This window comes from Psittacula echo, assembly GCF_963264785.1.
Source record: "Psittacula echo genome assembly, chromosome: 9".
Classification (NCBI taxonomy): domain Eukaryota; kingdom Metazoa; phylum Chordata; class Aves; order Psittaciformes; family Psittacidae; genus Psittacula; species Psittacula echo.
The window spans coordinates 1,665,251-1,953,608 of NC_137745.1; the positions used below are offsets into that span (position 1 = coordinate 1,665,251).

A 288,358-nucleotide genomic window follows, 5' to 3' on the forward strand; every position below is an offset into this window, starting at 1 on the left:
AGAACCCTCAGATGCGAGGACGCGGGCATTGAGAAAGCCCCGTGTCCACCTGGTTTGGGGGGCCCGGCCGCGGCGGCAGCACCCCCCTTGGCCCCCATTAGCCGCCCATCCCTCGCCGGGGCTATTCAGCCGGACCAATTTCCCCCCAGCGATTCAGGGCGCTCAGTTCTCTTTCACTTGTAGCCACTATAGCGCTGCGTGGAACCTGGTTTTGTGTGTTTCTAAAATAAAGGGGAGGATTAGCCGGGGGAGGGGGCGGGGGAGCGAAGGGTTTAGATTGAGCCTGTCCAGAGGTAAAGCAAAGCAATGAAAAGGCCCCTATATCTATCTCTATCTATTTATTATTATTTTTCCCACCCCCCCTTGCACCCCTAAGAAAGTTTGGAGGGATTCGGGGGTTCTGACAAGCCTCCCCTCGCCTCCCCGCCGGGGCAGCTCGCCGGCGGCTGTTTGCAGACAGGCTTTTTCACCTGCGAACCACAGCACGCTCCAGAGACAAACTTCGTAAGCGGCGGCAGCAGCCCCCGGCTGGCGGAGGGGAGCACCCTGCCCCGGGGGCTCCTCGGGAACGTGAGGGGGGACACCCCGCCTCGCTTCCCATCTGGAGCATCAGGAGTTGTTGTCCCCCAGCCCTGCTCGCTGTTATCCTCCCGCTCTCCTCCGATGGGTCCCGCTTTTTAAACGGGGAGAAGGTGAGATGGAAGCGCGGAGGGCCGTATGCACCGGCACAAACCGATGCTTGGACTGCGGCAGAAGCCCCGGGGAGCCGAGCAGAGCCTCTGCCCGGCAGCGAGCAGGGGGCAGGCAGCGGCTGGGCTCCGCTCGCTCCCGGGGCTCGCCGGCTTTAGCAAAGTATTTAATTAGCCTCCACAAACTTCTTTTCCTCGCCTGCAGATTATACTGAGTGGAGGGTTGGGAACTATTTTACACCTTGCCACTCACATGTTAATTAATCTCTATCTAACCCTAATTGCAGTTTATTCAAGCACCGCTCAAACAGCTCACCCACACAATAAACACTGGGGCTGCTTTTATCCATATTACTCCCCGCTCACACGTTGAGTAATTAACTCCAGTACCAACTAATAGTGCAAACAAATATTTTCTGTAAACGAGATGATTTCGGGCAGGATAAAAGAGGGCTGCGGAGCCGGGGCCGGGACCTCGCTGCCAGCTTCCCCTTGCCGGGCTGTTCTCCGGGCCGGGTCTCTCCCTCTTTCCCTTCCCCGGCCGAAGGCACGGCAGCCGCCGGCTCCCCGCTCCTCACCGAGCAGGTCGGCGGGTCCCGCAGGCCTCGGGGCTCCCGGGGGTGAGGAGCGGCGGGGACCCCGTGTAGCAGCCCCGGGGCCGCGGCCCGAAGAAGTCCCCGTGGAGGGTGAGGAGCCGGGGTACCGCGCTCCCTGCGCATCAGCTCTTGGGGATCCCAGCTCAAACCCGAGCTCTGTATTTTAATTGAAGCCGCAGGTTTAGGCGCAGCTGGAGGCTGTCTCTATCAATTCCACTGCTGCTCTTCCGGCAAGCCTATTACAAATGACTGACTTTGGGACAGCTGCCCCAGCCCTGCCGTGCCTAAGCCCCGCTCTGTGCTCTAAGCCCGGCTTTGGGGGGCAGGAGCGGCCGCACGTCGGGCGGGCTGCGGGGTCCCGGCCCAGTGCCGCTCTCTGCCTCTTCCCATGGGGTTTTAATCCTTCACCCGGCGTTTGGCGGGGAGAAATGGTTTGCGGATTTTCTCCCTGGAATGTCGCTCGCCGCAAAGCCTCTCACAACGCAAACGCGATCGTTCCCCAGGTTATTTTTGCGCCGCTGCGTCCCCGATAAACGGCTGCGGTGCCCGCCCGGCCCCGCGAAATAGCCCAGGCGCATCCCAGGGCTCGCTGGGCGCCCGGTCCCGTTAGCTGCGGCCACGCTGCCCCGGCCCCAAACACTCCCCGGCCGCTGACATCGAAAACCAGTGGGGCTTTCCCTTCCGCCCCCCGACAACCAAACCCGCCCGATGAGGGGCTCCCCGGGACTGCCTTCCGCCTGGGCCATGTCCCGGCGGGGAGCGCAGGGGCCCGCAGGCCCGGCTGCCCCGCCGGGGCAGTCGGCACTGAGCATTTATGGTCCGCTGGAAGATAACTTAGGATACTCTTGGTTATTTAACTTGGCAGCTGCTTAAACTCCACAGTGGAAGCTGCCGAAAGTTATTAGCATTATGCTTCGATCTCTCTGAAATGGTGGCTTTGATTTCTAGGCTGCTTTGCTTTTTATATGTGATTTTAAAGTACTTTTAGTATTATTTATTTTCAACAGCAGGAGGTGATGGACGACCGGGTGAGCCACCAGTCCAGGCAATTAGGATGGGGCTGCCTTTTTGAGCCTGGGAAGCAGCTGCTGATGTGGCTTTATAGCTGGTGTGAGGTGCGGCGGAGGGGCCAATGGAGGAGTGCTGGACTGCGGTGGTGGCCAGGCTCGGGCTCCACCGTGCTGAGTTTGGATCTGGCTTAGTGCAGGTCAGCAATTAGTGGCCCTAAAGGGCAACCCAGGAATGGCACCAAGGTGTTTGGGTGGAGTTCAGTTTGCAGTGGTCAGAGGCACTTTTTTGGACAAATCAGTGAGCAACGAATGGGGAAACTGGGATAGCAGTTTGGTGCTGGGGTGAAGACGGGTTTGTTACCCGTTTGACTGCTTCCCTGTACTCCTTTGAAACCATGGTGTTATATAATGGGAGCAGTACCAACACCTCAGCCAACACGGGCAGGGCCCTTGGGGTGGGTGACGTGATCCCCCTCTGCTGCTGTGTCACCCACTGGAGACAGCCATGACTGTATGGGGCAGGAGCAATGCATGGTGAAGCCACCTTGGCACTGGGTCCCTCCAGGCTGTTGTTTTCAGCCCGTTCACTGAGTTGCACACGCATTATAGCATCTATGCGGGCAGATAGTCCTAATTTATATCATTCGGCGTATGAAGCACTACTGAGGAACTAGGGTTTGGAGCACTGCTTGAGTCCCACAGCAAATGTGGTCAGTGGGATTTTGGAAGCACCCTGGCCTAGGGTCCTTGCTTGTCTGTGCTGACTTTGAAGGGCTAACACTGCCGTTTTTAACCTGATTTGAAGAGCAGGTTTCTGACCTGCTCCTAAAGCTGTTTGAAACCCAGCCCCACTGCAGAGCAAGCGGCAGGGCACCGTGGCAGGAGCTGCACAGAGTGCCTCGATGGCAATCAAACTGGCTTATGTAATTCTAAAAATGGCAACTCCTTACTTGCCACATCTCTTTCTGTTCTATGCGGAGAGTCCTGCAGAGCTGCCAAACAGAAGCAATTGAATGAACTCTTTTCCCGGCTCATTCCTCCTTCCGCAGCTCAGAGAAAGTGAGCCAGAGCCTATTCTAGTTTGCCTGTCAACAGGAATGGTAACTAACGGCTCGATCCCAGCCAGGCTTTATGCCCCAAAAACACTGCCTGCCTGTGAGGAGTGGAGAGAGAGACATCATGGGTGAAGTCTAGCTCCTGGTGCGAGACTGGTCTGGCCCAGGAGGCATCAAGGAGTTGGCAGAGTCCGCATCATGCCCAAAGGCAAGCAGGAGACTGTTGAAGGGGTGAGCTGCTGTTCTCCATCCTTCTTGTGGGAAATAGTCGTTCTTTGCGTTGCAGTGATGGAGCGATGCTGCGTTTAATTTCTGAATGCTGCAGCTGAAAGATGTCCCTTCCTAATGTTTGGAAGTGTGGTACTTTTTTGTTTTGAAAGTGTGGGAGCTTTTCAATTTTTCTGGGCTTTTTTGTGTTTTTTTTCCCCTTATTTTCTATTTAGGAGAAAAGGTGGGAGGAAGTAGAGAAGGAGAATATAATGGGGGGATGGCCTTCTTCTCACTTTCCTACTGCAAACGTTTCAGAAAAAGGAGCAAAAAGCAGTGAGAATGAGTAGAAGCCCACTTCAGTTTTGTGTTCCTATTCCTTCCCTTTTTTTGCCTCAAAGAAGGATGGCCAAAAAAAAAAGTGGGACAAACTCCACGTGTTTTGAATTATGCTCCCTTTAATGAGATAGAAAACCATTGCATTTTCAAAATAACTTACTTTTTCAATGGAAAAATACCTCAAATAGAGTAAGAGTCCTTCCAAAGCCAATCTTTCCACTGTCTCTTTTCAACTCACTTCCCACTCTGCGTTGACCAGTCTTTCTGCCTGTGCCACATATTGCGTTGTTTGAGATCCGTATTTGCCTGTGCTTGATCTCTTGTCGCAGATGTCCCCATCCGCTGCAGAGCAGGACTCCATGGGCTGCGAGGTCAGCAGCACATTGCCTCCTTCCCCCAGAGCACGTGGTACCAGGTGGGCTGCAGCATCCCTGTCCCTGGTGGTGGTGGCTAAGTTGAAGAGAACCTGGCAGGGCTCCCAGATTGACTGGTGAACCTGCTGCTGTGCCACTTGGGCACAGGGAAAGTGCTGATTTCACTGCAGAAGACACGAGGTAGAAGAACCACTAAAAATCCCTCCCAACAATCAGAGCCCAAACTAAAAATCCAGACCTTGTTATTGCCAGAAAAAACTTGAACGCACAACCCAAGTATTCCCTGAATGTTCAAGAACACCCACAAATTCTGTAAAAATAGCTGATAATTTATTTATTTGATTTATTTATGAGCCTGGCTTGTGATTTTGGGGTGGTGGTGGGGCTGCAGTTAGTGGTGCTGATGAAAAACTGATTTAGAGACAATCCCAGGCTTTGAGGAGCAGGGCATAGGCTCTTCCTGACGAGACACAGGGGACTGCAGGACCCACTAAGGTGTCTCAGAACTCTTGGGTGAGGAAGACCCCAATGCAGTAATCGTTTATCCCTGGGGAGCTATAGGCTTTTGGCCTCATAGTCTATGGATGAGGCTGGCGTCCCGTGGCCATGGCCAGTATGGCTTATCTTTTCCAGCCTGGGTTGATCAAGAGTAGATCTGTTGTGATTGAGTGTTAGCTGCCCTCATCCTTCCCATCCCTGTTGGGCTGTGCTAATGGGTGATCTCCCAGAACTGATGTACCTGATTATGGGACATATTCTTGTCCCTTATGTGAGAATCTATGGGGTGCTGCCTCTGATGTCCACTGCAGAACCAAACCATCAATCTTTGCTGCTTTCCCTGGCTAGAAAAATCACCCCTTCCCAGTTCCCAGAGTTCACCACCACATTCACTTCAAGCCTTGGAGCTGTTTCTCTCTTCCTTTCTCCCTTCCAGTGCATGCTTCTCCTCTCCAGCTGACAGCCTGGGACAGCCCCCCGAGATCAGCTGCTTGGGGAGCATTCTCTGCTGAAAGCGGTCCTAAACGGTGTGGCCTTTGTTCCCCCCCAGCTGTCGTATCCTCTGGGATCTGCAACAAGTCCTCGTTTTACAGACCCCATCTTGACAGTCCCCAATCTGATCTGACCACCTGGTTTGTTTTTGGATTGAGCACTTGAGTCATAACATTTCTGTTTATTTCAACAACTGTATTCCTTGCATAGGAAATGAGCCAAGATGGTCTAAGGCAGGGAGAGTGAAGCATGTCGTGGTTGTAATTGCTTTTGCTCTCCCCATATACAATTTTACAGTATAATCAAAGTCTTATTTTTGTACTGCTGGACTCTGTTATTGACTTAATCTTCTTAAGTGCTCCTATTATTCCAGTGATTTCATCGTTGCATGTTGATTTTAATCTTTTGATCTCCATATTAGCTACTGCCTGCAACTAATTTGTTGCTCAGTGTTTTTCTTTGTTTTGACCTGCGAGGCATTTTCCTCATGGCACACAACTCTGCTGGCAGATTGCATATAATCTCTGCACTTTTTTTCCTCCCATATTTTGCATAGTTACAACAAATGCAGATTTACAACTTGAAATGGAATATGTAGCTTTTAGAAAGGCTAAGGAAAATATCACTTCAGGTTTTTTAGCTCAAGGAGCCTAAATGGGCTTGGATAAAGGAAATGCCGCCAGACTCAGCTCACCTTTGAGAGGCATCACAGAGGCTTTTTAGTCCAGCAAGTTCGGAATGGGGGGCAACTGCAGTAATTGTAACTTATATTATATGCAGTTAGGGATCAAAGAGGTTCTGAAAGCGTTGCTAGACCCAAGGTGAAGAAGGTTGGGTTTGGTGAGTGGCTGAAAGGACTCCTGTCTGGACTCAGCTTGATGCAGCCATGGCTCTGCTGCATCACACCATGGAGCAAGTTTTTGTGCCAACACTGGTGGTGGTGGCAGTGCAGAGTTGTGAACTTTAAACTGCAAGAGGTTCACATATGGCTCAGCTGTGTTTTGGTTGGCCAATAGATGACTTCTTTTTGCCTCGGTAGTTGATAGTTTAACCTGTGCTGATTTATGAGTCCCTTTGTTTGCTTTAGATTTTCCTTTCAGAGCTTAGAGAAGAGATTTTTGCCTTAGGTTTGCTGTGAGTCTTTTTAAAAGAACACTGACAAAATCAGCCTTGCTTTACTGCATGCCTGTTTATGCTTCTGAACACAAATTGTCTTCTAATATTTTTGACGTTTTGGTCACTAGAGAGGCAGAAAAGCAATTTCTAAGATGCCTATGGGCCAGGAGACATGCATTACAGCAGAGGGGAAAGAATCTGTTAGTTGCTGAAATATAAAACAAATTGGATGAACAGCTGCTGACACTTGTCAGTCAAATAGTTGATAGCATTTTCAGTCTCCATGCCACATGCTTTAAGTAAGTCTGTCAAAAAAAGGATATTTTTGCTGGACTTCCCTGTAAATACGAGAGAAGTTTTGGCCTGATCTATCATTTAAAATTTTGCTGGCAGAAGAATGAAGTTTTCCTCTTTCCCCAAACCTGATTGACATAACTGTACTGGCAGATTCTTCATCTAGGTGCAGTTGTACTGGCAGAAAGTCCTTTGACTGTTGGAGCTCGTTCCATCGCAGCAATGGGTTGGAGGAAAGCTAGCAGCAGACCTTTGCGTTCCTCGGCTGGGTTTGCCAGAGAGCTCCCATCCATCAGTGAGCCCTTCTAGATGCTGCCTGAGGTGTAACCTTTGCTCTGCAGGAGGCTGTCCAAGGTGTAGCCTGTGGCCAGGAGGGCTTTAAACCCGGATTGATGTTTTTCAGACAAAATCAAACCAATTGGATTTAACATTCCTGCAGGATGAACCCAAGGTGGCACTTCCTGCTCGTGGTACCATGGTGCAGCACCCACGTAGAACAGGGTCGGCATGCCAGCACCATGTATCTTGCAGGGTGGAAGGCAGTGGGAATCAGGGTGCAACATGCTCCTTTGCTCAGCTGCAGGCTCTGGAGTGTGAGGTTAAATCCTGCTTTGCAGCGTTGCTCATACATGAGGTCTTCTCCTCGCCCACACTGAAGTATTAACTTGAGGCTCATCAATTTGGGTTCAAACTCCTTAAAAGGAGTAAGCTGGCTAATGCTTCCTTGTTTTCAACGTGTGGTCAAGCCTGACATGTCCTGAGGGTTGTTATGAAGTCTGTAAAGTGCTTTATTGGGGATTGAGGGCATGCGAAAAGCTGTCACAGGCTATAGGGCCATCGCTAATGAGAGAGAAACTCAGACGAGGGTGTCCATCACCGCCGTTTCAGGGAGGCACCTATGTGTGTTAGTGAAGCAGAGCCAAGGAACATCTGAAGGCTGCGCCCACACTCTTTCATTCAAAAAACTGAGCAGGGCTCACTATTTTGAAAGGTGGCAGGTGGAAGTGGGCTGTGTTTTTATCCAATAAATATTTCATGGTGGAAAAAAAAAAAAAGGGAGCCATTTCCAGAGCAGAATCAAGCTGTTTCTCCAGCTTAGCTCTGCCTGGCTGGGAGAAGAGCTACAAATTTGGGTCTCCTGCAGTGCTTTTAGCTACCAGCCTGGTGACCAGCCCAGGTAAGGCTTTCCCAGTACCTCCTTTTGAGCTGTTACCCTTCATATAACTATCTGGGACAGCTGAGGGGGAGGATGAAGAGAGCACATGTGTGTGTCAGTATGTGTATGGGTCTCAAGTGGGTCTCAGCCACTTAGAAAGAAGGGACCAGGTCATGCTTGCAGTTTGTTTCTTGCTTTATGTCTCATGAGACTTGTTTTTTGTCAAGCAAGTCCTGTGAGGGCATCAGGGAGTGAGTGAAGGCTTCAGACATAATGATGTTGAGATATAGATGGGTTTTGTATGCACCCCAGTGAAAGACCTGCAGAGGCACCTGAGCCGGTTTTGCTAGACACATATGTGCGGGGAGCGTCTCATGGCTCTTGGGCACTGGAAGATGGTTTAGTTTAGTGGCTCATTATGTCAGACAGGTTTGTGCAGGCAGGATGCTTTTCCAGCATTCACCCGTGTGGAGAACATTTGTCCTTCTTCCCCGCAGGGGCAACAGGTTCCTTGGCTTGGGGGTGAAGGACATCAGCTCTTCTGCTTCTCTCCAATGGCTGAAACCCAGGATACAGGAGTCATTTTTTGTTTGAATTGGCTGGAGGGAGGGAGTGACTGCAAAACCTCTCAGAAAACTCCCAAACTAACATGCTTGCCATCAAAGAAGCTGCTTTGTAATTTCAGCTAGCAGTCTGCCATGTGGTTGTATGTGCCCTGCAGATTGCCGCTGTGGGCGAAGTTTAACTACAAACAGGCCCTTTGGTGGCAGGTAAGTGTCAGGCAGGGCTGATGACCGTGCTACAATAGGGGCCGAACCAGGGCAAGATCATCAGTTAGATGTCCAGAGACAAATCATAGAGTGCAGATCATGATGGAAACAACTGCAGAGGTGATGGCAGAAATGCCCTTGTACCTGGGGAATAGACAGTGTGGTCCCACCCTGCCCTTGAGGAGCAAATCAGGAAACCATCTTCTTATATTAATAAACTAAAAACACCCATGAGAAAAGAAAATGCCTTTATTCTGAGAGGTGGGGGCTCTTACATCTGAGCTTGTAATCGATTTATTTTTTTTCTAAGGCAGACATAAAAAGACTCCATAATTTATTCTTAGGACATCTGAATAGTTATTTATTGAGAAGCCACAGTTCTCACACTTTTACAACTGTCGGCTTGTATAAGGCAAAAAAAGCAAGATGAATCACTATTTTACACAGAAAGTAAAAGCTCCGGAGGGACGGATGGACATGCAGTTACTGGTCAAAATGCAATGTACATGACATATATAAAAACCAGTGTGATACAGAGGGATTGTAAATTATGGTTACAATCTACTGAAATAAATAGTCAATATATTATTATAAACACATTTGTATAGTCTAAGATTGTAATTAAAGTTGTCTTTGTACATCCACAGTTATTGGAGATTTGAAACAAAAATGTAACATTCAGAGGAGCAAACGTCAACATAAAACAACTGCTTTGGACTTGTAATGTGGCATGATATATCCATGATAGTATTAATCTGGTGTGGCAATTAGAATGACTAACCCTTTGGGATGTAGCCTCTATGGAGTTAACTGCATATTGAAGGGAAGAGCCTGGTACATTAACAGGGATGCGGAATGATTCAAATGCTGTCTGGGTTTGTTTGTTTTCTGGTTTGTAAATGAACAGAGAGAACAAAAAAATATCATTTGTAATTGCCTTGTTCTTCTTTTAAAAACAAAGCTGGTTTTTTCCTCTTTTTTTTTTTTTTTTAATTAATTTTAAGCAGTTGGCATCCACAGAAGAGAAACAAAGAAATGAAAGGACTCGAGTCACTCATCTTCACAACAATTTACCATCAATGTATATACAGTACATTAATGAAGCATTGTTTAATTATAACAGGGACACACCTAGCATGTTTTCTATGTAGTTTTTTTTTTTTCCATTAACAGTATTAAACAACGGTGCTCCATATTGCTTATGAACATATAGATATGAACTCAGGAAACCGATGAATCAAAGAGAGGTGCTAATCTTATTACCACACAGCTAACATGGCATTTGTATTGGTAAACTTCTCATGGGCATTTAGAGCTGACAGAAAAATTCCTAATGAGGCTGAGTTACAGACGAGGTACATGCACGGATACCAGGCGACCTCCAGCTGGTCCTCCGGGCCAGCATCCCTAGTCGTCCTCTTCATCTTCCTCATCGCTGTCCTTCATGGTGATGCCCTGGAGCCCTCCGCCTTCGCTGACCGATGCCGTGGCCTCCTCTACAGTCAGCCGGTTCCGGATGGTCTCGTAGGTTTTGCTGTTCAAGGTGGAGTCCAGCACGCCTTGCAATCGGAAATCCCGGTACGTCTTCTACAGTGGGAAGAGGCACAGAGGAAAGAGGAGATAGCTCAGAGGTCAGGGAGAACACCAGCTACCCCGCTTCGCCACAGGGTTGGGGCCACTAATGGAAAAGGATGGGATGCCAGGCAAACCCCAGCCCTGGAGGCATTTTGCATTGCCCCAGGTAGTGCAGAGGCTGAGGGGGGCATTTCTGCTGGCTACTGCTTTACCATAGTAAAGGTCCATTGGGCAACAGATGATGGCTTTGCAACTCTGTGAGACTCAAGCAGGGATGTACTGGGGTGCTTTCCTATGGTAGATTGGGGTCTTAAAAGTCATCAACAGATAAGGGCCCTTCTCTAACTAACTTCCCTTGCTTCTGCATGCTTTCGTCCTGCCTGTAAGGTCAGGCAGCAGAATACTTATTGTCCGTAACCGCAGACGTGATTACACATCCCTGGAATGTTCCATATTAAACAATCAGTTTTGCAGTATTGGGATTAAATAAAGTAAGTCCAGGATACTGGAGAAAACTGTTGATGTATAAACATAAGCACACGGCATGTGTTTCTTAAATCTCCCTGTCTTCACCTAAGTCTGCAACTGGAGTTACATTTCCGTGGTTAGCTCTGCTTCCTTTGTTACCGCAATTAGTTTCTTTCATTTGAATTTCTGCGTAAGAACTTCTTGACTCTGTGAGATAAACCTCATTTAGCTCTGCTCTGTGCTCTCCATGGAAGCTATTTACTGTTCTGCTATTTCAGAAAGGCCTTGGATTTGTTGTAGCTGCTTCTGAATGTAATATTGGTATAAATAAAGCACAAGGAAGAAAGCTTCCCTCAGCTAGCGACGAGTAGAAATAATTTGTCTGTGCCTGTTGTTTGCAGTTATGAAAAGCACATTTAATACATTTCAGTTTTAATTTATTCATGCCTTCAATGTGTTCACTGCACACAAGACCATAAACATTATAAAATACTAGACCAAAAAGCATTAGATAGAGCCTAAAATGATCAAAAATATATTTACCCCCTTCTGTGATCTTATTATTTCATGTAAACCACTGTGATTTCACACTGAAATAATTATCATTAGTCCAAGGCACGCACGCACACATATACACATACACGTGCACTCAAGGAAAAAGAATGTTACTTTCACAGTATGTTCTCTCACCTTTGTGATCTCTTAGAGTTGATTATATACACCCATTGTAAAAGAAACAACTTCAGTTAGCTCCGAGACCAATCCGCATTTGCATTCTGACAATAATCACGAGCCAGGGCTGGGCTTAGTAAAACAGCGTTAAAAACTTCGGGTTTGATTTAACCCATTTTAACACTGGAGTTCATTGGTGTGAGCCACAAGTTTGCCCACAAAAAGGCTGATTTTGGTACAGGTAGGGTCAAATAGCAATAGTTTCCTTTTTTTTTTTTCATGGAAACAGTTTAGTTCTTACTTGCACACCTGTATTTTGCATCTATATGCATTTCAAGTCCCTGTCTATCCTTGGCTACATGCCATACACACAGGTATCTTAAGGTCCTTTCCAACCCTAACTATTATATGATTCTATGATTCTCTCTTAATTTTGAAGAACTTCAGTGAATGGCTTCATTTGTTTGCTAGTGATAGTTTACTAACAGACCATGCTGCACACATGCAGGCATACACACACTCTCCTTCTGACAGCAAGGTGTATTAAAACCACTCGTGCTAATTACCTTTACTATCCTAATGAGAGTTTTCAGCTGGTAGATGTGAAGCTGCAGGTCCATGCGGTCTGTCAGCCAGGTGCAGACAACATTCATCGAGCTGGTGTACCATTGCTGCAAGAGAGACAGGACTTCTCCAGCAACCACACTAGGGCTGTGTGCTTGTGCCCGAGCCCGGCGTGCCGGCAGCACCCGCCGTCTTGTTAAGGCACCGCTCATGGGGTAAGGCAGACTTAGAGGGGCAGACAGGCACCTGCTTTTACACAGCATTTCCATGCACAAGCTTTTCAATCTTGATACCAACAAACTTATTATGAGGGGTAACAGCCACCAGCAACACTGCAAGGCTTTTGCAATCTCATTTTGCCATTGACAGGACTTGCAGGCAGTGGTGTTTAACCCGTTCCCCTCCCCACTGAGGGCACAGTACTGCTTTGAAGTGTGTCAGACCCACACTCAAGCTACTTACCATCTTGAAATGGAACCACATAAGCAGCCACGGTGTGAGCCTGACGGCGAGCGGAGGGGAGGCTGCTGTGGGGCAAGGTGTGAGGATGCTGGTTTAAACCTTCCCATGGAAATGCTTTGGTTTCGCCCTCACCGATATGAAGGATGGCAAAGCAGCAAAGAACCGAGCTTGCTTCAAGCTGCTGAACTCACAGAGACCCCTCCAGGGCCTGAAACGCCTGTGAAAGAGGCTTGCAGCTGCATGGCTCAGCCTGCCAGCCCCGCGGTGCAGCATGCCTGCGGTGGGCTGCGGATCAGCGCCCCGCTCACGCAGGGCTGCCACGGCACGTCTGACGCCACGCCGACGAGCAGCGAGACCTCGAGAGGAGGAGAAGCAAGGAGAGGAGCGGGGGGGCGAGGATCACAAAACCTCAGCGCAAGGGTTTGGAGACAAAGTGGTGTGCATACAGAAAATACCCATTGCACCTCTGTGTGCACAGGAACACCCTTCTCTTACACACACAGGTCAAAACCTGCGCTGCAGAGCGGCTGCAACGAACCCAGAGATACACTATACCCAGAACGCTGGACCAGTTCATATAAATACGGATGGAGCAGCATCCGGGTTAGTCTGAAATGCAGCTTTTACTCCCAGTGAGGCTAAAACCTTGCCGCTGCAAGTGATCTAGAACTAGTTAAAGGTGAAAGAATCACTGGACCAGTTTATAGAAGTCCTGATTGAGTTAGTCTGAAATGCAGCTCTCTCCCAGCTAGCCTAATCCTTATGTTAGGCTAACAGCCTCCACTGCACCTTCGAGTGGGGGTCTCTGACACAGAAATATGCCCTCTTCCCTCTAATTTCTGAAGCTGCCAGTGCTGCAGGTGAATGGAGACAACTGTAATTAGAGACAAATGTAAAATTACAAATTGTAATGGAGACAAACTGTAATTTAGCTGTAATTGCTAAACTGAGGCCAGAAACTTGTTTCCTTCCACCCTTCAACATGTGAACTGCCTGCGAGCAGTGTGCTGATGGCACTGCAGGGCATGTGGCTCCAGTACCCTGAGCTGGCACTGATGTCCTGGAGCACCCAAGAGCTTGCACAAGGCTCACTAAAGCACACAAATGAGTTCGTGCTAAACCAGCCCAGCACCACAACAGTGTGGGCTCAGCACATGTTATTGAACCGTATGGTCAAGCACTCAGGCATTGCTGCCCTCCATGAGGAGCACACAGCTCAGTTAGTCTCTGTGCACGGGGAAGGGTTTTCCCCTCACTTCAATGAAGATGTTCTTGTACTTCTATTTCTACACCAGGTCTTAATAAAACGGAGGAAATAAAGGGAAAGACACCAAAGAAATGGCACGTGGTGACCTCTTGCTCAGTGCTTACACCTTGTGCAACTTGTGCACAAGGCCCTTCATTTCTAGGACAGAGACTTGGCACGAGCTAGGAGCCCGAATGAAACTAGTGGAGACAGGCAAGCAGGAGCTTTTCTGTGTCACAGAAGTCAGGCTCTGATACTCAGAGCTGTCACCTGAGGTCCTGCCATCGAAGCGGGAAGCACCCTCAGACAGTGACTGCTGTCACTGGGCTCCCTTGACATGCTGGGAGGCAGCGGGGGGCAAACCAGAGAGGAATCATTGACGTTTGTAATGTTAACTTCCCACAACCAGCTTAAAGGAGTCTCGCCCTCAGGTGACGTTAGCTGTGACCCTGGGCTGCGCTGGCACATGGATGCCCAGGTCACCAAACGCCTCCTTCCACCACTTCTTTAACTCAAACTATAGAGGAGCAAGTGCCCGTGTGTTAGACACGCACGCCATCTCCCTTCCACTGCTGCCTCTTCCATACAGCAATCTGCTGGGTGTTTCTGTTACCCCTAAAGGAGATGAGGTCCTGCCATTTCCGTTTGCCCCATGCCACACACACACCTATGTGGCTGTATGGCTCCAAAACAAGCTATACCCTCTGCCTGCAGGCTATCAGCAGGGTCACTTTGCTGCTGCAAGACCTTCAGATGAAGCAAAACAAAACATTTCCCTGTGTTTCTATAGACACTCCAACACGCAGAGAGTCGGGGAGACACCAACTCCTCCGAGCTGAATCCCAATCTGAATGACACCCCTCTCCTCTTGAACCCCGGCTGACGAGGGCTCAGCCAGGCACATTGCTCAGCTGCAATGAAAGGAGCTCTCTTCCTCAAAGCCGAGTGACTCCAAAGACTTTCTGCTTTATGAGGGAAAAAAGACAAAGTCTAATTCATTGATCTTGATACACAAAACCGTCACGTCACTTCATAGAGCACACACCAACTGCTGAATTTAAGCCCTGCATATTCATAAAAATAAGTTAGCCCATAAATTAAATGTTCCCTTTAGCTACCACTAGTGTTGATGTGCTATAAGACACACAAGCCCTCTGATTCATGACTAACCTACCAAAGAAGATAACATTTGCATATGATTATATTATTAAAAAAACAACAACAAAGCCAAATGCTCCCAACCAGAAACGTGATCACTTCAGACAAAAGAGCGCAGCGTCGTCCTGTCCTGGTGGGACCCCGCTCCATGGGGGGGCTCTGCCGTGGGGGGGCAGACCCAGCACTGAACACTGGGGCCTTGCCATGGGGCTGCAACACGTTTCCGTCACATTCTGCAGCCCCAGTGCTGTGCCCTGGGCACACCAAAGTAAGGAAGGAATGTATTTACTGAAACTCCTCCTTTACGACCTGGTTGTAAAGAGCAAGCAGATGCTGCCAAGCTCACGGACCTCAACTCCACATAAAATGCACTGCTGCGCACACACGTTACTGATGCTGCCTGGCATACCTACCCATCACCCCAAGGGCAATTCACAGCCAGTCTGGGGCACAGGGTGAGGAATGGCTGTGGAAGGTGCATCCTGGTGGGTGCCACACACCCACTGGGACATCAGCAGGGAAGGGATCAGGGCTCCCACAGAGGGATGCTGCAGCCCCTGCTGTTTGTTACACGGTGTGACCTGGCTCACAGCAGGGGAAATACAGAGGCTCTTTGGGTGTTATCCCAGCACAGTAACAGCAAGTAGGTACCGTATTTGCACAGCCAGGAATTTAATCCCTCTTTCAGGTTAGTTTCCCTGTTCCCATTCTGTCTTTCACAGTGACCCTCACTGCCAGGTGCTAGCCTGGGTGGATGAGCTGGGCTGAGGGCTGGCTGGGCTGCTCCCGGACGAGCATCAACAGAGCTGGAGCATGCCAAGGGTACCCATCGAACGCCCCAGCGAGCTCGAGCAACAAGCTTCCTCGTCCTCCCCCGCCCTTTTCCTTTGAATGCAAAAGCATGATCAATAAGTTGCTGAAATAGCAAGTTTGTCTCTGAATACATAAATTGCAAAAATTGACATGAATAAATCTGCAAGTACCACACTTGAGTGTGGCACATTTTATCAAAACCCCCGAGCCCTGTGCTGGGTTCCTGCGCTTCCCGGGAGGTGGTGGCATTGCACATAGCCAGGAACATCTGCAAACCCCCGTCTTCTTTGCTGTGAGCTGAATGGAAGCATGACCTCCTGTTCCTTGCCATGAACCTTGAGTTCACACTCATATTTTACATGTTACAGGAAGCCACAGCTCACCCCAGGGGCGCTGCAAACAGAATCTCGTAAGCCAGATGCAACACTGCTTCTTAAGGCACCTGAAGGAGCTGTATTCTTCATTCAAAAGCTTACATACTAGTAGCTTAAGGTCACTTCAGCTTTTGTAAAGAGTGGGACAAAACCAGGAATGCTTATAGGGCTGGGTTGTCAGCAGGGTAGCAGAGGGATTACAAGGAACCTGTGACTCTGCCTCTTTCTGCCTTTACTGGTAGTTTTTTTGTGTGTGAACAAGTGCCATACAACAGATTGAGGCTGGTATAAAGGCCTGGGACTGTGCAAGAGCACCCCGCTGAGCCTCAGCTGTGCTTGCAATTAGCAATAGGCATGAAATGATTATTGTTGTGGTGGCTGATGGCAATCTGAAGTGACAAGTTTTATGGGGGAAGTTGTAGTAGGGATGTTCAGCAAGTTTCTGCAAACCATTAATCGAAAGCTGCAGCACGGTTTAGTCAAAGCTATTTTATGTCATTCCAAAGGTCTCACAAGGATGCTGAAAGAATATTTTTCTGCTCTCAGTGCCTTGGAATGGAGCTTTTCTAGGTCAGGGATTCTTTACTGCCCTATTTAGTGTCAAAAATACCCATTTGCCTCAAATTAGCAGAAAGCTTGTAGTTAAGGGCTAGAGATTAGGCATACAAAATTACTCAGCAGGTGACTGTTGGGTGGATTTGGGGGTTGAGAAGTCTTTAAAACTGACTACAAGACATTATATACTTCTGACAAAAGAACATAGTAATCCTACCTGCTTGCTTTAACCACTGTTGTTTGTCTATTATTACGTGCTTTAATGCTCATAAGAGCAAAACTACTGGTGATACTACTCAATTACCATAGTAACTCTCCCCTATGACCTCTCATTTCAGTACTCGCTTTCCAACATGAACCAATCCAAGCAGGGCAAATCTATTTAAAACTGTGACACACATGCACAAGGAGGCTCCGGATGCCGGCTGGCTCCCTCCCTTTGTCCGGGACATGGACTTGGTTTGAAATGCTGAAAGGCAGCTTTGAAATGAACCCTGGAATCCAAGGTGTTCCAAAGGTGAGGCGGCTGCCTTTGCAGCATCCCAGAGGGGACACAGTGGGGGGAACGGAGGGAGGAATAAGGCTATGAGTCTTATTTCCCAAAGGAAAACAGAACTGCCCTGAGGCAACAGTCCCCTCCCTCAAAGTGACTCGATCAGCTGGGAAAAAGAACCAAAACGGAGTTAAACAAATCACCAACATTTTGTATCTGGTGTCTGCGTCCCCTTCCGATGTGCCACAGGCTCAGCTGGGGACCGCACAGCAGGGCTGTGCTGCTTTACAACTGCTGACTCTATGTGACAGCCGACAGAGCCATGCCCATCCCCATCCCGAATTGGGAATTCGGCGTTGTCACATGGATCCACGCAGCCACCTCCCTTTGGCAGGCGCTGTCTCCGTAGGGAAGGTAGGGATGCAGTCACAGCAGCTCGGCACCGTGCTTCCTGGGGGCCAGCTCCATGAGCACATCTGCCAGTGCTGTGTGAAGACTTGCTCGGTGAACAGGAGCAGGAGCTCTTCGGGTGAAGTCTGCCTGCCCAAGGGACTGTGCCCTTGCTCACGGTATGCCCTGCATGCACATGCAGTTGCGTTTGTACGCATGAAGGTGGCTGCAAGCCTGCAACCCAAAGATCCAGATCATTCTGGTTCCTCCAATCTTCTGTGGCCACCAAAGAGATCCTTTCTACCTTCCCTCAGTGTTTGTTTCACTGGCGATTCCAGGCAGTCATTGCAATTATAAAAACTTGGTAAAGGCAATAAGCAATAAGCAAGAGCCTCATGGCCAACGTAATGTCCTACTTTTTTCTTTCAAAACAACGAGAACTGTTCCCAGCAGGCCTGAATGTTCACTGCAGGAGAGGTGAACCCAGTCTGAGAGCCTCCGAAGGCCAGCTCAGCTGGGATGCTGGATGTGGATGAGAGCGGTGGTGGGATGAAGTGTGCTTCTTGCCCTGCTACCAGTCACCACCAGTGAGGTCTTGGCTTGGCTGCTACAGCTGAGTCCCGGCTATGTTTGTCCCTGGCTGTGTTCTGCGTGTTGTGTTGCTGCAGGAGAAGACGTGCCATGCCCCAGGCTGATCCACAGGAAAGCAGGAGAAGCGCAGGGACAGGGTGACACAGGTGACACAAGTGTCTGAAGCTCTTGAGTTAAGATACATAGTGGTGGCCCCAGAGGAGGATGTGGTGGGCAAAGAGCCATGGTCCCTCAGGCACACAAGTGGCTGGTCCCAGTGTCAATGAAGAGATGGGGACAGACCTTCTGCCACACGATGAAGAAGGAAGAGGCACATCTCTGCCCTGCAAGCATATGTCTGCTGGATGGCGAGCGGAGACCTGCCCCTGCAGCAATGCCCATCCAACGTGCTCAACTTTTCTTCCCACTACTCAACAAAACGCATCCTCTGTGCCAGGTATCGCTCCACGGTGCCCTGTGCATGGGCTCCCCTTTGCTCTGCCGCTGGCTGGGGCACCAGAAGAGCCATCCAAAAGGCTCAGCATTTGGAGCTACAAAACCTCCTCCAGTGCAGGCTCAGCCCCACAGGCAAAGAGCATCTGGCTCGGCCGTGTCCCGGCTGCAGCCACGGGTGGCATCAATAATAACCCAGGGACTCTTTCGATTTACACCTGCCAAGGATTTCACTCATTCCCCCAATCCCGGCAGGGGCCAAGGCTCGGGGGACCGAGTATCATGTGCGTGTGAGCTCCTGGGTTTTCCAGGAGCAGAGACATTGGTGTGATATTGCCCGCATTAGAGAAATGAAGTTTAGCGGCTGCGGAGGAGCCAAGAGCACACAGCTAACCAGAAAATAAGCAATGAGTTAATATCACAGGCATTGATCAGCTAGTCTTACAATTAAAGCTTCCAATAAAAAGAGAAAAAAAAAATAAAAAGAAAGCTCCCCCTTTTTATTCAACAGAATAAGAAATTAAACACTTGTGGGCTCATTCTAAAGAATGAATGAAATTGAATAAGCTACCTAGCACTTGAGATTCCCAGCGAGTGCTTGAATAGAGCAAACCTCCTGAGTTGAATGGATTGCCTTTTGGGACCAATTTGTCTCTTTTCACTCTTTATTCCTCCTTTTTTGCTGACAGATGTACAAAGGCGGAACTGCGCTGTGCAGCTTAGCTACATGCACCCACAGCAGCTGTCACTTTTGTCGAGCAAGTTAATCAAGCAAATGCCACCATATCCCACTTTCTATAAGGAACAACATGTTATAGACAGTAGTCTTGGGAGACGGGGAGGGAGGGAGAGAGACTTTATTTTAACTTTGAGTGGCTGCTTTATTTTTTGTCTCCCCCCTCTGTGTGTGTAAGGGGGAAAAAAAGGTGGTGGGGGGGGAAGAAATAGAAAAGCAGCAGCCAAAGGGGGTAGCCCAAACGGACCCTTTTGTTTTCCCCCTAGAACAAATATTTAATATGATTTTAACTCTAATTCGGACTGGAGGGAGAGCTGTCCGGTTTTAATTAAATTTAAAGGACTTAGGGGAAGGCGGTTAAAAAAAAGAAATGGAAGCTTTTTGTTTGCCTTAACGCTTGTTGATAATAATATATTGATTGTCAATTGCTAAGCCCCAAAGATTAGTGTAGTAAATACTATTATCTGAATGCCACAAGTGAAGTGCTAGCTTCCCGTCCCTGCTTTTCCCTTTGTGAGGTGGTTTGAATCACTGGTTGTTATTTATACATTTTCTTTGATAAAACCAACTTGTGTGGCTGATTTTTTTTCTTTTTCTCTTAAACCCTGCCTCATTAAGTACATAATAGCATTTACGTGTGGGGCTTTCTGCTTTTTAGCCTTTCAAGCTTAAGCTTATATTCCTCTCTCACGACCGTGTTTCAAAACTTGGGATGTTCACAGACAATTGGATACCCACCAATATTGTATATATCAGATGCTCTCTTGCTATTGCCAAAGCCTAGAAAATAACAGAACATTATCCGCAAAGGGTAAATAAATAGTTATCGTCCTGCTACGCTGCCACACACCAGATAATAAGTGTCTGGTCATTAGGTAGCTTTTCTATTGCACATAATTCTTTAAGTGTGTCTACTCTCGTTAGGTATGCAAAAGTTGACATCAAAAGGAGGGTTTTCAGTGTAGCTTTAACAGAGCACACAACAGCAACGCACCCAGAAGGCTATGGGCAGCCCTCGGTTTGCTATTAGAAAGGTAATTCCCATCCAAATTCGCGCACTTTGGAAAGTATCTTCTCCCTCAAAAAATAAAGCTAAGTTTTGCTAACAGACCACACTGTGCTCATTTAACTTCTTTGCAGGGTCTTTGGCTTGGCATGCTCAGAAACACGTCGGAAGTGTTTGGGATACATGAACTCTGCCAAACTCCGGACTCTACACTTGCAACTCGCCTGTAAGAGCAAACCCTGCATCAGCCGTGCTGGCAAAGGGCAGCATGACCCTCATTTTCTGAATTAAACCTCTCTATTAAACTCTACATTAAATTTTAGAGCTCAAGTAAAGCACTAACAGTTTAATAAAAATCCCCCAACACCTCAGGTTTTTTTTTTTTTTTTTGAATAAAATTAATAACTTTATTCTATCAGACCCTCATGGATCTGTCTGGAGCCTCCCAGGTCACACTCACACCGAGCTATTACTGAAATAAATAGCTGCACGTTTTCTTTTTCCTGGAATTCTTTTGTATCCCTATAGCGCAATCACTGCAAGTACACACAGCGTGTTCGTCAACATTCACCCCAGTGCCGTGATTTCTGGATGCCTTTTACTCTATTTCATATTCCTTATCTATGAGATTTCATTCACATTGACAACGTAGCTGTACAAGCAAGTTACAAAGTCACAGGGGCTCAATATTAAAATACTTTGTATTATTATTTAATAAAGTCAGGTCCCAGCATTGCTAATTGGGTCAAGCTGCTAGCCAGAGCGCCTCATCATCTGTCTAGGATGCAAATGGCATCACCGAATTACATTATCTTTCTTTTTCCACCCCCCTCCTTTCCCTTCCCCAAAAATAAAGCACAAAATAACTTTGAATCGCCCAAGAGCTCTGCCTTCGAACAGGGAATTCAGAATGAAAGCCGAAACGCAGGCACACTGAAGTGCCACACGCTCTTTGCAGTACATATGGTACCTGTGATCACCCACTGTTTGGGGATCTCAGCAACAAGGTGTGCTCAGGCTGGTGCTTCACCCTTAATTGGCTTGAAGCTGGACCTGATGGGGTTGGTGCCACAGGTGTTGATGGGAGGGAGGCAGAGGACTCCTTGAGGGCTCATTTTCCATGTGCTGGTGGGATTGCACAAATGCCCTGCTTGCCAAAGGGGCACAACTCATCCCGCACCTTCCTCGCTGCAAATCTTCCCTCTCCCCTTTGCTGTAGATAGAGCTCAGCAAAGTGCACAGCGCTTCCTGGGAGCTGTCAAACAGCCCCCCCAAACCTGCTGCTTCGCAAGGTCTTGCAAATTTCTCTCCGCTGTAAACCCAAAACACTTTTATTCCTTTCCAGGGAGGAAAAGGAGGATCAACATCATACGTCAATGGGGGCCAAGGTCCCCAGCAAATACACACATGCCCAAGACGACCATCTCTAACGCTGCCCGCTTTCAGTGCTGCACAAAATCACATCTATAGGGCTCTGTGCAGCTGCAACTCACATCCCTGGCAGAAGTGGTGGGCCACAGGCAGGACATGCTGATGACTCCCTGAGCTTCCTCCCCTCACTAAAAGAGCTACCGCAATGTTGGCTCACCTCCTCCTATAGCCAGGGGTGCCCTGGTCTCAGCACGCTGGGGTTTGCTGTGAGCAAACACCTACACCAGTCCACTGACCATCTCTGAATAGAGCCCACCTGCATGCTTTGAGGAGAGCAACAGGCTGGTCAGGGCAGCACAGAGAACTCCAAGGAGACCTGCACGGAAACAACTATTTACCTACAGCAGTGTGCAGGGGGTATGTGGTAGCCAATGCTCACAGTGATCCGTGAAGGAAGCCTGCTGACACTAGACCTGGCAGCACCTTTAACTTCTCTCTCATTCACAACATCCTCAAACCAGGGATACCTCATGCTTAAACCTGCAGGTTTGCAGGCTGGCTGTCTCAAGTGGTGCCTCCTTTCCTCTCTGATGCAGGACAGCCCCAATCCTCAGGCACTGCATTATAAACCTGCCTTTCAGGCGATAGGTCCTGAGCTGGCAGACCCTGCCTTCAGAGGCATCCCATGTACCTGCACATGGAGGACCGAGCTCTCATGGGGCCTTGGGAACAGCATCAGGTTAGCTCTCTCCCACAAAGGTACAGCTCAGCAAAGCACACGGCACTTCCTTACAACTCAAATAACATCCCCCCCCAAAAACCATTGCTGTGCAGGATTTTGAAGGCCTCAGTTTTCCTAAATAAAAGAGCTTCTGCAATAAGAAACTGTAAAGGCACGCGCACACACACGCACACACAAAACCACTGCTGTGTGGATGCTTATTCTCAAATACTTTTTTTAACGTATAAAATATTCTCTGCTTATTTCCACTTTTCAAAACAGAAATGAAGTTGACATGTTAAAATCTGAGTTTCTATGTAAAGCAGCTTAGTAAAACACAATATCCACACAATGTGCTGCCATTCTTCTGTCCCAGTTCCAGGACCCTGTTAGTGCAAAGCAGGCAGTATAACTGGATGCAGAGTTGCTCAATAAGATGCAATACAGTAATGCATGCTACGGAATACTTTAATTATACTTGTTATCAATTGAACTGAAAGCTGCCGTGAAGCGGGACTCAATAAACTTTAGCTGCCTCCTTTACAGCCTCCAGATTCCAAGACAGTAGCTACAGGCTGCCCAGGGATCTTGGTCCTGAGCGCAGGAGGGAGAAGCTTCCCTGGGATCATTCCTGGGGTTACACACTGGAGACAATACACTCCCTGCCTGAGTCCTGCTAAGCATATTTGAATGCTGATATCATACATCCAGGGCAAGGCTTAAAGGAGCACCGGGAAAGGCAAGAGCTGCAGATCAAGAGGAATGAAGTGACCTGGGACAGCTAATCTCGCACGCACCGCTGGCTGGCGCGGGCAGCGGCAGCGATTGTGTGGGGCTGGGTTGCAGCGGGAGGAAAGGAAAAGAGGGATTGAAGGCGCTGCTGGAAATCAGACAATTGGGCATTGTGCGTGCGGGAGCCGTTGGCTCACCCCTGTGCCACCCTGAGTTTCTTTGGGCAAAGGCCCTTTGCACAGCCCCGAGGGAGGGAGCAAAGCTGCCGGCAGCGGAGGCTCGGCCCATCTGCGTGCACCTGGACATCCCAGCCCTTCCCACGCTCCTCGCACCCCACGCTCACGTGGGAAGGGGTTTATTGGGAACACCAGCGCCTTCAGGCTCTCCTTCCTGACAACCCACAAGGCCGGAGCTCCTATTAGCTGAAGGCACCTTCAGCTCAAAGCATACTATTAACTTGTACGCGGTTATAAATGTGCACAGACGGCTCCTGGCCAGGGAGCAGGGAGGCTGCTTGGAAAAAGGCTCGCTCTGGATCAAGGATCACTGCTACATAGCGAGATGGCACCTCTTCCCCTAAACCTACCTTGGCTGCTCACATCTACCATGAAATAAATGATCTTTCACTCAGCACTGGCCCTGAAACATAAATCTCTGACGCTCAAAAGCACTGTGCGGATGATGCTAGCAAGCCTGTGCTGACCTTAACGTAACAGAGCAATCAGTCTGCCTTCTTAGAATGATTAATGGAAAATCTCCTCTGGAAAAGAAATCAAATTAACTGTCTTCAACCAAATGTCTACTGGAACACGAAAAGCTGTTCCGATAAAGACATTTAGGAGGGAAAAAAACCCCTCTCATGAGGATGTAAATTCCAGTGACAGATCTAGGACTTATTTTATTAAGACTCTACCTAAAATAAATTAAATGGAGCCTACTTAAATGAGCACTTGAGGAAAGAAGCCTTGCTAAGGGGAAGGCAGGAGGCCATGCCCGAGTGCATGCTTGCTGCCATGCGAAGCTCACGTATGGGAGTATAAAAGGATGAAGGCTGCTCTCATGAAGCTCTGAGAGGGTACGTGAGAAGGAAAAGAGGCTGCAGAAGGATGGGGCATGTTGTGCCCCCTCAGGACGAAGAGAATTTATCCTTTCCTAAATATTTGCCATCACAATGGTATTGTTTTCTGCAGCAAAAGTCTCTGCAGTGGGGCTGACTCTGGGTCTGAGTCTTGCTGAGCCAGCCAAGGGCTGCAGCAGCATCTGCAGCAGCTCCAGCTCCCCTAAAGGTGCATAGGGAGGGAAAAGCAAGCTGCACTTCCTGCAGATCAATCTGCCTCATTGCCTTCAATTTACAACTCACAGGGAAAGGCGGAGGGGGGGGGGGAAGGCAAAAAACAAGGCAGAAGAAATAGCTCAGTGGAGGCCATCTCAGGATGGGAGTGGGAGAGAGTTAGTGCCCTAATGAGCAGTCTAGCTGCGTAGGAGGGAAACAGGTTGTTGTCTGTCTAAGAGAAAGCAGTGAGTGTGGCTGCGAGCAGCTATGAGATGGGAGCCCGGCGCGCAGTCTGATATCCGCTCTTCCCCTGATCCTGCAACCCGTCCTCCTGTGAGTAATTCTAACTCACAGTGAGTAGCTCCACTGACTCACGACCAGGCTTTTGCGTTTGAGGAGGGGAAGGAGAAGGGAGGGTGAGAAGGGCTTTCTTTTGGCATTTGATTGTGCCGTGCAAGGCTTACACTCCAGTAAGAAATGCCATGATCCTGCAAGCACGCCTTGGAGGAGCTGCCAAAATTCAAGTGGGTAACCCCACGGAAAGGAAAAGCTTTGATTTTAAGGATAAGCTAATGCCTAAGTGTCTGCAGAGGACCTGCTGAATTAGCTGATCTAGCTGTCAGTCTGTGTTCTGTCACTTTTCTGTATACTCAGGTGTGGTATCGGGCTCCAAATCATCCTGAAATATATGCTGAGCTGCCCGTGGATCCTCCAGTAACTAGTGAGAAGTGCTCAGTCAGGTTCCTGTGTAAGGAACCTTGTATAAGGATTTTGTACCCTTGCATAAGGATTTTGCTGAAGTCTGAGACTCACACAGTGCCCTTCATCCTTATTACTCCGTATCTCTGATATTCAGAAGTCAGTTACCAGCAAGAGCAGCTGCCTTTGGAAATACAGGGGCAGTCCTGGCTGTTTCCTGGCATTCCTGCTGGGCTCCTGGCTGGGGAAAGGAAATGAAAATCCACTACTTGTAACATCAGCCTTGGGATATGGCTGGGGCTTCCTAAAATCCCACTGAGCTGAGCTGGAGGGACAGGACCTGGCGCTACAGCCTCAGCCAAGGGCTTGTGCCTGTCTGAGGGTGATGGGAAGGAGATGCTGGATCCTCAGCAGTTGATCCATGGCTTCTCCGTTACTGCTGGGAGAGGGTCTGGACTGGTCCCTCTGCACTGACGGCACAGGGCAGAGCAGAGCCCCCGTCTGCCCTGTTGCCCTCCCTGCCATCAAGACAAAAAATCCTCCTCCATCTGCAGAGAGGAACAGAGGAGAGAAAATACTGTTTCAGGAGAAAATACTCCGTCTGGTATCCCGGCTGTGACACAGACCTTGGAGGAAGCCAAACATACAGAGTGACAGTGAAGTGGTAAAACTGCCTTCTGCAAAGAGCACCGTGGCTCCTGCCACCCCACGGGCTGTATCACTGTGTGATTAAGTTCTTACCAGACTTCTTGGTAAAGGCAACCTTCCTGATCTGATAACTGCCAAGGACAAGCCAAATACGCAGGGTCAATCTATGCACATTTAATCCCCAGAAGGCAGATTAAGTGTATAATTGACCCATATAATCCATGTATCATCTCCAGTGAAATGTTTTCTATGTCCGGTTTAGGCAGACATGAGGCCCATAAGAAAGCGATCAGAGGCACAGTATTACCATTGCGGTGGATTTCATCAAAGTTCGAGATGGCTTTTTAATCACTGATCTCAGAGACTGCCAGATTTAAGCAGATGAACTCGCACTAAGCACATCTGGTTTAAATCCTTATCTTCTACTCAGGCTGGTGTCTTCAAGAAGTACAAGGAGGAAAAAGCTAAATTGATTTTTTTAGGTCTTTGCAATCTTCGGAGCCTCTCGGGGTGTTTTGATCTCTCATATCAAAAGCATGTTTTTGTTGGTTTTTTTTTTTCCCCCAGTAAGATATTGAATTAATCATCAGAGAGAAAAATGCCATCTGCGCTATTTAAGGGACTGCATCAGGATGCTGGAATTCACAGGATTTCGGGGAGCTCACTCGATGCTCAGTAGCCTTTTGTGTACGTGCTACTCGCCTGCGGCTGGGGAGGAAACATTATCACTATGTTTTACATTAGTGTTTACCAATTTATGAGGAAGAAAGGTTGGCACTCGCAATAGCTACTAGTCAATCATAGGCTTTCTGGATCACATATGTTCTGATGGGTTGAAGCCTATACTGTGAGCATCTAAGGGCGTGTGTAAAGATACACACACACACACACATGTATAAATAACATCCACCAAAGCGGACAACTCTTACAAGTGTACCTCCCACTGCCTTCAGACAAATATTACAGACATATAAACTCCAATCCTATGAAATTCTGAGTGTCCCGAGCCAAAGGGGACCTGAATTTTGCAGGATTTGTCTGAAGACTCAAGATCATACTGGAGATACTTTCCCATGTTTAAGATAACACACGCTTGCCTCTGCCGCATCGTTCCTATAAACAGTCACATTCTGCATGTCAACTCTGCCCCCTTTCCAGGGAAAAAGTGATGAAATCATGCTTTCTATCAGGCACTACACGCAGTTTGTGATCCTTCTGCATTGTGTGTGAAGTATCACAGCAGTTTAAATCCCAAAGCACTCAGCCATGCGCAGGAACGCATGGAGGGGATGCTATGATGCTATTCTGAAACTCTTCTGTTACCACTGCTCTCTACCAATGGGCCGTATTACAGTGTTTTAGCTTTAAATGTTACCAAATTAGTGAGCCAGGCCAAGTAAATAAGTCATGTTACTCTGCAGTAAACAGCACTGCCAAAAAGCTAGTTAGGTTTTGATTACCAGCAGAACTCCACGATCAATCTGTTCCTTCAATGATCCCAAGAATACAGATTTTCAAAATGGAGACGACTCTATTTCGGGGAGGAGGGGGGTTGGACTTGACTAATTTGCAGAATTAAGAGGATTAGCACACAGACCACAGGGAAATGTTACAATAATCATCTGAAAACAAAGAGCATAGCCCCGTTCTGCAGGTTTGGGCAGAGCACACGATGCAGAGGAAGAGGGGTGGTTTCTGAGCTAAGAAATCATGGCAAATGCCAAAATAAAGACATATTAACCCAGCTTCTGTTGGGAGATGGCCTAACACGCTCTGCAGCCCCTGCTCCTGGGAGGAAACAAAGGGGAAATAGATGGAAATGGACTCAGAAAAATGGGAGGATTAGGAATATCCTGGGAGCTCCAAACCCCACTGAGTGTGTGACAGGCAACCTTGCACTGTGCACCTTTGCTCTTGCACTACTCGTGACTGCACAGAAAGGGGATTTCACTCTACATTGTGTGTCTAACATGATCCCATTGAGAGCAGAGGAACTGCCTGCAGGCAGACTTAAGCTGTTTACCTGTCCACCACTTCACTTACCATATAACATCCTAAAAACGGACTAAGCTTTTGCTGGGGTAAAACAGCATCACTGCGCTAAGCCAGCAGAGGAGTCGGCCTCGAAAGTGTTAATAATCTCATTGGCTGGAGAAACTCAACAGCTAAGAGGATTGCTCCTCTGCCACGCTGGCGGAAGCAAGAACGAAATGAGGTCCAAGTCTAACTCGGCATCATAAATACAAGGTTTTGATTATTCCTCTTCTCTTTCTTATTAAAAAGATAGTGAGCACCCAAAATGTCCTTTGAAAATACGACCACTGGTGCAGAGACCAAACAAGCTTAAAGACCCCATGGCTGTGCTGCTTTGCTGCATTAGGTGAGGGGAGCAAACGGCTGAGCTCTGGACACAGACCTTGCTCCTGTCCTTACCGAGACATCGCAAACACAGCACTGATTATGAGTACATGGGGGTCCAGGTGACCCCCACGTACTCGTAACCCCCCCTGCTATTGACCCACCAGCAGCACCTCAGCTGTGCTAAGAGCTGACCTCAGGAGCAAGCAGCTCCATTAGCTCTAACCTGGCAAAGACAATATATGACCACTCAAACCACAATTCCAGTTTTTGGATGGATTGGGCTCGGTGCATCTCCCTCCCTCCCGATGAAGCAGGGGCCCTGCAGCTCGCGGGCGCGCACTCACGTACATGACACACGTGCGAAGATGCCGGCAGCATCGGGTCCCAACGCCATCCTGCTGGTGCGGGGAATGGGAATGGGAACAGGAATGGGAACAGGAACAGGAATGGGAACAGCTCCCACATGCTGCAGCTCCTGCTTGTAGCCGGCATGGGTCAAAACAGGCAGAGCAAGGTCAAAACTCTACCCTTGATTATCTTATTCCGCATGAATCAAAAGAGACGTGAGGAAAGCAGGGAGGGAAAGAAAGGTTTTGCACTTTCCACCAAGGTAGATACTTTTTTTCCGCTTCCACGTCAACTATTAATTTCTTTAAAATATGGCTTGGTAAAACTAAATACGAGCAAAACAAACCAAAATTAACATTTGTGCTAATTACAGCCTTTTGAAAATTGCAAACAATGGCCCAAAGGGTCCAAGCACACCAACTGTGAATCATAGGGAAAAGATGAGGGGAAAAAAGGCAGTGTGGGCATTGAAAAGAACAGTCCAGATGAGCTCTGGAAATTTAGCTGCTCTTGGAATAAATCTGAACACAAGCGAGTGCTGCACTCGCGGGCCTGCTGCAGATGGAAGCGACAGGCTTTTGTTTTATGTTTTGTTTTTTCTCCCCATGCCTGCTTGATGGGTGATTTGCGTCTGGTGCTCTGCGCTGCAAACTCTCCCCAGAGCGAGCCGCCCGGAGGAGGCACTGCTGTGCTCTCCGTGCATGAATGAGGCATTCTCAGTGGAGATGGGTCATGCTAGTAGATGTACACAGCAAGATTATTTGACTCTAATTCATGCCACTTGATATAATGTGATAAAACATTTGACATGAGAGATAAGTTCCATTTTAATCCAGTAAGGCGCAGGGGAAAGAAAGAGTGGGAATTGCAAAGGAGGAAAAGGTTTCTAAGGGATAGGTAATGCGCAGAAAAGAGAGGTATTGAGTGAAGGAGGAGACTGGTTTGGGAAAAAAAGCAGCTTTTCCTGCACACTGAGGAAGCAAAAGAGCAAGTAAAGAAAGCGAGGAAGGTTGTTACAGTTCCAGTGCTGGGAGGCTGAGAAATGGCACTGCTGAGAGATGAAAGGAAGGAAAGTAGGGACAGGAGCTGCTTCAAACAGAAATCAATATATAGACAAATACCCTAAAGAGGACTGAAACACTAATACTACAGGCTGGCCGTCAACAGAAAACCTTCGTGATAGAGCAGCTACGAGGACAGAAAGGCTATAAGGCAACAAGAGCAACAGAAACAGAGATACCATGCATTCAAATCCAAAACAAACGGGCATCACAGGTCACTGATCGCTAACAGTCCAATGACTTTATCTTGTGCAACGGAAAAATAGCTCTGAACAACTGGGTCAGTCCCTACAGTGCCATCTTCATCAAGGAGACCATGTCTCAACTTTACCTGTGGTGTCAGACACCACAACATGGTTCTCCTGAACTGTGAAAGTCCATTCCTAATCAGCTTTGATTTGGTTAGCTTTTAAAATCAAAATTTAGCGTGCTTAATTTGCTGTCAATTTTGGAGCGCTTGTCAATGAAACGCGCTGCAAAATGTGCAGAAGAGATGGCCCTTAGCAAGTGCATCTGCCAAAAACCCAGCTCAGATTTTAACAGTGAGAACAATGACTAAGATGTTCTGCTACAGAGAGATTTTCCACAAGCTTAAATATAGTAAAGGACTCTCTTAGAAGATGCTGTTCCCTTAAAGTCCACACATAGACAGACCAAGACACAGTAGACTAGAGTAGAGATTTAAAGCAGGCAGAGAGCAGATACAAGCCTTAGTCAGAAAGAAAGGAAAGATTTGTTTATTTTTTAAAGCTATAACCAGTTAATATTCTCAAAATGTGACTTATCCTCCTGTCTTATTTTGTCACATTTTGGGTCTCTCCTGCTTGGTGTCCAAGGAGGAGAAGGCATTTACTTACATCAAATAACCTTTCTATATACATCTCCTCATTGACCTTATCACGCAGGACATCCTGAGAGTGGCGGACAAATGTCACATAGGCATCGGCAACATCCATCCCCGGCTTCTGCATGGAGGAGAGAAGAAGAGAGAAAGAGAGAGAAACATGAGTAGTGGCGCAGGGGCAGCTCCTCCGTGTAGCCTTGTTGCTGCTTTTCCTTCTCCTCCATCTCCTGCTGTCCTCATGCAGTCCACCCTTTCCTTACCTGACGGGCACTGAGTCCTGCTGCTTTGTGCCCCGTGCCCAGCAAAATACTGTGTGCAGCACAAGATCCTGCAGGAACACTTGCTCTTTCTCTTCTCTTTGCCTACAGCAAAGGTGGTCAGAAGCAGCTCTTCCTCTGGATACTAGAAGTAGCTCTTCCTCTACATACTGATGCTGGGAAGTTGTCTTCCTACCTTTGGTGCTGTTGACCTAATGAGCGAACCAGCAAGCCAGGCTGAGGATTTCTTGTTTTCTTGGGTCATCTTCTCTATGCAAGCCCTCTGCTTTCTGAAGGTAGAAAGCTAACAACCACTGCAGGGCTCTCGGTTCTTCTTCTATGGTGTGAGGGTGCATGCAGTAAGCAGCTGGTGTTGCAGAAGGCATCCCCAAATCACCTTCCTCTTTCTGTTTAGACCTCTGACTTTAGGTCAGATTTAGTGCTGCTCTTACGGATAAATTGGGTAAATGGTAAGTAAGGGAATGTACGTCTACATGAATGCTTAAGCTGCTGCTAAACTGCAGGAAACCTGCCTGTGCTGCCACATCCCTACAGCTCTCTGCAGAATTTAACTGATTTTGAACAATAACCTACAAGTGTGCAAGATTTGGGGGATTACAGCACTTCTTTAAAGAAAATGGGAACTGAAGCAGGTGGATGGGAAAACACTTACAAGAAAAATAAATCCTGTTTGAGTTCACATTGCTTGATATACCGGAATCAAACTTACCTCAAAGGAAACCCATTAAAACACTGTAACACAAGTCATTATAAGAGCTGCCACAAAACCTTAAATTTCCATGGCACATTGTAAGTTTGTTAATAACTAGTGTCATTAGTTTCCATTACTGTGATTTACCTCAGATCACAGAGTATCATTTCTCTGCAAGATACAATTGTCAGCCGTTGTAAATTGAAGTTAGTTAACACATCTGTGTAATTTCCAGGGTGAAAATGAGGACAGTTTGGAAAGCAGTAGGAAGGGAGTTTTTTAATACAAAGCAAACAATTATCAAGCAAAGGGCCAGTGCTTGGCCCTTGGGAAGCCAGTAGCATTTCTTAACACCTACTGCAACAATGACAAGGTATTAATTTGAAAAACAATGAGGACAACATGAATGTGGCAGTAGTCAAGCGTTACACTTTCAAGCAATTTTCAGTATGCCGAGTGTGCCCGTTTCGAGGTGGCATTAAACGGATTGGTTTGTACCCACGCAATTGCAATGGCATCTGTGGAATTAGATTTAACTGATGCTTTTCTGTTCGACACCAGCATTTTCCCTCTGTCCTCTAGTCGAACAGGTCTGTCTTTCTCCTGTCCCCAGACCGGCAGTGGCTCATGGACCACGGGGTGGCCCTCTGCAAAGGCCTGTGAGCTGTGTGGGGCTGGTGTTTGACTTCATTAGAACTGTTGAGGCTGTCAAAGAAGCTGTTGAAATGTGACTTCGTTTCCTGGGCAAGTTGGGGAAACGACTGAAAAATAACCCAGATGAATGATTTCTGCTCTATCCTACACAAAGAACCAGAGCATCTGACTGGCCCCAAGGATGGGAGCAGACTCCACTCCTCCTGCTGTGGATTCTGGGAACTCCTGAAAGGGTCATTTAGCACTGTACTGAGACTACTTCCCTGGAGATGCTTTACTTCCCAGGTATGTAGAGGCTTCAGAGAAGGCCACACTTTTGCCCTAGAACTTACTTAAAACAACTGTTATGTGCTCAAATTCCCGATGACCAAACATTTAAGGCGCACTCAAACAACTACAAATTGCAACTGAAGAATCTCCACGTTTTCTAAGGCTGGATATGAATTCTGAGTCTCTCTTCCTAATGATCTCAATATTCTGTTTCTATTACTCCAAAAGAACAGGATGCCAATCTCTGCACTGGGATAAGCAAGACCTCTTACTGTTCAAGAGTTTGTCTTTTCCATGCCAGGCTCAAGAAACAGTACTTTTTTAGGCAAAGTTTATCTTGGTCTAACAGGATGGAAACACCAAATGCAGATTACGTGGTCCAAGATACCAGATAAATGTATCACCTTGTCATGTGAAAGCATGAAAAGTAATTGTGCCTACATCCAATATACATATATACATTATACATACAGGTCATCAAACTCAACTGAGTTATTCTTCATTTACTCTGCCCAGTCTAACCAGATGCAGGAACTAGTGTGGTGTATTAAGATCTACTTCTTTTATTTCATTTCTAATTGCTCAGGATCTTTCTGCCTGTAAATGTTACAGTAACCCCTCACACCAGCCAGTATTCATATATTACACTTCAACTGCATTTAAATGTAAATTTCTGGCAAGTTAAGTGCTCTGTCTAAGAACGTTAAGGGCTCTTTTCCTTACGAATCAAGGTCTAATTAGAGGAGACGATGTACAGTTTTCCTCTACCAATTACAGGAAAATGGAAGAAATTATTTTCATTAACAATTTCCCAAACACATGTTGCTAGCTCATCACCATCTCCCCAAAGTCATAAAAAAGTCATTTTCCAAAAGAGTAAAATAAACTAACAATTAGAAGAACAAAAATAAAATAGATTAGCTAATGTGTTAGATGTGTGTTGGCTCAGTTCTAACATGTCTGGACCTTTTTGTTTGGAAATTATACTGTATTTGTACAAGTCCAAATGAAGAATTAACAGAATGCACTGCTCCCATTTTTTTTTTATTTTTAATTTTAAATGTGATTCAAGCCAATTGCAGAAATATGGTACCTTTTTGACACCATCTGCAGATTATTGCCTAAACAGCCTTGTAGGTCTCCATGAGAGGGTAACTGCTCATTATTAACATCATGGAGCTATTCTTTCCAGTTCAAATGTTAGAAGTGTGAAGGCCCATGGCTCAGTCTTGGCTGTTAATGCATAATGTGGGTTGCTACACATGCCATAAACCAAAGCATAATGCAAATTACTATGACAGAAGTTGTTTAAATTGTGCTTACAGGTACATCCACGTATTTGGAAGCAGCCTTCACCTGTAAAAGGAACAAGAAGAGAGTTTACACCACCGATACGTTTTCAGGTCTTTGCTTTTTCATTAAGCACCTGTAAGGCCTCCTGCAGCCAAGACTTGGGACAACGCAATGCTGAGCGGGGGAAAATGGGTGATAAAAAACTATGTTTCTCGTCTGAAAGAATAGGCAAGGGTGGTATTTTTGTTGTTGTTTTTTTTGGAGAGGTAACTTTACTGCTGCTACAGCTCTAATAGCAACAGATGAGAGTGTGGGAGTTGTGCTTCTCCCTCTTCTACTTCAGCGAGCGGGGGAAGACGGGGTTCGTAAGTAGACATCGTTATTTTCTTCGGAGGCCTCATTCTCTGCCCGGAGCCACGTGTCTCCAAAGGCAGCGCGTGTCTCTCCATTGGGAACCGCATCCTGGAGCCCTTGGGAGCTCCCCTGGCAGCAGGGGCATGGCGGCATGGTGAAGCTGGCATGCACTGAGGTGGCCATAAGAAAGCACACAAAGGACACTGATTTTGTCCCCTTGACCTTAGTCTTGCCCATGGTGTGCTTCCCCCAGCCTCGTGGCCTGGGATGTTATTTACCTCCTTTTTGTTGGCCTTGATGCTGGCAAGAGAGAAGCGCCCCAAAGCTTTGGTGCTTCCCGGACTCCGAGCAGCTACATCGGTTTCCTATGATTTTCCTACTTTTTAAAAGATGGTGTTGAGGGAGGGTACCAGAGGGTGGACACTGTGGTGTTCTCATAGGGGCTGCAAGACCCCAAATTGACTTTGTCTCTGATTTGCCATATAGCAGGGTGAACAACCCCTGGCATGGGAGGTGGGGTGTCCCCACTGTCAGGGCCAACTCTTCCAACTGAGCAGTGCCCAGCTGGTCAGAGAGACCTTTTTTACCACTGTAGCATAAGGCATAGTGTCTAGAAAGAGTACGGCTGGGATTTTCCACAACACTTCTGCTTTTAATTAGGGTAAGCGTTGCCGGCCATCTTTGTTTGGGTGTAAAAGCTCACCTGCTTTTAAATATTTCTAAAGCTACCATTAAAACAGCCTAAATATAACACGCACACAGTTGCATCTTGGGATGAATAAATTATGTGTCCCGAATGAGAGAATGAATGTATGTGTGAGACAGAATGTGAGAGTGGGTGGAAGCACTCATATGGTGTGTGTGGGGGGTGCATAATTAAGCACAATGAGGCGATACAAAAGACCAGACTGGTGGTAATTGCCGAGGTGAACGCTGCAAGTATTGGCAGCACCCAGGCTGCTGAGCCCGGGGCAAGAGCAGAGGGAAGGGCAGGAGGAGGATGCTGCGAGCCTGACGCTGTGATGTGTTACGGGGTCTGGTTGTCGAAGGGATAGAGGGAGCACATCCCAGCATACGAGTTTATGAAGGAGGGAGCAAAATCACTGCCAAGCCATTGCTCCCTGTGAAGACTGAATATCCCTGGCTATCCAGCTATCCCTGTTCCCAGCCAGCTGGACACCTCGCCCTTTCACTACGTTTATCCTCACAACTTTCTTGGGAGGTAGCAAAGTGCTATCCCTCGCTCCTGCCCAACGGGAGCGGAGGAGCCCCAGCCTCCATGCATGAAGGCAACTGGAGCCCGGCCAATGGCTGCAGCTCCGGAGGAGCAGGCAGTCATGGCACACTCATGCCGGTATGGAGCAGCCACAGGTTGCCCAAGATATCTCCAAACCAGCTCTTCTTTCTAAGCAGCAAAGTTAAACCACCAGCAGGAAAGCATGGAAAACGATGCGGCTTGGCAGCCTGCAGAATTCAAGCCGGGATTTGTGCTTGGGGCTGCACTGTGCCATGCACCTCTGTCTTCAGATATCACACAGGGCATGAAATAATGCAGTGGCACCCCAGGAAACTTGCAATCTGAGCGTGGATTTAGCACTCTTAGGTCCAGCTCAGTGCCACCATCTCAAACCACCTTCTCCAAAGCCAAGAGGCGACAAGAATAACTCAGTCAGCTTCCTGAGATCTGCCCCCTCCACCCACAAAAAGAAAAATAGAGCTGCTTCTCCTGCCCACTCCTCTTTAATCAGAATAATTACTTGTTTTTCTTTAAACTCAGATTTGGCTACATTCAGTGAAATTTCCAAACTGCCGGATGTTGTGTGATTTTTGCTAGGCTGCCGTTTTTCACAAAGTATGTGACTTTGCCATGAAACGTCTCAGTTTACCATACAAATTTTGCACAGAACAAAAATAAGATCTTTTACTTCTGTCTCCCTTGGGTAACATGCAGCCTTTAGTTTTAATTACCATAGGTGTAATTCTCCGCCTACAGAGGCCATCCAGATTCAAGGGAGTTTTAGCATCTGGCATTCCTGTGACTCAGTGGATCTGCACATGCGGATGCCCAGCCAGGGCCTGGGATGCTGCTGCCGAGGTGCACTTAAATGTAGCAGCAAACAGGGAGTGGAGGGGGGGGGAAAAGTCTGGCCAAATTTAGAAGAGTGTTTTCCTCCCAAAGTGCTCTGCAAGGAGAAGTGGCTAGTGAGAATTTATTAGGACAACAGATGCATTAATTTTATCTTGAATTTCGAGGCAAGAATTGGAAATGAGGATATCCTACTAGGTGATAAAACTGTCTGTCACAAGACCCCCGATTACATGTCACTTGCAGAGCGCCTGGAAAACACATGATGAAAGAAGTCAGTGGAAGGGGGTGGGAGACTAATGCTTTCTAGAGCTCAGCGGCTTGGACCATCACACTTTGTTGTATTTGTTCCGACAGGGAAAACGTGGGAGGTGGTGCAAGCATGCTGTAACAAGAGAGAGTTTCTCTATTTATCACTGCAAAGACTAAACACAGCAAATCACATTACTACTGCAGGGAAGGAAGACTATCTAAGCCCTGTACCAAAGGCTGGTCCTCAGCCTCCTCTTGTAGCTGGTGCTGCCCAGTGGCTCCCAGCGAACAAGCTGGGCAAAGCGAGAGGTGTCCTCTGCCTGGAAAGGAGCAATCCTGTTCTTCTGCAGCGTGCCCAGCCTCCCTGCTGGGGCTGAGGGCTCAGCACCTTCCTGGAGACATGCACACACCATGCACAGTAACTATCTGGATGCTGAAGCACATCCCTTCCCAGGGAACTGAAGCTACAGGGATAGGCTCAAAGGCTGTGGGGCTGTTGGAGCAGGACAAACCATTTTGCTGCTGCTGGGGCTGTTAATGGTCAATGTCTGAGGAGCAGCAGAACCCCATGCACCTACACGCTACCTTTTCATGACTGGGCATCCAGAGCCCAAGAGCAGCCAGGGGCTTTGCTCAGCAATTGAAGGGAGCAGCACTCGGCAGTGTAAACAGTAGGATGTGGTGGGAGCAGTGCAGCATCAACCAAGGAACAGCTTGGATTCACGGAGAAGGAAGGGCTTGCACATTACACTGTCTATTCAGGCTGATGCTGGTACTTCCGATGCCTGGAAAGCTGCCGCCTCCACATCCCCTGCTGCTGCTGGCACGCGAGCATCTCCTAACTCTCCACAGCACTGGAATGAGAGAAGGTTCCACCCCAAGGCATCACCTGAGCTCCCCCAAGCAGGGATGAGCAGAGCCCTGGGGCTGTAACCACACAGGGGTTATCCTGGGAGAAGAGCTGCACCACTGGGCAGTGAGTGGGACACCCTCCCTTTCCCTCCTTCTCCGAAGAACAAAGTGCCTCCAGCACACCTGGAATGCCAGGATGCTTAGCTTGAACCCTACGGTGGATTAAATAAACTGCATGCACATAGCTGCCCATGAGCAGGATTTCTTGCCTGTCTTGGTAAGCCTTCCTACATCCAACCCCATTTCCAAACAGATCCTACAAAACTGCCTCAAACTCAGCAAAAAGGGCCCAAGAGTAGCGAGCAACAGACAACTGCAAGTAGCTAAGACAGCTCCTGAATGAGACTTTGAAAGCCTTCTGCCACGCTTGCAAAGAAACACTCGTGTGAACTTCCTGGCATGCATTTTCAGACCTTTGGAAATCAGCTGCTATGCATTTGTCCTAAGAACCTGTCACAACGCTTCTCTGGAATATAGCTCAGACTGCTTAATCCTTGCTGGATACTGAGGCCAATTTTGCATGGATATTGTTTTTGTCCTGAACATTTCTAGGAAGTAAGTAATGTGACAAGTTCTGCCATGTTAGGGAGGAGTGTGGCATTACACAGGCACCTTGAGCTGCGTAATCTCAGGGCACTTCCCCTACCTTGCTCTCTTTTAGAAACACAAAGGCACTCCCTAGATCTCCCTTATTTTGGTTTTCACTACTTAAGATGGTCACTGTTATGTCCAGAAGACTAAGAGGAACATGCTCATCATGCAAAAATGGCAGTGAAGCAGCTTCTTTAGTTAGGGAAATCACATGTACAGTGCAATGATTTGCTTTCATTTTCATACACAACTTCAACAGCATAAACTCCACCAACCCAAATGATGACTGGAGATGGTTTTACTCTGTGCTACAATACAATGGCCTATGCACCTTGGGTGTTGATGTATTGTATACCTACAGGTTGCTTGTCTGTTCATGTGGGGGTTACAGTGTTCAAACACCACAGAATGGCAGAATTATGACATAGCTGATCTAGCCCTGGGAGAGCAGGGGAATACAACTCAGAGTTAAAAATAAAGAAGAAAGGAAACTATAGTCCGTACTTACAGTAAATGACAGGAAAGAAGAAAACAAAGTTCCTTCATCGTATCTAGAGAGTTTGGCCAAGACTCCTTCCAAAATGGTGACAAACTACGAAGACAAAAAATACTGCAATTATTTTTAATCATCGCACAAGGGTGTAAAAATCAGCATCAAAGACACCAACAGAGCTCTGAGCATTGCCAAAGGAACCGACAACCTGTCCCCAGGCACCATGGGCTGGGGCCTGGGAGAAAGAAGCATTGCCTTTTGTGTGTTCTGTGGTCCACCTCTTGCTAGGTGGGTACCATCCCTCGGTGTCATGGGTGATGTTGGGACAGGAGGTGGGAAGGCAGCACAGCCTCTCAGGATGGGGAAGCTGGTGGTTCTTGCTCCCAGTACACAGTGTCAAGCACGCAGCTAGCTGGGTATTCTTGCAGAAGAATTGAACTGGCATATGTTGGTGGATTATGTTTAAAGGTCTCCACTGTATAATAGGGATGACTTGTTCTTAGAAAGTTTGAAAGTAGAGGAAAAAACACCCCATCATCTTTCTCCCTACGTACCAATTGCTCTCTGTGCTAGCACAGCACACCAGACCTACACAACAAACCAAGGGAAATGCTGGCAGCTGAGCTAGAGGAGACGACTCTGATGAAAAACAATTTCCAAACAATTAAACCTGACATTTTGGAATGTATTTCCCACTACTGTCACCTTCAAATTAACTTCTTAGAAGAACATATGGTGATCTTGCACAAGATGAGTTATTTTGTCCACACAACCTTATGCGTAGGAGCGGTGACCGCTTCTCTGTGCCACCCCATCATCTCTGCAGCGGCAATAAGCAGTGTCACCCTCTGACTGCAGCTGCCCCTCAGTACCATGGGGCAATGGTTACTATGGGGTGTTACCCCCGCATTAACTTAACACCCATCCCTTAAAACCACTTCTGGCCCAGGATGGCAATCCTGCTAGCAGCATATTACATCTCACACAGTTCCTAATTGTCAAAGAGTCACCAGGAAAGGACTGGGAGATGTATGATCCTGCCTGTGAGAAACAAGAAGCCAATTCAACATCTTAATGTGTCACATTTTAATGGAAACACACATATTAAAAATGCAATGTTAACAGTGAATCACTTCACCTGAAGCTGAAGGTTACCTTTGCCACTAGGAGTGTTATCATTTCTTTGACGGTTTCCTCAATTAGTTCATCTATTTTTGAATGGTACTGGTGCTGAAGAAAAATAAAAGGGGAGGGGGGGAAATATTAGCATTGATCACAAGCAAGAGCTCTACAGTTGTCAGACTCTTCCCTTGGTAAACCACAATATGCAGTATCAACCTGAAGAATTACACAGCTTATTACCTTGGGCTCCACTATGGCGACCAGTGATTACTTACAGTCATTGGTGAGACCCTGAATTCCGGAGAATCTAACATCAGGTTGTGAAGCATGGGCAAACCCTGCCCTCTTCTGTGTGCCTGCAGCTCCGGGAGCCACACGCAGATGTCAAAGGGGAAGCTTTGCCATCCCTGTGAGCACCAGCAGCCAGTGCTCCTAGAGACCCTGAAATCCTTTTGCTTCAGTTCTGTGGGCATTACCCTGCTCTTTGGCACACGGATCGCACCCGCCAATGAGATATGCCTGCTGCTGGAGGGAACGGGCAGCCCGTGCCTAGGGCACCACAAACCACACAGCTGCTGGGAGGCGGGTGGGGAGGACAAGAAGATAGGCGGAGAGAGCTGGGGTTGTTCAGCCTGGAGAAGAAAAGGCTCCAGGGAGACCTTAGGGCAGCTCCCAGTGCCTAAAGGGGCTACAGGAAACCTAGAGAGGGCCTTTGGACAAGGGCAGGTAGTGATAGGACAAGGGGGAACGGGTTTAAACTGGAAAAACATAGATTTACATTAGATGTAAGGAAGAAATTCCTCACTAGGAGGGTGCTGAGGACCCAGCACAGGTTGCCCAGAGAAGCTGTGGCTGCCCCGTCCCTGGCAGTGTTCAAGGCCAGGTTGGACACAGGGGCTTGGAGCAACCTGCTCCAGTGGAAGGAGTCCCTGCCCGTGGTAGGGGCTGGAACTGGAGGAGCTTTAAGGTTCCTTCCAACCCAAACCAGTCTGGGATTTGCTCCATCAGGGGAGCTTGCAGTGTGTTAAACCCCCAGGAATGATGTTACACTCTTCCCATCTACTGCAGCAGAACCGGTTGAACACACTGGGCTCAGCAAGCACATGGCTCAAATTAAGCACTCATTTAAATGCTTTGCTCAGTGACTATAAGATAGATCTAAAAAACACCCAACAAACCAAGATGAGCCTTTCTGTCCCATGCAGAAGCCATCACACAGTGCAGCCCTGAGCCCTGGCTGTCAGCAGATCCCATGGCACCAGCTCAGGACTGGCTGACCTACACCAGTGCCTGCAGCATCAGTGTTTCTGCATCTTCAACCCAATTTCTGCACATGCCAAACCTTGCTTAGCTTGGGAGCTCTGATGCAATCAGCTGCAATATGGTTAGAATAGGTACTAAAATACAGTCTCCTACTAATTTAGAAAAGACCTGTTTCCAATACAAGATTTAATTAGTGAAAACATACAGTATATTCTTATTTTCAATGGACTGAGAAAATACTGATTATGACTGCTTTCCAACACAAAACATTTGATTTTTCAGTCAAACATTTCAAGCACTGGTGCTAGTCACTATATTCATTACCACTTGGCATTAATATTGTTTTAAAATGTTAACATCAAATCACATTGAAAGAGACAAATCTGCTTTAAATACTAATCAGACTTTGGGAAGGAAGACTGCGAGGGCTTTACAAATGCTAGATGTTGGTGTCAGTGTCTGATTGTAATCTCTGAACTGCTCTACACTTCAGGGATTTTTTCCTATGACATTAACATTAATAAAGGAACTTGGACAAAAGAAAAGTTGGACACACTTACCCACTCTTTAGCAAACTTTTCAGGTGATTTGGAACAGAAATAAAGAGGAAAGGGCAAAAGACAGGAAAAAGAACATATGAAGAGAAACTATAAATAAACCAAAGTCTTTTAAATAAAGAGATGCATGAGAACAACTGCATCATGCATAGAAACAATAAGCAATGGAAAATGAAACATGATCAAAACCTGCTTTCACTGAAACACCAGAGATTGTTACCTGTAGTATTTGCAGGCAGTAAAGCCTGCAGGGACTCGACTGTACCTAACTGCTGACAGTCTCTTATGGTTTCGTTTTGCTCCAGAGAGGAAGGCTGTCAACAGGCAGGTTCAGCATCAGGGCAACTGCACATCCTTCTCCAGGACGGATGCGCTGAGGGGTGCGCACTGCTGCAGGGGTTACACGGTGAGGCACATCCCAGGCAAAGTCCTGGCTGGGTACACTCACAGCATCACCTATGAGGGAGGACAGGCTGGCATTGCCACACCACAGGCTGTGATCCGCTGAGTCCACCCCGAGGTACAAACATACATGAGCAAGCAATATTTGCATTTGCAGTTCCCATTTCCATGTCCTGCTTTGCACATCAAGATATATATGAGTCCCTTATGGGATCATAGTTATGATTAATCTGTTAACTAACAGATTAACTAACACGGCTAGCTCTTGTCAGCTCCTGGGATTGACCTGGCCATTCCCAGCATAGCTGCAGATGTAGCTGCAGGGTGACAGGGACCTGTAACAGCTGGGTACACGTAGGAGCTGCTGATGTCCTTGGCATACACAGCCAGAACCTCCTATGGGAGCTGAAGAAGGGGTTGTGCATATGTTGGGGGTGTCTTCCCCATGACATTTGCCTTCTGCAACTAGATTTTCTGCGTGTGCATAAGGATTTAGCTAACTGCTTTCATCGGGTAAGTCATGACTTTTAACTCAAAAATGGCCAGCCACACGCAAAACAATACACTGTGAAATGCACCCACTGATGCATTTCCAATTCAAACCTTGTTTAAAAAGCAAGTAAGAGCCCTGGTGGAATAAAACCGCAGCTCTGAGAGCAGGAAAGGACCCTGTGTACACACCAAGGACTCTGATCGCTCGTTCCATGCCCATGGCAGGGGGGTTGGAACTGGATGATCTTAAGGTCCTTTCCAACCCTAACTATTCCGTGATTCTATGATTCCCATCGCAGCCGCAATCCCTGGGGTCTGCACAGACCTGGTGGGGGGCCAGGACCATGCAGAATAGGACCCGTGAGGCTGTGGGTCCTGCCCTGGGCAGCCACAGTGATGTGCACCCTGTGCTACTCGTGCTGCAGCTCCATTTCCACCTCGGGAAGATGAGACTGAGCCAGGATGGGGTTGGAGAAGGCGGCGGTTTGGAAAATAAGTGCCTGGTGCTGCTTTCACAGGCGCCTGGCTCGTAAACCAGCATTTCTAACAGCTCCTTCTACATTTCTTATGGAAACGCTCGAGGTTAAAGATCACATATCTGGTTTACTTTACCCAGCGCAGCCCCCGCTTTCGATAGAGTTCATCGCAGCTTTCTATTAGCTCAATTATTACAATCCGTAATCAGCGCACTACAATGATTCAAGTTGACTTTATGTGATGAGTATCTTGCCTTGTCATGTAACAGATTGTGTGTACGTTGTATTTCTCTAAGGACCATCTGACCTTAGATATTAAATAGAAACATACTAGACCAACTGAGAAACATTTAATACATACATTTATCCCCTTAGATGTATTAAAAATTCAGAGGAAAAATAAATATTTAAGATGGTAAAGTATGTTTACCAAATGTTTTAACAGCTGCCTTTAGAGACAAGGAAATGGAAATGAAATGATGGGTGTTTGTTTCACAGGGTAATGCTCGCAAAATGCATTCAAGTATCTGTTAAAGTGAGTGCAACTGAAGGTAGTCTGAAAGGGAAGGACATTGGGATGGGAGGGAAACCACAGGAGAGAGGTCAAATAATGTGTTGAGAGAGTCTCTGCCCACGTCGAGCTTGAACTGTCAGAAAAATAAGGGGTTTGTTTCTAACAAAACTGTTCCCCAGTGGGTCTGGGCAGACTCCCCAGCCTGAACACCACGGTGGGCAGTGAGCCCTTTCGGCTGCTTCTAAGCTGTCTGCAAAGGGACCATGTATCTGAGAGCCACGTGCCAGCAGCGGCACTGACGGAGTGTCCCATCAGCGGGTTGTGTCTGTCCACCCCTCCCCAGTCACTAGATGGGGGGACAGGGACTCAACAATGCACAGACACAGCTCCCAAATTACGGAGGAATACGCAAGCTCCAAACCTGGTTTTTCATCCCTCTCCTGTCTGACTCATCCGAACTGGAAGAGGCAAGGTGACAGTTTGTTTTCCCCTCCCAACAGCAGATCTATATCTTAACTCTTAACCCCTATCTCAATACCCCTACATCTTAACTCTTAACCCCCATCTGAGTACAACCATCTCAGCACATAGGCTTAGCTTTAAGAAGAGGAGATGGAGATAGCCAAAGTATGGAGTGGCACAAGCGAATGGAGGGGGAGGTAGTGACACTCATTAAAACAAAGAAAAGAAAAAGGAAGGGTGTATAAAATACTGCAGCCCTAAACGGTAACTTATGCACCGATAATTTACATCTGCCTTACAGGTCTATTAGTTCAGCTATCTGTTAAAAAACTCGTGCCCCAGCAACTGCTGCTTCTGCAGGAGTTAGGCTGTCTCCAAACTGCTGTACCCAACACCTTCTTGGAGCGGCACAGGCAGATTTACAGAGCTAATCCCTGCTGCAGCTGAGAACAGCAGAGAAACAACCTCGCTGCTGCCCGGTCCCCTCTCACTTGCAGTTTGACTCAGGCCAAATGTGCATTGTGACTGATGTGCTCAAAATTTGGAGGAAACCAACAAGCACAAAGCATCACAAGTCAGCATGGGAAGGTGCAGTGAGTGCCTGGGCACACTACATCCAGACACAGCTGATGGTATAAGTTTCATGCCATCTGAGTACTTAACCTGACACTTTTATGAATGCAATGAGCTTGCTCTGTCATGTTATCAGAGTCTGCTTGACCTCCAAAATGCCTCTGTCCCCAGGGACTATGCTGGTATAATGCACAAGGGTTTGATCCTGGTTTGCGGTGGAGAGCATCACAACCATAGCCTTTCCTGGCTGATGGGGACAGCTGGGGCAGATGCTGCAGCATCTGCAGGCTGAGGGATTTGGGGAGATAAAATGGGTATGAATGCAGAACAGAAAATGGCAGAGAAGTTCATGTCTTGGCTTGAACAAGAAAAGCCCATTCAAGGTCTGCCTGAGCACACTTGGAGGACAGGGAAGAACCTGATGATGAGCGGCATGAAACCTCTCCTGCAAGGCGACTGTCACAAATAAAATGCTGTAATTGGAACACGTATAAGAAAAATAAGAAGAACAGCTGAAATGTGATCCAAACACCACTGATATCAGAGCGAGGATCCCTGCTGCACCCAAGGGTCTTTGGAGCAGGTCCTCTCAGAGCAACAGGGAGAGGTAAACAGCAAAAAAACCCCCCAAACCAACTTGCAATGATTCAGTGCAAAATCTGACCACGGGAAGTTTAGTGAAAGGGCTTATCCAGGAAGTGCTGACAAGCAGCAGGATGGGAGAGCCACGCAGTATTTGTCGATTTATTCTAGACTGATAAATGAATATTTAATTTGGCTTGAAGCCACTGCAGCAGAATTACCATTACGATGCATTTAATCTAGCCCAATTTACCACATTTTTCTAATTCATAGATCAATTCACAGAAACTTCAATCTGCAACTATGGCTGCAGAAGACAAAAATTATCAGCAATTAATTCAAACAGGTTTCTTGTTTGGAAACTTGAGCCATTAAGAACCTGGAAATCCGGGATCATCAAGCGTGCTGATTAAAGCCAATACTCCAGGAAGTCAGAGCAGTTGGAATTTCAGTCTACTTTTGGAACTTATCTATTTTGGTGTTGTGTCGGGTTTGTTTTTTTCATTACAAGCATCACAGCAACAACTTGGCACTTCTGTTTTCCTTATGTTTGCCTACAGAAAATAGATACATACAGAAAGTGCTGATACCTGGCTCCAAGGTGTGGTTAATGACTCAATCTATACGGTCATCATGCATCAAATAACCTTAAGAGATACCTTATGGATACCACAGTCCTTCAAAAAAGCCATTCCTAAGTGATGGGGATTCTGAATGTTTATGTTCATTAGATTTATTTGAGAGCAACCCCCTGCATCTTCATCTGCACACTCTATATGGAAGGGCAAATCCACAACTGATATAACAGGTCCAAAACCAGCACAACAGGAGATAGGAAATTTCATAGCATTGCCTTTAAAAGCTGTGAAAGAAAGAACCTGTATTTTTACCTCTTGGCCCATTTCCATACTGCAAAGCTTTGTTGACTGAGCTTTGGCATCCACCATGACATTAAACATGGTGCATATTGATTGAGGGACTCGGAAATCTGTTGATCGGCTGGTTTTCTGCAGCTTTACTTCAAATGCAATCCTGGTTCTGTTAAGGAAAAGTGGAAAAAGACATTTCAGTTGCTTTTAAACATACTGAAGCTAATAAGAATAACGTGAAACAACACTGAGAAGAGTTTGAGAAACCAGAAAGCTGAACGCTACTGGGAGTGCTACAGTGCAATTATTACAAACACGCTTTAGCAAAAAGGATTTTCTAGTTTAAAAAGAAACCCACTCTCCAGAATACACCCTATTTATAAAACGTGCAACGGTTTCAGGGTAACTATGACTCTCTCGTGCTTGATAAACGGTGTGATGATGTTACAAACAGCAGTGTCAATGTACACCTATAACTTGGTTGCATTGGCTGATTTATAACCACAGATAAACAGCAAGCCTGACACATTAAAGGAAGCTGCCATTGCTCCATTATATCAATTACAAGTAACAGAAACGCACTCATTACTTAACTGAAATCATAGGATTTTTAGGTCTACATGATTGTATTTGCTGGCTGAAAGTTCCTAATTGTCTCGTAAGTTCATGGAAGTGATTTCCCTGATCATACTCACCAGCATATGGCTGCAAAATGTGCACGGGCGCAGTCACGCAGGTATGAACCCAGGCATCGCACCAGTCTGCACCTCACTGCTCTCCTGAGGTTCCACTAAGCTCAAATTTGACATCCCTGGCAGTCACAACCCATGTTACACCAAGAGCTTTGTCAGGCCAAAGACTACAGAACTTAACCCCATGTCATATTTTAAAATACCAAAGCATTTGTGACTCTAACATGTGGAATACTCTGTAGCACAGCGGGCACTGCCTTGCCTTTCTTCGGAGCCCTTCTACAGATTTCAGATGTACTTCACTAACCTAGCCTAAAACAGAACAATTACCACATCAGACAGAATCTGCCGACAAATTAACTTAGGAGCTTCAGTTTAGAAATAACAAATAATATCAGCTGCAGCTCAGGAATAACTCTGATCTTGAATGATCCCCCAAGGTTTATGCAAATGAAAACTCATTTACAAATGTAAAACTCCCATTCTTGGGATCAGATCTGAGCTGGTACATAGGTCCTTCTGCCTGGATTTATTAGCAAAAGAGACCTCCCTGGCAAGGGCTGCTTTCCTGACAGCACCAAAATACAACCAAGCGCGGAAGGCAGAGTGGCTCCTCCATGGTATTCAACAGTTCAGAGACAGACGTGCAGAAAAATGTTGTGTCAAACTGAAATTGCTAAAGAAACCTTAGCCAGGCCCTGTTTGCAGGTGATATAAATAGGGAAGGCAGCATATTGGTTTACATCAGCAGTGGCATTTGAACTGATTTAATTACCAGTGCCAGATTTAGCCTGGACTCGGGGACTAGAATCTTGATAATTACTGAAAGGACCCAAAGTGACTGGGATTTTCCATCTCCTCGCAGAGATGAGCATGTTCCTACTTACTTATGCTCAGAACCATTATATATAGTCATACCACTACAAGCTGGGCCAGGTTTTTACAGAGGGGCAACATATTTGTAGAAAGGTTGAAGCAGTTGGGGAAAAAAAACCAACCAGATTTCAGGCACAAAAGCCCTTCTTCAGATGTACCTGGAAACTTGCTTGTTTTTCCCAGTTATCTCAGCTGAGCTATCCTGGTCCCATTTCTATAGATCATCACAGCTAGAAGGTGACTTGGCTCCCATTTAAAAAAAGAAAGATAAAGTAAGTGTTTTGCTGGTGGTGCCGGGAGCAGAGCAGAGCTCCAGCACTAGGTTTGCTCCTAAACGATGGTCTGACAACCAAAGGACAACTGAAGCGCAGCTTTTGGGCCAGCCAAAGGATTAAAGATGAGTTGCTGCAAGAAACGGGGATTTGTTCGATGTCAAAGACATCATGACCATCTTACTGCACTTAAAATGCAATGGGGTTTACTCCAGAAGGGGGAAAAAGCAAGCCTTGGCATGTTTGGCTTTGGCAGGCAAGTCTCCTGCCTACATCTTGGGGACCAAAGGGCCTATGGTGACATTGTACATCCAGACCGTGAGGAACATGTGAACAATAAATGCCGTGCTCGCACTTGCAGAAGGGCCAGGCAACTGTGGTATGGAACAGCCACATCACACATCACAGCTAATATTAGCATGTACCAGCTGTATTTGGCACTTGTTTTAACTTTGGTTTGTCTCTTTGTCTATTAATTTCTGCACAATGGAATGCAAAGTTAATTTCTTCCTCCTGCCTCACCACCTCTGATGCCAAATGGACATGAATTACTGTGGTTGGTTTTTCATGGATCTATGTTTTTTAGGTGGCTGTTGGGATCTTACTCAGGACTATGCCTTTAGCACTTAATCTTGTTGATGACAAACTGCATTTACAAAGACTCGACATCATGTGTGGCACTGAAAATAAGTTAACAACCTATAAAACTTAAAAAAATGGGCGATGTATTGCCTTAGTGTGAATACATACTCTCCAGAGTTTCAACAGAGAAGTGCTTGTGCTTGGGAGAGTCCACAACTGAGGGCAGTAGGGTGGTTTTCCACCATGTTTGTGCTGGGCAGAGATGAGCTGGGTTCACTAATAAATGGTGGTTGAAGTGAAGCTTCATTGATAATAAGACAGAAAATGCCCCATCCCTGGCAATGTTGAAGGCCAGGTTGGAGGGGGCTTGGAGTAACCTGGTCTAGTGGCAAGCGGGGGCAGGGGGTTGGAACTGGATGAGCTTTAATGTCCCTTCCAACGCAAACCATTCTGTGATTCTATGATTCTACAACCGCATCCTGTGAGCTCCTATGAGAAACATGACTGGTTTGCTCATGGTCACGTACCTTTTCACGCAGGACTCGATCATGTCACTCGCCATAAGCTTCAAGCGTTGCTCTAAGTGTTTTCCAAACTCTTCCTCAGGCCAGTGCAAATCCCGAATGAAGGTCTGTAGGGCATCGAGTTTCCAGAACAGATCTTCTGAGGTGCCTGATCCATTGCTGGCAGGGCAAAATGAGAACAAAAGTCACAAGTGGCATCAGGCATTTTGTAACCTGATGTGGAGACCACTCCTGCAACAAGTGTAGAGCAGACAGTAGTTCTATACACACGACAACGCTGGTAATCTCCACCATCAGGGTTTTGAGTTTTACCATACAGTTGCCTAATCTACCTTGCTGTCATCACCCACAAAACTTTCCAGACCAGATGAGTAAGACAAAGTTATGGGTTACACATATTTAACAGGAATAACGTGTGTATGGTAAAAATCAGCCTTAGTTAATAACCACATTAATGTATGTGATTATTAAGAGTTAAGGCCAGAAACTGGTAGAAAATCCTTGGTCAATAATAACTGCCATACTAGACTGTATGCAGTTATTAAGATACAGGGTTTCATGCAATTCTCCCCCCTCTGAATTACATCTTGAGCTTGCCTTGTCCCCTCCCAATGAGAGCCCCATTTCCAGATAAGGGACAGTGCTAACAAGTGGTGAGCGAGGACACGCTTTATCTCTTGAACAGCTGAAAAGAAATCAGGGTAAGTCAATTGAGCTAAGGGCACTAGACATCTCATAGCCAGGAGTTTTGGCAGGATTGACTGCTGCACCTTTTCACAGATCTGCCTCTTGCAAAGGCATTTATAAGACAACAAATTTCTATTATTACTTTTTTAAATTTATTTTGTAACATCTTTGGTCTGTCACAAAACTCTGATTTTCTCTCCCAAGCATATATTCTGGTACGCACACCCCTGCCCAGATGGAAGTCTTTGGTCCTGCAGTGTGTAGCTACACCGGCTCTTTTCACAGTATAATTATATCTCAAACCTCCACTTACAGAATAAAAATACAGAACTGGATTGTGCTCTGTTTGTACAGAGAAATTTATGCACCCATAACCCTTTTCTCTCCCTCTTTCCTTCTCCCTCACTTGTTTTTTTGTTCCCAGAACAATTACCAAGGGAGCTTCAAGAGTTTCAACCCCCTCCTCGCATACCACTAATGCTAACACGGTAATTTATAAGATATTTAACACACCATGCATTACCACTTGTGCTGACATCATCTATAGAAACAGATGAGGGAGGGTGTTTCTATTGTGACAGATGCCAGCTGCATTGAGTTAATGCTAGAGGAGACTGGAGCTAATGCATACAAGGCTACTCCGAGGTGAGAACCATAGTCCCAACATGCTAGAGGGGTCCTGAGAGGTCCTCTGCTAACAGAGTTAACGAGATAAAGGACGAATTGCCTCCATTGTAGGAGAAATGTAGCTGACACTAAGCAACAGGTAACATGTCCTTGATGGAGGGGAAGGGTGAGTAGAAGGAAACCAGGGAGATGAAAAGATAAAGAATCAGGCATTTCCTTTAACCAGGGGACCAGTTTGTGCCACAGTCTTGAGTGTTCATCTACAGTCAGTTTTGAGTTGCATCTAGTTCAAACCTGTGCTCGGATATAAATAAGCTTTAACAGTCTAACCCCAGTTTTGGAACTGCATGAATTTATGTTTCAAATAATTAAATACGTACAAATACAATAATTGGTATTTACAGCAACATTATGACATCCATTTGGTTTCAAAAATTTAAAAGTATTATTCTTGGTCTTTTTCTCACTTTTGATTAGGGCTCCATGCAAGTAAACAATACAGTATATTCATTTCCAAGAAGCACTGTTAATATTTGGCTTGTGAGCACTGCAATTACTTTAATCACGCAGGCAGCTTGCAATATACCATTGATGCTCAAGCCTTTTCAGAGGGATTATCCAATTTTCTGTCATGACATGATTCTTATCTTTTCAAGGGCAATACCACGAAGCATGCACAGAAATAGATTAAAACTTTCAAGTACTCTTTACAGACAACTGCCTAAGCTAGCCTTTAATATAGCTATCTTAGCATGAATATGAGTTGTACAGCTTTGAAACATAAATGACCGTGCTAATATTGAAAAGGTTTTTAAAATCTATTAAAAAAAATCATACATCAGTGTTTGCCTTGCTTTGGTTTGTTACCACGGCTCTGCAATACAGCCTGTGCAAGGTTAATGCAGAGGCATTTTGGTGGACTCCAGTTGTAGATGTAATTGAGGGTGTTTCAGTAACAGTGAAAGGGGTAATTTTGGGGGGTTTCTTCGGTTTTATCTTTGAAGTGAGTAGGTAAGGAAAAAGCAACACATTTGTGTAGTGCCGGCTGAGTCCGTCTCATGCCAACCCTAAATAACTCTCTAGGAATTGCCAGGAGATATTGCTCCTCTGCTAGGACATCTTGGGAGATGAGCTACCTCAAATGACGAGATTTGGTTTGAGCCCATTGTATATCACCCTCCACACTGCTTTGGTAGCCGGGACTTGTAAGGGAAATACATTATAAGAGGAGAACTTGCCCACTATGTGCTCAGGATTTGTGATATGTCCCCTCTGAGATCCACCCATGTACCCTGGGACACTCAAGAGAGGGGAGCAGAGAGCATAAGGCTCCTATAGATCAACTGCTTTGACACTGATTTTCCAGGACATAATCTAAAGATCACATTGAAAATATCTTTCTTTAGTTGGTCACGGCATTATTTAGGCTGTAGTGATGGTTATGGAGCTGTAATTGCTCTCGGGGCCTCCCCCAACATGAATGCAGGGGGTTTCTCTTTGTTAAACTGTTTCGTCAGAATCAAGACAAAAATTATTATCTGGGAAACTGCATTAAACAACATTCACTTTTAGATCTACATCTGGTCCACAGAAATTGGTTGACTGGCATTGAAATTGGTTCATCTTCTCTTTTGGACGAAACTCTTTGCTGAGACACATGATGTAATCGTGAGTAAGTTCGTTCATTGTATGTTCTGTGGTTTGTACGTTGTTCAGACCATGTCCCATTGTTGACAGCTATTTTGTGAAGCAAGATACTTGCTCAAACTCTTGGTGGGACTAAGACAAAATTTCAAGCTTTATACAAAAAAACCCTTTGAAATACACATGCCAGAAATTCACGAGTGTCTCATTCAGAAAATGTCTAATTAACTGTACCACTCTTTAAAGTTCTATGTAATGCACAGAAACAAACAATACATATCCATGCCAAGATTACTTTAAATTTAAATGAGATCTAATTTGAACTGAATACACACTCAGAATCATAAATAGCAGCCATCCATGACGGTGCAGAAAAGCTAGGCATTTGTGGGATGCCTAGCGGGATGTTAACTGGTAGATTTGGTACTTTAGGGAGATTCACATTTGGTAGATTCACATTGGGTAGATTACTTGTTAAACTCCTGTGGAAGAAACAGACAGAAAGAAAAAATACCATAACAGTGACAATGCAGATGTAGCAGAAGCATGTGACACTCATAAACAAATCTGCAAAGTTCACAGCATGACGACAGTTAAAAAACTAAAGCAAAACATTTCAGAAAGAAGCATGAGTATGGAAGCTCGAGTGTACTGGGTGGGCAGTCGGCAATAAAAAGCAAGTTCCTTAAAAAGAAGAATTAGAAAGAAAAGAAGAATCACAAAGGAGCAAATTAAGAGAGTACTCTAACACCCCTAGAAAATAACTCCACCTTCGAGTCCTGATACCGCTTCAAAGTGCAGAGAGCAGCCTTTCCTTGGAAAAATCTCTCTCGTAAGGGAGTGAGTCTCAGTTAGATTGGATGAAAGAGCTAAACTAAGAGATCTACTAAGGAACTGGGATTCAAAATAATAACTAGAGAGTCTGAAATTCCAGCCCTGCAGAAGTCCAGAAGAGTTTTTCTTGCCACCAAATTCAATGGAGTCAGGATTTCACTCCAAAACCTGTCTGTTTATCTTATAGTATACAAATAACAAAGATGGGCTAATCTGGAGCAATGAAACAGTGAACCACAAGGTTCTTCCTCAGTGAAGACTCATGCCCTGATCCTCTGCATTCCTGGGTGGGGAGAAAATGGGTACCACAGATTGCCCAGCTCTATATACGTGCACTGTGAATGAAGTACACTGAAATCCAGGACTAGCATGTGAATGTTTCTTGGCTGGAATCACCATGGGGTGATTGAGACATTCAAAGGTTAATTTATGAAGCACGTGCACTAGGGCATCATGACTTCAATAAATCCTTTCGGACACACAACTGTTATGCAAATAGAGATCTTTCAAAAGTGGGCTAGTGCATTAATTTAATGCACCATCTTCTCCTGAGACAATGTGCCGTGTAACAGCACCACAAGTGTGCTAGGTCTCTAGATGTTAAAACTGGCCTAATTCTGTTTTAATGGGTATCTCATCATAGTTCTGTTTTATAGACAAACTAAAAATGTTGTGGGATTTGGGAATCTGCAAAAGATGGAACTCAACTCCCATGCTTCCTGGCTCACAGAAAAGAAGCCAGTTTTAGAGGCGTATCTTGTTTCTGCTTTAATCCAGTAACACTGGATACCCACACACAGTGGTACCCAATCCATAGATGGTTTTACAGTCCCATTTGAGGAACAAACCCAGCTACTTTGACACTGTTTTCACCAGATGATTATTTGGGCTCAGTGAAAATGGAATCGGGACTTCAGGATTACAGCTTCAGCACTGCTGAACCTACTGAAAGCTTTTCTTTTGAATTGGATGGGCACACCTTCAGCGGCCAAACTTCCCTGCTCTCAGTTACCACATCAGGACGTGTCACCTTAAGAGATCTCTCTCAGTTCCCTGGATTACATTAGTTACTGTACAGGCAGCATTATGTGAACTCTTTGAAAAACTACCAAACTACACACTATGTCTTTTAAGGCATATTTAAATCTTAGCAACTTCTTTGAGTCACATTTTGAACTCCATTTCTTACTGAAAAATTTACATATCAAACCCCAAAGAAATGGAATTGAACTGGCTATACTTAATAAATGGTTCCTAATGCAACAGAAGGTTTGAACCACATCTCTGCAAGAGCTCAGCTTGTCATTGGTGGCAAGTATTAGGGAATAGAGTTTATCCTTGTTCTCCCTTTGTGCATAAAATCCCTTGTTGGAGAAGAAATCCACAATCCAAAGTCTCTTTCTAGTGGAAAAAAAAGAAAAAAAGTCTGTTCTTGTTTTCTTTTGTTTCTATGACTCTTAATAAATTTGGCTTCATGTTATCTGCTTGTTCTCTTTGTTAGGCAGTAAGCAGATACGAGAATTTACTAACGTAACAAAGCTGTCTATTGTTTCCATTCATACTGTATCTGCTATTAAGATGACATGATTATTGAATGAGACACAGACTCCATAGTGATTGAGAGAGTGTTAAATCTTCAGAAATGGCAGTGCATGTGGTTAGATACTGATATGGAATAAATAAAGAAATAGCGAGAGGTGGACAACATATAAATGTATAAGGAAAAGCAACTTAAATAACTTAGCCAGATGGTAAATACATAAATCAGAGGACCTTTGGTTTTAATATTAAAATTCAAGAAGTGACAGTGTTATATTAATAAAAACACTGTATTAATAAAATATGACTTCTAGAGTAAACAGTATACTATATTCACACGGAAACATATTTCTTTTATACAACACATTATTTTGCTGATGCAAGGATATGTTGCAAGAATAAGTTAGTACTCTTAAAACAAAACAAAACAGCAAAATAATGGAGTATATTATGTTAACATACAGTAACTAATTTTAAAAATATTCTCCTGAATTGACATGCACAGTTTTGCAGGTTCAACTGCTCTAATTATCTGACTAACAGTTGCAGTGAGACCTGTAAAAAATGATTAATATTATCAACAAATGTTCCAGCCTACAGTTGCTCAGACCATAAAACTACAGGTCCAAGATGAGAAACTGTTTCTAGAAGCCAGCCATGCCTATTTAATATAGATGGCTAAATATAACCTCAGCCATCAGGCAGGGAATGTGGGCATTTGCATCAACAAGATGAGGGCTGTCTGATTTAAGACGACTCAGCTTCAGGACTGGATCCTGATACATTTGATACAAGATGCACACTGGAGCTGTACTGCTTGTTTTCTTGGCTGCTTCTGATTCATCGTCATTTGTGTCTGTTAGCTGCGTAAATGGTGTTCACCTGTACTGTCTGCTGGGAAATTCTCAGCACAAACAGACTGGCAACATACCCCTGGACAACATTCCAATGCTCACACTCTACTGGAGCACTGATCACGGAAAACATCCAGTTGCATGGGGGCTGCTCCTGTATAGCTGCCCTAGTACTGAAAGGAGGGCAGAAAAATCACGGTATTTTCACTGAGTTGTCTCCTGGTTTCAGAATAGAGCTAAATGAGACCCTTGCCCATAATGAAATGCTCAGTTCCTACAGGATGCCTGAAATGATTTAGTGATGGGAGACGCAAGTGCCTGTCTCTCCCATCACTATAAACACAACCTTGCTGCCTAGGCAGAGCAAATGCTCAAGAGCAAATCTTTTTCACAAAAGCTTTGATGTAAAGCAAAGAGCTTGATAGTGAAGTAGGCAGTCAAATCTGTGATCTTCCTGTGACTGACACCCAGAATAGTAACAAAAATACTCATTTTCACTACAACGGTGCTTCTGTTAAGGGGAAACATTTTTCACGAGCATTTTGTAGTAGTACAGCTTTATAAAGTGATTAGTAAAACCATACTGTTCAAGTTCTAACATTTATATTAATGATACATTTATAAATAGTTTGCAAAGGGTTAGTGAGCAAGTAATGGATGCTAAAGCCAGGACTACAGTGCGGTAGAGACAGCCACAGGTCAATGAGTAACGTCCTAGTCAAGCGAGTGAAACCGGTTGTCATTGCACCGGCTTTAGCATTTGCTCAGAAAGATCTTTCAACACAGACACACACACGGAGACACACACACACACGTACGTGTCTGCTGGCTGCAAGAGAAATCAGTGTTCTCTGAGAAGCTAGCATGAAAAAAACCCCATTGCAAACCCTACTTTTCCAAGACCTCTCAACTCACCAGAGAACAGACCTACTCTGTATCCTCCGTATTTGGATGACTGTGCGAAGGACAAGTGTTCCACATTTCTCTGCGTGGATTCATACAAGCACACCAGCTGCTCTAGCTATAGGGCACGGACCCCCTGCAAATTCAGCAGCTCTGCAGAGGCAGATTACATAGCCCTCATGAGCACATTACATCGATGATTCTTCCCCCCATGTTTTCAATACTCAACAGTATCTCTCTTTCTGTTCGTGATTTCTATACCTAACTCCTCGTAGCATAAGGTGCAGAGTATTCAGCAATGAAAATAGAAGAAATATATGCTCACAAACTGCCATCTGGTCAGGTTATGAAGGGCTACATATTTCAGCCTTGATTGCAAGCATGAGCACAGAGAAACCCTTTCAAAAGACTCTATGTTGTGGAATAATTTCTTGGTTAACAGGAGATAATGAGATTTCCTTCTCTTAATCCACTGTAGAGATCCAAAGCAGGACAACAGTAAGCTCGGAGGAATGGATAGCCACAATGACCTATCTTTTCTATCCAACATGAAGGTCTTTCTTCCAAGCAGAGGAAAGCCATGGGAAAACATACTGCAGTGTTTTCCAATTCCCAAAAAGCTCTGCTGGAAACGTGACAATGGAAGTCCATGACTTGGATGGGAATTGGCTGGTCCAAACTAATTGAGAATCAACGGTCAGAAATTCAACTGTGCGGCAGTATGGATATGTAGGGGGAGAAGGCAGTAGATGCAGGAGTACATCAAACAAAGTCAGTCTCTGATCTGAGTTCTTCTGCAAGTTCACTGTCGATCAGTCTAAGAGGAGCAGGTGGTCTGCCCAGGAGGCAAAAGATGAAGATGCCTTAACATTTAGCTCTGAGCAGCCCATCAAAAGTGTCACAAGATCCTAGGAATCGCACCCCTCTTCGCCCTCACACTCCTGTATGTGCCACCCTCTGTGCATTCGCTGGTGTCTTCCTTCACCTACTCACGTCACCTTAAGCCAGGATTTGCAGCTCACGCTTGTGTGTGCAAGGCACAAGAACAAAGCACCAGGTAGTGGAAAAAACCCCCTGAGTGCATCTTTTCACCAGATAGACACAAGCTTCTGTGAAAAGCACCCACTTTCCTGCTGGAAGAAATCTTTTAAATACCTAAGTCTGTAAGACAGATAGTCCATCCAGGGCTTCCGCTTGAAAATGCGATGCTCAAAGCACTCTGTGACTGGAACTCCAGAAGGGAATAACCATTAGAAGAGAACGAAGAAAATCAAAGATAACTTGAAAATTAAAGATAATGGCATGCCCAGGGACAAGGCATTTTGACAGGCAAATACGACAGCCAAGAGCCTATAGACATCTATAGTTAAGCCACTGAAGTCATTAAAAGCCAAATTGACGTCAGCATCTGGCAAAAGAAAAAAGCAGAAGGAATTGCTTATTGACTGCTTGATGGAGGTAGACACATACCCAGAGTTAACTCCCTCTGTTTCATAAGAGACAAGTTAATACAAACATATTCGTTACTGAAGCAGAGCTCTGAAACTAAAGTTAATGCTAACTTCGAAGTGCAATTCAGCTTGAAGGAGTGGCTGTAAAAATGGCATTCTCCTACTCGAAAGATCTATTTCTTGTATGTTTTCTGGGTCACATCTGCTTATTTGAAACAAGATTTTTTAGGATTTTTAATCCTGTTAGCCTGCAGGCCAAAGACAGCAAATGGAAAGTGAGAGAGGCTCCTGAATGCCAGCCACTTAACCCCACTCAAAACAGAGGGGATGATCAGGTGTCAAGAAAAAGCCTGAGATTTGGCAGGCAGAATCCTTACGGATGCTGAGGATGCACAAGAAAGAAAAGAAAAAACCTGGGTACTCAGACTCCAGGTTGCATATGGGAGGCTGGCTGCTGAACAAAATCTCTTTTCCTTGTAAACGGAACATATTTGGTGTGAAAAGCCCTGAAAGACCACACGTTCTTTTATACAGCAACCTCTGAGAGTACAGAGCCGCTTAACTTGGCCTAGAGAATCCCCAAAAAAGCAAGGAAAACAGTCTCTCCAGAGATCGCCTGGTCCCAGTCCCTTGTCTGAGGCACCACCAGACTCACGTTGTTTGCAAAAGGTTGATCTTTCCCTTTTAGTACCTCTAGTAGAAGGAAAAGTCAGTCCTTTTCCCTCGTGGATTTGACTTGGCTTTTAAGAGCAAGTATGACAGGGTTCAGCAATGCTTCAAAACCCGTGAAATAACAACAGTAATACAAAGCACACGCCACATTTTTATTATTCACCAGCTCTTGAGTTCAATTTGGGTTTCTCTCAGGCTGCTAGTTTCTGGCTGGTAAATTCCTAGTTCTCCAAATGTAGTAACTGATTCTGCTTGGATCATCTTGCCCATGTTACGCTATGGTTTCTGCGTGCCTGATCCTACAGGCAAGTGAGCTGGGACCTGGCAGAACTGTCCTGGGATACGGGATACACGCAGCCATCAGCCATGGGGCTGATGTGAGAAGCACGGTGCTGCACTAACCTCCACGGGGTGGGTGGAAAAAATGAGTGCTGAGAAGAGTAAGTACAGCAATGTTATACGGTTATAGGTTACACGGGTTATAGGGCTGGACTGAACACAGTGAAGCAAGGAGGTTTTGTTCTGAAAAGGAGCTATTTGAATTCAAAAGCAGCATTGGAAAAGGCCCTTTGGAACGGGATCCAAAAAGCCATGCCAGCTAAGAAGGCTTTTACATTTTCATGCTTCCCTGTCCAAAGGCACACGGTTCAAACTGAGCAATGCATTTCAAAAAGCCAATACCATTTCCCTCATTAACTTGAAAACCCTGAAGAGATCAGGCCTTCTATTTATAGCGTTAAACTAGAGAAATCTACAGCACTGTCTACATGTCCAGTTTAATGTTTGCTAATTCATCTCTGTATGAATCTCCATCCATTTGCACCCAAATTCCAATTGTATCAAAGGAGGTTTCCTTACTTTACTGGCTCCCATGACTCCCGCTCAAAGCCCCTGTGAATTGACTGTGCAATTGAGGACTCCATCAGATCGACATATCTAACAACAAGTGGAGCAAACAGGTCTTGGAGGTGTTTGTGGAATTTTCCATTGCACAAATTATCTAGAATAGATAAATAAAAGTATAGTAAGACACTACTGTTACTAAAACCTCTGTAAGAAACCACAGTGTGGCACTTCATTACACAACGAATTTGTCAGCAAACAGGAAGAAACTTCAAGAACATAACAGGAGCTGGCATCAGGCACCAGTGTTCATGACAAAACAGCAGGAATGGCTTCTTACTCCAAACAAATGAACAGACAACAAACCTTCTTCTCCATTAATGTCAAACTTACATATACAATATTACTTCCTGTGAATAAAATGGATGTAAGAAATACAGCATGGCAAACATTCTGGCTTTAGCAGGTAGGAGAGTAATTTCTTGTTTGGTTACTCACTACCATGATGCTGGAAATTGCTCTCTGAGGATGAGTCCTTGGCTTTTTCATGTAGTCTTAGAAAGCTCATTGGAGCACTGGTCTGGGATCTGATGGCAATGCCAATTCTGCCACCAGCTCCCTGGGGAATGGTTGGATCAGCTGGAAAGTGCCAAATCCTCACAGGTTTTAAAGGCATAGGCACATGTGCTTTGGAAAAGAGCCTCTGCTTTGGAGAAGAGCCTTATTTCACAAAGCACTATTCTCCTGAACTGCTCCTGTGTCTATTTACTGTAATACTTTCCTCCCTTCCATAAAATCTTTTATAGCAGGGACTGTTTTACTCCATGTTAAATAAATGCAGTACACACATATAAAACGATACGCACATTTAATGACAGTGAGATAGAGTACTTAATTCCCTGCTTATCAGGCAGCCATTACCTTGACTTGAGAAGATGAAGCAAAATAAAAGTTCAACTTCTCACTTTTGACTGAGGCATTTAAGGGGTGTCTGTGTGCTTTTTTCTAACGGGAATGGCACAAAATCAAGCTGGTGCTAAAAGAATATGTACAGTAAACTTCTACCCATCTCAGTCCTCCGTGCAGTATGGAGAGGCTGAAAGTATCATCAGTAACCTGAGCAGCCCACTGAAAAAGAAATGACCAAAATACAGTACAATACATACAGTCACTACGGAGGGAATCGTTTAGGAGCTGAAAGAGCGGAAAGCTGTCCCAGGTGTCTGGGGGTTGCACCTCTAACGCAGCATCCATATCCACTGCAAACAGTGACAGGAAGGTCTCCGCGTGCTCAACCATTAGGTCTGACCACCAAGCAAAGGCCTTCAGAGTTGGTAGAAAAAGGTAATAAAGAAGAATATTAGTTTTAATAAAGCACAGGGAAAGACGTTAGGCCACATATCTCACCAAAAATCCCATGGAAACTACCTTTATTGTAAAGAGAACAGTGCTTTAAAGTGCTAGCCTGCACAGACATTGCTAATCACAGCAATTAGGCACTGCTATTTTAATATGAAGGTTTCTTGTAGAGGATCTATTTAGAGCTCCACTGTAAAGGTGTGCCGCTATAATGTGGCAGAGGAGGTTTTGCCTGTTCAATTTACAATAAATGACTTTTGTTCATCTTTGTGTTAATTATCAGGAAAAAATCAAGTAATTCTTATTCTAAAGTATAGAAATTTGGGAGTTTCTTCACCATCCTTGTGGGTTTTCTGCCGTGTTTTTCAACAGTTTAAATTTTATTTGGATTCACCACTTCCATTTAACAACTAGAAACCTAAGACATTAAAATCTGCCCTAAATCACTCACACTCTCCTTTAAGAGATACTTCAAACGTCACCAGTAGGAGTTATTGCAGCACTGTTCATTTTACATGGTTAGCTCTACACACCCATAGAAACATACTGCCACCTTCATAATGCTGCTGATTAGGAAACCAGTTACAAAGCTCTATTATCAACATGCCAAGATAAAACAAAAAATATCTACCGCAAGCCTATAATTTCACAGAGGCAGAAAAAAATAGATCTAAACTTGAAAACCAAAAAATGTCAGTGAAGTAACTCATTCTCATGCACATGGGTCCTTCAAATTCACTGTACGGGCTCTCTGACGTTGACATTCACATCATACATGGCTCAGATGTGAATGCTGCGAACGCATGCATGCGTGTTTAGTAATCACTTCTGGCTGGGAACATGCAATATGAGAAGTGCTGTTGGTAGGACCATGTGCTGTCATTTTGGAGTGATAGGAAATTACTCAGTGACTTAAAGGATCTAAGAATCAGCTTTCCAGCACTTTGCAAGAAAAAGAAACCTCTAGCATAGGCACAACACTGGAGATAAAATGGAAAAGACTGGGAATAGATGAATGAGGTTGAAGAGGAATTGCCAGTCAGGAACAGGTATTTTCTGCAGATTTTAGCAGACACAAATAAGCAGAATGGACTTCCGCTTTCTCAGGGGTCAGCTTTGATTCTGATGAATGGCATTGATGTGCAGAGTATAAATCCAGCTGCTGGTGCATTTGGCCGTGGAGAGAGAGCAGTGCCCGAAAACTAGGTTACTGCCATGGAACCCTTTGATTCTTCCTATTTTGGCTTGACTTTTCAGCTGATACTGGCAAGGGGTCTTTGCGTCTATTTCCACTCCTTCATTCCTTTAAAACATAAAGCAGACTGACATTGCCCTGCTGTTATTCCATGAGTTGATATAAAACTGGTGTGAAGACATGGATAGGTTGGATGTGGCACTGGGCATTATGTGCCCAGAAAATGATGTAAAATAACCAAAATAACTGGTTAACGCCCAAATAATTTAGGTATTGGGCTCACCCTTCCATGGAGGTGAAGATGTGGATGAGATGGGCTGCGCCATGAAGGTGCAACTTCAGCATGCCCTGGGGCAGGCTGGGCAAATGCCATGCCCAGAGCAGCAACACCAGCAGGTTATGGTGTCCCTGTGGTCATGGCATGGGGACAAGGTGGCTACGCTGGGCTCCTTCATCTGCAAACTGTCTCCAGCCCCACGCACACGGAGGAACCTGATTCTGAGGAAGCCTGTTACTACTGCAGCAACTCCTGCCCTGGGGTGCTTGCAAAGCTTGGAGGCAATGGTGATGATGGCTCTGGATGTTTGCAGAGTTAGGGAGCATGGATGGCTAAGCATGCGTTGTGATGCTCTTCAGCTCTTCCTCACACGTTTGGTGCTGGTGTCCAACCAAGTGCCTGGACGGATGCCCAGGAACATGGCACTGGGAGGCATCAAACTGCTGAGAAACCATCCAGGAACCAAAACATCAAGACCCACGTCTGCTCCTGATGCCTGCTCAAACCTTCTCCCCAAAGTGCAGGTGGGAAATGAGTGAATGTCGAGCAATGGGGCTGTGGAGGGTCATCTTAAATCATCAGTGCTCATCTGGTTTTGAAGGAGGATGCCGGGGCTGTCCTTGCTTTGAGGTGGTTTCTCTGGCTGTGCCTCTGCCTGCCAAGAGCCCACCATGCTGTCACCCCATCAAAGACTGCCCACGGGTCTATAGGCAAAGAGTGGTCTCTATGAAGGACCAATGGCCATCAGCATCTTTTGGGAAGGGAAAAGAACATCTTCTGCAATAAATATCAACATAAACTTTTGGAGTCCTGCAATAGAAACCTGCTTCCATGCAAAAGGAAAAAGAAAGCTATTTTTAAAAGAACTTATGAAGAAAAGCATGTGATCATTTATGGAGAAAAAAAATATGCCCAAACCAGTCACACTTTCCCTTTTGCTGGAAAAGTCAAATTTTAGCTCGGTAAGTCCCTAACTTATTTCAGGATCCTCAACCTTCTCCTCCCTATTCTCAGTGAACAGGACCTTCTTGCTCAGGTAACACCATATTTGAAAAACCTCCTTCAAGATGGTAACATTTCATTTATTTACCATCTACTTACCTGCTTTGTTTAAAACACAGTGCAAAGGAGGGGAAAAAAGTGTGCTTTCTAGCCAAACACACCTATTATTGTATATTTTACACATGGATACACATGTATATATGTATGACCTCAAGAAGTTAAAATACATATATACATATACACATACGTATACATAGAGAGAGAAAACACAAGTTTAAAAATAGGTGAATGGCATTGTCTCTGGCATTTGTCATCAGTCATCCAGAGGAAGAGAAAGGGAACTAGGAGACATCTGATGGGAGAGATGACACAATGACAGAGACCTCCCGCTCTCACAGATTACAGACATAGGCACACGGTTTCTGCTGCATTTCTGCCTGCGCTGGTTTGCTTCCTTCTAACGGGTAAGATAAACCTAACTGATTGACATGGTACTTTGCAATGGGTTTTGAATGTCTTCTGTGCTCTGAGTATTATTTTCTGGGTTCTCATCATATCTCTTATATCATCTATCTGGATGTGCATGTGGGGAAAAAAGGCACATTTTAACTGCAAAAACTCCTTGATTTCAGTAAATGAAGGCATTTCTTTAGTAAGCAGTGCAAATTAGTTTTCTGCTGAACACCTAGAGTAGACCACAGAGTCGGATCTTGCAGGTTGAACCTTCTCCAGGTGAACAGACAGCACGTCAAAAAAAAAGATCACCAGGAATAATTTGGGGAAAACCCAACACCTCAGTGCAACATCTCAGCAGTTCTCACTGCACAGTGAGAGCACGACGTGGCTACAATGCGTAACAAAAATGAGCGATAAACCACCCAGCCTCTTCTCTCTCTTCCTTTGGGAGCAATTCAAAGTGTGCAGAGAGTCTGCACCCTGCTGAAATGCCACAGCCACGCTCAGGACAGGGATTCAATAACGTACCGACAGCGTGCCGGGCTTCTGGAGAGAGATGCATTTCACCCTTCCAGGTCACCGTTCAGAACAAGGGACCGGCATGCCTCCTGTCCGTGCTGGCATTAACCTTCTGTCTCTAATCAAAACCCTGTGACACAAAAGATGCTGGAGAACAGTTTTGAGTCTTCCTCCTGGTGAGGATCTTGGTGACGTGGCTGGCTGAACGCAACCGGCCCTGTACCTGCTTCCTTCACAACTCCGCTATTTCCAAAACAACCTGTGATTTAAAAGCAGCTCCTTCCCGGCTGGCTGTGCTGGTGAGGAGTGGAATAAAACACTCATTATCCTTGGACAGGTTGTCATATTTCAGGTGCAAGCTCTTGAGCATTCCCGAGCTTTTGTAAAGATGAAGTTTATTTCACTCTTCACCCCGTATATTCTCTCTCTACATATAAATACTGTATATCCAGTACAAGGCACATACAGACAAAACCAGAGGAAGACCACTACCATTCTAGGCACTCGTGTAGTATTCAGTCCACCTCCACCACAGTGTACTAGAGGTCGGGTGAATGCAAAACAACAGAGGTAACAACAGGCTGAGGAGAGAGTCCAGGCAGGTAGGGTTGTGTTGGGATGTAACTGCAGCGCTCGTAAAATATACCCATTGCTACATGCATGGACTGCTATGCCACATTTACCCTCCTGTGTCGGGCTACCAGCTCCGCAAGCAGCCGACTCGAAGTTGCTGTTACATTCCTCGGTCAAAGTTACGGAAGCGAGGGCAACCCGGGTAAAATCCCAGTAGGAAAACATGGCACTGAGAGGGCATGCACGAAATATGACAGGAGTGACTCGTTTCATTCGGTTTAGTCACATACCTCTTTCCCCTGCCAGGATCATCCAAGATTGAATGAACAGTAGAAAAACAGGGAGGAAATTTAAATATGCAATCAAGCATTAGTTGGGTGTTGTGGATTGTTGTGTATTACCAATAAGTTAAATTATACTGCAAATTTAATATACACTGGAATGATTTTTAGGTGATTTTGAAATTATTTATCAAATGCTCTTAATGCAAAATATAGTGAGTATATATATATATATATATATCAATGGGAAGGAAAAGAGAAAATAGTGAATGAGTGTTACATTACCTACAGTCATAAACAATAACTGTTCACTCCGAATGTTAAAACTATCAACTTTTCAATATGCATCCAAGAGCACCAGATTTACAGAGAACTCAGGGCTGAATCCTGCAAATACTTACATGGGTACACAACGTCACTTGCTCGGGCAGAAATATCCCGACGTGATGAGAGCGGGACTACAGCCAGCAATGTCAGCTGCCTGTGGGGTCAAGTGTTTCCAGGATCAAGCCTCAAGATTTTCTGGTCTATATTTGACTATGACATGGTTTCAGTGGGTTTAAAACAGGAATCTTTCTGTTAAAGTGCTTTGAAGAGTAAAGAGTAGTTGCATAAGGCCTTAGATAACCCAAATAATGAGTAACAGAATAATCCATCCTAACCTCCGTGACTAGTAATTGAGGTATTCCCAATAAGCCAAGGCAGAAGAGGCCAACAGGAAACCAGGTGAATTAGTCACGTACCGCAGGGGCCCAGGGGAAGCCCTGGAAACAACCTGAATGCTCATAAAGGGACAAAAGAAGAACTGTTTTGGTTTGTGGTGGTTTTCCTTGCTCCAGCTTTGGACAGCAGGAGCCGTAAGCTGCTGCAGGGACCCTGCTACTGCTGTCTGGAGGCACAAACACAGGGCATTACTTGGAAATACGACCTTTCTGAAAAATGGACAGGCTTGCTCTTGTATGTGGTTGGTGGTGAGTATATTTGGCCATACCCGTCTCCTGCTGGCACTGTATGAAAGGCTGCAGACTGACAAAGGAGAGCAGAACTGAACTCGTTCCTCCTTCAGCCCTCCCTCCCCTCTGCAAGAGCCATCTTCCTGACCTGTCACTTTGCCTTCATTGCACTCGAGCACCATTACTTAAGAATGCTTTTGCCTTTTCAAGGATAACCCAGCACCAGTTGGGAAGACATCACACAGATATGCAAAGCTCCCTGCGAGCCACTGGAGCCCCCTGCAGACCTGAGGGGGAACACGACCTCGCAGGGCACCGCTGCTCACCTCCGCATGGTGTTCTTCATTTTGCTGTAGGACTTCAATTACCAATTCTGCCAGACGTATTGTATCTTCTAACTTTTTAGCTGGCGTGACTAACCGGCCTACATTCTCTGCAGTACAAGAACTCGAATTAAAAGGGAGGTAGAATGAAAAGCTAGACGTACAGTAAAGTTATTTTAGAGGTTTCTTTTAAAAAAGAATACATATAATCCCATAATATTCTATAGCTTTAAAGATCTTTTCATGCATATGTTAAATGCTTATATAATTAGTACTGAGCAAACCAGAAAGCCACATTCGTTATTATACTATGAAAATGCAGTGCTCCAGCTCCAAATCTCACAATACTGTCAGAGTTCGCTTTATGGTGAGATGGTGGCACTTTATTAGCTCAAATCAGAACATCGCATTCCCTAAAGACAGCATCTGGCCTCTAACACAGGAACAATATGTATCCTTCAGTGTAGACGATGCTATTATACAAATTACGTCTATATGATTTTAAAATTCTTTTCAGAAGATCAATTCAAACAAATCTGTCCTTTTAATAAATTGCCAGACTTGAGAAATTCAAATGTCACCTGCGACTGAAAGCAAAGATTGCAGGCCTGCCTTGCTCCAGGATTTAACTCTACAAGGGTCAAGGAGTTACGCATGCTGGAGGGAGTGGAAAGTGCTAAATCCCACTAAGAGTTCATAGGTAAGATTTATATGGGAAAAGAGATGCAACTTTACAGCAAAAACCCCGCAAACAAACCAAAGAGTTTAAATCCTGGAGCTTGGTCTTTAGTTACGTTGAACTATTTTGCAGCATTCTCTGAAGACTTTAAAAAATAATTTAATTCCAATCTTCCAGGTAATTAATGTTATTAACAGCACATTAAACATCTGAGGTGCTAACAGTCTGACTCGAATAATATAGAGATTTCCATTGAATGACAGCTTCTGCAGACCTGGCCGAGCGCAAGCGAGGAGGTTTCTGTGAGCTCACCATGTCTCACTTCCACGAGGTGTCCAAAATCTCCCTGTGATGATTACCCTGAGAAGAAGCGGAGCAGAGGATCTGCTCCCTGGGATGCACCCATGCTGTAGCATGTCACCAAGTTAACTACACATCTGTCCCTCTGATTAATAATCTGGTGCCAATCCCATCACTAGCACAGCTAGGGTGAAGAACAGCGTTGCACCTTGGTAGCTACACCAGCCGATTAATACCTCTGCATGGATGTGGATTTTGGCATTTCCACAATATTGAAGCTGGAAAATTCATAAATGGGTAGCAAAACCCAAATAGCCAAATAAATCTGAAATTGGCAGAGTGCATGTCCACAGCACAGCAAAACGCTAGCAGTGCATGCACTGAAGCGCTGTCACTAGCAACTACCCTGGGATTTCCAAAGAGGCCCAGCTAAGCCAGCAGTGTGGGTCATGCTGACACCCAGGATGCTGGCTGGGCATCTGAGCTCCAGCCTTCTGCACACACCAGTGTTTTGCTCTGCTCTGCTGGGTCACCCAGGGAAAACTCCCTGCCCTGCTGAAGCATCAGTGAGCTTCGAGGACTTAATTCTCCCCCTCAAAATCTTGCCTGATCCTAGTATTCCCTGACTATCTGTTCAGGTAACAGATTTCCCATGAAAAAGAAACCCATAGTTTTCAGAATGGTAACATTGGGCTGGTTTTTTGAGGAGCTCTGGCATTGCAGGTGCTCAGCTTGGTTGAGAGATGCACCATGGTTTATGCCACAGATACGGGCCTTGGGGGTTTCTTCTCTGGTTTTCCTTTTGTTTCTTGTATCACTGGAAACAAACAAACAAACAAACAAACAAGCAAACCCAGGTTCCCCTTAATATAATTAATAGGGCAAATACTGAAATTGGAGAACTGCTGGTTAACTCCTCATCCTTTCTCCTATCCAATCCAGCACCTCACTGACTACAAGAAGCCAGTGCAAACTTCCTTTTGCAGAAGGAGTCCAAAGACACACTCCTTATTAAGCTCTGGCTGTTTCTGCACCTCTGAAGCCAAGGGGAAGCTTTTCCATTGATCAGAGCAGCATCAGGCCCATTCTCATTTGCAACGCTGATCTGCTCTCAAATACAACTAAAAGACAAAAGTGTTAATAAGAACAACTGCTCAGAGATGCTGTCTTTAAAGAAAATATTGATGCTTATACAACTTTGGCAGCCAGCAGATGTCAATCTTAATTTTTTTTCTTCTTATTTTAAATATTTCCCTGGTTAAGTTACTATACATCAGAATATTCTGCTAAGATAGCTGGAGCACTGACAGTTACATGAAACGTATACGATATACTTATCAAACATTTCATCCAACATCATGTAAAGCTCATACATATTTATAGTTTTCATGCAAAATGTTATGCAACAACAATGTTATTTTGTGCTGACGTTGATATTTGAAAATGTTGCATATGTCAGACATTGCTAGACAAAAAAATGTGGACATTTTGAAATAAATGCTACCTCTAAATCTCTGAAACCTACCACATCGCGCTAGGTATTTGGTATAAAGCTGCACATGAGAACTAGCTTTCTACTGCTACACAAGCAACTGCTAGACTAGAAAACCACTGAATAAAAGGAAGGAAGACTATTACAGTACTTGGCGGCTGTTTGGCCATGCCTTTGAGCATATGATTTATCATGTTAGTCTGCGTTTGAGGAGATGATGGTGGCCCAGCCGGTGGCTTAGGCTTGGATGGACGGGCTGCTTGGGCATGACGGAGAGAGACACCAAAAGTAAAGAGACAAATGACTTCATAAACAGTGACAAAAAGATGGAAACTTCAAAAGGAACATAAGCAGAAATGATCAAGTACAAATGGCATAAGCTGCTGGGTTTTTGCTTATCGGTACTTGAAATATTACACGGTAATGACACCATTTGACAACACACATTCTAGAAGTCAGCAGATTCGAACATCCTACAATACTGTGCAATCAGAAAGCTAAAAATTCAATGCAAGTATGAAACTGCACTTCATGCAGCCACGGAAGGAAACTGAAATAGGTTAATTCCCTTAAAACTCTGAAATCCAGAGAAGGTCTACTAAAAAAGATGACTTGAAGTCAGCGCCCCAACGCTTAGGTACATTTAGCAATAGAATAATGAGCCACAGGAATTAATTGCTTTGCAAATATCAATTACACATTTTAGAATTAAACGTCACTGTTGGTTAAAGGCAGCTATAAAATATTCTTGTGCAATTTAAACATGTAAAAAAATCTGTCACTTAAAAATGTGTGGTTCCTGATCGTTTCCAGCTCATTTAATTATTTTCAACTTGGAATTCTAGTGGCTTTTATATTCTGGGTTGAATCATATATAAAAACTTGCCAGCTCTATCAAATATGTTACTTGCTATTCCAAATGTTAGAATACTGCAATCAGGACTTGACCCATCTGTCATATAGTTTACAATATCAGCATAGGAAAAATTCAAAGAAAATAGCCTTTCCTTTTACATACACTCAGAGAATAAATTATAGGCTGTGAATATATTAACACAATAGTTTCTATTCCATTTAATAACAGTTTTTAGCAGCATTGTGACTATTTTTAATCATGCCATTTGCAAGGAATCTGGCATATTTATCTGGACATTCTATTGCCAAAAGTCCTTGCCATTTTGCTTGCATTTTCCAGTGGGTAAAAAAGAAATCGGTTGGCTTCTGCAAAGTAGATTTCTGATTGCTTTTAATTCTCACAGAATTATAATACTTATCAAAGTATAATAAAGAATATTCGAGTAAACCGTTAGTTAAAGAGTATGAGTTAGGCTGGTTCCCCTTTCCACGCACAGAGATAGATACACACACATACATAAACACACATACAACGCATACAGGCACGCGCACACACACACACTTTTAGTTTGTCTTTTAAGCCTCATAATGGTTTAATTCAGACTCTCAGATTCAAGCTATTGGTTTCTAGCTTTTTTGTTACTGTTGCTGCTGGTTTCTGGTAAGAGGAAAAGCAAATCAATTTGTTCATCCCTGGAATCATCCTGATTCGTGTTCAGTGTTTACCAAGGGTGGCTTTGTCCCCAGAAACAAACCTCTCAGCCTCAAGTGACAAAGATAATTGCTTTTTTTTGGGCACCGGCCTAGTGACTTTCACTCTAATTTAAAACATACGCAAGAGTTTAATTTAGCTACTCACTGATGGCTCCTGAGCTCAACATGTAGATGTAGAGAGAATATATTCCTGCCCATCACTATGGAAAGCAGTTTGTGCTGAGGTCCCTGTATGGGAAGGGACCGTGGGGAGAAGAGATCACACATCTCCTCCCACCTACATCTGACTGCATGGTGGGACTCTGGACATCCAGGGAGTCCATTGGGCTCCCAACTTGGGAATGTCAATGAGAGAGAGCATCAAAGGCAGGGTAAAATCACACCCCAGAACTGCATCCCACTGCATCTCTCAGTGCTGTGACCCTTAAATGTGAAGTCCAGCTCCTGCATCCCCAACCCATCAAAAAACAGACTTGAGACTTCCTGGACATCCAGACCCCATCGTGCAGAACAGGCTGGACTTGTGCAAGTGTTTTTTGTCCAAGGGAAAAGTCATTAACAGAGAAGGAAGAGGAGGAAAAGGGAAGAGATGCAGCAGCACCGGGACTTCACGAATTGCTAGTGCAGCATGTACAGAACAGCTTGGAGGAGGCTCCCGCTGTGCAGTTGTCAGCACAGTGCCCCGGGGTGGCTTTCTACTTCTCTGGGAGGCCTGCGAGAGGTCCCCCCCCAGCGCATTATCCTGCTTCTGGCATCTCCCCACCGCCACCGGTGCTTGAACACAAGCTTCCACAAGGGATTACAGCAGGTTAAGCAACAAACTCTTCACGTAAATCTTATCTGGCCCAATCTGCACAAACATTCAGCTCTTTCATTTATTTAAATATCTTAGACTCAAATCCAGGGCTCTTGCACGATGGCTGCAAAACCACCTGGAGCTGAAGGACAGGGGAAGAAAAGGTCTATTCCTTCCTGTGGGCACTGAAGGCCTTGTGAAACCCCAACCCACATTTTCTTTGTTGTCTCTTTATTGCAAGAAATAAGGTCTGCCTAAGGAAGTGATTAATTTCCTCTGTAAATTCAAATAGAAATGGGGCTGTGACTGCAACGCCCCACAGGCAGAGGAGTTGATGTGTGTCTCTGGGTCCAGGTCTTGCGGATGATATGTGAGGTCCCTCTCACGGGGTGTCTGGGCTCATGCTCAAAGGAGCAGTATAAGGCTGGTTTTATGGCACTTGCCAGAGATCAGCTGCAGTGCGCGTGGCAGGTTGTGTTTCACTTTGGCTTTTCTTTCTTCCCCGTCCTTTTCCTCTCCGATGCCTCACCACAGCCAGTTTAGCATCAGAAATGTTCTTGCATTTGCTGCTTACATGTGTCAAATAAATAAGATTTAAACACCTCCAACACTGAGAGCAGAGGCAGGAGCAGCTTCTTGCTTCCTAACAACCTGATGAAGTGCCTTCCTGGACAAACTTCTGCTAAAGGTTTTTAAGCTTCTGCATGATACTTGCACATAAAATACATGCAGAAACTTGAATTACTTGGCAAATTCTGGGGTTGTGTTTACAATAAGCTTTAGCCTGCAATTATTATAACAGGCATATTAAGAATCTGTGCTACTTCGAGTATTTATATTGTCTGCAGTTCATTGCATGTATTATGGACCAGATCTTCAAACTACGTATTTCTCACTCAGCACCGTGATTTGTGCTAGATGAGCTACTAATGCACCAGCATCAGTGAGAATTACACTTGCAATAGGAGAAGAGTATTACTGACTTTTCGTATTTTTTAAAGCATAACCACTGACTCAATGATTTCTTTATAATAATTAAAAATATACGACCCCTGCCAAAGGTTTTGATACGTAAGTGTTCATTTGTGAGCCAATCATGAAAACAATAAAAAGAGCTGCTGTTCTCAAGGTAAGTATAAAGAGTAATGGACTTAGCCCGAGGATGAGGCAGAGCAGCCTTTTACTCTATTTGTGAACTGAATCTGTATGTACCTGAAAGGGATTTCAGTGATATTATTTCTTTTAAATTAAGATGCGTTGCCTTAAAAGTAAGGAAAATGAATAGAATTCTTTTTATTCAACTCACAAAAAGACTAATTCAGCTCTCAAACCCCAACATACCGAAAAGAGAACTGATCTCCTGACTTTCTGTTGATTATTCAGCCTAGTGAAGAATTTTTGCATATCTGAATTGTGCCTCATGCCTCAGGCAGCAAGTTGCTCTGCAGTTGGTAAGAGACTTAAGGAAAGATAGCGGCACAATGCAGACCTTTGTGTTTTCCGAAGCTCTTGTAATAACTTTGATGCTGTTTTAAACACTGCCTTGGAAAGGGCAAGAGGAAATCTCAAAAGCTGCATAATGACTCTTTGTGAAACACAACCGAATGCCACTTCAAGGAATGAGATAAATAAAGCAGCAGATCAGCAGCACAGAAATACAGGTTGTTGTCATGCCTGATTGAAAGTGTAAGACTTGTTAATGACTCCAGTCTCCACTCCTGATGTTTTCATCCATTTTGCATCCATACTTATGTGAGGAGTGTAATTTCACTTTCTGTTTAAGCATTGTGGGTTATCACAAGTGCTGGAAGCAATTGCCCAGTGGTGGCTGGGCTGACAAATCACACGGGACCTCTCCTTGTCTTGGACCAGGTTAATCAACAGGCAGCTCAGCTCCTAACCCTTCAGCACATTAGCTAAGATTTATGGATATGCTCATAGAGCTTCAGAGGCTGAGATCCAGAAACAGTGAAGTGACGTAAAGTGAGCATGGAGGCTGTGACAAGGGCCAGTACAAATGCCTTGAAAAATACTGGTTTGCTTCTTAACAGCCTGCTGTACTGCTCTAGTAAAAAACCAACCTCCTCTGCACCTGCCTCCTCGGCTGAGGATGCTTTCTAAGCCTGCTGGGCAAGTGCTTATGTGAAAGATGCTCCATGGCTGGTGCCAGCCAAGGTTTCCAGCCTGACGTAGGCACCTGAGAGATGTCTGCCTCTGCATGGGCACGGTGGCTGCCTCTCGCTGCTCTGGGGCAGCACTGACCCCTGCACTGACTAGGTTTCAGCTTTCCACATACCCTGGAATCACTGCTGGGTGTGTTTTCAAGGGAAGTCAGGCTTCCCCGCCAGCCTGGCTGGGAGGGACAGACCTAAGGAGGACAGAGCATGCCAGCGATGCAGCATGGCGAGATGCTGTGCCTCCAGAGCCCTGCTTCCCCAAACAGGGGATGGAGAGGCTGTCAGACAAGCAAAAGCCTGTTATTTTTGGGTAGACCCAGAGTAGCTGATTTCCCTTGGTAAACAGAGCAATAGAGCTTCAGTAGGTCCCTCTGCTCTCCAGTTACTTTCCACTTGCAGTCTGTGCCCCACTGCTCTACCGCTTAGCACTAAGCACCGAGGCGAGACCATCCTCCATCCCCACATCTCCTCTACTTCTCACCTCTGTGCATCACCTCAGCAGTACCACGAGAAACCCGTCTTATAGAGACCAAAACTAAAACACAGTATAAGAAATACTTGGTCTGAAAACTAAGGAAGTCTTACGCTAAACTAAACCAATGGTCAAACTGACAAACCACCGTCCCGGCTGGCACCCCCTCCAAAGCTGCCTGTACCCAACTCCCACAGTGCAAAGTGGCACTTGTTTTCATGGGAGCCCTCAGTGCCACAGTGCAGCACATTTCAAAAATCCCATGTATAAGGGATGGAGAAGTGACTCTTTCCTAAAGAAACAATGGGTTCCTGATTTATATAAATAAGCAGATGAACACTTATTAAAAGGCTGCACTTATTAATCTGAGTGTTAGTAGTTTTGCCTGATTAATAATTAAAGCAAATCATTCCTGTTTAATTGTTTTAGCACAGAGTTTTGTTTAATGTTCTATTTAATGTTTTTAAAGCAAGACAAGAGACTACATACTTCTCAGGAGAAAGGACATCAAAGGGTGACGTTTGTGTGTTTAAAAAGCAGTTGTTTTCAGCATCTTATTTTTATTCTTGCTTCTGGCAAAACAAATAACAAGCCAGGCCAAAGCCCAGTCACTTTTTCAACTCCACTTAAGCTGAGGAACTGGTTTCAAGTGAGTCCTGCTGACCTTGCCTGAAAATCTTTCATGTACGACAACAGATTTATAAGCACAAAGCAGCAGAGTCACAGCTCCCTGTGGCCTTTCACTTGCTCCAAGCACTGACAAGAAGCAGTTTTATTTTAAACGAGCTGGGCCATAGAAACATCTTTCTGAATTTCTAAACCATGAGCATGCAACGAGCCGCTGCCAGCGAGCGGGATGCTCACTGCACTGATTACGCTTCATGCACAACAGCCTGCGCTCGCTTCAATGTTAGTTAATGGTAAGAGCTGGGATTGTTCCATTTGCTGTTTGTTTATTTGCACCTCTCGTAGCCATAAGGATAAATTATTCTCCTTCTTATAAATATTTATTGCTATTGAAAATTAATTTTACTGTCATGCAATAGGTCTAGATCATTTGAGCTATCTTGAGGAGAGAACCTGGCCCACCCTCTTGTACTGCTCTTTAAAAGCAATTTGCCTTTGCAAACACAACTGAAATCAACCTCATACTTTTTTAATTTGTTTGTTGGTTTTTGGGTTTTTTTTCCACAAAACAGAACAATTCTACTCACAAAAAGAAATGAACAGTTCAGGTTTCAAGGACTTTCAAACTAGGACTCCGGGATACAACAGAAACGAGAACAGGGGCTTGCAGAGCTCCACCATCCCTTCTGAAGAGATGAGCACTTGAGCTGAGCCTTTGCCTCATTACACGTCAGCACAGGTTAGAAACGAGAGACAAACATGACTTCTGTCCCACCAGATTGTTTGTTACACATTAACAAAAGAATAGGAAAAAAAGGATACTTAAAAACCCAGTCCTCCCATCAGGGCATAAAACAGAAGATGTGAAAACCAAAAATGAACGTTAGTTTAGTTATACATGGGCTTGTTAGGTGTGGTAGATTGATGGCCAAATCACCAACATTAGTTTTTCACCCACTTCTTTTGGAAAACAAGAAACTTTCACTCGACAAAGGTTAGATTCTCCTCTAAAACTGACTCCTAAGAAGATACTACATTTCTACATGGTATTTCTAACCTGCACTCTATTCTAAGGAAGGAGGAAAAGAAGATTATATAGACAGCACAAATTAACTCCTTAAGTATTAATGCATCTCCATTTTCAGCCTGAAGGAGTACATGTCTTAAGGAGCTATGAGAAAAGAAAACAAAATCAATATAACTCAACAGTCCTAGCAATTTATAATGCATATACAATTGTTCACCTGCATCCTTTTGATTCTCTATATGAAAGAGAGAAAGCAACAAGGAGAGAAAAGAGAGAAACAAGAACAGAATGCAGGATTAATGAGCAAGTGGACCGCACAGCCCCCCAGTTATGCGTGATATATGACATTTGAAAAGAAGAAAAGTCGCCCCGTCTCACCCCCCGCCCTCCCCAAAGCCTGGGGTTACCAAAAGAAGCTCCTTTCACGGAGGTGAAAGAAAACGCTGCACAAATAGAAAACCAGAGAGGGCAAGCTCTGAGGACACAGAGGGGATCTCCAAGTGACAGCGGCCTGGGACGTCCCATCCAGAGCTCAGTGTAAAGGAGTAAGTAAAAAAGGAGAGCAAGTAAAGTGCATCCTTCCGCTCGAGAGCTAACAGACAGGAGACATGTAAGATCTGATGTACAGAGAAAGGACAGCCTTATACAATCTTATACATAGGATTCTGTAAAGATCTTATACGCAGGCAAAGGGATGGCTTTTTCCAAGTGTCCTTTATCTGACCTCTAGCTCACTTCTCCCCCATGTAGCTGCTACCTTTTGATTGTGTACCAGTGACAAGCACTTCACAAATTGGGGTTACACAGAAGCAAAGTAAAAATGCATTCAGGTCACGGACATAAAGAAGAACTGAAAAAACTTACAGACAATCTGAGTTTATCACAAACAGATGGGTTAATTGTCTAACCTGGTTTAGGCTGATAAAAAGTGACTGGACTTCTCACACTGGGTTTTCACAGACAGAAGCAACAGACAAGCCAATGCTAAAAGACTTGAAGCAAGGAGAGTGAGTTGGTTTGGATCTGGACTTTCTTGAGGAAATGAGAACAGAAAGAGCGAGGACAGCATGGAGAGGAGGGTGGTAGGTACTCACGAATGGTTAAATCCATCACTTGAGAGGCCAAGCAGAAGACAGGATGCTCATACATTTCTCTCTTTTTCCCTATAAAAGAGGATTTGGGCATGCAAGAGGCTTAGGTCAGAGGTAAAGAGGTTACAGGCTATAGGTCAGAGGAAAACTTTACATCAGGTTAAAAGGAAAATAGCCGTAGAGTATTTTGGGATACACACAGGATAAAAGGGAGGCAAAAAAAAAAATAATTAAAAAAAATTAAAAAAAAAGGAGGCTTAAAATTGGAGATCTACTGGATTAACCATTCAGCATGCCCATGAGTCACAAAAGAGGCTGTGACCATGACTGTAGAGGTTTGCTCTTAACTGCTTGCAAGAATATAATGATCAAAACGTCATGAATAGAGGGAAATAGAATTTCATTGGTTTAAGGCTCCGAGATACTAAGGATTTCAGCCTTCAGTATCTAAGGCTTTCACAGGTATTTCTTCATAAGCATAGCCTCAAGCACTGCTGCCACCGATTTGGTTCTGCACCCCTGACAAAACTCTCTTAAATGCGTGGCTACTCGAATGTCAGCTTTCAAAAGCAAGATTTCAAAGCCACATAAGGTGCGCAGGAACACATCTCACCAAGGAAAACTTGCGATTTGCTCTTCTAAGGAAGTATTTGGACATGTTGTGGACTATGCTCATGAGAGAAAACCTGATGCATGCAGCTGGCGGATGTTGGGTTGTTCGAATTAACAATCCCAGCATGCTTGGAAATTGGTGTTACAACCACTTTTATAGAGGCAGTATCAAAAAGTGGCTGTGGCCAATCACGGATAAAGTAGGAGAAAAGCAGAAGAGAGCAGGTAGTGTGGAATGAACTATTTCCCCGAAAAGGCAGCTGGAAAAAAATAGGTTTGTTGCTTCAAAGTATTCCCAGACCTAAAAGTCACAGTGCAAAAAGAGGGCAGGTAATTAACACAACCAAGAAGAATTGAGGCACAAAAGGAAAAGTACACACTAGCTGTTCTACTTTGGAAATGAATGCATTTTTACTTACAGATCATAAAGTTTGTTTTTGCATAGATTTATCTGAAAGAAGAGAGCAAATCTTACCAACGAGTTAGTGATATTTACACAGAGAACCTAAGGGAGCCAGCCCTGCTTAGAAGCATCCATCAAACAGAAAAGCTGCTTTTGATTCTCAGTCCTTCTCCAGCCTTGTCAAGTATATTTAAACATCGCATTTTACAGAATGCACCAATTAAAATATCCTGTGAAGTTGAGTATTTCAATAAATTGCCTGATAATACAGTGCTTATGAAACCTTCGTTCCTTCTCTATTTTTGTCACTCATTACCAAGTCAAGAGTTGATAAACATCCTTTTAGTGCCCAATTCTTAAGTGTTTCTCACTGGATGCATAACAATGAATTCATTACCACTGGTACACAATTTGCATCAACAGACAGGAAAAAAAAAATGGAAAAAGAGAGGACATGTCATGTACAGAACCTGGACAATTTGTCATATAACAACCCAATTTTTCATGTAAGCAAGAACAATGAAGAAATCAGAGGGAGTTTTGGGTGGGATTTTTTCTCCTCTCAATATTGTCCTAGAGGCATACGACAATAATCTCAGGTGTGGGAAAGCTTCACATCACACATAACAGAAACCCAAAGTCTGGAGCAGAACATACCATTCATCTGGAACATACAGGTTTAAGCAATTGGGAACTCGGATAAAGTTGGGTAGGAGTTTCAAGTTAGGAACAGCAGCCAACAAGGTACCAACATAAACTGATTAACATGTAAAGAACGACTGGATTGTAGAGCTTCAGCTAACACGTATCTTCCAGCAAGCTTTAAAATGTCTTTTTGATGGCTACATGTGTCTCTGGTCACTGGTTATTATTCTCCCATAACTTAAAAGGTCAATAATATCAGCTCTGCCAGATTTAGAGTGACAAGAAAGAAATCTGATGTGAGTATGGGATCACTGATCAACGACTGCTATGCAAACTGCAATGAGAAGGAAACACTCCCAGAAAAAAGACATTTTAAATTGGCTACGAATGATTAAGCATAGATTAAACAGTTTTTCAGCTTCTTATTTTTCACTTGTTTCCTGAACTCCACTGTCACAAGCAATTAGCTGCACTACACCTTCCGCTGCAAAGATGACATCCCAAGTATTTCTCAATTTGCTTTTTAAAACCACGACATGAGTCTGAATCCTACACCACTGGCCGAATGCACTAACGATCACATACACACAAAAAGCTACAGCTCCTTTTAACTGTTTCCTCCCTCTTTTCTATAAAAAGAAACGTTTTGCATAGCTTCCATTCCTAACTGCTTCCGAAGCCAACACCACAAAAAAAAAAGATTCAGAATCACATCAGTTTTATTGACAAGTGAATAAATAGCAAATGAGCTTCTTTTAAATAGCTCCCAGCCACAGTTGCCTCCTAGAAACATAACAAAATTGTAATTTCACAAAGAAAGAGCCTTACCTTCAATTTTGGCATACTCTGATAGTCGAGTATAATTGACTAGAGCTGCTTGCTCCAAGCATTTACGGATGACTGTTTTTACCTCCTCTTGAGGGACCGGAGTAACTATGTCTTTCATCAGAACCTTGACACAAGAAAATCTGATTTGTTGTGGCATCGGGCACACAGAATTGCTTTTCTCCAAGCCCAGCACACACATCCATTCCTGCTCAAGTGCTGTGTGGCTCTTGGGGTACATGTACCATATGCAGGATCCACTAACAAGGTCACCTTGGCCAGCTCGAGATGTGGGACCTATGCCTGCTGTGTTATTCCCCTTCTATATCTATACCCTACGGCATGCCCTGAAATCTGTGCTTCTGATTTTTTTTAGGGCATGCCATTAAGATCCATCGCAACTTTCCCAGTACCAGGCAATGTCATGTCATTCTCTGGCTCTGCTGATTGACTTGGTTTTAAGCCTGGGCTTGGCCAAACTGAGTGTTAGCAGAGGTGAGAAGGATGCCGGAGCAGCAGGAAGGCTGAAATAGGGATGGGGAGAATGATGGTGAGCAGGTTTCAGACATCTGGGGGATACAAGTCTGCCTTGAGACGGGTATTTCACCAGACAGCAGCCAGGCGTTGCTTACAAGGTTCTGTGGCAGAGATGCTTGCCAGCAACATCCTCCACCCTTACCTATGAGCAGACACAGGCTGTGACGCCTTCAGTGGCCAGGCTACACCTGCCTCTGAGCTGAAGCAGGAGAGAGAACAACCCCACCTAAATCCCACATTTCAACATTAAATATCATTATTCAATACTATCATTAATTACATGCCCTATGCAAAATCAACAGTTCCTCAAGCTCTAGATGGAAATATACATGAATACAGGCAGTTTTAACCACTCTCTTATGCTTACCCGTTCCAGCAGCGATAAAGTAGCTTTTAGTGCACCTTCTGGACGGCCAAATGGAAAGCAGTACCTAGAAAAAACACATGATGTTAACATCGCTGCATATGAATAAGCCTTTCCAGAGCTATAAAGATGCTTTCCTGAATATGCCCAAGCAATTTTATAGTTCCTCTGCCTGGAATGAGCAGTCTTTCTACAGGGTGGCTTTCCAAAAGGGTTTGATGGTGTGGACAATAAGGCAGCAATAATAATAATAATTAATAAGCTGATTGCTCTAGCAACTTATTAAATCTGGGTGGCACCTGGGGGGTTTTTAGATTTCCCAGGAGGGAGTTAAATATCATCTTATTGTAAAAGTGAAAAAAATCCCCAAGCCAAAGCCCCTCTGGCAAGGTACATTTCCTTCCAGCCAGAGACCCGGTGATGCACCAGGCTGTAGGTAACTGCCTGAACCAGGCACCATCCCAGCGAGAGGCAGCTCCCAGGGGCTCCCACCGGGACTCTGCACGTGAATGTACATCACACGCCTGTGTGCAAATGTGCCCAACCTGGCTGGGGTGCTGGGGGCAATTCACCCTGTTTTGTGGGAGCAGAACCCATCCCTGCGGAAAGCCCTGCCCATCTGAATACTAGCGAGAAGGGAATATAAACGAGTAGTAACTGAGCAGAGAACAGAGAAATAAGAGGATAAGGGATATTTCTTGCTGTTGTTCAATTTTAGAAAAAATCCAAGCATTACCATGCCTAAGGGAGCAAGATGGTTTGAAATACCCTGTGAAGGTTATATATTTGAAATCACTGTCCATCACAAACACACTAGAGTGCAAGCTTCACTGCCCTGCGTAGGTCTGTGTCACGTATGCATTCAAAACCTGCCTTTTGGCTTTGCTGCTTATAGGAGGGAGCTGGGAGGAAATCAGTCCTCTCGCATTCAGCCTGGGCTCTCTGCCTTTACCTAAAATGCGTGATCTGATTCTCCAGAAGCAAACGGAGCCGCTCCTTGATCTCTTCGAAACGCTCTTTCTCATCCACGGTCACAGTTCCTATCCCGTCAGGCCTGGAGGAGAAATGCCATGAATGACTCAGACTCCACACCGTGCCACCCTGGTAACTCATCCCTGCAGCACATAGCACACTGCCCTTTGGGAAAGGGATGTCACCAAATATGAGACGTGGGACAGAGGACGTGCCACACCAAGACACGGAGGGTTGCAGCAGTATCCAAACCAACCAAATAAATAAATACCTTCTCTCAGAGACATAATCTAGATGCGAATTCCTCCCCTCCCTTATTTTTGCTGTGATAGGGAAGTCAGAAAACACAGAATCCCCCCTAAATACATCTATATGACAATGAACTCACTGAAGGATAGAGCCCATTGCTGGCAAAACAGGGACTGAATTTCTGCACAAAAAATCAGCTGCCAATTTAACACAATTCACAGTAAAGAAGAATTACTGACAACAGGCATATATACAAACAGAATATGAAATTCTGTACTCCTTCATAACTGCTGAATCACCCCACTATCGTGATTTTCTTGAAGTGAACCATCTCTGATATATGCCGCAATGTGCCTGGAGAGCGACATGCATTTTGTGTTTGAAAATGCAATGCCATTTTGGTCATTTAATTTCAACTTATAAAAAGTAACATATTGATATGATTCACCAAAGCTTTTCTCGGACTATTTACAACACTCTCGTATTTCAGGAGTGCACAGAGGTGCATTGTGACACACGGGTCCTGCTGGCTTGGGGTACTTCCCATCGTTCACAGAGCACAGTGTGAACCCTGCTGAAGCTCTCTCCCGGGGCTGGATGATGCAGTGGTCCCTGTGCTCTTCCACCCCATACCTCTGCTGATGCCAACCCATCTGAGAGCCGAAAGCAGCAATCCCCTCCTTCTCCCCCACACCCACATGGAGAAACACGCCGTGCAGCAGAATTCCAGACGAGAGGAGAGCGTGAGTCTAATCCATACACCAAAGGGATCGGCCGGGCAGACAATCAATGGCACCGCTTCCCATTGCCGGCAAGCAAAGTCTACGGATTTGTGTACCTCCTTGGGCAACTCTGCTGGCACAGGCACTCTTTAGGTAATGTAAGACATCTTAAAATTGAACAAATGTTCTTACTTAAAGGCCTCCTCCAGTGTTCAGCTTAAGCTGCATAAATCCGCAGTACTGGACTGGTTTGGCTATACAAAAGACTTGGCAAGGGATTACAAAGCCTCTAATGAACCTCCTGTCAGGGGTTAATTGGTTGGCTTTATTTTCCTCTTAAAGAATCAAAGACCCTAAACTTTAAGGGAAGGAAAAAAAAAAGCTATAAAAAAAATTAAAAGCTATAAAATCTGTATAACCACTTCTCCTTGACCCTGCATTTAGTTAGCTCTTGATATTATAAATACAAACTCTGGTGTTCCAACACAGGTGAATAAACCATTAAAACCTTTTGGAAAGGATCTTGCAAACTGTACACGATATTTACTGCAGAATTTTAAAGCTAAATAAGCATTAAATAAAACTTGCAACATGGACACAGAAAAGGACTCGAATACCAGGGGATGTATTTAAATTTAAAGAACATTTCATCAGAAATCTTGACTTGATTATTTGCCAAATTCAGTTGTGTATTGAAGAAAAAAAATAGGAAAAAAAGATTTAGGCTGAAACTTGGATAAAATGTCTCATCTGGGGAACACATTTCATAAACAGTTTTGGAAGTATGGATCTGGTCTCATTAGTACCTAATTAGGATTAGTTATTTTGAAGAAATGAGCAAGCCACAAGAAAACCAAATTAGATAGCGCGCAAAAATTAATGTCTGAACATACTTAATATATTTTTATTCCAAAGTTCCATAAAATATTTAATATTCAGGCAGAGACGTTCATGCCTCTTGCGATGCTGTGCACCTCACAGTGCCTGGTTTGCTCCCAAGCAGAAAAGCAGATAAGTCAAGGCAGACCACAATAAATGCCATACGTTAAGGAGCAGGGTTGAAGCCCCTATTTGACTTTTGGCACTTGGTTCTCCCCCGGTACCCATAGCAGCTCACAGAGTGTCACTAGGTTAATTGTATCAGCACTGACAAATGGGGTAGGAGAAGCCGTCTGCCCTGGCAGTGATTTACCGATGGACTGGAAATGGTCTGAAAGTTATGTTACCCTTTGCTGGGTCAATAACCTCAACTGGAGAGATTTAATGGCAGGATCTGACAGCTTGGGTTGGGGGGCAGCCTTTTCACATGAATCACAGTTTCTAACTGAATTCAAATGGCTTCGATTTTGCCAGAAATGGTTATTTAGTGCTCACCACATAACAACTGATGGTGGACACCCAAACGGGCTGATGTGACAGCATCAGTTGTGTCCTGGTTGGGCAGTGGTGGCTCTGGAAGTATCACTTTGGAAGCACTGCTCCACACAAAGACAAAAGGTGGGCTCTGGAGAGGGAACCTCTGGCCAATGTGGCTCTCACTCAAATCTCACATGCCCCAAGGGATGCCAGCCCAACCACTGCGGCGCATGTAGACCATGAAGGCTCAACGACCTGGTCTTTGACTTTCTTGGGGCCAGGAGGACATCAAACCCAGTGGCCCCGGCCACCATTCTCTCCACGCAGGGCTTACCACACGGTATAAACTCACACTGCCCTCGTGTATGATGCTACTGCAAACTTGACACAATCTACAGGTCAGCTGTAGCCATTTTTGGAGCAGCACGGATGTCTGGAAGGGCCTGCCAACCGAGAGCCATCACCATGGCAAGGACTCCCTTTCTCACCCAGCTGTGGACTATATCGCATCTGACATGATGAGCATCTCTTGAATCTACCTTTCAAATTTTCGGCAAACCATTTTCTCACTGTCCTTCACAAAGTTGACATTTTCGGCAGCATGATAGGAAAGATGTCATGTCGGCTGCTTTTCAAGTTGTTGTCACAGTGGTTAGCACCAGTTCTGTCATCTTTGCTTTCCTCACAATCCCCCATCTTGAGCCATGTCACAAATAATAATACTTCCAATGTTTTTGTCAAATTTCAAATACTATAACCCAGCTGCACATCTTCGGATTTACTAGTTATGTTAATCTTTGTTGCTCATCTTCCCAGAAGCTGAAGCATTAGGAACTCATTAATTAGTGACAAATGCAGGATATACATAGAACTGGAAAAACACTACCCAAAGCCTTGCACTTAATTTATTAGCTTGATAATTTCAAAAGCTAATTAAATATTCAAGTCAAATATACTTTGAAAATGTAATCTTTTTGAGGGAACATATTTATTTTCCCTTTTGCAAGAACACAAAGGGTAGATAGCTTAGCATCACTATAATTTAAGATTCACTTCTGTGCTCTAGACAATTCCAGTACATAGCTGATGGAGCTGAAAAAAAATCCCCAGGAGAAGCTCAAGTTGCAACAGCTTGTTCCGATGCTTATCGGAAATTTTGTTTTCAGCAAAGGTCTCCAGCTCAACTTTGATATTTGCTATTTGATCTCATGGACAGAAGCACCGACTCCTCCAGCGAGCAGCCTTTCTGCAGCAAGGCTAGCTAAAGTGCAGCTGCAGAAAATGGATGTTCTCACATGCAACCCATAACCACGACGTTATTACACTGATGGGGAATGAGAGGAGAGCAAAAGGGTGGAAAACAAAGCTCTGTATGTACATGGTATATACAGCTGCACGAGGGACAAAATGGGTTTGGGTCTACGAGTTCAGGTCAACAAACACCACGAATGTCTCCATCTGCATGGCGACGTAATATCCTCTGATTCTCTATAGCTCCTGCTTACTGAGGTGTATGGCAGAAGTTGTGGGCAGAGAGGGAAGCAGAAGGGCAAAGAAGGCAAGAAAAATAAATAAGGAGATTTTTAATTATAAGTAAACAAGTTTCAGATCACTCCTTCTGCTGCAGATTCACTGTGTTGGCTCTAAACTAGCAAATTCCCACTGTAAATATTTCACATGAAAAGTTTTAAATGCCACTTTCCTAATCCCCCCTTGTTTTTAAGTTTGAAGCCATGAAAACAACGACATCAACAAAGCAGGTGGTGAAATTAAAAAAAGGGTTGCAATTTAAACAGCAAAAAATGATAGTCCTTGTTTAGCTTGGATGGGTTGTGCAAATTCTGGGGTTAATTATAAATTATAATTAGGACCTGTGCTCCTAAGGCCACTGCTTTATTCTACAAGCCCCGCCTCCCCCCATGCCCTTTTCTAATTATACCCACTGCCCCCAGGGATAGTTATGCTGCTAAAACAAATATATCAAAATGATTTTTTTCTTAACAAAGACTACTTCATACGGAATGTATGAAGCAATAGCACATGCATTTGTATGAAATTATAAATCTACGGTATAGCTCCAGTGGGTTAATCTCTTTGACATAAGCCTGTATGAAACACTATGGCGGCTCATAAACGAAAAGACATATCATCTTTTACACCTTTTATGTTTAACTTGTCTACACTTTTTTTTTTCACTAGGGAAAATATTGCTTACACGTAGCAAACAGATCTTTGCACGCACTGTGAGCCCTGGCATGCAGAGCCAAGGGAAAAAAAACAATGTCAAAAACTGATGCAAATAATTTGATTTTTTAAGTAACAACTCAAATATAAAACACGTGCTGCCTTCAGCTCCCTTGCTGCTTGCCAGGTGCAGCACATATGAGCTATACAGTAAACATCGATGATTAGTGCCTTGGACGGCATGTGTCAGGATAGGCTTTCAAAGGAGCCCTCGCAGGAAGACTCGCCTGCGCGAAGTCCCACCGCTCACACGGGGACTGGCTCTGGGGATGTAGGCAGGATCACAGCTGCCTGCCTGCTGCCTCCTGCATCTCCCCCCAGTAAATCTGATCTCAAAGAGCCCACTTGTTTAGACCTCTTGGAAAAAAGAAAGCTTATTCAGCAAAACATTGATTTTCCCCAACTCCCCTTCTTATGGGAGTTCACACAGTGCGGGAAATGTGGGTTGAAAGCCCTTTGTTGAGCCTGGCTCTCCACCCGCTCGAGACGCTGCAGAGCAAGGGAGCCATTTCATCCCCCCAACTCCTGTCTTCATGTTGCTTGGGCTCTCCTCCACGCTGCAGCACGGAGCCAAGTCACGGCTCATCGCTTCTCATGTGCGATCTACACCCCTGACGTACTGCGGCTGAACCGGATGGTTCCTGAGCACTGCCATCCTACACCCATTGTAATGAATCACGTCAGCCGGCTGCACTGAGCTGGTGATCTGCTGGTGGCTGGCAACCCACTTCCCTTCAGCACAGACACTGGATCCTATCCGACAGACAGCCGTAACGCATGCCGTGTCACCACGGACTTACCATGGGGCTGGTTGGGACATGGAGCCAGCACCTGACGAGAGGTTACAGCATCATGCCCTGCCACATTTCAACCTTTCCTACTGCAGCCAGGGCTGCGCATCAGAACGAGATGTGGAAACTAAACACGAACTACTGGGGAAGTATATAAAGATACTGTGATAAAGCATTCATATATTTACTACTTCTTCTAAGGGACCAAAAATGTCCTGTTTTGGTTTTTTTTTAACTAGCTGTACGGAAATATCTTAGAATCTTATGACAGAACAGTTTTGGTTGGAAGGGACCTTAAAGATCATCTAGTTCCAACCCCCAAATCTTGTTTTTACGTGAAACAGATATGTAATCAGTATACAATGGAAAAAATTACATATATGCTACACAGAGTTTTCAATTCCTCAGGGTTTATGACAATAAGATTATTTCTGCTGGCTTATAGTAGTAAAAAAGTAATGGTAATGCTAGCTAATGAAAGAGCTACTTCTTAAAAACAGGTCTGATGCTGTAAAATACAGCCTGAGCAAGTCATCAATGTACCAAATTAACTAGAATTATAGAATGGTTTGGGTTGGAAGGGCCTTTTAAGATCATCCACTTCCAACCCCCTGCCATCGGCAGGGACACCTTCCGCTAGCCCAGGTTGCTCAAAGCCCCATAATTAGACAGTCACTAATTATTAATTAGTAGAGGGTGTTGTAGCCGCTTGGACCTTGGGTAAATAGTCAGTGAACAACTTGCAGAAAATGCTGGTGTTCAGTCGTTATTAGACTGGAAGACATTCAGTCTGTCACCCTGATTTTGCTAAGTTCAATGTCTGCTAATACTTAGCATGCACACGATCAATATTTTAGCCTTATTTTAAAAATTGTGATTAAAAAGCACAGAAAGAATCTTTTCTGGTGCCAAATTTAAAAATGAAGTTACAATATGCTTAAGTCAAAAAAAGGCACAAGCAAAGCCAAAGTCACTCCTGAAATCCACTTCTTCGAAAGGGGCAGCGACCACTGCTCAAGGTTTCGGCACTAATTCAGGCGTGGGGAAGCCGAGCTAAACTTTCTGAACCACACTGCAGACAGGGAAGCAGCGAGGCTCCTCTAACATCACTTCTCTGCATGGCAAACACTGCTGGCAGTACTGTCATAGCCCTCCAATGTGAGGACAGCAACAAACATGAAAACAGAAGGCAGGGGAAAATCTCAGCGGTGACATAAAACCTTCATAATTCTCCCCCAATTCACAATGTCTTCTCAAAACCACCCCTGCTTCTTGCTTTTGCTAGTTTTTTGGAGGACTATCGATGAAGGAAAGCAACAGCCTCAGTACTGTAGTGGTGGTACCAAACGCAGGTATCAATAATCACTCAGCGCGTTGTTGGATGTATGAGTAACACTACGCCTTTCTTAACTGCCACGTAGGTAAACACATCGAAAATCACATCATCTTCCATAATGGCAGGACTTTCAAAAGCCACCCAGTGATACCTGGTAGGCAAAACACTGTTATCAATTCACTAGTGAGCACAACAGTGAAAAAGCCTCAAGTTCCTTAGACTTAGTGAAGAGCAAGCACATGGGTAACAGTAAACCATGCAATATTCATCAGTTTTTGCCTCTTGCTGGTCCCTGCCTTCCTGACAGCCTGCACCTTACCTATTCGGGTGTCTGCAGCAGGTGAAACTTAGGATGAGCAATTTACAATTAACTCCATTTTTACTTGGAAAAGGATGACATTAACAGAAAAATTAAGGGGTTTGTCATGCAACTAGCAGTGATTTACAGCCTTGGTTTGGAGAGATTATGTCAGGCTTTCAGGGGTCTGAATAAGCTCCCTGAGCCCGAAAGAGGGAAGGGGAGAGACCAAACCCTGACATATACAGCAACAGGGCTCCAAAGAGTCCCCAGAATCCCTTTTGACCATTTCACCTGATGCGGCCACAGGGTCATCTCCAAGCTTGGAGATGCATTTCCACCAGCACCCATTCTGCTCCTGTCCCGTGCTGCTGAGGCAGGAGCCGGACAGGCGAGGAGGCATCATCCCCATGCTGACGCCTGTCATCCTGTCAGCCTTGACCTTCAGGCTGTCCTCAGCATCCGCACCGCAGCCCGCCTGCACTTCCCCGCTGACTGCCAGCGACTGTTGTCTCGCTGCCTGACCTTATGCAAACACGATACAAACAGACAGCCCACCTCAGCTCCATCACTGTCTGCTGCTAATACAGGAGATTGATAGCCACATGAAATTATCTCCCTCCTCGACCTTCATCACTGGGTGGCATATTCTGACTGACAGCCAACCTCATTCTGGAGAAAGCTAAACCCCCCTTTCGGGGTTTTTGGGCTGTCTAAAAGTGAAGGAACTTCCCTTTGTAAAGAAAATCAACACTTCCTCAGTTTTGCAAGAAAAAGAAGACTTTGTTAAACAGAGAAAATGTCTTGTAGCTTGAATCATCCCCAGACCTCTGTGCATACCAATAACAACGCAATGCATGGATGCTTTGCTGGAGGATGGGCAGGGGTGCTCTCACCTCAACAAAGTCTGCAAGGAAAGTTTTCAGCTCTTCCAAGAGCTATGTGTTTCCCGGGAAAAGCATGGCCAGCCCTAAGGCAACAAGCAACGTATGGACACAGCAGGTGGGAGGAAGGGACGTAGCTAAAGTGAACCCCGCTCTACACACGTCGCAACTGCCAGTAAGGACTGCATGGGTAAATATTGGCTTTCTGTCGGTCTCTGCCAGCCAGCTCGCAAATGCATGATGCATGTGTCCTGAACAGCTTTCTGAACAGAAATCGTGACTCTCCCGCTCAGATACTCAGACTTCTTACAGCAGACACAAAAGATACGGCGTTGCGTTTTCTCTGCAGTCCATTTTCATGACCTCCAGATAGCAGAAGACAGAAAACACACACTGCAGTCTCTGTACCAAACTCCCAGGTGTTATACAGTCTGCCCTAGGTGAGAAGGCACAACACCACATCCTTGCAGATCCAGCACAGAGCTTCCTGTGATCCCCAGGCAATAGCAGTGACCAGGAAGGAATATGAACCTTCAGCCTTCTGATGTGAAGTCAACCATCAGCCACAGACAGCTAAGGCATAGCAAAACACCTCCTTCCTTCCTCGGAATATCTGTAATGAGTTACTCGAACAGCTCACCCGAGGCCAAGCTGCCCCTCTGGCAGTGCCCAGCAGTCCCCCAGCACAGTGCAGCAGCACAGGCGCACGACTGGGGTCCACACCCCATGTGGGTATTAAAGCAAGACATTTTCCTGAGCCCACAGCTTTCCAGCCCCATAGGAAAGGAATGGTGAGGTGTCACTTTAGCTCATGCTGTCAGATACCTCCTGCCATCAACCCTGATGAAGGGAAGCTCCAGCTCTGGATGTGCTGGGCCCTGTGAAGAGGTACAAGGGGTAGCTGTAACCGTCATCCAACCTCCTCTCTGTTATGGGCCACATGGGCTTTGAACCATGTCCTGTCCCCACAACAGCCTCCTGCTGGGTTGAGCCCTGCGATGGAAGAGGGGCGATGGGGGCAGCCAGTTTCATCCACCCGGTCCCATCACACGCTGCATGAGCCATCACTTAAACACACATCTGACACTCAAGGCCCTGACCCCTACGGGACTCGGGTGCCCAAATGCCATCCAACGCCCAGGAGAGTGCACGACCTGAATGTTGGTGCCACAACACAGGGATGCCAACTGCCCAGTGTGCTCAGTGACTGAGGATCCCGGTGCCTTCTACAACACGCTTCTGTGCACTGCCTGCTTTCGCTTACCTTTTCGGCTCTGGATTCGGCTGGGATTTGGAATCTTTCCTTTTTTTGGACTCCTTTTTGGAATCCTTTTTTGTCTCCGCTTCAGCAGCAGAGGCATGAGACACTTTGCCCCCCTCGCCGTCTGCACTTGGCTGTGACCCACCAAGTAATTCTGCCATGTGTTGGCTTGGGGGAGTGATTGAAACACGGGGGGCAAGGCCAGCAGCAAAAGTGAAAGAAACAAGAAGAAAACATGAAAAAACTCGAAAGAAACCAAAAGGAAACTAAACTGAAACAACTGAAATCAAAGAACAATTGGCAAAGAAGGAACGAACAGGCAAAAGAAAGTAAGAACTAAAAAAGAAACTAAGGAAGCAAAAACTCGGTTTCCATGACAAGATGTATGACAGTAACTGCAAAAGCAAGCAGCAGCCTTGCAATGTGAAACCTGGGCAATGTGTGTCATAATTCAGGATGGTATTTACCAGAGGGTTTATGAAAACATGTAATTATTTTATAACATTCCTTTCTTCGGCAGCATATGCAGGATAGATAGTGATATCTCAAAGTATATAATACAACTTAACAGGAAAACAGCAGAAAAAGAAGCTGCAATAGATGCTACAGCTGTCAACAAAGCAAATAGAAAAGGCAAAAGCACAGCTCCAGTTCCTTTCATCAAAGGTTTATCACATTTGAGAGAAAGGAATGAAACCGAAATTGCTTTGCAACAGAGCAAGATAAAACCTTCAGTTATGTCTAAGCAATTGCCAAACTGACGTCACACAGGCTTTAAATGAGACACGGGTGCCCCAAGGGCTTAAAGCCCTTCTGAACACTGAAGTTTGATACTGCTGAAAATTTCACTGCTGCAACTTGTCAGATCTTCTCGCACAGCAATTAAATCAGCGCAGTGTATCATTTACTTCTATTTATTCAACCCGTGGCAGTCACACGTACTTCAACTCCATTGTGTCCAGAACTGCATCTAGCAGGTGCTGCGTAAGAAAGTTAAACCCCCTCGTTTCTGGAATCCTCTATGTGCATTTTTATTGCTTACATTAAACAAGCAACGAAACAAACAAACAAACCGACTATGCCACTAGAAGTGCTGCTGCCAAACATCCACGGTGAAAACAAATTGGGGACTGTTGTGCATTATCCAAGGAAACCTCTATTTGACAAAGTCATCCCTTGCTGGCAGGGAGCTGCTAGCCAAGAAGAATTCCTTACCTGTTGCCATGAACATGTGATGCACAAAAGGCAAAGCTGTAGTGAAGTAAGGTGGGGTCAATCATAGCTCCGTTTTCTGCGCGCTCTAGCAAATCTCTGAGGTAGCAGAGATGTCTGTGACAGCCTCTCACTCCATTACGTGCACAATACTCATCTAGCACAAAGACCTGGCCAGGACTAAACCAGCCCTGTTTAGAAATAAAGAGACTTGATTTTAAATATAAGTTATTAAATACAAAGGCTATCAGATTTGGACGTGTAGTGGTCAACTGTTCTAATAAAAGAAATAGAAACCTAAGGCTACATTAAGGAAAAAGGAGAGAGGTCACTTAAACAATACAGTCTGTACATCATCACCCAAACACAGCATAAACTCAGAGCAACTGTTGACAGAAACATATTATGCTACCATTAAAGGGAATTGCCATTTAAAATGCTGGAAAGTTAGGCCAGTTCGTATCAGTACCTAGCAAAAAAAGAAAAAATAAAGGGAAAAAAAGCTTACACCTTTAAGAGATGACAAAGGTTTGGTTATTTAAACAGTGTGAAACAGTAGTGTCATTTCAGGGATGGGATTGTACATTCGGCCAGGAACAAGAAGAGTGATCTGTGGGAGAGCATGGAGGATTACACGGAACAATGGCTTCTCTTGCATTTGGCAGGTAAAGATGTCCTGCAGACGGAGGAAGGCAGCTCCACAGTATCAGAGAGGGACGCTTCCCACCGTCCTTACTGCACACCGCCGGTGACACGCTCCACCATTGCCCACCTCCTCGGCATCGAAGCAAGGGGAAGCTCTGCTCACGGGCAGGGTTTCTTTACACATCCAGAAACCTCAGGCTATTCCTGTGTGTCAGTCCTGAGGGCCTGGTGACACACGGCTTGCGGTGCAACGTCCGGGCTCCCGAGGAGGATGCCCTTCCCGAAGAGGGGATGGCTCTGATGAACATCCCGGGACAGCTGAAGCGGAGCACGCCTCTGCCTTCGGGAAAGGCGCTAGTGAGAACAAGAATAATCTTGTAGATTGCGTTTCAAAACGCTGCAAAACCATCAATATTTACATGGGAATTTGGGTGCTAAACAATTGCTAAGACGCAGCTCTGGAATGCATCAAGCTGCAAAATCTTTCATCGTTTAATTGAAAAGTTCCTGCAGCGGGCGGGAGAGTAGTTGAGGCAGAGCACTGCCCCTATAGGCAACTTCTTTGCCACCCCATCTGTTACCCCAAATGCTACATCTTAGAAACAACACTGCTGTGAAAGATTAAAATATATTTTCTACCACTCAGATGACACCAAATCTTTTCTAGATGCCAAAATAGCTGCTTTGAAAAGAGTTGAAGAAATATCAATTAAGAGCTCAAAGACATAGAGAAGGATTTGCTCATCCTTATTGGGCCAACTCCAAAACAGATTGAGAAAAGAATTAAAATAATGAGGGGAAAATGATAGATATAGGGAGTAGCTACAGTGCTGGGATCACTAGAAGTGCACGTTTCAAAATGAAGACACAGAACAATGCAGATGGGATGGCACTCTGGAAGGCTATTTTTTGGGAGGGTATATTTGCCTCCGCTGCTTTTAACGGTATTTTTGTTTGCTTTTTTTGGTTGGTGGAATTATGCTTGACTCCAGATTTCTTTTCATTGCCTGTTTGTTACATCCTTGGACTGTCTCTTCACCTTGCCTCTCTTCACACAAAGCTTTGGCGATCAGGCTTGGTAAAAACATAGAAATGCCGTGATTGCTCTGCGATAGAAAGATGCGTGTATTTGGTTACAGGCGTACAAATGCAGTTGAAATTGTTATATTCACCTAATACATACAAAGGACTCAGTCCTCCCTAAGGGGGTGAAATCTTGGCCCTACTGAGATCAGCGGAAAGGCTGGCACTAACTTCACTACAGGGCGAAGGAAGCAGTGATCCGGAGCACCCCACATTGCTCCTCTGCATTGGGGTTTGAAGTGCTGGTCCTCAGACAGACAGAAGGGATGGGGACAAACACTCAAGACTGCTGCCATGGCTAAGCGAGGGGAAGTGTGAGCAGAAGCTCAGAGGTTCAGTGATGAGCCTCATACCTCGTTAGAGCACAGGCAAGCAGACTGTGGGTGCAGAGATCCAGAGCTCAGGAAGACCAGGTGGTTGTCTTTTGCATGGCAGAGGTAGGAAATATAAAACCTGCTGCTGAATGGGGCTCCAAAGGAGCAGTAAATGCTGCTTCCCACAGCCCAGAAAAAAACCCTCAGGTTTGATGAAAGGCGATATTCAGACAAATCCCCCAGATCTTCAGGCAGATCCTGGCTCTTGATTAAGATTTGCCTGGCGCAACCAGCTGACAACCAGCCAGTCTGGCAAACGCAGCTGATAGTGATAACACACCGGGTGTCTCTCCCCAGCGCAGCTAAGGTGTGTGTAGCTCAGCGTGGTCTCCCAGATGGTCTTCAGTGGGATGAGGAAACCTGGAGGGGGCAATGGAAGGGAGGCTGCAGAGCACAGGGAGCTCGACTGATGGTGTTCAGGAAGCTGAACTGCACTGAAAAGGGGGCACATGTCCCAAGCACCAGCAGAGAGTGCAACGGGAGTTTTGGAGCTGGGTAGAGCCATGCTTGGTCAGGGTTGGTGAAACACTGGCAATTCTTCTAATGACAAATGCAGCTTCTGCTTTTTCACTTTTCAATACCTGAATTTTCCCATTTACCATAGGAACACCAAAACAATTTTATTTTGGTGGTGGTCTTTATAGACTTCTGAACCTGACTCCTTCACATCATCTTGGCTAGGCTGGGCACTCTGGAAGATGACCTTTCCTCTGCACATGCCATGCTGTATTACCCGAATCCCATGATGGTGACACATCATGGGCAATACAGCTCCACCAGGAACCTGGCTGTGTGAGCGGGATGCCAGCAGTGGGTTGGGAAGCGTTAGGAAGAGCCGAAGGGCAGTCTCAGAAACAACACGTGTCCAAGTGAAAAGAATGAAGACCCACGAGTGTGTGGGGTCCGTAACAAGCTGGAGGGGCTGCATACTCTTCCCAAAAGTCCAGGAAGAGCTGTCAGTGTGACTGTTTTACCAGTCTGTGGGTGACGGGCAGCAGCCCTCGGCAAGCTGTGCAAACAATGCTCTTCCTCTTCCCCAGCACAGTGCTCTCTAGCTGGAAACACCGCTTCTGCCATACCTGAGATGCATCAGCAGCCTGCTTGTTTTCATTGGGATGCCTGGCTCAGCCAGTGAGTGGGCTTGTAATAATGTTGTTTAACCTGGTTCCGTGGGAAGGAGGTGATGCTGAGTTATCCTCTGTGTCAGGGTAAGCCACTGTGCCTGGGTAAGTCTTCCCTGGCACCTCCATGTCCACGTTTGCAAGCAAGAAGAGGTGTGACAAAGTAAAACTCTGCGGGACCTTGCATGGGAATGTCCTGTAGGGAGAATAACAATAGCCCAGCAGCACACACAGTGGACAGAGCAGGCTTACCATGGGCTCACAGCTCACCCAGGCAAGCCAGCATAGTGGTATCACCAACATCCCAAAGACACAGTAAGAGCAATGGGAGCTCTCTGCAGTTGAACTCAAATTTTGAGGTCTGTCTGATTTTTTTACGCCATAATCAGGACAAACCCATAGTAAAATATGTACAGAAGCATGTGAAATCCAAGTGTAGTTGAACACAGGCCATTGTTCTCTTCTTTATAACACTCTGCAATGGGTGATTTGAAAGAAGATGGTTAATTGGCGATGATCCGCTTGAAGAGGCACAAATCTTGGTGCTGAGGGGAGCTCCAGCACTCCGGAGGCTTCCAGCAGGGGCCTAAACATCTCGATAACAAACAGAAGCTTGGCTGGTGGGTTTCTTGAAGAGAAACATCGTTAATCATTTTCAGTGATGGCCTTGCACCTCTCCATGAATTTAATTCAATGGCCACTCTCACCAGGCCCGAGACTGCACAGAGACAAACCAGCTGCAAGCCAACCTGTCAGACATGCATGGATGGGGATGGTCTTCCTAGGGTCAGCCATGCGTGGGGAGCAGAAGCTGCATGCCAAATTCACTGCCTGCCCGAGCAAAGACCTCGATGGAACTGGTGAGAAACCTGCTGCAGGTCTGACAATGTTCCCATCAAGCCTACTCGTACCACTTGGGTATCTGCTATTAAAGTGCACACTGCAGCCTTCCCCACCCCATCCTTACCTCAGGGGATGTCCACAACCGTTCCTCCTAGCCCTGCCTCTCGTCAGGAAGGTGACAACTCACTACTGCTAATGGCATTTACTGGATCCCAGCCTTTCTGTGGAGAGCAGCCCACGGTGGAGGTGGATATGAAGGACAGGATTTGAGGCTGACAGCCTCATCACCGACTGCTCAGCTGTGTTCCCAGATCACTGCTTTTAACAGCAAGCCACTCAAGAGCCCCAGCTCCGGGGGCTGCACAGCTGGCAGAAGATGAAGGCTATCAGTATGTGGTGGTCTTTCTGCTGAAGGAGCCCATGAAGACACCCCAGCGTGGAGGTTTCTGTGCAACACTAGGAGGCAGCACGTCAGGATCTGCCCCATGCCACATTCAGGACAGGACCTCTATTTCAGGACCCTCTAGAAAGGCTTCATCCCGTTGTTTTCTCAAAAACTAAGAGCCTCTTCATCCTCCTCATTCAAGCTGTATTATAGGTTATTCGTCATTTAAACCCTCACAGTACCTAAGAGCCCCCAAGCACTGCACCTCAGCCAAAGACTACAAGCTGTCCTGGAATATCTCAGTGCCACTGTCCTATAGGCCACATGACACAGCAGTGGGTTGAGAGCTGCAACCTGTGCTCATGAGAATAATCAGTATGGGCATGCGACTACGTGAGCATGGCCAGGCTGCAGCATCACTGCAGTTATCACCTAGTTCCATCTATTACCTGCTTGGGATCCCTGCTTATAAAGAGACACAAAGCTGGGCCACAGTTACTCCTGGTGGGACTCCATTGACATGAAAGGTGGTACCAGACTGTCATCTTTCCCCTGTTCTTTCATCCAGAAGACTCTGGAAGGCAGTGTAGGAGGCTGCAGAACACTGCTCTCTATTTCACATCCCCACACTGGAGTTCGTACTTTGCAGGAAGAAACAGTTTAAGCATTGCAAACAGAAATGATAGAGACAGTGCAACTGGAGAAGAACAGCAGTCAGTTCACTGCAGGTAGCCTCTCAAAAGAAAATACCTCTGGGCCAAATTCAAACCTGGTCTTAGCGGAAGTAAATCTTCCAGCAACAGGGGGATTAGCCCCCACTCGCACTAGCTTTGACTTTGCTGCTTGATGTTTATATCACTAGAGACCAAAGAATATACTTGCCAGACAAGAATAGGAATCATTAAGTCTGTGGTCCAAAGTGAGGCGCTGAACCATCTCAAAGAGTGAAGCGTGGTCAAAGTTACAGGGATTGGAAGAGATAAATTCATCCATGCCATGCTTTTGAGCTCTATCTGCATCTGTTCGTTTATACATATAGAGAAAGACACCATTTAGAGAGATATAAGACATTTTAGTTGACAAATACAACAGAAAAAAAATATACAGTATGAAGCATGAAAGCTAAATCCTCTTCCCTACATTGGCGTTAACTTCTCTCTTTGCAGGCTACACAGTACACTTTTCACCTCCCATTGTCAACTTGCATCAGTTATGGACTATCTTGTTGCATTTAGGCAAAACAATTTAGAATTAAATTGTCAACTGCTCATTATAGCACATTTACTCTGTACTTCAAACCAGAACATAAACCCAAGAACTTACCCTGCATCTTACAATACGCTACGGGTTAACAGAATTTTGGCTCACAGAAGTAAATTAGCTCCTATTTAGAGAGTTGCGGTTAATTATAATAGATTCTGCCATTCTAATGAAGTTGCAGCTGTAGCATTTTCCTCTACATTTACTAGGTTTTCTAGGTATCAGACCAGTTATGTTGTTCTTTATCCAAATGCCAATGTTTGTCTCCCCACGGCAATTTTTCCTTCCCCTAATGGCAACTTTAAACGCTACCTCACCGAAATCAAAAGATGCTCTTTTAAGCATCGCTAAGAAGTTAAATTGATATGTAGCTTGTTGTCACTGAGGCAGTAACCCGGAGCTGCCAGTCATCCCTACAGAGGGACTGCGTTTCCTCTGCCTGGATTACGAGCTGCCATTTTTGGGTGAATTAACAGCCTCAACGTATTCACACTTCTCTGCTTTGGGTGACGTTTATGGGCACTAACTCCTAGGGGCTAATTAATTAATCTCAACATGGTTAACTAAAAATACACTGAATTCAGCAGTTGAAATGAAGCCGCCAAGCCGGCCTGGGTGCGGCCAGCCGGGACCCTGCTGGGAGCAGGCTTTGTTCTATCAGCGGCCGGGGAATTAAAGGACACCTTTCACTCGGTTTTGTCCGTGCTCAGCTTCCTACTATATGGGTTCTTGCCAAATCCTCCACAAAGAAAATAGGATTTAAATCCTTCCCCTGTTTATAGCCTTCTAGGGGAACTGGGTGGCCTTGGAACAATGTGGCTGAAAGGACACAAAAATGCAGTTTTCCTGCAATAGCAGTATATGGTAACTGTATTTGTTTTAAAACAAAATCCCTCTTTACCAGAGAAAAACAACAAAAAAACCTTAATTTAAAAAGAAAATAAATAAAAAATAAAAAGAGCTTTAAATGACAATGAGACAGTGTTCTATTAGATGTGTTTTACTATTTAACATTAAGCTATGAAGGATGGCATGTCTTCCTAAATACCTCGTTCATGTCTGTGCTCTCGGATACTACTGATCATTGGAAGCAATCTTTACATTTTCTGTATAGTCTGTCGTTAGCTATATACAAACTATATAAATAACATCACCCACTGGAAAAAAAATCAGACAAATTAAAACATGTAACATTTCAATTAGCTGCTAGCAGTACTTAATTCAGCAGTAGCTGGCAATTTTCCTTATTAAAACCCTGCTGAATAAACACTGATTTTTTTTCCTGTAGCTGGGTTAATATTTGAGGGTCTGCTCCCCTGTTTTGCTCCGCGCACTGGGAGCTGCTGCCTGCCCCTCCAGTCCTAAATCCTCCCCTCTGCCTGCACGGATAGGTCCATGCATTCAGCATGGGAATGAAAAGCTGCTGATGGTGCCAAGCGATGTGGCAGCACAAGGACTGGCTGAGGGGACAGGGACAACCATCACCTCCCCAGCATCCTTGAGCGTGGGATGCGAAGCCCACCCAGCCTTGGGTCTCACAGCATGGACCAGCTTCTGTCTGTTTTGACAGCTTTCTGCCCCCTCATCTCTGTCCCTTTGGGCCAAGATCGATGTGATTGCCTTCACTCCCAAAGAGTTTATCTATGCTGGTTTTGATTCCATCCCTAGTGTCCACAAAATGTTTTAACAGTTATTATCAAACTAGTTTTAATGGCTTGCTGCTCTGCCCGGCTCCTCGGAGTTGACTGCAAGCTGACAAATTGGCTGGAGGCCTTCATTTGCCAGCTTCACTCAGAGATTTTATTACTTTTCAATTAGGAGCCCTGATACACTGTCAATCCTCCTGCTCAGCCAAAGCTGCTCCTAGAGCTGAGTAAATCAGCTGGAAATTTGAAGAGTCCTCTAGCCCTTTAGCTGGTGAATTTTTTTGAGCATATGTGCTAGAAAGCATATTTGAAATGGATGCTTTTACTCCAGACTAATAAGCTTTTCCCCACTTCATGCTCTCTGAGCAAAGGTAGGCACAGAGCAGACCTTAGGTTGGTGTGAGCCAGCTGAGGCTCTGCTTGCTTCCATGAAGATGAGGGTTGGTCCTGGGCTTTTTAAGATCTCCCTGCCCAAGGCAGGGGCACAGACAGTTGCCTGCCAAGCGTGACAACAGACACAGTGATTAAACAGCCTTCAGGACTGTCCATAATCAGGGGCCACTTTAGTTGCATTAATCACTTTAAACCCACATCTTACTGAGCAATCCTGCTCAAAAGCCCATCTACCCCGAATCTCCCCACCTCAGTACAACCGCATGAAAAGAGAGGCTTCAGACACAGCACTGCGCGAGCTCAAGTGACCAAAACATATGAGCTGCACAACTTCTGCTTGGTCAGTGGTTTAAACCATGGTTTTCTGACCAGTCACAGCTCTCCTTGCAGCAGCCCATCACCACAGTTCTTGCATGGTCAAACCATTTTGCACTGGGAGAGCTGGGTGGATGCAGATCACCCACTCAGGGGATAAAGCTGGCGTGGTGAGAACTGGAGATGTCATTCAAGAATGGTAACACACACATGTATTTCTCTCACATTGAATATCTGCCTTGAGCCAGATGCTTGAAATGCTTAAGAATAACTAGGAGCAGGTTAAAAAGGACAGTCCTAAACTCATAATTAGAAAATTACACTCCATGCAACCTGCAATTTATTATTGCATTTTGATTTTTCCAACGGACTTGCTTTAAAAAAACTGAAATTTTGGAATCCAATTACAGGAAATCAAATTACACCAAAGGCACGAAACTTCCTAGGTAATACGAAAAGAAAAGGAAGGATCTAACTATATCATTACTCTGCTCCTGAGAGCTAATCTGAGATTTACAATAATGACAACATCTGCATATGAAATCAGTTTTATGCATAATCTACCCTCTTCCAAAATGGCCTGTACAGTTTGAATGAGATTTTAAACAAAGTACAAAATGAGAACGGCCAATATTCACACCCCAAACTGTACAGCTGATTTGTAAGTACTTTAACTGTTTCAGTCAAATACGGTTGCTTTTATGACCTTACTCTGTTGTTCTAACTAACAAGAAAGGAGAAACTAAAGAAAGAAAGATATAGGATGCTCCAGTAATTTACAATCCCTTCCCAAGGTGCCGTGCCAAGCTCGCTGGTGCTTCTTTGTTCGGGGCCCCAGACAAAATGCTGCTGCAGGCCCACAGACGTTATCTTACATATTTAGACAAGCTGCACACAACTGCAGCTGAAAGGTGTTCGATGGTGGTCTCGAAGGAAGGGAGGCTGCCAGCGAGGCTAACGGGCAGCACAGGCTCCATAAGCCTTTCTTCTGGAAAACTGCAGACTCTGCCCTTTCATATTACACGTGGTCACCTACATTATGGCCTTTTTTTCAATACTGCTGGGTTTATTTTGTTCGTTTTTATCCAGTTTGCATTTTATTACTCCGGTAACCAGCCCCCTGTCACACACACGCTCCCTACAAGCACCTGAAATCAGAGCCTTAAATATCTGCAAGTGTCAGGAACACAAGGATTCCAACAACAACAATAATGAAAACCAAAGGACTGTCCCACCATTTGGTCCTCTGAGGGCTGTATTTCTCTTGATCTGTTATTCATAAAGGAAGAGACAAAACCATCAAATCGCCCGGTCTTTTCTTTTTAAAATGTATTTCCCTGCCCTCTGCACTTCTTTTGCTCCAGCAATAATTTTGGCAGAATTTGCTCTAAGAGCAGTGAAGTTAATAGCGGGGGACAAGCTCCATAAAAGAATTCTTGTTATAAAAGGCTTTAGGTAGCCATTTTATTGTAAGAATTTCTTGCTCCAGATTTACTTCTTTTTGCTAATGAGTGACTTTGATTTAGTACCAAAGGCATTTGAACATCCAGGAAATTGTACAACAAGTTTGCTTATTGAAAACAACCCCCCCCCAAAAAAAACAACAACCCAACAAACAAAAAAACCCCAGACAACTGTAAATTAAAAGGTGACTTTGTATCTTACTCATCTGGAAAATGTGTGCTTGTCATATCTGCTTGACATTACAAGAATGAAGATGTGGTTTGGACAGTAACAAACAATGACACTAGTCAACCTCATCAGGAGACATGAAATAAAGGAATGACAATGATTGATGGCAGCTATTCATTTACAGATATTTCTAGAAAACTCTTCACTGGCCTGGCTGGGCAAAGCAGGAGAAGTTTTCCAGCCTTGTCCAGCGTGCCCACTGCATCAGCTTGTGCTCCCCTCCTGCTATCCCTGCTTCGGCAGAGCTAACGGGCACACTGGGGCTGCCTCTCCTTAAAGAAGTATATAGGGGAAGCACCTAGAAACCTCATGTTCTTCGGCCGAGTGGAGTGAGAGGCTTTACTAGCAAATACCAGTGTTCCAAAAGGGGGAAAAACCCCAAAGCCTTAGCCGGACTGTAAATGCCAGGTTGTTGATTGTGCGCGAGCTGCTGGCAGTGCCGGCTGGTGACTTACCAAGTCCCCTCCTCGCCGTGCACCGTGGCATTGCCACCTCTGCAAAGTGATGTGTGCGTGTCTGGGGCTCTGCAATCCTCCTCCCTGCTATGAGCCGCGGCAGCGGGCTGAACTCGCCCTCAGCTGGATAGCTAAAAGCTCTTCTTTTTTTCCCCTTCATATTATTATCCCACATTAGAAGACAGCTCTAAATTTAATTGGCTGTTTATTCCTGTGTTTTATGGCTTTTCCCCTGCTGCAAACAAATTATTTTCTGCTCGAGTTACAATTCTAATAAACGATTATGACTGTTCCTGTAAATCACCAGGCACACTAAGCACTGAACTGAAATCTAAGTTATCTGTTTAGCAGTTGAAAGAATATGAATTTGTAGTATGCACTTACATATTTCCTTGTGTGGCAAGTTAAAAGCACAGTTTTAGAGCAGCTATTTATAATAAAAAACATTGTTTCACAGCATCTTTATAACTATTTAAAAATATTTTGAATTGGATGACTGCAGAAACCTGTGAATTTAGAGTCCCATGCTTCTTAAAGCACGTAGAAGTGATTTACAGGGTAGCTTTAAATTCATGCAAGTTATGTGAGAACTGAATTAACATTTTAATTCTGCATTCCTGCAATGAAGCATCTGCAAGTTGACAATACAGAAGTCACAGCAGCGTTCTCATGATATCTCTAACTATCTAAAGAAATAAAAGTAAAGCAATTAAAGCACAAAACTAAGAATCTAATAGGATAGCAATGCATTGTAGTGCAAATACATGTAATGTTGCCAGACCCAAGTTCATTCATTCATTCACTCTTTCTTTCTTTCTTTCAAAGTGGCAAAAATCTGTATTTCCATCAAATTGAACTTTTTTGGTTATGGTTTTGGTGCTTTTTGGTGGTAAAGCCTGATAAGAATCCTCTTTGGAAATCCAAACATTTAGAAAACAAAACAAAACAAAAAAAACAAAAAAGAAAGAAAAAAGAAAGTGTCTGCTGAGAAGGAATTCTGCCTGCTACCCAGGGGATAGTTACACACACACGCACATACTCACACACAAATCAAAAAGGGGAGAAAAAAAGAAACAAAAGGAGGAAGAAGAAACAAAAAGAAGTCTTGTTTGATGGCCAGGAGGGATGACACCGCCTGTTCCTTCTCATAATTGCATTCAGATACTCCGGATACATATTTGCCAGCTCTCATGACCCACTGATGCTATTCCCTCCTAAGGATAGCAGGCACTCACCAGGTATTAGAGAAACAGCTTTTAACACCAATAAAGGATTTGTACCAGGTGTTTTCAAGGCTGAACAAAGACTAAGGAGAAGCTCTTTTACAGCATCAGTTTGGGCTTTTATCTTTTTCAAAGTGGGTATTCCAGTGGGAAAAGGTAAAATAATAATTCCCCTGGGTTATTCTTTAACAAGCATTGCTTTGATTGGCGATTGAGACCCACATGGAAACATTAATTTATGATCATTTAGGGAACAGCAGCACCCGTCTGTGTATTTAAATTGGAGAGGGTCAGTATCTCCAAACCTGACCCAGAGTGCTGCCGCTTGCTGCTGAGATTATCCCCTACTGAGTTCAGGGGAAAAAGAACTACCAAACCTCGATGGCTCAGACTTGTTTTCACAAGGCACGTGTAGAGGGGCTTTTGGGGGGCTCCTGTGGAGTCCTGCACTTCATCTAGGTCTCTCAGGGTCTCCTGCCCTACCTTTCTGTGCTTTGAGGTGTGCATGGTTAAGCCCCGCATACTGGTGCACTGCACCAAGCTAATCATCGGCACGGAGAGAAAGGATATTGTCAGAGTGCAAAATGATTTGTTTTCAGGCAGGAAGCAGTCAACTAGATGTAAATTCCATGAAACAAAAGAAGGTATTATTGACAGTTTTATTGTGATGTTAATTAATATTTACATCTTGGAATGAAAAATAGAAATGTTAATGATTGGCTTTACTAAGAGGATCACTTGATGCCAATGTGAAAGCCAGGGAGAGAAGGCAATTATGCAAACATCACATGCATCCCAATTTCAGTATGGAAACTTACATTTCAAACCTCAATTCAGGAAAATAACATGGAAAGTTTGTACTACAAAATCTAAACATGAGAAAGATTTAAGAGAAAGAAAAAAAAAAGCACATTGCATACGTCAGATAATCTACTCTGATTATCTGAGCTGTGCTAGCTACAGGGAAGCACTTACCCTTGAGTCCAGCTAGAAGTTAGCAGGGTAAGAAGGAACAAACCAGAATAACATAAAGACTAGCAACAAGGCTCAGGAAAGCAGACAGGAGCCCTAACCTAGCAGCTAAATATTTGGGTTCAAGCAAAGAATGAAAAAAAAAGAGAAACTTAAAAGAAAATCAAACCAACCAACAAAATAAAAACCACTTACAGCTGAAAAAATTCTTAAGCAGCCCAATAAACCTCGCTACGTATTATGGGGGAACAAATCATTACACATTCTCAAAACAACCAACTCTTTGTATATGGTGTGATTAACAGTTATTAAATATAAACAAGACATTAAGACAGGAAATATAGCCACAAGTGAAATGTAAAACAAGTACAGACCAATCCTTCATGTGGAAAAGAAAAGGGTTTAAACAAAAACAGAACAGAACATTGAAGCATGTTCGGGAATTTTGTTGGATGCATCACTAACACAGAATGAACCAAGATTGGTGCTTTCAGACAAGTAACCACTTTTATGAAGCTTAAATATTGCCAAAGGTGTAATATGCATTGGCAGCATTATTGACTATAATACTGTGCATGATTCCAACGGTAAACAAGAACAGGTTTGGGTTTTTGCGTTGATAATGCGAACACTGGAGAACAGCACAGCTTTGCGTGAATGGAGTTGTTCTTTTAAATTGCAGCAAAACAAAAAAAAGCAATACTTTTCACTCTAACAGGTATTGTTCACCCACATAAAAGGAACTGTAGAGTCATACAAAAATCAATGAATAGCAGGATCTATTTTGTTTTTCAGTACTTAAATTGCAAATAAAATAAACTCCACGCTGGTTCGGAGCTGTCTGTTCACTTCCAGGTCAAGTGCTGCTATCAGGATCAGAATTTGAGTGTTGCTCAAAGTTGGTATTTACTAAGTCAAAAGAGGTGGGAATCAAACGAATTCACTATTTCTCCCAACAGCAAAATATGTTCTTCTTGAGTTTCTGTTTAACAGACAGCTCCACCATGGGAGCGGAGGGCTGGTTTTATTCTGCATGTGCATGCATGTGCCATCTCGGACTGCTACGACATTAAAGCTAGAACAACAGTTACTCGTCAAATGGCCTAACATTTACTTCTTTGCACATCCTCATTCACCACAGCCTCTAATAAGCACAAAAAACATGACAGGTATAAAGATAAATGTACAAGAATAAAATGTCTCACAAAAGTCCTTACCTTTCTGCTGGCAAAAAAACCCCAAACCCCCAAAACCTCAAAGCAAAAACAAAACCCCCCAAAAACCCCAAGCCAAAAAAACCCCAATAACAAACCAAAACTCTTTTAAAAATGCAATACTTGATATGTTTAAATTTCAAGACTGAAGGAGCTGAGATATGCATTCGTGCACTTAAGACTCCCGACAAGCCATCATGTGTGGTATGCATGACTCACTTCTGCTTCTGATTCTTTAACTGCTGTGCCCAATGACTTTTGCAACGAGCATTGTCACATACAAACATAGAAATATGGAAGATGAGTAGCTTTTGCTGTTGAGATGCAGGTGTGCTACAGCATGCTGCTCTCCTCCTCTTCTAGCTGAAGGTCCTGTGCACAGAGAGCTGTCAGAGGGATCTAGATCCAAGGGAGGAGAAGGAAGACCAAGGACAAAACACCCTAGCCCAGAAGATGCTGAAGTAGCAAGTCCTCATCAGACTGATGAGCTGACTGGTTTCCCCCTTCCAGGCTTTGGCACAACTCAACCAAGAGGGTTTCCTGGTGCCTGCAGTAAAAAGGGGAGCCTGAAGCTGCCCAGCTTATGTGGATGGAGAGAGGGTGGTGGCATAAAAAAAGCCAAATGATGTGGATTTGGAACTGGTATCGGCATGAGAATAAGTGAAACTCACTGACCCCCTCAGATGCCTTAGAGGGACCAGGGAGTGAAATCTCTGCTGTTTCCACCACAAGCAAGGATAAGGGATCCCTGCCTTCTGGCAGGCGAGTGACATGGAAAAAACAGGTCAAACCTGTGGCATTTCTCCAGCTCTGAGGACAGCCAGGCTGATGCTGCCTGCAGGACCATGAGCACTGGAAGTGCTGGGCTGGGGTTAGATATAGAGAGGACTCCTGGGCTCAGCCACTCTGCTGCTCCCTGGCAAACTGACCAGGACAAGCCAGCTGCCCCTTCTCCATCCCAGGTAATCTAAGCAAGGGGGTAAGCTCTCCCCACGCACACAGTGCTTGGCTGGGCATGGGGACAACACACCTGAAGGTCCACGGCCTCAGGCATCCCCTTTCCCTCCCCAAACTCCTGGCACAGTTTGCTACAGCTGCTGCCAGGCAACTGCAATGTGTTTGGGAAAGGGACCCTTCACCTGACCCCACACATAGGTCTGGAAAAGTGAAAACTTCGCAAACATCAGGAATTCACCCAGCAGAAAAACCCTCCAGGCCTGATGTCTGCAGGGGTGGGAGAAGACTGGAGAGAAAGGTGATTCCCCAGCTCGATGTTCTCTCCCTGCTCTCATCCGAATCCTCAGGGATCATGCTGGGAGAAGCAAGGAGCATCAGCCACACAGCTAACAGCATCTTTCAGCATCACTTGTTAGGCGAGGGAGCCATAGCAGCACCCCTCTGCCGCTCTCCCATGCTACACATTGAAGGCTTTAGCATGTAAAAAGGCAGCAGTAGAAGGACCTGTGCCTGTGATTTCCAAGAACTCGTTGACTAAACAGTCTGGGCAGAGGGACATACAATTCCTAGGAATACCCTGAGGTCAGCGCAACCCAGCCTGATCTAGAGGCTAATCACAGCCAGCAAACATCCCACTTCCAAGAGGCCAATTCCTACATCCCATTTTGGCTTTCTGAGAGGTGTCCTTCCTTCCCGACCCCAGTCCTTTACACCTTGCACCCCCGAAGTCAGGGACATTACTGGGATGAAGAGGATGAGGGTCACTGAAATGAAAATACTGACTCTAGGTTCGCCACGCTGCTTCACGCTACGTCTCACTCACAGCAGCAGCAATGCAAGGTGGAAGGCAGTCCAAAATATACAAAGCACGTGGAGGATACAAAATACAACAACAAAGCAGCAGCAAGCAGAGGTTTTCTGCCATAACAGTGACAGTACAGGTGAATGTCTTGCAGTGTTATTTTCTATACTGACATGAAGAAATTAAACCAATATAAAAGACAGTCGAATGATATTGATAAACACGGGGCAGATTTTCTGGGTTTCTTACAACAAAATACTCCATCACGGCTTTATAGAGGCTACTTGAAATTTTAAAATCTGATTTAAATCGAAGAATTTGCTTATATTTAACACTTTTTCCTTATTTTCCTTACATTTAATGATACCAATTCTTACATTTTGCTGAAACTAGCCAGAATCGCTGCATGTTACACAACAAAGGGGCTCCAGACGAGTGATGGAGACCTTCAGGAAAAATGAACGGGGAGGCATTCGTGTGGTTTATAATCAAATTACATTTGCAAGACAAAAGAAATCGCTCTAAATTTCAAATTAAGCAAACTGGGTATCACTGCACAGGACATGCAGCATAGCTACGACTTAAAAGATGATTGCTTTAAATTCACATCTAACTGGCCTGCAAAGCAACCTGTTAAAAATACCATATGCTTTCCTACAGTTGAATATTCAACAGGAGACCTCTTTTTGTGTGTGCATTTCATACTTGCAAGATTTGCACCTGTAGTTCTGAGCACGTGATGTGTTTGATAGACAGCTAATGGCGCTAATGAATCGCTCTGATCTGGGTGTGCAGTTGATTGTGTGGGGGTGAAACGCGTGTCTGCGGAAAGCAAGCTGGGTCTCAGGCTCTCAGATCCCAGCCTCTCCTCCATCAAGTATTGCACTTTAAAACACTCGTTGACGAGTCCCCTGAGGAATTTTGTTTCTTGGGTTTGGTTGCGCTAAACACACAGTTCAACTGGATCCACTGATGTAAAAAGCAGCTTAATGATAACAAAACCTGCACTTTGGAGTCAGAAACACGTGTGCGAAAACTGATTTACATCAGTGCAGAAAATCTTCCCACCAAAGACTTCTGCTCTCTGGGAGAACTTATTTACTTACAAAATTGAGAGATCGGGGCGTCTAGCTGGGGTACATTTCCTCCTTTAGCATTTAGCTTTTGCACTTGGGTAGGCGGCACAGGTTTGTGGGACTGGCCGGTAGCTCGGTACATGGCTTGGACCCACAGGATACGGTCCTGCTCATCGTCACTTGCAAAAATCACCGTGTCTCCTTCTTTCACAGCGTTGAAGAATGCTCTGCCGCCCTCCAAACCTGGCAGGAGAGGAAGTAACAATGGAGTTTTGGAAGCATTGAAGCCGTCAAGGGGATCTCCCCCTACTTCCCACCCCATAGCTGCCCCTGGTGCATCCCCAGCTGAGCTCATTCCCCTCCCAAAACTCACCTGCAGTACAGCCCACCAGGTCCCCAGGTAGCACCCTCTGCATCACAGTTACTAAAACACACCCCAACACAAATGGAGCTGTTTCTCTCACCTACAGCCCTGTCTGTGCAGGTCCCATGTGAGTTCCACCACTGGAGCCCCATTAAAAATGGGGTTTGAGTGGATGCGGTGGGAAGTTTTCCTTTAGACTGGGTGCATCAGTGCTAACGCTACATGAAAGGTGCTTGTATGACGTGCTTATTTCTGTCTTGGCTCTGATTCAGCACCCACCTTCCCATTGCCCTAATATGAGAATTGACCTAGAATAAAGGTCTTGACAACCAACCTGCTATGGTCTTTCATCTCCACTGGGGATACCATTATCCAGGGCATGGTGAGAATCACCTTGCTCAACATGTTGCCCCACTGAAATAAAGGAAATGTGGTGCTCCTCCACTTGAAGAAAGGTCTCACTGCTCAGCAGGTACCTCCATGTACCAGGGGGCTTTCTGTCCCTTCCCCTTGCACTCACCCACATTCGTCAGAGAGGAAATGGGGCAGGCAAAAATGCTGGATTAGTCCCATGAGTATTTGCTACCATAAAGACAGGCACAGCTGCTAACCTTTTATTTAAGGAATATAATCTGAAGGCACAGGTTAGGATCATTCCTTGATTTGAGCATTTAGTTCACAATCAAATTTCAGTGGGATTTAAGTGTCTAATTCACTTAGGCTCCCCAGAAGAGACGAGTCTTTCCCCCCTCGAGTGCAGCTCCTAGCTCAATTCCTTAGACCAATTTATTGTAAAGTCATGCATAGCTAATGATGAGCCTGAACACAAAGATACTTAGAATAAAGCTGATCACAGTTCAGCTGCATCAGGGGTAGAAAGAAGGGGTAGCGCTCCGCTTGCGAGCCATGCGCAGTGTGGCGAGCACCAGCAGCAAGCTACCAGCCCCGTACCTGGCTGTGGGTCGGTGTAGTCCACAGTGTATCCGTCGAGCTGCAGCAGCTCTTGAGGTTCAGCTTTTTTCTCCCGGTAGCTGCACATAGCAAATGTATATTGACTAACCTGAAGAAAACCACAAAGCTAAGATGGCACCGGGGGATCACCAGGCAATCCAAAGCACTTACAAAAGCTGCACACTGACAGGGTGTTTACAGGGGTTGGGGTGGTGGGGTAATTTTGACACTGGTCATTGCCCATCTGAGACAGACTAAACTTTGTACCAGGCTTTTGCCAAGCTCTCCCTTCACACACCCTGCTGCGGCAGGCATCTCATTCTCCGCACCAGTACATACAGCGGTTTAATCTCCTCCGAAAGAGGAAGCTCCGTGCTTTAAAACCCTCTATCATTCATCCCCAGACAAGTGCAAGAGTGACACCCTGTCACAAACAATGTGAGCTAAATTGCTAGGTGCCAGTCATATTAAAGCAATCTTAAGATCCCACTGATCTCGGCAGTTGTTGTCATCAGTGCTGTAAATGGCAGCTCTCACTCCTCTGAGGTACCATCTGCATGACACGATCCATTCAATGTCAAGCTCTTGACGGAAGCCGACTGAGCTGCGGGGGCTCTGCCAGGCTCCCCATTGCCTTTAGGAGGCCATCAGGCCGCATCAAGACCCCGCTCTACTCCCTGTGCTTGCAATCTGGATGCTCGGCGAGGAGCTCATCCAGGGAGGAGAGGATTCTCCGTACCCCAGGCTAGGAACTCACAGGGAAATTTACTGTCAAATGATTTCAAATGACTTTATAAGGTTGTGTCACATCCTGGATGCTTGACGCAGTTTTATCCGTCTGGACATTTGCTTGACCTCTGGAGGAAACTTTAAAACTCTGGTGGGTGGCAATGGATCGTGCTTGTCATTTTGGGGAAGTTGGGAGAGGTGCTGGAAGATGGGAGATTCTGGAATCCTCCTGGGCTGGGGACATTTTGCCTTCAAACTCCAGACAAATTGCTCTGCTACAAATACACATGCAGCACCTATTTTGGTGGCATCTATTCCTAATAAAATGTCATTTATTTAAGTCAGGGCACGCAGCCCTTGGTAGAGCATCTCCCAGCCTGCGCTCGGTTTACTGCTGCCCTCTACGGGCTTCTGCTAGCTGCCAGCCTGCTCCCAGCAGCCCTGCCTGCACCCTGCCTTCCTCCAGGAACAGCTCCAAAAGCCACCTAAGAATAAACTCTATCATTAACACATTTGTGGGAGTTAAGACTAAAAGTGATGCTTTAAGCATCTTGCATCCTCCTTAAAACTACCAGCGCTGACGAAAGATTGACAAGTAACAGACCAATAGCAGGAGCACCCCAGTGCATATTCTATGCTGTGAACTTTGAATGCATAGCAAAAGGCAAAAAAATTAAAAAGATTAACGCGAAGGAATCTAAAAATAACCCAGTGCCCCACAGCACAGCGTTCAGACGGCTCCTGCAGCGCTCGTTCGCTCACACTCGCAGTATATTGCTGCCACCTCCTGGATAAACGCTTGAATGTGATTTATTTATGGGAAGATGCTGGAGATTCCAACCCGAGCGGTGAGGGTTCGATTCCTCCGTGTTAGACAGCCCGAACTCCAGGGACTGCGCGATAAATTTCATTCCTGAAGTGAGTCAGTGCTAACCTACGCTGACACTGATTGAAAACGTTAATACACCTGATGGGTTTTTCTTCTCTTCTGTGCTCTATAGTAACAGGTAAAATTCATTCAGTAGTTTTGCTTCTTTTCTGACCTTGAAGTCTGAATTTCAGGCTCTTTGTGTACAAAGGAACAGGACAAGGGGAAATGGCTTTAAGCTGATAGAGGGGAGACTGAGATGAGCTCTTAGGCAGAAGCTCTTCCCTGTGAGGGTGCTGAGGCGCTGGCCCAGGGTGCCCAGAGAAGCTGTGGCTGCCCCATCCCTGGCAGTGTTCAAGGCCAGGTTGGACACAGGGGCTTGGAGCAAGCTGCTCCAGTGGAAGGGGTCCCTGCCCGTGGCAGGGGTTGGAGCTGGAGGAGCTTTAAGGTCCCTTCCAGCACAAACCATGCCATGATTCTGTGAAATAATTTCTCTCATCTTTGGACCCAGAAAAGATTCTTCATCCCTATCAATGAGCCAACCATACCAACATAACAGGGATGTATGGAAACCCGCATAGGCATTTCGGAGCTTATACTTCTCATGTTAAAAGTTATAAAAGAGGTATGTAGACAGGAGGCTTTGGTAGAGCCATCCTGGGACAGAAGCAAAACAAACTGGTCTCTCCTGTTAGCATTCACATGATTTCTTTGGAAGAAGCTGTTCTACATCATTATTAGAAGAGGTTTCTAACAGAAACCTACAGGTGGGTCTACCAAGTGTGATGAGCCAGGGCCCATAAGGGCTCACTTCAGCCGGCTTCCCTACTCACATAGCTCAAGTGCAAAGCCCAGGCTCAGGGTTGCCCAAGGTCCTGGCAGGACACAGGCCAGGACCAAGCTGGAAAGAGGAGACAAGATATTGATGGCCTCTGGAAAAGGAGCTGACTGCCATGCAGAGCGCCTGCACCTAAACAACTTGAGACTTCAAGGACTGGCACACCAGCCTGTCTGTCCTATCCTGCTGCCTAAGGCATTTGCTGCTTGGGCTCGGCAAGAAGCTGGTGCCCTGGCTACCAGTGTGAAGTGGCTCCTTCCATTCACAAGCAGTGGTAAAGTAAAACCTGACAAAATGAGACTCTAGAAAGCTCGGTATGTCACGACTGTGCTTGGCTGCTGAACAGCACTGTAGGGTCAAGTGGAGATTGCAGCTTGCCTTTCACCAGTCCTCTGAAATGTTGTGCTTTACAGAGCCTGCTTCCTGTAGAAGCTCAGAAGTGGCCAAACAAGTGAAACAGTTAATAGCAGAAATTAATCTTACAGCCTGCTGAGCTCACACTGAACTGTAGCTTGAGTATGAGAGCGAGCGAGCAGATGGGATGGGCAAGATGGATGGTTTGAGTAATTGGAAAAACACAGAGAGGAAGCTGAAGGGAGACAGAGCAGAAATCTCTGCCCAGTGAGGGACAAACTCTCAAAGCAGCTGGGATTTCATCCAGGGACTCAATAAGGGCCAGGAAAGGAGCATCTAAGGAAGCTGAACTGAGCGAAACTACAAGAAGGGAAATAATCCAGGGCTGCCCCGGTTGGTTCATTACAACAACAACAAAAAAAAGCTTTGAGAAATTATTTGAGCCGAAAGAACAGAAGGAAAAGAAAGTGGGGAAAAAGGACAAAGAAATACAGGAAAGGGGAAGCAGACAGCGGGAGACAAATGCCAAAGTTCACTATTCCCAGCTGCTAAATTAGATCTGACTTTCCTGGCACTCAACCATATTCTGTCACCAGCTATATAATCCAAATGATTAATAAACACAGTAGATGTGTATTAACCAGTCCTGACTTTGTCCTTGTTTTCCACCAGAGACTCCTGCTCTAGCGAGCACCGCTTTCCCTAGGATCCTGCTCAAACCTGTTAACTGTCGTGCCTCGCACTCCAAGCTCAGTCATTCGCCTCCCCCTTTCTCACTGTTGACATAACAGCGCCTCACTTGGGTTAAATTCTTAAATGGACCTTTCCTAGATTAACAGCATGCATTTTGTCCCAAGGGAGAGAAACTGTGCTAAGATACTGCCAGCTGTAATACAGCTTTCTGCTTTGATGGGAGACTTTGTCCTCTGGTTGCAGCTGTACGTTGCCTCCCGAGCCCTTTCCTGACACAAATGAGCAGAGGAAACGATCTAGCTTAAAGAAGAAAATGTGAAAACAACAGTTTTCACATCTCAGCACGTCTGTTCAGCCCTAAACAACTGCACATAGCAGTTGTCCTAACTTCTTCCTTCAAGCAGGAGGGAGTGCGTGATGGGAAGCCATCCGATATGAGTATGGATGGGACATGTTACACCATAGCCAGGTATAACAAGCATCTCTAACCAGCAGCTCCAAGCAGTTTGCATTTATCATCAACACTCAAGGTGTCTCAAGAATCACCACCTATGCACAGTTCCCAGCAAGGGTCTAACTGAAAACATGATTTAATATGATTATAGGGACCAGCTACGGGTCATTTACCTTGACTTGAGGACCACAGTGCAGGACTGCTGGTCTTGCACACTGCAATTTTGCTGAATTATTTTCAAATCTTGTTGGTTATTTGGAGTTACTGAACATTTCATTTCATTTTATCCAGAGCCAGCTGAGTTTTGCTAAAAGCAGGAACTGTCACTGTTAGTCTAAATTATAATGAGTTCAGGGAGTCTGTCACCAGAACAATAGACCCAGGCGTAGACACTGCAACTGGTTTTAATCTGCAGAGATTTGATCTGGTTCCAACAACCTTCTGCAAACACCATCAGACACAATCAGCTGAAAACTGCTTCAAGCTACTCAGCAGACATGTCATCCAGGTACCATGGAGTGTTACTTCCCATATGCTGCCAGAGCACAGAAATGGGGTTATGACAAGGGAAGAAAAGATTCAGTCTGAAATCTCAACGTAATTAATTCACTTGCCCTTACGGATCATTATATTTCCCACCACAAAACCAGCAAACCCACCAGAACCAACAACAGTGTCGTTGCCAGTACAGCACATTAGACTTTGCAAAGAATTAATGCAAGCTCTGCCAGCTATCAAAAATCCCAGCTTTTGCACAATCAAGGCTCTAATTGGCAAACTGGCTGAAATGTGTATGCTGTGCTCAGGCAGCTGATATAGCAACTTAGGAAACACTTCTAACATCTGTGATGGACGTACATTTTCTTTCCTAACCAGTCACTGAGAACTTTGCTCTAAACTGCTCCATTGCTTTGGCTTACCACTGCCACTGGCATTACTGTTGCCTTTACGAAGCATTTTCCTCCCTTGTGATGTTGTGGACCATTTCCATCCAAGCTCAGGGCCATATTCTGCCATCACTTTCACGCTGCATATCTCAGGATTTAAAATTAGGCAAGTAACGAGTCTCTGCCATGTAATTTACATCTAATCAGTATTCTGCTCTTCTGCTGCTCATCTCAAAGGGTGTCTACGAGAAGGGTGGGCAGCGTGCACAGAGGACTGAGATTCATTTGGAGAGAAAACTATCCCCTCTGAACGCACGGGTGCATGCTGGAGGAGCATGTGCACCAGCTTTGCCAGCCATACCATGCTGCAAACCTTCCCCGAGGGGCTGAACCAAGTCCACCCAGCAATGCACGTGCTGGAGAGGTCAGGCCCAGTTGTAGAAATGGCACAAAGGAACTGCTTTCACCAACTACACCCAAACAAATCATCTCCACTCCTGTACAACCCTCGCAGCTACAGACACAGAAGGTGCGAGGGATTATTCCACCCAAATTACAAGGCAGTCATTGCTCCTTTCCTCTTCTCTCCAGGCTTACACAAGCCAAGTAGCAGTGGGAACCCTCCCTGCAGAGCTCCTTTTTCTATACACACATGCATGCAAAGCCTCTGTTCATACCGGCAAGGCATCACCAACACAAGAGCCAAACTGCCATCAACACCTTCCTCCTTGGTGCCTCCCATGCAGTTTGGCACTTTGGTGCTTTGTTGAAATAGTTCTGAAGGGTTTGAGTATTACCATGAATTTCTTAATCACTGGTACCAGAAGGCAGAGCTGTACCACCCAATAGCACTGAAGGAACTGAGGCTGCATCTATCTGAAATGGGGAAAGAGGGGCTGGAGAGGGCACAGGACCAAGAGGAGGAGAGGAGCTGCAATAGAAGATGCTACAGGTAAAGAGCAGAGACAAGTGATCAGAGAGGAAACGTTTCATTATCCATCCAAACATACAGCCTTGTCCTCCTGACGGTGTCAGGAACTGACCAGACCACTATATCCCAAATGGACTTCATGCTTTGGACTCCAACTCTTGGCTCTGCTCTGAGCAGAAGACTGGTGCAGATGAGTGAGCTCCCAAAACAGGGGCTGCTCCTTGTCTGTTCTCTACAAAACGGAGCCAGCTCACCTTCCTGCGAGTGTTATTTTCTGTCTGTAGTTTAGCAGAGTTCAGAGCATCCCGGACATCAACACCTTGGCTGCCAATCCCTGTGCATATCAGCACCCATCCTTTGCATTGCATGAAAAGCAAATGACAAACATACGGACAGCAAAGTATTTTTATTCCATCTTTATTGCCTGCTGACATGTTCAATATGCTCAAACTACATCTGAAGGACTGCATAGAGAGTGTTTCTTGTTTATATTTGATGTACGGCAGAACACTTTACATTGCACCAAATGTTGAGCAAACGGTAACATAACAGAGAAGCTGCAGTGGTAGCTGGAATTTCTGAGGTGGGCTACAGAGACTCTCTGGGGGCAAAAGTCTGCTCATCTTATTCAAATGAATTGCTTTTCTGGCCAAATCCTGCTCTTATATGCCAAGTGACAAATACAGACCTAGTAACATGACAAAACATGGAATAACTCCGAGAGCTTCAACTCCACAGCAAGCTGAAGAATAGATAGCGACTGAAAACTAGAGAAGTTACTACAAGCACATAGAATGGCCGGAAGAAAGACTCCTTGGAAGAGACATGGGAATACATGTCCAAACCTGCAAACCTTTCCACATATGGGTATCAATAGGTTTATTTCAGGGAGAAGCTATGATAGGATATAGGATTTCCTCTTTGCAGAATCCCTGTTCATAGGGAAAAAAGGACCAAGAACCTGGTCTAACAGGAATGAAGTACCTCTTGGGCAAAAGCAATAGTAGCTGCTCTACAGGTGATCACAGACTGCTCAGCATTTTAAACTCCATTTCAGAACATAATAAAGGAAACGTGTAGACCAAAGCAATCCCTCAATCCCGGCTCAAGAACAGGGTCACTGCATAATGCTCCCAAAAGGCCTTTCTTTCATTATGGCCTCTGCTGCTTCTTACCCCGGAAACAGTTTGGGATTTACTTCCAGTGGTCTGGCTCTGCAAGGCACTGGGTTGCCCCGTGAGGTGCCAAGCACCATACCTCACAAAGCACCTGGCCAGTCCCTGCACAGAGGGTGCACTGGCAAACCAGATGCCTCTAGGAATGGATTACACAGATCCTAAACCCATCACTTTTACCTGAATCTAAATATAGTGCTTGGGCGGATGAGGCATCTCCTATGGCTGCTCTGCACTAACTCCCCCACTTCAGTTGCCATTTTGACCCCTTCTGGAGTACCAAATGAGCACTCAAGCTGTCGTTGTTGATCATACTTGGTTACTGGAGCAGGTATTCATCTGCTCTCTCCAAATAGGCTCCTATTTATATGGTTCACACACAACATAAATACATTTTACATCCCAGGATGGATTTTCTTATCTGCCACACAGTTCAGTGCTATGGAGGCTGGCAGTGATGGACAAACAGGGAATGCAACTAAGTGACTGAGACAGTTGAACCTGAAGTAATAGTTAACTCAAAACAAACCAACCAGTTTACACCCAGTGATACAGGACCACAGAAGCTGGCAGTGTACAGTGAAGATGGACTGAGTGGAATCCTCTTACCAGCACAGGAAAGCCAGCACACAAGCATGCTCCATCCCAAATGTGGAGCCTGGGGCACTTGGATTACAACATCTCCTTTCTTACGCGTGGGTGAAACCCCAACTCCTCTGCAGATCTGTGATCTGCTTCCTCAGCAGTAGGATTTCACCCTCTGACTTGATCACTTCGGATCTGTGCTGGCGCAAGATCTCAGTGAGATTCCATATTATTCCATCAGAGCACCTCTGTGTTGCTTTCATTACAGGACCCTGCACAATGCTCATACCTGGAGACAACACACTCTTAAGAACCCAGAGAGAGAGATGGATCCAAGAGGACTCTGTGGCTTTATCAGGCTGGTGTGAAGATGGAGCTGCTCAAACAGGGGTCCCACACTTTTGTGGCCAATGCAGTGGTTTCAGCTGCTCTTGGGAAGGGGAGGGAAGATCTAACACATCAGGTACTGCCCAGACTGCTTTAGGACATGAGGAGATCTTCTCCCTGTTTCCTTGAAATTCTTAACCATGGTCAAACATGTCTACTGAAACTGGGAGGGCAGAAAGTCAAAAGAAGAAATAGGGTAAAGGGAAGAAAGGCATCACAAAATGATCGATGAGAGCTGTAGACAATGAGAGGCAGTAATGAACGTGAAGGCACGATCAATGTCAAGAATGATATACTAACTCAGGTAGCCAGTGATGAAGCTTCTGTAGATTTCAGTGGACTTCGGGTTTTACCTGGAGGCTCAAAAGGGAGCATGTGCACCCAAGTACCTCCAGCCAAGACAGACCGAGCTTCCTCCTCACTTCATTAATTCCTCACTACAATTGGTTCTCCATTTCACCAAGTAATCATGTCCATCAGGAAACTCATGGCTAAAGGTCTCAACTGGGATATCCTTGAGAAGATGTATACATTTAGAAAAAAATCACAACTTAACAGACTCCCTGCACAGAACCACAACTCAGCATCAATCACACAGCACCAAAACCAGCCAGAGGAAAGACTTAAACATTTCACGTTGTAGTTTAAGATCACTTCTAGTTAAATCTGTTACCTGGACAAGGACAAAGAATCGTTTCTTCCACCTCTTCCAAACATTTTTACCAATGGCCCATAAATATCTAGGAGAAAAGAACAGGTGAATTCAGTACACAAGTGACTATATGCTCTTCTCCTGCTTTTCAGTGTGTTTTCTGGAGCACCTAGAAGCTGAGTTAATACACAAGCTGGAGTAATTACAGACTCTTAAGCTCAGCAACATTCACAAAAGTGTTTATTTCTAGCCTGAACAAATAACTTATAAAGAAAGTGACATAAAAAGCTCCCAGAGTCTTAACGTTACACAGTATTAATTCTCCCTTCCTCTTTGTCTTTCACAACATGCTTATAATTTAGACGCACCTGAACGCCAGCGAATAGCTATGACATGGTCAGGTGGGTTAAGAACACATTCGCAATGAAAGAATTAAGGCAGAGAACCCCCAAATGTTGCTTTAAGCCTTCATAAAACCATTTGGCTGAGAGGAGCTGCCAAACAGAAGGACACTTTACTACATCAAAACCAGTATCCACTGGATTGACCAAACGAGGACTCTTTGCTGAACAGCTTAAGGTGAATTCCTAGAAATCGCTTGGTTACAGATATTCAAGCAAACTGAATAATTTCTAAGGAGGGGTGAATTTACTGTTTTCTAGAAAGGAAGAATTAACTTTTAACATTAGTGTCTAAATTGCATTTAATCTCTGCGATGAAGTGGCCACTCTGACGCTGTAATACAAACACTGGCAAAAATAGTGGCAACATCAGATGAATAGTGGAACTAAGGACATTATTCATGGTTATGTTTTATATATCATTATAATTACTTCAGTTCTAGCTCAATAAAGAGAAAAACAATTCCTTTTTGGTTATGCTCGTGGTTCCTTATGCTAGAAGAGATCCAGCATATTCCTGGTAAGTGTTTAATCCACAAAACCCCAAGTCATGCTCATGTTTGCACTGAGTCCCTGGCTGGTTCATGAACATGGCTACTTGTCCTATTAGTGCCATTAACATCAGCAGAAAGACAATCTCAGTTCTGAGAGCATGCCAGTATTATAAACCACATCGTTTTAAGCAGCATCTCGCAAATCAAACGTGAGTTGCAGAAAGCCTGAGGAAAGCCTGGACTGCTCAGCCCTGTTGCTATGAGCTGTGGTTAAGGAAACAAATACAATGGGTGAACTGTCCTTTCTTGCTTTCGGTATCTGTGGTCATGATGGAAAAATTGAAGTTCATATGTGGCTACTGGCTCTGATCTCATTAGCAGAGAAGACAGGAGGAGAAGGAATTAAAAAAAGATGAGTGATCCAAACCATCTAATAATGGATTGAATCTAACAAAACACTATGAAAATAGAAATGAAACCAAGTCGCTTTTATAGCACCGAGAACAGAACAGATAAAGAGTTGTTCAAAAGAGCGACCTTCCTGGACGGTTTCTACTTTTTATCACATCCTGTGCCCTGAAGAGCAAACAGAGGAAAGCCTTGCCAATGGCGTTAGCTAGGTCTTGTCAAGGATGATTTCATTTATAACTGCACGGCACAAAGGTGGAAGCCAGGGGTGGGTGTCAGGGATTTCCCTTGGCCCCACATCCTCCAACACTCCCATCTGGAGAGCTGAGGTTTCCCTTTTAACCTTCCAGATCATGACTCCAGGCAACCGCTATGTAATTGTGCTGTGTGTCTCTCTGTAACTAATGACAGTCACACTGGAGTGTATTTCAAAGCGGAAGGTGCACTGTGCTTTGGTTCTGAGAACTCAATACAGGGAAACACAGAATAACTTAGGAAACTGTACCATTTTCAACAAGACAGGCATGCAGCTCACCCATTATTTCCTTAGAGGGAAAAAACCCTAACCTAGCGATTTACTGAGGAATACTGTTTGGCTGATATGCATTCAAAAGACTATGCTGAGAACACGGAAAGTGCATTATAAATGCCTGAACTAATGCTATTTTTACATTTATCTTTCTTTTGACCTCCTGTGACCTTCAGAAAAAGAGTTTCTCTCCCAGAATCTTACAAAAAGAGGCATTTTCTAGTGCACATCCATAACAAATTGAGTTCAGAGCGAGACAAGCGTTTACCCAGAGTGCTTCATGTTTTGAGGCTTATCCATTCGCACGGCAAGCTTGATCTTCAGGTCTTGATCCGGGCAGTTTTTGGAAACAGTCATTTTGTGCCATTCTGATTGCTTTGGGCTATTGGGAGTAGGGTGGAGAACAACCTGCAAGCATTAAAAACAAAGTTAAAGGGAATAATGATTCACAAAACGGGTTTTAATGGGGAACAAAACCGCATCAGATGAGCTGCTTTTGCCCTGAAAGTCAGCCTGGCAATTTCTATTCACATCAGTGAGGATGGCTTCTTATTGCTTTTTTGAGGTACAGCTTACTATTTCGAGAATAGATCGTATATTCTTTGGTTCCTATATCTGCTGTGCCATTGTTCATGTGGCTGTGCAGAACAGAACTGCATTATCAGTTCCCATCATTTAAGGAAAGATCAGGATAAATGAACTTGTAACTGTCCAGGTAAATCAGTCTAGAGGAGATGGTGGACTAATGTGAAGGGCAAACCAGCAACAAGGTTTTTTTGCAGAGGTTGCTCACTGCAATCTCCCATTTTCAGACCTACACAACTTGGTCAACCTCCAGCCTTCCTGACACTTCCCCATGTGAGGGGTGCTGTTTCGTGGGCTCAGAAAGCTCAACATAATGTGGTTGATCCATTGCTATTACCAGCTCGTGCGGAAGCTGGCTTCATTTTTTGCCTACTGTTAAGACTGGATGCAGTAGGTTACATTTTAGGTAGGCTGGTGTGTTTGGGGTCCCTTCCAACTCAAATCATTCTATGATTCTATTCTCCCAGAACTACACCACATCTACTACCATCTTCTCCTGGTGTTGCCTTATGTGTCCATCGTGGTGGCTTAACCCTCTCTCCTATGCTTATTCCCCTTCTGATGCTTTCTCTCTCAGAGGTGACTTTGCCTAGCACAAATTCATTCAAGTCTCCACTGTCCAGTAGCGAAATAAATCTCCTTTAAACCCATTCACCTTTCTGTAAGCAAATTATTTCACAAGTGGCAGCATTCCCCCTTGTTATCACTCCTTCCTTCATCACACTTGGTCCACGCTCCTGCCAAACTCCAGCCCCAACCATAATCTTGTATTCCTCTGCTCTTCAACTTTACTGCTGAGTCAACAATCAAAGACTGTTTTCCACCGAAATGTCCTTGATGTTATTGTCCTCTGATGAATGATTTTAGAAGTCTCTTTCGAAGCCTGAGGTTAACATCAGTAGATTCTCAACTTCACTCTTACGCACCAGCGTTATTTATCATTTCTTTTATTGAATTAGACTAATGCTTTCTCTGGCAGGAATCTGAACCTATCATTAGTTACATTGACAACCTAGCAACACTGGTCTACATCTACTACATCACTCTTGGATAAACCACATTTAAGCAAATCCTGAAGACAAAAAGAGAGTCCTCCCTGCAGGGTGGTGTTAGAGACACAGATGGCCCCAAACTCTGAGGAATACCTGAGGACCCCCATATAAGGCATGGGGGTCCTCAAGCACATAGACTTGCATTAAACTGCATCTCTTGGCAAGGCAGCAGCCACTCAGGGTGTTTGGGATGCTCTCTACTTTGATTTCTAACTCCTTTTCATTAAAAGGTGCATAAACTTTCCTCAGTGTTGTTGCAATTCATGGCTCTTCCCCTCCTTGCTCTCAGTAGATGAAGTCTTGGCACAGCTGAAATCATGGGAGCCCTGCCACTGGCTTCAATAGGGCCAGGATGTATTCCCATGCCTTAAGCTGCCCATCCAGCAGTTCAGGGCTTGGGAGCATTTTCCAGCTCTCCCTGGTGAAATGAGGAGTGTCGGCTGGCTGCCAATTCAACACTTGCAATAGAAAGTGGGCATTGTACAGGCCTGGCAGAGCACAAAGCTACTTCTCAAAGGGCAGCGAGCATGGGTGTTCTTGTGTATACAACCTGCTTCCCTCCTCTCTCTGTGCAGGCAGGTCCGTGCCCACTCCAACAACTAAACCAGGGGCTTAACACGCTCCCGGTTTCATTATTTCATTACAGAAGAAATCCTGATGCAGCCTGAGCAGACACGTGTCATCTCTCAGCTTCTCCAGGCACATTGAGTATCCCTTTGAAGTCTGGCCATTTGAAAGCACTGGTGGCCACGGGCCAGGGGAAATCACTGCCCAGCTCCCCGTGCTCGCTGCTGCTGGCCCATGTCCTTCAGCCTGCAGAAGCTCAGGGCCAAGGGATGGCTTCCCGCTGGATAGGAATTAAAGCGCATCAGTGGAGCTGGCTCATCAGCGTTTCAGGGCAACAGGGGCTGCTTTGGGCCCTGACATCTTTCTCAGAACAACATGCCTAGCTAATTGCTTCCCGAGACCAGCAAAGTCAGCACTGCTCACGCTTGCCAGTGGAAACAAGACTTACAAAGCAAGTGGGTCTACACCGAGTGTAACCACTCAGGGGGAAAAGCCCTGAATGGCATCGTGGCTGGCTGGGTGAAAAGCTCTGCTCAGCATGCTGCAGTGAATAAAGGCAGCAGTAGTGAGCTGTTTGAAGAAGAAGGTTTTGAAAATAATCCTGAAAAATATTATGATGCTGTGCAGCAAAGCAACTGTAGGTCTCCAGCTGGGGTACTGCAGCCTGATGTGGTCATCCCCTTTGTTAGAAGAGGAGGAGGACATGGAGAAAGGAATGACCAAGGTGTGGATGAGGGAAATCCAAAGGGCTGTGTCTCTCTTTGAACACAAGATTGATAGGACAAAAGAAGGGGCAGCTTTGCTTTTCTCTCTCTCAAGTGCAATAACAAAGGATGTTACATGAATGTGAAAACACAGTTAAAATGAACATAAATTATATGAGACAAAAAATCATGTGCAGCACTCTCCACCATAAAGAGAGAAATTCAACCAACAGCAAACTAGGACCTGAAAGAACATTTGGCACTTGTATGAACACGGTGAACACAAAACCACATTAATTAGGAAAAACTCTGTTGCAGACTCTCCTGTGTTAAGGCACAAGCAGACATGGAGTTAGCAAGAAACATCCCAATGGGTTAGTCCACAATTGGAAATACTGTATTTGGGCTTGCCATGGGATCAGTGGGTTTCTTGACCATGGCTTTCTTGTCTACAGCCACAGAGACAGGGCAGGGAACAAGGTGTGCTGCAGACAGAGCCCAGCGTGCTCCTGGAGATTGCTCAGGCCATGCTGAACTGTGACCCAGGAGACGCAGCCTCTCTTACCCTGAACCGATTTCCATGGGGCCTTCACCACGCTGATGCTGCTGAAGAGCTGAGGAAGGCATGGCAGGCAGTTTGCTGCCACTCATGCCTGGGGCCAACACAAACTGTACAAATCGATGGAGATTAACTGAAATGTCCCAAATCCACAGAAAAGTGCTGTCCACAGATATTCTGGAGCTGTGGGCTGCCGCAATGGAGGGTCACCAACGGGCACTGGTTTAGAGACCACAGTTGAGGGGTAGAGATGGTGTGGGAAGGTTGGCTCTGTGGCCAGTATCCTGGGAATGTGAGCTCTTTGCTGATGGGAGCAATGAGTGCCCATGTTTCACTCCCCTCTGAAACCACCGGTTCAGTCACAGTCCCCAGGGGAAGCCAGGATTTGAAGCCCTTTGCAGTGAGTACCACAGTCAGTGCTTTCAAATGCTCAAACTGTGCACCGGCTGCTCAGCAGATAGGAGAGCAGCTTAACACTCTCTTGCCAAACTTCAATCCTTTCTTTTTTGCTTCAGCATAATCCCCTTTTCTGCCTCAGGAATGTCCATTTCCGTAAGCAACTTCTAAGGCTTTCCGGACTGCCAATATCACACACAAGATCCTCTGCCTTTGCTCAGTGCAGGCACAGCCAGCTGAAATGCTGCCATTAAAAACTCACAACAAAGACAGCATGCGAGATGCACTCCTTTACAGCAGTGGAGAGCTTTCTTTTCCCCCGTCTTGAAGCTTGGCAAAAAAGCAGAGCATGTTGTGCTCCAAGGATATTTCCGTACAGGAGAGATTTCTCTAGAAAAGCAAGGCCAGAAGGAAGCATTATTAAGCTCAAAATCTTACCCTCCCAAGCTCTTTGTCCTCCAAAGCCAACACTCCCGTGCTCTCCGTGAACAGCTTCACCTTCACTGCAGGAAGCGCGTGTGTTGTCGTGAAGTCTCCTTGGGTGCCCCAGCTGTGAAAACAAGGACACAGAGATGCTCAGATCAGCAGCACTACAGCCTGGGCATGCAATGGTTAGCTGAAAATGTCCTGCGTGGCACAAGCCAAAGTGGCTGGGCTGGCTAATTGATACGGGTATTAATTATCTTCTTTGGGAAATGTGGGACAGACGTTTGGAAAACCCATGATGGTTCTCTGGGGGGAAAAATGAGAGCAGTGTGAAGCAAAATTTAAGAGAACTTTTTTATTTAGAAAGAACAGTATGTCTCCTGCAGCGACAATCTATAATAGCCACAACAGGAGTTGAGGATTGAGGACATCTGCACCCAGGATATCTGTAACTGCTCATGCTCCCGCTCTTCTCTGGTCTGATTGACCTCTTCTTTCCAGGCTGGTAGTGAGGTTTGCTTTCTCTGAAGAAACCCCAATTTAACCTGGGTTCTCTTCCAAATCCCAGCCCAGCCCTCCAGCCCAGGTCATGTTCGAGCCATTACGTCTGGAGTAATCTGCTTGCTGGGACTGCAGAGCAGGACACCAGCTCCTTTGGGATGGGATAGCAGTGGCCAGGAAGTGGCCACCTCTCCAACTACATAATGAGCCAAGACCTGAGACCACCATCTACTATTTGTATTCTAGTCCTGGCTGGTTCCATGGAAAGGAGCATTATGGAGGATGAATGGTGACACCCACAATGTCCTGACCTGCGCTGGCGGGTATCCTCATGGGGTTCTCTTAAAGATACCCAGACGTTATGCAGCAGCCAGTGTTGATTTAGAGACAGTGGGGAAAAGAAACCCGTGAAACACACTACGCCTGTTCAACACCCTAATAGGCTTTTCCAATAGGCTCCTGAAGAGCCTCCACAAGTGGTGTCACTCAGAACAACACATCAAATCAGTCACCTGTTTTCAGGTTTCTGAGATACAGGAAAACTTCCCCTCTGGCAAACTGGCACAGACTGAAGAGGATCACAGAGCAAAAATTAACTGGAACTTGAACTGATGCTTATTTGTAAGCTTTAAACAATTTCAAAAGCAGCAGAGAAAAAATTACCTTCTACACTAAGGGGTAAAAAGTCATGTTTGAGGCTTCACAGCTGTGTTTCAAGTTTTGTTTCTGTGGCTTAGAAAGTTAAAACTAAGCCAGACAGAAACTTCCAGACAGAGCGAAGCAAAGCATCCCTAAAACCAAACTTGCCCTTGTTAGCAGAGAAGAGGGCAGCCAAAGACAAAGGGCAGAGGGAGGACTAGGGAAGAGCTCACCACTGCAAGGAAGATGTTCCTCAACATCTGATCGTGCAGAGGACCAGTGTGAAACTAGCAGATAAAATTGCTCTTTTCATTTTTTGTTCTCTTTGTCCTTTTTTTAATATATATATATATAAAATTCATTGTGAACTAGATTTCTGTGTTGTTCCCAGATACCCTGAAAATTCATCACACTTCAAACCTCATGCAAAGTGTACAAGCAAGCTTGAAGAATAATTACAGACAAGGTGCTGCTTGTAAACCAAGAGCGTGGCATGAGCAACTCCTCTGAGTAACATGGTGGAACACACACTGCAACTTAGAATACTGCAAGTCAGATGAGAGATTATACCATATCTCACTAGCAACTTCTGTTCACCCTCATGCTATTAATGACACTTATTCTACATTGTCCTCAAACTAGATGCTCTGCTGAAGAAATGCAGTTCCCCTGAAGTGACTGAGAAAAGGCTCAGATGACATGTGGTCCAGTGGCTAGATATTCTTTAAACAGAAAGAGAAGAGAAGAGAAGAGAAGAGAAGAGAAGAGAAGAGAAGAGAAGAGAGAAGAGAAGAGAAGAGAGAAGAGAAGAGAAGAGAAGAGAAGAGAAGAGAAGAGAAGAGAAGAGAAGAGAAGAGAAGAGAAGAGAAGAGAAGAGAAGAGAAGAGAAGAGAAGAGAAGGCTGCGTGGAGACCTCATAGCAGCCTTCCAGTATCTGAAGGGGGCCTACAAGGATGCTGGGGATGGACTCTTCTTCAGGGACTGTAGTGACAGGACAAGGGGTAACGGGTTCAGACTGAAACAGGGGAAGTTTAGATTGGATCTAAGGAAGAAATTCTTTACTGAGAGGGTGGTGAGGCACTGGAATGGGTTGCCCAGGGAGGTTGTGGATGCTCCATCCCTTGGCGGTGTTCAAGGCCAGGTTGGGCAGAGCCTTGGGTGCCATGGTTTAGTGTCAGGTGTCCCTGCCCATGGCAGGGGGGTTGGAACTGGATGATCTTAAGGTCCTTTCCAACCCTAAATATTCTATGATTCTATAAATACCAAACAGCAGGCTTTGCATTTGGAAGGTTATTGGAAACAATAATTTACTCCTTCCTGCACACTAAAGGTACGGGTTTGTGCTTTACTCTTCACTGAGCAAATCTTGTCCAGCTGAACTTAGCAAATGAGTGTGTTCAGTGCAGAGCTGATTAACAAACTCAGCTTCTTTGGCAGCTTTGCTCTCAAGTTTTCTCTCCTGGTGTCACTGTTCCACGTATTTCATCTTTTATGATGATGCATCAAACTGCCACCAGTGTCAGGAAACAGAGGCTTAAATTATCTACAGCACTACAGGTCCAGCCACATCCTCAATGTTCTACCTTTTCCATGTGTGAGCCATCAGCTACCTAATAAATGTTTTAAGCATAAGAAACAACCTTATTTTCTATTTGCAGCTTTAGGTCACAGGTTATGTTTTCTCTCTTTAAAAACCTGTGTTGTCACCAGCAGGAAAGGCAGGAAGATAATCTTGCTTTGGGTAAGAGGCGAAAGGAAGAAAATATCCAACCTTACGCTGTGTATTTTGACAGCATCTGCTTTATAGAACTCATATCTCTGTTTACTATTAAAAAGCTCTTATTTGCTGAAGCATTCCCAGACCATATGTTATCAACAAATGTTACTAACCAAATACAAACAGTAATTTTCATTAGGTTTCCTTCATGAGAACAACATTAACCACAAAGGGAATAAATGTTTCAAATGACAGTAAACATACATAGCAAACCCTTGACAACGCTGGTGCTTACATATTCATACCCCCAAAAGCCCTGAAAAGATCTCAGCCAACAGAGACCCTTCGAAGTTGGGTTTTGTGCAGGTTGAAGCCTGTGGTGATGTCATTAGTTGCCATAGTGATGCTCAGCATAAGGCCATAATGCATGTCACTGAAACATCATTTGTATTCAACCTAAGTACGTGGTTTATCTGGGCTGTGTATTAAATTATTGTTCAGAAAATTAGCTGTGGACAGTAGTTAGGTATTAGGATCTTCGGAGCAACTAACCACGTAATGGTTTTGTTCCCATATTTAATCATTAAGCAGGTGATCACTGCAGGAGTTTATGCGCTCAGAAAGTGCCTTGGGACCCATTCTGGGCAAATCTTCGCATGAAGGAGCCACGCTATCTTGTCCCCATATCACAGCTCATGCTGACACTTCACAGCAATAATACATCTGCAAACAAGGACAAATAATGTCCATCCATCCATCCGTCTATCTACATATATACATGGAACAGAAGACCACAAGCAGGGAAATCCTGACAGTACCTTCTGGCAGTTAGAACCACACCAACTATCTGCGTCCCACTTAAATCCTCAGCCCAGCATTTGTTATTGCCCAGTTTATCCCAAAGCCTGGAGCTGACCAAGAAATGCTCCTGTACATAGGGACTTTGCTAGAATTATCACCCTGTTTATGGTATCTCTGCTGTCGCAGTGATATCGTTAGGACCTGCTTGTGTCTCCAGGGTTTATAGTTAGGAATCAAGCTTACGATGAGCAGGCTAAACTCTTCTAACTGCAAACAGCCAGAGAATGAGATATGCCCCTGGTGATCTTCTGGCAAAGCTTCAGGCTGATGCTACTCAGACATTCCCAGCTTACAGACAAAACAAATAAAACCACCTGGGATCCTCATGTTGCTGCTGTACCAAGCTCTTACCCTTTTCTGCCATAAGAACACTGCAGAAACAAGAGTCTTCATCCTACGAATGTGAAGTGCTTTACATCCTGATATTTGGCTGTAGCCTTTGAGTGCTACCAAAACACAGACAGAGCCATTATAAAGTCATAAATTACTATATAGCCAAAAAGACAAAATCATTCAAATGCCAAGGCACTGTTATGTTACAGAGTGTAAGAAACTGCTAGGGATATGAATAAGGCTTGAGCTAAACCCTGCAAGAGTCCTTGTCCTGATGGCACTCGCATATGACATCAAACCAGGCAGCACGGTCTCTGACTCCAGCTGTTTTTCTCCACAATATCCCACTTTTGTGGCCTAACCAATGATTTTCTTGTCCATCCTTCAGCGATACTGACTTAGTCATTTCACTTCTAGTGTGTAAAGCTCCCCTAAAGGGAATTTTAGCACCCATGACTTTCCCATCAGTGAATACACAAGTCAATACTCAGGAGAATGCATTAAGTTCCTGTACTGTGGTCTCCAGCAAGTCTGCTTCGTCCCTGCCTGATTTGAAACCCTAACCCTTCTTCCATCACTGCTCTTGCAACTTGATCTAACCAGAACATCGATGCCCATGATTTCTATAAATAATGAACAAGCACAACTGTGTTATACTGCTGGGCTGTGAATCAGCCCTCTTAAGCAGCTCGGCCCGTCAGCAGGCTAACATGGGAGCAGCTGGAAAGTGATGTGCTTTTGGCGTGGTTGACATTTAAACATGATCTATGACCGGTTCTCATGGGCTTCAGAACTGCCAGAGGACGCCTTTTCTCCCTCTCCAGATACAGTTATTGAAATGGGTTTGCTTGCCAGCTTGTGTGGAATAAACATGAAAAAAACCCAGAAAATAGAAGTAAAAATGTGTATTCACGGAGAGCTATGCTCTTCCCTTGGTCAGTTCACTCCACGTGTCCATCACACTCAACGTACACAGCAATATCCTGGGGCATGCCCAGGGAGATGCTGTCCTTTTGCTTTGTTCCCACAAGTTGACTGTGTAAGTATACAAGCCTTGCAGAACAATACTGCTGCACATTGGTCAGATTTGCAGTAGCTCATTAAGCCACCTGCTCAGTGTGGTTTTTCAGATGTAATGGAATCAGCAGCAATTCCTGTCCCCTTTCACGCCAGGAGCACATCCTTGGGAACGCAGAATGTGCAGCTGATCCCATCCCTGCACACAGCCCCCTTAGCCAGCATCACCCACCTTCCTGCAGCAGACAGCTGCCCACAGAGGCAGGAAGGTCCATCTGAAAGACCTTTAGTAGATGTGACCATGTGTGGGACAAAATCTGCAAGGCCAACTCAACCTCCCTTGCTGTCCTGGGATGGGATCTGCTGGGAACTCAAGGACCATTCTGGCTGCCTCCTTCATGAGCTGCTGGTGCAGGCAGGAAAGGGTTGTGCTCCATGCACTGCTCTTCATCCACATCCTTCACCTCGACTCTGCCAGCACCCACACCAGCGTGTCTGTGTCCCTCCAAAGCTGGTGAAGGGAAGCTCATCAAGAGAACGGCACAGACAGCAGCCTTATAGGACACTGCCTGTGTGTCTTACTCTCCTATGTTGAGGAGACACGTATCAGCAAAGTCACCTTTCGCTGGGTCACTGCTTCACCTGGTGGGATGTTTTTAATCCAGCCTCGGTTTCTCAGCTGACTGCAGTACCCGAGTGTGGTGCCTGCTGGAGCTGGATCCTGCTCTAAGGATGGAGAGGTCCAATCCCACTTCACTGCTGGGAGACTGAAATGCTATGTACAGTCTTGGTCTAGGTCACCCGGAAATCCTGCCTCACAAATGATGGTATTTGCTCTTCATTCCTATTCCTTTCCTCCCAGAAGAGACCTTTCCAGGAAACAGCCTTAAATCTTGGGCCATAAATCATGTATGCCCAAAGCTTGAGCACTGAGAAAAACAAAAGTTAGAGAAGCAGCACACCAGGCCCTGAGCTAACCCACCTTCATGCAGCTGATGGAGCAGTGCACCTCTTCCTCTAATGTAATGCTAAAGTCTGTTTCCTTTGTATGTATCTCTAGATATACAAGTAAGGAGGAAAATATACAGTTTTTAAGTTTGTTTAACAGTTAAGTGTATGTGAAGAAGCATGCCGGAAAGCTTTTTGTTATATTCTCTAATGCTTTACATATACCAGCCCTTCAAAGATATCAAATAGGGGTTGACGACCAGCATTGAGGTTATCAGGATCTTTCTGAACTTCTCTTGCCCACACTCAGAAGCTGCAGTTCATTATAACAGACCACACACAGACTTTCTCATCTCAACAGCAAAACATGAGGCAGGGATGGCAGTAATTCAACCAGGATGAAAATGCTCATTTCATTATCAGAAATGGGTATTTGTGAACTTCTAGGAATGACACAACTGAGACAAGGATGCCTCGTGCTGAGCCCTTCACAAGCAGGCAGCTCACTCCTCTTTGGAAGCAGTGCTCACACCTGCACCAGCTGGGTCACAAAGCTGTAATAAAAAGAAGTAGGGCATGCCAAAGCCTTCAGGAGAATATATGTTTTCTGCAGCTCCCATGGGTAATGGCAATGGGTAATAGGGGTTTGGTTTGTGTCTGAGACTTGAAAAAAACCCAAAGGCGACAGAAGGATTCAAGCTGTGTTTTAGGCTCTCCAAGAAAACCCACAGGCTGAGTCACACAGCTGGAGACCCGCAGGGTCCCATAAACCACAACCAGTTTGGGATGCTGGGTTAAGGGTCGTTACAAACTGGTTTGCAACTTACTGCAGTAGGACTACAAACCTCGGCTGAAACCAGCTGAGTTCTTCCAAGAAACATAACCCAGTGGGCGATGCACCACCTCAAGAGATATCATTGCTCAAAGGTAAAAGGTGATCTAGAAACAAAGCAAGGTGCTGAGTAAAGCCCCCAAACAAAGAAGGAAGCACTGTTCTGCAGCATTCAACAAGTGCATCACGCTGTGGATGAACTACAAGAGGTGTCCATTCCTCCCACAGCAGCAGCCAGCCACCAACCAAACAGCAACTCATTGAATTCATTTGGTGGGTTTTTGTGGGACTGAGTTTGGATTTCACATGCTGCAGGGGGCCTCAAATGGAACTGTGTCTCTGAGGAAAGGATTTAACTATCAGGAGAGAATGCTGAGACACAAGACCAATCACAGCTGTGGAAAAACACAAGTTTAGGGGACTGTAGTACCATGTACATGTGCCCGTGTCACCTGCCTTAGGCTCCTGCTATTGTAATAAGGAGAGATCCAATTAATAATCAGTGGAGTTAGGCCTTAATTTGCCTCATCCTAATTTAGAGGCAGCAAGCAGATGAAATGAAGCCTGCCCTAAAAGCACTCCTGTATTTCCAATTGCTAAGAAGGGGTGCTGGAGGTGCTGCTGCAAGTGCACAAGATCTGAAAGGAAAATCTCAAAGCATACATAAAGATGCAGAAAATCTTCTACATTTCTGCTCGTGCAAAAATGTCCTGGGCTAGGAAATACCATTCAGGTCTAAGGTAGGTACCTTTCCACTCTGCCTTGAGAGAATGGTTTGCATCTGCAACACATCTTCATACCCAAGAGATGCTGAGCCTCCACTAGGGCTCCTTCCATGGTTAAAGTCTGATGTGTTTACTCACCTTCAGAACAGGATAACCAAAGTGGTCAGACACAGACTGACAATGTGCCCTATTTTGGTTCACATTTGTTTCCTCTCCTCCCTTTCTGCTGTCAGAACAGCCTTTTAGTCCCATTCCCTCAGAGGAGCTGAGCTGAAGTGTGAGTGGCAGCACAAACAGATTCAATTTCTCCTTGCTTTTCTCGTAGACTTCACACTGACAGTAAAACCTGCTTTCACCAATGCAGGTACTATGCAGGTGATCAGCAAGATCCCTGCACGCACAGAAGGCAGTGGTGGTACCTGCCTTCCCCTGGAGCTATGTAAAGCCTCTGCATGGAGCACTGATGTCTGCTAATGGGATAACCCAAGGGCTGAGTGAGTGAATTGTTTCCTGTGACATTCCAATTCCTGCTGAGCATATAACGCTCCCTCTGCTAAAAAAATAACAAAACCCCCCACCATTAGTAGTTATTTTGCTTAGAAAAAGGGTGTTCATTCACCCAAAACCACAACTGCAGAAAGCACGAGGGTATTATCAACAAGGTGATCAGAGACAGCATGTCCCTGTGGGTCTGGGCTCCTCCTACCAGCAGCTAAGGATGTCTTCCAACCTCCAGCATTTCATGGGCTGTCCAGTTTGTGTTCGCCCAGCTCGCAGACACAATGTAAGTGTCACGCACGCAGACACCATCTTGCTGAACATCATGCAGCCAGCAGTACCCGACAGCTGACGAAAGGCACCATCTCTCCCTCCAGGAGCTGCAACTCCCACATCCTCAAACTGGCTACGGCAACGCTACGGCTGCCGGCTGAGAGAGAAATCTGTCTGGGAGAGCATCACATCTGCGACTGAGCACACAAGGTGCAGAAGGAACAGGGTAAAGCTGACGGAGCCCGCGGCAAAGCAAAGCGTGTGAAGGTCTGCTCCTGCTCTGCTTGTGGCTCACACACAGTCCCCACAGACCCCGTTCCTGTGCCAGCGCCACGTCTCTCAGCTGCCAGGGCACCGCAGCCAAGAGGAGCTGCTGAGGCCGACACAGCACAGCTTTAGGAACCCAAAGCCGGATGATTTTGGCTACACAGAAAATGCAGCGCTTGGTTTGTTTCCTGAGCACAGCTAAATACGCAGGGGAAGTGTTGGGAAGTTGTAAGGAGGGATGAGAGATGGATTTAACCACATAGTAGCTATTTATGGCCACGAGATGGCATTCCTGCCCCAGAGATGTCCCTCTGCCATGCCTGCACCCAGCCTCAGCCCCTGCGCCCAGGACCACACATTCCTCCCAGCGGGCTTCACCCCAGGCTGTGCTTCACTGCAGAAATCGCACGGCTGGTTTGTATGTGAGGTTATAGCAGTGTTATTCACCACCGTCTTCGGGGTATGAACAGGGAAAATAAGTAGGGTGATTACTTAGCATGATTTAAATGACAATCGCTTTTCAAATGCCCTGTGCTTTTGCTTATACTATGGTATCACAATTAGAGGAGAAAAGCTCAGCAAGACGAAGCAGAAATGTAAACCCAGCAACCTTTTACCGGGAGGCCTGAGCTGAAAGAATAATTTCTTTTATAAGGGCTGCCTACTGCATATGCTTCACCAGTATATCTGCTTTGGATACAGCACGAGTTAGTTTCATTCATGAAACGGGTCTGTGTGCATTTACTATCCGTGGTCGTTATCGCTTCTTGTACAGAGTGACTGTAATGCCAAGCACAGGCCAATCAAAGTTTCCTTTGGCCAAAGATGCTCCTCTGAACCAGCTACAGAACTACGAATGTCACAGAATGATTATTGAATTCAGACCTGGTTAATCACCTCTATCAAATGTTACCATGTTGGTAAAAACATATATAACTGCAGCTAGTTAAAGGCTTGGTCATGATTTAGACTTAATAAGGCCATAGACTTAATGCACTGCCAGCTTTGCAGACAACTTGTGTCTCACAAGAACAGACCATGGAAAATCAGACAGGTATTCTCTGCTTGAAAATACAGGCTACTGGTATTGTGCAAACACAGTCCAGACCCTCCTTTATAAATTCAGTAAAGGAGAGCAGTAAAATACTTCCTAAATGCAAATAGAGCAGAAAAGGGCACAAGGTATCTTCCGAAATCAGCTAAAGAGGGGAACAAGGGCTGTGAGACTGTCACTTTTTTTTGTGCCGCCACTCGCATTTTTGCTGTCCTATATTCTTCTAAGCCAGGATCCAGGACAGGAAGCCCAGATCCAGACAGACCCTTGGGATGGGGTTTGTCTTGCCTCACTTTCTACAGCTAGAAACAAAGTCACCCTGGCACCTCCTGGGTCAGCGGGGATGGGTGCGCACTTCCAGCAGATGATGCCCACCCAGCCATCTCAGCCATCAGCATCCTCTCTGCTGTGGCATAGAGGCATTGCCCTACCTTCATGGACAGGAAAACCAAAGTAAGGACCGAGCCAGCCACTGGTCCACACAGCCGCTGAGAAGAGCAAATCTGTTAACACCACATCCTTTGTTCCCGTGGGAGATCCCTCCCTAGACATGCATTTCACATCTCCGGCCTGACAATGATTGCAAGGCTGAGCAACCCCGACTTGCAGGACTTTATTCTTCCTTCAGCAACCATGCGGGGCTGGTAAGCCCTCTTCCCATACCCTGATAGATCCCACAGCTGCAGGGGCTGTGTGCAGCTGCTGGGATCCCCCTTCTCACCTCCTCCAAGCCACGGAGTGGGAACTGCTGGAGACACTCTCAGCTTCATTTGCCTACAACACCTTTTTCAATGTGAAACAGCTCAGTTGCTCTGGAAGGGGCTCAAGAAAATGGTGCTGTCTCTCTGCACTCCAGCCACATTCACAATCTCCTCCCCCCATAAGCATGCCTTGTCCTCCTCACCCAGGCACTGACAACAGTACATAGCTCTTTTTCAGTGCTTTCACACACAGTGGTGCTGTTCACTGGGAGACCTAACACATTCACAAAGGCAACAGGCCTCCCTGCCTTAATTTCACAGAAAGGACAACTAGAATGTTGAGAAATCACTGTCAAGGTTGGCTTTCCCATTAAACCTCTCCCAGAGCTCTGTTCAGGCACAGAACCAGCTCTTTAAAGTATGCTCTTTACGTCCATATGCTGCTTTGGAACCTGCAATAGCAGTACCCCTCATTAAATAATAATGTGCACTACTTGCACACAACACTTAAATAAACCAACAACTGGGCACTTTTCACATGTCTCATCCCCACCTTTCTCTCAGCAAGTGATGTGCAGAACTTGCACTAAAGCATGGCTTAACTTTGTTTATCACACACCAACCATGAGCATGAAGGAAAAAGACTGAATATATCCCAGGCCTTCTGTTTTGCAGTCCTCCTCCTAATTTAGCACTAATTGAGATCACTGAATCTCAATCTCATTTCAATGTCATTTTGGTCTGTACCATCCCATGTTAAGGTTGTATGCATAGGAGTGATGAAGCAGACGGGTGTCAACGAAAATCGCCTTGGGCATCATCACGCCTTCTGGAATACTTAAATTTGAATGTATGCACTATCACAGGAATATGTAACTCCCAAGTGCACAAGAACAGTCAAGAAATTAGACAGCTGGCAAGAAGAGAGAGACATTCATCTGTGAAAGAGAAGGTGCATAAGCTCAACCCTTACTAGACTATGATCATAGAATCCATGCGAAAACAGTGCTATGTATGCTCAAAAGGTAGCGGAAAACACAGTCAGAGCCTGCACTTAACTTGGTACCAGAGAACCCAACTACAAGAGGTAAGGCTATAGAAACAAGCCTTCGTTACTCTTCAACACAGTTTCTAGTGTAACATTGGTAGTACAGGGAGAGGAAGGACTGCGGTTGAGACCTTCGGGAGTGGGACCACACTTGGGATCAACATCTGCACACTATTGCACCACGGCGGTGTGGCCGTCCGAGTGACACTTGGGGTGAGGGAATCCTTATGGGCCCTTGTCTTTATTTTGGGGTAAAATTCAGCTGCCTAATCTGAAGAAAATTCTTTGCCCCCCATTAACCCCGGGGCAGCAGCTGATCTGTGCTAGAACAGCTACTGCAGAGCAGCTATAAGGAAGCAGCAGAAGAGGTCCTGAATTTCTAATTAAAAGGGTCACTAAAGCACTTGCATGAAGACTTCCCATAACAGATCACACGCTTGCACCTGGGTAATAACTTTTTACTGCACTTTTTGCTGTGCTTAATGACTTGTCCACAGCCTCCACTTTCAAAAAAGGGGAACATCATAGTATAAATCTCAGGAGCATTATGGAAATACGTGCACAAAAGGGGATTTGAAGAGCAGGTCAGACTGAACTGAGAGCAGAACCCTTCAGGTACAAAGGCTATGCACAGCCTCATAAGAAAACTGGCTCCTAGACATACTAAATAGCACCTCTTCACGAGGGACTGCAGTGATAGGACAAGGGGTAGTGGGTTCAAACTTAAACGGGGGAGATTTAGGTTTATGCAAGGAAGAAGTTGCTGAGGCGCTGGCACAGGGTGCCCAGAGAAGCTGTGGCTGCCCCATCCCTGGCAGTGTTCAAGGTTGGGTTGGACACAGGGGCTTGGAGCAACCTGCTCTAGTGGAATGTCCAGGTGAATATATAACATTTATTCATAAGGCACGTAGGACCTCACTATTGTTTGAGTCTCTCTGTTTTCTTGTGCTATGCTCACATCAGAGAAAGGCGCTATGATAAGATGATGAAACACTGGTACAGCCCAAGAGCACTGCTACAAGCACAGGTCACTGCTTGAATATATCCACTGGCCTCTAGAGACTGTAGGACAGGGGTGCTGCGGCTGGACCTGCCCATGGCTCATACAGTTGGAACTGGATGAGCTTTAAGGTCCTTTCCAACTCAAGCCACTCTGTGATTCTGTACCTTGTGTAGGGGATTTAGAGAACACTTTGTACCCTTCAGCCATGGACAGAGGGGCTGAAAACAAATCCCCTGAAGTCTCTGTCATGGTCACCTCTTAGCCTGGCAGCATCATGGGCTCAGAGCATTCGCACCAAGCTTGCTGAGCACAAAGCTGAAGATCACTCCTTCAAGACATTCCCCCAACAGATCCCTCGGGGCAGACACCCTCTGCTCAGACCCTTACCCCAGGGGCGAGGGCTGTGTCTCGGAAGTGATGCTGTCTGATCTTAGCTGCACCCAGGGCTCAGTTCACCCATTTCTGACACATTTATAAGGCTCCTGGAGGTCAGCTAAGGAAAAAGAGCTGTAAGCATCTGCACAGCTGTGGAATGAAATCATGCAACTGGAAAGGCAAGCCAATCAGTCTGGGTAATTAAGACAGATTATATTTAATGCTGAAGCCATCCAGAAGAGGAAGGAGGAAGGAAAAAAAAGGCAGAAAAAGCAGCTATCTCCTAAAATTTCCTTTTGCTTTGGTTTTTTTACTCAGTGTCATGAATTTTGCTTACACAGGGCTTAGCTAAGCATGCAAACCTGAATGCGAATGATGTTCCAGTTTGAGCTTTGCCATGGTGTGATATCTCTGAAACACAGTGACAGCTCTGAGTGTAGTGTGGGCTCAGAGCACTGAAGTGACACGTGGAAGTCCAAGGCAGCTGGTTCTCCTGCCTGTCTGCAGAGCCCACAGGGCTGTCCCAGCAGCCAGAACCAATGCTGGGAGTGGTGGTCAGCCTCTGTGGCTGCAGAGCTGTACATCTGGAAAAGACCGACCAGACACGGCACCAGCTGAGGGATACAGAACATGAATTATGGGCTAAACTCTGCTCTCACTCGCATCGGTATAAACCCCTTTAGTTTAGCACAGTTAAATAAGCTCTAGAGCATATGGAGTATTTATTTGTGATTTATGTGTCTTGAAAGGACGTTTCTCATTTTACCATTGTGAGTGTTCACAGCATCTCCCAACTAACCATGGCAGCAAAACAGTGACTGCAACAAAATCCTCCTATCATGCTCCTACTCTATGCAAAGCTATTGAGCATCACTTCCAACTCCAGTGCCGGAGGCCGGGGATTCCTGAAAAGACCAGATTTTCCCCTTCTGCAAAGACAGGGCATTCCTGCTCACCAGCATCCCTTCCCACAGGGCTTCTCCCTTTGCTGCTCACTGCCCATGTCCCAGATGGAAATGGTGACTGAATGGCACCTGAGGAAGGATGCTGTGGAGTTCCTGTCCCTCTTCATGGTCAGGCAGCGGGCTCTGATGGATATGGCACACAATCTGAAACGAAGACCTGAGCTGGGTGATAAGCTTGGAGGTTTGGTGTAGGGATCTGAACAAGGGCGGCTTGTTGCAGCAGAGATAAAGAGCTGAGCTGTCAGAGCACCTTGAAAGGAATTCAGGGACCAGCATCGGAGCAAAGATAAGATAGGGCACTCTTGTCTCAGAGGGAGGTAGCTAAGGGAACAGGGATGGAAAGGTTTAGAAGTTTACCAAAGACATTACTTTGTCAAGAGTGAATTTATGGAGAGGGCACGATGCCCAAGCTCTTGGTCATGACAAACAACATAAGAAATGACATGGAATCAGATGAGACCCATTGAGTGTCCTCTCTCCAGCACTGCCCTGAAGAAAAACTGCACGGAAAAAAACCCAGACAATAAAGAGTGATCTTTTTTCCTTCAAAAATAACAAGCTCCATCCTCACTTCTCATACTCTGAGCTACCACGCAGTCCTTGCATTAGGGCTAAAGAGCCTGCTCTGCTTTGCATAACCTCAAAGTGAACACACTTCCAGAGCCAGAGGAGCAGCCCACACCTCCAACCCTTCTTGGACATGCCAAAATGCCCACTTAGGTTGGCCGGATTTTTCCCCCACCAGATTTTTACTACTTTTAACCCAGATGGTTCAGCTGAGCTCATTGCAGGTACACTTGATTTTCACTACCATAAGCCAGGTGAAAATGAGACTTACTTGCATGCTGAAATATGTCCAGGTGAATATATAACATTTATTCATAAGGCACGTAGGACCTCACTATTGTTTGAGTCTCTCTGTTTTCTTGTGCTCTGCTTACATCAGAGAAAGGCGCTATGATAAGATGATGAAACACTGGTACAGCCCAAGAGCACTGCTACAAGCACAGGTCACTGCTTGAATATATCCACTGGCCTCTAGAGACTGTAGGACAGGGGTGCTGCAGCTGGACTTTCTGTGCTGTTCCCAGACCCCATAGCAGCCCTGTTCTCTGGCTGTGCAAGCAGCAGCATTACTAATGTAGCTCCTGAAGGGCAGTGCTGGAGATGTGCAGAGCCACCTCACCCCTGTGCTTGGCAGAGGGCAGACATCAGGGAAGGGGGGGGTGTAAACCCCTCAGTTATCTGCAAGAATACAGTCCCAGCACGAAAAGCGGCAAAATCCTGCTCACACTGGGATTTGGGATATTTCGTAGAGGCATCTGTGGGTTAGGATATAATACAAAGGCTTTTTCTTACACAACTGATTAAAAGCAGTACTAATAATACGCTGTGAACCTGATCTGAAATAACCCTTGCTATTTTGGGTCTGGCTTTCTCTAGAACTGTGCCATCTCCTGTACCCACGCTGAGGCAGATAATCCTCACATGAAAAGATCGGGCTTAAAATGTCAGGAATCCAACATGGAGCCTGAGAAGAAACAGCAGACCAGTATTTACTGCTTGTCCAAGAGCCACACTCCTCACACGGATCGCTGGGTACACACGGCTGCTACCCCCGCTGCTGCCCAACTTCCTTCAACATCCACAAACAGGATTCAAGCTCCAAAGTCACTAAGATGCTTTCAACCATCTTACTGTCAGAAACCGCTGGTTTTGCTCCAGGGAAGAAGCAAGGCAAATCTCTCATAGACCTAGACCAGTGCTTCTGGAAATCCTTCCCTGTCTGGCAAATTGCCTTTTTCCATTAGGGATGCAGAGCCCAGGTTAGCTTTCTGTGATGGCCTCTGTTTTCTATGGATGGTTATTGCAGAGCTTTACCTTGGGTGATCTTTGGCTTTGGAAGTAGAAAGTCCCAGGACCCTCAAGGAATACAACTGTAAAGCCTAACCCCTCCCTAAGACATTTCCATAGGTATTAGCCCAGGTGCCGGAGCAATCCAGAGGAATTCAAGCCTGACTTGCACCTCTATAGGAAGCCAGTGGAGGGAGAGTATGAGTGTGATGAACTTGCGTAACTCCTATCACACCGCAGCATTCAGCATTGGCTGAATTTTCCTGAGGGCTGATGGCTCGAAGCCCAGACACTCTGCTTTTCATTGTAATAAAAAGAACCACTCAATTAAAGAGCTCACTCCTGCAGCCGTTATTTTCAAGCTAACGCTTGTATAGATGGTCCTACAGCTGACAGCGAGAAGGATTGCATACGAAAGGACAGACCCTTTGAGCAGCAGTGGGATGAACAGACTAAGCTAAACAAGCACACGTAACTCAGAAGTGCAGTTTCCAGTATGGGTAGTAGTAACTTCCCCTAAATAAAGCCCAACTTTTTCCACTGATGCAATAAAACCACTTAAAATAGTGACAATTGCAGGTTCTTCTGGAAATTTTCCCCCAAGCGCAGCTCTCCTACTTCCATCCCTGAAGCAGATTTCAGTGTTTTGAAAAGTAAGCCAGGCTGCAGCACTTTCCCTGATTGGGAATATTGTTTTTAAACCGCTTACTGCAGATTCCTGCTCCTCCAGCACCGTGCAGGGCACAAGGCATCAGCAGTTTCTGTGCCTCTGCAGCAGGACAACCACAGAGGGAAGGCAGCCTGCCTTCAGCTCTGCTCTCCTCTCCTCCTGCCTGCATCAGCTGGTCTTGAACTGTGTGTCTGCAGTGCTTGTGCACTCACATGTAACACAGCCTGGTGCTGTTGGCTCTCCTCCTACAAACTTGGGAACCAGCCACTCGAAGGGAATGGGGTAGGGGAACAAAGAGAGAATATCCCAGGAGTCCCACCTGCATGGCCCTCCATTGCTGCATATCACCTTGACAATTCTCCACTGTGAAGATGCTCACCAGGAATTCCATTTAAGTGTGAAATCTCTGCAGTGAACCAGAGGAAAACTGCCTCAAATCCATACAGGCAGTATTAAAGTTAAACAACCCCACAAATTGGAAGGGAAATAAGCCATTCATCATTTTCTCCTTCTAAATTAACAAAGATCAACCACTACTAGCAGGCTTATAACAAATCTGAGTAAGATAAATAAAGCAAAGTAAGGGGTCAAGGCTGGAGATTTGGGGACGAGGTCAAAGAGGGCAGAACAAGACTCTGACCTAGCACTGGACTAAGGCAGAGTGGCCTCAGATAAAGCTCTGAGTGACCTGAAGCTTTCCCCAGCTCCTCTCTCCCACCTCTGGCTGTGGCTGCCAGAATGTGTTCCCTTTCTTGTAGGGTCTCCAAAACCCTGACAGTGAGGATGAGATTATGCACCAGCACCTGCTGGCACCAGTTCAGATGGACACTCGGATAAGTATTTATCTAGGCTTAACTCCATCCTTATTTAGTGAAGTACTTACGTATAGGCACAAATTTATGTCTCTATGGCTACAATAGACATAAGCCTGTCATTAACACTTCCCCCCCCACAATTGGGGCTTACGTGCCATTCTTAGTTGCAGGACGATGCTCTGCATACATGGAAGGCCACGTTTCTCCTCTGCTTCTCAGAGTCCCCTCTGGCCTTACCATACAGGAGCCAGTCTGCAGCCACTTACCAGTGCAGAGAAGAGCACGGTGGAGAGAGCAAAGGGCAAAGCAAGACTTACGTTGGCTTTGAGGCTTCAGCCTGGTCAGTCTGCAGCTTCTCTCCACCTTCAACTTCCATGGTGCAGTACACAATGCGGTTTGGGGCCAGTGACTTCAGACCCTGCACCTCCATGATGACGACCTGCAGGGTAAAGAAAGAGAAATGTAAGAGGAGCAGCCTCCTTCAGACCTTGCTCTGGCTGCTGAACCCATAGGGACAGCCAGCATTGGGTCTGTATGGAGACAGGGAGGTCTCTCTCTGACTGTGCATAGGCTTGTTGAAACCCTTGGGTTACCAGGGCTGTAACAAGCATCAGGAGATGGGCCTCATAGACATGGCCCTGCTCCATCTAGAAGTGTCTTAATATCTGAAATCCAGAAAAAAAGCACACGGTTACTCAGCTTGTGCCAAAAGCCTGTTTTCAAGATTAATCATAGAATAGTTTGGGTTTGACTTTTGAAGATCATCCAGTTCCAGCCCCCTGCCATGGGCAGGGACACCTTCCACTAGACCAGGTTGCTCCAACCTGGCCTTGGACACTGCCAGGGATGGGGCACCCACAGCTTCTCTGGGCATCCTGTGCCAGTGTCCCACCACCCTCATCGTAAACATTTTCTTCCTAAATCTACCCTTTTTCAGTTTAAAACTGTTGCCCCTTGTCCTGTCACTACAGACCCTGGTAAAAAGTCTCCATCTTTCTTATAAGAAATCTTTCTTATTAAGAAATCACCATCTAAGTTCCTTGCAGGTAATTACCATTTCTTTTTTAAAGGAGACTAATCTTGTTAACCACGTACCTCAAAAAACACCATGGGAGTTCCTGTTCATGTTTTATTACAGCTGTCTGTGAAGTATATACACAGGGGTTAAAATTCCTCTCCTCAGGTCTTCTGCTCTGTCCTTGCACTGAGCACCCCTTCCCTGGCTCACAGAGCAACACGAACCCTCTGACGAGCACACATTCTCTATAAAGCTGTCTTGCAGCAAGAGTTCCATGCACAGTTCTGCCAGCTCCTGAAGTCAGTGCTCCACTGAGCTTCTGCTTCCCACCAGATGGGGTTCAGCTGGAGCAGTGTTTGAGACATCCCATTATAAGGAGGAGTCCCTTTATGCACAGCTATACGCACTGCACTGGCTTTTGCAACAGAGAGGTATGCTGCTTTGTGATAGTTCCCTGCTCCTCCATATGGGAACACTCAGAAGTCAAGCTTTATTTGATGCTGCTGTTGAAGGCACCATCTCTGGGTTCTACTTTGAAATAAGACTGAACTGAATATTATAAAGCTGGTTTCAGACATCTCATGAATTAAACTCTGCGACGGCACAACCAGTGCTGTTCAGTTTTGCATTGCCATGATGTATATATAACAAGAGACCCCTTAGGAAGAGAAATAACCAGGGAACTACACAAAAATAGTATTTTCTGATTTTTCTGCATCCTACGTTTTTCACCCCATCCTGGTAGCTGTTTTGACAATGTAACATAAACCCACTCACTGACAGACAACAACAACTCTGTACGGGTGTGCTGATGACTCCTTGGAGTAAATGTCTTGCCTATACCGTAAATATGTCTGCGCAGAGCAATTAAGTTGGCTGAAAACAGCTACTGCAGCAACACTGCTTCCAGAACGGAGACAGCCTGTGTTGGAGGTTACAGCAGGTCCCCGCAGCCCCCTGCCTTCCCCTGGGCTCTTCTCCTGCTCGACAGAGCATGGGTAGAAAGTCAGTGCTCAACTCAAAGCAAAGAGCAAGCCAGCAAAGCGCAGTATTTCCATACAAGCTGCAAGCCAATCTGTTGAGTGCATTCAAACCCCAGCAGTTTCGAACAGCTCTCCAAAGAGGAAGCAAGGCTTGCAGGGAAATACAGTGACTATTAAATACACTGACCTTTATGGAGTTGCGTTACTGCACTGGTTTGGGGAACAATGCAGGCTTGGGGCTACTGGGGTACACTCAGTAGCAAGCTGCATGAGGAGGTCAGTTACTGATGCGGATTTCTGAGCTATCTCATATACATCAGCAGGAAATGCCAGATGGTTTATCTCACACAGTTTGTTCCAACACGATGGACACCGGAGAGGACAGAGTATTTGACCACAGGCAAAACTTGTGGCAACTCAGAGAGGAACCATTCCTCATAGAGATCAGAAAGTTATTTCCACTGACCTCTTTCCACCTAAGTTTGAACTAAGAAAGGGGCTGCTGTGATTTTCACTCCCACAAGCTGCACACTTACCTCCAGGGAGAACGACAACACGACGTCTGACTTGGAAAGCTGGTTCTCGTTTTCTTCCCCCATGTCAATTATTGAGGTGTTGTGACTACGTTTCAGCTTCTGCAGCTTGAAGTCAGAGCCCCCTTTAGACACAGGCATGCTCTCTAGGTTTGCCATCAGGAGGTTGACAGACGACTTCAGCTCCTCAATGTACATGTTTTCCATCTCTTTGGACACAAACTTCGGGAACTTTCGCTCCTTGCATTTGGAAACAAAAACAACAGAATGAATGGTTGTGACAACCAGCAACTACTTGTTTGCACTGGAAGAATCCCCCAGGAGCATCTCTGGAGAGGTTTGTGAGTAGGGAACTCCCACAAACCAGATGACAAATTACAGCTTCCCCCTGTGTAATGTAGAAACATCATTGTTAGCTTCCCGTCGAATTAATACTTGTTGCTTATCCAGCTTTACTGTTTCTTGCATGTACTTGCATTTCTTTGTTTTTTCTATCTGCAAATGGCCTTCATATTTTATGTATTCACAATCACAAACACTCCAGGCCAGATCTCAGCTGAACCTTGTGATTGACAGCAATTTACTAATGATTTGGAGGATGCTGACAGTTAGGGACTTGTTTTCTGGTCTCCCAAATGTGCCAGCTCTTTTTAAAGCACTTCTGAGCAGTTGCTCCATTAGTTTTCTAGGTGTGAAAGGAGCCCAAGGAGGGAAAATCAGCAATGTGTGGGCACGAAAGGTAGTCCCAACTGGAAGAAGGGGTAAAACACCCTTTGCACTACTTGCCAGGGCCCTTGTCTATCTCCAGCAAGACACTCTTTCACTGTGAGACCCTCCAGTGCTGCTTGTTGTAAACAGGACATTTAAACATTAAACCCAAAGGTAACAGAAAGAGCAAAATGTGATGTCCTCCAATGCATGTTCTCAGCTTCGAAATGCTGCCCATGCTCCAGCTCTGATAGGATCACTGGTCTCAGCCCTAAGTCTTCTGAAAACTCTGCTCATACCCTGAATACACTCAGGGTTTGAACATCTCTCAGTGGGTTACAAGAGACTGTACAAGGAGTATGACAGCGAGGCAGCATCTGCATCCAAGGAGCTCGAGGCTGACGTCAAAGTATCTTAGTGGCAATTCATAATATGGTGAAAAGCAGCTTGTAAGACGCAGGCTGGAGAAGAAAACAAGGTCATGTTTCTTCTAGAAGACTGCCATCAGGCTGCTGAAAAAGTAACCCACTGCACTAGTTTTTGCATCAGTCCTCAGTAGCTTACCTGTTACAAGCACAGCTCACAGCAGCACTTGCACCAAGCAGTTAAAATACAGTCCTTGGGTAGCAATTCCTTCACATAAATGAGACCTGGCATCAAGATAAACTACCTAATCAGTCTGTTTTATTGCCTATGCATTATGTAAGTTCTAAGCCACCCTTTAAGAAAGAAAAAACCCAGAAACAACTGTCTGGAAGATTTTAAGAACTACTGCTGAAGCAATGATGGTCAAACACTATTGCTTTTTCACCCTGCCGCTATTCGTCTCTCCAGGGACTGCAATTTTGGTGCTGCCTCCACAAACCTCTTCAGACATGCAGCAAAGACTGAGACATTTCACTGTGTGTCACCAGCTACTGCTCATACTGAGGCTAAACTCAGGTAGCTTGAAGCGGCACATAACAATTTAACTGGGACCGGGTCTGAAGATGGAAATGCATAGATGCAGGTGTGGTCCCAAGGTACCCATCAGACTGGAGATACTGCTGGGGGAAGAAAAAGACACAATAAAGAGATGCAGACAACAGCAGGAAAGGGTGTTGGTCACCTCCACGTGTACTTGGAGCAGGCGGAGGACCAGAAATGGGGACAAGTGCAGAGAGAAGCAGAGTTAAGAGACTGCAGGGTGGGCCCTGCCCCAGATGGACATATTGCTCTGGTGTCAAGGTCTCATTTAGCTGCCTACACATGCTCCTTTTTCCCTTGAGGCCAGGTGACTGGAGGGGGGTAAGGCACCACAGGAAGCAGAGCACTTGCTACTGCAGAGAAAAACAGACCTCTGCCTTGGCATCACCAAGCTCTCAGCTATAGCGCTGCTCTCATTCAGCTGCCGGAAAAGGACAACACGCAGAGTGAAAAGCCTGTCCAGATTCAGCTTTAAAACATCTGCTGGACTTCAAGCGTGATCCTCAGGCTGGCTGGCTCCAGGGCTGGGCTTACCTGCTCTGACAGTCAGGCTGACTGGGGGACCCTGCCCAGCGCTGCACCAGCACTGCGCTGAGCTGCACTCTCCTGGGCACAGCAGGAGGTGAAAGGACTCGGAGCTGTACCCTGGTGTCCAGATGCACGCCGGTGTGCACAGTGACTTGTGCGAGGTCACATGAGAGATGAAACCAGGGCTTGCACTGGTTCTGCACCACTGCAATCCCAGGTTCCATTAGGCTCCACAGCCTTTGGTGCCTCTGGAGTACAAATGTCCTAGTGTGAATCACCTGGTTTATCAACGAGGCATTAATTTGCCTTTATTGTGCAATCTCAGCATGGCCACCTCAGGGCTGGTGTCATGAGCTGCTGTGCAGCATATCTGCATTAAAAGCTGCAAATTGGAGATAAAATTGGAAACGTTATCTTTTCACTGAGCCGAGTTGTGAACCTGCCCTATGCAGGGAAAACAGCCTTGCCTGGAAAGGAGGATATAGAGACAGATTCAAAAGGTCATTTGGATGCCTACAAAAGATGGCATACACTGGTTTGAAAGAACAAGGTTTCTTGTAGGCACGGGCTGGCAGGATCTGACATTCTGGAGAGAAGGCCTGCAGCAGTAACTTGAAGGAGATTAAATATCAATACCTGCCAAGGGGATCACAGGTAAATCACTTTTACTCTAAACCACCCTCCAAGCTGCACAGCTATATATTGAAGGTTCAGTTCTGCACAGGGAAATGTCAGGTCGTGTTGAGTTCTTTACCCTCACTGTCTCTTACAAGGCCAGCAGCAGCACGGTTTGTTTTCAGCATCCTTGAGGGAGGAATGGAAATGGCACATTCCTGTTTGCAAGGAGTAATTCATGGCGCTGCAGCCTCTGCTGGCTGCCACTGAACCATGCATATTGTTGTCCCACAAGCCATAAAGAGAAAATGAAACAACAAAACCAGGCAATCTCATTCTGGCACCCAGTGCCTGGCTACCCATCTCAGAACCGGAGCAGCCGTGCTCCACACAGGGGCTTATATTTGCTGCACATAAAAAATACTGTAGGTTTTCTTGGCAATGAAACGGCAAAGGGCCAAATGCTGAAGAAAGGAGCTGCAGTTGGGTTGCTGCGCCATTGTTTGGCCACGTGGACCTTGGCCAAGTTACTGTTTTCTTCAGTGAACTGGGGAAAACCAGAACCCACCTCCCCAAAGACGCAGCAGCAGTAGTTGTATAACAGAAGCGTTAGTGAGGCACTACCAGCATCATTGCTGATGCCTGACCATAAATGAATGTGCTCTACTTTTCACACCCAGGAATACCAATGCGGTTGCAAACAGCTCTGATACGGCCTTCCTCATAAAACCCCCCCGGTCTGGGCATAGCTCAATGCCAGGACTGCTGCTGCTGCAAAGCAGGTCCTTAGCCTGAGCTGCATCTCTCTGACTAGAGCCCTTTCCTTCCAGAAATGGTTTCTTGATTATCAAGAACAGCCAGATAGATCTTTCCCAGTGACTTCAGCCCCATTAGGGCTTTATTGGTGACTCAGAGCATCTGATTAGAGGCGAGAATAAAATCTCAGCCATACTGTTGTCAACAGGATCCAAGGATTACTCTCCATCTATAGTCCATCAACTGAGGCAGCATCTACCAACAGGCAAGGAAGTGTGGCTCCCAGCAGCCCAGAAAATGGCACAAACACCGTTAGGGCAATTCCTGTCTCCTTTCTATATGCCATCACCCGCATCATTGCCTAGCATCGAAGTTTGACAAAGAGGGCTTAGACATCCACTTGCGGATCTAGCTGGAGCACTTCAGGACAATATCTTCTCCGCTGTTGAGTATTTGTAAGGGATTTTTCAGGAACCTAAAATATCCCAGCTCATCAGGACATTCCAAGAAATGCATACCACATCAGCTTCATCTATGCCTGCTGTTTTGTTCACAGTTAATAACTGTTGTTTGTAATCATGAGTATATGATTCTATGATCTGCTAATTTTTAACTGGTGATTACTGGGAAAAGAAACCTACGAAAGAAGGACAAGATCTGGAGGTTGCATCAAACTACTTATGTGCTTCTATATGAAAAGCCTACTGATATAGAAGACATACTGATACAGAAGATATATTGGGTTATTTTACCTTGGCAATTTGCTCTGCCATTTGGAGACGTCCATCTAACTCACGTCTGATCTGTGCTGCTTGCTCATCTGGGTTGTCCAGCTGTATAAAAACAAAAGGCAAATCAAGGTGAAAAATTAATCAATGCAGCACCTTTGCGAACAGCTCAGCTCTTCAGGCTGACCACCTCTATCACATTATCAATGAAGTATAGAATAAAGGGAGCAGAGCCCCCACAAAGGACGCACACAGTGTTCACCGTCCCAAGGCAGCGATGACCAAGGGGCTGTGCAGATCCTGTTTCGATGCCTGCCCAGCTGCCTCCTGGGGCTGAGCATCCTCGCCCCACTTTGTTCTGTGAGCCAGGCTGACAGCAGCCTTGATGGTGACTATCTGAAGCCCTTGGTGTCTTCCAGAAGCTATCACTTTGCTGGTGCTTGGGAAGCCATATCCCCCCTGTGCTGGGGCAGAGCATGGCAGCTCCAGATCATCAAGCTAAATACCCCTTGCCCCTCTTGCCACCCAGACAGAGACAGAAGGCACTGGACCCTGTGGTTCAGTGTTCAACATCTGCCTGGCCCTGAAATGTCTTCTGAAGGTAAAAACGTTGGTTTTGCCAGTTAAGCAAGCAATTACAGCACATGTGAAAAAGGCACAGTGACTGCTGCAAACAGTTTCCCATTGGTAGGACATAGGGCAGGTTTGTTATTTTTTCGTGGGAATACACAGACATAAATTACAAAAAAGCACAAAAGCAAGCCAGCCCTTGAAGAATTGATAGCTGTTGCAATGAAGTGGCCATTTTACAGTTGCTTTCCAGACTCCAACCATCCTTTAGTTTCCTTTGGGGTCATTCTGGCCACAGCACAAGGCTAGAAACATGCAGCAGTGGGGTGGTCACAGCACTGCTCCATCCATGAGGCACAAAACCAAGCAAAACCTCATAGTTTTTGTTCACCTCCTCCAGCAAACGTGACTTCAGGCGGCAGGGCTGACTCCTCCATCCAAATGCCACCTTTGTTCTCAAAGTACCAGCCCCTTCTGGCTACCAGCGAACGCAATAGCCACAAGCCACCACAGGTCAGCTCTCCCACTGACTGCTACACATAAATGAGCTTTATTTGCTGGCTTGGGGTTGCGCTAACCACCTCCGTGGGTTTTATCCTCCTCTGGAGACAAACTGCTTGACACAAGAAAAGCTTGGCTGGTGCAGTGCAGCCTGGAAAGTTACAGCTATGGCAAAAGTCTCAGCGCTCAGCCTGATGAGCAATAAGCTTGTGTCAGTGCTCCCAGGATGCACTGAAACATGCTGCTTTCTCCCAGAACTATTGCTTTCTGCTGCATCTCCTCAGCTGTCTGCCGGCTCGCCCTGCATCTCCTCTCTCTCATACAGCCTCTTGCAGATCTGCACACGTGCAGGTGTGTACCTGCATACTGCTTCACCACTGATGATCTTCCAGAGAGCCGAGGCTCAATACAGCTGAGATTGAGGGAAAGCAGATTTCTGATTAGTTTTTGAAAGTCTCTGTTACTGATTTAATTCAAGCAGGAAAATTACACAGTGTCCTGACCGTGACCCGAATTCACTGAAGCGTCAGGGATCTCTGCTATGGCCATCCACGTTTCATTCACACCACATAGCTTGCTGCCTTCATCTGTATATTCCTGATCCCAAAACCAGCACAGAGCCATGGATCACCGGCACCTTTTGGGATGAGCTGCTCCCATTAACTTCTCCATGAACAAACACATCACACAACCACCCACGTGCAAGCAACTCTCAGAGCTGCTTCGTTAAGCTTAGGAAATGTACAGCCTCAGATTTCCATTTCTTTATGACTCTGAAAGAAGGGGCATTATTTGAATTCCATCTGAGCTACAGTAATTGAGGTTAATCACACACTACCCAAAATAACTCACGTGCTAAATCTGGAAACCAAGGATGCTGCTGTGGAGGAGAGCTGGTTTTGTGGTGTGATAATGAGCCAGCAAACTGCCTCACGCTTTCTGCAGACGTTTTCCAGTGATGCTACAGGTCAAAAACCATGTCAAGGAAAGATCTGGCTGCAGAAGGTCATTTTTCTTGGGAGGCAACAAACACCCTCCAGGCAGCCTCCTCGGTTGTGGTTGAGTGGGTAAGGGATTGCTTTTCAGAGCTGTGCTTCCCAAGATTCGTTAGTGGTGCCAAGCTGGCTAACCTGGTATTGAAAAGAAACAAAACATCTTTCCAGGCTGTATTTTCAATGACGCTGCATGACAGCTCCATGGCAAATCCTGATCTTCAGGAAAGCAATCACAGTCTGTTGTAGCCAACATAACATTTTCTTCTTGTTAGCTACAGAATGGTACTAATGAGGCAGCCCCTGCCTGTGTGTCCTTCTGGCACGTCCATGCAGACCTCTTGTGACTAAGGGCTGCAGCTCGACAGCTCAGCCACTTCCTGCTCCTGAGCCTGGGAAGGGCTCCTGCTGCCATCAAAGCAAGCAGAGTACGTTTTACACGGCCATAACACTATATAGGGACATTGAGAGCAATGCCGGGGCCCATAAAATATACTTAGCTCATGACATAAGGCAAGGGACAAGCATAAGGCATGTAAGACCAAACATCCAAATAAGGCAACACAAACTCTAATATCATTAAAACTCAATTTCTTAACTAGAGATTCAGCTATTTATTTTCTGCCATACGCAAGCCCACTTTAACATTCAAATACATGACAGCCCAGTACATAAATGATTTACAAAGTCAAAGGGAAATTGAATTAGTTTCATTCCGCATTATGACTATGTTATGGGTGTGCTGCGAAAAAGAAAAAGCAAAGACGTAAATCATAAGGTTGCCCCAGTCAGTTAAATGTGAAAAGTATTATAAATTTCAGGATATGATTTGTCAGACACGCTGGGCTTTTCTTCACCAGCATGCCACGAATATATGACGTGGATAATTTGTAATCCTCAACCGATCATTACCCAGTTGCCTGCTGGTAAATGAGATGTTTTCATACGTCCACCAGCATCCAACATTAGTTCTTTCTGCCTGCCCTGCAGAGATTATCAATTTGGGTAGAACAGTTGCTAAAGTAAAAGAATAAAAACAAAGAGAGTGGAGCAGATTCTGAGCAGAACCCAGAATTCAGCAGCACCACGGTGCTGAAGGCATTGCAGGGCATGTGCCTGCTTTAACCCACGGCGACCATTCAACTGCAGAAAACACATCTTGCAGAAGACAGGGATTTTTACATATCACCTGCTAATAAGGAGCAACTTTTAAGGGAACGAAGGAGTTTAGAAAGGTTCAGATGACAGTTCTAATTGCCAGAAGGAACCTGTTGCTTCCACAACTCTGAAACAGATCCACTGCAAGACTTTTCCTTGCATTATCCCAGAGGGATAGGTAACCTCTCTACGCCCGCGAAAAGCAGAAGCAGAGGCAAACAAATCACCCTAATTAAGCCGTAATATCTGCAACAAGACACATATGCACCTACCAAATCCACATCCAACCTGTCTGACTGGTGTGTCAGAGACCTCCCATGTATCACCAACCTGAGCCTTGTAGTTTTGAAGGTCAGGAGCCCAGGCTCACCTCCTCTCACCCTGCGAAATGCTGGAGGCAGTTCAAGCACATGAACACTGCTAAGGCAGACATTAGATTGCCTTGGTTTTGAAGTCAGTGTTATATATATTTAAAGCTCCAGCTTCTGTTTACCACAGCTTAAAGCCAAACCATCAGCAGTCCCTCATGATTTGGAGCCCCGGCTCCAACTATGACGCTGGGGTGGCACAGGCTGCCCTGATCTTTCCTTCATCATGCCCAAAAGCAGTTTTGCTTAGATTAACACCTCAGACCAACCCACCTGCCTGGGGACTGAGCAGGGTACAGCCCTTGTAACACTGGTCACAGCAAGAGGGCTGAGCCAGGGGTACCTGCCCAGCCTGGGGACGATGCTGGTGGCACAAGTGACATGCCATATGCAGATGGTTGATAAGAGAAGTGGCTCTGGCCATGCCGCCAAACACATATTGATGGGGCATGCTCCCAGCAGACACAGTGAGTGAAACAGGACATGGGATCTGTAATTACACTCTGAGCACAGCACTGTTGGAAATAATGTTGTGGAAAGCTACGAGGGTTTATAATGAAACAACATTGTTCTAAGCTGCACAGATTTAGAACGACAGGATGCAACATACAGGTACAACCTTCAATGATCAGCCTGGCATTTACGCCATGCACCGCAGACATGACAGGTATGGTTGGTACAATTGTCATCAGCCCCAGCCAGACACCACTGCAACCATTCAACAGCTTAATCCCTCCCTGCCAGTCCCTGCTAATGCTGATCCCTGCTTCCCAGCAAATGGAAAATCCCACTTTGTGAATTATTTTCCTTATGCGGAGGACAAGGATGAAAGCTGTGATCCACTCCTGTCCTTCCTAAGCTTGGCTTAGGAATAATTAACACAGCCAAAGACCTGTATCATGCACGGTTATAGGTGCCAAAAGCCTCAAAGAGAAAGTTTCAAGGCACTCATCCTTTGACGTGCTGGGAGCTCTGTAGCTCGGCAAACGGCTGATTAAGTATTTCAAAGCAAACATGCTGCATGTGAAAGCTGAACGAGATCACAATATGGGTGACAATTCTGCAGCTTTGATGTAGGCTGTTGGGAGAGATGTTTGCCTCATAAAAGGTGGCTTTGCTTCACTCAATGAAAGAAACTACTGAAAAATACATAACCCCCCATCAATTAATAATTAACCAGTCCAGGGGTACTCACGACTTGTGGCATCAGCAGCATGGGGTGCTCCAGCCAAAGGAAACACGTGGCCCCAAAGTGACTCACTGCACGGACACAGTGGCACCATGAACCACACAGCTTTCTAAGACACGCTCCATGCCACCGTCACAGATTGCTCTGTAGCATCCTTTTCCCACCAACAGCACATATTCCTCTCTCTCAGTGGCAAAGGGCAGAGTGAGGGAGGCAGCTCAGTGCCTGAGGCCATGACCTCTGCCCATGCCTCTGAAGCAGCAAGCAGAGGAGGATCTGAATGCTCCCTCCCTTGTTCTCAGGTGAGATGCTGGCCTGCCTTCTAAATTGTGAATGTAAATGATGTTAAGCTGCCTCGGTACAGTAAATCACCAATGCCCTGGGCAATGTGTGAATGCTCTGAGCAGCAGACTGCAACCCATGGACCACCAGATGCCTTGGGATCTGAAGTGGGAGCGAGGAAGAGGAAGCAAGGACACAGCTTTCCCTGTGTCACACACCTCCACATGTCAGCAAATCTGACAGCATCAGCACAGTCTGACCATGGATTCAGCAACTGCTACTTATGCAGTTCGAGAGAGGGCTTTGGAAGAGCCAGAAGAAACCAGCAGGACACATCCTCTCCACCAGCTCTCTGAACTGCAGTGCTGTAGCATGCCCATGCACCCCAGGCAGACCACTCTCCTAGTGCCTCTGCATGATAGGGATGCCCAAAGTGACCTCTTTCCTCTGGCCAAACTTCCTCAACCAGTCTTTTAGGCTCAGAGTCACACAGGATATTTCTATCGCAGTGTAAATTCCCCATAATTCAAGGACTTACAGTCTGCACCTATTACTTCACCAAACTTCTCCTTCCCACTCCCATAGCCCCAGCTGCTTACACAGCCCCGAGGCTCCAGCACAAAGGTGACAAACCCCCTCTCCTGGAGAAAGGCTCACACCATTTTGCTTCTGTGTAGCTAAAATCAGCCCTGCTGCAGGAACTCAAGTCAATTCCAAGTGCAGCAGCCAGGGAGTCCTGGGGGTGATTTAAAGCAGCAGAAAGGACATGTGGATGATTCGGTGAGGGTTGATGCTTCCCTCTCTAAGAGAAAACTTCTTTGATGGTTCACGAACTTTAGGGTCACGTTAGACTTGGCAGCGAGAATATTCCCCGGCTGTCGAGCAGCCCCTCCTCACCCAAGTGCTGAATCTTACGACACTAATAAATGTCTGTGCTTCACCAGCCGCATGGGCTGCGCAGATTCTCGCCTATCACATCACCAGCAGATGCTGGGATCCCGTCTGCTTCACCAGACAAGGTCAAGAGATCCACCCTTGAACTAACTGAACACTGCCTTTTGGATAGCTGTTTATCCCACAAACTGAGCTGATTCCCAATATATATCAGGGGAGCACTGGTGGCATGTGCAGGAAGAGGTTTCTCATATCCTCCTTGCTTCTGGCAGCAGCACCTATGGGTACCTGCTGCTCATCTGCAGAGCACTGGTGAATCAATCAGTGTGTGCCAGTGGTGTGACAAGGGCAGAAGGTGCTCAGCACAGATCCTGTGTAGGAAAAGTGGACAAACCCCTGTGCTATATCCATTACAGACACCTACCACCATGCCCCTGCAACAGCTTTGCCAGGCTGCAGGGCTGAGGAAAGCTGAGACAAGCAAACTCAGCACACAGCTTCCCAGCAGGTTGTGCAAAGATGCCTCCAGATTCATGTGTAAAGATAAATAAAGTAAATGAAAAAACAGAGTCAGCAAAACAGGGAGGGGAAGAAAGAGCTGCCTGCCTTTGCAAATGTTTTGCAAGCTGTTAAGAAAAGGGATGGCAGAGCACTTCCACTCGCAAGGCATGTCCCTTCCATCTGTGGCCAGAGGACTTCTGAACCCCACAGATCCCTCTGTAAGATCATCTGTGCGAGGTGTACAACACTGAAAGGGCTTAAAAACTAAGCTGTCCAGAGGCTCTGACCTCTGACCATGCCTTAATACCCTCTTCTTATGGCATTGCATAAGTATGCTTGAAGGCATGCAGGCAGCATATGCTGAGCTAAGGCACCCCAGAAGAAACTGGTTGATGCAGCTTGCATCACTACTTTATAAGCTGTGAGGAAATGCAAGCAAGCTAAATGTGCTGAATTCCATACCAGTTAGCAGAATCACCTGTATTTTGTACACGTGACAAAAAACTACTGTTCAGTTCCAAGTAATTTTTACAGTTAGAATTAGCTGCAATTAGCTCATCCGAATCACCGTGGAAGGAAGATCTTCCTATCCACAAATCCTCATCCTTTGATTAAAAGCTTAATGGCAGATACATTTGTCACGTAATTAAAAATGGGCTTTGGCTTTTGGAGCTAAAGCAACTTGCAGGAGGTGCAGCAAGGCTGCAGCACCTTGGCACTCAGCAGGATTAGAGGAGATGGAATAAGATGTGGAAACATCTCCAATGGTGTCTATGCAATGGGCAGGGCTGGGGCAAGCTCTCATTTATGAAGTCATGTAGTCAAAAGTTTCCCTCTCCATGCTGAAATGTGCTTGGGGCCAGGGTCTCAGTTCTTGTCAATTCAAGCAGGGAATTTAGATTTTCTTTGTTTTTTCAATGCCACATTGAGGGATTTTTGACTGACGTCTATGGATGTGGCACCTGAAAGCCTTCCACATCACAAGGCAGCTCCTGATGGGCTTCACATGGCATATTTATACATTTCAAGTCAAGACGTCTACATGCTGATGCTTGGCAGAGGTGGCATATTTGAGCATGAGAATATGTCCTGAGAGGAATGCCACTCCTGCAGGGAGAAGTCGTTTTGTACCAGAGGTGTTAGGCTCTCAGGCCACGATGTGCAGTGCTTCCTGCAGATGTCTTTGTGTAGCTGGCTCCCTGGCTGAGCAAGCTTCATTCCCAGCTCTGACAACAGCTCAAGGATCAGGCCTGAGCAGCGAATGTGAAATTCCCTAGTTGGCCTCTCTGTTGATGCAAAATCAGATCCCCTTCAGGAGCTGAGACGAGGTGGTGAAAGAGATACTCAAGCTCCTCTGCTGCAACCCACACCATGCTTGGTAGGGATGATGATACAGGTGAATGCGTAGATAACAGAAGCTATTGATCATCATTCACATGATGATCACTTTATACATTAAAAACAGATAACCAAATTGAAGGAAAAACCATATTCAGAAAGAAACTTGCCTGCCACAGAGATGTAGCTCAAAATTGAGCAGCTGTTCTCCAAAATAAATACTCATGGTACTCTGGGGCATGCTTTGGAGTTTGAATTGCAACACTGGGTCTTCCAGGACCATTCTGATAGGTGTTCTTCTGTAGAAGCTTTGAGCAAAGAACTGGAAAAGCAGAGACTGTAGCCATGAAGAGCAAGGCTTTGGTTCCCCTTTATGCCAAACATCTGGGCATCAGCAGAAAAGGAGGAGAGGAAACGTAGAGGGAAGGTTACAGCTCCCACTTTTATCAAGGACTAAGACAGCAAAATCGCAGTGCTGCCCGTTACAGTTCATTTTGGTATTCATGAAGTTTAGATTTATCACAGCCAGGAACCTAAAGAGACTGCTCTCCTGGATGGGCTGATGTTTTTCATATTGCCTTGATGCAGCAAACTGCCTCTTGAGGTCAAGGAGAAAGCAGTTTGTAGAATTAAGCCTCTAGGCAGCATATCCCCAGCATGCCAAGAGATTGCTATGTGTTCTCAATGGATGGCATCCTAAGGGAGCTGAAGTTGCTGGTCCCATGACTAGGACCATGCTCCTCCAGTAATCATAGAATCACAGAATAGTTCGGGTTGGAAAGGACCTTAAGATCATCCAGTTCCAACCCCCCTGCCTTGGGCAGGGACACCTCACACTAAACCATGGCACCCAAGGCCTCATCCAACCTGGCCTTGAACACCGCCAAGGATGGAGCATTCACAACCTCCCTGGGCAACCCATTCCAGTGCCTCACCACCCTCTCAGTAAAGAATTTCTTCCTTAGATCCAATCTAAACTTCCCCTGTTTCAGTTTGAACCCGTTACCCCTTGTCCTGTCACTACAGTCCTTGATGAATAGCCCCTCCCCAGCATCTTTGTAGGCCCCCTTCAGATACTGGAAGGCTGCTATGAGGTCTCCACGCAGCCTTCTCTTCTCCAGGCTGAACAGCCCCAACTCTCTCAGCCTGCCTCTATACGGGAGGTGCTCCAGTCCCCTGATCATCCTCGTGGCCTCCTCTGGACTTGTTCCAACAGTTCCATGTCCTTTTTATGTTGAGGACACCAGAACTGCACACAAAAATACTGCCATCAGACCCCCTTCCTACAGCAATAAAGAACTGGAAGAGAACTGATCTCCATCGCAGACCTGGCTATTTTCAATCCATCTGGGTTGCACTTAACATGAATTGGTATCAATTTATCAAAATCCAGAGCAGAAACGTCACATCTGAAGTCCCTTTGGTCAATACATAACAACAATTATTAATGAGTAGCAAGTAAACATTATTATGCTGCTAAATTACTATATGATGTTAATCAAAAGGTCAATTCCTCACCTTAAAGCGGTGCCTTGACAGTTGTGCTCTGAGTCACTCAAAGGTCTCAGGGGGAATTTCCTGGTTTCAAACAGAAGCAATACCCTCAGCCATACCAATCCTATCTAATTTATCACTGCATTCCAGAAAAGCCACTTCTTTTTAAACAACTAACATTCAACAACATGAAAAAAACCTGCAAAGAATAGGGATTGAAATCCTAGCTCCACTAACTGGGACTATCCGCTACCTCTTCTACTGTCTGATCCCCTCCAACGGGACCTATTCTGCCCCTGAAGAACCAGTGGCACAAAATAGATATATGGCAGCACTGAGAAGGGCCATGTGAAGCCGCAAGCCGTTGTGTGAGATTTAACCCTGCACAACACCCTTGCAAGATGCTCTGGCACCTGTGCTAAGATCACGGATGTGAGAAGAATTGGATACAGAAAAGCAGTGAGAGGTATACCTATGAAGAAACAAACACAGGGAGCAAAACCGTGAAGCTTTTAAAAGCAGTCAGTGCACTGGGTGAGAGGAGGAGGAGTAGTTCAGCACAAGGGGAGATCTCAGCAGATGGGGCAAGTCCTGCTGTGGGGTACATCATCCTCATCACCTTACTGGTGAAGATGGTGAGTCCAGCAATCCATCTATGCAATATGAAAATGCTGTTATGCATCCATATTCAATGTAAGATAAATAATTTATATGTACAGATGCCATAACAACTACAGATGATGCTTCAGCCTGGAAGCAGCCACTCTTGCAGCATGGCAGGACACCCCACCTCCCTTGGCACAACAGCCTGGGGCGCACAGCACTGCTGCTCCAGGCCTGCACTAGCTTTACTCTAAGCAATAAAAAGATACAGGCTGTGTGTTGCGCTATCCCATCCTGAATCCAGACTCGATGCGTGCCTGACCCTGGCACCCTTCAATCAGCTGAGCAAGCTGTGCCAATGCTCACCAGCTCCAGCTAGACCTGCCATAGTCACCCAGCCCGCAGCAGCAAAGGCATGGCCTGGGGCTGTAGGTGCATCCTGAAGGCAGTGCTCCCTGGGTGGTACACCCCAAAAGCAATCACCCACCAAGTTCCAGATGGTGCTTTGTGCTTCTCTCTTTTTCTGCCATTGGAGGCTACTGCCATAGACTGGCACCTCATCGGTTTTTAAGCACTGATGAATTTGTGTGGAGACAAGGCTTCCAGGCAGCTCAGCACAACAGCTTTACAGAGGATGTGGTTGAGGACCTGCCCTTGGAGCAGCCAGGAGAGATGCTCTACCTCCCTGCCCTGGGGACCATTGCTCCATGCATCCCTGAATGGAGAGCTGCCGCTGACAGCCAGGCAGACACAAAGTTGGGGTGTTTGGTCTTTTACCCTTCACTACACAAACCCTGCAGGAGACCCACCAAGACAAATGTCTGCTGAGCATGGACTACCTGGGCAGTGGGCATCCCCAGAAAAGAACAAGGATGGGCTTTTGGAGTCCTGAGGTTCAAAGTATCTGAAAACGGTCCAATTTAAAATTCCTCCCAGGCTAAAACCTTTCCACATCTCATGTCAATGTTCAGAGCAGGCTCCAGGAGCCCAACAATACTAAGAACATGTAGCATCATGAGTGTTGGGTCTTTACACTGTTGTAACGTCAATAATAAACATTTTCTTTTCTTCTTGCTGGGAAGCCAAATGAATCCTAATGCTTTCCCCAATCATAACAGACAAATTGCCCTGGCTACAGACCTCGACTTCTGATACATCAGCTGTAATGGCAATTGCCTTTAGATAAGTGATGACCGAGGCTTTGGGGGCTCCCGCCAGACCCGGTGCACATCAGTGAGAACAATTAGTTTTTTTCCAGGATGTGTATCACACCTAATAGAAAACATTAACTCACGTTACAAATATTTATAAAAAGTCAGGCATAATTAAGCAATTTGCAATTTAAAATTAACAATCTAAAAATTCAGCCGTGCAGACAGACAGCGTTAAATATAACTGCCGTTAACGCGAGCTGATTTAAACAGAGCTAATACAGCAGCGACAGGAAAAGGCAGTCAATCACATTCCCTGCCATTAACATCCTTCTCCATGTGGAATATTACTACATGCAGCTTTCAAGCTGCTCTGCTGTGCTGGTGAGCGCAGAAGAGCCATTTGCCTGCAGCCTGCTCTGTCCAGAGGGAGAGATGAGATGTCTGATGGCGAATGGAGTCAGCTTGCTCTTGAGCATTTTGAACCACAGCCTGCAACCCCACACAGCAATCTGCAGACACTGTATGTGACATGAACCCCAACATTTTGTGTATGGGGGCCCCAAGGGTCCAGTGCTGCCCTAAGGGTCTTGTGTTCACGAAAGCACCACTAGCTTTCCCCCAGCTCCCCTTCCAGGCTTCACCTGCTGTCTCTTAGTTATCTTTCTCTAGAGCTCAGTATGGACGGAGCCTCCAGCCAAAGCTTTTCCATCCCCATAGGGTGGAGAGCTGGTTTTCACACTGTTTTACTAATTATTATTTGTATTTAAAGCCAAATAAAGCACTAGCTGCCCAACACCTTCATCCCAACCCAGGCTGGACTACCTCAGCTTTGGCACATGCCAGGATGCAACACAGCTGGAGAAAAGGGAGAAGCACCCACCATCTCTGAACCCTGGAGAGAAGGCAAGGGCAGGGCTGGAATGCCAGGGGAGATGGCACAGCAGAGTTCCATTAGCAAAAGAGGACTGATTCAGGGATGGGACGTGGGCTGGGTGGTGTGTCAGACCACACTGTGGCTGTATGGTAATTCTTCCAGAGAGCTCCTCTCTGCAAGGAACACCCTCATCTCCTGCTTTTTGGGAAAGTGTGGTTTCAAACTACATTCAGCAAGGCATGACCTCTTTCCTTTGAAACTGTTACCAGGGCAGGAGGCTTTTGCTTATGGAGTTAAGGAAAATATACTGGATACTCCGACAGTATGGCATTACAGTCTCTGCTATTGTTGAGGTCTCTGCGGCCTTCTGAACATCAGTGTGCTGCAAAAATAAGGTGATAACTTGCTCTCTGATCCCATTTCATCTGTATTCTACCCTCAGCCTTCTCTCTAAGCTTCTACTGGGGGCAACACGCTTCATATGTAGAACGAACATACAGAGAGTAGTGCACAATACGCAGCTGGAATCCAGATGTTAGCCAGAGTGCAACTGTGACTGCAGGCCTGCAGCATCGATACCTGCCTATCTCACAGAGCAGCTGAGGTTCATTTTAGAAATGAAGAAAAACTTCAATACAGAGATTAAAGAGAAAAGCAATGCTTGAAGCATTCTCATGGGATTCAGAGTTTTTTGCATTCTGCTCTGTAAGCAAGTCAAAATTGTGTTGCTAGAGCCACCCTTTTTCTTCAGATGAAGGTACCATCAGACCCTACCAGCTATAAAACCACAGGAATATACACATACGGAACCTATAGATGTAATTCTTCCCCTCTATTTCTTATTAATTAAGTAAACCCATGGAAATCAAGGGAGGGAAAAGCAGTGCTTAGGGCACTGGAAAAAATAATGCCTGTGTGCAATCACCAACAGGGTCAGCTTGCTGCCAAGAAGAGCAGCAGCTCCTTCTGCATCCCTCTCTCCCTCCAGCTGGAGTCACTGGGAAAAACAAGGAAGAGCAGCCCCCGATGGGACTAATGGCCCAAATACTGCAGGCTGTTAAGGAAGGTGGAGGACAGCAACAGAACTCTTGCAGGCACAGCTGGGAAATGCTCTGATACCTGCCCCTGCTGCTTCACAGATGCAAAGGAATCAACTGAGGATCACCTTGCATGAAAGCTGAGGGAATAACTTAGTCATTTGGCTTACAGGCTGAGCAAAATCCTCAGCAGATCTCACCCCTCAGGAAGCATTCATTTCCACAGTTCTTACTATGTTTTCTGCAATCTAAAAATCCTAAGCTGTTCAGCTTCTAAAATGGTCAGATCCATCTCAAATCCATCCTCTCACTCTTTTTTGGGGGGATTTCGAGTGGAGGATAAAATATTCCTGAACAACTTCACCAGTTCCTTAAAAATCTGAAGGATGTTTAATTCATCCCAAATCTGCCTACAGGACAAACCACGTGCAGGCTCACTCCACAGGATGCGCTTGCTGAAAACCAAGAGATGCGGGACAGCCTCTTCCATATTCCACCAGGAGAAACCCAGCAACTCTCCTGTCTTCTCCAGAGCCACTTTCACACCTGGTCGAACACCTCCAAGCTGTGCCAGATGTGTGCTGCTGTCATGGGTGAAATGAATGGAGAGAAAGCAGCCAACTACAAGATGCTGCCTCATGCAAGCAGGAGAGCAGCTGAAGAAGGAGCGAGTACCTAAGCCTGGGGAGGTGAACATGGGCAAAGCAGAAAATCCTTCTCTTGATTTGTTTCCCCTCTCCAGCTAAACCTGTTTGCCCAGCAGGCAAGGACAACAGTTGGTGCTGAAGCAGAGGCAGCAGAGGCAATGCCCACTTGCAGTCCTGGGCTGCATTACCACTGCTCATTGCCATCGCTGGCAGGACAAACAGAAACCTGGCACAGACCTGTCATCACTCCTTGTGAACCATCTCCTCTGCAGGTGCCCTCCAAAATCAGCGCAGGGGACACATCATGCAGTAGCTGCTTTGCAAGGCTGGCACTGAAATGAAGGTAATCCCATCCCCACCCCGATCATCACGCAGAGTTATTCAGGTTTATGTTGCTGGCAGCTTCCTTAACAGCACAATGACACACACTAAAAATATTTGCCATTTGGACTAGATTTCATGCTTAAAAATGTATAACAAATAATTACTTGCACAGCACAAACCTTATAGCTTCTGCTTCTGAGCAGATGGGAATTTGTAATAAACTTCATCAGACAAAGCAGTGTCCCCTCATCTGCCATCACCTCATCTGCATGTACCACCATGTATCCCAGTTCTGCTTCCTAACCCAGGTATTTCCAGCCCAAAGGCTTTTGGCTGCAGGTGACCAGGGAGCAGCTCCAATCTGCCTGGCTGCAGGGCTCCTTTTTGGAGCCCACCCCAATGTTCCTGAACACTATAATGAAATAACCAGCCTAAACAAAGCTCAGTTAAATAACTGAACTACTTTGATTCTATATTCAGCAATAACACTTTCATAGTGTCCAAAATCTGCCCTGCCACATGAGACTGATGGGCTCCCAACCCAAAATGAACTACTAGCCCCTTCCCGTGCAATCTCTTGTATATCCCTAGTAAAATTCAGCCTACAGTCGCTATGTTAAGGCTGTACCCTCCATTAAAACTCAAACTTCTCCAATAGAAAAATATCCAGTGCATCCTTTGGGAGAGAGAAAGGCTGTCACAACCTTTGCCCAGTTCTTCCAGACTATCACAAGCACAGGCAACAGCGCCTGCTTTGATCCCGCAGTTTAACTGCACTCGTACATGCCTGGTTAAAGATCACTCTAATACGTTTGCAAACAGACCATTTCCCCAGGTGAGCCAAACTATTAGTCCTTCCACGTGACTCCCAAGACCTTCCCAACGCAGATCCCAGATCTGGATATAGCAGAAGTATCTCTGCAGCCCTATGGAGGCTATTCCCCAATGTTTCCTGAGGTTTTCCAGTGGAGAGGATAAAAAAAAGGAGCTGAACATCCTTTAAGGTTTGCTGTAAGTTACCCTGAAGGATCCAGGTTTTCATCCTGAGAAGAGCAGGGGTACCAAAGTTGTTTCAGATACTGGAAAGCAGAGTAGGCAAACTGCTGTAGCAAAGCAGGACTGGCCCCATCTCCAGTTCAACTGCATCCATACATCCTCCCCAGGAGAGGCAGCCGGGAGGGCTTCACAACAAGACATGCCAAGGCAGCTGGAAAAGCTCTCCACAGAAATCAGCGCCATCAGAGCAGAGGGATGGATTTTGCTCCACCTTAAGGCAGGAACCATTACAGCCTGACAGAGCTTTACAGCAGGCAGGTACTGTCATATCTGAAAGGCAATGCTGCTGTTTCGTGTTGACCTCTGTTCTGCTTGATGACTTCTCCTGAGCCCATCCCTTCCTGTTATTTCCTGTCAGCTGCTGTACCAGCACTTCCCTTCTGCAGGGTTCGTGTTGGCATAGGCCTATTCACATCAGAGTTTGTCCCCATTGATTTTCAGTTACATCTGATTTAATGCTGTCAATGGGCATTTACTCCTTTTCCAGCAGGACTTCGACCCATTTTTCTTCCCCTCCTCACCAGCACCCCTCACTAACAGCCTCAACACAGCCCTCCCCAGCAGCCTCTACACAGGAGAACTTTAATTATGAATGATTCTTATGGATTGTCTTTGAACAGGAGTGATTTACTTTTGATTGATATCCAGTAATTTCACGCAACAGTGGAGAGAGCTTCCCTTCTGCTGCGGCATGCTGCATGGCATGAAGCCTCAGGGGGACAGATGTGCTTGCTCTCCTGCCCTTGTGCCCTGTGCTGCCCAATGGCATCCTGGGGTGTATTAGAAGGGGGGTGGTCAGTAGGTCGAGAGAGGTCCTCCTTCCCCTCTACTCGGCCCTGGTGAGACCGCATCTGGAATATTGTGTCCAGTTCTGGGCCCCTCAGTTCAAGAAGGACAGGGACCTGCTGGAGAGAGTCCAGCGCAGGGCAACTAAGATGGTGAAGGGAGTGGAGCATCTCCCTTATGAGGAAAGGCTGAGGGAGCTGGGTCTCTATAGTTTGGAGAAGAGGAGACTGCGGGGGGACCTTATTAGTGTATATAAATATATAAAGGGGGAGTGTCACGAGGATGGAGCCAGGCTCTTCTTAGTGGCAAACAATGATAAGACAAGGGGTAATGGGTACAAACTGGAACACAAGAGGTTCCACTTAAACTTGAGAAGAAACTTCTTCTCAGTGAGGGTGACGGAACACTGGAACAGGCTGCCCAGGGGGGTTGTGGAGTCTCCTTCTCTGGAGACATTCAAAACCCGCCTGGACACATTCCTGTGTAACCTTATCTAGGTGTTCCTGCTCTGGCAGGGGGATTGGACTAGATGATCTTTTGAGGTCCCTTCCAGTTCCTGATGTTCTGTGATTCTGTGTGATCTCGTGCATCTATCACTGCCCTGACTGCACATGACATGAAATTTAAGGCCCTGCGACACCAGCTCTACCAGGGTGAGCAACTGACTTCATGGTGCTCCATGTGACACCGATAACCACTGATTGGGCCTAAACAAAATGTACTTTGATTGTCATCATCCAGAAAAGCACTCTTATTACGAAGCAGACCAGGTCTTCCAAGATCACTGACAATGATGCTTAGATCAAGCCCATACTCTGACGTTACAAGACCAGGGTTTCTGCTGGTATGTTTAGGACAGAAATATGGGGTTTTGTTCTGTTTGTTCATCGATGCTACCTATGTTCTTAGCCATTCAATAGATGAAACTGCAACTGGCATTACGATAGGAAAGTTTAATGATCCCAATTATCTTCTTGAGCGTATGTTTGGCTATTTTCATCCACAGAAATAAGACTTCTACTGACTGCCACATGCCCTCAGCTGTTTTGCAGTCTCCATACATAAAGGTGGAACAGATTGACCAAGCAATGACCCTGAATAACAGCCTATGTTAACTGGTGATAAAGAAGATCAGGAGTACATGGCTGGCGAAAGAAATGCATGGGAAAGGAGGAGAGTCACCTCCTGCCACTGCCCAGGGACAACAGCAGCACAACATTTAGTCAAACCATTAGCAAAACCAGCGTCCGGTTTTCTCCTCATGCTTTGCTAATGATCACACTGTCAGTGGGGACTTGGCTGTCAGAGGAAGGCTGGTGTAACAAGCTCAAAGAAACCATCGTGAATACTGCCGATGTTCATAGGAAAGGCAGAGTTTGAAACAGACCCTTTCCCAAATACTGCTGCTGAATACTCATGTGTGGTTACCGTCATTTTTATTATGCATCTTTAATAGCATATAATCCAGTATTCAGGGGCCATTGCTCTTCTATTAATCTAACCTGTATTATTCTTTCTAACTCTGTTCCCCCAGCAGATCCAAGCCGTGATGCTCTTCTCTGACCTGACAGTCATTCTCCTCCACAAAGTTATTTTGGAATCATTTTGACAGTGGCAGTCACAGCTCCTTCAGCTAATTTACATTCAATTGCTACTTCACCATCTGAACACAACTGTTCCCAGCCAAAAATCTATTGGTGAGGAGAAAAAGGGCAAGCAAAGGGAAAATCCACAATGAGAAAGGTAAATGAAGAACCGAGTTAGAAGGTGACTGAAAATAGCTGCTTGATATTTTACATTTCCGAGAATTGATATGCACAGGGAAGGAAGATGCAGAATGAGACCTCCAGCCACAAGGAGACAGCAAGTACAATGATGAGGAACTGTCGCTGATATTACAACCCTGAATCAGAAATAATAAGCACCAGGTTTTAATATCAGTTTAAAACATGAAGTGCTGCATTTGGCAAATGACATTCTCATCAAATGTAACAGACATCACCCGAACTAATGAAATTATTGTGTCAATAGTTTCCCCATGAAACCACATCTCAGTTTTGCAGCTGTTTTACCAGTCCTGGTCTCAGCTCTGCACCCAAGCATGCAAAACTCCTGGTAATGGCAGCCAAACACATGCCTGCAGCTCATTTCACCAGTGTTGTACAACATGAGCTCGCCAGCAACCTGGCAGAAATACCAGCAGGATAAATGACTGGTGTCGAGAACAAATAAGAGACCACTTAATTACTCTACTATTTGATTTTCACAATTTAAACTACCCAAAAAGCTTTCTCGCTGCCATCTCTGTGCCTAGCTGGGTCACAAAAGCAGCTAGTTATATTGAGCAAAAGCCTCCACAGAAGTGAAAGCTTATGGTCCTCAACTTGGCAACAAGGAAACTCTTCACTGATGCTCCTTCTGTGAAGGAACAGCCGAGGAGTAAAGCCTTACACTGAGTGCCAGCACTCAGGGCTCACATACAACTCTTCTCACTCTCCTGCCATAGCTATCAATGTTTAACACCTACAGACCCCAACTTTACAGCACCTACAACAAAACACACATGCCACTGATGTCTGACTTCGAGCTGGCTGCTCGAAAGGTGTATGCCTCTCTCCCTTGCCTTCTGAGTCTTCTCATATTACATGGGGAACTTCAGCTCAATATTGCCTTTAATCTCAAAATGCTCTTTGGAAGAACGCATGGCTATTATGCCACCATAATCTTTGTTAAATAGGAGATGCAATCATTTTCCCCTCTTTCGTTGCAATGACGTTTCTACAAAGACTTCACACTGAATGACAAAGAATACTGTGCCATCACTTCTCCATCTTCTTACTGTCCTCTATTTCAGAGACAAAAGAACAGGACCAAAGGCTACAACATGCACAGATCACTCCTGCTAGGAAACATCATCGCCACCCTGCATTGTGAAACAAGGTCTGTGTGCTGGAGGCCAGCACAGTTTTTATATGACTTCAAGCTACTATAGCTGCCTTTTAAATACATGAGAGAATGTATTTGAAGCTGTCTTGCATGTAATTCCCTATTGAACTTGCCACTCTAATTTCTCACAAAACATAAGTAGAATCAGATGTTCCAGAAAAACCACAGTATATCGAACATGAAAACTCAATACTGAAACAGAAGTAAGGATCAGCTTACATAAGCTGCATTTTCTTGTAGTTTGGGATATTGAGACTGAGCCTTTGAAATGCATGAAATCGAGTTTGTTGATCATTTCCCAGTTTATAGTCAGCTCAGTGGGAACAAATACGTGCCTACTTTGATATCATTTTGAAGAAAGCTCTTGGCATCTCATTTCTCTTAAGAAATGTATGTGTTCTCTTTTTATTTTGGTACTCTTTTAGATACAAACCAGAAGACTAACCCAGCTGTATCTGATATCCATGCAGTATTTTCTATGGCCTGATGCATCTGACTCCCAAAGTTTCTTCCAAACTAAAAATGACACTGTCTATCACATCCCAAGCTGTGGCATGAAGCATTTGTCAAGTAACACAGAAACACGGGTAGTCTGATGAATGAAATACAGGGAGTGGAGGAGAGGACTGATGAATAACACATCTTTTTATTGAAATAATTCTCTTTTCTGGAATACTGAATGCAATATGGAAAAACCACATCTTTCAGAAATAACATTAGAGAAAACTCAGTAAAATATTAATACAGAACCTTCAAAGTATTCACTTAGTGGATGACGCATGTCACAAGAACGAGCTGTCTATTTAAGACTATAAGAAGAAAACGGAAAGAGTAGTGTGCAACATTAGGGTAGCAGAGCTCAGGGAAAACCAGGCTCTCCAACAAGACAGTGCTGGTTGAAATGAAGAGCCTGGAGCTCCAGCACAAGCCTCCAGCATGACCACGTATAACCCCTGTATGTGCAATTATCTTTCTGTTTCGCTCATGAGATTGGCATTGAATGTTCCTCTGGAAAGCAACAGGATTTCAGGGATAAAATACATGATTGAGGGTTGAGGTGCTGCAAAGCATTGAGGTTTTCATGTGGAATTCAAATTGCATTTAAAGACCTACACACAAAATAAAATTCTAGCGGCTGCATTGTATTTCCAGTTAAAAGGAAGAGAAAGAGAGGCATTAACATAGTGCAGGGTCATGCACCAGTTATGTCTTATTAAGTATTCCAGCCTTCCTTAAGATAAGCATCACATATGGGTTCTTTTGCAGCTAGCAGTTCCTTGCTTAAAGGGAGAGAGAGTTCTGGATAACACCCCTTCTGTCTCCCATGGCTTCCTGGGCTGATTGACAGGAACATGTACTGCAGGGAACAAATGCTGCTCAAAGGGAAAAACAAGATTGCTTTCTCCAAAGGGTGCCAGTGGGGTCATTTCTTTGTCGCGTGTTCTGCTCCCCGTCCCTGGTTGAGGGAAAGACAAAGAGGAGGAGTGACATTTTCCTTCCCTAATGAAGCACAGGACACGCTGTGGAACTCGTTTTTACATATGGCTGCTTGCGCTGAATTCAAAGTTGGGGAAGCAAGAAAGATTGCTTGAGATCATGGCATTTTGAGAGTTGAACCCCACCTCTGGGAATCAGATTGCATGGAAGCCCAACTCAGGATCCACGCTCCAACTCATCTCAGTTACATTTTAGGTTGGGGCTTTTTTTGAGATTAGCAATAAACATCTGATTTTATATATCACCTTCGGCTACCGCTCCGCTGTGATGGACAAGATCTGGCTTGGCTTCTCCTTGGGCAGACCCACCAAGTGATTTGAGACTGGGCCACCCTGCACAGGGACAACATGCCCCATAAGATCATTGGGTTTTTCAGCACAAAGTGGTTTCCCTGAATTCATCAGCTTCTCTTAGCAGTCTCCTCTCTGCCAAAACAAAGGTAACAGCCGTGGGGTTTCTATTTTGTGCCATCTCAAATCTCTTTTCCACTGAGATGTTTCAAGCTATAATTCCTGAATGTTGTCACATTTAATGATGCTCAAGAACTCTTCCTATTGCACTTCTTGCAAAACCTTCCTCACTGTTCTAGTATCGCTGCCTGCACAGCTGTGCCAGGAATGGCCCATGTTCCTGGCCCTCCCCTCTGCTCTGATCTATTCCTATGATAAAGCTCAGAGGTGGAAGCAGATGGGCACTTGCAGAGGCAGCAGACACCCAGTTAGCAACCTCAGGGCCAAAGTGCTTCCCTTCTCAGAGGCCTCTGCTAGTCTGCAAATGGCAGCATCAGCACATCATCAGCTACTTTGATCCTTCATACTTTTCCCCAATTGCTCCTACATAGAGCCAGGAATTCACCACTCAACTTATCCTTTCCAAAATGCAAGGTGATGGTAGGAAAATGGAATTAATAAATATCCATTTGAAATGAGGCCTGATCTGATGGAAAAAAAAAAATCTGCCTAACCAGCAGGGAAGTCATGTCAGCAAGTAGATTTTCAGTGGAAAAAGAGAATGAGCAGGGGTTAAGGTAGACTGAAAATGTCAAGTCATTGATATTTTATAAAGTAACCATGGTTATTTTTACAGGTTGAGAGAGCTGAGGTTCCTGGAGAAGAGAAGGCTCCAGGAAGACCTTAGAGCAGCTTCCAGTGCCTAAAGGGGCTACAGGAAAGATGGGGAGGGACTCTTCATCAGGTCATGTAGGGATAGGACAAGGGGGAATGGCTTTAAACTGAAAGAGGGGAGACTGAGATGAGCTCTTAGGCAGAAGCTCTTCCCTGTGAGGGTGCTGAGGCGCTGGCACAGGGTGCCCAGAGAAGCTGTGGCTGCCCCATCCCTGGCAGTGTTCAAGGCCAGGTTGGACACAGGGGCTTGGAGCAAGCTGCTCCAGTGGAAGGGGTCCCTGCCCAAGGCAGGGGGTTGGAAGTGAATGAGCTTTAAGGTCCCTTCCAGCCCAAACCAGTCTGTGACTCTATGGGGTTTTTTATGCATTCCTTTGCAGCATGAACACCGATGCTGAAAAGTATTCATGAGCCAACTGAAACACAAAACTGAAGAGATAGGCTGATGGGAATTTAAACCTTGAACTGTGGAAATTAAATCAGTCCACACAGACACCAAAGAGTTTTCACATGATATTACAACACCGCAAACCCCCCTCACCGAACAGATGAATAAAAACCATTTAATACTAAGGATGAACATCTTGAAAATCATCCTAACTTTAGCCCTAATGTACCTGCAGGGATCAATATTGCTGGAGCAGGTAGATGGCACAAAATAGATCTGGTCTGATGCCTGAAGTTGCCCCTGCGGCCTCTGGATAAAGCACAACTGTTTTGATACGCGGTTTGACTCCACAGCTCGTTGAAGTTGTACAGTAGGTATGCTTTTATTCAACGCTGAGGTGCACGGGGATCGCTCCTCCAAAGTATGCACCCCTCAGTGTCGTTTCCCGCTACATTTATCCTCTAACGTTACACCCCTATACATATTCATGACCTATCCCCGCTTCGTATTATAATGAGCTAAAAGGTCCTTTGCACCTGCGCAGTGCCTCCCCGTGGTCATGGGTGAGGGTCTCAGGATGAAGTAAATGAGTCTTCCTCTTCTTAAACTTTTCACCTTTGGCACAGTTGGACGCCCCAGTGGTTACACAATTAGCTGAAACCAGCCATATCTGTAATTCTTCTGTTAATGAGCAAAGATTTAGAACAGGATTTATTGCAGGATGGGCAGGCAAGGAGTATCCCAAGCTAGCAGATGTTTGGGAGGCTCTGTCTCTGAACTAACCGATAAGCAGAAGGATGGTGTGAAATGTTATACTTTAGAAGGCTAGTGTGAAACAATTAACTCATGGTTAGTGGGGCCCCTAAATTCCACAGACTTATACCATAGTTTTCTTTCTACAACTTAAGTTAAGCTAAAAAGTACTTTAACTCTATATTTTCCAGGCACTAGCGTTTCTTATATCAAGCCCCCCGTATCAGTTTCTAACCTGATTTTGCACAAGCTGTTGAAATGCAGAGGACCACTGGTCCCAGAGTGCTGCATCCCCTTGTGCTGCTCGCCGAAGGGGTCACTAATGGTCCGGATGAGTTAGTCTGCTGCTGCTTCTTGAGATCATTTTGCATGCTTTTCCATTAGACTAACGAGCTCTCTTGGTTGCACTTACCTCGCTGGCAAGTGCACAGCAGATCAAAAAGGGGGAGCAGGGAAGTGTCAAGGGTGCCCAGTTGACATCTGAGTGCTCTATTAAGCAAACTGAACCAGGGCTTTGGCTCAGAGGAATCCCCGTTGATTTCAGCAGCAAATAATGAATTAAACCCATCTCCAAAACCCCATGGCAGAGGGGCTCCCAGCAGCCAAAATGTTTTGCATGACAGTAGACAGCAGAAATGAGAGGCTGCTTCTCCAACTCCAGCACCTGCCTGGATGCTAAAACCATTTTCTGTCCCTTAAATAACACCCCATAACGAGCCACGGCTTGTTTTGGCAGAACAAATGACATTTGGCTGGGCTAAGGAGAGGCATCCACACCCCTAAACCCAGAGGGAAGGCTGGCAGGAGGTAGCGTGGGAAGGATGCAGTGCAGAAGACTTCTTCAGCCTAATAAACATCTCTGGTTAGTGTTAGAGGAAAACAACTGACTTTTCCCCTGCAAGCCTTCACTACTGTTGCATGACATTACAATTCCTCTGCTAAATATCTGCTCTTCAGAGGCACATTCTAGCCTGGTTTCTGTAAAGGGGCTGTAAAACCAGAAGATGTCCAGAGTAGGACCAGAACTGGAAGTTCCTAGTGCACGAAAACAAACATCCCCAACTGGCAGCTAACAGGGTTAAAACACCCTCTGATTAAATGAAAGCATATTTAATTAGTTTAATTGACCATGCCTCAGCCAAGACCATCTGCTCAGCAGCATTTGCCTGCTCTTTGCAGGAGCGATTGATCAGACATAGCTAGAGAATACAGCATTAGGCTACATCAGATTTATTTTGTTTAATAGAAGAGCTAATTTGCTTTAAATTTAATTACAGGGGCCAAGATTGCTCTCTAAGTCCATAACAACACAGAACATAAGCTGATCCTACAGCTAATGGATGCACACATAGGTCCAGACGTGTCTGTGCAGATCAGACACTTGGTGATGACAGCTTGGGAGAGAAGGTCCCTCCCTGGCAGAGAGTGATCGCTGTGGTTTCCTCCCCAAAAGTGGTCACCCAACATCTGCAATGTCCCCCTTCAACTAACCAAGCTTCTCCCACAGCTCTCCATTGGATGCTGCAGCAGACATGTCCCATCTCAACCACCTTTCCTGCTCCAAAAGACACCAGACATGTAGGGTTGCTGTTTCTGCACAATATGGGACCAACAGGGACAATCAGGGGACCACTCTGCACCTCCTGGGTGAGTTCCATCAGCAAACCTCTCCCAAACAGGGTGGCTGGCAGCCGAGGGTCCCACAGAGCCAGACATCACACTCGCCCCGTCCCTGACATTGCACTGTCCCTCTCAGTTTCTCCACCCTTCCATACCAACATCATTCAATTTATCACACCCCGAGCTAAGGAAGAAGAGCAACTCCCCCTCCGCCCCGAAGGACCACGTGTATTTACGTTGTGTTATTATGAAATCAGAAATTTCATTCACTTCCCAATGCTTTTTCCTGCTGCAATTTCCCATCGGGCACTAAATCACTGCTGTCTTCGGGAGATGCTGGAGCCCTGACAGGCGTGCTGCGGCTGCCACTGCCTGCCACAGGAGTAATTACAGTCCTGCAGAAGGCTCCAGGCTGCCATTTCCGTTTCCATGGAAATAAATACTGAATTACTGAAAACAGAGTATAATGCTTTATGGATTTCGAGGCTTTTGATCATCTCGAAACCAACTTAACACATTTTTATTGGTGGTGGATTTCTTTGTGGGGAGGGGAAATAATACTTGCAGTGTGAAAACAGGACTGAATGAAAGGTGTTTTGAAACAGTAAAAGAGGTGGAGGGGAAAAGGTCTGGCTGATGCCCTGGGGATTTGCAAAGGGAACAGCAGTACTGACCAAAGCTGCTGGCTGTCCACAGCATCCAGGCATCCAGTCTGAAGAGAGGAGCCCATAGAGGACCATTAGTCCTTGCCTGCAGCCCCAGCTTGCCAACACCATGATAGCCCGTTTCATAGAATCCTAGAATGGTTTGGGTTGGAAGTGACCTTAAAGCTCATCCAGTTGCAGCCTCCTGCCACAGGCAGGGACACCCCTTCCACTAGACCAGGTTGCTCAAAGCCCCATCCTACCTAGCCTTGAATACTTCCAGTTTGCCGGGACTCTTGAGGCTGAAGACCTCCCGCACTTTTGGAGGGATCAGTGTTGGTGCTTAAACACCCAGCACTAAGATGGCCATTTCACAGGCACTGAGCTTCAAGATGAAGCTAGAATAAAACCCAATTGCTTTATGTTCTTCAAAAACGATGAGCAGGGAGCAGAAGGGAGTGATCTGATTCTAAACCCCTGTATCTCTGAATTGAAGAAAGAGATGCGTACAGACAGGTAACTCCATGCTGTGCACGATGACCCTGAGGCTCAATTCTCACTATAAGGCAAGGCTGGGAAGTCTGCATCACAACAAAGTAAATTAAATACTTGGATACACACAAACCAAACACCTATTCTGAGGTCCCCTAAACCCTCATCTCACTGTCTGAGCTGTTACAGTGCCTCGTGGGAGTTTCTATCCTTACTTGTTTCTCCCTAACTTGGGCTGAATGGTCCAAGTACCACTGCAGCATCTCTGCAACAGGCTCAATGCACCACAGCGAGTCAGGAAACAAACCTGAACTGCAGAGATGAGAGAGGGGCAGGAGGCGAGCATCGCCTCAGCGGATTATCTTTAATACTGACCTGAGCTAAAATCAAACATTTGATTCAGGACGGAAATCCTAAAGATCTTTTCTGCTAACACGTCTGAAACCAATTTTCTTGGCAGGGGAACTTTGTGTTTTGTGAGAAATGCCACCCTTTGGACACAGTGTCCCAATTCAGCTGCAAAAATAAATGTCTAAACAGTGAATTCCAATTTTAAGCCAGCTCTGGTCGGCAAAATTCGTGTTGAAATGTTTCCTTACTAAAATCACAGGACAGCAAAACTTACAAAACAATTTGGACTGCACTTGTAAGAGACTTTCAGCCCTTCACATGCAATAGCAACAAAACAGCAATGGGACTTGGTCTGTGTTGTAGCCCATCCACACATGCATGCTTCTAATGTTTTACCTTCTACCTGGATGGACAGGAATAGATGCCAAGAAACCATAACCATATATTATTATGTACAACTGACACGCGTATATTTAGCTGTTTGCTTTCAAATCTAATATGTAAGGGAATTAGATGAAATCGGAAGCTTAGCATTGGTGGTTTTGCACACTTAACAGGAATGCCACAGTGTACGGGACACTTCAGGCCCGGGAAAGAAGAGGAAGTCTGATTGTGAGCCCTGTGAATTCACAGTCCTGCAGGAACAGCCCAGAGGCTTCCTCCGAAGCAGGAGGATGGAAGCGTGCAGCTCACCATGTGGCCTGGACATCAGCTATTGCTGCTGGATTAACTGAACAGCGCTGTACCAGCTCCTTCTCCCTGTCACTAAAAATGACTATCAAACACAGCTTGAGATAGGAAAGTAAATCACTGCCCTACAGCTGGGGAACAACAAGGCAGGAGAACACCACAGCTTCATTTTCTTGAGCTGCTGCTGCAATTCAGCCGTTATGAAGGTCAGTGGGAAACACAGGGATTGTGCCCAAGGAAATGCTGACCGCAGCAAAGACCCAAGTTTGGAACTGCCCAGCGCTTACAGCAAATAGCTTCTGTAGGACTCTTCCACAGCCACAGGTTACTTGCAAAGCAGAAGAGCTACACTCAAGACTTGCCAATGGGTTCTGCACCAGAAACCCAAGATCTGAACACACCTCTCCCTTCACAATGCCTCTCAAACAGTGGAGGAGCTCGCTGCTGGAGCCTGACACTCACTTTCCAATGCTGACTCCAGTGGAGCAGAAGCATCAAAGCCACATAGTGTGTGTTATGCAAAAACCTCAAGCCTCTGTGTATTATTTAAAATGTTCTAGTCAGAGGTTGTGCTTAACAACACCGTTATCTCCACAGCTGTTCTGCCACAACACCACTTCCCAGCTCTGTTTCCTAAAAGCCTTTCCAACTTTACCAATCCTTTTTGCTCTGTTGCTATCTCAGATCGTGCCATATCACCGCTATCATATTAAGCATACACTTGCCTCATACCACCTGGGGATATCGCATTAAATAATTCTGTTAGCAATCATCCTCCTTCTGGATATTAGGTCAGAAGTGAATGGAAATGCTGTTCAGTCATGTAATTGTTATGCAATTAGTGAGTATGATGTAACAGGAGACTACAGAGAGAAAAGCACCTTCTTCCAGACAGCGGAAGTTCAGCGCAAGCTGTTTGGGGCTCTCAGCATTGCTCCTGCTCATGCTTTAGGATGACAACAACTAGGCAAAGCCTTCTTACCCCTTGCCTCCTTGCACAGCCGCTGCACACCAAACTAAGGGAGAGGACAGCAGCACAGCCAGCCCCAGCCAACAGGAGCAATAGGAGAAGCTTTGTTTTTCTAAGCACAGGTGATCGACTCATAAACTGCATTAACAGCACCACGAAGAGCGATGGCATTCAGATGCCCTGCCAGAGAAAAGGCTCTGTTTCCCAGTTCCACCCATGACTGGCAGACAAGCATAGGTCAAAAGCAAGTGTAGCTTGTATCGTGCCAAACCGCCGCTGGGAAGCCTGACTGCCCCCAGATTTGTTTGGGAGGTTTGCTCAGTCGCAGTGTAAAGCCTGTGGCTGGCACCATGGCAGGCTGAGAGCCAGGGTCCACGGTGGGCTCTGGCAGGAGCTGCCTGTACACTGCCTGAGGGAGGAAAGCAAATGTATTAATCACAGGAGGAGTACTTGAGCCTGCACAGCATTTCGGGGAATATTGTAACTTCAGTATATCCAGGAAAATACCAGACAGTGTTCTCCTTTTACTTAAAGCTCATGCACAAACACAATATATAAAATAGTTTGTTCTTATCAAACTGGAGAGAAACATCAATCAAATGTTAAGAAAAAGATTCAGGCTGTACTTCCAATTAGCTCTGGTGAGACAGGAGTCAGTGTGTCTTCACAGGGACGGAAACAAGCACTGCTGAGGCTGACTGTAACCAAAATACAATCCAGACTGAAACAAAACAGCATGATGGGAATACATTATCATTCATAGGGGTTATGGAACCAGTGCCCCAAAGCCCAGCAGGTGAGCTCTGTGCTGCAAGTATGGCTATGGGCTGAGAGGTGTTTGCTAAACCCATCAGGGAAGGGAGCTCGCTGCTGGTTTCAGGGCAGGCTGCAGGGCAGAGGTGTTTACAGGAGATGGCTTGTCAAACAGAGACAGGCAGATGGGGCAACTGAAGATTAATGAAAATGCAGAGTGGTGGTGGAATAGAGAGAATCAGCAGCTAGAAAGAATTCTTGCAGAAGCATGTCCCAGCCCTGCCATGCTCATAGCACAGGTACCTGCAAAGCAGGGAGCCATTCCTATCCCTCAGCTGCCCCCAAGTCCTCTCCCACCCAGCACTCATCCATGCTGCTGCAGTGCTGTACACACAACTCTCCTCTCTCCAGATATCCCTGGTTTAGTGCTGTAACATCAGCAGGTGCCTCTGGCTCCCTAATTGATGTCAGACTTCCCGCACAGGAGATGCTGCCAGTGCTCAGCACGGTCCAAGGGGTTACAGCACAGGAGAGTTTCCAAGCCACGAAGTGCAGTACCCGGGGCTTGACTTGTATCTTCCAGCCTACAGCAATCAGGCACCCAGCTGCTGCTGCGGCTTAGAAATCTGCCCTGGGCGAACAGCAAAAGCTTTTGGAGCAGAAAATAATTTGCTGCTAAAGTTTAGGAGGAAAAAGGAAAAAATTTCCTGCTTCAGGGCTGATGCCAATGCTTCATCATGGGAGACCAGGAAGAAACCCTCACGGGGGAAAGGGGACAGGTTACCACGTCACTGCTCACTCATTTCCTGCTCTCCCCTGCAGCTCTGCTGCACAAAACACACTAGCCAAGTGGTGTGCACCTTCATCTATTGCCAGGAACAACTCATACAGGCTAAGCAAACAACATTTGTAGGTTGATAGGTTTTACTTACACCCTGCAACAGACCGGCTGCGATCGATGGCTGAGACCCTGCAGGAAGGAGCAGTGGTCAACAGGATCCTGGGGCTTCCTAGCAAGACAGAAGTGCAAGGCAGCTACTGCTGCTCTCCTAAAGGCTGCTGATGCCCTGAGAGCTCCAGAGATCCCTCTGGTATAGCCCAGATGATATGACCACAAGTAGCACCAAAATAAGGGTCCCCCACATCAAAGCCTGCAGTTTCCCTGTGTGCCCACTGCAGCCTTCTTTCCCTGCAGCATCTAACTGGAGAAGCAGCAGCAGCAACCGAATTGCACTCCATCACACCAGCACCACAGCACTATAATCACCCGCGCTGTGTGCCCCAGCTGAAACACTGCTGGCCTTGCAGCTTTCTGAGCCGTATAAAGGACTCTTCCTTCTGCATAGCTAATCCTCACTATTCAGGTATTTAAACCAGAGTAACTCCTGTGCTAATATTCGCTTTCAACAGAAATTACATCTTTCTCTAAAAGCTTAAATTACAGGTTTGCTGCCTCCAAGTATTAGGAAAAACCCAGAATTAAATCCTTCACTTTCAGAGTAAAACCAGGACCTACTGCAGGAAACAGGCTGCTTGATGCAACAGGGCAATTTGTAGGGAGCAGCCACTGGGTTCATAGTAGAAAGGCTCTCATAAGCAGAGATCATCCACAAAGCAAGGCAGTCAGGATTAAATATTGCTTTATGCATCACTGGGAACCACAAAGGAAGAGGGTGGGATCACTTACATGCTCATACAAAACCACCCTAGCTCCTTAGCGAAGCACAGGTCAAGGGAGGATGAGAGACACAGGGCTTGAGTTGGTTAAGTCAGAAAACCAAAACACTGCAGAACTGACTCAGCTCTCAACACATCACTGAAAACATTATGGGTTTGATTTTAAAGAAGTGCTCCAAGCCAGGATGGAGGCACGGAATTTGTTTTGAAAACACGATTTATGAGGACCAGTGCACTCCTTGCTGTTTCCTTTTTGCTACAAAGATGCCTTACTCAGGAACGTTTATTATCCTCTCCTCGCTCTGCCATTAAGGCCTGAGATGATGAACAAATGCAAGATAAGCTCTCTACATCTTTAAGATGAAGAACAAATGCAAGATCTGCATTTACAAAACACAGATCAAATGATTTTCTATGTCCTGAAAAGAATTCAAAATGTCTAGACGTAAGATGGACAGAATTAGGCTCAAATGTACTCATTTCAACAAGTTGAACCCCTGAATTACAGGGAAGAGACTGAGGTCTGCTCCTCCTCTGTAAACTTTACACAGCACCACCTTCCCCTTCCCCGTGACTCTGACATCCTTTATCCCACCTGTGATATTTGTACCTGGTTGCAGGGGACTGTAATCTGGGTCACCACCAGCCTGGACAGCCACTGACAGCCCTCAGCAAGGGCTGCTGGAAACGCAAGCAGCTCTGCAGAGTTCCAGCTCTGCCTCTGGGGAACTGGCTGGTACTGGGGGGAAAGCAAGGAGAAGAATGGGAGGAAAGGTTTTCATCTATCTGGGAATTCGTAGTGCAAGCAGAGCCAGCCTGAGGTCATGGGAGTTTGGGACACTCTCTCCTTCCACCATGGGCATGCAGGGGTCACAGAGGTTCCTCTACTTAAGGAGGGCCTGTACAACTTCAAGAAGTGAGTTTGCATAAGACATCCACCCCAGGGGCATCAGAGCTTCAAGTACTAATAAGGTTACTGCAGGTACAGAAGGTACTTGTGTTGTTTAGATTGGGGATGTGACAGAGGAAAGGCAAGCAAGTCACAGCAAAACAGCCCGCTTAGGCACCACCAAAGACCTGCTCATCCAGACACAGAGTTGGACGAATAAAATACTCCTGTCTCAGCAATCCTATGGGATTCCAGGAGAAAAGAAGCATAAGCCTGAGAGAACAAAACTGGCCCTGTAGAAGTCCCACCGTGAATCAAAGCCTCTTTCCTTAGTGAAAAATCTCTCAAACCCAGTCCTCTCCAGCCCAGCTCGTAACAGCAACATTTCCCATTGGCAAGCCCTTCCGCAAGGAACACTCCTCCATTCCCACCCCGCCTGGCAGAAGGTCCTTACCTGACACGCATTGTACAGAAGCTGATGCTCAAATTTCTTGATCCCCAAAATGTTCTGGAACATCTCGTAGAGCTGCTCCTTGCTGAGGATGAGCTCCGAGGCAGCGCTCGCAGTCATCCTGGCCTGCTGCTTGCGGGGATCCTCTTCCCCACGGTAAATAGCATCAAACTTTGCCATCCAGGAGCTCAGCACCGTCTCCTTGCTGAGGCCATCAATTTCTGGCAGGCTCCGCACCCTCTTCTCAATGTGTTTCTTGAAGACCTCCCGGGAGTCATTCGCTGAGCACCCTCCGCTCTGCACCATCCTGGCAACGCGATCGCTCTTCAGGAATACCTACAAGAGAAGGGTGACTTCAAATGGTGTCAGTTAAAACACTAATAAATCCCCCTTAAGTACCACAAAGTGTGGTGTCACTGCTGGGAAGCCTGGCTGCCGGCATGCTCTCCATTTCCTCACTCAACAAACACGTGTTGCCACGGACGGAGGTTTCAGCTGTACTCTGGGAAGTGTAATGAAATCAGGTGAAGCTTCTGCTTTGTGTTTGCTAAAATGGAACATTTTGATGCAATTAGGACTTCAGGAGATGTTGTGGTTGCACCTCACCAGATACATTAATGCCCTTTGGGAAAGCAGGATTATATTTTCCTCTAGCAAAGGTTTTAATAAGGAAGTTATTGCACAACTGCATTCACCTAACCAAGTTCTGCCCCATTACAGGGAGTCAAGTTATCCTATTCAAGTGAACAGCACTGTGTCTATCTGAAGAGCATCCCATCCATCTGGGAAACCTCTGACCACTGCAAGGACCAGGCCTACATTAAGCTACTACACCAGAGATCTCTGCAGTGTCACGAGATGGCACTGCATTTATTAGTTTATTGTTACCTTCAGTTAAATAACATCTATGTCCCCACTTCTTCCATACCCTGGTGTTTCCAACCTGGGCAACCAGCACTGCAAGAGCACTGTTAAAACACCCTGGGAAGAGACAAGGATGAGTGGCGTGGTCTTTACAAACTGATGGGTAAACATCAAAGCAACTCAGATCACCAAAAGCTGGCATGGCCACAGGTGGATGAGGCCAAACCCCTTCTTGCTCCAGCTCTGCTGCTATAGCACAGGATGGTTCAGCATGGGTTGAGGCTGCCTGGGAAGGCTCTGCAGAGAGAGCACAGGCAAGGTGCAGGATGCTGAGAGCAGGAGGGAGGCAGAAGGTGTTTGATGAAGATGCTCTTCCCACTGCAAGAGCAGCAGAAGGGTCAAAACCTAACAGATACCTGCAGCCCAGGCGATGCCACGGGAGCAACACAGAGCTGAAGGGCAAGAGAGGGACAGGGGTATATTGTGTTGGCTCTCATCTCCTGAGCCCTGAACACAGGAGAGCAATCAATGCTCAGGAAGAATTACTGTTTTATTAATGATGTCGAGAACCAATGAATGCAGCAGGCTGGGAAGAAGCTGTGCCAGCACAGGGATGTATCTGTCAGCTCTCAATAATTAAAGAGCTTGAAGATGACCTAAGGACATGGTAGAATTTTTTTTCACACCACTCAGAAACGTGGCATTCCATGTTCCCGGACACTTGATGGCACAGGCATCTGTTGGCAGCGGTAGTGGGTTTTGCTCCAGCCCCAAAATGCTGCTAGCTGAAGAACTGGGCTGTTTCCTTTCAACATCACCATGCTGGGGAGCACTCCCTGCAGACAGGGCAGCCAAGATGCCACCAGCAGCCTCTTTATTCCACAATGAAATGATATCAGCATGCATGTTGTTTCCTTAGAGTTTAAATGGCATTGATAACCCAGTGTGTGCAGGTGCTTTTAAGTAATAGGTGAGAGCTATCAAAATCCTAGCTCCCAACACAGCCAAGGAAGTCCCCAGCACAATGACTGTGAGAAGCGGTGGGAGGTCATGGAGAACGGCCACACTGCAGCACCCTCAGCTCTTGCTTTTCCCTCTGTAATCATCCAGGTGCCTTTACAACAGCTCAAACGACTTCTCATACCTGCCCGCACCAGCGGCTGTTGTTATCTGCAGTCCTCACCCCCATCAGCAGAGGGACCTGACTCCCCATCTGCCCTCAGCCCTGGGCGCAGAGCAGCAGCCAGCAGAGGAAAGGACGGCTGGGGCTGGCAGGGAGCAGGCAGGCGCGAAGGAGAGCCAGCCAGACACAAAGCAGCAGGAAAAGACCGTGAAATCGGAAGATGAAAAAAGATAAAAGAGGTGTTTTGTCCTGCAGAGCGAGCTGCTTTCTTCAGAAAATACCCGGAGCATCACCGGGCTGTCAGACTGCCTCGCAGCACTGCCAGGAGTCAGGAACTGCTGGAGCAAAACCCTGGCATGGGTACGTACACCAGCACACGCACAGGAAAGCTGACCTCTGAGCTGGGTCAGGCATCTCGTGCCACATCCATAGAGGAGCCCCAGCTCTACCTGCCCACAGCAGAGTGGACGTGGGTCTAACCAACCATTTCCATAATACCCACTGGAGGGGCTGATGCATGTCAGTGCTGGCTGACAGATGCTTTACTCCTTGGAAGTAAAAGGACATTAGAAAAGCTCTTCTGGAGTGTCTGTTAGAGTGTGCTGGGCCTGTCTCATACACACAGGTCTGCAGCATTCCTGCAGGCACAGCAGTGCTTTGTACCCCAGCAGCAGAGCCTGCTCAGATCATTCAAGCTTTTAACCTTGAACTATGCGAAGACTGGCAACCGCATGCTTACCCCTTGACAGCTGATTTAACAGGAGAAACACATGCAAACGCATTCAGGGTAACAGCAAATGCATTCCTGCCCTACAATGTCATCTCCAGAAAACAAACAACACCCAAACAAAACAAACAGAAACCACCAAAATCCAAATAGTCCCCAGGTAATGAACCTATTCTGCACTGCTTGTGGGCCTCTTAGAAACACCAGCCATGTCCTGCACAGAGATGGCCAGTTTCAGCTGGGCAAAACCCCCAGTTTTAGTGTTTTCCAAGCCATCAGGCAGCTCCACAAATCACTACCCAAATGCCAAATTCTAGGCAGTGTCCATCCAATGGACAGTAAATTGCACAAAACTGAGATTTGCAGGAGCTGAGACAAGCAGGATCTGCTGTGATTGCACCATGGTTCAATCAAGGGTGGGTGCCTCCCTGCAGGGAAGGGAGGAAGGAGACCATCAGCAGAGAACACTGCTCAGGCTCTGAGAGGGGGCAGAGGCTTTGCCTGGTGCCAGTACAGATGATGCTGATGAAGAGACACGTGGCCATGCTACAGCTGCACAGAAGCTCAAAGTACATGGCTGGAAATTAAATGAGAACAACAGTTAAAAAGGAAGGACACAGAGTGATGTATTACACTTTTTGTGGCCTGCTTATATAGGCCAGAGCCAGTGGAATGTCCAGTTGAACCAAAGACACAGAGTATGCAGATATCTAGCACTGATCAACTGCTCTTTGTGAGGGATCAGTTGGGGTAATTATACAGCGCAGGACTTCTAGACCTAGTCTAGAAGTCTTTCAGCCAGACCCATCCACGAAACAGGGATGTATTTTGCCTCTTTTTAAGCAGTTCCCTTTTCCTGCCCAATAGTCCTATCGGAACAGATTACACTGCTCTTACATCCTAAAATGCAGCTCAGGTCATCTTGAAAGTTTTCCCTGCCAGCATCTGCTTGGTGAAGCGATGATAAACTGATAATCCCTTGGCAATTTCTTTCCTGATAAGAGATGTAAATTACTGTCAGTTTCCTTCCTGTGGAGAGAATGATGGAGCAGTAACTACTAGGCTGGTGTAATAGAGTTAATCCAGAGATAATTTGTGCTTTCCTTACACAGAAGCAGCTGCTGCCAATTTTTATAGAGTTAAAATTCTCTTCAGTTTTAGTATCTGATTTTGATCCCCTCTTAGATTCCACTTCCAGAGAAATATTTTATGTAGGCAATTCAAAATCTTCACCTTTTATGACAGAACAGCTCTAGGGAGAAAAGAGAAATGGTTTGCAGAAAGGCTAGGAAAAAAATAAGCGACACTCATATAAATCACAAGCACTGATTTCCTTCAAAAACAGAAGCTCTCTCCCTCTGAGAAAGGATATGAAAAGCAGCGATAAGGGCTGCATACAAAGAGGTGCAAAAAGACAGACATGCATAATTATTCTTTTGCACAAGTATGAATGATGCTTCACTTTCTTTGGCATCGTTTGGTTTTGTAGATGCGCATCCTCCTCCTTTCCCCTCTGCTTTGCAGCGCTTGTCATCTAAAGTGAAAAGACAAGACTCTGGCTGAAAATCCCAAAGTCACTCAGATACAACGTAAAAGCTTCACCAGGAACTGAATGTGCTGCTCCGTTTTCTCTTGGTATTTTTCACAGGGAGCATGTGACATTTATTTCATATTGTGCCGACTTCTCTAGTTTAAAAGTACACTGCTTAAACGGACCAGGAAGATATATTTCATCTTACACAGGAAGGGTCATCTTCCCCATAATCAAGCTATAGGATACACCACAGTGTAGGGTTTGCCGTGTTTGCTGTATGGTTGCATGTTCAAACCCTGACCCTCACAAACCTTTTGATGTACCAGATGTAAGAAGCCTTCTGCCTGCCTTTGTTCTGTGCTATTTGATAAAGGGCAATCCATCATTTCAGAACTTAACCGCATCCGTGAATAGGGGTGAGAACAGGGATTCATACGTATGCTGTATTGTCTCTTCTTACCTCATAGTAGCTCTGGACAGCATTTATAAATGCTTCATCTGCCACAATCTGGGTTTCTCCATTGAGAAAGGCCTGGAAACGATCTTTGATGGTCTGAAGCTGCTGCTTGCTTATCTGCAAAACACGTCAAAAGGAGGAAATTAGTCAAGAAAGGTTTATGTACGAAGACAAAAACCAAAACCCAAACACTAATTTTCCTGTACTATCTTATGGGGATGACTATGAAGTGCATTTCCGCTCTCCTTCGGAAACAGCTGCAACACCTTTTGGATCAGCCACGTGTGGGTGCACACACACTCTGGCAAGTTCATTTACGCATCATGAACATGAAGTCATGCTGAACATCATTTCTAAGCACCTTTGCCACCACAAAAACACATAAAGGACTTTTACCACTTCAGCTATACCTAAGTCAAAAGCAGGCTGCTTGGAGGAGACTGCTCCAGTGCAATCTCTTCCCCATTTAGCCTCTCCTCCCCTTCAGAAGATGAGGTTTCACCACTGAATCTTTCAAGCTGGCTGTTGAAGCCAGCACTCAGCAGCACTCCAGGGCCTTGCTCCTCCCTTGTCTGTTTTTCCCTTGTTTATTTCTTTTGGCTTGCCACATATAAAACACCAGTCAGGATCAGCGGTGAGAGAATTTAATGCCATTTTTGCCGGGGGCAAAAATGTTCTGCTTATCCTAGCAAGGACCTTCTCTGTTGTCTCCTTTGAAACACAAAAGTGCAACTTACAAGACAGCTCTATCTTGTCACAATGACATCAACAGAAAGGTAACAAGGGTTTATTCCAGCCTTGTCGTTATTTTGCCTCGTTTCTCTGTCAATTTAAAACCAGACGTAGCTAAAAAAACCCAGCTCTTTAGCACGTAACAGAGTCACAGCAGGCATGTACCAGCAACGCCAGCACAGCATCTTACGATGCAGATAACACTCCGAAGGCCTGTAGGGATTTAAACATGGTTGTGCCTGGTTTGCGGTGGGGCTATGTTAGGTTTGAGGCTAAGAATCAATTTAGCCAAAAGAGAAAGAAGCAAACAAGATGTATGTACAACAACCTCAAACTTAAAGGGTTTAAGAGAGCAGTAAGAATAGGACAACTATTTACTAATGACCAAAAGGTCTCGAGAAGAGTGCTTTTTCCTTACTTGCGCACCAGCAGAAGAAACCAGCCCATTAGAATGGAAGAGAAAGGTAAAATTAATGGCTCTAAGTGGCTAAATGGCTTTGAGTAAAGTACTGAAAGCTATGGAGACTCAAACAACTAGCGCATAATGAAGCCTGGTAAACTCAGCTAGTGATAAAAAGCAGGAGAGGGACCAATTGGAGAAAGCAACGATAAATATCACTAGATCTAGATGATGTGCCATGTGGGTTGTTTAGGTACTGCAGTAACAAACATCATGAATACTGATAATTAATTCTGCAACACCACGCTGAGGAGGGCTAGTGAGCAATGGCAATTTGATGTGATAATCTGGGATTAGTTTATCCTGGTGCTTATGGAGAGGTGTTCATCAAAGTGCCATAAAGCAAGACTCAACATGCTCTGCTTCAGAAAAGCAGGAACAGCCTTCACCACCCTGACAGCCCCAAACCAGCAGCACAGACTTCACAGGGTCTGACACATGCAACAAGGTTCAGCATCACAGGGCTGGAGCAAGGACCATCCCTTTAACCTGATCCACCTCAGCCTTGGGCACCATCTGCAATGAGCCCTGTGGAAAAGCACTGCTGAAAGCTCCTTGCTTTAATGTTGTCAGGATCTAATTGTTGGCTCTAAGAATCCATCAGCCACCTCAGGCAACTAAAACTTCTGGTATTTGCCAATAGCACCTTAGACATCACAAGCTCTTGGGCAATGCGCACAGCATCAGGTGTAAAGCAGGCTCCAAGCCTATCTGAGCTGACGGGAGCTCCTGATGGGATTTAAAAGAAAACTGGGTCAGCAGTAAGAGGAGGCAGAGACAATACAGGGACCGAGTGGGAAACACCTGTGGGAAGGTGCTAGATCTATTTTTATTAAGCATTTAATTATCTGGAAGAAAGGAAAAGCAAGATGTTAATTAAATGTATTGATGATTTTGTATTAGTAACCATTGTGAATGCCAGGCAGGCACAACAGGGCGACAGAGGCCACAAGGAACAAAGGAAAGAAACAGGAAAACTACAGGTAACATTGAAATCAGGGTGTTGCGGCACAAGGAAAGACATACTAAGGGCACAGATACTGTGAGCCAAGAGGCTTTTCATTGGGATTTTAAAATGCATGGCATTTTTATCATTATTACTGTCCAAGTTATTTCTTAGGACAACCTCCAGAAGTCCTTGCTTGTTCAATTCCCATAATGTCATCTGGAAGCAACATTTTATGCTCCATCCTCAATACTGAACGGGCTACCTTCAAAATGAATGATGCTCCTTGAAATTCCTAGAAACTCCCAACACGCAGCTCACATGTGAGCTCCTGAGGGCTGTGGAAATGAATCATCGGGTTTGTCTTTATTGGAGCGGCAGTCGCCTCCTCCTCACACCCAAGCTTCATGCAAGTATTTAACTTGTCCAGGGAAAAGGAGATCCTCTGTGATCACATCAGGCTGCAGCACAGCCCAGTCCTCTGCTTAACAGCACCTTCAGTCTTCCATCGCCACCAGACTGTGAAACAGCACTGCTGCGCTGATCTGCGTCTGTGCCACTGTCACGGATGTGTTATCAAGCAAGCAGTCGATCTGAGCCGGAATTAAACTGTTTTCACATTAAATTTAGCTTCTGCAGCATAGCAGCAGGTGCCCTGTGCAGAAAGTCAGCATCAGCAGAGAGGACCAGACCTGTAGGTCAACGCAATCTGCCTCAAATGCTCCACACCTCCCATTTTATGCCTCTTCCCCTGCCCATCAAGTTCCAAGAGCATCGCTGCTGAGCCCCAGAAGCGCCCCCTGGGCACCAGGAGGCAGCACATTCCTGGTGGAGGCAGGATCAGGGCAAGGTGGCAGCCTCAGTCCCAATGCCACGCTCCAAAGCGTTTAAGCAGGGTCAAGCAATGCCACCAACCCATCTGCAGCCTTAAAAGAGCACATGTTTGGAACACTAACCTGGAAACTTAAGTGCTTTAAAGGCAGGGGTGTTATTTTATCTCTTGCTATTAGAGGCATGAGTAATCAGCTAGAAATCCATATGAAGCAAGCCAACAGCTTCTGCAGATCCACTAAGGCACCAATACAAACCACATCTCAGTTACCTTCCGTAGCGTGCTTACAAATAGCGGAAAACAACCGAATTACTTCCCCTTCAAAGCACATCAGAACAACATGAGAGCCCTTGCACCAGCTAGGGCAGGAGGTGAAACCCTGGTGGGGGTGAGGCTGGTGGGGGGCAGAGCCTCACTGCCCTGATGGGAACACAAATGCAGATGCAAGGAGGGAAGGAGAGAACCGGGAGTAAGCAGGAGCACTGTGGTGGATGGGAGAGGTTTATTCTGCTTACCTTCCCTCACCGCTTTCAGTGTGTGACAGCCGTTAAGGAAATAATCATTTCTGCATTTGAGAGGCTGCAGAACGCCCTGCTTGCATACAGAAGGTGCGGACCCAAGCAGCCTCTCCCAAGTTCATACTGTGGCGTGCTTATGTTTATTCACAGCCTTTATCTGTCTAAAGCAAGTGAGTACTGAAGTTGCCAGATATACACATGCATATCAAAAAATGTAATCTGAGGCAGTGATGAAGAATTCTTGACACAGATATCAGGCCGGGCACCCACGGAACTTTGGGCTGGCATCCCTGGAAGATTGCATGGCTTTTTATAAGAAGCTTGGCAGAGGTCTTCTCCAGATTGGACTAAATTATGGGAAGGAGCTCACCAGTGACCAGATCTGGGCATACCAGTGATTCCTACCTTCTTGGTCTAACTTTTTAAAGAGAAGCTGCATGCCCAGCACAACGTAGTGACCTCAGAAACAGGGTGGAACATCTCTGCCATGCGCCATGGTCATAAACAAATCACAGAGGCAATCTCTTGCATTTGCTTGATGCAGATCTCAGCAAACAGCACACCAGCCTCCTCGGGCCAAATGCTCACCAGCAGCTTGCTCGCTACGGGTTGTTTTTGCACATACTCCATCCGACTTGGAGCCGAACAGAAACCTGAATATATAGCACTATGGCACCTTCTCCAGCAAACAGCTGGCTCCATCTCTGTGCATCATCTCCAGCCTCCTTCGCCTACAGCACAAGCATTCCAAAGAGGAGCTGTTTGCTGCAGAGAAGTTCTCTGGAAAAAGTTATACACAGCAGCGTGCCTCACTAATCCCTCCTCTTTCCAAAATGCTTTGTTCTATCCGAGCACAGCATGGCCGTATAGCTCGCCACTTAGGCACATTTCACCATAGTACCGTGTGAGCTGGATCCGGGTTTTGTCCCACACGGGGTATCGTGGACAGGCTCAAAGCAGAGCAGATTTACACGCTGGACTTCGAAGAATTAGAACAACTTCTACAGATCTTGACTCTTTTACATTGAACTTTCACATCTGCAAGTTCCATTTACACAAGAAAACAAGATCATTTGCACTCAAACATCATACAAAGCTTTGAAATTCAACTGTCCTATATCAACAGTATTAGAAGCCCAAGAGCCACGGATGACATGCCTTGAAAGAGAGTAGAAAGGGGAGTTTCATGAGAATTTATATGAATTCTTGCATAATGTCACAGCGCGGGTGGTCCAGCACTGAGACATGGGGCCAGAGAGGCTGTGGCAGGGGAATTGGGCCAGAGACCTCCACAAGTCCCTTGCAACCTACAATATGCTATGGCAGTACCACGTCTAACAGAAGATTTTCAAGGACAGGCCATCCCAGACTGTAGATGGCCAAACCTTTCAGGGCTAACTGCTGATTTGTCACTGGCAGGCTACAGAATAACCCATCCACAGCTGTATGTGTACTCAAACCAGCTCAAAGCCACATCCATCCATGTGACAGCTCCTGGAACAGCAGTCAGATTTGAACTCTGCAGATTTTTCAAGTGAGGTTGCAAAAGGTTTCAAAGTGAAAGGTATCCCTGTGGGAGAGAGGTGATCCCCTTCACTGCCACACTGAACACCTCGGAGCAAGGACTGGGTATTTTGGTCCACTGATGTCTCACAGTGCCCTTGCACATACCACTGGAAGGGTCTGCCCTGTCACCGGGGCATGGGGATGCACGGCACTGCTCCCTGATGGCTCAGCCCATCAGTATCACTCATATCCCAAAGGAATCTGTTCAGCTGGGGACTGCAGGTAATTCCCAGGGGAAGCACCTCTGCCTTTTGCCTAGAGAAACCAGCTTACAGCACATGAACAAGAGCAGCACAAGGCTCTTGCTCCTCAGGCACCTGCTGTTTGGGTATCACTGCGAGGAGGAATATTTAACTGCTCACTGTGCCGCTGCTCCGGGTTTGGTTTCATAACAGCTAATAAATATTTTATTACACCTCAGCACCAGGTGATTTAGGAAAAAGCTAAACCAACCGAAGGAGCATCCCTCATCATCACCGCTTCCACAGTCAGAAACCAGACACAACATGAACAGCGTGGAAGAGACGGCAGGAGGTGCGGGGAGCTGAAGCTGGTCTCAAGGGAAAGGTCAGACGCTCCAGCAACAGGCATGAGAGTATTAAAACTGCATCGGGCTATTTTGCACTGGGAAAACACATCAGATTCTTCCTGTGCTCATGCTGCTTTCACCCCCCAGTAGGAGAGAGGACCACACGGAGGGTGACTCACACCCCAGGATTTGGGTTTGCCCACTCTCCTGGGCAGACATGGCTCCTCTACAAACAGCTTTTCACTGTTAACATAGGCAACCAGTATTAACTGCCAGCCTCAGGGAACTTCTCCCAGCTGCCTAACACTGTATTTTCTGGTTGTTTCAGAGAAGCTTAATATTTGTTACCAGCGAGAGCTCCTGTGCTTTGGTTTCTGACAGCCACAATACATCTTTCCAGGGGTGCCGAGCCAGCACGTCCTTTTCCCTTACAGCCTGACCAGATGTGGATCGCTGAGCGCACACCCACTGATCTGCCCGTCTATACAATTCCCTCTTTGTGGGCGCTTGATTTGCTGCCTTCTGCCTCTGTCTGTGATTTACAGACCCTGGTGTACCCACGCTGCCTGCCCTCTTCTCCAGCCACGCTCGTCCTTTGTGGATGGCAAACAAGAAAAGCACTGGTCACATCCCCAGCCACCAACCCTGCTGCCACATTCTCCTCTCCCAGAAGAGTTGATTCGTTGCAGAGAGAATGACTTCTGCCATCACCATGCCTGGGTTTACACACATGAGGCAGGGGAAGGCACGCACAACCCCTTCTGCCTGCAGCAGCTCGTGCCCTGCCTGCTCAGCCCACCTGGGATGTTGGGGATGGGTCAGAGCAATACAGACCCTCCAAGGAGCAAACTCCTACGTACCCACCTGCACCACACTCAGAAATCAGGCTGGGTTTTGGGCACAAGAAACACAAACAGCCCCCAGGTCCTTACGCACCAGCCCAGCACTGATTTGCAGCTCAGAGACGAACCAACCTCCCACTCGAGCAGCCTGAGAACACGAGAATAATAATTCCTGACCTAATGGTAAATGTCTGCTTCAGCAACAGGACTGACGAGGTAAGAAAACCCACCAGAGCTGCCTGCAGAGGAAGGAAGGAAGCCCCCTCCTCTGCCCAGCTGCACCCAGCCAGTGCCCTATCACAGCATCAGCTCTGGTCCTTGCCAGAACCTCTCACTACCTCTGCTATTAGAAGCAAATCCAGCAGGTTTGCAGCACAAACGCTGAGTGTAAATGATCTTGGCACTTGCTGGAACATTTCTTCTCTAAAGAGGCTCAAGTATTGCTGGACAAGTAATGGGAAGGTAACACATCAATCCCTTCGGTTAGGCCAGTTGCAGGTACAGAACCTCTAGCTCAAGCACAGCAGATCTTTCCTTTCTACCACACCAGTAGCAGGTTTATCAAAAGAGACAAAGCACAGGCTCCAAGTCACTCTTTGAAACATGTGGATGCTCTTTCATGTCCTCTCAAACCTTGAGTGCACTTCTTCTCCAGGATGCTCTCTGCCAGCTAGGCACAGCTTGACATATATAAAAGGCCTAAAACTTTATTATGGCTGCTGCTCCTTTCTGAACCACAGTGATGGACAGTGCCAAAAGAGGAAAGCAAAGCCATGATGTGAGACTTGGCCTCTGCTATGTCAACCTTCTCCCTGGTACTTTCCAAGATACATCTTCCCTCTGCAACCTGCCACGACATGCCAAGCACAGATGTAGGCAGACGCATCAAAAGATACCGCGCCACTCTTCACTTGCTATGTCTGTTTGTACCAGCTATGTCCATCCAATGCTCACATGCCAACCCTGCATGTCCCCCCTGCAAAAGGTCCCCTTTTCCATTAAGATCAACCACACGTATTAGAAGCAGCAGTTCTGACAGCTTCGGGAACTTGTGCTCCTGTCTGCAAGTCTCCTGTCACCTCTATCTTCTTCCTTCTGGTCCCTCCCCTACAGCTGATGTGCAAGTGGATAAACCCAAGGTGGAGCCACCCGACAAGGGCACAGAAAACTCGGACCTTCTCCCAACTTTGGTCTTATTTTACTTCAGCAAGCCATTAGCAGGGTGAGTTTGCAATAGATCTAAGAGACTAAGCCGGCCCTGCTGGGTATTTTTCTGTGTCTGATCAAATGGAATCATGCTCCTATATTTTTTTTCTGACTGATTAATAAAAATATGAATTTGATCTCAGGAGAGCAGAGAAACCAGCACAAAATATAAGCAAGAAACAGCAGTGATGAAATACTAGGCCAATGACTGAGCATGGGCTGAGAACTGCTGCTCTCTGAAGCATCCCCGGTGACTTCTGCTGCGACAGCAGCCTCACCCGGTGAGCTCTGCTCGCCCACCAGGCATAAAACACATCATCAGGATCCAGCAGCTTTCAGCAGAAAGCCCAGCACCATCCTGCCTGTGGTAGCTGCTCTGTTAACACAATACAAAACACAAACCCATAGAAACATTAAAATGCAGCTAACCCACTAAAACCAGGGTGCAAATAGAATGGAGGCTCTCTGTTATAGGCAGAGCAACATGCAAAGCCCCCCAGCTTCGTGTGCCCCTGTGGGTGCACCCCAAAGGCAAGAGACAAATCCCTTTATTTCCCCAAGTGCTGGACTTTGCAACCAGCTTCTCTCCTCCTGTGTGGCCCAAACACCTTCTTTCCTCCTTCCTGGTTAAGCCCAAGGCTCGAGGGCCATTAACACAACCATTTACACAGTCCCCCCTCGAAAATCCTGCTAGCAAGGCCCTTGGTCAGGTGCAGGCCAAGTCATGTTTGCTTCAACCGGCGTAGGAGCTCTCTGCAAATGCAACAGAAATGGCTTGTTCTGCCCTTTTACTCCAACAGTGTGGTACGTACAGTCCATTGCTGCTCTGAGACCTCCAAAAATAACCCAGGAGAGAAGACCAAGGGAAGATCTTCCTTCTCCTCTTGAGCCTCACAGGCGAGTCTGGAAAAACAACAGTTTTTCACTCCTTCTCTTTCTCTTTCGGATAGAAAACAATGCATGGTGTCTTGAAGCCTGTGAGTGTTGATGTGACACAGCTCTGAGGCGTTACCTCGAACACTTTCGCGCTTCAACACCATGGTGTGCCGCACAGTGGCAGGACGTGGAGAATACCATAGGTCATCTCCTATGAGTCACCCATGCCGTGTCCCTTGGAGAAATCCGGGACAGGCTGGGCAATAAAGCTACTAGAATTAGTATTTCTTTTGGAATATTGTGACGGCAACTTCCAGAACTTGGGTGGTTTACAGCCTTACTGACATGGAAAGTGAGCCAGTCATGTTGGGGTATGGATGCTGCACACCTATTGCCCAATGGCCGCAAAGCCTCCTGAGACAGGCATGCAATATCTTTCAGTTCAATCACCGGCAATGAATAGCTGATTCTGTATTCATTTAACAATAAAATAGCTTTGTGCAAAAATCTTCTACAAGTGCTACACAGGCACGTTCACAAATGACACCCAGGTGTCCAAAAGAAGTAACTGCATACAAGTGAATGCATACAATGAATCGTATGCAAGTTTTACTCAACTTGCATACAATTGATGTGGCCCAAGTCCCTTTGGCCCGGGACACCCTGCCAGCCCCTGCTGAGGAGTCATTAACAGTGAAGAACCTCTTCTCGCCTCCCTAGTCAGTGTTTCTTGGACGCTACAGTACTCTGAAGACCAGTAGCCTGTATTGCTGATGATGCTACATAAGCATCTCTGTTCCTGGACTACTTTAGAGGCTAGGCAAGGCTTGGTATACCCCTGTGTTTGGAAATCCCAGGCACAACCTAAGGACAGCTAAATATCCATTAGTTGACTGAGTCCAAAAAATGGGTGAGGGATGGGGTGAGAACACAAGTTGGTCTATGCTGATGGGTCCCCCACAGTGTCCCAGGACCCAGGCAAGTCCTTGCGCCCAACAGCCCAGTTCTCCACTTCTTTTGTGCTGCATCTCCCATTTGTGGAAGGAGAATAACAGTACTTCACTCCTCTGCAGAAGTAGCTACATGCATGAAAAGCCTCTCACAGAACTAGGATGGTCGGCTATCCAAGAAGAGAAGTAAGCCACTTACAGAGAAACACTTTAAAATCACTATTTTAACTATTTCCAGCTCTATGTTCCCACTCCAGGCAGGCCTTACGTGCTGCAGAAGCTAATTGTCCTTCCTAGTTAATGTATACAGCAGCTCATGCTGACTTGAAGACATCAAACAACCAGAGCTAAAGATCTACCAACACCTCAGATCTCCAAACAAAAATCCCCCTCAAAAAGTACATCCACCACGACTGTACTTATTTCTGTACCATTTTCATCATTAAACTCTGACTCTCCCTCATGTCACAAGCTATTTTAAACCCAGTTCCTATGGAGCAGAAGCGACAGACAAATGAATGGAGGCTCACGGACTCCTGGTGTGTCCCAGCCTCTGTGGGAGTGCTGTTTTCAGCCTGGCAAAGTTAGCAGGGGAGGGGATATCTTTGATGGAACTGAACAAGATAGCAAGGAATGGAGAGAAGCTTTGAGGCAGACAAGGCTGAAATGGCGAGCTTTGCCACGGGCATCCTGCACGTACCCACCAGCCCCTCAAAACAGAAAGCTGCTGTCTCAAACCGCTTCCAACTGGGCTGGTGGTGTGGAAAAAGAAGTTGATGCAGGTCTGAGCAAAACCTCTTCTCCACAGAAGGCATGTTTTCAAAGCAGCCCATCGAGAGACCTGACCTATTGCATGGTGGGGCTCTAGCTAAGCACCACTTGTCGTGTCTGAAATGTTCCCTTATTCTGTGCACGTGCTATTACCAGGAAACAAGCAAAAAGAAAGAAAACACGCCAGAAAATCTGTTGAAGAGCCAAACCCATCTCTGATCCAGTAAAAGATAAACTGTCTCTTTGAGAAAACACTTGAAAAAGGTTCAAGCAATCAGTCAAGCCAGAACAGAACTTGTTTCTAGATGGAAAAACAAGCGAGAAAAGGTGTGAATCTGCGGCGTACCTCCTCCTCCTCCTCACACTTCCTGCTGAAGTGAGTAATCTCAGATTTTTCCAAGGGCATCTTGTTTGGAGCTAGAAGAAGAAGTTTGGTACAAGGTAGTTTGTTCTGAGGCAGCAAACTACTGCAGGAAAACTGCATTTCAACTTGGGACTTGCAGACACTTGGGAATAGACCTTTGCATGGTGGCTGGTATGTACCCGAAATAAGTGAGAATGAGTGTTTGCTCCTTCAAAGACATTAAAGAACATTATTTACAATACCATGGTTCCACTGCAGTGATATTGTGATTATTGTTTACTTTAAGGAAAGGCACTGTTAAAATTGTCCACAGCCCTAGACTGTGGATCCAGTTTATATCAGGAGGCTGAAATTGCAAAGGGCAAATCCCACAAACTGTCTGAGGCATCGCAGAGACTGGGTGAGACCCCCATGGGGACATACCCCCTGAGGCTAGTTTAGCTCAGATTCCCAAACTCCGAGCACATCATTCACTTGGCAGGGGAGGCTGCAGGAAGCAATGGCCTTTTCTCAGCTCTGGGCTGTAAATATAAATGAAACACAGTGAGGAAAATCATGTTCACTACGGTGCACACACAGCGTGCATGCAGCGTGTGCAGGTCCCACGCTGGCATCTGCAAAGAGGACAACTAGCTGCTTGTGTGAGATCAGGCATGGAGCTCGGTAATGGTTTTTAAGACAACAGAAAGGCCATTTGCTGGCTGACAGGCTCTGCGTCTGCAGTGATCAGTCTGAGCCACAGGGAGACCTGCTGGAGAACCAGGGGAAAGACCAGGATGAGGCAATCCAGGCCATGCACAGCTTGGTACTGGGATCTTCCCCATAGCAGACCCCATCGGTAGAGTGTAAGGAGCAATGCCATAATCACCATGTGCTTGAACCGTCCCTTGGGGCAGGCGCAAGAGGGACATCCTGGCTCCCCAAGTGTCTATCCCTCTGCTCTTGGTGCTTCACATTTCGCCTCCTGCCAAGCTTAATTAGAGCTAAAAACCACCCCAAAAAGCGTAACCCAGAACCAACCAGCCAGCCCCATGCAGCCAGCCCCAACTGCAGAAGTATCTCCTGCGGGCTCCCTGGCACAGACAGCAAATCCAGCCAAACCTGCTCTGGTCCAGCCTGCCTCCCCAGCACCCATCTGCAACACCGCTGGAAGGAAGAAAAAACCAAAGCATAAAGCCTTTTCTTGTGCCTTTGATGGCCTTCTGTGCCTTTTTTAGCCAAAGGTGAGAGATGCTAGTTTGAAACATCCAGCTTTTCTACCAAACCCAGAAAAAAGCAAGTTTGGTACCACTGTTACATGTTAACTACCTAAAGACTGACAATTCTCAGCACAACAGTTGCATATGGCCCTACATAAAGATCCTTTCCAAAAACACATGACTACACATTACCAACACTCATTTAAAGCTAGGAAAGCTGTTTTAAGGATCCCTGTGCAGTGCAGTATATTGAAGGCTGGTCAAAAGAGAAGAGTTTCATTCCTCTTCTTTAGGCTCTAGGCAGGAAAATTTTAAGGGCTTTAAGTGATGAGCTCTGGGCATCTCTGCTGGGAGGGTTCTGCCCCCTGCAATCCCCCTCCGATCAGATGAGCTGTCTCTGCGCCTCACTCGCTGCAAGTTGTGTGCATGTGGATGGGAAGAACTGCAAGATGATGCTACAAGAGCCATTACCTGCAGCACAAGGAGATGTAGGAACTGAAGCAACACACCTTCTACAACACACCCCTACAGTATGATGTCCAAGCCCAAAACCTAGGCTTCCCATGTCTCTTATGCCACTTTAAGCTGGCTGAAAAAGCCTGGAAGGAGGGAGGAGAGCAGGCTGTGCACAGAGGTAGCAGAGCACAGCCCTACAAGGCAGGAGGGAAGAACCCGTTACTATATCTGGTAATGAGTTTGTCTGCACATTGTGAGTTGAAACCCCCACATAAAAGCAATACAGCTACTGCAGATATGAAGTATGTAATTTCAGAGGAGTGTTTGTAGGAGCAGAAAACACGTGGGCATGCAGAAAGAGGAAAAGAAAGTCAAATTATTCTTTGTAAAAGGCAGCTGTGCAGGAATTTGCCTACTGGATCCAAAGATGGAGCACTCTCCATCCTGGAGCTCCGCTTCTGCTCCAAGGAGCACTAGAAGAGGTCACTGAAACTGTTAAGAGTCAAACCCACAAAAAGTGGAAAATAAGGTCCCAAAATGAGCACAATGCATCAAGTCTGCTCTCATTTCCCTGGCAGCACGTCTGAGGAACCACTGGAGTTGGTAGGAGCTGGACCACAGGACACTGTGTGCTCTGATCCCACCAAACAGATCCCATGCTGTGCTGTAGCACATTGGCACGCAGTCACAGCGACTCCAACCCACCTCAGCCTACAGCCTGGATTGCTTCTTTTTTCCCTTATTCCTATTTTTTTCATTCCTATTAGAAGTCCCAGCCTACACCAAAGAGTCAGAGATAACCGCTACTGCAGATGCTGGAAGGAAAACATACTAAATATTGCTTAAATAAAAGCTGCAGAACTGAGTATCTGAGAATCCAGTCTTTCACCTGAAAACGCTCCAGCTATTTGCAGGAGAGAACCATGGAGTTTCGCTCTGGGTGCTAACTGATGGGCAGGCACCAGCACAGCGATTGCTCCACCCAGCCACAGAGTCCCAAGACATACTGCAAAACAGTCCCACTCAGCTTGCTTGGGAGGAGGCGTCCCTGATTGATGCTTGTCTTGAAGACAATGCCTTCACATCCCTCTGGGATAACGGCAGAAAGCTTCCCTGACAGCTGGGTGAGGGAGGAGCACTGCAACACCAGGAGGGAGCAGGGAGCCCTCGGGGTGGGTAGGTGAAGGTGAGTGCTGACAAACCCCATAGCACCAGCTTCATTAGCTCATGAAGCCCCTCTGGCCCCAAAACCTCATAGAGAAGAGGGGATCAAGCTGAACTGTGACCAAGCAGGTTTTGTCCAGAAAGGCTGGGGTGTATACGAAGGGAAAGTGCCAATGAAGCAGCATCAACAAGCCCGTGCTCCTGGATGCAGCAATACTTTCGCACCTATAGGGATTTTTTCAATGATGGCAGCATTACCTTCCCATTCAGCCCCTCCTTGTCTGCAGTTCCCGACCATCAGAGACCCACACATGATGGTTACTTGAGTAGGCAAGCATCCTGCCCACGCTGACGAGAGAAGCACAAACTGGCATGAAACTGTGTTCCACCTCCAACTCACTCCCAGCCAGGCTTCAGCACTTGGCTTGACCCACGCAGCAGAGAATGCTGCCAGGCTCCAGCCGAAACCCTGGCTGCGGGCTTGGAAAGCTGGAGATTACACACGCTGTGGCAAACAAAACCCAGCAGCACATCTTCTTCCATAGGAAATCTTGGAAAGAAAAGCCAGGGAAGTCACCTGAGAACTTCAACATCGGGAAGAAAAGTGACACCTCCAGTCCTGGAGAAGATATTTTTCCCTTCACTGGCTCCAAAGTCAAAGTCTTTGTCATGCGCAAAGCTCCCCAAGCCCAAATGTATTGCTGCTGGGATAAGTCGCTCCTGGTTGATGTGTGCCCATGCTAGCACGGGAAAGAGAACGGACACTGCAATCTCCTGGGGTACACCTTAACTCCCCTTAAATTTAAGGGACAAAAAGATGTTTTTATTTGCTTTAATCTTCTAAACTGTGACCACTTCTTTTCCAACCACGTACTATTTTGTTGAGCTTTGTGATTAATTCCTCAGACTACTGTCACAGAAATGTAATTTAAGCAAGCAAACCGAAACCCAAATGCATCCAGATGCAATGGAGAAGCAAAGAACCTGAAGATAAAAATCAGAAAAACCAGCACAAAGATAGATGCCTCTGCCACACCGCAGGCTAACAGCAGACAGACACATGCAGCAAGAGCACGATGGAGTATAGACGCTTATCTTGTAGAACCCAGAGTCTGCCCAGCATGAGTCAGTAAGAGCAAGGCACTCACCGGACTGTTTGGAAGACAAAGGAGACTTCTGAATGGGGCTGGTAGCGGAGCTCTCTGCTCAAATGCTCTTACCCACGGGCTGACATTTGGGTGGGTGACACAGGCTGCTTTCCCTGCTCGGGGGCTGCTGCTGAAGAGAGACTGACGTTCCCTGTGGCTATGGAGGGCCGCAGAGAAACCCTTGGGAGCATCATGTCAAAGGCTGGAGCTCAATGGAAGTTAAGACTTCTCTTCCCTTATTCTCAGTGCCTGCAGAACCAGCACTCACCCCCACCACGCTCTTTAGATTTATGGGCTCTTCCCAAGAAAGAAAATAACAGACCATTAAGCTGGCACAGTACGTATGAAGTGATAGCAAGACCCCTTGCAGCACAATCTGTGTGACACAGAAAGAATTACCTCTGACACCCCATTCCTGTGAATCCTGCAGCATCACGCTGTCAGACAGCGGAGCCCCGCACAGGGGGTGTTGTGCTGCTGATGCCAGAGTGTGATTTCCATTAGTGTTAATAGAACTACCGACAGAAGCCACAGCCAAGAAGCCAAAAAGCCTCCAATCTCCATGATCACCTTTGATAAGTACAGAACTGCACTAAGTCAGTCCCAGCAGCTGTACCACACAAATGATAGTGGCTGCACGACACATGAGAACACAGCCAGGACTCGAGCTCCAGAGGCTCCAAAGAAGGGCTGGATCCCAGCTGGGATGGGGAGTTGGAGCAGTGCAAACAGCCAGTGAGGTGTCAGCAATGGCAAAGTCCACCCAGGTCCAGCATCCATGTGGTGATCAGTTACAGTCTTTGAAAGCAAGCCTGAAGGAACCAGGTGGCTACCATAGTGTTTCTTGTGGCTACTCCAGTAACACTGACTGCAAACAACATCAAGATCCTTGGGATGCAGCACGGAGGCTGCATTTCTATCCCCAGCGAAAACAAAAGACAGATCACAAGAAAAGTATAGATTCCCCATCCCTGGCAGTGTTCAGCGTCAGGTTGGACAGGGCTTGGAGCAACCTGGTCTAGCAGAGGGTGTCCGTGAACTAAAGAACTAGATGCCCTTCCAACATGAACCATTCTATGATTCTATTAATCAGAAGATAATACAACAAGACACATAAGATGATCCATAACAAAACTACAGGTATGGAAGAATAAGGGCTTAGAATCAGAAGCTGTTGTTTAGGAGACTTTTGTTTGCTGTATCTACCTTCACTTGCACAGCTCTGCAATAAGCAACCAGAAAGCATTATTGCTTCCTAGTTAAATGCACATAAACATCTTCTTCAAGTAGCCTGTAAAGTCCTACTCACTCAGTTTCCTGGTTCCTACAGCCACCCCTGTGGCTTGTAGACCCCTTGAAGCTCAGAATCTCTGAGAGAGAGATTTTGATTGAAAAAGTTAATAACCCTTGCTCAAACACAGCACCACATCAAGAGCCTGGGGTTCAGCTGGGCCTACCTCTGCTCCAGAGGGACACTTCAGTGTTATTTTTGCCTTGTAAATTCATGATACCAAAGGAAAGGCAGTTGCTGTTATTCTCATCAGGTTTTTTAGCAGACAGCAATTATACAGTCATTGCACCTTTCCAGAAACAAATCCCACCTTAAATGTATTGATTTACAGCCCCCATTACGGTCCAGCAGTTCAGACAGAAGGAAAAGTCCACCATCACAAGTCATTGAGGCTTTTGCACACGCCATTAGAGAAAATTCATCCCCAAGATATAAACGTGTATTTCTATTCTTTAGAGAAAAAGCCGGATACAAACCACGGCGCTTTGTGAGCAGCTGAAGTACATGTCAAGGTTATTTTCTTCACAACAGTTTAATAAGCAGGTGCTGACCTGTGGTGGCCATTTACCAAGCGCACGACATGAGGCAAGTCGCTGGCACATCCCTGGCCCTTGCAATTTGCAGCAAAGCCATCAGGTCCTCCCAGCAGACCCCCTGGCACTTGGAAGCGTCTCCCCACCACCTCTACCACTCATTTCTCATCAGCTCTCCGCAGACAGCAACAGATCATTTTGTTCCTTACTTACACCACGGAAATCCAGACTAGAGGAAAAGGCGGCATAACAACATGACATCACTTAACGCAAGCAACTTAGCTGACTCCATCGAATTCTGCCTCAACTGCTGGTAAGAGCAACAGACCCTTAATTAAACTAACTAGCCCTGAGCCAGGGAAATATTTATCCCTGCTGATTCCTTTGATAGGAGATGATGGCGCCGAGATCGCCTTCACGATCCAAACCACTACTGCATGCTCCCCTACAGCTCACTCAAATCCCTTTGGTTACAAACACCTCTGCAGCATCCTGTGCTTCCCAGAGAAGCCTTGTCCCGTTCACACCCGGGTCAGCTCTAAGGTTTATTTTTGCTGCTGATAACCAAACTATCATGGCCTCCTTGTATCACTTGGTACAGAATGGAAGTAAAGAGACATCCATGAGCCTGTGCCCTAAGGAACGCGTAACTTGAACTAATTCACTTAATCCATGAGAGCCAGGAGCATCCCTTTCACAGGGCTGTGTGAGGGACACAAGTGTGCATCCCTTGGGCACAGATTGATGCTGAGCTCTGGGAGGGGAGCCCAAGCTCGTGCCGATGGGATTCAGACAATGTGGGTGCAGGGGAGGGAGAGGGCTGAACCCCCCCGCTCTATCTGTGCTTGCCCATATGAGCTCAAACACCTTAGAAAAGCCAGACTCTTCATGGGCACAAACTGCTGCAGGGAAGAGACACAGCTTTGTGCCGCCCAGCATGATGCTCATCATGTGGCACTGCCCAAGCCCACACAACACATTATCTTTTACCACACACTGAAGAGAGCTGCATTTTGAAATGTTGGGTTTGGGGTTTGTTTTTCCTTTCCTTTTGTTCTGGAAAGGATCTAAATAGAGAGCAAAGGGACCTCTGTGACACTCACACGTTTGACTCCTGCACTTCAGAGAGCTTTGTTGTTATGGGACTACCATGCACACACTGTACCTGGAATTATGCAGCACATAAACTAATCAAACAACACTAACAACGCCGGGTAGTTAAATCACACTGTGATAAGAAAGGAAAACAATTTTCTGTAGGCATGGCAAAGTCCCCCTTGCACCTCGGTCCCAGTGGCATCTACCACTAATTATCAAGTGGGCAAAACGCACCCGTTACTGAGGGCAAGGATTTAAACTTAACACGTTTAAAGGGCATGGCTGGGGGTGCATTAAGTCTTTTGCACACTGCTGTTCAGCTGTCGGTGGAGAGGACTGCAGGCTGAGCATCAGCAAAGGGTATTTTGTTGTAAAAAAGAGCCAAAGCATCACATAGAGGTAGGCAGACAAGGGCAGCAGCAGGGGGAGCTTCCTCCTTCCCCTGGACCAGGGAAGGGGCAGCCCGGGGGCATTGATCACCCAAGGCACCCTGAGAAGGGGAACAGGAGCAGGACAAGTAACATGAGCCTGAGGAAGGGCTGTGGGAACTGACAAGAGTCCTCAAAGCAATGGCAAAATCTGCTGCAGAGAAGAAAACAATTCACCCCCGTGTCCATGACAAGAAGTTAAAGGTATGTTCACAGCGGGGAAACCAGGCTGGATACCGGGTAGAAGGCTCCATCCCAGTATGAATGCAGATGCACAGGAAGAGGCAGCTCAGCAGCCCCTGTCCCTGCATACCTGGCACGACAAACGCTACCAGAAACAACCTGGGCATAGTCAATCCTGCTTCGAGGGAGGAAGATCAGAGAGCTGACATCCTCCCAGCCCTGTTCGTACAGGACTCCTACTCTCGACTCCAGGTACTCGCTGCACCTCGCACAAGGCACCCCGCAGCCCAAGGCTGCTCTGCAGCAGCCCCCGCGGGAGGCACAGGCTATATTTATTCCGGTACATTGCAGTGGGAAGCTGTAATCTGTGTAATCGCCTCAGAGAAGATTTCATTCAGTGGGGGGAAAGCAATTACTATTTCATTTGCAACCAGTTGCCTTCATCTATCAGAGCTGGAGGGTCCTGTCAGCCCCTGCATCTGCCTGGACTCTGTGAGATAGGTTTACACCTCTGACAAACACATTTACAGATACTCAAGGTTTTCAGCCCCTGTTCAAAGCTGTTCTCCTCCTCCCAGCTGCTCTTGCTTTTATCTGACAGCATGCACCCTGCATGAAGAAAACAACTGGCTATAATCCTAGATTAAAGGGATTGTAACGCAGAATTAAATACAAGCCATAGCCTTGATAGGGCCTGCTGGCGTCATGCACCAAGCGCAGGCATCGGCTGTTTGGGAGGTGGGCAGATGGTGGTGGCGTTCCCGATACTCCCTGCAGCTCCTGGTTTTCCTAGACAGGCATTTCCATCTCCCCACATAGGTGGGAGGAAAATAGAATCCATTAAAATGGAAAACCAAATCAAAACAACCCCAATCCTTAGTGTTTCCATACGATGCTGCATTAAAACCCCATTGTGATTTCACTCCAAAAGCTAACAACTAAAATCCAAATTCCCAGCACGATCCCGCACGTCCCAGCCCTGCTGAAGCTGCTGCACCTCAGTGCTAGGAAGGCCCATAGTCCCACAACAACCAACTAGAACTGCAGGATTGTGATTTGGGCTTAGAACTGATGAGCAAAAAGTCCCAAGGAAAGGATATTCACAGACTACTGCAGCAAGGACCGCAATAGCTGAGCAATGCAAAAGCCCACCAGGAAATCTTTATGACTTTATCTTACCTCAGGAAAGCCACAATATACTTAGATGCACAGCTGCATATTAAAGAAAGGCACTTTAATCTTCTGCTCTTTCCAGCCTGGCAGCCAAAGCAGCTTGACTCGATAGAGAGACTTGAGAGCTCTGAAAACTAGGTATTAAAAAGAATATTTCCAACTGTCTTTCTCTTGTAAGTTGTGGCAGCCAACAAATCCAACCCTAAAATAAAGACGTGCCTGAAGGTAGCAATTTTACAATCAGCAACATAATGATTTATATCACTGCTGTCATCTTTGTTGGGGAAAAGGGAGCCAGGTATTGTGATCATTAGCTTTTTGATACAGATGATCTTTCCAAATGAGGAAAAACAGATGCATTTTAATAAGGAACTGAAGGAAACCGCCTCAAACTACTAACAGAAGAACTTGCAGCTCACGCCAAGATTTGCAAACACAGGAGATGAATATGAAACCAACGATATCTTTGGTGGCACATCCCCAAGTCCATGCGCAGGAGCCTCTCACCTCCGAAGCACGCGGCCCCACATCCTCCCTATACATGTGTCCCAGAGCCTCAAGTTGGCCCCATTCCCACTGAAGCCTGTGGGTGCTTTGCCATGGGTTTCCAGGTGCTGGTCCCAAACAGGGAGGTGCCATCACTCCCACCAAGGACAATGTGCACAGCATCTCCCTGATGGTGGGCACAAAGCAGCAGCGTTGGGTCCTACTGAGCAACAGCAGCTCCAGGCTCTCATCCTAAAACAAACTGAAAGCAGAGACATTCCTGCCCCTCCTCACCAGGGAAGTCCCAGATGCAAAGCCTGGCCTTGCTGGCGCCTGATCTCTAAGCTCTTGCTGATGCCCTGGTAGACGCACATGAAGTTGCAGGTGTACGAGACTGGAGAGTGCTGCTGTCAAAGGATTAAAGATCAACTGAACTTGACCTTTAATGCTAACATTTAAGCAACGACCTGGCTTCTCATGCTTCTATTCCCTAACGTAACCATAATAAGATTTTTGGCTGAGATCAAAAAAGCTGTTCTTAGAGACCAATTTACATGCAGCCTTCAACAATGCTGGGTGATAGGACAGCAAGGACACCCAAGCCCTGGCAGAGCAGGTTTGAAGTTGAGATGAAGTTTAAGGTCACAAAACAGGACTTTCTGCAGGTGACAGCAGCCTTACATCAAACTTTGCTGAATGCTTGCACAGAAAAACAGCAGAAAAGTCACCAAGAACACTGAGCTGGAATGGGAAGTCCTTGCATGAGGACTCCAAGTCTAACATCAAATCCCTGGTCACAAAACCGCCCAGCCATCAACACAGGTGAAGAAGACAGAGGCCAAGTCTAAAAAGCTAATTTCCATCCCCCCCCCATATTTTAATGGAATAAAGGAAACCTCATATTTTAATGGAATGAAGGAAAGGTTCAGCCCATACTGGAGTAAGCTTTGTTTACAAATCCCACATGATATGCTCCAGAGATAAAACTGGGTCACCTCCCGGTTCATGGCTTGCATTGACAGCCACTGAGTCTTGTCCTGCATTCAGCAGTCTCAGACTTCCAACAGAGAATCACCAGCTTGACCAGGATGTGCCAAGGATGTCCAGCACTGTGGCGCGCGGTGGGAATAGCTGGCAGTTGTTTGGTATTGCTCAACTTGTGGATCAGATTCTCCCCTCCCAGTTCCCAGTCTCAGAGTATTTTTAGTCCTGTGGGTCTACAACACATCCACGGCTGCCTGCTCCCCCATGCTTGCCATTGAGAAGCATTGATAACAACAGAAGTTCGACTATTTTTTGAAAGCAAGTCTAATTAAGTATGGTTCTGCTCCATGAATCCCTGGGAAGACAGAGGAATACCATCAACCCCTGCATCCATCCCTCCTCCTACACAGCCCATCTCATTTTGCCCAGTGTAACCAGCCAAGAGCAGATGAAGCCCTAATCCAAGTGCCAAGACATGCATCTGCAGCTATGTGGAGCAACTCAGAGGCACATGCCACACCGGAGGTGCTATGCAGTGAAGGGCTAAGACACCTTTCATCCTCCCTGCCCCACTGGGAACATGACTCTGCCAACCACCCTTCTGCCGACAAACCCTCCCTGCCTCTTAAAATCACAGCAGCACTTCATACACATATGGATCTCAGTTTTTGGAGGCTTCTGCAGGAAACTGTTGGTACACAAACCAGTGGGGATCAGGTCTGGAGCATTCCAGTGGCAGGGCCTTTATGACTGAGCCCTTCCCTGCTCCCTGTTTCATCTCTGCACAACAGCTAGCCCAGATCTCAGGTGCTCACCTGGGAGTTCATCCTGCTCTGCGCAATACTGCTAACGACAAAAGCTAACAGCAAAACCTCCAGCGAAGCAAAGAGAAGCAGAGCACAGCCCCAAAACATTAGTCATTGCAAACACACCGTGTAACCTGGGGCATATTTGAATTTACTTTGCTTTAATTATGAATGAGTGCGGGTTTATCTGGCGTTTACTCCAGAGCAATAAACACACATCCAAAATCATAAATCCCCCTGCAAAGAACCATCACCAGTGGTTTCTTCTTGACCAAGAGCCAGTGCAAGCAGAGATAAAAGTGAACACCAAGGGCTGTCATTTTCCATGCACAAGAAGTTTCCTTTATGCAACACCCTCACATGCTACTGGGTGCACTCTTGGGAGATGCCCACCTACAGACACTTCTTAGTTACTTACCCTTCTGTACAACCTATGTATTAAGCCAAAGGTTGAAAAGCAAGAAGGAACCCCATCCACGAAAGGAATGGAGTTAAGGAGTAAGTGACAGTCATTGCTCTGATCTTGGTTGTGATTGATTAGTTATAAATACACACCACCAGCAAGGTACCAGGGAAAGAGCTTTATTAGAGAGGCATAAGAAAGGACCCCAAAAGCAGAGTGCTCACAGCTCTCCAAAAGGTAACCTTAAGTGCCCATTGCAAATGAGAGATCATATTTTCCTACTCATGCTGGACAGAAGGGCAAATGATACCATTAAAGCCCATATTGCATCTCAAAGTCCTTGGAGGGAAGGGGAAGTGGTACTTCATATTTCTATAAAACAATTAGTATTGACAGAACGGGCTATAATACAGCACTCAACCCAGAAAAGTAATTAACTATCACAGCAGCTTGCTTACCGGATGCAGATAGGAAGCAAGGAGGTGGCAATTAGAGAGCAGAAAGGCAAGCCAGACACATGGATTTCTATAACAAGGTATTGACCCATGAGCCTTCTGTGCAGGTACCTGACGAGACACCATGTACCCCGTGTTGAACATCAGAACATTCCCAGCACAGCCATTGTCATCTCTTTCCATGATGAGAAAAGAGCTAGAGCCCAGCACTGATTCAGAAGCACCTTCCCTGCACAGGTTGTCCTCAGCCTCTCTTCCCCTTGCCTTGGTTTCTTAAATAACAGCATGGCTATAAGCCAAGCAGAGAGCTCTGGCCACTGATAGCATCAGTGATGAAAAAGTACACTGATACAGGATGGTGCCTGGGAAAGTATTTGCAAGATACCACGTACCATCAAATACTTTTCCACTGAAGCTCAAGGCAACTGGTTTCAGCACTCTTCTGATATGCAAATCTCTGAATAATCCTGGAGACTGGGAGCTCCTTGCACACAGTTTCAGCCTCATGATGCTTGGTTTTAAATATCTTTGGAGAGAAAAGATTTGCATGTCAGTTTGGGGTCCAGAAAAAAGGACATTAAGTACTTTCAGTATTTTTTTCACCCAAAACAGTGAGGTATGATGGGTCTGTATCTAAAAAGTGAGGGAAACCCACCTAACAAATAGGCGGGTTATAAACTTAGTATAAACTTATTACTAAGTATAAACTTACTACTTATACTTAGTAATATATATATACTATATAAAGTATATATATACACTTTAAAGAATATATATAAATATATATATAATATATATATAAAAATATATATACTTAGAAATACTAAGTATACCCAGTATAAACTTCGTAATAGACCTGCTCCTATAAAGAGACAAGAATAAGATCACTGGTGCTCTCTATTAAATGAAGGAACCGCAGGGGAGGAACGCGTCCCTCCACGCCAGCATCACAGTACCAAGAACATCAGGTACAAGGCCCACACTCCAACACCTGGGCCAGGGATTTGGATGGGTTCCCACTCAATACCCACCATACCCTTGGGTAGCAGTATCCCATCCTTGGGATGCACTGATCCCTTGCTCTACCTTATTCCCAGACTGGACCCCTTCTTGGCTCTTTTCAGGCAGGTGAAGCACAGTAAGTGGTGTTTCTTCTTCAAAACAAGCACCTTCCTCCCACCTCTCCTCAGCTCCCCTCTTCCCTTTCTTCCCACTTTCGCTGTGGGAAGTTTCCAGAACTAACTGGGGATGCCCTTCCACAGGGCAGCTGCAAACACATGGAAAACCAGTCCAGATGAAGCCAATGTGTTTATACCCACGTGTGTACTTCTGGCAAACAGCTCACGATTCGGGCTGGCAAACACACTGAAGTATGAGAAACAAAACTCCTTCCTGCTGCGAAGTTTCAGAACAAGGCAGCGGGCTTTTTCATACCAGGATAAAGCCAGGGTTATGTGTACAGTGAGGAACGAATGTACAACAGCTCCATGGGCAACTCCAGAGGCAGAAACCTATGCTGCAGCAATGAAAGTGACTACTTCATCCCTGAAAAGAGTGGAGGAACTCACCCAGTGAGGGCTTCACAGGACACCATGCTCTCCTAGGTGCAGATATCAAGGCATTGTAATGACATAGGGCAGCAAAGGACTCAAAAGACATCAGGGATCACTGGGCTAGAGTGAGTACCAGAATGACTAAGTCATTCTCTCTGGACAGCCCAAACTCTTACAGCATGGTTAATGGTTATTGAGAAATGGATCTGAATTTGGAGGCAATGCTAGTTTCTGTATATTGACTCTGAACAAGCTGGGTGAGGAAAACAAGACTGATGTAGGGCCTTGCTGCAAGCAGTTTAGGGCACAAGACCTGCTGGGAGATGGCAGTTTAGCAACCAGGCTTTCCAGGAACCAAAGCTACAGAGATCTTGGAGTCAAAGCCACGATTCCCACCAGCTGATGCCAAACCCTGCTCAGCATCCAAGAGCAGCAGGGTCTCCCCCTGCCACCTTCTCCCATCAGCAAACCCTAGAGGGCAGCTGGAAGAACATCAGAGATACAAATACAATATGGCATGAAGGTTTTGGACAGAGGGGTTTTAAGGCAGGAATTCTGATAACCTTTCACCATGCTACCTGTACACACAGCACACAATACACACACTGCCATCCGCAGCATTTGGAGCAGCAGCACCCACTCCCAGGCCTTCTGTTGGCAGGGACCATCACCCTGCACACCAGGAGGACACCAGGGAGAGAATAATCTAGCTTCTAAATGATATCAGTTCGTCAAATAATCTCATCAGCTCTGGGGAATCCTGGCTGGGTTTTGAAGTTGCAGCAGCTGAGGATACACAGACACAGAGCTGCTGCCACACGGATGACAGAGCCATTTAAAAGCAAAGCACTTACTTTTCACTTCTTCTCTGCCCAAAATGCCATTGTCAAGCCCAATACACTAGGATGGGAAAGCCTTGTTTTCACTGGAATGTTCCACCAACAATCACCTGTGGGCTCCTGCTCCGTGCAGCTTTAACAAAGTAAATGAGATTATGGCCCTAATGAAAACAATGTGATTTTTTCCCCACTTGATTTTTTCACCACTTGACCTCACCTCAGTGTCCCAGCTCGTATGCAAAAGCAGCGCCTGTTTTCACAATTAACCATAGCAGCAGGTAACAGTCAACACACATGGGCTGATTTCATCTTCAGACCTACTCCTCTGCGGATAGAGCTTCACACTGCTCCACTAGTATCAGTGAGCAACACGATGGGCAAAGAAAAACTCACAGCAGCAAACCAAAACACCCTGGTCCTGCTGCAGCAGTTGACAGATCATATTTAGGTACCAAAACAGCTCTAAAGGAGAGGGTCATGGAAGCCAGCAGGATATAGAATTGAATTTGGCAGCTCTAATTCTGACGCCAGAAAGGCAGCAGGGCAGGACCGCAGTTGGGAGAGGCAGCTCTGCAGCACTCGGGTCCGTCCCACTCTACTTTACTACCACACAGAGCAAGCAGCTCTCCCCACTCTCTCCTCATGCAGATAGTATTAGGAAGAGCAGAAATCAGGAATCCTCACTGTGCCACAACTCCGAAATACTTTCCCCGCGTAGGCAAGAAACTGCTCCCATCACTAGAAGTCTAATTTCAGCGTGCATGTGCATGAATGCACAAGGTAAGAACTAAAAATAGAGGCACCCTATTTCCACGCTTCGAGTCAGCAGGTACAGAAACAGCATAAACAGTGATTCAGCAGCAGCCCGCATGATGCAGAAGGTTGTTCCTTTGCCTCCCCGCTTGTAGCCCTTCCCACCTCAGTTTGGTCCCTGACTCCAAGAAGCTCTCAAGAGCGATGCCAAGGTCTGCCCTGCAAAACCACCCCAAACCCACAGGGTCAGGGGGAACCTGCCAACATGGAGGACTCACTGGCTGCTCAGCTCCCTCAGGAAGGGGGTGATGTGGGGTGCCCTTTAGGCAAGGTCCAGCTCCCAAGAACACAGACATTTATAGAGCTTCTCTGCCTACAGCAGTTTCTCTAGTGCAAAGATTACACACAACCATAATTGAGTTTTGCTATGAAAATAGCTCCATAATTCACATTTCTGTTATTCACATTGAGCTTCTGAGCCTCGTATCTACAAATCTTCGACTTCCAAGCTGCCTACAAAGAGATGCATGATGCTCAACTGCAGTGTATGGTTGCCATCTCTGGTGCAAAGTAGTGCTGTGACTCCTTAAACACCCTTGATAAATTGCACAAGACGACAGCAAGGACATTTCTCAAGTCCTGTGAGATTTGCTACATAAACAGCTATGACCTTGTATACATGGTTTCAACAGGGTCAAGTTGTTTTTTTACTGGTTCTCACCCCCAATTTTTTCATTAATGTTTTGCTGAGAAGCCAGAAGGAGAAACAGAAAAACGGAGAATAAAGCGTAGAAACATCATCTTCCATTTACATTTTGTAAAACTCATTTATCTCTTCAAGCAGAGGGCAGGAAAATATTTCATAGTCTTCTACCATTCAAGCTCTCTTGTTCACTATCTCAAAGCCAGCAAAGGGAAGAAAAGCCTCCCAAGCACCTACCTGCTCCATACCAAGCATTTACTTGCTTTTACTGCTTTTTTGAGCTATCCCCACACCATTTCAAGGCCAGGTTGGATGGGGCTTGGAGCAACCTGGTCTACTGAAGGCGTCCCTGCCCATGGTAGAGGGTTGGCACCGGATGAGCTTTAAGGTCCCTTCCAAACCAAACCACTCAACAAGTCTATGATTCCTAGCCAACATAACTGACCAAGAGCAATTAAAGCACAGTAGGATTTCAACTCAATCTCAGAGCGGATTAAAGTCCTTTCTACTCTCACCTTGACCTACTCTAAAGGGATGATTTGCATTTTGATGTCTAATTGAAATGAGGGTTGCTGCCTGACAGGCCTTAATCTTCTCAAAAACCATGGTTGTGCCTCCCTCCCCAGAGCAAATATTTGTCACAAGTTTCACCTTGAATATAGGTCACAGCATTGCAAAGCAAGTAATCAGAGCTGGGAAAAAAGACGACTCTGTCTAGGTAAAAAAAACCCCAAATTCAAAAGGCACATCTGTTCTCCTGAGCCCCAGCAAGGAAAGATGATTATCATTAACATGAGGGTTATACAGCAAATGAAACAATTGATTAAAGAAGAAAATAAATCACTGACAGCGTCATCTTTCATCATTAAATTTTAATGGAAAAAACACTGTGATTTGCTTAGTCTGAATATATACGCAATGTAAAGAGACCATCTGACATCATCGAGGCAGAACAGCACAAGATAAATGGAGACGATTTGCCACACTACTGGAGCAGCTGTAACTCCCTCCCTACCTGCAGCAATCAAACAAAAGGGCACAGAAATAGCAACCCATCTGCTTCTCAGTGGCCACTGAATCTTATGCATTTGGCTGATAGGAAAGAATCAGAGGTTTTATTCTTCTCCTGCTCATACGGGCTTAAACAGGGGGCAGCTGACCTATTACACTACTTTAAATACCAACCCCTTGTTAGGCCCATTTTGGTTGTCCCTGCAAGCCACAGCCATCAGCATGGGACCAACATCTGGAGGCCGTGGTTTGCACCAAAAGTGCCCTAAGCAAGGGCAATCAGAGTACATGCACATGCATCTAGAGAGCACCCGTCTGGAGCTGAGCCTCGCTTCGCAGACTCCCAGCAATGCAAACCCAGGCCCAGCGCTCCAGGCTGCCTCTCTTTCATAGAGCAGTTGGGTTTTGAGAGCATTAAAAGGGAAGAGAAAAGTGGAGCAGTAAGGGTGAAGATTTTCCCATCCTGCTTCTGCATTACAGTGCAATTCTCCCTGCTGTACCCTGCTGAAGGACAGCAGCGCCTGTGACAAGCTTAGCAGATGAGAGAGGAGCGAGCTGCAGGCATTGTGCATGGGAACACCAGGCAGCTTGCTGCACACCTTCCAAGCACAGAGAAGAGGAAAGGGTGTCAGGCTATTGTGCACAGAGCTGTTAAAACCTATATGAAGCCCCACGTGTGTAAACTAAACATCGTCTCCTGTCATCAAGTGCATACAACTTGCAAGCATGAATTATGCAAAACTATTAACTCTCTTATTATAAGAGGAGGCAGCTGTAGAAGCTGCTCAGAGGACACATAGGAAGCTGAAGGGGTGGCTTGTGGATGCTCAGTGTCTGTGTGTGTCTGAGCTACAGCAGATCCATCCTCACCAGGTCCCATCCTAGTGCTCCTAGGGACCTGAGAATCCTGCTCTGAGCAATTACCTCAGCACCTCATAACTCTCACTGACTTCCAGTGCTCTACAGAGCAAGGAGAAATATTTTCATCACCTTCTTATTGATAGCAGCTTGAGAAAGATCTGGAGAACCCTGCGAGCTTGCGGAGGAGCAAGCAGGGCGCTGAGCCCACAGCCAGTGCCCAACTGCTGAGCTCTGCCTCTGCTTTCACCCGGGAGCGCACAGAACCCGAAGCAGCAAACCCTCTGAGACCAGGATGCTCCAGTCCCTGGTTCAGCTCAGTAATTATCTCTTTGACTAATGAACTGCTGCACTTGGCTGGAGCCCGTGGGTGAGGATGCTGAGCCCTCAGCCTGCAGAGTGCCACCGGTTATTTAACTCGGCCTGGTCACCAAGTCCTCACTGAGCTGACACCGTGCTTAGCAGATGTGCTAAGGTTGCTGGGAGCAAGCTCTGGCCATAAATTACCCATAGGACGAGAAAGCTTTAGATACGATTTTACATAAAATATTAATCTCTCCAGTCAATAGGAATGCTGTTAGGATCGAGTGGTGGGGCTGTATGCAGCGAGGAAGCATTCTGGAACATAACAAGTGCTGGAAAGGGGAGGCACAGATCAGTATTAAGACTAGTTTCATTTATTGTATATATCACGGACTTGGAAGAACAAACATCGAGCACTGTGATTACATTTACTGATGATTCAGAGTTGTGTGGGCTCCTCAGTACACAAGAGGAGGGCAATAAAGTTCTGGACAACTGTGAGCAAGCAAGCACCTCAGGGGATAAATGAATTAATTTGAGCTATGGAAATGCCACACAACAAGGCTAAAACATAAAGCAAATAACATCAGAGAGGACTTTGCACTCAAAGACTAAGAGACAAAGCCAGGCATCTGTTGGCTCCCAGTTACCCACCCAGGGTGCCAGGCACTGCACAAGCACAAAGCCCATGTTGTCGCGGCTATCAGAGAGAACGGCCATCTGGTCAGAACAGGTACAGGATACACACAGAGCATTAAAACAGTAGTCCCAGTGACACCAGCTGTACGTGCCCCCAGCCCAACACGCTGGCTTTAGAGAGGGGCTGTGCCACGAGGGGCCTGCAAGAAATCTGAACAGGGATTTTTACAAAGGCCTGTAGGGACAGGCCAAGGGGAATGGCTTGAACCTGCCAGAGGGGAGACTGAGATGAGCTCTTAGGCAGAAGCTCTTCCCTGTGAGGGTGCTGAGGTGCTGGCCCAGGGTGCCCAGAGAAGCTGTGGCTGCCCCATCCCTGGCAGTGTTCAAGGCCAGGTTGGACACAGGGGCTTGGAGCAAGCTGCTCTAGTGTGAGGTGTCCCTGCCCGTGGCAGGGGTTGGAGCTGGGTGAGCTTTAAGGTCCCTTCCAACACAAACCAGTCTGGGATTCTGCGTGGTGACACAGCAGCTCCTGGGCCACCCTGGCAAAACAAACCCAGGCAGGGAACCTCAGGCTACAGCCCCTGCCTCCCACCTTGCTTATCAGCTCCCAGTCGCTACCACCAGCCCCTCTCCAGACTCTTGACCATTACTCCCCATTCCCAGATCCTGTACCTCCTCCTAATTGCATGGGCAGCCTTGCCACGCTAACCAATCCTGCCTGACGCAAAGTGCCTTGTCTGAGCCACCCTGCCCACCAAAGGGATCACTGCCAGGGCATCACTGCAGGGAGAGAGCCCCTTCCAGGAGACGGGCCCTGAGAGCACATCTCAACAAGACCAGGGAATACAAAGCATCTGCAGCAGCAACATGAGAAAGGACATGCGAAAAGAAGTCAGAAGCAGCAGAGCTGCCCAAGGCCCCGAAGGCGAGACGATGCTAAATTTGATGAGGTTGAGGAAGGGAGCCAAAGGAGGAATAAATAGAGCTAATGAGAAAACAAGGCATGAGCATTCAAAAACCTTTAACACACTGCTAAACAGCAATAAAAAGGCAATTAGAGTTCTGAGATGCATGGAGGGTAATTGCACACACTATAAATAGGTGGTGGGAAGACTGTCCTGCCCAGCAGGATCTGATTCACTTTTGGGGTGACTTCTGCACAAACAGGAATATTCTGGTGCAAGACAGAAGCTGAGAGAAGAGAGTTTACAAGGAGATTTTCTAGCGAACACATCTTTCTGCATGAAATATGTACCAAGAAGGAGCTCTGCAATAGAGGCTTCAGAGGTCTGAGCTTGAGGAACTCCATATAAAAGTTCAGCAGCAGGGATGCAAAACAGCCTTAGGAAGAAGCATCCATCTCACCCCAACCCACCAAGGAGCAGAAACGTAAACCACCACTGCGTGATCAACTCGAGGCCACTGATGACATCAGTTCTTTCTTGAGACAGCTATAGGCTAGAAAAGTACTACTCCTCATCCTCCCTGCATGGCCATGTCGGCAGGGATGGTGGGGAAATGCAGCTGCATCTGGGAACTGTAAGCAATCCCTCCTCCTTGCCCCGGCTCCTTCACATATACCCTTCTGGAGCGGGATGATTTGTAGACTGAAGCACTAAAGGCCCAAGGAAAGAGAGGAAGCAAAGCTGCCATTTCCCTGTTCCAAATTCCTTCACCCAGCCCTGATGCCCTTCCCAGCTGCCCCGTTCCTTCCCACAGCAGAGCATCGGCATCGACTCACGCTTGGGAGCCGCTCTGCCCTCGTGAATGGCTGAGCACACGCAAAGTCTCTGCAGTCCTAACTCCAGCTAGCTCTTGGCTACGCACCAAAGCACAGCCCCGCGCAGCTCAGGCAGCTGCACATCCCCAGATAACAGCAGCAGATGGCTCCTGCCTAGAGGTCTCGCTGGCAGAGGGTGGTCTGTGGTGTCGGCAATGGGAGGCACAGCACTGGTTTACTGCAGCATGCGCTGCTGGCGGGTCACACAGCCTTGCCTATGGCTGAGGAAGTGCTGGCTTTGTCCTTCCTTCATCCTTGCATTGTCACCATGCAGGTAGCGGAGCAGCTGGCTCCTGCTGCGTCACCCCATTAGCTTCCTTCTGAGGCAGCAACGAGTCTGTCATCTCTGGTTGCGAGAAGGGTAGGAGCAGTCTGTTGGGAGGGAGGGGAAATCTAGGGGCGTAGGGAATGAAAACAAACTTGGCATGTGCGATATGCAAAGCGTTTGTGCCCTCTTGATGAATCAGGAAAGAGGATTTGGCATCTTAGAGAAAATGTGTCTTTTGCTTCACGTTCCGCTTATGTGATGCCCACATCACCATCCAGCCGCCTAAACCCTCTGCTGTTGAGGTGCAAGAGAGGCTGACCCTCCCCACAGCACGCCAGGCAAAGTGAAACCCCCTTCTTGCAAAAGCTAGGCCCTGTCAGCATCAACGGCAGTGCCAACAGAACAGAAAAAATAAGGTTTTTACCCCAAATCTGCCTCGTTGAACTAACATCGTATCTTACTCCAGTGAGCACAGTGCTGTATTTAAGAGCATCGCTTCATGTTCTCTCTTACTGCCAAATGTCAACCCAAGTCCCTTTATCTCACCAGGGTGCCACCAGCAGGGAGCTTGTTCCTAGACAGAGCCTGTACTTCAGCTGTGACTCCCCAGGGTCCAAAACAACCCTCGTGCACACCCACCTGCATCCCTCCTGAAGGATGCAAATTGATTCCCTTCTCTGAGTAGCTCCAAGGAAAGCAAGGTGCTGCTCCCTGCGATATAGAAGGGAGGAAGGATGTGTTGGGGTGCAGGATTTTACCATCCTGGGCATCCCAATATGTGGCTACGACCAACACACAGCCTTCTGCATCTCAGGGCAATGCCAACTGAGCATCATCTAGACTGATAACATGGTAAAAGTCCCTACGAAAGGGAGAATCTCTTCCTGCAGGAGTTGGCGTGCCCCACACACCTCACTGATTGCAAACACGCGTTGCAACTAATACACATCAATGGTTACTACAAACTTACAGGATCTGCAAAGCCCCAATGCCATCCTTTCCAGCTCAGCAGGTGCTTGGGATCAAGTTCAGATGCTAAAGCAGACTCTGCTGATGTTCTTCATAAGACAATGTGTAAGACTGTTTCAAGAAGACATTTATTAACAAATGACTTCTATCAGTAGTTCCTCATGGTTTGAGCCTGGAAAACAGCCTTTTTTCCCTATTACTTTCCTCCCCTGAACCAGACAGGCAATTGGGAGCCAAAACACCTACTTTGAGCCCGAAACCAAGGAAGCGAAATGAGCCTGAGCAGGCCAGAGTGCTGCAGCTATGCTGGGTGCAGGGCTTCTTTTCTTCTGCGTAAGGCCACTGCTGGATCATTAGCATGTAGCCTGTTTGCCAGGGTATTTGTACAAATGCATTGTAGCATCAGCCCAAAGTCCTACCAAAGTCAGTGGGGTTCCTTCAAGATCTGCACACAGCATCTCCAGAACCCTAAGACAAACACCACAGCACCATCATTAGAAATTCCCCACCCTGTGGGCTAGAAAAACCATGATAATCTAGATTTCATTCAGTTTCTTCATCAAACACTAACATTTGGATATGGGCAGATGCTCAGCTCTTGGGTGGCTGTGATCATACAACTGCCCTGAAGCACATGGGTCAAGTCACCAAGCTGTGTGTTGGGGTAGTTTTCCAATCCCTCCATACTGGAGGTGGCCTGTACGAATGTCCTCCTCACAGCATCATTATATAACTCATGCTAATAAAAGTCCAAGCTCCCAACCTTACAGACAGGTTTGAACTATGACAACTACAGACACAGCATCGCTTACCCCAAGCTGAATAAACATTTGCATGACATTTTGACTCGGGTGTTTAAATTCTAGAAAATGCCTGACTCCATCAGCCTGAATCACAGACAAACAAGATCAAATATTATCACTAAAAGTACCTTTTCAAACAACGATTTCACACACTCAGGTCTAACAGTCAGTGACTGTGATTATGGCCACTTCTAAGGATTATGCCCAATCCAGAAGAAAACCCACTCAAAGCACACCACAAATAACTTCTTCCAAAGCAATCACCAGGTTAGGATGCTCCATGTAATTTTTTGCAGCACCCACAAGGTCACAACACAGGGAAACTATCCAAGAACCTTCCATCTTTTGCATCTCCTGTCTCCCACCCTCACGAAGACCCTGCTGCTGGACTTCAACGCAGGAAGGGTGGCCCAATTCTGACCTGCTGGAACCCAGTGCTACCACCCATGCTGGGGAGTGACCAAGGCGAGGAGATGAACTCTGCTTGTTCCCCATGCCTGCACCATGCTTTCCAAGAGCTGGTGACCAAAGTGTCACCTTTCCTTGCACCTCACCCTGCTCTATTTCCAGGAAGAGAAGACCTTTGAGGGGCCACCCATCAAACCCCACCTCTGAGAAGCCACCCATCCTCCTGGGTGACAAACAGAGAGGACCTGCTCCCCATCAGGGAAGGTCTTTGCTGTTGAAGGGAACTTCAGTGTTTTAATTAAAGACACACTAAAATATATGTGGTTCATAGAGATCACTTTGTGGGTGAACCCCTGGCACTGCTGAAGCCACTATAGCTGCGTTCACATCAACACCAAAACCAGCTTTATTGATGATACTATATTGATTGGTCTTAACATATTAATCAGGTTTACATCATTAAACAGAAACAGGATGCTTACCTTGTACCCCCCTGGACTACAGCATTGGCAGTAGCTGTAAGGGGTTTGTACACACGCATTGCTAGTTGCAGTGTTGTGATTGCTGAGTTCCTACTGCTAAACCACACGGAAACCAAATTACTGCTTCTCCAGCTAACAAAAACTTACATAGGGAAATGACTCGCTGGCCCCTTCCCGCTGAAGTGAACGGAGAACAAGTGACTCATCACTCAGCAGAAGGAATTACAAGTTGTGCAAAAGGTAAAGTGCTTCGGGGAAAGCGTCTAGACTATGTAAAGCCAGGCCATAAATAATACTTTTTGGAAAGGACAGGGCTTGGAACTGCACAATCTGGTAAGTCTTCTCCACTCTCAGTTCACAGGAGCCCAAGAGGTACCACAGTAACTGAATTGTCAGGCTATGGATCAAGAACTGCAAAGCTTTACAATGGCCACAGACCAAGCTCACAGCCTATTTAACTACCTGCATCCCCGATGCAATAAACCGCAAGCAGATAAATAGCCAAAGTATGTCAAATATTTAAGATCTCCCAGAATTGAATTAAGATAAGGCACTGGCAAAATATATGATACGTTTTTTAACTGAAAATAACCATTTTCTGCAGGTTCCAGACAATCAGAGCACAATGACCACATTCTGCACTCCACAGTACTAAGGAAGACGGCATCTCAGATGTACAAGACCTCCTTCCCCACGGCAATGCTCTCCATGCAGCAGGGAAACACAGGCAAGCTCATCTTCACTTCAGAGTTAGCACAGAGCTGACCCAGGGACAGCTCCAGCCAACAGCCTGGCCACACACACCACATCCATTTGGTGGTGGCAGTGGCCTATGTCCAAGCTGAGCAGCCCCTAATTAATCTTCCAGGTTTTTATGGGTATAGTGCTAATAATTATCCTGCAAGCGTTGCTGTAACTACAGAGCTGTGCATCGAGTCCAGCTCACGCTTGAGATCTACCTGGACCTGGCATCTCCCTGCATGAGAGAGCAACCGAGGAACGGTGAGAAAACAAGCAGAACATCATCTTTACCTGTCTCCTGCAGCGCTGAGAAAAAACATACTCTGGATAGCTTCTTGGGGCCAGCAGAGCAGAATCTGACCATAACATCACCAGCAGAAAGCTGCTACAGCAAGTCCCAACACCACCCAAGTCCTGCTCTGTCCCAGAACAAGCTTTTGGTGGTTTTAAGAGAGAAGTTGTGTAAATAAGGAGAGTAACAACCAAGCCCATGATCGGGAAGAAGTGATTGCTTGCAAGTCTGCACTAGCTTTACTAATTTCCTAACTCATGGCACCTGCGTGCATGCCAAAACGGCAGAAATGTGGTATTTTAAGATGCCTTGTAACCAATTTAACCGAGCTTCTGATCCCTCACACTTGCTCTGCATTAAGCTCCGTGCTTAAATCAATCACCATTCAGCAAAGCACAAGCTTAAGCTCTTTGCTGAATTTGCCTGAGAATTTGGCTAATGCACCTGACGTCATCCCACAGGCTTACACAAGCACTCAAATCACAAGTCACTTCTCCCAGGAGTAGCTCCAGTAATCTGCAACTAAGCTGGAACTTTGCTTCATCCCACATTTATCCTGCTTGGAACTGATTTACTTTCCCACGTGCTGCCTGCCTGCTCCCTCATTCTGCAGGGATGAAAGCAGATGATGCACAACTGGTTGGAACTAGATGATCTTAAGGTCCTTTCCAACCCTAACTGTTCTATGATGCCTGACCTGTCGGGCTCTCCACCTTTCATCTCCTAGTGAGTTCTTCCAGCTGCCCCTTTCCCAACAAAGTGTTTTCAAGCAGCCGGTGATAACATGGAGAAGATCCCTAAGTTTATGGTATACTGAGTGAGCAAACACGGATTCCTGGGTTCACTGTGCCTTCTGGCTGCTGTGCTTTGGAGGTATGTAGCCAGGGGTATAATCCACATCCAAGTGGGTGCTTGTTCTGCATCACTCCAGAGACATACACATTGCCTGACTTCCCCAGGCTGCCAGCTGAGCTCTCCTCCCAAAGGCTTCAGACAGTTGGGATCAAGCAGGGAGAGGCACAGAGTTGTCTCAACTCCACTTCCAACAAGTCAGCATGAGCAAGGGAAAAGACTAAATACATCCTGGGCAAGCAATTACCAAGCTAAGTGCCATCTGCGGTATTAAAACACATTGTTCTGAGACGCAACAGAGCTGGCAAAGCTGCTTTCCTCCCGAGCTGCATCGCAAGGCTGGAGCCTTCAGTGTCCAGCAAGGTATAAGCTCTGACAGGAGCTCTTCCTCTGGGGCCACTCAGTAGGTCTCTTGCTCAGATTCCCCAGTGCCTGGTAAGGGCTGTGTGCACAAAGCCTCCTTCCTCCCACCTGGAGTAGGAGACAAATACGGATGTCCCTACTTTCACCAAGCTTTTAAGGGACGAATATCTTGCCGACAGTTATCTGCCTGTCAAATGTGCCTGGAATTCAGTGGTGGCTTAAAAAAGAAACCTAAGTGGGAAGTAAGACAGCACAGGCAGGTATGTAATAAGCCCACCTTTTTTTCCCCCTTAGGAAACAATACTAGTAAGATGTAAATAAAAACTTACAGCTAGACACCGCAGATGTGTAGTTACCCAAGTGAAGCCCTACTACATAAACATCAAGACAAACCTGAAGCAGAAGCGTAGGCTTGAACACACTGATCTAAGAAACAATTTTTACTCTGTTGCTGAAACTTCTGGGGTGTCAGGGTCAAAAAACATTAGCTCTGAGTGGCATTTGCTTGAATTTAGCCTGAGTTCTGAAACAGAGTTTGTTACTAGAGTAAACATGCAATGTTGTCATGCCATGTACAGTACATACCCATCCATTCATACATTTCCACTGCTCTCTTCTCTCTTGTATACATTATAATTTATCAAACCACATGTAATTATCTTTCTGTTGCAAAAGTACCTTAAGTACACCCTTCCCTTTATTCCAAGGTGGTTTGCAAGCGCTGTTAAAGACCAGGCTGCATTTTCCAGCTCCCCAGCACGACACACAGGCATGCTGCTACACAACCGGTACCTGCGGTGCCTGTGCATTACACCACTGTAACCCCCTGGGGCTCAGGGTACCAGCCAGCTCTGATACAGCAGTGCTGCAGGATCAAGCAGGGAGGATTACACACCTCAAGGGGAGGTACCACAGGGATCTTCAGCCCAGGCAAGTTGCGACTGCAACAAAATCAATTGCTTGCCTTACTCAGAAGATGAAACCTTTCCCTTGCAAGTGGCAGGCTGTGAGAGTGCAGAGGCAAATGGCACATGGAGAAGGAAGGAGTTTATCCCTCCTCTACTAATGAGGAAACTGAGGCAACAACTCCCATCAGAGCAGGACCAAAACCTACTTTGTTTCTCTCATTTTTCCCCTGAGAAGCAAAACACATTTGCTCCACCCTGGTGAGCCTTGAAGCATCTGGTATTTCCATCATGACCAAAGGCCCACCAATACACAGAGTACCCACAGAGAACATTCAACCTGGCAGAGTCATCATAGAATCACAGAATAGTTAGGGTTGGAAAGGACCTTAAGATCATCCAGTTCCAACCCCCCTGCCATGGGCAGGGACACCTCACACTAAACCATGACAGAAGAGGGAACAAGTCCCACACTTTCACTCCCTGGTCCCCCTTGAGCCAGAAAAGGAAGGATGAGCTTTGCCAGAGGGATGCACAAGGAAAGCAGAGGAGCACACGAAAACTTCACGCTCCAGCAGTGTTTTAATTGACTTTAATGGAAGTCCTGGCTAAGGAAAGAGGGTTGGGATTTACTCCCAGCATGACAACTGAATATAGGGATATCCAGAAGACGAAACCCCAGACTGAGTTCACCTTTAAAAGGGTGAATTCAATTTGACTTGTGTTGTCGAGTTAAATTTAGCTCTCCCAATTCCATCCCACTGTTAAGTTCGACGGCACATGGTCAGCCCCTGAGACACACCTCTGTTAGTTATTTATATAAATAAGGCAGAAGCATTTCCCTACATTCTTAATTTCACAGCAAATGGATTATTTCCTCCCAAGACCCTGTGTAACTTCCCCACTCCCTTGAGTACTGCTGCCACTTGATCATTTTTCTCATTACTCCTCATTTCCTTGTTTCAACTGTACTTTATTCCCCCCTTTTCCTCTTTCCTTCCCCTCTTCTGTCCCTTTACAGGGCAGCATTTTGATTTCACGGACTACAAATCACCCTTCTTCCCAGCCACTCTTCTCCAGACCACTAACAATAATGCCTGCTCCTTTGGAAAAAGTCCTTTTCAATCTCAGTTCACTTCTATGTGAGAAACAGTTGCAGAGCTTGTTTGTTTCAATTTCTGCAAAACCAACCATTACTTTAAACCTATCATCTTAACACAAAGAAACTGCACAAGAAACAAAAGCCAAGATGACTTTGAAAATGCACAATCTATTGAAAAAGGTTGTAGACAAAAAAAGAATATCTATAGATATATATAGTCTCCAAACCTAGCTATATTTTCAGCTATGCACTTTGCTCAGCAAACAAAAGCAGCTCATTCCACCTTCCAGCAACACCAGATTGTCCTATATTGCCTTTAAACTATATGCAGTACGGATACACTTTCCTACCTCCGTATGTTGCAGTGACTAATAATAGTCCTGTGGTGTAGCAGAACTGAATGTCGTTTGCATCAATACATCCAGGAGCCTGCCTGATTTGCAAAGGTCATTTGTGAACACAGAACAGTACCAAGGCTAAAACTGCAGTCTAAGAAACTCAGCTTGAGACAACAAATCAGCTATCCACTCCAGACAACTACACCCCATCACTGACCTAACTCTGGCTGCCACTGGGAGAAGTTGACTGTTATTTAACTCAAAGGTGCCCATATCCACATCTTGGAGAAACTTAATTTCTACCCTGGCCCATGAGCTTGTGCCTCAGCAAAGAAACAAGCTCCAAGACAGCTCCTTGGGATGTGGAGCTCCGGCGAAAGACTCCTGCCCAGCCTCTGCCTGGAGCAGCACACAGCCCTGCTGCGGTGATGCACTCGGGAAGGAAGAGCCAGGACTGTGGCAGCGACTTCATCACAAAGCTCTGCTGCCACATTTTGCCAGGAAGCCAGCGTCAGGGAGCTCCCCGCTCATAAGCACTCGCAAGAAGTTGAAATGAGAGTCAGTAACTCCCCAAGTCAGTGCTGGCACTCCCAGTTAAGCAAACTTTGCAGCGAGCACGGAGTTGCAGAGTCCCTTTGCAAGGGCATGCGCCTGGTGCTTCCCAGCAATGTAGCTCATTTCTCTCCTTTCAACAACCTTTAGATGGCCAACATCCCAAACTTCCTGACTCCCGACGTTGCATAACTAGGAGCAGTGCCATATGTCACCGCGCTGGCTCCGTGCTGGAGGCCACGGAGGGGAGCAGCATACAGGGGTGACACGGGGGGGGGGGGGGTGGTGTGTTCCTTGCACCCCAGGACAGAGCCGCTGCCAGCAAACCCCACCGGTACAGGGCAAGGTGCCCTGCACTGGAGTTGCCCTTGGCATGCCTGGACGGGTGCAGGCCTGGGAAGTGTCTGCATGGGGCTGGTTGGGAGGAGGACGGAGGCAGAGGGCAGAAGGAGGAACAGGGGGACAAGAGGGTATTCACGGGACCAGGGGAGTAGGTAAGCAGGGGGCACAAGGGTGGGTAGTTAGGGGAGCGGGCAGTGGAAGGTTGGTGTCACGGAGTAGAAGGACAGGGGCAGGCAGAGTGATGGGGATACGGCACGGGAGGCCGGGTCCGGCCGTCCACGCAGGAGGGCAGGGCAGCACGCACGGCGGTACCTTCTGCTGCCGGCGGGCCATGTCGGTGGGCTGCTTGGCATTGAAGGGGTAGGCGATGCAGCGCATGACGAAGACGTAGAGCTGCAGCTTCCTCTTCCTCTCCTCCTCCTCCCGCTGCAGCCGCTCCAGCTCATCCTTCTCCTTCTCGCTGGCCACCGAGGGGCTGGGGCTGGCGGGCCGCGCCGCACCGCTGCTGCGCCCGACCGGTTGCAGCCCCCCGCCGCTCCCACCGCCCGCACCGCCGCCGCTGCCCGGGCCCTCGCAGGGGCGGCTGGGCGAGAGCCGCGCCGCGGCGGGCGCCAGCGGCTCCTTCCCGCTCTCCTCCTCCACCAGCTCCTCCGACTCCTCCTCGCTGGACGACGGGTCCAGCATCGCGGCGGCGGGGCTCGGCCGGGCCGCCTCTGGGCTGCGCTGGCTCCGCTCGGCGCGGCTCTGCCCGGCTCTGGCTCCGGCTCCGCTCGCCGCCGCGCCCGAGCGCGCCCCCGCGCCGCCCCGCCCTCGCCCCGCCCCGCGCGCGCGGGCGCTGGCCGCGGTGCTGCACGGCGCGGGGCGAGGCAGAGCGAGCGCGGGAGGGCGGCCCCGCCGCGCATGTCCGCTGCGGGACGGGGAGCGCGGCCACGGCGGCGAAGAGGGAGCCCCGGGGGTGCGCCCGGAGGGAACCCGCTCTGCCCTCGGGGTGCCCGGGCCCCACAAGGCACCGCTGTGCCCCCCGTGTCAGCCCGCACCGTGCAGACATCACCACGTTCTTGGTGTCCCCGCAGGCGCCGCTGATGCTTTTGGTACCCCTACACCTCCACACAGACACCACTGCGCCCTTGGTGTCCTCAGGCTCCACACAGATGCTGCTATGTTGTCAGTGTCACCACAGCCCCATGAGGACACCACCGTGTTCTTGGTGTCCCTTCAGATGTTGCTGTGTCCTTGGTGTCCCTGCATCTCCGCACAGACACCACTGCACTGCTGGTGTGCCCCAGCGCAACACGGACACTGCTGTGTTCTTGGTGTCCTCACAAACATCACCGTGTCCTCAGTGTCTCCATTCCCCCACACAGACACCACTGTGTCCTCAGTGTCTCTGCTGCCCCATGCAGACACTGCCTCGCTGTTGGTGTCCCCACTTACGCTGTTGTGTCCTTGGTGTCCCCATGGCCCCACACAATCACCACCGTGTTCTCAGTGTCCCCACCAGACACCACCGTACCCTCACAGCCACAGGAGCCACATGGGTCCCTACAGACCTGAGGCTCTCAGCAAGCTTGCTTTCCACCAAGCACCCCTTGCACCTCAACACAGCTGAAAATCTTAATTGAGAAGTGATACTGCTGATAAATATTTCACCTGAGTCACTAATTATTACATGTGTAATCATATCGTGGCGTTCTGCTTTGAAGATTACCTGGAGCGACCTGAGGACTTCAGAGTGGCTCTGAAGGATGAATCAGTGAAGGCATCATGTGTGCTCAATATTTCAATTTCCGATGGTTTTCAGATGAGATGGAGGCTTGATTTGCGTCTGTTTGCGGTGGGTGGGTGTTTTCAAGGTTCGTTCCTGCTCAGTTAGCACTGCTGCTTCTGTAAATTTCAAAATACCTGCCACCCCTTACACGTGTTAATAAACGTTTGCTTCACTGTTGGGGAGAATAGGTAAACATCGACTGCTGGTGATGGGGCTGGGAGATTCACTCACAGGAGAGGAGCTAAGTGCTGCTGCTGCAGACCGCGCGCTTTGGGATTTCCCCATCAGCTGGGCTTTCCGAGCTCCTTCCCTACTTCTATTTAAAAGCTTAGCATAGCAGTTGAATCTGGAAAAGCTTCAGGGCCCTGTGGCTTTGCACGCTGCAGTGTGTGTCCTGCCTGCGGTGCGGGAGGTCCTGGGGATGATGAGCTGTCTGCAGGGAAGAGCAGAGTTGTCAAGTTCCTGCAGGCAAAGTTTTCCCTCCTCATCGGGAATCCTGTTTGCCAAAGCTGGGATTCAGAGCCCCACACCCCTGGCACTGTGTGGGGACATCTACGGCTTGGTTTTCTTGAGACCATCCTGCAGGATGTCAGGGTGAGTTCTGTGAGGCACAACCACTGTCCTTTGCACAGCCCTGAGCTCTCTTTCCCTGCAAGGATGCAAGCTGCAGGGGAGCCCTGGACCCTACTGGTCCAGGTATGAATGGGCTCCTACAAGTGCCATGTGCTGACACGCACCAACGCCAGGCAAACGCAGCTCCGGCCCTGTTTCACCTTCACACCCTTCTTGTTTGCATCACTCATTGGCATCTCCTGGAAAGCAACGGTGCATTTTCTGCAGCAGCACAGTCAGCAAGTCAAACAAATACTGCACGTGATGGTGCTGGTGATGTCTAAAGCTGGCACAGGCACACAGCTTGCTCTGCCTGGCTACTGCTTTCCTCTGAGACTACCTTCAGAGATGGTCCTTTATTGCCCAGTTTCTCAGGAGCTGCTGCCAGGACTGTCAATCCAACCCGTGGGCTGACAAAAGCTGGCAAAAGCCACCCCAGCATTGTATTGGACAGCCTGCAGCCGGCATTCGGGGATAAACAGTGTGAACTGAGCACACAGTGCTGGTCCTGGTGGGCAGCTTGCTGTGCAAGCAGCAGTGCTAGCTGCAGGGCACGATGGCCACGATGGCTGGCACACAGGGCATTTTCCTGCATCTTCCTGCATCTACACCTTCCCATCAGTCTGGGAAAGGAAAGGACACAAGGTGTGGTGTTGGGATACAGAGGTGGATCCAAGCTGAGCTTAAGAATAAGATTTTCAGCCCCTCTCAGCCTTCCTTAGTATCATTTCACTTCATGCCTATTTATTATTTGCCCAAGCAAACGCGTAAAAGTACTAATATATCATTGCTGTGATGTAAAGAAAGTACTGATTTATCATTAATATTAGAAAGTACTAATATATCATTCCTTGCCCAAGGAGCATGTTGTGGAGTTGTGCTGCCAGTCCCATGCAATGGGGACAGGTCATGCAGCACCTCCTAGTGCCATCTTGCCAGGCACATGGCCCTTAACATGCTAACACAAGGATGACTTTCACAAGGCTGATGGGAACATCTCAAAGATCTGTTCCTAAGCAAAGTTTTCTTGTTTTTTTAAAGTCCCTTTTGAGTTTGTTAATATTTGTGCCTTTTTCATATTATCTATCAGAAAAACTCATTGCTCTGAGTCCAGTCATGCCAGCTGTGAAGGCATCAAGAATAGAATCCGTTACATCCATGCCTATAATGATATATCTACAGGTAATCCCACAACAGAGAAGCCTTTGTCTTGCGGTTTTCAAGAGGGAAATGCCATTTATTGTACTGGAGAATGGAGAGATTTCTCTCTGCGACATGAGGATGCAGGTCTCTCCCTCGCAGTTGAGGAGGTAGATGTTTGAAAGCTGCAGCTCTCCATCTTCCCTGTCCCAGGCATGACACAATGAAACTCTCTAAGATGATCACACCATTTTTAATGAAAGGTTTTCTTTCCGTGGTTTTCTGAGCTGTTTAGGTAGCTCTGCAGAGGTGGATTTGCTACAGGAAAGCAGCTGGGGATGACAGAAGCAACTTTTGCTGGTAGGAACATCACAGACAACTCGTATCTATCTATAGAGACAGATTGATTTTTCTGACAGATTGTCAGAATAGATTTCTTAAATTAATTGATGCAAAATAGATATATGCAACCACCCAAAAAATGTGTTCTACTTTAGGAGCTCTCAGAATTATATTTATCCATTAGTGGGTGAGATTCTGCTCACTGGAGAACTTTGAAATTGGATATTCTTGAAAGGGCCTGACTAGACATCCAGGCATGGATTGGTCAAGGTTCATCTGGAAGTGCTGCTGGTCCAGAGAAGGGGGAACACATTGCCCTCATTAAAAGTGATCCACAGTTTCTCTTTCCTTAATTCACACAGCCCTGTTTTCCCAGTGGTTATGTCTGAATGAGTGGTCACAACATTAACTCTTCTTCCTGAGTAAAGGAGAGAACAAAGTCAGAAAGTCTCAGGCCTCTTGCTTTTTGCTTCCAAATGCCATTTTTGTCCTGACAGGTCTATCCAACTCCCTCTAAAACATCTCCCATGTAGAGTTGTTTGCATCCTACTTCAAAGCAGCTCTGTTAGAGCGTCTCCAGCTGCAGGAAAGATCCTTCTGACAACACCAAGAGAAGCAAGATTTTCAGTGTTAGCCTAGCTGCACTGGTCTTTGTGGTGCTTCTTGTAGGAGCTGAGGGCTTCCATGGTGTTGAAACATCCCAAGGAATACTGCTCTGTTAGAAACATGAATGGCATGCAAACCCTGGGTCTAGAAGGATGACCCTTCCAGATCATGCCGCTGGCACAACTGTCCAGCATTGTGCAGGAAGGGAAGCAGCATGAGTAGAGCCCTCATGAGCATTATGTGTGCGTAACCTTCATTGGTAATATTTCATGGCAGGTAATTGTGCAATTACCTATCACGGGTGGGTAAATGTAGACAAATGAGAGCGTTAGCTAAGTCATTTTTGATATTACATTGGTGTATACAGCTGTTTGCTCAGGATACTAAAACAAAGGCTCTTTGGGTTAAAAGGATGTGTAATGTTGGGAAGTTCGTTTTCAGGACGCAACACAACTGCAAAACCCGTGGTCCTTTCTAGCTTATCACTTTAGAGCAGGCTCCAGGAGGTTTCACAAATCTGCCCCTACCTATTTGTTCCCAGCGTCAGGAATTAATTGCTTCTTGTAAACCACTTTCCAGAATAATTACCTAATGAGATGCAAGGTGCCTGCATTGCCAGCTCTCTTGTGGCTTCCAGTAAGAGGCAACGCACATCGTGTCGGAATACTCAACCTCTGTGCCTGCTCCTGTTTACACGACAAACAAGGAGCAGCAAATACGCACCCACCCGGCAGAGCCTGCACCATCCCTGCAGACAGTGTAAGGCTTCTCCTGGCTGGAGCCACTGCAGCTGCATAAAGCAGATCTCAAGTGGCCTCAGATACTGGAAGCAGCGTCGGTTGAAGAGTACTGAAAGTATTTGGTGAAGTGTTTCAGACTTGTTTCCATCTTGCACAGTGTCATTGCAAGAACCTCCTGATAGTCAAAAAAATTACTGCTGTAGCATTCGTATCCCTCTCCATTTATTCCCATTAGATGGGGGAAATCAGTGTAGATAATGATTTGTGGAAATGACTGTAAAGAAAAGCAGAGCCGAAGCAGAGGCTCTGGCTTTGGAAAGAGAGTGCCTGTGTACACGACACCAGGTGCTGCCTTTGCAAGCAGCCTGGCAGGACCCAGTGGTTTGGAAGAAACCCTCAGAAAGAGTAAACTCCATTTAATGCAACCATTTGGGAGAGCTTAACTGAATAGCTCCCACTGGGAAACTCACATTTGCATGGAAACCAAACAAACCCTTGTTCTTTTTATTAATCCTGGTTAAACGCCTGAACCAGAACGCTTATGAACGCTGGAAGCAATTAGTGCCTTTGTAAAATCTATGTGGATGGCAGTGGGTCATGAGAGCAGTCTAGAAGGGAGAACAGAGTAAAGCACGTCTCTCGTGCTGTTTAGCCTCCACGAGATCCTTTGTGCCGTGGAAAATTGCTTGCACTGAACAACCATTTCTTCACCAGAAGGGTGCTCAGACATTGGAACAGACTGCCCAAGGAACTGGTGGAATCACCATCCCTGGAAGTGTTCACAAACAGTGTAGATGAGGCCCTTGGTGACAGGGTTTAGTGGTGTACTTGGAAGTCTTGGGGTAATGGTTGGCCTTGAAGGTCTTAAAGGTCTTTTCGAACCCATCTGAGTCTATGATTCTATGAAGTCTGGAAAGTGAGGTGAGCATGGAGGCTGCTGGTGCTGGGGCAATCACTGCTTCTCCTCACTGGTCACCTACTACACCCACTCCTGCGCTTAGCCCAGCCCGGATGGTATTGATTGAATGATCCATAGGGACGATTTGCCTTATACCTGCAGTATGCTGGGAATGGACCTGAAAATGTTGGAGGGTTGTGCAGCTGTGATTCACCCTTGCTTTGAGATGACTGCAGAGCAGCTCCTGGTTTTGGGCGATGCAGAGGTGGGCATGGTGCAGCCTGGTGCCAGCCACCTGGGAATCACACACTGCCTGCTGGCAGCTGCTCTCAGTGTGGACAGAAGTGCAGCATCTGTGACCATTTGTTCTTCTGGCTGTTACTCACAGCAACCCTGGCCCTTTGGCAATGTTCAGTCAGAATGTGAAAGGAGAGTTTAAGTGTTTGCTCGGCTGTACCTCTCCTTTTGGAAGAGCAGTTTTGCAACACAAGTCTGAATTTTGTACAGTAACAGGAGACAGAGGAAGGGGGAGACAAAAAGAGACAAAGCCAGTGGCAAAGAGTCTACTTTAAAATATCTTCCAGCTCATAAAAATGAGATATTGCAGCAGCGACTGAAAGAGGAAGCAGAGGAGCTGCTGAGGGCCAGCCTGACATAGGCTGTGCCACAAGTAGTGTGTGTTAATGGTACCTTCTCCTGAGGACTTGCCATGATGTCCTCGGACACACACTGTGAGGGGCCGAACAGTTTGCACCTTGTACCTAGGCATATTGAAGAACAGCGGTTATGACAACGGATAACAGGATATGTGAGTGGGCAGGTTCAAGCAGCACATCCTTTCTTTAGGCATGAATAGAGTTCGGCTGGAGAGTGCCGCTGTGAAACGCTGACACCTTGCAATATCACTAAATTACAGAGGGGAAATAGAAATCCTGGTCTGTCCTCGGCTCCATTTGTTTCACTGGCTTCTAAAATAACACAGAAAATAATCCTTGTTTCTTGGTAACAGCGTTATATAGATTGCTGTATCTTCCAAACAGAATGGCTTAAAGCGGTGCTCTTTTCACCCCTTCACTCATGCTCAGCTAATACTTACAGTGGGATCCTGGCTGCGTCAGGAGTGCACCAGGAGCGAAGCCAGGGCCAGTGAGAGCTGCTGGCCTTGTTTAATCCCTCGGCATTAGAGAAGTGTGGGATGAGGAAGGGAAGCGCTGCAGGAGATCCAGCCACTGAGCTGTGGACGGTGCAGGAGCCAGGGTGCCACTGCCGCAGCTCAGCAGTTCTATTAACCAGTTCTACAGCATCTGCTCAGCCTCCTCCCTGCCCTGCACACAGAGTATTTACAGCACAGGGCTCCCTGAATTACAGCCCGAGCAAGAAAGTTTTCCTTTCTCCAGCAAAATGCCATCTCAGAGGGCAGCCTCCAGTCGGCTGAGGGTCAGTCTGCTCTCCATGGTGGGATGGGTTATTTGTGTCCTGCTTGGTGAACCTGTCCACCAGGAACTGGGGCTTGCAGTGAGGTCACCTCCTAATCTGTTTCTGGGTAATGTGCTTGAAGATGCTCCAGGAAAGCATTTCAGTCCCTTACAAAGGTCTGTTGAGCCAACATTATCCCTCGCTTCTCCCTCCCTTGCAGGTGCCGGGTGCTGATCTCCAGACCCTGATTAGCATATGAGAAATGAGAGCTCGCACAGCAGCCAGGCTCCAGTCTCAGAAATAGCCATGTGTGCTGAAGTAGGAGGGCTTATTCCACCCTGTAACTGGATTTAGACATGCTGCAGCTTGTGTGGGGTGCTGGTGGCTGGGTTTGAGACAGAAGTGGCCTCCGGAGGCAATGCTGCTGCTGCTCCCCATCCCTCTGCCTCCACAATCCTGCGGGGAGGAGGCAGGCAGCACTCCGGCTTGGGTGCCTCCTGTGCCTTGAGGCTGATGCTCGTGATGATCCACCTGATGTGTTCCTCCCAGGCACCTGCTATTGCTCTAAGGCACTGAGAGAGCAAATGCTGCAGGGAGAGAAGGGGCGAGGTATGATGAGAGGCACCTCAGGGCAGAGGCAGAGGAGGAAAGGTTGAATCACCTCCTTTGATAACACAAGGCAGGAGGTGGAGAGATTTAACCACAGTGGGAAACATACTGCATGCCCCGGGCCCTCTGCCCTGCTGCTCTCCTCCCCTGCTTGCTGTCGGGGATGCTCCTGGCCCTGATGCTGGCTCCAGTCTTTGCAGCCTCATCCTAGGGGTTATTATACCAGGTGTTAAAATCAGGAACATGGAATTAGGCAGACCCAGCAGGCCCTGGAAGAGGGCAGACTCCATGTCAGTGGCTACTCAGCAGAATCCACAAGGGAGCTGTTTATCTCCATGTTCTGGCCAGGCTGGCAGCATCGCATCCGCGTCAGGTTCAGCACCAAAATCCTTTTCCAAACGCTACTGAGAGGATTGTGGCAATATTTTGCTGCCCAGTCAGCTCTGGCTCCCAGCTTCCGAGGCGTCTATAATTGAAAATGACTGAGGCTTATTGCAGATAGGAGGACCATGGGAAATTTATCAAATGCACTCTACTCTGCTAGCCCAGAGCCTGGAAATAATTGCAGCTGATCTATTCCAGCATGTTCAGGGCTCCTACAAAACCTGGGCTGGATTGCTGCTGCTATTCAGCACTTGATTGCCACCCCTGGGGTCACTGCGAGTCAATGTCCATCTATTTACTTATTTTTAACATTCTTGTGGTAGTTTTTCAACTGGCCCTTCCACTGCAGGAAAGCACCCGGAGAAGGTAGCAATCGATTGGTAGCAATTATGTCCTGGCTGAGTGATTGCTTCTCTGAATGTACAGTACTCCTACTGCTAAGGAAATAACTCCTAATTTCTGCTGAGCTTTGAAGTGCCTTCATTCTGTTTTTACTGGTCTTCAACAGACCACTACAAACTCCCAGCCAGTGCTTTTGTCACGGTCATTATGAGCCCTTGAATTTCCCTGTATGTGAGCCACTTCCCCAGCTTTACAAAAGTGATGAGGGGGGATTCCTCTGGGGCCATAAATCTGCCTTCTTATTAAACAGCCCCATCATCATGAATGCCTCAGAGTCGCCACCGTAAAGTAAATGCACTATCAGTACTGCAAAATCCGTGTGAATTAATATGTAATATCAGTAAGTAGGACGCTTGAGTAGTATTTTAGGCACAGAATAAATATTTAATGATTTCTGTTCCAAATTTAGTGTGAACGTGATTTAAATGCACAGGATGCTCCCTGCTTACATATCAACAATTTGACACAAATACCAGCCGGCTCTTTGCACGCTTCCCAGCGACACGGCTTGGTGTGGAGCATCCTCACCCTTGGCATGAACGTGGCTTGCAGCACTTTGGAATTCCTCTGCTATTAATTCACCAAAAGACCGGCTTATATTTGGCAAGCAGACTTGATACTGCTCATAAGGACATTGCTGTTGCCATCAGATAGGATGCAAACAACATCCAGCCCATTGCATGTCCCGTGCAGAAACGTGGCCGGGTGGTAAAGTTTTAGGCTCCTACAAATTCAAAGAGGTGGGAAGCTGCTTTTAACCGCTCCCTTGCCAAGTCTGATGGAAGAAGAAAGGCTTCAGCTGGACCAAACACAAAATGAAACCCAGCCTCGTACCTTTCACCTTGAATCACCTAGATACTGCAATGTCTCAGCTACACACACGTTATTATGGACGAGTTAGAAGTGCATCCCAGGGCACTACAATGTAAATCTGAAGAAGCCCGTGATATGGTTTCACTGGTGGGGGCTGCTGTGTTCAGGGGGCCTTCAAAAAGCCAGTAAAGAGCAATGCTTGACTTTTTCCTCTCCATTTGCTCGCCAGAGCCCTGGGATCCGGCCGGTGCCCACAGTCACAGTCCTGCTGTCACCTTACCCTCTCCACTATGTGCTCAGCCTTCCCAGGCAAGGCAAACGAGGATGCTCTGCCTTACCAAATACCCCTTTGCAACCAGCTGCCCTGAGTCAGGGATGTGCTCACCCCAGTGAGATAGAGCTGATCCAGGCTCATGGGGAAACATAGCCAAGTGCAGCCTTGGTAAAATTATAGACTGATAAAGCTCCTGAAGTGTGCACAGGGAAAGCAATTTTCCTGAGCAGCGAGAGGTCTGGGTCTGTGCTGCCTTGTGTGTCAGCTCTGCTCACGCTGCACATTTTACAAGCTGGTAAAGCAACTGCTGGGTGAATTTGTCCCTTAAAAGCATATTAATGCAGGGAAATTTGCCACTTTACACCATGCAAACCTCCTCATATAGTTTGGTGACACTTTCATTCCTTAATTTACTGTTGGGAAAGGTGCTGAGCTGCACAGATTTCAGCCTTTAAGTAATTTGACATCTCTGTACATGATATCACACAGCGGCAGCAGCAGAACAGGAGGGTTTGATGTAGGTTTTAAAAGCACGGTTTTGGAGCTCTTCCAAGTGTTTGTGCAGCGTTCACATTCCCTATTACTCCCCAAGTATTTTTGTTGTGAGCAGTATCTTTCAGGTTAGATGCAAAGATTTCTCCTTCACTAAGAAGCTTGATCCTGGAGTGATATTAAGCTCTGTGTATATATAAATATATACATACAAACAAATACTTCTATGTGTAAGTGGTGTTTAAGAGGATGATAATAGCAGTAAAATTGCTATGGAACTGCCTCAGCCTATTACTTACATAGATCATGTTCTTTGTAATGATGCTAGGACACTACTAATTTTAAATAAATTATAAGAATGGTCAGATCACTTAACAAAAGTAATTCTCCTGCATCCTGGTTTCTGTGATTCACAGGAACATCTTACTGCTGTGGTCTTGGGCAGTGCTCTGAACTGAACGCTGTCTGAAGAGATATCACAGAGAAGCAGAAACAATCCTGTTTGACAGCAAATCAAGCTGCAACAGGTAGTCAGCGTCATAGGACAGAATTTACCACATTGCAGACTTGTTTCTACCACCACCCTGAGCCAGGGGAGAAGCTCATCTTACAGAAAAGCCCTATTTCAGCAGATGCTTTGCAGCAGCTGGTGCCTGATCCCAGCAAAGCCCCAGTATGGAACAGGGACAGCCACTGTGGTCCCACAGGGCTAATGCATCTCTCCCCATCTGGTGTTGCCTTGAGGACTGTACATGCTCTGGCTACAAGGGCATCCCAGCTTACAGCCACCCTAGTGCTGGGGTTCCAGGACACACACCAGTCTTGGTGGAAGCTTCTCCACCTCTTCACACTCCGTGCATCAATCAATCAGGATGTCTTTAGGACAAGTCCTAAACTTCAGTAGTTTTGCAGAGCCAGGTTTGGTTTCTCCATCAGGATTATGCTGAGCTTATTTCCTCTAAACAGCAGGTTTTGAAGAGCAGGGCTGAAACACTTTGAACACTCGCTTTATTGGCCTCACTGGAGTAATCTCTGGCAAGCTGATTTACTGAAGCCATTTTACTGTGTGTAGAGCTGAGGGACCAAGCCTTACGCCTCCCTGGCAGATCTTTGGGCTGCATGGGCAAAAGAAACCAGCTCCTGTCAGCCCTATGCTGTTACAGTGTGATGGGGGGGAAGAATGAACAAAACCCATGGTCCTCAGGTGGGCTGGGAGTGAGGTGGGGAGGCACGAGGCTGCACAGGAAAGGCTGGCTCTGTCAGAGCCATCAGGACTGAACCCAGCTGGGGAGTTCATCTCCTTCAGAGCTCCTCAAGTGACCTGATGGAGGCCTGTGATCTGGGGCACTGTGCTCTCCATGCACAACGCTCTATGTGCTCAGTGCTGCCTGTGCACTATGCCATACATGCACCATGTTTTATGTGCACCATGTTGTACGTGCTCTGTGTTGTACATGCACGGTACTGCATGTACACTGAGCTGTATGTGCCCTGTGTTGCATGCTGCATAGGCATTGAGCTGTACACACACTGTGCTGCCTGTGCCATGTCTCCTACGTGCATAGCAGCCCCTGTTCGATGCCCAGCCATAGTATTTGTGGAAGTATTTGTGGAAGCACAGCTGGCAAAAGCACAATGTGAAAACCACAAGCAACAGCTCATGCTAATGAGGACCAGCCATAGGAGGGTCAGCACCACGACTGAGGGCAGGACAATGTTTTACAATGAGTACATGGAGATGCAAATAACCAGGAAGCCAAATAACTTTAGTGGCATTTGCGACGAGAATGAAAGAGACAGTTTGCTCCCCGACTGATCCAAATTTCCAAGCACATCTTCAGATGGGAAAACAGCCAAAATACTCCCCCCAGGGAGGCCAGAAATGGCAGAGCGGAGAAGCGAAGCAGCACTGCTCACTACATTTCAAACAGGTGGAAAAAGGCTATTATCAGTTAAACCCGACAGCTTGAAGCGCAGTGGGAGGTGAGGAGCTCTTCACTGGGAATAACCACAGCTGGAAAAAACTGCCAGCGGACTCCCCAGTCATTGCAAGAGCCAGCCCTGGTATCACCACCCAGGCAAGCTGTCCCTTGAGCAGGCTTTGTGCTGTGCCTTTCCCTGCAGAATCCCACTGCCATTCCGTGCCTGTGAGTGCTCAAATGTGTCCTTCTCCACAGACAGTAAGGACGAGTCTCAGAGGGCTGCGCCACCATTACACGGGAGGTGCTGGGCTTGTACATACCCCTATGTGATCAGATAATCAGAGGCAGGTAGGCAAGGACACCTCCCTGCATAATGGGAGGAAGATGCCCAGCCTTCTCTGTCCTGCAGTGACACTGCCTAAGCAGAAATCAAAGGAAACAATCAAAGGGGTTTTGTGGCCACAAGTGATGAGAATGGATTTCTGAGGCTGACTGCAGCCTCCCAGCCTGAACCTCATCCTGTAATTCCTGACTGAACATGCCTCAGTTCAGGGTCCCCGACGCACAGCCCTGCAGTGCAGGTGAAGCTGGAGCCTCTTAAATACTGTTGTTATTGAACACCGTTTGCCATCTTCTCAGCCTTTTGTCTGGGTTCATCTCCCATTTTATTGACCCATTTTCTGCTAGGTGACAGTGTCATACACTCCCCCTGAACAGACTCATGTCAAGGCTCTGGTCAAGTCACTTCTTAAGAGGCAATAAATTAGACTGAAGTACCAAAGATGCTAAGCTCAGGATTGTTCTTGAATGCTTGTCTGGTTTCCTCGCGCTGTTTTATGTAAAGCTCTATAGCACTGCAGGTACACCTTTCTTTCATATTATGTTTCCTACATAGGAGATAACATAACATACCTAAAAATATATAAACCAATAAAAGTATCACATTTATTTCTTGCCTTCCTAATGCCCTTCATCTCTTAAAAGTCTTACAGTTGTAGACAAGTTAGAGAAAGAAAGCTCTCGCAGGGCCACTTACCTTAATGATGGCTGCCCTTTTTGCCCCTGAAATAGAAAATGGATGAGTAGGTAAATATTGAGGCAGTTTATCAAGCCCTCTGAGAGCACTTATCATAGCATCCATAAGCCTTTTGCTATCTAATTTCCCATGGTAATCCATGGTCCCCTCAGCAGAGCATTGTCCCTGCAGCCAGGGAGGGCAGGGAGAAGCAGGCTGGGGAGCCCTTCCCAACCTCACTGCCACATGGAGTCTGAATCTTGAGGGAGGGCTCCGAGACTCCACCATCCTCAGCATCTATTGAGGGGTATTGAGAGAGCGTTTATGGAGGAGCAAATTCATCATTTACTGTTTCAAATGCTCATGTGACACCTTTGGGGTGTTGTACAGGGGATGTGCAGCCTGTGTGAGGAGATGGCATGAGCATTCCAGTGCTGACACTGTTTCCCTCACAGGGAACTGCGATACATTCCCCACAGTGCTGATATTTGCAGTCTTTGCTGGTTTATTTTCTACCCAAAACATGAATCTCCATGTACTCCCATCTGAGAGCTTCTCCCATTTCTGCTTTGCTCTGGTCAAAGAACAGTGCCGGGACATTTTTCTTGTCATTTCTCTATTTTTGCCTGCCTTTTCTTACATGTTCTCTTCTTGCCCATAAAACCCCTTACATGCAGCTGGCTGTGTCTCAGCTGCTCGGGACTGAATGCAGGTTGGTGTTTGAAATGGCAGCTTGGAACTGGACCAGTCATGGGAACAGCTGAGACCACAAACAATCCCGAGACCCACAGGGAAAAAAGAAGGCAATTGCTGCTGGCTGTGATTTACAGGTACCGCAGGGGCCTTGGCAAACCACTCATTTCATACAGACATATCCCCCCATCTGTAAAAGTAACCAGGGGACGAAGTAATCAAGGAATGATCCAGCCTCTGAAAACATAAATGCAGCATATATTTCTCACAGATCTGGCAATACTCCTCATTTTTTTGCCTTTAAACATAAATCCAAGCACTTCCCTATATTAATAAAGAGTTTCTTGATTGCAGTCCATTAGAGGTTTCATTAGTGTTCTTGGTGCAGAAAAGCTTTGGGTAATTGACTTACAAAAAACTGGTACTAAAAAGGGTGTATATTAGGTAGAAGTTTAATAATGCTGCACAGAAAAATGAATCTTCCCTTAATGATATACTGAATTTGTCCAACAGTTTTAAAGCAGTTTGAAACCTAATTTAATCTGATGAGGATGAATAGGAGTAAACAAAACATGAAATCCAGCAGGCAGTTGCCAGTCATACGAACACCCTGCGCTAGCAGCTTCGTGTCCTTGTCATTTCACTGGTTTCAGCAGAGCTTTTTGATGGGTTGCACAGTCGGTGTCACACTTCCTGTGTGATGCTGGGGCAGGAGAAGGCAGGACCACCGAAACACTCACCTCTTCTATCCTTTAACTTTCACCTTACTCTATAACACTATGATATCTGAAGTTATACATTTGAATGCTTGGTATTTTGCTACTATACTGTGCTGCAAACTTCACTATCTCCTGAAGGCAGATATTACAGCCTGTAGGCTGTTTTGGGGCAACAAAGCAGAGCACAAGAAATTCCCAAGCTCTGCTGTTTTCCTGTCTCCAGCCCATGTGGCCACGATGTTAAAACTGCTGTGATGCTGATCACAGCACAAAGGCTCTTTCAGTGCAGGGAAGCTATGGAGGAAGCAGGAGACTGAACTGTGAACAGAAGTCTGCAAAAGAGGAAAGAGTGGAAAGGCTGATGGGCCACAGCCATCCCATTAGCTCTGCTGCAAGCACCCTTTGAGCCTCCTATCACCAAAACTGCTGGTTTCTTGCAAACAAGGACCATCTTCTGCAGTCACAGCATAACATGTGCTTCCAGGCTATGGTCAATCTCCTTTTATGATGGGTAACTTAAATGTGTCTGATAGCTCCTGCCTCAGCAATCTTGATTTGTCTCCTTAGCCATGAAAGGCCACTAATAGAGATGGAGGTGTTGATAATAACGTCTCCAATGTCAGGGAAGATGTATTGCATTCCAAAAGCCACCACGTTTCACTTGCTTCTGCATTGTGCTGAGACACTTCATCTGACAAGACATCTTAACCACAGAGCACATCCTATACTGCATCCATAGTTTGAAGTGCCTAGGGAGAAATATCTTTGTCGAATTGCAAGATACGATCCATTTACATTTGACTTTTCCGGTGAATCTTTACATTTCTGGATTCAGCCATGCTGACATTCGTTTCCACAAGAAATCTCCAATAAAACAGAGCACCTGATACTAATGTGATTGACCTGCTGGCCCTGCTGAAGCTGCAGGCAAGGAAGTGTACATTTAATCAATTTTGCTGTGTGTGCAGAGGTCATCGCTGTGAGTGGGCTCCTGGAGATGCTGTTCAGTTAATTCTTCTCTGTAGATTTTAGATCCTGATATCTTGAGAATGCAAAGCGTCCAACAGATGTCTTCCTACAAGAGGCTGTTTCAAAGGACCTTGATGCTGCAGATGCACACAGTGCCATGCGTTTTGGAAATGTGGCTTCTTCCCTGCTCCTGGATACTGTGAGCATCCCTTCACTGCAGAGAGCACACTCAACACTGCTGGCTGCAGAGTGAGATGTGGTTGACCACATGAGAGGTTTTGGCTTAAAGAGAGAAGAGCAACATTGCAGAGAAGCTCAATGGTTGGGAAATTCATGGGCTGGCATACAAGACGAGGAAGATGCTTGTGAGGCTTGGCTTTAGTAGAATGCTTTTTTGTATTTAACACTTCAGTAAACTTAGCACAGACTCTGGTTGTGGTTTTTTGCTTAACATAGTAATTTTAATGTGAACAATCAGAGTTGATGCTTGCGAAGTAACTGTACTTTATCCAGTGTCAGCCTGATCTGATGGCCAGCTATGGGTAGAAAAGGCCCAGCATGATCCTCCATTGGTTAATATGGCACCACTTTCTATGTCATTCGAACTGCAAGTTCCTAGCGACTGTTTTTATGTTTTGCATTTATACAGAACGTCACACAAAGCTATTACTAGAAAGTAATTACAACCTAGTGACATAAATTAGTGGAAAACTACTTACTCGGCTCCTGTGTGGAACAAGTAGTTATCAAAGTGGGTAGCAACGTCGTGGAAGACTAAAATTTCTGAGGGATATGATGTTGTTCTCTGTTTATTCATAACCTAATGTGTTTTTTTTTCTGGAAAAATTCAGACTTTGAAGTGTGAAGAAAATTAATGCAATTTGGTTTAAACAATCTGAGCAAACAGCAAAGAAAAGCATCTCCATCAGAGAGGAGGGTGCTGTCTTTATGGTTTGCCGGCCTTCATCTTCTGCTGAAGTCACCAGCAGGGAGTGTGACCAATTCACTATCCAGATGAGCAGAGGTTTTCCCTGGGAGTTCATTGTTGGAGCAGTGCACTGAAAACCTGCAGTGCCTGTATGTGGGGAGGTGATTAGAAAGGGAGCTCCCTCAAAGCTGGCACAAGTGTTGGGTACAAGCCCCTAGAGTCTGGCTGAGATTCAAGAGGAGATGTAGCATCCCAGAGAAGAGATGCTCTGGACAACAGATACCAGCCCTTGCAAACCCAGCCCCAGGTCTAGGTGGTCCGGGGAAGGCAGCAGCCCCAGGGCATCCATCTGAATGCTGGCTGGGCTGCCAGGTTTCCTTGCTCATCTCACTAAGTTTTTGGTAGAGCCACCACAGATGTGAACACCCTTCCTGAAGGTAGACAACGTGCCTCCAAATTGTCACCTAAATTAAGAGCTTCCCGTCAACTTTCCTTCCTCTTTCAATAATCCTACCACTAAGAGCATTGCATGGCTCTGACAGCAGCAGCTGGGTCAGACACATCCTTAAAATTGGCCACAGGATATGTGCTGCCTGACCAGCAGAAAATGCTCATCAATTGACAAGTTAGGCCCATGCAGAAAAGCCAAGGTGAGAAAGCCCTAGCCCAACTATCCCAGCAATGAGAAACTGCATTTTTGGAGCACCATCTTTAGAGCAATAAGCTGCTTCTCATGCGAGTGTACTTATTCTCCCAGCCCATCAAACGTATTCTTCTGATGGAGGTAGAAGCTTGGGATGAAAGCATGAGAAAGTGAAGTGTTTGGGGAGGGCTATCAGAAAACAAGCATCTCTGTGTACCTGTCAGCACCCTCTGGAGCTCTACAGTTTATTTCAGCTAATGCAAAGACAAGTGGCATCCAACAGAGCAGTATTTGCTCTCAGGCAGAGAGGAATTAACTCCAAGACAGAGCTGTAGCAGTTCCTCCAGGAGGAAAAGCTCAAGTGTTCATCACAACTCATGGAAAGCTGGAAAGAAACCTCAGCTGGTCACACATCCATTTGGTACTTTGGAAAAGCCAATTTTGTAATACAAAACACTTCTGTACCAGCGCAAACTGTGAAACAGAACCCAGAAATACCTTTGTAGGCTCCTGTAACCAAAGCCTCTGAAAGCCCCAGTCCCTCTTCTGGCAAAGGATCCCCGAGCTGGTTACAGAAATCAAACGTGTCACAGAGAAACAACGACAGGAGCAATGTTTGCATCCAAATCGAAAACAAACAGAAAAGGGTAAAGTTGCAATTAGTGTAATTTGGAAATTAGAAACTGGATAAATTAGATAAGGGGAGGAAAATAATACAAGAGACAGGCTGCAGCTCCAGAGAAAAGAGCAGTACGAGAAAGTCTTTAAAATATATTAGGGATGAAGCGAAGCCAAACAATGTCTTTGGACTGTGACCAAATTGAAATTATAGAAATGGCAATAATTATGCAGAAAGGCAAATGTTTTCAATGAACAAGTAATCCTGTTCTGAATGTGGGGAGAAAAACAACCACAAATGATGCATTCCCATCAGATGATGATGATACAACAATTTGCATAACAGAAGTTCAGGGGGTAGCATGCAATTGTTACAAGAGCTAAGCATCTTCAAATCAGCAGTTGGAATGATTTGCATAGAAGTGCTTTGAAGAGAACTTACTGGGTTTTCTGGGCTGCTAATGCTGGTTTTGCAGAGCTCACAGAGTACAGGCAAAATTACAGCAGAAGGAAAGCTGCTATTTCAGGGGAAGTGGAATGGTTGGGATATTGATAGGCCTGCTGAGCTTTGATCATGGGGAGATAATGGATCCCAGACAATGAGAAACAACTTCAGAGACTGAAAAAATAGGAAGGGATAATATCATTAATGTCCATCAATGGGGGCTGATAAGGAATAGATCTTCTAAAACTAGCTGGGTTTTTTTTTTTAATGAGATTACAATTATGCTTAATAAAGGAAATAGTGTTGATTTAAGCTTGTGTAAAATATTTGACTTAGTATTCCACAAGAAGCCGGTTCCATACAAAATCAGCACAGCACACAAAGTGAATTAAATACAAGCTGAAAGAATTACCTGTCAAAGATAAGTGGATGGGAGTATGCTTCAAGTGGGATTTCCACAGAAATCACTGCTTGGCCTCAAGGCAGGCAATGTTTTACTGGATACCCGGGAAAACATAAGTCACTTGAAACCCCACTGGGTCTGGCTGGACACTGACCCATGCTGGGGTGAGTGATGAGCAATGGAGAAGGTCCCTGATGATTAGCTGAACTTGTTGAAACACCCATGTTTTCTTTTCGTTATAGGCAAGGCATGAGCTGGAAGAGACTGTGGTACTTGTGCTGAGCAAGAACGGGGGTGTGGTGGAGCCGTGCCCAGCAGATCAGCTTCTGAGGGAGAGATCTGCGGCTGAAGATAGGTAATTGGGTATAAAATGGCTAAAGGACCAATAAAGGGATGCTGAAACGCTGTGCAGTGGGAGGACTGCTGGCTGCAGCACCATGCTCCTAGGTGGATCTGCTCTCAGGGCAAATGTTTTCACCAGGTTTTGCAGTGAAAACCAGGATCTTTCATTAGAGCAATGACACAGCTGGAGACTGCAGCCCCTGCTATAGGGACTCCACCTATTGAACCAGGATATTTTTTTTCCATCACCAAGTTCAGTGGTTTTCTTTTTCAGCAGTTACTTCAGTGCAACAAAACCTGTGTCTCATCTCTTGGAGAGGGCCCAGTTTGGTGTAGGCAGATTCTTCTGTCTTTCCCCTCCCTCTCTTTCATAAAGTGGTTTCTTCTCTTCCATGGTCAACTGCTAAGCACCACATCACACATCACTTAAGAGCTGGCACATGTAATGATTTTTCAGTCATTTGGCTTCCACACAGGAATGATGGATTTCAGGTTAGTTCTCCTGCTAGTAGCTGTTGATGGCAGAAGTGCTTTAGGATGTATTTGCATCCATGCAGCTCATTTCGCACAGGCTTTGGATCACTAGCTGCAGATCCTCACTGGGGTGTGTCCAGGCACCCTGGCACCAAAGGCTTGGCTGCACTTCACCTGGGTGATGCTCAGCCAAGCAGGTACAGACAAGGTGAAGAGCCTGCTCTCCATAACACCGCAGCGCATCGGTCCCTTGGGAACACAATGTTTACAAAGTACCCTCTGGAGCCATGTCTTCATATACATCTTCAAATCTTCTCTTAAGCTATTGAGAGCTGCAATGAGTTGGTAAATAAAAGAGTTGGTAAGAAAAGCAGCAGCTCTGGTCCTTCCTGTTGCAGCGAGGCAGCGCTGGAGCTGCTGCATCTCAATCCCTGCCCAAGCTGGAGGGAGGTCATTTCACTGCAGTGGCTGTGGTCTCACATCACAGCTGCATTGCTTTATGCCTTCTGACCTCTCATACTGTTGAGTGCTGTACAGGGAACCAGCCCTTCACTTCATTGCTACTTTTGGGAACAAAAACGCTAAAGTGCAGCTGTTTATTGCGTTTCTAGTGCATTCACACAACCTTCATACCAGCAAATAGCTTTCTGGGGTGAGTGCCCGTTAATTAAAAATGAAATTAAGAATAAACCAGTGTGTACAGTCACTGAGAATAAACTGAATCAGCCGTTCTGACAGCAAATGGGGTGCTCACTTCACCTGCTGATTGCATGTTGGGTGCTAGTGCAAAGCTGGGCAGTGATGGGACCAGACCCGTGCAGAGGTGACACGCTCGCTGCCTTGGAGCACACAAGTGGATTTCAGCAAAGGCAGGTCTGTGCAGATGCCTCTGCCAGCGGGAAGGCAGAGGAGAAAGGCAATTAGAGCCATTATTAATCACTTGTGGAATGACTGATTACATGGCATTAATAAGGAGGGAGTAGCAATGAAAAACCTTACACCAACCCAGCTGCCTTTGCTTTTACCTCATGGGGACTTGCTGTGCTCCCTGTGCAGTGGTGAAGAGGTGGGATGGGGAGCTCTGTGAGGAGCAGGGACAGTGGCTCTCACCCTGTCCCCAGACAAAGCCATGGGACGAGGGGAGTACCCCAGAGCCACTTGGGACTGCTCTAGTCCTTCCAAACCTGCTATGAGGCACCTCAGAAGGTACCGGCCATCCCATGCAGGGTGCCCTGGAATCAAGTCCTCTCACAGCACATCCTTCCCTGTATGCAGTCATAGGGATGCTTCAAGACGCATGGGCTCAAAGTCAGTCCTTGATGCATTCATGGAATTATGGCTGTGCCAGAGGCAACTGATGATGCCGAGCTCCCGGAGTAAAAATCTCCCCAGAGTGATAAAAAATTACTTTTCCAAACGTTTTCCCCTAGCTGAGCACAGCACAGAGATCAGAGCCTAAAAGCAGAGATAGCTCTTGAGCAGCAGATTTCCCAGTGACGGAAATGCAAACGTATCTGACGGCTGTTTTGACTGAAGATGAAAGGTTTGCATTGCTCAGCCACACAGGAGGCCACGGTCCTTTGACAGAAGCAGTTACTTTAAGAAAGGAGGAAAACCTGAATATTTGATACTGTTTCTTGGAAGCAATGATCAGAGATTTTATTTATATTTTTAAAAGATGCTGAATTATGTACTCTGTGATAAATACTACTTTGAAAATAATCTGGGAAAACAAATGCAGAACAAATGACTTAATGGAGATCCCCACAAGCTTTCCTGCAGAGCTGTTACTTCTCATCCTTTGCACAAGAAGTCTATTTAAAGTTTCTATTTATGACGGCACCCAGACAGCTTTATCTGAGCATATGAAGCGCTTCTTAGTTTCATCTGTCAATGGCTGCCGCTGAAATCAAAGGCTTTACCAGGGGGCAAACCTGTTGTGCTGCTTTATTACATATTAGTCATCCCTCACTCCCCTCCAGCAGCTGAAGATCAGAGTGTGACTTGTCCCCAGCGCTGCGCTGCTCCCACACCTTGCCAAAAGGGTGTTTCCTTTTGCTTAGCTATCAGCTGGAAGCAGCTCGTCTGCAGGATCTTAAACATCACTAACAAAGCAGGGATTTGCACAGATCCCTCGGGATAGGGTAAAACACCCAGCTCTGCTCCACTGGAGCAGCCCAGGGCCTGATGCACACAGCGGAGAGTCTCAAAGAGTCCCAGCTCTCGCAGAAGGCTGCTCTGATACATAAGGAATAAGAAATACACCGAGTGCCCAGCCAGCCCAGCAGCCAGCCCCGTGCACTGACTTGAGGTGCTCATCTCAGAACTACTGGCTTTGATGTTGTTCCTGTGGGAAGCTTTCTGCAGCTGAGCATCTGTAGGTGAGCAAGAGCCACTTCACCTTCCACAATCTGGAAGCCAAGGAGTCTTACTAAAGGGATGCAAAGAGTTGTGGTCAATGGCTCGATGTCCGGCTGGAGACCAGTAACGAGTGGTGTCCCTCAGGGATCGGTGTTGGGACTGGTCTTGTTCAACATCTTTGTGGGTGACATGGACAGTGGGATTGAGTGCGCCCTCAGCAAGTTTGCCGATGACACCAAGCTGTGTGGTTCGGTTGATACGCCGGAGGGAAGGGATGCCATCCAGAGGGACCTCGACACGCTTGTGAGGTTGGCTGATGCCAACCTGATGGAGTTTAACCATGCCAAGTGCAAGGTCCTACACCTGGGTCGGAGCAATCCCAGGCACAGCTACAGGTTGGGCAGAGAAGAGATTCAGAGCAGCCCTGCAGAGAAGGACTTGGGGGTGTTGGTCAATGGGAAAATGAACATGAGCCGGCTGCAGTGTGCGCTCGCAGCCCAGAAAGCAACCGTATCCTGGGCTGCATCAAGAGGAGCGTGACCAGCAGGTCGAAGGAGGTGATCCTGCCCCTCTGCTCTGCTCTCGGGAGACCTCACCTGGAGCATTGTGTGCAGTTCTGGTGTCCTCAACATAAAAAGGACATGGAACTGTTGGAACAAGTCCAGAGGAGGCCACGAGGATGATCAGGGACTGGAGCACCTCCTGTATGGAGACAGGCTGAGAAAGTTGGGGCTGTTCAGCCTGGAGAAGCTGCGTGGAGACCTCATAGCAGCCTTCCAGTATCTGAAGGGGGCCTCCAAGGATGCTGGGGAGGGACTCTTCATCAGGGACTGTAGTGATAGGACAAGGGGTAATGGGTTCAAACTTAAACAGGGGAAGTTTAGATTGGATCTAAGGAAGAAATTCTTTACTGAGAGGGTGCTGAGGCACTGGAATGGGTTGCCCAAGGGAGTTGTGAATGCTCCATCCCTGACGGTGTTCAAGGCCAGGTTGGATGAGGCCTTGGGTGCCATGGTTTAGTGTGAGGTGTCCCTGCCCATGGCAGGGGGGTCGGAACGGGATGACCTCAAGGTCCTTTCCAACCCTAACTGTTCTATGATTCTACGATGCGAGGACAGCAGGACACAGCACACCCTGCAACACCACATCCCCTGGGGACAGCAGTGCCACCACCTCCTGCTGCTGGGCAGATGAGCAGGGACACTGTGAACTGGAAACACAAGATTCCAAGGTGGTGTCTTAACCTCGGAGCTCGACTTCAGCATTACCCCGTGCAATGAGCGTCACAGGAGGACACCTCTATTCCTCCTCCTTCCCCAAAGAAGCAAGCCAAAGCCACTATGTCCCTGAGTTGGTCTAGAGATGCCTCTGCTCTTCTCTACCTTATACTCAAGTGTCCCGGATGCTGTGAAGGTGGGGAATATGCTTTGCAAGAGAAACCTAAATATCTGATATGCGGGTGAGCCAGAAGTGGCACTGGTGTGTGAAAGCCTGATTTGGTGTTCTGGGATACGGGTTCCTTTGTGTTTGATGGCTTCAGATCTGCATCTGAAAAGCAAGTCCCCTTTCCCTGTTTTTATTCAGTCCAGACATGGGCATGAAGCCAGACGGGATGGAGCTGCAGCATCTTCTCTTCTCATTGAGCTGCTAGAGCTGCCTCATTTCTTCTCATATTCTTCCACTTGCAGAGAGAGGCTCCTAGCACATGCCAGGAACCTGTCACAGATGTTCTTTGAGGCTCATTTACACTTATGTGCCTTGTCCATAAGCAACCTTGCAATTAAATGGAGTGATATTTTCCTCACTGAATATGAAACCTGTCCATCAATGTTTGGTGGCCGACACTCAGAGACTGCCAGTCCCACACACTGTGTCCTTTGTCCCCAGCAGAAGATGCTGAGAAAGGGAAGTCAGGCAGCATCCATCAAACTGCAGCTTTGCTCCTGTTTTGAGAGCAGGGCAGGAAATGTGTAAGGATGTACGGAGAGACAGCATTTTACAAGTTTACAGGCACATAGCATGGGCAACTAACAGAAAGAGCTGGATGGAAGTCATCGTGCAGGAAGAGCACTGCGACAGAGCTGCCATCCCAGGAACAAGCTGGATCTGTTGTGAACAGAGAAGGACTTGGGGGTGATGTGACGGCTGGAGGCTGCCTTGGGCACAGCAATCATGAAGTGATAGAGCTTTTGACTCTCAGAAAAGGAGGGGGCTCAGCAGAACTGCTGCCTTTTTCTTCTCAGACACAGCCTGAGCACCAGGACTCAATGTGAGCTATGGCAACCCTGAGCAGCTCAGTAAGGGAGGTGCAGCCGGTAGTAGAACCTGTATGTAGTAGTATTCAGTCACTAAAACTACAAGGCAGACACTTGTGCATAGGAATAGCACCACTGAAGTCAATGAGGCAATATAAGTATTTACATGGCAGTAGCTTGAGGTGCAGACAGCATCAGTTTCTACATTACAGTCCTATAAGCCCCATTTCAGCATCAGAAAGAATTCAGGAACTGGGCAAACTTCGCACAGTTATTGCAAGGTATTTCCCCTACCTTTATAGAAGTATCACAACCTCCAGGGTGCAAGTCAGATGTATTTTGGGGGTTACCATTGTGCTGGGGAATGACAAGCAGCGACGTGCAGGAGAGACAATGCAGTGACATTGCAGTGTGAAAATCTCTCAGCCTAAAGTTGCTGAACATCCGTACCGCATATGCATACCAGAGGGACAGGCAGCTGGTCCGGGGCCTTGGGCTGACTGGGCATTTCCATCAGGGATGTGATGGGAATGGACGTAAAGTACCTCAGCCTCAGCAGGAGGCTGTGCCAGTGCATTAAGAGTGTGCGACAGCCAAGGGTGGGAAACATTAGTTTCACTGCCCCCTATTCACATTCTGCAGACACATCCTGCCAATAACCTCAGGCCCTTATCAACCTGCCTCTCTTTTCATATAGGATTTATTAAAATACCAGAATCTCAGAGCCATTCTTCAGAGATGAAGCTTATCATCAATCCAGGCGGAAATCAGGCAGGTTTCTGGGCTCACAGGCGGCAGCCAGTGCCTAGCAGCCCCCATGAAGGTTTCCTATCAGATAATGCACTGGTGGAGTGGGCCAGAGTGCTGCTGGTGAGCATGAAAAAGCAGAACCAGCCTCTTCATGACTTTAATGAAGTCATCACTAACAGGGAAACCATATAGCAGATGTCTGCCTGAAACCAAGATTTGGGGTAGATAGATGTGTGCGAAGGCATACACATTTTCTGGCAATCACTGAGTATTACTGAATGTTCTCAAAGTTGCTCCTTTTTTATTTTAATAATTTGGGTGAAGGCTTGTCCTTAGAATGATGGTTTTTTCCTGGTGGGCTGAAGATGTTACATCTCTGCTCTATTTGTCGCACCGAGAAAAAAATAAATGCACAAAATGGGTTTTGAACCAACATTTTCTGAGTGAATCAAAGTAATTGTAGGCTTCAGATCTTCAGGAGTGCTTTGGGTTTCTGGGCTCCTACGGTTTAGAGCAATTTAAAATTAATGGAGCACTTAAAGTTTTTAGGAGCACTTCAATTTGCAAGTGATCAGAGTTCAGGGATGCGGAGTGCAAAGTCATTTAAAATAACTGGAAGTGCTTTTCAGAGTGTTTATCGTAACTGTGGCATAAACAGCACCATGTTCATGGGCTGCCAGCACTTCCATTGGATCCTGTGTGCCATGGAGTTTGCTCTCTACAGCAATAAACTCCTCAATAAAATCACCTGGCTGATCAGGGCCTCTTAAAAGACAATCTGTGTTTCAAACAGCCAAAAAGGTGCGTATGCTGCAGAAATGCAACAGGCACAGGGGCATTTATAGCCATACCTAAAGGTGTGTAGATACACACAGCCTAAAAAACCCTGTTTCTAAACACAGCAGTTTAAGTTAAAAAGCAAAACTAATAGATCTTACAAAACCAATCCCGAATAAAACAACCCTTTGAGATTTCCTGGAAAGATACACTTGTGAAGGTGTTTCTCCACACTAGGAGGAAGCTAGATGCACTGATAAGGGGCCATTTGCAGAAATTACATTTAATGTAGCTTCTCCAATGACTATTAGAGCATTTCCTTGCATGTCTATTGAAACTTGTGGCTAAGAAATTACTTCTCAGTTGTTCCGTTCATCCGCAATGAATCTCATGAGTGTAGAAGGAAAGATGGCACCTTGAAATTACAGCTTTTCTGTCAATGTGCTTGAACAGGTCGTTTTTCAGCTGAAAGCAGACATCAAAGTTCCTTTTCCAAAGTGATATTCAAAGGAGTAAATGATGTGGAGAAAAGACTCGATAGCAGAAAGGAAAATAACATACGCAAGCTTTGCACAGCAGATTAAAACAAGGCAGGTGCCAAAGGAAGAGCTGGGCTTGACCCCCCATTTGACATCTCTAAAGGTTCAAAGTTTGGATGTTTGTTAAGCAGGCACTTCACAAACCCTGTCAAGAGGAGCTCATAAGCGAATTAGTCTCAGAAATAACTGAGACCACAGAAAGTGCCCACGAGCCTCAGCACAGCGAGTCCTTCAGCCCACGACTGTGGTTTCTGAACACGGCGAGAGAAGAGGAGGAGGATGAGAGAAGGAGGATTTTCCTGCTAAGAGAGCACTGGAGAGGCAGAAGGGATCAGCTGGAGGAAGCAAAGCATGCAGCAGAGCTCCCCAATCTTGGAAACTGGGAGAGGAAAAGGTGAAATAAAGAGAATTTCAATGAGTTTTTTTAAAGTTTCTCATCACCAAACCACATATTCTTAAGATAGAAAACAAGAGGATAAAATCATAGCAAAGAAAGCAGAGAAAACCTCAGCTAGTAACCAATATTACTATAGCACTTCCACCCCCTCCACAGGTCAATGCTATGGAGCTAACATAATGCCCTGCTTTTAAGATAGAGCCTAATTTATGGGAAAGCAATCACCCGAGTTTGCCTGCACTACCTGATTCAGCAAAGCAGGTGTAGGTGTGAGTTTCTTTCCCCAAAAGGCATTCAAACACCCACCAAATACATCCAAACAGATGGAATAAAGCCAACAGATTCTCTATTGAGCACTGTGTACAAACCAACTCTGTGAATTCTCATGAGGAAAACACCACTGGACTGGAGCACAGCCTCCTACCAAGAAGCACCAGGAGCCCTGCCATCAGGCCTTGCATGGTCCCAGACCCTGGTGGAGCACATACCTGATAGCTGCTGGCCTTCAGGAGCAAAACAAATCCATCTTCCAAGAGTCAAGACGATGATTCTCTTTGGCAGCTTGGCAAAGGAGGCGCCTCTTTATGTGAGCCATGGTAGACATGCAGCTTCTGCAGCCCAGCACAGGGTGATGGAGAACACCAAGCAGAGAGTCATAATGGGCATTTCCCCTATATCTACATCAGTGCTGTCTCTTTGCCCTGCTCCTTCACCATGAGCACAGCATGGTCAGGCACAGGAGAACATCACTGAGACACCTATCTCAAGAAAAAAGAATGAAAAGGGAGGTTGCCTGACCTTTAAATGACTCCAACATCCCAGTCCCACCCCTTCCTAATTTGCACCTGATTATCAAGCTACCTGAAGTTAATCAATCACTATTAAACACTTGTAGTATCAGGTAGTAGCAATATGTGCCCTGTTAAGTAATAGATGGATGATGTGTGCCTGCTCACAGCGAATATTGCTGCCCTCTGGAAGGGTACGATTAGGTCTGTTTGTTTCCCATGGTCTTGGGAAATAGCTTTTAAGCTATTCAGCAGTGCTGCTTTTAAAGTGCTACAGGTAGCTGTAATAAAGCTTATCTATCATAAGTCCTGAGTGATGAGAATAGTGGAGCCTAGATTCTGCACCTGAAAATGTGAGATAAAAATGTGAGATACATTAGTTATGGCATATGATACATAAGTCTACATGTTTTAGAGGAAAAAAAAACTGTCTGAGATGCAAATGGGCAGTTTGAGGGATATCGTAAACTGCCAGCATATGGAAGTTGTGAGCAAGGAAGGACAGTGTAAATGACTGCTTTATGCATGGGCTGTTATTACAATTAACAAGTACTTTCGGCTTTACGGAACTTGATGGAAAGCCTCTATAGGATAAACAATGCAATTATGTCTGGAAAAGGCAATCGCGTATCCTGCAGAATAATTTACAAGGATCTTAACTCAATGGGCAAATCATAATTAATTAAGAAGCTTAATGTGTTGACTTTTTAATGTCTAATTATACCTCTATTTCTATCAGTTACAGGTAAGAGTCATAGAAGTGGAGGCAAAATGCTTTTTCAAGAGATTTCCCTGGTTTTTAAAAAGCATTTCCCAAAGGAATGTGAGATGAGAGCTTGAATTACCAAAGGGGTACAAGAAGTGATGAGAAGCATAGTATAACAGAATGTTTTTGTCATTGAGATACCTGACTGTAAACTTGGCTTCCCTGTTGAAATCAAGTACTTAGTGCTCTGTTTTTCCAAACACAAACAGCAGACAATTGGTTCTAATTTAAAACAGTTCTTGTATGATAGACTTGGGCTTTCTGCTCTTCAGGAACATATGAGAAGGCCACGTTAATCAGCCAGAAACACTGCCACCGTTCTTTGAAGTCTCCATTGAATGGAGCCCTTTGGGGTTTTCCCAGTCTTGCTAGGCTACAGGAGCTCCACTGGAGTGAGGATGGCAGCGATGGACCCCAGCATTACCAGGAACAGTAATACTGCAGATGATCTCTCATCTATCCCTTCCATCCTCCCACATGCTCCAATTGAGAGGGTGGCCAATGCCCAACGTAGGACATCTGTCCTTACAGTGTCTGTACATGCTCTGCATCTTGCAATGACCTCAGTCTGCTCCTGAGGTCTGATGGACCATCCAGGAGATGCAGAGAGTGCTAGGACTGGGGAAAGCAGTCTGCCTTCCCTCCAGCTCCTTGCAAAACCAAAGCATCTCTGTGCACAGCCAGATCTGAGCTAAGCTCTTGTTCCTCTATCCATATCATCACTGCTTTCACATGTGTGCTGGCGTGTCCCATGCGCATGGGGATCCTGGTAGCTAACCTGCTTTACAGAAACCCCACGAACTAGGATGGGTTTCTTACTTAGTGCCTGCTAAACAACAATCCTTTCAATGGGTGTAATTTCCTGATTGCAGTCTGGTTTTATTTCAGGCTTACTCTTGTGGCCCACAGATTCATAAAGCCCACTTGTCATTATACAGCACTAGAAAGCACAGAAGATGAACTCCTCATCTCCAGGGTTGAAAAAATGTTATAAATTGCATGAAGAGGCATGAAGTTCTTTATGAAGAGCAGGATTTATATTTATTTAATGAAGAAGAACGTTTAAACAGGAAAAAGTAAGGAAGGGAGAGAGAAAAGAGGAAAAACGTCAAGAAAGAAGTAAAAAAACTTGTTAAAAAAGAAAAAGAAAGATGATTTGTACAAGAAAATATTTGTGTCCCTTCCTAGCCTGCTTCTTTTCCCCATCACAGGCTGATGCCACATCTGCGGTCCTAATTGTAGGCTAATCTGCCAGGCTGCCCATGGCAAGGGAGAAGGAATGCAGACTCAGTTGCCACATCCCAGCTGCTGGTGTTCACAAACCATACTAGATTTAGCTGTGGCTGCTAGCTGGAAGCTATCTGATCTGCTTTTTCCCTTCAGGCCTCCCCCTCTTTACCACTGCAGGCAGAACAGGCAGGGAATCTTCAGACTATGCAGTCGTGTCTATTGATTTATATCACCGCCGGTTTAGATCTGCATAATCTCTCTGATTATTAATTCTCCCTTTTCCCAGGGGCAGAATTGCTCGCTATAAATCAGAGTTCTTCTTCATAAATTCTTTTTGTCATCTGTGGGAAGCACGGACTGAAGTTCACTTTTGCAGACTTGATATGTTGCCTGTTGTCGCTCGAGTTCTCCGTGTACTCAGCTGCGGTACAAATACTTCCCAGAGAACCATAAAGCACAGAGAACCTTCTACAGATTCAGCTAAAGCCTTTGCCTACAGGAGTCTTACTGGCTTTCCCCTGTCCCCCGTTTGGCAGCGAAGGTGATTCATAGCTACAAAGATAATGCTAAGCACAAAATGGGAGAATAAGACTAGTTTTGTCATAACTCCCACCGAGGTATTTTTCAGAGAACGAGCAAGTCTTCATCTATTAAACTATGTGTGTTTTATTAGTTCTAGTAAGAACGTATTAGACTGACAAGGACCTCAGAGGTATTTGTCCTTTTTTAATACCCAGGCTGCTATTGTAACGAGAGCTCCAGAGCCAGACGGGCCAGAAACCATTGTGCTTCATCTGGTTAGGAAATTAAGTGATGGATGCAGGGTGCATTCAAATGGGGAATGCTGCAGTGAGTCTGAAGACCTCAGGGGAAGATTAGCTATAGCTCATAGTCATCTTAATGCTTTTGCCAGCCAGCAAAAAGTGGAAAAGAGTTGCATTAAAGAAGTATCCCCTTAAAATTGCTGGTGGACTCTGAGAGCAGTAGCAGAGCAGCAGGCAAGAGTTAACAGTAATGTCCTTTGAGATACCTGGGTTTGTTTATTGTGAGCAGTGTGTTGTGAAGATTTCATATTCAGAAGTAGCCTCAGGAAAGCAGAGAGGCTGCCACCTCTGAGCTCTGGGAGGGGAGATCAGCTCCCCAGGCAGAGGCTGGGATATTTTGGAGAAGAAAAGGCCAAGCAAACTACTGGAGGGATGAGAAAATTCCAGATGTTCTGGGAATGTCAGGTTTTGTCTCTGGTGAAAGTGAAGGTGTAATAACAGTAATGTCAGTTCCTGCTTGTAAAGTCACCTAAACAGAGTATTTGAATGAGTCAAAATGAGTTTGGGAAGAATATTGTTCACTGTTTTAACAGTTATGCCTTAGTTGATGGCTCCTGAATGGCACCTGCAAGACAGTCAAAAGCTTTCACTGCTGGCAATGTAGCCAAAGAACTCAGTAGCTTCTTTCCCTCACTGCTGAAAGGTATGCTTCACACATAGGAATTCTCCGTGTTTGAAGAAAGCTGTTTAGAACAAATGGACTTAATTATCAAGCAGAATGAACTGGAACACAAATGATTAATTATGTGAACCCAGAAACCTTGAGGAAACAAAAAAGCCTATAAAACATGGGAAGGTAGCCAGATTTGTCCTTAAGGTTGCAAGGGTTTGGAAGTCCCTAAGCATAGCCGTGGTACAAAGGGATAGGGAGAGCAGTATTTTTGCTCAGCCAAGCCTGCAAGCAACAGGAATCATTGAAGTAGAAAGACAACCTGTGCTGCTCCTGCAGAGCCGTTTCAAAAGAAAACTTTCAGCACCTTCTGCCAATAACTTGCGATGAGCAGACAGCTCATGAAGACCTCCACTTAGAGAAGATACTAATATCAGATAAAAGCTGCCTCACTGGGCATGTTACTCACCCTGTTGCTTGAAGCTAAATCCTGTAGCTGAAAGCACAGCCTGGCAACGCTTGCGTGATATCAGTGGTGATTAAAGCCCATCAATAGGATGCAACATAGGTAAATGTTATCTGTAATTTCAAAAAATGGTTGGAGTTGTTAGGCTCTGGCAGGCTGTAAAATTGACTGGTTAATCGCTCATGAGCTACCAGCTGGCTCTTTCTAATCTATACATTCACCCTTACGATCAGGCGTAATGACAGCTACTGTTTGCCACAGCATCCCCATCACTGCTGTGTACAAAACCGCAGTGCCCTGCTTACTCTGCTCAGTCAGCCCCGATCATCTCCCTCGCTCTGTCTGGATTGATCTATCATGAGAGAAAGTTGATTTCTGACTAACACCTTTCCAATCCTGCTGTCCTGGGTTCAGCAGCAGCAGTCAGTTTTTTCTTCTCCTTAGTAGCTGGTGCAGTGCTGTGGTTTTGACTTTCGGCCTGGGAATAATACTGATAAAGCCGATGTTTTCAGTGGCTGGTCAGAATGTTTACCCTGACCAAGGACTTTGTGAGTCTCATGCTCTGCCAGGGAGGAGGAGAAGCCGGGATGAAGCAGGGACAGGACACCTGACCCAAACTAGCCAAAGAGGTATTCCATACCATAGCACGTCATGCCCAGGATGTAGAATTGAGAGTGCCCGGAAAGGCTGGATCACTGCAGGGTGGGGTTGAGGTACCGGTTGGTGAGCGGTTGTACTCTCTTCCTTGTTATTTCCTTTATCATTATTACTATTAGTGGTAGCAGCAGTGATTTGTGTTATACCTTAGTTATTAAACTGTTCTTATCTCAACCCATGGGAGCTGCATTCTTTCGATTCTCCTCCCCGTCCCTCCAGGAGCGGAGGGAAGAAAGGTGGGGGGGGAAGTAGACTGCGTGGTTCTGATTTATGGCCTGGGCTTAAACCACGACACCTGCCATGCTGAGGAACGTACAGTCTGGTGCTCCACCCTCCAGCCAGGAGCAGATATATTGTTGTTGTCATGAGCAGTATTTTCCCCCATTCACTGAAGCTGCATCACAGAATTCAGCCTATTTTCCAAAAACAGCCCCGGTAATTATTCATGTAGAGTGAAAACTGGAGGCCTCCTTCCCTGGCAAATTGGTTCCTGGTTCAGCTCCATTGAAATCACCAGCCAAGGACAGCCAAATTACTTGTAGAGCACAAAAAAGCAGAAAACAAAAAGTCCCTGTTAATTTAATTGGGTCCTTTCAAGTGCTGCAGAGATTTTGTTAGCAGAGGTGCTAACATTATCATCTTGTGCTACTTAAAACCCAACACATTTCTCACTGTGTTTTCAAACATAACACTTGATTTTATTTTTAAATATTGATGTGGCCTGTGAAAATTTCTTAGAAATCTTTTATAGGAAGGCCAATTATGAGCAATTCTGGTTTTAACTTGAAGGGACCTTTCAAGTATCGTGTGTGCTTTTCTCCTCGGGGAGAATGATAGGCAAACGCTCCTCTTAATTAGCGAACGCTTATATAAGTTGCCTAAATATAAAATTAGACTTTATTTTCAAGCTGCTGACCCACTACATTCCTTTGTGTCATGTGGAGTTCTGGCACAATAGGAACTGTGAAAATCCTGCTAAAAGTGGAGCTGCAAAAAAACCTCCGACTGCTTTATTTTTTGCTTTCTTATGTACACAACAGAAACGGAGGGTCTAGCAACGCCGACGGCGCAGGGGAAAGCTGGAGTGGGATGTATTAAGTGTGGAGCAGGAGGGGTTTGGCCTTCTCTAAAAGGCCTGAATTCTGTCTCTGTTACAGCAAGGAGTTGTTTTGTACCTCACTGTCTGGGTGGAGGATAAGATCTCCTTAATTTTCAGCAGAGCTGAGCATCTGCTGCTTTTAACTCCAGCTCTCATTACTTCTGCAAGCACTGAGAGCATTAGTACACAAGGTACTACTTGAGAGACTTATTCAGCCGAACTCTAGCCAGACTCAGTATTTGTAAGCTCCTGCAAGGCAGTGTACACATACACCCCCAAAACCATTTTACACCCTTTGTGGATATCCCATCACAGCTTTGCATAAGGTGCTCATCTCTGCAAGGGTCCTGGGCCCTCAATGCTGAACAGTGCAGTCATCCAGAAAAGTCCAGAAGATCCAATTCTCCAGACCCTGAGTCACAATCCATGAAAGCATCAGTTTAACTGGGGCTGCAGGAGGCTAAACTAACTGCAATTCAAGCTTTCCTGTGAATAATTCACTACCCTGTGAAGTATGTGACTAGTCAACTTAATATACCAGTCAAAGAAATCAAATGAAAGAAACCCAATACATATATTGCAATCTCATTTCGAAAGTGCTGTTATTTTAATTTGTCTTGTAACCGCAAGCACTGAATAAAAGTCATGCACCTTCACTATTCCAAATACCTTAAGGAAGGAAAGGTGCTGGAACAAAATGTTTTCCACTCTGAAATTAACTGACAGATCTATTTATTCTTCCATATGTTGATCATGGAGAAGATGCAAATATAGTACAAACGGCACGCACATGTCTGAGCATAAGCCATAGATATCCAACCTCGCTAGCACGTGCCTGAGCCTGCCACACGCCGAAAGCAATGGACCATGAGAAGTGTGGATAAGGCATTGACTTCTTCTGGAGGGGCAAGGGTGCTGCCAAAGCCCAAAACCAGCCTTGCCCTTCTCACTGCCACAAAAGCATTCAAGACATGCCATGTTGTGAAGGCCTATGTCATCTAAAGGTAAGCTTCCCTAGCGGCACCATTAAGGCATGCAGCTGGAGAGACTCATGTCCCTTGGTCTTGTAATTGCACAGTGCTGGGCATTCGTTCTTCAGCATTTTTTAATCACAGCTTCTGAAAAATGCACAGGGGAACGGGAAACCTCCCGTGAAACTCGGGCTCAGGGAGGGTAGGTTTAGATTAGACATTAGGGAGAAGCTCTTCCCTGTGAGGGTGCTGAGGCGCTGGCACAGGGTGCCCAGAGAAGCTGTGGCTGCCCCATCCCTGGCAGTGTTCAAGGCCAGGTTGGATGGGGCTTGGCACAACTTGCTCTAGTGGAAGGTGTCTCTGCCGATGGCAGGGAGTTGGGTCTGGATAAACTTTAAGGTCCCTTCCAACCCAAACCAGTCTGTGATTCTGTTTGCATGAAATCCATGAACACTCTGAAGAGGTTGTTCCTACTGGGAATGAGATAGGCTGGTATCTGAATGTTGGAGGTCTTGTTTGCTTTAGTGAAATGAAGGAAAACAGAGCATTTTGCCTGGACAGCGACTACAGAGCTGAGGATTCGCACTTCATGTTTTGACCTGTAGCTCCTTACTTAAGCATCATTATAGATTAAAGTAAAAAGGAAAACCCACCAAAGTGTCCAGTGACTGCTTTCCTGGGTGACAGAACATGGCCATCTGAAGAAGCCAGCAAGGAGCACAAAAAGAAGCTCTGTCCATCTAGTAAGGGAGAGGGAAAAACCAGGACAAATGGCAGAGCTCAGTTCTGTCAATCTCCTCATAAGGAAATTTAATTTGCTGGTTTAATACGTTTTGCTTGACCTAGCTTTCAGTAAGTTTGAGTGACACTGTCAAGATGATTTATGAAAATCATTATAGTTAAAAGTTAGCAAACACTTTTTTTTCTGGTGATTTAAGAGCAGGGAGCGATTTCATCCTTTCCTCTTGCAAGCAGGACTTTCCTTGGTGGCAGTGGGTTGTAACAAGGACTCAGCATTTACCAGAATATCTGCCCGTCAACTCCTCCTGCAGGACAATTCAGAATACAGACATTCCTGAATTTGTATCAGATACAGATATATGAGGTAACGAGGAACTGCCTTTATGGTGTTATTTTGATAGTTGACACCAGGATATATCAAAAGATACAAGCCTTCCATGTTAGGGAATAGTTAAGGCAGAAAGTTGTAGTTGTGGACTTACTGTCTCTTTTACTTCCTATCTCTTTTTTCTGGGATTTCCCTATAACTTACATTTTTTGTATACCAAAATTCCCCAAACCAGTCAAAGTAAGCCTCAAGGACTGACAGAAGAGTTACTTCAGTGAGATACTGGCCAGACGGGCTCACAGCTTAGTTTGCTGTTAGTCATACCAATAGCCATTGCAATCAATCTGGAATCCACAGGAAGATTCCCAAGTCATGTTCCTTTGGGGAAAAAAACAGCAAAACCCTGCAATAAGATGTCAGGTAAAAGTGTTGGGCTCGTAATAAGATCCCGTAATTCAAACTAACTCCAGATACAGAAAAAGCCACATACAAGTGAGAGGCCTTGCTGCCCGAGACATAAATGAATATGTTGAACACACATTCTCCATCACTGTGAACCGTGGCCGGGCTCATGGCATGCCCTGGGTGTGACATCCATGACTGCTCACCCCCATCATAATCTGGTCCCTGGTTCTGTCTCAGGCACTGAGCCTGCTCAAGCTGGAAGTCATTGGAAGCTGGGAATTCTCAGGAACTAGGCTGAGCCGTGGCTGCAGAAAAAGAGGGATGCAGGGCTGAGTCGAGGCTGATGCCATTCCTCTTGCTGAGTAAGTAAAGGCAAAAATAGCCATAGAAGTCCCATTCACTGGGGTCTGTTCCCATCTGTGATGGCCGAGCTGCTACACATCACGTCAGTGGCCAGACTTCATTTAGTTCAGCATCTTGGGCCCTGCAGCAGATTTGGCTGAAAACAGCACTAAGGAGAAGAGCCAAGAATCAATTATGGAGAGCTAATTGATCAGCAATCTGGGTGTGATGTGCTGCAGTTCAGTTATCCATGTGAATAGGGTTGCTCTGAATACTGCAACCGTAAAATGGCCATCTCTGTGCTGCATTTCAGCTGCTGAAGTGGTTAAATGCTGGCAAACTCTTACACAGGAGCCTGATCCCAGCGGCAGCCCGAGGGTGCCCTTTAGCCACCCTGGGGCTCAGCATCCATGTGAAATGGAATACTTTTCCCTCTGGACCTTGGGCAGAGATTGCAGCAGAGGGAGATCCCTTCTGATGCCTGTTCACAGCTGTGTCCTGGCTGCCATGAGCTCACCTTAGGGCAGGACTTTCTCAGCCCCTCACTGAGACCCTCAAAGGCAGAGAACAGGGCAGGCAGCATTTGAAAAACCTGCACCTTGTGGTTGTTTCATGTTAGACCTTGCCTGGTCCTACCCTGGACGCTAATATTCTGAAGCTCATGGTACCCAAAATAAGCACAACAGTATCGATAACCATTACAATGATAATAAACACAGCTGTAACAACAAATATTAATCCGGAGAAGTACCTAATAAATGACACCATTGCAAAGACATTGGGTAACCTAATGCACAACTAAGGGCTTCTTGTGGTAAGAAAATTACTAATAAGTTATAAACTATTAAAGCCTAATGTGTGCTATCTCTTTTGGAGTTGTGCTCCCTGCCTGAGCTACCCCAGGCTCGGGTCTGTCCCCCAATCCTGAATGCTATGGTAGGATTGCTGCATTTATTAACTATTCTCAACTCAGCATCTGTTACCTGTATATTCAGGCTCTGACATTCTCCCCTACCAGATGCTTCCAGAAATCTGTGGCAGTAAGCAGGTTCTGAGCCTTTTTTTGGTGTGTTTAACACACAATTGTATTAAACAGAGTAAATGTGTTATAAACTAATCACTGCACATCTCTGGATGTGCCCCTAAGCTCCCTAAGCTGTATGTGGATGAGGCACAGGAAAACATTCACATTACAGCAGTTTTGTCAGAGCTTCCAGAGTTGTAGGGTGAGCTGGGTCTTTCCCTATTAAAGAAATGGGTGCCACAGCAAAGGCTGAGATTAGACAGATGAACAGGCAGCCTGGTAGAATATAGGCCTCAGCTTTGCTTCACACCTCCAACAAAACATCTCTCGATGTAATCAGATGTTAAAGACAAAGCAATAACAACAGCCTGATTCACACTTCCAGTTTGTAAATGTTTACTTTGTAAATAAATAGTGGAAATATGCTGTTTATCCCAGACATAAGCAATGCCTCCAAAAGTAAAAGCAAATACAGATTACGCATTACAATACTTGTATTTCTCATTTTTTGTCAGCAGTTGCCATTTCCTAATTTCAATGTGCTGAGAGTACTTGGGAACCTTGTTGCCAGAATGCTTCGTTTGTTGCTCGAGATTGCTTTCTTGATGCAATATTGCGAGAGAAACAAAATCCCTTCCCTGTTAGGGCTACTCAGGCCATGATATATTTGGGTGCACTTTGACAGATTTTTCTTTAAGGGCCTGGTTACAAATAAATGAACAGTTTTAAACCTACATAATGAACTCTTTGTTCTTTAAGAGCGTTACATTATTTAAAGTCTTTCATCCCGCTTAGGTCTGCAATTTCTTTCAAAGCCTTTACTTTTGGATGCAGTGGTATCTGAAGATGGATGTAAAGGTTAAAATGCGAAATATTAATCTGCTGAGCAGCTGGAAATCGCATGGACTGAAGGTGCCAAACCTGAAATAATTCCTCCTCGGAATTATCAGTCACTTTGCTTTTTTTCCATGGAAGTAATTTCAAGCATATTGCGGTGGTGCCAAGACAACACATTAGCATGGCAGCATGAATAAACTAGCTACCGAACTTTGCATGTGGCTGCAGATCCATCACAGCCCCGGTGTACAGCATGGCTGCTGTAGGGCCAGCCGAGCTGCTCTCCTCTCCATAAATTAAGGAGATGTGTAAAACACAGGCATAGTCACTGGATGTTCACGGAGCACCTCAGACCCAACAGTCCTTATGGCCTATGTGGAGACTGCCTAACAGCAGCTTCCCAGAGACAATGGGAATGCAGAATGTAAAAACCCCTGTGAAATCCATGCGGACATAAAGGACTTCCCACAGGGCTGAAGCTGCAGAAATGGCGATTATGTATATGAGTTAGCTGACGTCTCACCGTATCTCTTGGGCTCTTTGCTCATTGTTTGCTGGACAGAGGTTTTTGTTTAACACGACTCTGATTAAAAAACCCAGTAAGTAGATTCAATGAGACGTCAATAAGTCATGAATTGTCCCAGTTTTCAAGCCAAATAGCACTATCTTCTCCTTTCACTCAGACAGCTTTGCTTGTAAGACTGGAATGAAAGTTGGTATTTAATTGCAAGCCTTCCTTAGCTGGCCTCGTCACATTGCTTGTTTTGCTGTGCAGACTGTGCAGTCACTTGCAGGGTACATTGTAAAGCTGTAAATAATGGTGATAATGGTGGTAATTGAGTGCAAGATTACCCTCCTGCTAACAAGGGATACTCAAACGGTTATCTTTTGATAGAAAAAGCAAGGAAAAAAGATTAATTGCTGTATTTCCATCCCGAGCATGGAGCAATGATTGATTAAACTGCAGGGAAGTCTAATTAATATACCAGCTTTCCCTGAACTCCCCAGTGACATGATGAAACGTGGTTTTCTAGCTTTTCAAGAAGTAAAAAGAGAGCCCTTCAGAACTGATGGTGCAGAGCGAAGGGGACACCACTGAATTATTGCCAGGGAGTGTCAGATAATGTTTCACAAGCACGTCTAGCTGATTTTCTGATTCCTGGAGCTCCTGGACCGAGTCCTAGATGTGGTGCATCCGGCATCCTGCCATCCTGATGAGTTATCTCTTCCAGCTTTGGTCTTGCTGGAACCACCAGCACCAATCTCCCACTGCCAGTTATGGTAGATTGGCTGGGTCCCCATCAGTGCCCACACAGCTCAGCCCTCTGAAAATGGGAGGTGAATCACCTCAGATGAAGCCTGTGCGCAGGGATGGCTGATGTCCCTGGCTGACTCTGACTGATGCTTCAGAACCTCACACTGATTGCCCACCGCCATGTCCCACCGAAATGCCCTAACTCAGGGAGGTCAAAGCATCTCTTGCCTCCAGCTCCATAAAGGACTCAACTCCATGTAGAAAGCTGTGCTCTTTGTGTAACACCTCTGCATCCTGGCTGAGGGAGCCAAGTGCATGTGTCAAGCCGTGGGGAGGGAATGGGACTCACCCTGCTTTGCACCTTATCATCCTCATCCTGATATTAATGGCAAAGCTCTGCAGAGGCCGGAAAACCTGTGGGTCAGGTCAGCCATGACGTGTTGTAGTGTGTGCCAGTACTGCAGAATGTGAAGATGATTCCAGCCGGTTTACTCACACATTCTTCCTGAAATCCTCTTCTAGGAACATAACTGTTATTGAGAAGCCCATTTCATACACTGGTTGTTTTTCATTCTCGTGTTGGAGTAGCCAAGCACGAAGCCAGAGGCTGAAAAGCTTGAAGGAGAGTTATCTCATCTTTCCAAAGTATTTTTTAAATCACAGGCCCTTAGTGCGGCCCTGGAATCCCGTACCCTGGTGGGAATGAAGTTCTTATCCATTTTTATCATGTTCTCTGTGTCCTCTGGTCCTGAGAGCAAAATGAAGTAGGAGAATTTCATAATGGACTGCAAGACAGATGCTTGTAAGATGTCAGGCCACAGGCACATTCTGTGCTTCACGTCGGTGCCTGGTGGCTTCAGAGCTTTCCTCTCTCCCCGTCAGCTGTAATTTCCTTGCCTTGCTCCTTAGGAAATAGAAGGAGTAATAAAACTGTGACTTATTTTTTGCAGGTGAACATATTGGAGGCCACATCTAAAGATCTCCTGCTTCCTGGAAGCTTGAGAAGCTCAAGGAACGTTTTCTGTTCAGGAAACTGAGCAGAGTTGAAGGTGTTTCTGTGCATGCAAATGCAGTGACACTGTTGATTATCATGCCAGAAAACAAGAAGCTGAAAGAATAGACTTGCTAGTAATCCAGTTATGCAAAAGAAAACTAATTGCCAGTCACTCTTACCTGCACTGCGAGTGTCACCAGCCACAGATCTGAATATGACCCAGGCTGTAGTACCACGCACGATCATTTACATGAGGCGTATTTGTTGTGCGTGCACGGATTTCCCTTCCACATAATACAGACAGACCTTGTTTGGGTTTTATGTATTTTTTAAGGAGATCTGCCCTAAGGACTTCCTGTTGTATTCATAGGCAGGACCAGAAGTCATTATTTAGGATGAGAAATAACTTACAGCAAGACGCAGAGCTGGAGCCGGTGATATAATATCCCTAAAAGTCATTTGTACCTTTATGCCAAAGACTTACTAAACAGCAAAAGTATTTGTTTGCACTATACAGTGGCGAGGAGGAGTTAATCATGGGAAGATAATCTTGAAGCTGGGTTTATTTTTCTTATAATATTCTCACTAGCAGCCTTACTGCTGATATCCATCAAGATTGCCACAGAATCATTTACAGTCTGATTCAAAGCCTATTCACCGAAGCAGTGAGAAGACTCATTGATTTCAAAGAAGTTTGGATCTGACTTTTGATTTTATTGGCTTGTGTGGCATTTTATTCTGATGTTTCTTCTGCTTTTGCATTACAGTTCAAGGATTATTTCTTCCTGGACCATTCATTGTGCTCTATTTCTAATGCCTGAATTGCCAAGTGCCTTGGGTTATACATGTCAGAACTACTGGTATTTTCTTTCTGTTAATCCTAGTTTTCCTTGGACACAGGAATCGGTTGCAATACTCGCTGGCATAATTAGAGTTCTCCCTTGCAAGAGGAAAGACTGATCAATCCCTGAAAACACTTTGATAGACATTTTGAGAGAAGAGACCAAAAGGATCAGTTCCGATCAGTGAATTTGAGCAATTTCACTGATCAGGTCCTGGTGACTCGGCACTGCTCTGTGTGTGTGTGTGTAATGCTTCAAAGTGCTTTAGTTTTCAACTTTATTCCCAATTACCCACATTCTGTTTGAAAAGCAGCAATAAGAACCCTTTCCATTCAGCAGCTAGCAGCACTGTGCAGGGATCACTCTGAGCTCTACTATTGGGATGAAGCTGTGAAGGTTGCATTTACTTTCAGAAGTAGGCAAAAGCATTTCCGAGTGTCGCAAGCCCGGCTTCTCCTTTCGTGTGACACATCTGGGTTACGGTGAGCCTCCCCGAGGCAGGCGCTGGTGGTGGTTGTGTAACATTGCAGTTCAACAGGCGCAAAGGAGCAAAGGAAGAAAAACAGAGAAAAACAACAAAAAGACATTGTTTCGAAATTAAAGAATAATGATGCAGAGGATGGGGAGGCTGAAGGGAGTTTTTCACCCTGCAGCGGGTCTCATTACCAGAGGAAATGCAGCTCGTTGCTGCTTTCCTGAGCTGAAATGTTGGTTTTGGCAGGGCTCCTGGGGCTGAGCCTCCAGCCCGCTGGAGGAGATGCTGGCAGGGTTTGCTCAGAGCCATGGCACCCAGCCTGCAGCCCAAGGGCTCTTGCGGCCAGCGCAGAGGAAGCCGACAGCCAATGCTGAAATCTCCTGCCTGAGGTTGTTCAGACTCAGACCAGCAATACAGGGAGGGAAGCGAGTGCTGCTGCCTCCACCTTGCCCCTGGCAGCCTCGGGAGCAGTTTTTCATTGTGACACACTCATGCCCTTGAAAAACATTCCACCCTTCTCAGCATTTACAATCCCTTCACATCGGACCGTTCGCTGTTACCCAGACCTTTGCTCTCAGTCCAGGGTGCCGCAGTGCATCCCATACAAAACCACTACAGGAAACACAGTCTTCTGCATCTTGAAACTAATACACAACAAAGTCGTCAGCCAACAGCTGTGATATGAACTGGGCATTCCAACAGGCATACCTGCCTCGGCACCTGGTGTCCACCTTCCCTGCAGTGCTCTGCTCTGTGTTGGCTACAAGTGCTGTTGCAGGGGTGGAAGAAGCCAAGGAACAAAGGAAGGTTCCCCTTCCCATATGGGCTATGATAAGTGGCCCAAAAGGGCTACAGCAGTAGTGAACTGGCAACTGTGGCTTTCCTCTAATGACAGTAAACCACAGCCACAACGATCGCTCACTGCTCAGAAATGATATCCCTTAATAACACATTTGCTTTCTGTGCTCAGGTTCCTTTAATGCTTTTATCTTAGTGAAGAAAGAACATGAGTTACTTTTCATTTTAAATAGTCTCCTCTGGTAATGTCATTAAAATGCAAACTGAAGAATGACAAAGTGGACAAGAACTGTATAAAAAGCACTCTATAAAATGCCAGCTAGCTTGAAAACACTCACAGCTTTTGAGAAAGGCAAAATTAAACAGGAATATAATTCTGGAAGTGCTCATGATTTGCAGAAAATGCAAGGTCATTTCTGCAGCCCAAGTTCCCCCTTGTCCCATAACATCCTTAACTTGAATATCAAATATTTCACTGTGATGGTGTTTATAAATTCATGAGAAAGGAACAACATTTCAGCCACCAAAGGCTGAGAAATGAAATTCAGGCACAGATTAGTAATTCTCTGTAAGATCCCTTACAGCCTCCCTGCGCAGCCTCCTAGCACTGATGTTATTTTCAACTGATTCTTGACGAATTGCCACCAAACATCCTCTTCTGTGACCATTAGGAATATCAATAAAAGCACTATCATTAGATAACCGTGTTGAAGGGCAGGTGATGAACAACATCACTGGAGCGTGGCACACGATGACTGACTGCAAAGCAGCCTCTACAGCACTTCTGGAGGATGTGAGGCTCTGCCTCAGCTCTGCTGCAGTGGATTTGTCACCATCAGAATCTAGAAGTTCATCAGCAAAACAAGACAGTTTTGCTTCTGGCTCCTATTCCACCTCCCAATAAGGGGGTTATTCTTATCACCCGGGGCATCTTCTTCCTCAGATGTTATCAATAAATATTCAGCAATCCAAAAGAAACAGCCATCCATGGCTGGGATCACTGAGGGAACATGAAAATATTTACACATGAGAGCTAGAAAAGCAATTTCAATGCCATAGGACATCATCTGTATGAATTTATTCATATTACTACTTTCCAGAGAGAGAAAATGCCTCTTATCCTTCCCTGCTACTGAAAAATACTATAGATGGTCTATAAACACATAGAAATTGATGGTACGCTCGGTCCCTTTATTTTCACAGCAAGCAATGTATTTGATGTTTCGAATGCTATAGTAACAGGTTTTGGGTGCCCTCCCCCAGAACCATGATTTCTGCTTTGGAAAGCAGGGGGGGTGCTCTAGGTAAACAGAAAAAGGAAGATTTGGAGATGGTCATAGTTTTGTAACAGGCAATAAGGAAGTAAAAGCACACGAAAAATGCCAGTAGGCCCTTATGGTAACTGGGGGAAGGAACAACCTCCCTAAACATGTTCCTTGCCGTGCTCATTTGCTACAGTGAATTTCCCATCCAGCTCCAAGACTGCAGGTGCCATGTTTTGGATGACTTATTTTAGTGCAAATTGATCACCCGAATGCTTATTGCAGTATAAAAATTACAGCCAAGATTAAAGTGCCTTTTAATGATGAGTGCTCTGGTTTACAACCCTGAGACAGCCAAGAACCCAAGCAGGGGAGAGCGTGCTCGGGATCCACGGGAAATTCACTGGTATGCTTGGTAGAGATAAAAGACTGAGACATACTTCAGGCACAAGGCTCTGCTCTACGACTCCTACTGATTTTGTGCATCTGAAAGCCCACAAAGATGCCAATTCTGGGGAGAAATTCTTTAAAATCGATTTTCTTAAGGTTTATTTTTAATCTCACCGATGTCAAGTCACTAAAGGAGATTCTATACGAATGGGGAGAAGTGTGGGGTTTTAAATCTCTCATAAGGAAAGTCCAAAAAGAGTTTAGATACAGCCAGAAATGTGCACTTCTTCAAAGCATGATTTGGCTCAGGCATCTGCTATGTGTGCTATGATGGGAATTGCTATGGTTCTTCGGGCTGAAATCCAGAATTTGTGCCCCTTTTTACTCCATAAATCCAAACAGAAGGCACTTGACTAATTCTGCTGAGCACAGGAGCTTTAAAATGTTCAGCTTTTTATCCCACTAAAGTGAGTGTTTGCTAAAGAAGGGCAAGGAAAAGGATTATATGGGACTTCTGCCTGACTAGGCACGGCCAGTGCAGGCAAGACCCCTGTGGGCTGTATGTCTCCTTCTCCGGAGCATTAACCTTGTGGTTTTATAGTTCTCTCATTCGTTTCCACCTTTGATCATTCCCGTAAGCATTAGCCAGTGCTGACAGCAGGAATTTGTGTGAGCACAGCTCTGCCTACCTTTGTTTCTAACTCTTTCTTCACATTTTCTTTTGGCTTTCCTTAGCCAGAGTTAATTCTGATCCTCCCCTCCTACTACTGGGAAATGACATAGTTATATATTGCTTATCTCCTTTCATATTTTAATGAAGGGCATGAAAGATAAAGGCTGAATTTGTATAGCGGCAGAAGAAAGGACTGGGTAGATGACGCTATTGTCTACACATGCACTGGGTCTCTATAAATACAGAAAATCTGTAATTATCATTAGAAGGTTTGTTAAAATTGAAAAGTAGAGGAATGCCAGTTATCCGTTAATGAAAATCTCTCTCTTCCCCTGTTACCCTCGGAGGAAGCTGGCAAACTGTACCCTATTCTGGATATTGTTCCCCTACTTTCATCCTTTTGCCTCCCTTCCTCTCATTTCCATTCCTGTCAAAGCCTGCAATGCCTTCAGCATGATAAACACACTGCTCGTGCTCCTCCACTCCTATCTCACAGAAAAAGATGAGGCTCATTAGATGCTGGCATTTTTATTTAACACAAACGCATTGTTTCAGTTCCATTTTATTTCCTGCAGATACTTCAGTGACTGTGTGCTCAGTTAAATGTCTGGGAGCTTCTGTATGCCAGTCCTGGCCTGGAGCCCATGTCTTGTCTGCTCTGAACAGAGCATCTTCAGGGGAGGCAGCAGTGACAATCATCACCTTGTCTTTACAACTGCACCCTGTAAGATGTGGGCATGGTATCAGGATCTGAATTCACATCCAGGTGTTTCCTCAGGAGACTACATTTGCTCAAAGAGCAGTCAAATGTGTATCATGGAATCATAGAATCACAGCATGGGTTGGGCTGGAAGGCACCATAAAACTCATCCAGCTCCAACCCCTGCCACGGGCAGGGACCCTTTCCACTGGAGCAGCTTGCTCCAAGCCCCTGTGTCCAACCTGGCCTTGAACACTGCCAGGGATGGGGCAGCCACAGCTTCTCTGGGCACCCTGTGCCAGCGCCTCAGCACCCTCACAGGGATGAGCTTCTGCCTAATATCTGATCTAATGCATGCACACACAAATACATAAATATTTTTATATTCATAAGTTTACATAAATATACATACGTATAATTGCAAACCTTGGGACTAAATGTCAAAATCTGGACACAATTATGGGTGAAACTTGGCAAGCAATTTTGACTATTCAGAATACTGAAAGCATTCCATCTCAGTATCAACAATTATTAAAATTTCTATTTCCATAACCAGCTTTACAGTTGACATTAATTTTACTTGGAAGATGAAGTGCAGGATTTTTTTACTAGGTGATAAACATCAGTGCCAAAACACTTGGATAGTTTCAGAGATGGTTTCCTCTACATTGAGCTAAGGAATCCAGCAAAATTAGTCCATTGTCATGAACAGTTTCATTTGTGAAGACCTCCCTCTTTCCAGGGAATATATGTATAATTGAAATACATAATTCATGCTCAGCTCTGACTTTGAAATTTGGAAACTCAGATATAAAAACTCAAACAAGATTTCTCTTACACTTGCCAGTAGGGTACATAAAGAAACACCCTTTCTGTCAGTGACACCAGGAGTGACTCACCCGTGCCCTGCAGAGGTGCATGGCCAGACCGGAATCCCAACACAGGAGCAGAAGTCATTCTACTGCTGTGAGCTTTTCTTCATCAATGGGATGGCTGTGGTACAGCCCAAGGGGAGATGGTTTCCCTAAATCTCAGCCTTTATTCAATATTGTGGTTTATCCCATTCTAAGTACCTGCTCTGTTTCAGGACACTTAGCTGAAGCATGATGAGACTTCCAAAAATGTGCAATTTAAAACACACACACTCAGTGTTAGACTTCTTCCACAGAGGTTATGATAATGTCTTTTCATCTCACACCGGCAGTTGCTGTGTCTCAAGTTGTGGGGTAAGGTGTGATGTGTCAGGGTCCCAAGCACAGGGGGCTAACACAACATAACACAACATAACACACACATACACCCCCTTTAATTTACATTGAATACATATTTTAAGCACCTTCGCTTTAAAGACCTTCACTTATACACTGCGGTCGACATGGGAATGCCCCAGATCTGTTTGACATTTAGACTGGAGCCAAAGACCACTGATAATCATGTAGCCACATGCTAAAATATCTGCAGTGATGAATATACAGTATTTACGCACACTGATTTTTGGGGCTGTAATCAGTCAGCTGGGGAAAATCTGCTCTGCTTACTGCTATTTGCATCCCTTATTATTATTTAGCATTCAGATGCATAGGCACCAGTTTGGGATCTAAAATTTAGACATCAGGTTTTAAAAATATCCTTCTAAATCTGCATGGAAAGGTCTCTGTGCTGCTGGGAATACTGCTGTATCCCCAGTTCTGAGGATGCCACAGCTGCTGAGAGAAGCAGGAGCTCCACTTGCTTCAGACCCAGAACATTTGCACTGTTGGGCTGAATTTCATATTATCCTTGTATTTATTTTTTCCCTTTCATCTGAGCTGGGATGTTGATCATTAGACTTACTCAGGAAATGCAATATATTCATAAGCTGCTGTGTCTCAAGAGTAAGGTAGAAAAGATAGAATTCAGAGAAATACCAGTAATACCAGTAATTTCTATCTCTATATATGTAGATTTTAATCCTAACATGTACTTTGCTGGTATATATGATAGAGTTGTTGGATTTTTTCTCTTTTCAATATACCATACACTTGAGATAATGTGATTATACTAGAATTAAAATAAATACAATTCCAGCTCTGAAGCACATTTAGCACTGCAGAGGTGAAGCTCATTTGGGTATTGTTATGCATTTCATTTCTTTTGAAGCTCTGCTGCCCAAGGCCAGAAATGTTTAAATAGGCCAGGGATAACTGCCCTTATCATACTGCATTTAGACGCTCCCTTTATGTGACAGCACTTGTTTCACTTTAATCATCAACTTGTCTTGATGTGCATTTCAATAATTATTTGAATTATCCCCTAGGACTATTCTGTAATCCCCCCCTTTTAAAAAGTCCTGCATGCAAGGGGAAGAGAGATCTAGAGACAGCAGAATGACTTGGCAATACTTGCCATTCCCAAGCTCAAGGTCCCCATCCCTACTTTTTCATAACCAGAATGAGAGGGAGTGATTGGTTTGACTGCCACAGCAGCAGACAGGCGTTCTTTCTACTAATGGCGGATGCAAAGCTCCAAGACAGTTGCTTAAAACGGATTATTCTTCTTTCAGAAAACTTTGTGAGCTCCCCCATCACCAAATCACTCTCAACACCTTGTCAGCATGGTCATAACCCTGCCTCTTCCAGGACAAAAGAGGGATAAATGCAAACCCCACTCACATCTGCTGTGTTGCTCAGAGAGGGTTTATCCTTTCTGTTGCTTAGGCAATACTTGCATCGTTGTATTTGAGTATGCTAACAGCAGCAATGTTAGTCTCATCCAGTGCCTGCTCAAGTCAACAAAAAGACCTTCCCTGGCAGCAGTGGGAGTTGGCATGGCCCAGAACGGCTCTAAGGAGTTTCCAACAAGCACTTGTAAGACTTAATTTTAGGAGAAATCTGTCTGTAGTTACCTAAACAGATGCTTGTTTCTCTAAGCATTACAAACCTGTCTTACTACTTTCCAAGACCAGGCACTTTTGGATTTATGTTATCAATCAGTGTAGAAAAAACTCAGAGTCAGTCAGAATTAGGTTGGAAATGGGAACAATTGCTTTCCCAAACCAGCTGGAGGCTCAAATCCCTTGAGCCAAGCTGCAGGAGGGGTCACTGTGATGGGATGAGGCCTGGGCTTGGACTGGTCTGATCCATGGATGTGGCATGGATGAGACCAGGGAGTTCTGAATGCTGCCTGTAAATATTAATGTACTGATGTACAAAATATCCACTTCCAGACAATAACAGGAGGGCAGAACTTCTGGGGAAATGGGAGGGGAAGAACCAAAGGTACGTTGCAGAAATTGAAATGGAAACTCAGTGATTGATGGAGAAGGTTTGAAACGGAACATCAGAGAAATTGAATCAAACTGAAACCAAACATTGGAGAAATCAGATCAGCCCCTGTCTCTGCTTGTCCTCTCCACTGCTCCACAGGTGTCCTAGCAAGAGCAATGCATGTTCAGGCTGACCATATGAACAGCAGAATTTCAGCGAGCATCACACACTTCCCATTGAAAAAGACGATTTGGCCTTTGCCATCTCTTCACTTGTGACATGCTGGCTAGCAAAAGATAACATCAAGGGCAATATAAATAAAAATCCAGATATACTAAAAATTAACAAAATGTGCTTACCTCCTATTTATCATTTATTTATCCTTATTTATGTTTAAACATCACGTCTTTGCACTTCAGCTAATGAGCATGACCTGACAGTGCAAGGCCACTGCCAGGAGCACGCAGGCATGTCAAATCTGTATCATTTGTCTCATTTAGCATCTGTGGACACGTGAATTTTTAACCTATTTTAACTTAAGTTGCAAGACCACAGCCATTTGGCTGCAAATAACCCCACAGTGACTGGCTGTTGTGTATGATATGCAGTGTACTGCACTCGATCAAGAGCTCCCATGACCGTGCCAGGGGAGAGCTGGCGGACGGCTGATATTTCCTGCAGTAACTCATGGAATGACTCAGCTGGCATAATATTCCCAGGGGCAGAATGCCCACTGCAGCTTCAACAGGAGAAGGCAGAAACACAGGGAGGCAGGATGTCTGATGGCCAGCGTGGGGGGTTTGGTCAATGGTGATGCAGTGATGGATGGAGCAGTGGCTGGGACTGTGGATTAAATCCCAGCAGGGCAGGGCAAGTGCCAGGGCTTGAGGGATCTCTGACTTTTCTCCAGCACTACCAGCACCATCATCGTGTCCTTCATGAAGCTCCACAGACCATCTTTCAACACTCCATTAAAAGAGCTTTTATACCCCAACTGTTGTGGTGCATTCTTTAGCATAACAGTGTAGAGACATCACCTTTGTCCTTTCTCTTTTCCTAAGCTGTAGGCAAGGCCTGAACTCTTCTCTACCCCTCCTTGGGAATGTTGCCCATCCTCAAATTTTCATTTCATTACGTGACTTGGCAAAAGCCAGGTATGTGCTTTTCTTCTAAATGATCTTTTCAGCTCTGGTAGCTTATCACAAATTTAAAGTAGCAATTCTGGAAACAATTTTAATAGTGCTCCTGATGCCCTTGCTTCATGATGGAAGCAGTCAAAGTCATTATGCACTGCAGGTACTCATTTCTGCAGTTAGATTTAAAGGAACTTGGGCTGCAAGATGCAAACACTACAAATAAAATAGAGCGTTACAGCATCTTTGTAAATACATGTGGAATTATCTAGAAATGGTCTGTAAGGGTCTTTCTTTCATGGGCAGTGGGCCCCATGTGTGTCCTTTCAACTTACAGTCAGTGGGGCTTGTGCCAGCTGTGTATGGGACTCTCAGTTAGCCACTCCCCTCTTTTCGATTAATTAGAAATGAAAAATGATTTGGTTGCCCTCTGCCATTCCATTCCTGTCATACCATCATGTATAGGATATCTCACTTACAAAGTTAGAATGAAATATAGTACTTTTCATGAAACTTAAAGAATTTTATTTACAATCTAGTTAATATCCCTCTAAAATCTTGGGCTTTTCTGATCTGAGCTGACAGGCTTGAACAGTGTGGTTTAACTTCTCCACAAAGGTTTACCTTGCTCATAGGTTCCTACTGGCTTGTTGGTCTGAAGCTTAAAATAGAGCTGTCAATACCACTTTTCTTGGAAGAATGCAGTGTTTTTAAGCTGTTATTCAGTATAAAAGGAGTAGAGCTTCCAAAGAAAACATTCTGTTTAACTCGGAAAAAAAATGACATGAAACCTACTGAATTAACAATCAGAGTTCTCTCCTTCTTGGTCTGGGTTCCTGCCGTGAGTTACCCTAAAGGAATCAGCAGTCTCCAAACATCAAACCCAAAAGAATAAATGTTACCTACCCTTGCCCTCCTCAGGCAAAGATGATTTGTCATGAATTTTGTTTGGTTGATGACACAGATAACCTTTCATGACTGCAAGTTTTGAGTGTGAAGAAGTGGAAGAGTGTGAAGGTTTGTGATGGCTCCCCATGCATCTCCCCATGGCAGTTGCATACTGCTTGCATGGCCGTGCAGCCCATGAGACCCACAAGTAAGGATATGTGTCTGCTTGGGAGCTTGAGGGGCATCACTAGACCCTCACTGGGCACCCCCTGCACATGGCTGAGCTACCATGTGGGGATACAGATGTGCAGTGGGGTCTCTGCACTTTGGATACGGGCTCTATATGCCCTTGGCTACTCAAATCCCCCTGAAATCCATGCTGTTTAAGTATCCAAATTCCTTTAGGTGTCCTGCTATCAAACCAGACTCAGTTTTGGGTCAGGCTATTAGACTATTCTGAGGCTTGTAAAGCCCTAAGTAGGCAAAACAGACTCCTTGAGTAATTCCTTTCTTCTTTTCCTCATCCTCCTGCATCCTCTTCCGTGTAGCACATTCGCAAGTGAGTTGCCTTGCTTCACGGACTCTTAGGAGTGTGTTTTTATTCCCCTATGGAAATCTTGTATAATGTGTTCAGAAAAAGTTAAATATAATCCTTTAGAAGACCCATTGAGTAAGGATATTCATGGGGCACAGATGTTTATAACTCTTGCTGTGTCATCAGGAATTTGGCGCAAATGTGATTAACGGATGATTAGTCATGTCTCTATTAAAATTTCTTTGGTGTCTTCCAAATATAAAAGAAGTAGGACCTACCGTAAAAGTGCTTATGATTTATGTCACAAGATAAAGGGGGATTAAGGACTTTCACAAATACTGCTGTTAACCCATTTAATGTAACTAAGGCCTTGAAGACCAGCCCATTACTCTGTCAAAACCTCAATTTGTTGACTATGGCCTTTGACATTTTAGGTATGACCTTGGAGTGCTTCTCATGAGCAACTGAAAAACAGAAATGGGGAATGCATAGGAATGGCAATTTTCTGGATTAATTCTCCTAATGGGAAGGAAGCTCATGTTTGAGACCAGGGTTCAGGGACCCCAGGGCTTCTGCTGCTGCACACAGCATAACCATGCATCCAAGAATGTTTAAAAATATACCCTTCTGTAAGTCTCATTTGAAGACAGGACCAGAGAGTTGGCCTTGCTCAGCCTGGAGAAGAGCAGGCTCTGGGGAGACCTTATCACAGTCTTCCAGTACCTAAAGGGGCCCACAGCAAATCTGGAAAGCCCCTTCTTACAAGGGCCTGTAGGCACAGGACAAGAGGGAATGGCTTTAAACTGAAAGAGTGGAGATTTAGATTAGACATTAGTAAGAAGCTCTTCCCTGTGAGGGTGCTGAGGCGCTGGCACAGGGTACTCAGAGAAGCTGTGGCTGTCCCATACCAGGCAGTGTTCAAGGCCAGGTTGGACATGGCTTGGAGCAACATGGCCCAGTGGAAGGTGTCCCTGCCTGTGGAGAGGAGGTGGAACTGGTTGAGCTTTAAGGTTCTTTCCAACCCAAACCATCTTATGGTTCTATGATACAAATAGTATTATTTTCTGAAATGGCTTTAGAAGATGTTTTGCTGGCCTGAACCCTCTGAGGCTGGGTGTCACTCCCATAAGACAGTGAGAAACTTACCCGGGTGCAAGTCCCCTTTCCTTAGGGGCTGGATCTGGTCTCTGCTAGAGAGCAGAGTAACCAGAAATGCATTGGCCTCAGGGAGCTGCAGAAGGGTCGTGGGTTGGGGCAGCCTCCATGCACCCGCTCCTGCTATTGCCTCTGCCACCTCAGCTGCATCCTGGCTTTCCACTCCTGAGTATGGAGAAGTGCAGAAATGGCATCGCCACCCAGCAACATCTCCCTGCAGCTCTCCACTTGCAGTGCTGCCTTCCCAATAGTCTCCGTCAATGACTGCAATCGGCTCAAGGAGGTTTTCTTGGTATCAGCAGGCTGGGCCGGGAGCAGCTTCCATAAAATGGGGATGCCAGCCCGAAAGCAGGGTGCAGAGGTGCTCTGAGCAGACATAGAGACAGCAGCACGTTCAGCTGCTGTAGAAAACCCAGCCATATGGGTGCCTTAGACATACAATTATAAATTAGATTTCTCGGGCTGAGGTATTAAATCCAGACACAGCTGCCCCATCACCGGCTTATGATTTTGTTTAAATTGTTATGAGCTGTTCTATGGTTATTAAACTTGGTGCACTTGCCGTTCAGCACAAAGTTGTTGTAGTATATCACAAGGAGAGAGTACTCGAGGAAGAATAAACTCTGGCGATGTGCGAGAGGGAAGAGCTCCATGGACTGTTCATATCGCAGGCCCAGAGCCATCTCAAGGGCCACAGGGAAGGTGACATCAGCCTCTCCATCACTGCCTGCTAGGGGCTGGTATTGCAATTCTGCAGTGGCATGGCTGAGTCAGGATGGCAGAAAGCAGGTACATTATTTGCAGCGTGAGCCATACCAGAAAGAGCTGTTTCCCAGAATGAAAGTTTGCAAGGAGGTAGGGAAAGCTTTGGAGTTAAAGAAGCAACGATGTAAGCAATGGAAAACTACTGAAGTTGGTTGAAAACATGCTGATGGCTTGGAGCCACATGGAAAAGGGGGACAAGGCATTGTGATGAGATGAACACCTGGAAACAGTGACTGGGAGACAAGGATGATGGCTTTGCTGGGTGTTGAATGTCAATTGTTCCAAGAAGAAGAACGAAAGAGCAGATTGCCGAAGCTGAGTGAAATCTGCTGTTTCCAAAATGTTCACTTCGCCTAGGGTATTTTTTTTTAGCATCATTGCTCCATTTTTTTCACTTGGAATAAATTCCGCTTCCATGCCTGCTGAATCCACTTCAGCATCCCAGGCCACGACCCACATGTGAGAGGCACCTAAGCTCAGACAGGCAAACTCACCCTTGCGCTCCCAAATCCTGCGCATGACGGTCCTTGTTAGATTTTTCTGAAACTGGGAAAGGTCCCAGTGGAAACCACTTGTCTCAGGGAACCTCAGCGTATGGTGCTCCCTGCACTGCACCATGTGCCCGGCAGGCTCTTGACCATGTCTGAATTAATGACTAACCTTTGCTTTAAATTTTCTATTCTAATGGCAGCAATGACAGTGAAAATTGCTGAAAGTTTCATGTTTTGTAGCTGCCTGGAGGGTTTGTGATGAATCATTGAAGTGTGTGCGAGCTCAGGACAGAGGAAAAACGAGCTGCATTTGTTCTGATCTGACACCAACATAGTTAAGTTATACACATCTTGGCTCTCCTCAGCAAGCCTCTGAGATTTCTGCTAACAAATACAGTTGTTAAGGTGATATACAGCCTCACTGACTCATTTAAGCTACCCTATCACCAAACCCAGCCCTAGCAATTTGGGATTCTTCAATCTGGTTGACTTTAAGTGGGCTAATTCCTCATGCAACGAGCTTTCTGGTGTGTGTTGCAGTTCTGTTGAACATCTCATCTGACGCTTCACATCGTCTTCTTCTGTTAGAGTCCATGGGTTTTGTTTTCACCTTTGCTTTTTTTTGAACTTGAACCATTTCTGCTACTGGGGTTTCTGTATGGGTATAAGACTGTGCTGCCTTTGCTTACTTTGAAGGTCGTATCTTCAGTCTGATTTGGAAGTAGTCTCTCTACATTTCACATTCTGAACTTATTTTCATCGCTTGTAAGTGCTTACACAAATTTCCTCTATAACTAGTCAGCCTTGCCATTGATTGTGCACCTGAACATCATCTTTATCCCAGTGCCTTGCTTAGCTCAGGCTTTCTGCTGCAACCATGCCTTCAATGTCCTTCTTACCATGGCTTTCTTCAATTACTACTCAGCCATCAGAGAATCAACAGCTGAGATTTTTTCTTAGAGGAAACAGGGAGTTTTGCGTTTGACTTTCACAAGGTCACCAGAATGAAATGACAGAAACTGGGATGTCACCAAAGTGTTTGTTCAGGCCTTTGATCCAAAGGTGGGACGGTACCACTTTATATCCTACAAACTGCTCACTTAAAATGAAAGATGTTTTGTAGGCTTTAACAAATTTGTGGAAGCAAATTTCTTTTGTCCAGAAAGAGGTACATAACTTTTTAAGTAGAAAGTCCAATTCTAAAATCCTACACCCAAATGATTTCAGAAAGACCCCTGCCCTGAGCCAACAAGTGCTTTGAAAATCCAGTCTCAGTATTGCACTGGATACAGGTAATGAAACTGTTTCCTGATATTGCTTTTCCCTAGAGACACTAGAGGCAGATACCAGAGGAAAGGAAATCAATTGGACATGGAAAGATAAGAAGATTAAACCTTCTCACTGAAACTAGTAAAATGTTGGAGACATGTTTGGTTTTGTTGGTTGGTTCCACTGAGCTCTGTGCTTATACCAGTTCAACTTTCCATGAATATAAAACTGTTCACAACGGTAGACACAGCATAGGGAGCTCACTCGAATATTCTCTCCCACAGACCCTTCACTGACATCCATCATCATTTAGAAGAGAGATGAGATTTCCCATTAGAACTCTTTGTTTAATTGCTCTTATTGCTTCTGTCACTTGATCAGAGCTGAAGCGATATGTGCGCTGATCCGAGGATACCCTGTCCATCAGAGGAGTGTGACATCCATCCAGATGTACCACAGAGATGCTGTGCCAAAAAGGCATATCTATGGGGAGGGGATATAAAATGCAGAGTTGCTTCTTGGTGACAAGCTGGCTTAATGCAGAGGATCAACCAGCATTTATTTATAGGGTCAAGAGCCTGTTTGTGAGATTGCTGATGCAGCGACAGCACTCACCATTTGTTTGACATTAAAATCCAATTTGTAATCTGTCATTAAAATACTCTTCTGTTCCCAAACCAACTGCTCCCAGAAGCTTTGTGAGTCTTCCCATTCCATACATTAATCTGTGCCTACCTTGGATGTCTATGAAGCATATGGAGAAGGCAGTCCATCAGGCAGGAAGCAGACAGCAGTGTCTGAGCTGTGCAGGGTTCAAGTGCCTTCCCCAGAGAGCAGAGCCAGAGCATCTGTCTATGTCCCATCAATGGGATGCTGTCCTTGGGCTGGCTGCCACATAAGCCTTATACAGGGGTTCACAGAGGAGCATTCTCAGAAAGCACTTTCCTTTTTATGCTCCTTGCAGCTCTCACTAAGGATAATTCAGTTCAGATCAAAAGACATCAGATAGCTTTGAACTCATGCGCCAGCCTTAGCAGGGTGCCACCGCAACCTGCTGGCCTGCTCTTAGAGCAGCTATTTATAGGTAGACCAATGCAGGTTTGATCTGGAGTTCTCTGTAGTGTAGGCAGTCCAGGCCTTATGTTATTTTTGTCTTCATTACTTTGGACAAAAACCAGGTAAAGCATACATAAAAAATAATAGATAGCTTGCAAGTTGGGCATGTCCCCTATCTATCTGTCTGATACTCTTTCAGGCACACCGAGCTGCACGATAAGGGCTCCTTTGGGAAGTTCCTGTAAGCACCATGGATGTGGGCAGCACAATTACAGGGTAGAGAACACTGGTATGTATTTATTTGTCTCAAATAAAGATCATATAGGGTGTGACAGGCAGTTGGTGTGTCTGCATTACCCTGTGTCTCTTCTGCCTTGTGCTTCAGCAGGCAACAGGACCCATCAGGGAGGTGCAGCACTAATCCCCCCCCTCTTTTGTCCTCCAGGAATATCCAGGAGGTCAATCTGTCTGCAGGAACAGCTTGCACTGAGAGGTGCTATGGAACTTCTTCGCCACCAAAAGCCATTCTGGAGGACGCATCTCTGAGTGCTGTGCCCTGCTACCACTGCCGGAAGGGAAGTAGCTGCTGCAGTTCCTCTCTCCAGAGGGATGGATGCAGTCAGTCCTTTCTCCTGCTACTCATCAGCGGAGGTCTCTGAGGAATCGACACTGAATATGGTGCTTTGATTTTCTTTGACCTTGTTCTACCTAATCAGTTGGTTTACCAACCTGCTGATGAAATGAAAGTGGGTCTGGCAGATAGGAAATGGGGCACTAGAAGTTATTTCTTGAAGGATTTGCAATATCCTGAATCCAAATGATATCTGAAAGTGGGTCAAATCTTCCTCTAAGAGGGAAAACGAGAAGAAAACCAGTGCATGACTAAAATTATGCTCAAATTTCCAGAACATTTAGGGTAAGTGTTTCCAGGGAGCAACAACTACATAAGTGACATGGGTAGTTTCAGGAAGTACATGTGGGACAGGCTCTGACAAGGGACAGTTGTCGCACGAGGATGCAGATGGCACTTCTAATGTCTACAGTGACTTCTACATGCTTCATCATCACTCACAGTGTAACCTAACCAACCATACAAGGAGCCAGCATATGCCAGCCTACATATTGCAGGGCTTTTGAGGCTTTCCAGCTCTGCTGTTTTTCATCTTGGAGATGCTTTTTTTTAACCATTTCCCTGCTGGTTTTCCATGAGGCTCTTTGACATCAGGATCTCCTGGGGGCCTAAGGTCCAGCCCAGAGCACTGCAGGGGACCCATCCACCCAAAGATGTGCCTTTCTACACTGAAATGCTGACATATCCTGCAGGTGTTGCACACTTTCTGGGGAACATATTGCCACAAGTGCTGGCAAGATGTTTACGTACAAGTCTTCTAGAAGAAAAGGACAGTTTGGGAGACAGGAATGGTAAGTTGTCCCTGCCAGGAATAGGAAAAGCAGCATTTGGCACGCGTGGATTTGTCCTTATTTTCTTTTTAAAGCATTCTGGCCCTCCAAGTACCTCTCCTCGTTTGTTTTGTCACTGTCTAAAAAACCATGAAATCATACACAACACACCAAAAGCAGAGCAAATCTGCAGCAGAAGTGATGCCCTCCAAGCTTGGAGCAGATATCACCAGGACTTTCTGAGTGACTGCTGCATTCATGCGGGAAGGCTTCTGCCTGACAAGTGTGTTTGAATTCTCTGAGTACATCGGGGCATTGCTAGATAAGTATGTAATAGAGGACATCATCTATCATGATTTCAGGGAAGCGTTTGACAGTGTGCCACAAAGGCAATATGATTTACAAAGTAAGACAGAAATGGTATAAGGAAACTATTGATATCACTTACAAATCACATTGGCAGTTTGAGGGAGAGGATAGTGATGGATACAGAGGAAGCAGAAGGCTGGACAAAGGCTGGACAAAGGCTGGACAAAGGCTGGATTTCGCTGAATAATGAGCAAAGTAACCCTAATCTAATCACCCTGAGTACTTGGGACAGGGAGGGAAGAGAATATAAATGTGTATAAGTCGAGGAAGCTTGCCTGAAATGAAATTGCATTCCAGTATTCAGCTAGACAAGGGAATAAGAAGCAAAAGCAGTCAGGAACCATCCTCCATCAGTAAAACCTAATTTGGAGGGAGACACAGTGTAGCAGACTCCCATAGGACTCTGCAGCCACTCCACATTAGAGACAGGACTGCTCTGACCCCACTGGGAGCAGGCTGACCAGGAAATATGAACAGAGTGAGTACATCGCTATTGCAAAGCAATCAATCACTGGGTTACTGAAAGGTGCGTAGAAAATCTTGTTACAAACAGGCTTTGCCAAAGTATCTGCCTGCACTTGATGTGGCTATTTTGGCTGAAGGGTGCCTGGGTGCCCTGGGTGCACGTTCCCTGGCACTGGGGCATTTTGCAGAAAGCATCTTTCATGAGCTGCTTCACGCACAACATCCATTGCAGCAGAGGGAGGTATCAGGCACTGATGTAAATCAGTGGGATACAATCAGGCTACTGATAGCACGACTTGTGCACACTAGTTCTGGTGCAGAGGGGAGCACACCAAGCTCCCCATCATGGGCAAGCCTCTGCCAGGGGCAGGCGGCAGGGCAGCATCACTGAAGCTGTTTTGGCTGGCAGTTTTATAAAGAAAGATCACTTGGAAGAGGGAGGAAGAGAGCTGCTGCTTTTTTATGACCTCTAAGGCACGCTACTGGAGAGCTATTTGTAGCGGCAGCTCAGGAAACCTGGGTCAGCTCCTCAGTCTTCTCTAACAGAGTCCCTCGCCTGTTAAGAAGTTCTCTGGAGCAGGACTGCCTCTTTCTAGGGGATTCTGAGACAGTTTTGCAAGTGGACTTCTGGCCCTTGTGGCTACAGAGCTGCTCCCAAGTGATGTTGTCTCTGATGGGCTCTGCAAGGTCCCTCCTAGCTCCCTCGCAGCTGGCTGGTCAGGAGTGATGCTCCTCACCTCTGTGGAGGCTCATGCTGTTGCTGGGGGTAGCAAATGTCAGACTGTACCAGGAGCACACAGCCCAAAATGGCAGAGGCAAAAGCCAACCAGAAACATCTCATTTTCGCTTCTGCAAGGCTGGGGGTGCAAAGCCTACAATTTGTGATTGTTTTCTGTTTTTTTCCACTGTCTGATTATTGCCAAGTATTTCATATAGACACAGCAATTTAGTTAGATTGATGGCCCTTGTCTCCCCAGTGACAAATGCAACGCCTGCCAGACACTTGGCTCGAAACTGTCTTTACAATCATCCTGCTTTTTAAAAAGTTTAAATGCCCACTAGAGAAAAACATAGTTTGTCATTTAGATTGGCCTTGGCTAAATTAGTTCACTCTTGAGCAACCATAAGACACTAAATGAGTACACTACTCTAGCAGGCAAGGGGTTTCCCATAAAGAGCAGCTACAGGGTAGATCTAAATTCACACCAAGGAACCCATTAGAGAAGAGTTTAGGGCAGGAAGACAATGTTGGAGAGCAGATACATACCCAGCAAGCATGTCATGACAGTCCAGGCTGCATCACAAAGACAGTGAGAGACACAGGATGGTACCAGTAAACAAGGGAGGGATGAAACCTTGGTCTTGCGGCAGTCACCAGGAACAGTGTCACAGTCTCACCAAAGTGCTGCGTCAGCATCAGGTGAAGCTGCACAGTTTGCAGAGGAACCTTCTTGATTTAAGGGCACTAGTGTGTAAACCACCTGTGGGAGCAGGAGCAGTGTCTGACCTTTGTTAGTGTCTGACCTTTATTAGGCTTTATTAGTGATGTACAGGAAAAGGGAATCATAAAATCATAAAATAGTTAGGGTTGGAAAGGGCCTTAAGATCATCCAGTTCCAATCCCCCTGCCATGGGCAGGGACACCTCACACTAAACCATGGCACCCAAAGGCCTCATCCAATCTGGCCTTGAACACCACCAAGGATGGAGCATTCGCAACCTCCCTGGGCAACCCATTCCAGTGCCTCACCACCCTCTCAGTAAAGAATTTCTTCCTTAGATCCAATCTAAACTTCCCCTGTTTAAGTTTTAACTTGTTTACCCCTTGTCCTGTCACTACAGTCCCTGATGAAGAGTCCCTCCCCAGCATCCTTGGAGGCCCCCTTCAGGTACTGGAAGGCTGCTATGAGGTCTCCATGCAGCTTCTCTTCTCCAGGCTGAACAGCCCCTACTTTCTCAGCCTATCTTCATATGGGAGGTGCTCCAGTCCCCTGATCATCCTCGTGGCCTCCTCTGGACTTGTTCCAACAGTTCCATGTCCTTTTGCTGTTGAGGACACCAGAACTGCACACAATGCTCCAAGTGAGGTCTCACGAGAGCAGAGTAGAGGGGCAGGATCACCTCCTTCGACCTGCTGGTCACGCTCCTCTTGATGCAGCCCAGGATACGGTTGCTTTCTGGGCTGCGAGCGCACACTGCAGCCGGCTCATGTTCATTTTCCCATTGACCAACACCCCCAAGTCCTTCTCTGCAGGGCTGCTCTGAATCTCTTCCCCTTTTCAAGAGGGAGTGAAGGATTTCCTCCCAAAAGTTTCCATCTCAGGGCGGTTTCTACCCACACAGAATGGCTCATCTGAAGTGAATGAGCTGGTTTTGATCAAACCCTTGAGGAGTGAGAACAAAGTCTACACCTTAAATAAAAGCAAAACTAAAAGATTTCCTAGGGGACTGAAAGTACTTATTACTAGGAAAAGCATCCCAAGCTGTCAGCTTCCAATTCCCTTTATTTTCACGCAACTTTAAAAAACCCCCAGACATACACATTCAAAAATACACTTCAAGAATTAATCTCTTCTTAGCTGACACTTTAAATGTCAGCTCTGAGCCTGGAGTAAATTTTCACAGGCAAGTTATAAAAGTCTGAAAACAGGATTTAATAATGGTAATGCTGACAAAGCCTCAGCCACAGCAAAGCTAGGCGATGCTTTTGTGTGTACCCACCAGACAGCTAGGCTGAAAAACAGATGGGGGGTGAGCTGATTTACGGTTATTAGCTAGGTGCTCCTCTGAAAGTTTCATAGTACAGAGACCTTCCTTTTCAGACTGATTGGAGTCTGGATCTAGAGACAGATTGATGATTCTCATTTCTCCACCTGTGTTATTTTATTAGACTCACTATGGCAAACTGGTCTTGTCATTGTTAATGAGCCCTGCATACCTATTGCTCCATGCGCTGTAAGCAGAATATACTGCATGGTGTCCATCAGAATAACTTTGTTAAAAATACTGAAGCTGAGCCTGCCGTGCCTGTTAGTGGAGCTGAAATGAAAAATATCTGGCAGGAATCGTGTCTGGAGCAAACAAGAATTTACTTAGACTGGGGGAGAAAGTGCACTCTGATTTAACATTCAGCTCGGGTGCATGTTTTATGCATGTGCATACAGAAAGGGAAAATTCATTGATTTGCTTCAGAGCTAGTTTATGTCTTGATGGAGCAAAGCATGCAAGTGACTACTTAAGTCTGTTCCTGTTCAATAAAGCGTTTAAGAAGCTGCCTATGTCCCACTGATGCTAATGTAAGATTTAAGTGTCTACTTAGAGTGAAATGTTCGCAGAAGCTGTGTTGTATTGAGGCCTGGTGCATGCTGCTGTATTCCAGACACAGCTGGTCATGCAAACTAAGGATGCCGAAATGAAGACCAAAGCGGTCATTACCTTGTCACCACATGATGGCTTGTTCAGGCTTTCTCCAGATAAAGCTCTGGGGATGTATTTTAAGTGTGATCAGCACATACATGCAGGGATTTATATTTAAACTTTTCACGAGTTCTCAGTCACGTGAGTAGTTCATCCCCAGAACTGAAGCAAAATTCGGCAGGATCAAGACTGCTATGGGAACGCTCTCCATCAGTGATGGGCATGAGAAAGCCAGCACCAACCCCTCTGAGGTTATCCAAACCCCTCTAAGGTTATCCAAACCCCTCCTCCTCTTTTTGAAATGTGTTTCTCTCATCCGGAGTAATCCAGGAAGGGATTTTTCTCAGAGTTATTTGATATTCAGAATGATTTTTGCAGCATGTTGCTGTACTTTAGGCAGGGCTGTGGGGGGCTGCTTTACATGGGTGGGAGAGAAGGGGACACAGGGGCCACTCCTGCCACCTCACAAACCATAGTGCGATGTAAGTGATGGGTGATAGCAACTGAAACCCTAAAAATACTTGGCATGATATCTGTGAAGCCGTCTTGTTTGAGAAGTAGGCCTTGGCAAGCCCCTGGGACAACTGGTGACCCCTCAACCAATGATGTTTTGAACAAGGCAATGAGTCTGCTGGTGGCATCAGGGAACTGGAGCAAAATAACCAATGCCCTGCCCAAAAAAAAAACCAGAGTAAAAAAGTATGGAGTGCTAATTCTGAGGATCAAAGTCATGTAATAATTCTTGCGATGTCTATGAAGGACAACTAGCCAGTTTTTTGATGTTGAGTTCGTTTTTCCAGCTCATATGGGACATTCACAGTTTAGTCACCCTTGTTGCTTTTCCAAGCTTTGTAACAGCTTTAGGAAGGGTTCTTACTTTTGCTTTCTACCGTGCAGTCAGAGCTGAGATTAAAATTTACTGCTGCTGCTATTTCCAGAGAAGAGCTGGGAGCTAAGCTGTGGTTTCCTTTTTTCAAGTGGTTTTTAGTGTTGATAGTGGGGAAGAGTCATCTGTGACAACTTTGTTTTCTCTGTCAATGCAGCTTCCTACATGGGATTTATTTTTACAGCCTTCAGAATATTTCTTTTTCTTCAATTCCTTTCTCATTTAGCAAAGCAGCTTCTGTGGGTTGTCCCCACACAGACATTTTTATGCACTCTAGAAAGCTGGGTTGCTTTGCTGATTCTGGAAATGAATTGCCATCTTCTGCAACAGGATTATTTTAAATCCGTATTAGTGTTGTGGATTTCAATAGGAATTTTTGCCTTGGTCATTGCCGATGTCATTCTATACAGAGGTTTGAGTCGCACAACACAATGAGGTTTTTTCTGAGGTGTGATATCCATGGATTACATGACTACGAAATATACTTACCAGATAAAATGTCTTCTATCTGGTCCTCTTTCTTCCTCTTTTTTTTCTCATTTTCCGTATCTCATCCTATGTTAAAATTGCAGATAGATAACTTGTGACAAGGATCATCATGTTTTAGTAGCATATTGCAAGACAGTTTTGAATAGAATTTATGTACAAATGCAAACCTTTACATTTCAGGGAAAGGAATGGGTGTGTAACAGCAACTGTAAGCATTCAGCTGTCCAGGGGCTCATTAGTCTTCTGTGCTTCCCTGGAGTTAAATGGAATCGTGATCACTAGTGAGCCCTTCTATCATGCAGAAAAGCTTTCCACAGGGCATGGGATTGCACAGTCATAGTGCCATATATAGTACCAAGCCTCTGGTGTGGATTTTGCAATGTCTGCCATTATGTTTCAGATACTAAGCAAATAAACCCCTGTATTTCCATAGAAACTGTAATGTGTGGCTGAATACTGGCCTGAAGTATGGAAATGTCTCTTCTAGTATAGTCAAGTGAGGCTGTTACTATATTCTAAAGAAGAATTTGGTGCCATATGCTGAGACATGAATGCCAATCAGTTACATATACCCCAATATCTGTAATTCACTTATTATTCCTACCTTTGCATGGTGCATGATGACTTCTACACAATGTGACTTAGTGAGCACTTAAAAAGAGATGTCATTACACAGCCGTTAATAGTCACAGGATTAAGTAGCTAATATGAGAAAAGTGGAGGGACTAGTAATGCCTGCTATAATGTAGTCTGTGGTCTCTGTTATTCCCAGTCAGATCTCTAGTTTTAAATTAGCATCACATCTTATCTTTCCCCTCACAGACCAAGTGCAATTGTTATGTCTCCTCCCTGAAATCCTGGGGGTGGAAGTGGGAGACTAATGCATTCTTCTCAAGGGCAAAGTAACTCAGGTTGAATCAAATAGAGAAAAAAAAACATTAGATGAAACAATTAAAGGAAAAAATGGTTTAAGTACTCCTGAAAATTTTGGAATGAAAAGCTCTGATTTACTGTCAACAGTGTAATGATTTTCTTTCATTAAAAATTCAGGTCAGTATTAGAAGAAAAAAAGCTGTTCTCTCAAATGATGAGTTCAATGGCAGTTTGGAAGTGTTGGGAGTTTCATAGTCATAGGTTTTTTCCCTCTGAAATGCACCTTTTGCAGAGATTCAAATGGTTATTTCAATGAATTCATTATAAAAACCGTAACTTTTGCTACATGCAAAATGCTAAAATCTAGCAAAAGCCAGAAGGAGCAAGGCAATGGCTTCCATGTTTCACTCATGATCAACAAACTCTCCATAGGCACAGATAGTATCTCAGTGGTTTTTGCTTCCTAATCTTTATTACACCAAAAGAATCCACCATAGTTGGATGCTGCTCTTTAATAATCACAATGGCATTTCCAAACATTTGATCATCAAGTCAACTAGGAACAAAATGAGCACAGAAGTAAATTGTGTGCTGTCTATTGGAGAACATGTTGTCTTGGCTTTAAGAATCTGGGTAAGATTTGGTCATTTCCAAAGAATTACTTCTGTTCTGAACTGATGTGTGGATTAAAAACCTTGAATTTTTTAGTACGTTTCAATTCCAAAATCTCCCATTTGAAGGCAATGTTAATAATTAACGACAGTGAACAAGCACAGTGTAAGAATACACTCCCTCAAATTACAGTTTGAAAATCACTGACTTAATGCACCCCTTTTCACATCACTGCATCATTTTTAGAGGTTCAAAGCCAGGGAATCATCCCTTATCCTTCTCCAGAATATTGAACTATTTGATGAATCCCTTACACAAATGCTTAGAAAACGAACTGTCAGTGCAGGGACTGGCTGCTGGCTCTTTAAATGCCAGTTTTTGTGTTGTTCTGGCTTTTGTTAACTATCATAAAACTCAGCCTTTCAGGTCCAGCCATATAAAGCATCTTCCAGGGCAGCTGGGCTTGCTCTTGGATGTAAATACTCCTGCAAAAGGCTCTGCATCACACTACAACTGAAAAAATCAATATGTATTCTAATAGACAGGAACAAATTGGGTCTTAAAGTGTAAATAGGGCTCTGTGAAATACAAGAAAGTAAATTTAACTAGTGAACTGTATTAACTGTGGTGATTATTCTGCATTCAGCGAGGCTAATTTATGTAATCAGTGCTCTTGCACTTTCCACCACAGATCTTGAAGGTCATCGGCTGAGCTGGGACCTGAACCTTTCCAAAGGTAAAGAAAGTCTTTTCAATTAGATTAAACCTCGTCATTATTTTCCAAGGCTTCTCACCTCCATTACACAGACTTGAGGAAACTGTGAGGGATGGTGTGTTGTAGTCTGAAAGCACACCCGTGGCACGCAGTGTTTGCAGGGTGTCCCTGGGGCCAGCAGCCCCATCACAGCGCAGGAGCTGCAGCTACTGAATCACCAAACCACAGTTTATTGAATTCTTCAGCTCAAGGCTGGTTTTCTCCATGGTAGGAGGAAAAAGAGTTTGGGAAACACGGCTCCTTTCCGCTGGGCTGTGCTTGCAAAAGAAGGCTGTGATTTTATGCCAATAAAGAAGTGAACGCATTTCCAGAGTAGCTGGTTTCTGCCTTAGAAGTGCTCTTTTAGAGAAGAGTAGCTTTGGATGTAGTTTTGAAATCTGAAATGAATCATTTTGACTCATTCTTTTTTTGTGTGTCAAAATACTGTGTTTCATAACAGCTCGAAGCTGTTTCACCTGGACTTTGATATAGAAAAATATTAGCCGTACTAATAGGATAAGTATTAGACTACAGCTGTTTTCATGTTATTGAAGCAAAAGCTAGTGCTGTATCAGAGCTACATGATCCACTATTAGTGGAAAGAAACACTTGCACGCTCCCAAGCCAAATAAAATCCAAAAACATGTTTACAGGAAAATTTGTGGGTTTTCCCCATTTAGAATGAAAACAAACCTCAGGATTTTCTTCAGAGCTGAGATGCACAGATTCAGCTGCTGAAGACATCCTAGATGAAGTCTTAAATGCAGAGCATCTTACCAAAACCCAGCACCAGTCTTAAAGTAGTCTCTGGGGGCCTTTACCCTGTAGTGAATCTGGTCAGTGCTTTTTATTAATTTATGGTACTCTTTATCACAGCTCCCTGACTATGTGACTAACATAAAACACAAGCAAAGACAGGCAGAGAAAAACCTTATTGTGCTAAGGAAGAAATGTTGTTACCAGAAAGGGCAGTATGGATAGATACCCCATAGATTTGAAAATAATAAACATCAGTAGAGGTAAAGGAAGGAACTGGGCCTTATAAAAGAAGCAAATAAGAAAACTAGACAAAGTCAGTGACCCCTAAAAGGAGAAGGCAGCTCCTTTCTACCTGCAAACAGTTCTAGGAATGATCCTAGGGGTTTTCAAACACTGCTGCAAGTGCAGTATGGCCTAAGCTGCTCGTTGATCTTAAAAATGTATCTTAATAGAAATAACTTGGTCAAATAATACTTCTGAAATAACCTTGCTAATTTTACTCTGTAGAAGACCTGGAGCAATTTCTATATTTAAATGACATATACTGTATGAGTAATGTCTTCTGTGTTTTGGAATGGTCTTCTAGCATTAGTGCTTCACAAAATAAAGGCAACTAAAGGGATTTCTTATTGATAAATCTGCCTAGATTTTAGGCATGGCCATTAGGCTAATTAAAATCCCATGTGACCAATGCCTTTCAGTTAATTTTGAGTCACTATACTCAACAAAGCTGTTTCCATTGCCAGCTCTGTAATACTATCCTGGCAAGCAGTCCAGGTAGGTTTCAGTAATTCCCCCTATTTTGCATATTCTGCTGCTCAACATTCCTGTATTATGGCATTATTTAGATGTATTTTTTCCTGAGAAGAAAAGGTTACTAGGCGAGGTGACATTTGACCCAGGGAAATTATTTGACACCTAAGTGAGTTAAGAAACCAACATGGGATGTACAGGACCCAATGACCTGGGGATC

The 288,358-nt window shown here is 46.0% G+C and overlaps 1 protein-coding gene across 8 annotated transcripts; it reads right to left on the reverse strand.

Annotated features, from left to right (window-relative positions):
* Positions 1 to 8,849: 8,849 nt before the first annotated feature.
* On the reverse strand, positions 8,850 to 222,284 carry CADPS (calcium dependent secretion activator; the record flags this gene model as incomplete). 8 transcript variants are annotated; one of them, XM_080625189.1, is made up of 29 exons in its annotated part: positions 8,850 to 10,183; positions 11,878 to 11,982; positions 30,203 to 30,310; positions 33,406 to 33,438; positions 38,079 to 38,162; positions 39,219 to 39,293; positions 45,397 to 45,544; positions 48,325 to 48,480; positions 51,615 to 51,761; positions 58,391 to 58,532; positions 59,542 to 59,698; positions 65,317 to 65,423; positions 74,670 to 74,687; positions 78,032 to 78,155; positions 78,933 to 78,996; positions 79,882 to 79,983; positions 90,258 to 90,445; positions 95,588 to 95,724; positions 106,741 to 106,953; positions 108,026 to 108,134; positions 116,600 to 116,666; positions 118,679 to 118,818; positions 122,712 to 122,823; positions 140,113 to 140,234; positions 142,333 to 142,569; positions 146,655 to 146,735; positions 177,644 to 177,976; positions 182,349 to 182,462; positions 221,913 to 222,284. In XM_080625189.1, 29 exons carry the CDS (start codon positions 222,282 to 222,284, stop codon positions 10,004 to 10,006), a joined length of 3,975 nt encoding a protein of 1,324 aa, XP_080481315.1. In that variant the 3' UTR covers positions 8,850 to 10,003. The 8 variants fall into 8 exon arrangements, with proteins under 8 accessions (XP_080481315.1, XP_080481314.1, XP_080481319.1 ...); XM_080625188.1 differs by lacking the exon at positions 74,670 to 74,687 and adding an exon at positions 75,543 to 75,615 and having other exon boundaries at positions 65,317 to 65,437; XM_080625193.1 differs by lacking the exons at positions 51,615 to 51,761; positions 74,670 to 74,687 and adding an exon at positions 41,009 to 41,023.
* Positions 222,285 to 288,358: the final 66,074 nt, after the last annotated feature.